Source organism: Podarcis muralis, chromosome 15, assembly GCF_964188315.1.
Source record: "Podarcis muralis chromosome 15, rPodMur119.hap1.1, whole genome shotgun sequence".
In the NCBI taxonomy this organism is placed as follows: Eukaryota; Metazoa; Chordata; class Lepidosauria; order Squamata; family Lacertidae; genus Podarcis; species Podarcis muralis.
The window spans coordinates 31,493,167-31,739,116 of NC_135669.1; the positions used below are offsets into that span (position 1 = coordinate 31,493,167).

Genomic DNA, 245,950 nt, shown 5'->3' on the forward strand with positions numbered 1-245,950 from the left:
GACCAGAAACAGCATCTGCTGGAATAGCAGGGTGGAGGAAGGGGATAAGGCTGGCACCAGAAATTTAATTTAATTTGTGCCCTTGTGGATTGTGCTTGAATTTCTTTTCTGAAAATCTTGACGTTAAGTCCCATCGTGGTTGGTCGACAGCCATGTTTGATTTGGCTGCAGCTGGAATTTGGCAGATAAGACAGGCTGCCAGATGTTTGCGTGTGTGAGTTTCAGGCTTTAAAAAAAACAGCAACAGCCCATAAAAGACTAAGTTCAATCGAAATTTCTCCCTCTTTTCAAAAAATGGTTGCAAAGGATGTTTAGCTAAACCTCAAAGCTTGTTCCTTTCCTCCTTCCTGTTTCAAACACAGTTGCGTTTTCAAACATACAACATGCCCCAGGGACATGAAGAGAAAGCCTGAAGCCATTTTATTTCCTTTATTTCAAATGAACAATGGGGGGGGGCTGAATGCAGCCTCAGTTGGGGAGGGTGGGTTGATGCAATTTTCATTTAAAGGCAACCCTACCCAATTCATGCTTTCCAAAACAATATGTGAACTGTATTCTCCCCTATGAATCTGAGATCTTCAGAGGAGGCCCTTCTCTCAGTCCTACCACCCTCACAAGCATGCTTGGTAGGGCCTTCTTGGTGACTGCTCCCAGGTTTTGGAAATACCTTCCTGGAGAAGCCAGACTAGCTCCTTCCTTGTCCTCCCAACAGCAAGCAAAGAGTCTTGCAATAGTCCTTTGGGAACTGACTGCTTTTTAAGGGAAAGGATTTGAATAGTGCTGTCCTGTTTTTATTATCATCTGTATTTTAATAGATTTGTTTTTTATATTGTTTTAATTCTCTTAAAGTTTAATTATTTTAACTATCATCTTTGATATGTTTTTGGCTTTCTGCATTTTGTCTGTGTTCTTTTCATTTGTGTAAGTCACCTTGAATCCCAGTCTAGGGAGAAGGGAGGATAGAAATGAATGTTACATCATCATCATCATCATTATTAATATTATACATAAACCAAAACACAGCCATGCCTTGAAATTTACGCCTCTCTGAATTTTGCAGTGCGGTTCTCCAGCCCAGTAATAAGTACAGAAATGCATACATCAGGGTAGTAAGTGCATTTTTTAAAAGTGCATAGATTTGTGAAAGTAACCCGCAAGAAAAATGCATTCTATTAGGCAAGGCTTTGCTTTGCGAAATGGTCTATATTAGGAGAAAATTGCAGTACACTCTTGATGAATTTTCATGGTGGGGGAGGGAGGAGAATCACAGCAGACATGGGAACGTGGAGAACTTGAACTTCAAATTAGATGGCTGAGAAACCGAAATGGGCCGATTTGGCCAACACCAAGCCTTTCAAACTGGCTATTCCCATTCCTGAAGATTTGGAACAAGAAAGAAGGTAATGAACCAAGCCCCTGAAACATTCATGTGCTGTGTTCACCAGGCAGAGACACAGAACACAGAATCACAGAGCTGGAAGGGGCCACAAGAGTAATCTAGTCCAACCCCCTGCAATGCAGGAATCCTTTTGCCCAACAGAATGAAGAGCCTCATGCTGTACTAACCGAGCTATCCATTTTCATCCTGCCTTTCAACACTTGAGATATATAGTTTTAGGAGCCACCTAAACCAAAACCAACAAAAGGGACGCGGGTGGTTAAACCACAGAGCCTAGGACTTGCTGATCAGAAGGTCGGTGGTTCGAATCCCCGCGATGGGGTGCGCTCCTGTTGTTCAGTCCCAGCTCCTGCCAACCTAGCAGTTCGAAAGCACGTCAAAAGTGCAAGTAGTTAAATAGGTACCGCTCTGGCAGGAAGGTAAACGGCGTTTCCGTGCGCTGCTCTGGTTTGCCAGAAGCGGCTTAGTCATGCTGGCCACATGACCCGGAAGCTGTACGCCGGCTCCCTCAGCCAGTAAAGCGAGATGAGCGCCACAACCCCAGAGTCGGCCACGACTGGACCTAATGGTCAGGGGTCCCTTTACCTTTACCTTAAACCAAAACCAAGATTGTAAGTTGTTCTAAACAGTTTTTCATGTCATATTTTCCATTGGTGGGTGGGATCAGAGGCTAAAAGTGAGCAGAGCAATTGACATAAGATTCATTTTCATACTGTAGACTGGTTTCTGCGCACACCCTATCTATCTTTCACCCAGGCAAGGAAGAGGCATGATCAGAGTTTAGGGTCACATTCCAAGCAAGTAAAATCCCTCAAGGAGGGTTAGGCCAATGAGGGGCGTGGCCTGGGGAGAGGGGGTGTGGCTAGGGAAGAGGGTCCCAAGCACTGGGTGGAGAGACCTGGGATGGGCACCTCTCACCTGTAGACCTGAGATTCTCCACCCCTGGGCCAGATCAATGAATGGCCTAATTTGGCTGAAAGCAGGGCTTCGTATCAGACCAAAAACAGGTGAGTGTGTTTTATGCACTCTGTCTGAAGCACCTCGTCTCAATGGGCTTGATAAATGGACCCCCTCGGCTTCTTGAACAGGGGAGGGGGGAGGGGGAACCCACTGCTTGGGTCACGGTCCCGAAGTTTATGAAAATCATCGATCACTTCTCAGCTCTCCGGGACCGATATGCATAAGAAGTGCCACGCGACCCAAAGCGGCAGCCATATTTCACAACCCCTTAGCAATGAATTTTTTAATAGAAAACATCAATCCAAAAAAAAAAAAGGAGGGTGGGGGAGAGATAGCCGGCAGAAAGAATCCTCGTTTAATCATCTGCTGCTGTGTGAGAAAGGTGGGGGGGGGGGGAGAGAACTAATTTTAGACAAAAGCTGGAGTCCTTTGAAGACTCACCTACGCTTTGTAATTTTGCAGGCGACTCTCAAAACTCTCAGCATGGGGGGGGGGCAAAATCTCCCTCTTTGACGTCAAATTCCGGCCCTGCAATAATTACAAGAGAAAATTACAAGGACGCAGAGAATCCACTGCAAGAAGGCTGGCTGGGATGCCGTCAGATTTATTGCGATGATGCCTTGAAAGTTTTACGAAAATATTTGCAGAGGGAAAGAGGGATTTGGTAGCCTCCGCCCATCGGCTCCTGAATAATTCATCGCCAGGCTGGTAGATCCCAGAGTGCCCGATTTGGTGAATCGAGGGTCCTTGGAATTAAATTTTCATGGGTCGACACTTGGATGGCTGCATTTCCATCCTCTCAGCCGCAAGCAGGCCGCCTCAACCGGGGAGAAATGTGAATCTCCTGGAGGCGGGAGGCGGGGCTCAGGCCTCCCCAGGTTCCCTCGCAGGTTTATCTTGCGGTTTGCAGACTCCTGCGACACAATTGCAAAGACTCCTGCAACACAATTCCTCACTGCACTGGAGCAGAACTATCGGGAGGCACCAGGCTTCATGCTTCTTGTAAGGGTCTCTCTCTCTCCCGGTGGTACAACCTCCAGAATTTGCAATCTCCGCAGGTACCTGCAGAGCAAATCAATGGATCTATACAGCTAAGTCTGAGGCCGGTTCTAGACAGGATGGAGTACAGACACCTATCGCCCCAAAATGTGTCTTAGCAGGGATGGGCTGATGAGCCACTCTCCAGTTCAGGTCAATTTCACATGTGCTCCTTCTTAAAATCATAGAATTGTGGGGTTGGAAGGGACCCAAAGGGTCATCCAGTTCACCCCTCCAATATGTGGGATATATCCAGCTTCATATAGCCAACATGCTTAACTCAATGCGGGAAGGGTTAAGACCATAGAGTAAGCTGTCCAGCCAGAATTAGCTAGGTCATACCCATCATCATGGGAGGGAGGGTTGCCAAACTCTTTGTCCTTTTTTCTTCCACCATGTGAACTCTACCAGTAAGGAGATCTAAACCAGTCCTCCAAGCTTAGACTGCATGGCTTAAGCAAGCCATCTTTGTGTTTCCATACAAATAATTTAGAAACATTTGCCATTTTGTAACCTAAGTTAAGTGGCCTGCCTTTTCTTGTTGCTGTATGGAAAACACATGAACTTGACCTTTGAAGAGTTTGTAAGTAAACCATTTTTAACTTACCAAACTTGTGTTAAGGGGAAGTGGGGAATTTTGGGAGGAACTTAGTAGGGGGTATTTTAAAGGTCCAGCAGCGTTTTATTTACACGCTATAGTTTGCTGCATGTTTTGCGATTTTAAAATTCTACTGGGGCTCTCTCACCAAAGAATACTTGCCCAAACCTGGGCCTAGTCATCCAGGAAATTACCCTTTTATTATACTGTACTACCGGTAAATATTTTTATTTTAATCAAACCGACACAATGCAGGAGTCTAGTGTAGGTAAGTTTGTCAGCGATATTCATGCTAGGTTGCAAAAGAGATGAAAGAGGTACAGTGGTGCCCCGCAAGACGAATGCCTCGCAAGACGGAAAACCCGCTAGACGAAAGGGTTTTCCGTTTTGGAGGTGCTTCGCAAAACGAATTTCCTATGGGCTTGCTTCGCAAGACGAAAATGTCTTGCGAGTTCCTGCAGGGTTTTTTTCCTCCCCCCCCCTTTTTCCCAAGCCGCTAAGCCGCTTATCAGCTGATCCGCTAAGCCGCTAAGCCGCTAAGCCGCTTAACAGCTGATCGCTAAGCCGCTTATCAGCTGATCCGCTAAGCTGCTTAACAGCTGATACGCTAAGCCGCTAAGCCGCTTATCAGCTGATACGCTAAGCCGCTAAGCCGCTTATCAGCTGATCCGCTAAGCCCGCTAAGCCGCTAATAGCGCTAATCCGCTAAGCCGCTAATGGGCTTGCTTCGCAAGACGAAAAAACCGCAAGACGAAGAGACTCGCGGAACGGATTCTTTTTGTCTTGCGAGGCACCACTGTAAAATAAAACCTACATACAGCAAGTCTTTTGTGTTGTGTAGGCTCCTATGATGTAGGGCCCCGCCTGCTAGCCTGCTCCCTAACATATCACTGGTTTGCTTATTTCTATATATAGGGTGCCTACATTCTGCATTGACTGGTTGCATGGCAACATGTGCAAATGGCTTTAGTACTGATTAGGTCCATAAATTACCATATATATAGCATATATTCAACACAAAAAACAGTGACCATTTGTTGTTGATAAAGCACAGCTGGACATATAAAGGGCCCCATTACCTTCAGTAGCTTAGGGCCTCATCAAACCTAAATCTGGCCCTGGGACCGTGTGTGCCACCTAGCGCTCCTTGGAGAAAAAAAGCAGCGTTTTGTGTCGTGAAGCATTTTGGAAACCTATGATGAACCTATCAAGACTGGTATTTTATTTTTTTTAAGTCCTCATTCACACAGCACATAGTTAAACTATGGAACTCACTGCCACCAGATGCAGTGATGGCCTCTAGCTTGGGTGGCTTTAAAAGAGGATCAGATAAATTCAAGGAGGAGAGGGTTCTCCATATGTACTACCCACCATGGCTGTGCTCTGCCTCCACAGCCAGAAGCAGTAATATCATGAATGCCTGTTGCTGTAAACCGCAGAAGTGGGAGAGTGCTCTTGTGTTCAAAGCCTTTTGCCTGGAGAAGGCAAGATGGAGGAGAAGAGGAGGAAGAGGAGTTTGGATTTGATATCCCACTTTATCACTACCCAAAGGAGCCTCAAAGCAGCTAACAATCTCCTTTTCCCTTCCTCCCCCACAACAAACACTCTGTGAGGTGAGTGGGGCTGAGAGACTTCAGAGAAGTGTGACTACCCCAAGGTCACCCAGCAGCTGCATGTGGAGGAGCGGGGACAAGGACCCAGTTCACCAGATCACGAGTCTACCGCTCTTAACCACTACACCATGCTGGCTCTCATAGCCATCAAGGGCTGTCGTACAGGGTGGCTCTCTGGCGCTCCAGAGGAAACATCAGGACCAGAAGTTTGAAATCAGAGCAAAGCGGTTTTCAGCTGAACATTTAGGAGAAATTTCTGGATGGCAGGAACTATTCCAACAGTGGCGCAGGATGCCCTGGGAGATAGTGAGCATCTTAAATAAGTGTTCTCATCTAATTACTTATAAATGGAATTACTGTAAAATTAATTAGATATAGACCTGCTTTTTAAAAAAAAAGTTTAGTGATTCGTGATCTACATGCACTTCAGAACCACACACATAAAAGGTAAATCAAAATGAATGCACAAAAGTGATTTGTGCAGTTGTGGCAAAATCTTGAATTGGTATCTAAGGAGAGTCTGGACAGTTGTCTTTTGGGGATTCTGCAGATCCTACACTGAACAAGGGGTTGATATAGATGACCTACAGGTTTCCATCTAACTAAATGTTTGAGGATCACAATTCTGATTTTTCTTTCCCCCACCTCCTACTTTGGAATTTGTGCCCTTTTTCAGCATATAGAAACACATCTGATGGGTGATTTGCTCTGGAGTAAAAAGGAGCTGACTCTTGGGGCAGGCAAATGAAGGGCAGCACATTTGTTAATAGTTGGGAATAAAGTGATGTGGAAGGGAACACAATAGCTACATACCTCCAATTCTCCTTACTCTTTTATCCCCCGTTTTTGGAAATATTAATTTATTGATCAGTTGCTTCCAATGTTTTGTTTCCGTCTCTCTGTGTGCATTAATCAAATTTTGATTGCTTTCCCCGACCATCTGTTGCAAGGTGGGTGGTCAGGGGGGTTTAAATTTCAACACCCTTTGAAGGTTAAATGAACTTGCAATAATTCTACCAACAGTCGTGGCAGGACAAAGTGTTGTGGAGGCTTTAGAAGTGTGACTTATGTAAAGACTTTCTTCTTTAAAAAAAAATAACAGAAGGAGGCTGTGCGCGCCTCTACCTGTATTTATAAATTAATGCTAATGTTTTATCAAAGCACTCCTGATCTTAACATAATAACAGCCTGGCTGCAGGATCAGGCCAAAGGCTCATCTAGCAAGAAGGATATGGACAAGGTGGAACGTGTGCAGGGAAGAGTAACCAAGATTATCAAGGGTCTGGAAACAGCATTCAAAACTAACCGGATGCCAGTCACATTTTGCAACAGGCAGTTGGCCTTTTGCAAAGAAGTGAAGGTGTCTGGTCGCCAGGTTTGGCGACTAACATCTCCAACTGGCTGGCTGGTGATGCTACCATGCCACACCAGCTGGCTTGCGGGGCAGCACAGCACCAAAAGACATGTCTCTTTTGGTGCTCTGCTGCCCCGTGAATCAGCTGGTCTGTGGGGCAGTGCAGCACCAAAAAGGTGTTATTTGGTGCCGCCCCATTGCGCAGATCAATTGATCTGTGGGGCACCTAGGCATTCTGTTGTGTCAGCTAAAGGTTTCATAGGTCGTTTGGTTCCTAGCTTTTATATCTCAGTTCCCAACACTGTCTGGAAACCAAGACTTATGAGGAACGTTTGAGAGAGCTGGGTATGTTTAGCCTGGAGAAAATGAGAGGTGATATGAGAGCCATCTTCAAGTATCTGAAGGACTATCACAAGGAAGATACAGCAAGCTTATTATTATTATTTTTGCTGCTCCAGGGGCTAGAACCCGAACCAATGAATTCAAATTGTCAGAAAGGAAATTCCATCTAAACTTTCAGAAGAGCTTTATGGGGGTCATATCTGTTTGGCAGTGGAACAGACTCCCTGGGAACAGACTCCCTGCCCTGGAGGATTTTAAACAGAAATTGGGTGGCCGTGTGTCAGGGATTATTTAACTGTGATTCTTGCACTGCAGCAAGCTAGATAGCCCTTGGGTCACTTCCATCTTGACAGTTCTAGGATTCTATGGTTCTAGTCCAACATCCTGTTCTCACAGTGGCCAACCAGACTCCCCAAAGGGAACCCCATAAGCAGGACCTGAGCACAAGAGCACTGTCCCCATAAAGCAGCATAAAGCCATTATGAATAAGTAGCCATTGTCCAACAGCATATGGGGGGGGGGCAGCTCGCAGGAGGCTGCCTCACTGCCACTCTGCATGAGTCTCTGTTCTGAGTTTGGGGGGGAAATGGATCCAGCTAAGATCAGTGACTCAGGCAGGAAGATCGGGTGTGCTGGTCCGGGGGGGGGGGGTTACCATGTGGCGTGGTCTGAGTCCGGTTCTGGGTCGAGGGTCTGGAGGCTGTCCATCACGGGCAAAGCAGGGTCCAAGGCAAGGAGCCGGGCATGGTCAGGAACTCTGGGAGAGCAGGTCAGGGTGCTGGCAGGAACAGGTTTCCAACGACGTTGCTCCCGCAACCTGGGACTGGGCTGACTGGCCTTTATCTCCTCTGAGGCCTAGGGCGGTCCCGGCCCACAGGTGACTCGCCTCTCCTGGCCTGGAGGTGAGCACTCCTCCTGTGAGAACTTAGTTCCCTCCGCCTCTCTGCCCTGAGCCTCTGCAGCTCCAGAGAGGCTGGAGGGTTACTGGACCCAGAGGCAACCTCACCTTCCCCTGACAGGGCTGAGAGAGGCGCACCTGCAGGCAATGGGTCCTCGATCACCTCTGGAGCTAGAGCGGATTCAGCTGGTGTCTGCTCCTGAGGATCTGGCACAGGTGAGGGTCCTTCAGGTTCAAGGCCCTGCCCCAGCTCAGCCAGCCCTGGAGGCAGGGACCCCTGTGCAGGCTGGGATTCCCCAGGTTCAGCCTCTGAATCCGATTCCCAGGCCATCACATAGGGGCAGAGTCCTCTGCGGACGTGCAAATTTTCTCTTGACTGTATTCAAAAAGTGGAGTTTTTTGAGCGCAGTGGTGAACTTCAGTGCTCTTTCTCACCTAGAGGTTGAGGGACTGCTGTTTCAGCTCTTGGAAACGTGGGATGCAGCAATCAAAATTAATTCACGCCGCACTTCCCGAACTCTCCAGCGTGGTGGGTAGGGGGAAGTTGATAAGACACTTGGGTAGGGGAGAGAAATAACATCCCGGTCAACAGATGGAGTTTAATGAAGTTGCCGAAAAAGAGATAGCAAGTTCTGCCTAGGTGTGTGAAATGTGAAGGTGATCAAAGGCAGCACATCCAAAAGCAGGATTAAAGATGTTTAATACAGCTTATTTCCCCAATACGCTGGAGCGAGATGAAAGACCTGCCACAGGGCCCTGCTGGAGGCTCGGAAATTGCTCTGCAAAAAATCGGCTGTAGTTGATAATTAAAATAGGATCCTATGGGGGTGTTTTGGGGGAACTTCATCACAGCTCAGCACAAGGAAAGAAATGCATTTTCATTTTTTTTTTAAAAAAGAAGCTAAATAGACTTTTACTTGGATTCCCCCCCCCCTCCACCACTAAGCTCAAAGAGGTGGAGAAGCTTTTTGAATCTTAGGGCCACAGTTCTTCCTGGGCAACCTTCCAGGGCCACCTGCTGGTGGTGGGTGGGGCCAGAGGCAAACATGGGCAGAGCAAGACCTGTGGAATTTGTCCATGGGCTTGTTCCGAGACACAGTCACACACCTCCATCCACCCAGGCAAGCAAAGAGGCAGAGTTGGCATCTCAGGGACACCTTCCTGCATTGCAGGGGGTTGGACTAGATCAGTGTTTTTGGACTACCTTTCCCATCATCCCTGCGAGCTAGGGATGATGGGAGTTGTAGTCTAAAAAAGCAGCTGGAGACTCAAGTTTGGGAAACACTGGACTAGATGGTCCTTGGGAATATTTCTGACTTTGCAATTCTATGATTCTGTGATTGTTGTTGTTTAGTCATTTAGTCGTGTCCAACTCTTTGTGACCCCATGGACCAGAGCATGCCAGGCACTCCTGTCTTCCACTGCCTCCCGCAGTTTGGTCAAACTCATGCTGGTAGCTTCCAGAACACTGTCCAGCCATCTCGTCCTCTGTCGCCCCCTTCTCCTTGTGCCCTCCATCTTTCCCAGCATCAGGGTCTTTTCCAGGGAGTCTTCACTTCTCATGAGGTGGCCAAAGTATTGGAGCCTCAGGTTCAGGATCTGTCCTTCCCGTGAGCACTCAGGGCTGATTTCCTTCAGAATGGATAGGTTTGATCTTCTTGCAGTCCATGGGACTCTCAAGAGTCTCTTCCAACACCATAATTCAAAAGCATCAATTCTTTGGCGATCAGCCTTCTTTATGGTCCAGCTCTTGCTTCCATACATCACTATTGGGGAAACCATAGCTTTAACTATACGGACCTTATTCTGTGATTACAGCCAAGCAAAAACACCCCGGAAACATGCAAAGTTAGGGTTGTGTAGCTTTGCAAAAGAGGGCATGACCTGGGGACAGAACTATGGGACAAGCAGAGTGCTATGGAGGGCCACATTTGTCCTGAGGTTCCCCACGTTCTTAAGAAAATTCACCAGCTTGATTTCTGAAGAGTCAGACAACAGGTTAACATTACCTACACAGGTGTGCATACAGTAAAATGGCAGGGGTACTTTACAAACAAAAAAATGGGTCCAAATCAGATCCAACTCAGAAACCTAACATGTGTAAAAGGGTCTTTTAACCCCCACTATGGTCCCAATTTTGAACTGTGCCCCCTCCTTGACCTGCAATTTGCATAAGAAAATAAGTATAGCATTGAAGTTGATGGGAGGTTCTTCTCCTCCCCGCTGCCCCCATTGCTTTTGTGAAGGGCTGGCAATCTCTGTCAGAAAAAACCTTGGAACTGTGCTGGCTAGCATGGATGGGAACTATAGAATCACAGAACTGCAGAGCTGGAAGGGACCCCAAGGGCCTCCTGCGATGCAAGAAGCACAGCTAAATTATAGTTCAAAACATCTGGCAGGAGCCAGGACAGAGAGGGCGGTTATAAACCAGATATGTTTCCCTATTAAATTCAAACCCAAGAAGACATAATAACATGAGAAGAGCACTGCTGGGTCAGGCTGGTGCCCCATGCAGTGTAGGGTACTGTTCTCACAATAGACAACCTGATGCCCCAGTGGCAAACCCACAAGCAGGACCTGAGCCCATAAGAGCACTCTGCCCTCCAATGGTTTTGAGCATTCATTGGATGTCCGCAAGTTCTAGCGTTACGAGAGGAGAAGAACGTTGCTCTATCCATTTCTCCATGCCATGCAGCATGCTATAGAGTCCTGATGTGTCCCCTCTTCCTTGCCTTTTCTCTAAAGGCCAATTTTAGCTTCAGAATATGTGGCTTCTAAGGCATATCCCATATTCCAAGGATCTTTTTCAGCCCCCTCTGCCTGCCCGATTCCTGGTCCTGAAAATGCCAGCATCAGCATGGAGAATTACTTCCCATGAGGAATATGGAGGTTAAGAAGAGGCCGCAAGGCTCTAGGAAAACAGTATTTATCTGCTCTCTTATCAGATGCCCTCTGCAAATAAAATAAATAAAAAGGGTGGGGGACTACGGCACAGCTGTGGGGTTAAATCAGATATCCAGGAATAAATGCACGCGTCAGAGGAGCTGAAGTGTTCTATTCATCATCGTCGGGAAAGAGAGACATAGTTATGGATGGATGCAATTTGTCAAGAGTAAGAGGGAGAACAGCAGGCCTTGAGAAAAAGCAACAGGTCTTCCTCAGTTTCCTGTTTCCATCCCTGTCCAAAGCTCTGAGGCATCTCAAGGAAGGAGGAGGACGGGCCCAGTCCCAGGCTGCTTCACTTCTCCCTGTGTGGCGATCACACAGGGTCCCCGGACGTTTGATGGTCTCTTGATCCCTCTGCCACCACTGTGCTCGCTTCCCCGCTGCCACCAACCCGTTACTCTCGGGTACACACTGAGTCCAGACAGTTGTTAAAATTAAATCAAATAAACAAGTTTATTTTGTAAGCATTAACAAGTATGGTTTCTCAGTTAATTTTCTTGTCAGTTTCTTATCCTTAGTTTCTTTACCGGCTTTGTTGTTCAGTCGTTTAGTCATGTCCGACTCTTTGTGACCCCATGGACCAGAGCACGCCAGTCACTCCTGTTTTCCAATGCCTCCCGCAGTTTGGTCAAACTCATGCTGGTAGCTTCGAGAACACTATCCAACCATCTCGTCCTCTGTCATCCCCTTCTCCTTGTGCCCTCCATCTTTCCCAACATCAGGGTCTTTTCCAGGGAGTCTTCTCTTCTCATGAAGTGGCCAAAGTATTGGAGCCTCAGCTTCAGGATCTGTCCTTCCAGTGAGCACTCAGGGCTGATTTCCTTAAGAATGGAGAGGTTTGATCTTCTTGCAGTCCATGGGACTCTCAAGAGTCTCCTCCAGCACCATAATTCAAAAGCATCAATTCTTCAGCGATCAGCCTTCTTGATGGTCCAGCTCTCACTTCCATACATCACTACTGGGAAAACCATATCTTTTACTATACGGACCTTTGTTGGCAAGGTGATGTCTCTACTTTTTAAGATGCTGCCTAGGTTTGTTATCGCTTTTCTCCCAAGAAGCAGGCGTCTTTTAATTTTGTGGCTGCTGTCACCATCTACAGTGATCATGGAGCCCAAGAAAGTAAAATCTCTCACTGCCTCCATTTCTTCCCCTTCTATTTACCAGGAGGTGATGGGACCAGTGGCCATGATCTTCGTTTTTTTGATGTTGAGCTTCAGACCATATTTTGCACTCTCCTCTTTCACCCTCAATAAAAGGTTCTTTAATTCCTTCTCACTTTACCGGCCTATACCTTCCTAATACCTTCTGACTGATTATCTCAACAGTTTCTCTCACTCTCTCACATCAGACTAGCCCAACCCACAGACTTATCCTCCCTCTCTCTTCTCTAACTCCAGACTGACTACTTAACAACTCTAACTCTAACTCCTCCCCTTGGGTTCCTATAGGTTAGTCATTTTACAATTAGTTAACCCTTTCCTGATGAACCCGGTATGATGTCACACACCTAGGAGGGCAAACGCCACACCTTGTAAGACCAGACAGATCAGACCGCTGGGATAGCTCAGTTGGTAGATCATGAGACTTTTAATCTCAGGGTCGTGGGTTTGAGCCCCACCTTGGGTGAAAAATTCCTGCATTGCAGGGGGCTGGACTAGATGATCTGTGTGGTCCCTTTCAACTCTACAATTCTGTGATTCTATGATCTGGCAGCACAGGAGCAACAGCCCCCCTCTGATGCAAGATCATCTTCTTCAACTCAGGTGTTCACAAGTCTACACAGTCATGACATCCAGATTTGCAATGATGCATCAGACAATGTATTTTGCAAGCAATGTATTTTCATTTGTACATAAAAGAAGCCACCACTAAACAGCACAAAATATATCCAGTTCCCAACCCCCGTCAACACCGTTACATTATTTTATGTAAGCTGGATCTGATCTCACCGTTTCCCCATCCGCTGCTTTATTGTTTCCGCTGGTGGTGTGTTCTTAAAATGAATTAACTGTTAATAATATATATAGTTTCATCAGTCCGCAAGCTGCCCCAGAAGCTTTGTTCTAATCCTCTTTTAAAGCCATCTAGAATGGTAGACTAGTAGCTATTTAGACCTAACCTCCACAGACTTTTAAAAAGAATTTTTCATTCCATGCAGCTCATATGATATCAAACACCCACACGGTATTTTGTTAGTGTGGTTGCTTTGGCAGGGGGCACATTTTCCCACTTACAATGGGATCCAGATTTTGGACTGGCGCTTTTGAAGAAATATGTTTCAAAAATTAAATTTCCTCCCCACAACTTGCCCTTTCGAACTTCTGGGGCAATCAAGCAACAGCTTTCTGCTCAAAGGAACTGCCAGCAAAGGAAGATGCCAGGCAAGGCTGCTAATGGGAGAATCCCAAGGGCTAGAAAGAGGGGTCTGTGGCCGCATCCGGCCCCCTGGTCTGTGGTTCCCCATCCCTGCTCTAAACACTAGGCAAGACTGTCTCTCCACCTCATCAACCCCCTGCATCAACACAGCCTCGCCTTCTCCCATTCCGAAATGTTTGTTTCCCGCCCTAAATATAATTCCCCTTTTCATAATGGCCACTTAACGATGTTCCATTTGCCAGGCACGCAACTTGGGATATTAATCCTATTAGCCGGCACGCATCAGGCTGCAAAATATTTTTTTTTTAAAAAAAGCCTTCTCCAAACACACACAAACAACCTGCTGTTTTCTTCAGCCAGCTCCCCCCAAAAAGATGAGGTGGTGGAGATCGGAGAAGACCCACGAGAGAGGGGGGGGGGGAAGGTGCCGCAAATGCACGGGGGGAAAACTCTTCAGAGGTTTGCAGCACTTTTTGCAAATTAATTGCACGGAACGGGGGTCCCCCGTGGCTCCCGCGTGGAATTCCATTATCACCTAATAGGGTGTCACGGGCGGCTCTGCAATAAGAAGCAATTTGTCAGATGAAGCATTAACTATCATGTTTGCAAAACTACATCTTTTCCGCTCACCAGGGCATCAAAACCAATATCCTAATCCCTCCGCCCCCCCCCCTTTTTTTTTTTTTTTTTTTTTTTTTTTTTTTTTTTTGCTACAGTATTTATCTTGGGTCAGCCAAGGCCTCTGTCTCCTAACTCCTGAATGGAAGGGGGTGGGATGATGAATACTGGGAAATGAAATTGCATTTGTTTCCTCTTTGTTCTCCTCCCCCCTCCCTGCCCCCACCCCCAATTCTCCTGTTCAGCTATTGCTAGGAGAAAAGTTTATACAGTAAATCTATCCAGAGTCCTCCGCGCCCCGCATTGTTTTGCTTTCTGGGGGAAGCCTGCCCCCTGCAGGTAAGAAGGGGAATCTCTCAGATCAGCGCAGGCTGTGTAACTTGTTGATACAGTTTGGAAGAACCAACAAGGATTTAGTTCCATCTGCGTTTTTAAGCGAGGCGAGCTAATTCACACGTCCCAATCCACTGATCGGAATGTAAATTATCCTTCACGCGTCTCTGGATTTAGCACTGCAGTACTTTGCTTGGAGAGAGAGAGAGAAAATTATCACCAACGTCATTGTTTATTTGCATGCTGACTTTCCATAGGTTAAAACCATGTACAAGGCAGCTTACAGCATGAAAATCACTGGGTTTTTGTTAAGAAAAAAAGGTGTAGGTACTCACCATGAAATTGTTGCAGTAAGTGCGACAGTTGTAACATGGAAATAAGGTTACTGGTACTGCGTACTATTGAGTACCCCCAGGGGGGAAAACAACACCTCATGTTAACCTAATTACAAAAATGTAGTAAAAGTAGTCATCATCAATAAATAAAAGCATATCAAAAGGTGCACAGCAAATTAAACAATCCCTACGTAAATCATAATGAGATCTAAAAAAATAAAAATACAAAAAAGTATCAAAAAAAGCAAAATTAACATCTCCAAAATTAAATCTTGACCCCAACACAAAACCCCAAACAATACCCCACTCCAAAGAATACCCAAATGTGTTAAATTCATTGTCTTCAGATTTTGTGTGTGTGTCTGTAAAAGAGAGAGCATATTCTAAACATATATTTTGTAGTGACATGCAAATTTTCATACACAATTTCTAAGTGCTCAGATTAATGAGGAAATGGGGCAGAGGAAGCTTACGAATGAACTTCTGCAAAACTGACCGACCAGACTTATCAATCAATCAATCAATCCTTAATATTGATCTACATGCAACGTTACATCTACACTGAGTAGACGCACTGACATTTAACAACATGGCTTACTGACTTAGGTATGCTAATTTCAATGGGCCTGCTCCATGCAGCGCTTCTGAATACCAGTTGCTGGAAACCACAAGAGGAGAGAGGGCTCTTGTGCTCGAGTCCTGCTTGGGGGTTTCTCAATGGGGCATGTGGTTGTTCACTGTGAGAACAGGACGCTGAATCCAGGAGGCTCTTCTTACTCTCTTCTGTTAACATCAGGCTGCACCTACAAGGTGCCGGTTGCAAAACACCAATCGAAAGGGGCTTTGCCGATGAAGCCCAGATCATATGTGACCAAATGGAGAGAAGCATCTTCTCTGAGAGTGTTTGATTACCTGAGCCTCCCTCTCTCCCTGACCACTATCAACAAACCAGCACAGGCAATGCTAAGTGGTATGTAAGATAATTGGATGATTGCTGTGCAAACATTTGCTGATTAACCTAAGGACTGCACACACAGCTCCAAGGAACGTCAGGCTGCTGAAACAGGATCCTCTGCTTCAGGAGGATGTGAAATCGCTTGCAAGGAGGCAGCTGGGAGACTCAGACCCACAGCCGCCTGTCTCAGGACAGGGGTGGGGCAGTAGATTCAATAAATATGCAGCAAGAAAAACAGCCCAGAGCCCAGGTAGTGGTTAAAATGTTGGACTAGGACCTGGGAGACCAGGGTTCATATTCCCACTCAGCCACGAAGCCCACTGGGCGAACTTGGGGGCCATTAACTGCTTCTCGGCCTACATAACCTACACTGCAGGGTTGTTTTGAGGGTATTGTGGGGAGGAGGAGAACTAGGTGTGCCACCTTGAACTGCTTGGAGAAAGCGTTGGGATATAAATGCAATCAATGAATGAATGTTTTGACATTCCAAACTATAGTTTGGATTCAACATTCTCCTCTCCTTCTAGGAAGGTGTTTTGCATGGGTCTCTCCCTCCACAACAACCCTGTGAGGTAGGTTAGGCTAAGAGGTAGCGACTGGCCCAAAGTCACCCAGTGAACTTCATGGCCAGGTGGGGATTTAAACTCTGGTCTCTCCCAAGTCCTAGACTGGCACCTTTATTGATGACACCAGACTGGTCCTCCTGCAGCACTTCCTGATGGTGCAGCCATCAAGTGATATGTGTGTGTGTGTGTGTGTGTCTGTGTGTCTGTGTGTCTGTGTGTCTGTGTGTCTGTGTGTCTGTGTGTCTGTTTACTATTCACGGCAGAGGTGGCAGCTTCATGCATCAGATGTGGAAATGCAGAGTTACTTAAACCCGCTATTAAGAGGTTCAGGAGAGTATTATAGAAAGGATGATAAGATACTCCGTCCCTTTGGACCCGAGACTTTTAATATTAGGATTTACAAGGGATGTGTTTTTATTAGGAAGATAGGGAATTGCTGCAGAATTGGATCAGTGCAGCAAGCAATTTGAGCTGCAGAAAACTGGAGGCTTGCCAAGGTGCTTCCAGCCGGAGAACACTGAAGACTATCTGTAAGATTATGATAATGGTATGATCCTAGCACACTAAACTCTGTCAAATGATTACTCTTAGAAACCGTTTTGTGGGCACCTGCTCTTTTTCTTTCCTTCTTCTCTCTCTCTCCATCCCCCCCCCCCAAATAAAAAATTGTAATGGGCATATGTAACGGATACCAGGAAAATGCCAGTTACACTCCTGGGAGAGTTTTTAATCCATTCAATTGTGCAGATCAAATATAATTTCCCCCTATATTTTACATCTGGAGTCTTTGGATTGCTATTATACACGTGAGGATCCTTGGGCTGAGTCATCCTCAGTGAGTCCGCCGCCCCCCCCTCCAATGCAGAAGTAGGAGAGTGTGAAAACTCTTAATTCTTTCCACCTCCTCTTGACTTTCTTGAGTGTTCCCATGTAATAGGAACAGGGAACCTGTGGCTTTGGGTTCATCCATAAATTCTCCTGAACATCCTGGGCTATCGATGGCCACTAACCAGGATAGCTCTGCTCTGCCTCCACAGTCAGAGGCAGCAATGCTTTTGAATACCAGTTGCTGGAAACTGCAGGGGGGGAGAATGTGCTTGCGCTCGGATCCTGCTTGCTAGTTTCCCATCATGGGCATCTGGTTGGCCACTTGGGAACAGGATGTTGGCCTAGATTAGCCAGTGGTCTGGTCTAGCAGGGTTCTTCTTATGCCCCAGAATCATTGAATTGTAGAGTTGGATGTGATCCAGAGGGTCGTCTAGTTCAACCCCCTGCAATGCAGGAAACTCAACTGAAGCATCCATGGCCATCCAAATTCTGCTTTAAAACCTCCAGTGAAGTACAGTCCACCACCTTCTGAGAGAGTCTATTCCACTGTCCAACAGCTCATACAGCCAGAAAGTTCTTCCTAATGTTTAGTTGGAATCTCTTTCTTGTAACCTTACATTTGTCCCTGTTGAAATTGAGATTGACCCAGTTTGCCAATCTCTTCAAGTCCTGATTCTGTCTTCTGTGGCAGAGGCTTTCAAGCTTTTCGAGTCCATGGCTCCCTTGAACAACTACAGTGGTACCTCGGGTTACATATGCTTCAGGTTACATACGCTTCAGGTTACAGACTCCACTAACCCAGAAATAGTACCTCGGGTTAAGAACTTTGCTTCAGGATGAGAACAGATATCGTGCTCCGGCGGTGCAGCAGCAGCGGGAGGCCCCATTAGCTAAAGTGGTGCTTCAGGTTAAGAACAGTTTCAGGTTAAGACCTCCGGAATGAATTAAGTCCTTAACCCAAGATACCACTGTACATTCTTTCTGTGGCTCCCCTGTGAGGAAACATGCTCCAAGCCTCATAAGCCCCCTGCCTGCAGAGCCGGCAGCCCCTCACCCTTCCTCGTGAAGTGTTTCCCTCAGGCTCCTCTCCCTTCTCCTTGGGAGTCCTCCAAGCAGCTGCTGCCACTGCCCCTAGTCTCTGAGCCATCCCCTCCCCACCCCAAAGTGATGTGCCTCCTCACACCGCCCCTCAGGGGCCCGGGAAGAGGATGCCCCCAACCTTGGCAGCCCACTGGAGACTGGTGAACATGAGGCCAGCATCTTATTCACATTGGGAGGCAGTAGTGGCAGCAGCAACAGCAGCAGCAGATGCTGCTGGACCTGCATGGCAGAAAGGCTCCCCTTCGGTGTTGGGCATTCAGCTCCCAGGCAGGCCTTGCACACAGCAGGCACAATAAAGGCCAGCACAGCACCTGCCTGTCCAGCCTCCCACTTGTCTGTCCATTCCCAGCAGCAAGGGCTGGCGGACTGGCTGGCTGGGCTCCCTCGCCCACTGGCTTGCTAACTCTGGGCAAACAGCATCCCCTGGCCAACCCAAGAGGTGCCATCTGCCTGTGGAGCTGGTAGCCAGGGCTGCTGCAACAAAAAGCTGTGCAAGGCTTTGAGAGGCAGAGATGCGAGAGGGAATCCGAGGAGGGAGGGAAGGAAAGAGGGACAGAGGCCTGTGTTGCCCATGGCACGCCTGACCATCATTCAAGGCACCCCAGGGTGCCATAGGACACTGGTTGAAAACCATTGCTCTAAAGGAATAATAAATGAATGCCAAAGCCAAGATTAATTAAAACTGCATATTATGAAATGTCAGTAATTTTCAATCCCTTTCCAAATGATCCCTACTACAGATTTCACCTTTCCCATGGCTAGGCCAGCGTCTTCATGGAGCTGTCCACTATGAATCCAAGGTCTCATTCCTGTTCAGTCACTGTCAGTTCAGACCCCAAAGAAAACTTTTTTGCGATGTGACAGCAGCAGCCTCTGGTGGCTAAAATACCAAATGGAAGATTTTGATAATATCTCTGCTTCTGCCAACTTTTCTAGCCCTAGTTCACAGTGGCTCATGCAATCCGAATTTATTAATACTTAAGGACGTACAGTAGGTCCTCTGCCTCTTTGGGGTACCACTAAATGGTGTAAGAGGTTTGGGTACCCCCAAAGCAGCAACCTAACATCTCCTAAACCCTCTCACTCCTTAGAATGTGTTGCAAATACGTGGTGTGATGTTAATACACTTCTAATGTCCCCACCTCAGTGAAGTGAAGCCGGATTAGGGTCTGGGAAAGTCTACGTGCAATGGAAGTGTATGGAACATTTTGCAATACCGCAAGTTTTTCAGGTGGTGGAGAGAGCAGGCATGGTGATAAGAACTTAGGAAAATGCTGTTACACAGAGCCCGTCCGGCCATGGGCCTATCTAGCTCAGTACTGTCTTATACTGGCAGCTACCTGGAGATGCTGAAGGATTCAGTTGGTTCAGTTGCCCAGCCCTGGCAACAGGTACCCATGGGGTCAAGATAGCAATTAAAATGCCATGGGTAGCTCCAACTAGGCAGCTTAGAGGGTGGTTTCAGCACCACGGAGAGCTCCAAGTGGCCAAAGGCAGATGGTGAACTGCAGCCTTTTGAGTCTCTTTCTCCACAGTGCAGCTTCCACCAGGTTCCACCCCCTAGGACTGAGGGTCTTACAATTCCCCCACCCCACCCCCTGGCAGGAAGATGGCAGCATCTTTTCCTTTCTGTGGCCTCCTGCTAGACATGCTCCTTGTGCCATTGCTCAGGTGGGGTTGTTTGAGAGGCACTCAAATCCTCTGGTGAGTCAGGCTCCCATGTTCGTGCTCAGCAGGCTCTGGATCACTGCCCTGAATTTCCAAGGACCCTGAAGTGCCACCTTTGGGTTCTGTGGACTCTAAACCACAGTACTCAGAAGACTGGCCCTACCCTCTGGGCCTGAGTATGGTCAGCTCCTCCTGAAGGCCAGGAGTCATGCCAGGCAACATCATCGCTCTTAAAAACATTGTTGTTTTTTTTACTCTAGTTTCTCTCCACTCTGGAGCCACAGAGAGGCCTGGAAGAATGAGACAGTTTACAAGCAGCAACAAAAGCAAAGTAACAGGGAAGGGAAGGAGAAAATCCCATTAAGATTTAATGCTTTTGTGGCTTGGCGGCTCCCTCCAGCAGGAATCCTCCATTTCCATAAACCCATTATCTCCACCGCCGCCTCAATTAATTGGCAAGCTTCCATTGTACGTTTAGCATATCCCAGCACAAACCCGGGGTGTTTTACACAAATGCTTCTGAAAGCTTTCAAATAACTCAGGTTTGCTTAACGGGAAATGTTAACAATGAACAATCGCACCACCACGGAAGATATATATACAAGGATAGAAAGCGTGTTATTGTTAGCCAATTATACGCTTGTTTGTCTCCCTCTCTTGGGGTAGGAGAGGGCTGTAGGATCCTACTGCTGTCAACCCCTGCATCACCACACAAACTTCAGATCCTGGACATGCAAAAGAAAGCACTTCATCACATAGCAGAATGTCATGGACTGGTTGGGTGCAGAGGAATGGTGGGAGGAGCAAGCTGTGGGCCCATCAGAGCCTGGGGAGTGGTGGTAGAGGCAGAGCGTAGCCATCATGGCTAGTAGCCATCAATAGCCCTCTGTGGTGTAGTGGTTATGAGTAGTCTCGTAATCTGGTGAACCGGGTTCGCGTCTCCGCTCCTCCACATGCAGCTGCTGGGTGACCTTGGGCCAGTCTCACTTCTCTGAAGTCTCTCAGCCCCACTCACCTCACAGAGTGTTTGTTGTGGGGAAGGAAGGGAAAGGAGAATGTTAGCCGCTTTGAGACTCCTTCGGGTAGTGATAAAGCGGGATGTCAAATCCAAACTCCTCCTCTCCTCCTCCTCCTCCATGAATTTGTCTAATCCTTTTTTAAAGCCAACCAAGTTGGTGGTCATCAGTGCCTCCTGTGGGAGGGAGTTCCATAGTTTAATTGTGCCCTCTTTATAGGAGTGTTTGGACACGGAGGTCTCCGGACAACTGTGGCACAGAGTGCGGGAGCAATAAATTGCCCAAGAAGTCACTTAGGACTAAGGAGATCCATGATCTAGTAAATTCAAAGCAGGGAAGCAAATGTTCCCCCCTTCCTCATTTTACATTTTAATTGCTCATTTGATGCAAAATGTGAGACAGATCCATCATCTCTCTGTGACGTTCCCGGGGTAATTTGTGCCTCTCATTTCTCCCCCTCTCTCTCTTGAAAAAAAGATAGCAGGAGTTTAAAGAAAGTGACCATATTTCATCGCTCGTTGCTGCATTCCCCAAATTTAAAATCAATTAACTCTCGAGCAGCTCCCTAATCCAACAATCAATTTGCAAACTCTTGCATTAAGGCTATCAAAGCGATCTGCAGAATGGCTTCTAGAACCTGTGGGTGCCCCCCTCCATTATTTCCGCCCCCTTCTTGGATGGGAAATTTAATACCCATAATAATGGATACCCTTGGGAATGATGGACAAGAAACTTAATAATTCATGATTTTACAGAGCCCCAAGGCCATCCAACACATTTGCTGCTGCTGCTGCTTTTCTTGCAGAGTGACTCCTGGAATATCATTATTTTGGAACCAGCAGTCTGCATGGCATGTCACAGAATCGTAGAGTTGGAAGAGACCACCAGGGGTCATCTAGTCCAACTCCCTGCAATGCAGGAATCACAGCAAAAGAAGCCCTGACAGATGGCCATCCAAGCTCTCCGATGAAGGAGAGTCCATGACCTTCTGAGGTTGTCTGTTCCGCTGCCAAACTGTCAGCAAGTTTTGAATGGCATTCAAATCGTTGGCAGACTATAATTTCTGCCTCGAAATCTCATAACTCCCGGAAATTTTGGTCCTTAATAAAGGGAAGAAACACGAAATATCCCTTAACGGTGATCCCGGCCCCAACATGGGAGCAGTTCCTGAGAAAATATTTCTCAGTGGCAGAAGCTCCGGCCACTCATTGGAGACCTTCTAATCCCCTTCCCGTCTGGCCCAATACCGACCCTGCTGAAATCCTAGAATTGATAGCTGAGCTGAAAACTGGTAAGGCCCCTGGGCCAGATTTGGTCCCAGTTGAGGCCATAAAGCTTCATTCTGCATGGTGGGCAGGGATCTTAGCTAAAACGTTTGACGCAATAAATGCCACGGGCTTAATACCAGGAACGTGGAAGGAGGCCATTATAATTCCTATCTACAAAAAAGGCCCTCCCGGTGACCCAGGGAATTATCGGAATATCAGTCTGCTATCGTCCATTGGGAAAATATATGCCCGTTTCTTGCTGACAAGGTTGATGAAGTGGTCAGTTGAGGCTGACCTGATTGGACATGAGCAAGCTGGATTTAGATCAAACCGATCCACAACAGACCAGGCAATTATTCTTTATCACTTAGCCCGGAAATACTTGACACCTCGACGGGGCCAACTTTGCGCAGCTTTCATAGATTTGAAAGCTGCGTTTGATAGTATTCCGAGGAAATTGCTATGGGATAAACTTGCCTGTTGGGGAATAGATAGAAGGCTCCTGTGGCTTATCTCCCAACTTCATGCCGGGTCCGTGGCCAGGGTGAGATTATCCCCTGCTGGAGACCTGACTAACCCAGTGCCAGTAAATAAGGGTGTACGCCAGGATTGTATTTTAGCGCCGCTTCTTTTTAACTTATTTATCAGTGATATGAGGAACCCATTAGCCGTCGCACAAAAATTTATCCACACCCCTCGCATAGCTGATTACCGTTGTCCTTTACTTCTCTACGCAGATGATGCGGTACTACTCTCTTACTCTAGAGTGGGTTTAAGAAGGGCATTAAAGATTTTTGCGACATATTGCCATTCTAATCATCTGTCTATCAACCACACCAAGTCTAAAGTACTGATATTTTCAAGGAGTCGAAAACTTTATTCTTGGAAGCTGGAGGGCACGAAAATCGAACAAGTACATAAATTTAAATACTTAGGAATTTATTTTCAATATAATTTAGGGTGGAAAGCGCACATTGAATATCTTCAAAACAAGACAAAAGCCCTATCACACTCCCTCCTCCGTTTTTTCTACTCTGAAGGGGCCTTATTCATCCCTGCGGCCTTGAAAGTGTATAGCATCAAAGTGATGGCCACAATGGCCTATGCTGCTCCTTTATGGGCTGCCTTTGCAAACCTCTCACCTTTAGAGACACTTCAAAGCCAATTCTTACGCCGACTTTTAAAATTACCAACATGCTTAAGTAATGCGGCCATTCGCTTAGAAATGAAGATCCCCTCAGTGGAGTTAGTCATATGGAGGAGAGTTTTGATCTATTGGATATCCCTATGGCATAAACTCCCGAACCACTATCTAATTCAATGCATGTGGCGGGATGACTTCACAAATTTGTGGTCAGGAAAAATCCATGCCAAATTGCTGTCCTTTGAGATCTCGCCCACTGAATTGCTCAAACTGGATCTAAATGTGGCAAAAAGGTGTATAAATCAAAGGCTGGATGATGCGGAGCTATACCAAAATTTCGTAGCTGGTGGTGGAGCCTGCTCGCCGTTAAATTTCGGCATAACCCCTATCTACCGCGCTCCGTCCTACTTAACATTGCTTATGGCTGCGTCTCACCGTTATGCCTTCATTAGAGCTAGGTTCAATGTTTTTCCAACAAACGTGCTGAGACATAGATTCACTAAGGGCCAAGTCCCTTCAATGTGTGCTTGTGAAATGAAAACATCTGAATCTCTACATCATGTTATGTTTATCTGCCCTTTGTACAGTTCAGCCCGTGCTAGTATTCTAAACCCCATAATCCAGCCTATGGCTGACAAACCAGTAGACCTACAGCTTGCCTGGGTACTTCAAGATGTGGATCCTTATATTACCCTACAGGTTGCTAAATTCCTAACAGCCGTCCTCTCGCACAAGAGACGGAACGGAATGTTAGCTGATTATTGATAGTCACAAGAATTTTCTATAATGACATCAGATATTGTTTTTAGTGTAGTGCCAAAAATTTTTAATCTTAATCTTAAACTTTTTTATGAATGGCTAATATCCGTCCTTGTGAGTTGTGAACTGTGTTACACTACTTGTGGTTTGTATGAGTCCGCTGTTTTATTTGATTTGTTTTGTTGTGTTGTGCTTCATGATGGGCGTAATAGCCGAATAAACATTTGTTGTTGTCTCCCTAGTATTTAGATGGAATCTCCTTTCTTGCCATTTGAATCCATTTGCTTGTGGCTGCTTCAAGGTGTGGCTCTTCTTCATGCAGAGAGAGGGCAAAGATCAGGATCTGACCCCATAGGTATCTGTCACTGCTGGAAGGTGCGCATGCACACACACACACACACACACACTACCCACCCTACTGAGTCAGTGTTGCCTTTTCGCTTTCATTTCCTTTTTGTGTTAAATCATTTTTATTAATTTTCCAATAAAAAACATCCAATTAACATATCAAATCATAATCCAATTAAAATAAAAAACTAAAATAAAAAAGACCAAATTATTAGTTTTTTGGGGACTTCCCATAGTCTGGACCTTGAAGCATATCTCCAAATCTTAGTCCTTCCTCTCCTCGTTGTTTCCATATTTTCCACATCTCAATTTTAACGTTTTAAAGTTCTCCGTCTCTGGCTCTGCGATTCTCAATCATGTCAGACATCATATATCCTCAGCGGCGTAGCATGGGTTGTCAGCACCCGGGGCAAGGCAAGTAATTTGCGCCCCCTAACCCATGGATTTGCCCTAACCCCAGATGTTGCGCCCGGTGCGGCCAGCCCCCCCTGCACCCCCCCACGCTACGCCAGTGTATATCCTTTCATCGCCTTTTCGCTTTCATTTCAACCCTCTCCGGAAGAGGCAATCTTTTCATTTATTTATTTATGAAATTTATACAACGCTTACATGTTAACAAAACTCTTAGCGGTTTACAACACAGGCTGAAGCATCTTAAACCAACAGCAAACACACACACACACACACACACACACACACAAATCAGAGGTGCCTCTCATAAGATATTGACATCTGTTGTTCCAAGGGTCTATATAAGTTTATGGATTTCAAGAAATACTTTTATTTGTTTTATTGCATACAGTTTACACAGTGCTTGATTGGAATGGGCATGCACCTGCCATTTTCTGTTATGTAACCTACACCATGGCAGCCATTTTCAGAGCGGAGGCCATAACACTTTCTCAGGCTCCCAAATGTGCCCACCAGCCCCCAAAAAGTTTGATGATCCCTGATTTGAACACTGATTTTTGGCATTTAAAAAAAAACATACACACACACACCAAAAAAACAACAACATTGGATGGTTTAACTACACACCTGTGAGCACCATAATGTCGTGCTGAGTTCTCTTCTATGGTACCACCCCCCACCCCCCACATGATAATAAAGTCAAGTACCATCCACATTGAAAGTCCAGTGCCTGCATCGTAGTACCAAAATTGTTTCCTGCAATGTAGCCAGCAAATAACAAATTACAACACTATTTGTGCAGATTGACACTGGATGACTTTCTGGGAGAAAGAAAATGAGACTCTATTAGCTTCAAATTTCAGGGAAGAAACAAAATTAGAAGAAAGCTTTTGGGTGACGTTTCCATAGAAATCAGGAAAAAAGGATAGAAACCTTTAGATGTGGCATCAGAGAGCACACCTCAGAGCGTCAATCTCGAACATAAAATTGCCTGCGTTTAAGATCTCCTCTCCAGGTAACTTTGCAGGCACGTTTGGAAGCTGACAAAATGATGGGAGCTCTCGTCACATCTTTGCTAAAACCAGGCCAGCTTCAGAAGGAGAGATGCAATCTAGATAAGTGCGATAAATATCTGAAATGATTTCCACTGTTAAGCTACATAATAGCCAATTTCAAATTTTACGTTTGGTTTTTATTATTATTATTATTTCTTTTGTGCTTCTCATAAGGGGCATCTGGTTGGTCACTGGGAGAATAGGATGCTGGACAAGATGGACCATCAGCCTCTGCTTATGTGCTCATGAAACTTCTACCTGTTGCCTCACCTTGCCTCATGGGTGGGCCAACCCTGGATTTATGCATGTTGTGGATTTCAATGGGGTTTGCTCCTACACATTCTTAGCAGCTGGATCCATATCATGCTTATTCAGAAGTCAGCACCACTGAGTTCAGTGGTACTTCTTTATTATTATCCATTTTGTTTATTAAATTTTGTATGCCACTTTTCCCTCTAAGGTGGTAAACATGCTTCTTCTCTTCGCCATTTTATCCTCACAACAACCCTGTGAAGCAGGTTAGGCTGAGATATGTGACGGGCCACTACAATCAGCCAGTGAGCCTCATGGCCTAGTGGGGACTTGAATCCTTGTCTCCTCCCAGGTCCTAGTCCAACAGTCTAACCATTACACCACACTGTCTCTCACATGCTCCCAAGTAAGGGTGGAGGCTTGCCACCCTCATTGCTAGCCTTGCAGCTGGATCTGGGCAGGAGAGCACATTTAGCACTGAGGACTGCTATTGATTTCACTGGGACCTAATTCTAAAGAAATGTGCACCCTTACTGCCTTGGTTGCCTTGGCAGAAGGGTAATTTGTAAATACAACGAACAGGTAAGTAAAATATTTCTGCAACTAGATCCATGCATACTAGGAGCAAGTGCCACTTAACAGAGTTCACTTGCCTACACAAAACACCTTTAAAGCACCTGCCGCACACACACAAAAATCCTGGGAGCTGTAGATCTGAGTGGTGAACTACAGTTCCCAATGTTCTTTTCATATGCTTTAAAGCTATGGCGTTCCTACATAGACAAACGCCTGTTTTGTTTGGTTACTTTGAGCTTGGATCCACATTAAGGCTTCATAAACGCAGAACAAAGCTTACAGAAGCATCAATTTTATATATATATATGTGTGTGTGTGTGTGTACATATATATACACACACACACATATATATATATAATATTTCTATTAAAATATTATACACACAGACATACAATGTCCAGTAGCACCTTACAGACCAACTACGGTAAGTTTGTTCTTGGTATGCACACTGAAATCGGGAGGTGAAGAGTTAATAGGAGGAAAAGGAGGCGTGGCTTGCTCGGGTCAGGAGCGGAGACACGGCCTTGCCTGCTTCCAAAGAACCTTTAGGAAAGCAGCAGCGAACAGTGACGTCACGCCGCGGGGGGCGACGCGACGTTCTGTGCGCATGCGCCCGCAGCGCGAGCGAGAGGGGGCGTCGGAGATGCCCGGATTTAAAAGGGGTCTTCGCCGAGGCTGAAGGGGCCCCCTGAAGGAAGGTGGGTGTCCGCGAAGGAGGGGAGCTGGTTGAAAATGGGCGAGGGGACGCGCCGGTGGGTCCTGCTCCCCGCTCTTTCAAGGAGCCTAGACCTGAGGTGATGGTGATGGGCGCCCATAGGGGGGCGTGGCTTACGCTCCCCCCTCCCAACCGTCACTCTGTGGGGAAAATAAATGGCGCATGCGCGGTAGCAACCAAGCGTCCCCCAGCCCACGAGGTGCCTGAGGCCACGGTGATGGGCAGGGAGGAGGAAAAACGGGACTCGGGGTCGGCGAGGGTGAGGAGCTGTTGTCAAGGGGTCTCTTTCTCTCTCTCTGCCTGGAACCTCCTTTCCCCCCTTCTCTTCCGACCTAAGATAGACTTGAGGTGGTGGGGAGGCTCTCCCAATATTCATTGGGCAGGGTTGGTGGGATTAGGTTGTGAGTGCACTAAACAGAGAAGCGTGTCTGCTCCACGTGGGTTAACCCTGAAATTGCTAGGCATGCGTGTCGTTTGTAATATATTTCTCCTACTGACTGTAGCCATTGCACGTGTTTTGTTTTTTGCAACAGGACTAACTTAAATAAAAAGATGAAAAGCTGCCAACCCACCCAGTTTCATTAAGCTCCAATAGCGCTGAAGTGTTGTTTGACAACGGCCAGTTTAAAGTGCAAGTGTTTGTTCAAATGCCCTTTGTAAAGAGGAAACACTTCCCAGTCTTGAAGGAAGTCAGACCCATGGAAGCTCTCTTCTGCTTGCCTTCTTTCTTACAATCAGCCCAGGCCTGCCTGCCAGTTTCCTCTTCCTCCTTAGTTGCCCCTTGCAGAACACAGCTGTGGGGAGGAGGATGGGAACCAAAGTGGAATTAGTGGCTCTGCCTGTCTTTGGCTCTGACTCACCTACCCTTTCATCTGCCCTACCAGCTGCCACGAAGTCACTTGACCAAATCAGTTTCTGTGTGACTGGGAAAGAGTTTTGTAACAATACTGTCACACCAGTAAAAAAATGTTTTCCCTCACAGCTTCCAAAAATAATCACAGTTTTAAAATGCTGTTTTCTAATTTCAGCCTCTCATATGTGTAAATCTCTCAGAAGTGGAGAGGGTTGGATTTCTTGAAGTATTACAGTATAGAAATATATGAAATTTGATAAAAGTAGAAATTAAGGCCTGTATTTTCTGCTGATGTTTCATTTTTTTAAAAACTGCAATTTTTTTGGTCTTACGAGGCTCAGTGTTGTTTTGAACATTATCTTTTATTTTAAATTAAATGTGTATTTGATGATCCATTGTTTAGGAGCTGTATCAAGAGGGTTTCCCTTTAAAAGGTGGCTTTATAAGTATTTTAAATAAATGGATCCCAAGTAAAACTCTCAATCCATTGAGGAAGAATGATGTCTCCAAGGGTAGTGGTGACTCCCCCTTTCAGCAGAGTCTGCAAGAGCCCTCTTGTCTCTTAAAAAGGCAAGTAAATTGATTGTGGCCTCAGTTTTTCTTACCTAGACCCCTTTTGTACAGAGTTATATGTGTCTTTCCCCACTACCTCCCTTTTTTCTCTTAGCTCAGCACTGTGAGAGAAAAGGAGACCAGGGTGGAATCTACACACATATAAAAACGCTGTGAAACTACTTTTTTTAAAAAAAAAAAGTTTTGAAAAATACATTGAATTTTGCATAGCTCACTTTCGCCATCTAGTGTCACATTTGTATATTGTACTTTACAACACATTTAAAATGTTTTATTTGCAGCTATGTAGCTGAGTCCCAGGAAACTACATGCCTTTTATGCTCAGGGTACATATCCTAAAGGCAGCCAGAATCCTCAGCAGAAGTGAAAAAACCTTGCTGTCAGCAGAGACAACTCAAACCCGTGCTGGCCACAGTTTCCAAAAAATCGTTGCCTTCCGCAGGTGCTCCTGGTTGTGGAGCAGCAGCACCCCATCTCCGGCTGGCTGGTGGTACCAGCCGTGCATTACCCGTGTCTTTCTCTTCCCATCACCACTACCCGTTTGGCCCTCAAAGCCCCTGTGCACAGTCTCCGAGATGGCAGAGCAGCGCTACTGCGTGGACTACGCCAAGCGAGGCACAGCAGGCTGCAAGAAGTGCAAGGAAAAGATCCTCAAGGGGATGGTGCGCATCGGGAAGGTGGTGCCCAACCCATTCACAGAGTCCGGTGGGGACATGAAGGAGTGGTACCACGTCAAGTGCATTTTCGAGAAGCTGGAGAGGGCCCGGGCGACGACAAAGAAGATTGAGGACATCACGGACTTGGAGGGCTGGGAGGAGCTGCAGGACAGTGAGAAGGAGCTGATAAACCAGCACATCTCGGGTAAGCGGTGGTGGTAAGAGCAGTTATATAGGGTGGCCCAGTATTCAGAGCCTTGGCTACTTAAAGTTAGCCACATTCATTCATTCATATTATTAGTACTAGCTTTGCAAATTATTTGTTTATTTTATTTATTTATTTATTTATTTTGATGATAATGTTTATTAGTTTTCAATTACAATTCAATAATGGCCACATTATAGCAATAAGGGACCCCTGACCATTACGTCCGGTCGCGGACAACTCTGGAGTTGCGGTGCTCATCTTGCTTTATTGGCCGAAGGAGCTTCCGGGTCATGTGGCCAGCAGGACCAAGCCACTTCTGGCAAACCAGAGCAGCACACGGAAATGCCGTTTACCTTCCCGCCGTAGCGGTACCTATTTATCCACTTGCACTTGATGTGCTTTCGAACTGCTAGGTGGGCAGGAGCAGGGACTGAGCAACGGGAGCTCACCCCACCATGGGGATTCAAACCGCCAACCTTCTGATCGGAAAGCCCTAGGCTCAGTGGTTTAACCCACAGCGCCACCTGCGTCCCTTATTATAGCAATACCAATTTATAATACAGTTCTTAATACCAGTCGTTCAAGTACCAAATTACATAATTAAAATAAGCTGGCCCCCCACGTGCTAGAATTGATGGTTTGATTATTTGCTTTATTTCTGCGTTCCAAAATTTTATTAGTTTCCATTACATTCCAGGCATCATAATAATCCCTTATACAACAACTGCTATATTCATAACTTCTGTTTGTGTTGACACATTAAATGATTTATAAAACTACAAGTGAGGAACTCAGACTATATCCTTGTTCTTCCTTTGTGTGGCAATCATTCTGTCCCTGATGTTTCTTCCTGTCCTTGTATTTATTTTATGTTTTTATGGCATTTATATCCCACCTTTCCATGGAACTCAAAGTGGCGCACAGGGTTCTCCTCCTCCTCTCTTCTAATCCCCACAATAACCTGCCAGTCATCTTCCATTACTTTGCCAATAGGATTCTGCCCATAGTTAACCGATTTGTCACAGGTTGCCTGTGTTAACATTTGGCTTTTGAGGTGAGGGCCAGATACATGTCAAATCACTTTTGCTAGTAGCTTCTCAATTTTTTTTAAAAGGGGGAGGGCAGGTTTCTCTGAACATGTATTACTCAAGACCTGTAGAGGTGTAGAATAAATTCTGTGGCTCCTGAGGCCTTTAACCCCTCATGTCTTCACAGATCTTACTTCCAAAGCTGCAAACACGCCGAAGAAAAAGGCCACCGTCCAGGCGAAGATTTCTGCCAGTGGTCAAATCACCTCCCCCAAGAAAATGCCGGCAGCTTCTTCTGATCCATCACCAAAGAAATTTTCAGGGTTTACAGGTGTGTAAGAGATGGACGGGCCTCTTTCTTTTGGTTGTAATTCATTGGTGGCATTTCCGGCTCAGAGTCTTAGCTTTGGTTCTGTGGGGATATCTGCAGGTGCTCTTGTTGTTGTTTAGTCATTTAGTTGTGTCCGACTCTTCATGTCCCCATGGACCAGAGCACGCCAGGCACTTCTGTCCTCCACTGCCTCCCGCAGTTTGGTCAGACTCATGTTTGTAGCTTCGAGAACACTGTCCAACCATCTCGTCCTCTGTCGTCCCCTTCTCCTTGTGCCCTCCATCTTTCCTAACAAGGGTCTTTTCCGGGGAGTCTTCTCTTCTCATGAGGTGGCCAAAGTATTGGAGCCTCAGCTTCAGGATCTGTCCTTCCAGTGAGCACTCAGGGCTGATTTCCTTCAGAATGGAGAGGTTTGTTCTTCTTGCAGTCCATGGGTCTCTCAAGAATCTCCTCCAACACCATAATTCAAAAGCATCAATTCTTCGGCGATCAGCCTTCTTTATGGTCCAGCTCTCACTTCCATACATCACTACAGGGAAAACCATGGCTTTAACTATACGGACCTTTGTTGGCAAGGTGATGTCTCTGCTTTTTAAGATGCTGTCTAGGTTTGTCATCGCCTTTCTCCGAAGGAGCAGGCGTCTTTTAATTTCGTGACTGCTGTCACCATCTGCAGTGATCGCAGGTGCTCTTGGATGTGGCCAATCCATGTCCAATGAGCTGGGTTTTAACATTTAGGCCATCTGCTGATAGTCTTCATTAACTGATGATTTGGCAAGAGTCTTTAAGGATGCAGGAAGAGCCCTGCTGGATTAAGCCAAAGGGTCCATCTGTTTCTGTATCTTGCACCTCACAGTGCAAAAGGCTACCTTGCAGTTGCTTCTCAGCACCTTGTATTCAGAGGTAGACTGCCTCTGAACATGAAGGTTCCATTTAGCTATTGTAGCCAATATGTTGGTAGACTCATCCTCCTCCTCCATCATCTCTATGAATTTGTCTAACTCTGCCTTGTAAGTAAGCCCACAAAAGTATACCAGTCTGCTGGAGAGGGTGGGGCTTACAGGTCTCTCCTCCGTTGGTCTGCTACATTTCTTACCTGGGTGCAGAGGAAGGGCCTTTTTTCTCTGGCAGCCCACCTGTTCTGCACTAGCAATGGAGGAAGGATGGAACACGCCGTCCCTTCCTCCAGCCAGCTTGCTTGCCTACAAAGAATTCCTTGTCGCCTATGGCAAGTGGGTGAGTGGTTAGGACTGGTCTAATCCCTTTTCTAAATCTAGCTAAGCCAGCTGGCATCACCACATCTCATCACAAGGAAATTCCATATGTTAAGTGTGCTGAGTGAATAAGTCATTTTCTAACATCTGTTCTGAATCTGCTGCCCATCAGCTTCACTCCTAAGGTATGAAAGAGGTAGAAAAATGTACCTCTGTTCACATTCTCTACAGACAGGGATGGGGAAACCTCTGCCCTGCCAACTTGTTTTGACCGGCTGGGCTTCCCCATTTGAACTATGAAGCTGTTTTGGCTGAGCCTTGCCCACCTTGCAACTCACATTATCTCTGACCATTGTGGCTGGAGCTGATGGGTGTTGTCATCCAACAAGATCTGGAGGGCTGCAGGCTAGCCACCTCTGTGATACACACTCCTGGAAGCGATCCCTATTGAGCATGACTTCCTTCCGATCAGCCAGGCCTAGGATCAGGCAGGCTGATTTGACATTCCAAACCATTTGCCGATGGTGATCTGCAGCAGACGTCCTGGTAAAACACAGGTAGCCAACGTGGTGCCCTCCAGATGTTGCTGGACTACATCCCTGAATTGATGGGCAAGCTGGCTGGGGCTGAGGGGAGCTGGAGCCTTCAGCATCTTCAGTTTTAATCCAGAAACAACAAATCTGAGAAACGCTGCCTTTGATCTACTCAGGTGCTGTTACCTGCACCTGGTCCTAGGATGGGCCAGAAGTGCAAATAAGTGTTTTGGGTTGGGTGGGAAATCGCAGGTCATGTCAGTCAGCGGTATCTTCCCCTGAAGTTCACCTTTTTCTGCACAGCTAAGCCGGGCAGCTCTGATGAAGTGGCTTCTGCATCTCCCCGCAAGCCCAGCTTGTCCACGGAGAAGAGTGACCCAAAGCACAAGGACTGTTTGCTGCGGGAATTCAGGAAGCTTTGCGCTATGGTAGCCGACAAACCTAGCTACAACGTCAAGACCCAGATCATCCAGGACTTCCTGCAGAAGGGAACCAGCGGAGGTACAATTCCTTCTCCCTTTCTCTTTTTTTAAAAAATTGGGAGTGTTTGTGTTGATGTAGAGGGCAGGCTCAAATATATGAGCAGTTATTTATTATTATTATTATTATTATTATTATTATTATTATTATTATTATTTAAAATTCATCTGAAGATCACAGGGTGGTTCACAACAGAAAAATACAAAAAGAAAAAACACAAAATACCTAGTTTTAAAAAATCCCAGTAAAAAAACCCCCATATTACTATTTATTAAATATGAGTGATTTGCCAAATGGGACAGGTGGAACACAGTTCGTTTCCTCATCCTGATGACGTAATGTACTGTATATGCATGCTATATGTCAGTGGTCCTCAAGCGCTTTCAGGCCACTGCTCCCTTTGTTCCCTAAGCTCATTCCCAGTGCCTCCAACCCTACAAAAAGCATTTTTCTGAATAGCAATTTGCACAACCCACTAAGGAGGATCTTAGCACAATAACATTCAAAAGAGTAACAATTAGTTACTATTTTGCACTCAATGTGACAGATGATAAAAATAGAAATAAAGACATTGAAGTCAGATGTAAAATCAGCAATAGACAAAGATTAAAATACTCATCTGTGATAAGCTTGGATTGCTGTGATTAGGGATGTGGGTTTTCCAGAGACCTCTTCATTATGGGCAAATGCGGTCCACAGAGGCCAGGCTGTCCATTCTCACCTCTTTCCTTGTACCCAGATGGCTTCCGTGGGGATCTCTACCTGACAGTCAAGCTGCTGTTGCCGGGGGTGATAAAGAGTGTTTACAACCTGAATGACAAGCAGATCGTAAAGCTCTTCAGCAGGATATTTGGCTGCAGCCAGGAGGACATGGTCCGAGACCTTGAACAAGTGAGGAATGAGTTTGCTGTGTAATGGTCTTGAATCTTGGGCCTCCAGGCCTGTCCGTCAAGCCCTCAGGACACTCCCCAAGACACACACACCCCATTAGCCATCCTTGAGTGTTTTGGCCTGGGTGGGATGGGTCATTGAACTCTGATCATGGCTCTTGCTTGCCTGGATGGAGAACAGGGAGAGGTGTTGGTATAGAAGCAGGATTCAAGATGCAGAACTGGCCCCAAACTAACAAAATAAATTTCGATATAGACAAATGTAAGGTTCTGCACTTAGGCAGGAATAATCAGATGCACACATTTAGGATGGGGGACACCTGGCTTGGCAGCAGTGCATGGGGAAGGGATCCAGTGGTTTAGTAGATCACAAACTTAATATGAGTCAACAGAACAATGCAGCAGCAAAAAAAAAAATATGAATGCTAATCCAGGCTGCATCAACGGAAGTCTAATGTCCAGATTGAGGGAAGCAATAGGACTATTCTATTCTGCCTTGGTCAGACCCCACGTGGAGTCCTGTGTCCAGATCTGGGCACTACATTATAAGAAGGATATTGACAAGCTGGAAAGCGTGCAAAGGAGGGAGACTAAGATGATCAAAGGTTTGGAAACCAAGCCTTTTGAGGAAATGTTGAGGGAGCTGGGATGTTCAGCCTGAAGGACACAAGTGCTGTTACATGGAAGACGGAGCAAGCTTGTTTTCTGCTGCTCCAGAGAGGACAACCTGAATCACTGTATTCAGATGACAAGAAAGGAGATTCCAACTAAATATCAGGAATAGCTTTCTGACAGTAAGAGCTGTTCTAAAATGGAATAGTCTACCTTGGGAAGTGGGGGATTCCCCTTCACTGGAGGTTTTTCAACAGAAGTTGGATGATCTGCCAGGGATTCTCTAGCTGTTTTCTGCACTACAGAGGAATGGATTAGATAACTAGATTATTTTCAGGGTCCCTTCAAAACCTGCATTTCTGTTATTTTGTGAAAAGACTCCCCTCCCTATTCTATTATGTGATTTAGTGTATGATTCTATTTTAAACAGGGTGATGTGTCTGAGACAGTGCGGATCTTCTTTGAGCAGAGCAAATCCTGTCCCCCGGCTGCCAAGAGTCTCTTGACAATCCAAGAGGTTGATGACTTCCTGACACAGCTCTCTAAGCTTTCCAAAGAGGATGAGCAGCAAAGCTTGCTGCAGGATGTTGCAAACAGGTACAGTTAGAGGTTTGAGATTCCTGGCTAGGGAGATCAAGCTAGAGGGGAGGAACTTCCCTATGTCTCCAGTGTGTTATTGGGGCTCCCATAATTCCTTACCATCAGTTTAGCTGACAGCTGGGATTGATGGGAGTTGTAGTCTGACAACATCTGGAGGGCACCAGATTAGAGGAAGGCCACAACAGGTTATGTTCAGAGGAGAGATTCTGAAGCGGCAGCATGAGTTGCCAGCTTGCTTTTGCAGAAGCAGGGATCTGTTTACATGTCTGAATGGAAGACTGTTTTTGGTGCTTTTGTAATCCTGCTTGTGCAGTGATAGCAACCAAAACAATCAAGGGGATGGAGCAAATCCCCTATGGGAAAAGATTGCAGCATTTGGGACTTTTTACTTTAGAGAAAAGGTAAGAGAAGGAAGTTTGTGAAACTATGCATGGCATGGAGAAAGTGGACAGAGGAAAGTTTTTACCCCTGTTGCATAACATTAGAATTTGTGGTCATCCAATGAAGCTGAATATTGGGAGATTCAGGACAGATAAAAGAAAGTCCCTCTTCACTCAGCACATAGTTAAACTATGGAATTCTCCCCCACAGGAGGCAGTGATGGCCACTGACCTGGATGGCTTTAAAAGAGAAGTAGAGAAATTCATGGAGGAGAGAGAGCTATTGATGGCTACTAGCTGTGATGGCTATGCTCTGCCTGGAAACCACAGGAAGGGGAAAGTGATGCTGTGCTTGGCTCCTGCTTGCATGCTTCTCTTTGGGGCATCTGGCTGACTACTGTGAGAGCAGGTTGCTGGACTAGATGGGCCACTGGACTGATCCAACAAGGAAAAAAATCACGGGGGAAAAATAATCTGCATAGAAGTGGGAGGGGGGCTCAGCGTTCTCCCTGCTGCCCCTTCCTTTACAGGCTGGCTTGGTAGGCTTGCTGTTGCGTCTATTTTGATCTTCAGCACTGCAAGCTGCATGTGTCTTATGATTAAGTTTTTTAAATAAACAAATGCACAGTTTGCAGCTGATAAAATCTCCAATGATTAATTGTTATGCATCATTATCTTGTTTTATGATTTTTTTATTGTTGTTTTTTTATTTTCAGGTGCACGGCCAATGACCTGAAGTGCATCATCCGGTTGATAAAGCATGACTTGAAAATGAATGCTGGAGCCAAACATGTGTAAGCTCTCTCTGTGTGTATGTCGTTTCCAGAAATAATGCAGAAGTCTAAAAATGGAATGTGATGGAGACATAGAAGAAGACTGCTTGGGCTCATTTTGAAATGGAGCTAGAGAACCTGCTGCTCCCCCAACTCTCAACAGCCCCAGTGACCAAGCTTTTAGTGTGGCATAGCAGTTAGACTGCTGGACTAGGACCTGGGAGACCAGGATTCAAATCTCACTCAGCCATGAAGTTCACTGTCTCCCAACCTAACCTACCTCACAGGGCTGATGTGAGGATTAAAGGAGTAGGTTTGGGGAACCATGTATACCACCCTGAGCCCCTTGGAGAAAAAAGTGGGATATAACTGCATTAAATATAAATACATATAGCGTCATCAGCCCAGTATTGTGCAGTGCTCTGCCACTGGGGATTCAGCAAGCGCCTTCTGCGCCAGCTTTTGGAATGTCTGCTGAAAATGTTTCTATTCTGCAAGGCCTATGCAGCCAATTAAGAATACATCCTTCCGCAGTGGTTAATGGTATAATAATTATGGTTTTGTTGCAGTAAACCACTTTGAATTTCTTTTATGATTCAGTGGTGCACAATTTTTAAATAAATACAGTCGTACCTTGGAAGTTGACTGAAATCCATTCCAGAAGTCCATTCGACTTCCAAAACATTTGGAAACCAAAGCGCGGCTTCTTATTAGCTGCAGGAAGCTCCTGCAGCCAATTGGAAGCCGCGAAAGCCCCATCGGACATTCAGGTTCCAAAGAATGTTTGCAAATCAGAACACTCACTTCTAGGTTTGCGGCGTTCAGGAGCGAAAACACCCATGTACCAAGGTGTTTGGAATCCAACTGTATGTAGAAATTTATTACTATTACTGTTAATTATAGTTATTGATCACTTCTTTGCCAAGGTAACTCAAAGCAACTTACAATATATAAACAAATACATATGTTGACTCTGGCAACAATATACAGTCGTACCTTGGTTCTTGAACGCCTTGTGACTCAAACATTTTTGGAAGCTCAACATCCGATGTGGCTTCCGCAGCTTTCGATTGAGCCCAGGAAGCTCCTGCAGCCAATCAGAAGCCGTGCCTTGGTTTCCAAATGTTTTGGAAGTCGAACGGATTCCGTTTGAGAACCAAGTTACAACTGTATCTAAAAGGCAATCCTATTTTTGAAAAAGCAGGATTAAAACATACCACTCACTCAAGAAGGCCAGAGATAATGAAGAGAGAAAGGCCTGATTGAAAAAGGGATTTTTTTTGCCTGGCACCTAAAGCTATGCAACGATGACGCCAGGCAGGCCTCCCTGGTGAGAGAATTCCACAAACAGGGAGGTGATAAATATTGCACTTTAAATATCCAGGCCTCAGTTTTCCCTCAGAAATTCTGTGGTCTTATTCCTCACACAGCCCTCTTCAGCTCCTTTCTCCCCTCTTCTCTCTCAGTTGACGAGAATACAAGAAAAGCCTGCTGGTTCAGGCTAGCGGTCCACCCTCAAGTACATCCCAAGCAAAAAGAGCCATCTCCCATCCTGTAACTTCCAGCAACTCATATTTAGAAGCATTGCTGCCTCCAAAAGTGAAGGCAGAGCAGAACCATTGTGGCTGGTAGCCATCGATAGCCCCTATCCTCTATGAATTCATCTCATTTTATAGGAAAATAATATACGAGACTCCCTGCCTCCTCCTTTCCTTTCAGGTTGGATGCCTTGGACCCAAATGCTTACGAGGCTTTCAAAGCCTCGCGCAACCTCCACGACGTGGTCGAAAGGGTGCTGAGGAACCAGCAGGAGTCCCAGAAGGTGCCAGGCCTAAAGAGGACTCTCAGCGTCCAGGCCACGCTGATGACCCCCGTTCAACCCATGCTGGTAAAAAGAAACAAACCCTGTGACCTGGTGGTCTCCTCATCCAGCCCTTGGAGCTCCCTTTAGAGGCCCTCCTGTCCCCATCTCTGTCAACTGTTGGGCTTTTAATGAAGGCTAAAGCAAGGAAGAATCTAGTGGCACTTTTTGTGGGATGAGCTTGCGTGGACCACAGTCCATTCTGCAACGTAAGAGCCTGGCTACTGCCAAAGGGCGGTCCATCCAGCCTCACATTCTGTTCTCTCAGTGCCCAACTGGATGCCAGAAGATGGGGAAGAGTAGGACAGATGTATAAATCATTCCAGAGCTGCTTCCAAGGAGGAAGAGGTCTTGTGATCTGCTGGCAGGTCTTCTAAAGTGCTGAGAATCCCTTTTTCAGAGGGAGAGCAGCCATCCCCAACCTGATGCTTTCTAGATGTCTCCAACTACAGTTCACATAAGTCACTAGGGCTGGTCGATATATCAATATATTGTCCAGAACTGGTTTGAAGTCCATATTGTGAGATCAATTTCATAATTTTTGACCTGGCAATAGATTGTGAATTATTGGAGGGGGGGGGGGTGTTGCGCATGCTTTGCAAAGATCACAATGTGGGGGAAAACGTGAAGCCAGCCAATGCCTCTACATAGCTTCATCCTTATTTCAGACATTGTGATATATTGGTATATCACAATGTTGGAAACCAGATATCACGCATTGCTGTCAGCCACACTGGCTGGACTGATAGGAGCTTGTAGAATGAGACCTCCAGAGGACACCAGGTTGTTGCAGAAGGTCCCAGGATCATACCTAAACATCTCAGGGAGAGGATTGGAGAAGATCTTGGCCTGAGCAGCTGGAGGATTGCTGTTGGATTTTGGGACTTTACTGTTTTACATGGAGTGTTGGTCTGCATAGTAGAAGACAACTTGTGCCTAGCTTGTACAAGGAGAAGGGACATAGATCAGGGCTAGAGAATCAGCCTTGCAGGCGGAAGGTCTCCAGTTCAACCCCCAGAATCTCCCAGTAGGGTTGGGAGAGACTCCTACCTGAAATCCTGGAGAGCTGCTGCCAGTCAGTGTAGACAGTACAGAGAAAGGTGGACCCATGTTCTGGCACAATACAAAGCAGCTTCCTGTGTTGTAGATCCAGTGGCGTAGCGTGGGGGGTGCAGGGGGGGCCGGCCGCACCGGGCACAACATCTGGGGTTAGGGCAAATCCACAGGTTAGGGGGCGCAAATCCACGGGTTAGGGGGCGCAAATTACTTGCCTTGCCCCGGGTGCTGACAACCCACGCTACGCCACTGTGTAGATCTGCATGCAATTAAAAGTCATAAGATGGGATTTTCCTTCTCCTTCTTTCTCCCACAAGGCTGAGGCCTGTAAGTCCATTGAATACGCCATGAAGAAGTGCCCCAACGGGATGTACTCGGAGATCAAGTACGACGGGGAGCGCGTCCAGGTGCACAAGAAAGGCGACCACTTCAGCTACTTCAGTCGCAGCTTGAAACCTGTCCTTCCACACAAGGTCAGTGGAACCTTCTGATATTTCATTATGATTGCATTTATATCCCACCTTTTTCTACAAGGAGCTCAAGGTGGTTTACATGGTCCCTTCCCCCATTTCCTCCTCACAACAACCCTGTGAGGTAGGTTAGGCTGAGAACCAATGTCTGGCCCAAAATCACTCAGTGAGTTTCATGGCCAATGGGGGGGGGGGGAATTGTACCTTGATCTCCCAGGTCCTAGTCTGACACTAACCATTGTGCCACACTGTCTTTACACCACTCGTGTGTTTGGAGTTTATAAGCAGAAGAAGGTTAACTTAGTGTAATGAATCCTTGCTTGGAGGATACCTTTCATTGGAAGGTATTCAGACTGAGAGTATAGGAAAGAGTTCTGCAGTGCTGGCTAACATTTTGGAGAAGGCAAGAAGCCAGGCTTGCCCCTTTGTTCTCAGGAGATGCATCCGAGATGACCTCTCACCTCGAGGTCCAGAGAGGGAGGAGCCGAGGAGCAGGAAATGGTAAACAGGTCGCAACCTAAGACGTATCATTCTAAACTTTAAAGGATAGAGATAGGTCGGCACAGAGTTTAAAGGTGCGGGAATAGTTTGGGAATCTGAAGGTCCCTTACTCTGTCTGTTTAAACCCCTTTCTGCAATGTGAGTTGTGCCCAAACTTCCAACACTCTTTGGGTCACTTCCTGTGGAAATGAATGGCTAGCTTCTTACCGACATCACATGCCTGGCATGTTCCGCTAGTATTGGGGAAATAAGTGTCTCTGCCTTCTCCAGCAGAGCTCTGCTGCCTAAAGTGATCACCTGACTCTCCCTAAAAGGAGGAATGACCCTGGCAAGAAACTCTGATCTCATGATGTGCTTATGTTTAAACCAGGTGGCCCATTTCAAGGACTTCATCCCCAAGGCTTTCCCAGGGGGACACAGCATGATCCTGGATGCAGAAGTCCTTCTAATAGACAACAAGACAGCCAAGCCCCTTCCCTTTGGGACACTTGGAGTGCACAAGGTGCGTGATTTTAATCTCTCCCTGCCCAGAAATGGACGAAATGACCCAACTCATTGCAAAGCAGGTTGATTTTATTAAAACACAGCAAGTAACAGCAGATGGAAGTTGTAGTTGAAAACATCTAGGGGGCACCAGTTTGGGGGATGCTAAGCTTAGGTTGTGGGGCAGACAGTGGCAAGACACGCTGTTGGGTTATAGCATTGGGTATCATATGTAGAAAGACCAGAATTTTCCTTCTCACCGCTCTCATGCAACTCATGGGATCGACCACTGAAACTGACAGCTTAGAGATTCAGGAAAGATGGGGAGAACTTCAGAAAGGCAGAATTTAGGGACATCTCGCCTGCAGAGAGGCCAAGATTTACTTCAACTGTGGTTTATTAAACCTTGGTTTAATGTTACGTGCAAATCCTGCCCAGTGTTTTAACTGTGGTTTGTTTACTGCCAGAAAACTACAATCTGAAGCTATGTTTTTTACTGGCATCTTATTTTAACATGCAAACCCAGCCTGCTTCCTTAACTGTGGGTTTTCTGACCACCTCACCCCCAGACACTCATCAAGCACTTTACCAGCAAAGTTTGAAGCATTGAGCCATGGTTGGTTTGATCATCTGTGGAACAGCTCACTGTCTTTGGTCTGACAGAGATCAGTTTCCTAGACGAAACTGATTCCTGCATTGCACAGAGTTGGGCTAGATGACCCTTTGGGTGCCTTCCAACTCTTTGATTCTGTGAAGTTCTGAGAGGGGGGCAGGGAGCAGCCATGGGAGGATCTGAAGCCCTGTCTGTGAGCTGCACAAAGAGGACTCCAACTCCCATCAGCCCCAGCCAGTATGACTAATGGTCAGGCATAAGGGGACCTTCAGTCCAGCAAGATCTGGAGGGCACCAGGTTCCCCAGCCCTGGCACAGGGAGAGAGGCTGTGGCCAGTTGCAGTGGAGAAAGGCAGGCTGAGGAGAAGAGGCAGCAAGGAGACCCAGGGAAGACTGTGGGCCTTGCCAAATGGAAGAGCTTCAGCCTAGCTCTACAGGATTTTTTTCTCCAACCCCAAATACAATCTGTGTTCTAACACATCACTGTGTCTCTGCAGAAAGCAGCTTTCCAGGACGCCAATGTCTGCCTCTTTGTGTTTGACTGTATCTACTTCAACGACGTCAGTCTGATGGACAGGTGGGTCTCATTCTCTCAGTATAACTCAAGACCATTGTTGTTGTTGTTGTTGTTTAGTCGTGTCCGACTCTTCGTGACCCCATGGACCAGAGCACGCCAGGCACCTCTGTCCTCCACTACCTCCCGCAGTTTGGTCAAACTCATGCTGGTAACCTCGAAAACACTATCCAACCATCTTGTCCTCTGTTACCCCCTTCTCCTTGTGCCCTCCATCAGTGTTTTCTCCAGGGAGTCTTCCCTTCTCATGAGGTGGCCAAAGTACTGGAGCCTCAGCTTCACGATCTGTCCTTCCAGTGAGCACTCAGAGCTGATTTCCTTAAGAATGGATGCGTTTGATCTTCTTGCAGTCCATGGGACTCTCAAGAGTCTTCTCCAGCACCATAATTCAAAAGCATCAATTCTTCGGCGATCAGCCTTCTTTATGGTCCAGCTCTCACTTCCATACATCACTACTGGGAAAACCATGGCTCAAGACCATATGTGTTCCTTTTTATCCCCTTTGATCTGGCCTTGCTACAGGTGCCATATAATACTCATTATGCACTTGTAAGAAATTGGATCTTTTAGTGTGGCGGCAACCACACTTTGGAACTCCCTGCCTATTGACATCTAGGAGGCACCTTTACTGTCCTCTTTTTCACACCTGTGAAAAACACTTTTGATTAGGCAAGCCTACCCAGATATGTAGAATGTTGATCTGTGTTCTAATCTGGTTTTTAGCATATCTTTGATTTTCATTATTCTTTGAATGTTTTAAATAGCTGCTTTTTTACTGTTTTTATTGGCTATTTCACTGTTTTATTCTTTTAATGTCTACATTTCATGAAATAAATAAAAATTAAATAAAGTTGGGCCCATTTCGTCCTGAAACCTGTTTTTCTCATCATCCCTCTCCATCTCTGCCCTGTTTTCTCCAGGCCACTCCGTGAGCGCCGCAAGTTTCTCTACGATAACATGGTAGAAATCCCCAACCGAATCCTCTTCTCGGAGATGAAGCATGTCACGGTGGGTGCCATTCCAGACTGCGGGCTGGAAACGCTTGGAAATGTCCCCGCGGGGAATATTGAAGACTCTCGAGTCACCACCAACAAAAATGAGCTCAGTATTCTGAGGGGCCTCCCAGCATTAGTCTAACATGTCCACAGCATTCTGTAATCCAGACAGTTCTTTTCTGTTTTGTCCAGATTTGACTGAAGTAGAAAATCAGCATGGGGAAAGAGTGACTTCCTTACATTCCATTTTTGATAGAAAGAGTTTTACAGTTCTGCATTTTGTTCCTTCTGATTATTACTATCATTATTATTATTATTATTATTATTACTCCTGCAAGAAACTAACACAGCCAGTCACTCCTCCTCTGGTAATCCTTTTTAACTTGGCTATTTCTCTTTCAGAAAGCTTCGGACCTTGCTGATATGATCAACCGGGTCATCCGTGAGGGGCTGGAGGGTTTGGTGCTGAAAGACGTGAAGGCATGTAGCCTTGTGTTTTTGATGCACACACCAGACAATTTATTTTACTTGGTTCATCAGCTTGGTTTATTTTTAAAAAATTAATAAGTGGTTTACATAAAATGGTACAAAATATTCATTAAAATTGGCGATAAAACCCGTAAACATAATAAAATGATCTCAGATAAAACCAACCTTTTAAAAAAAACAAAGAAACCAACATAAAATTACCTGTCAAGATAGGCTTGGCTAAGCAAAAAGGTTTTAATAGGCATCAAAATGCACAACGTAAGTGCCTGCCTAATATCAAGTGGCAGGAAGTTCCGGAGACTAGGGGCATCACACTAAACTATCAGTTTCTCTCAAGTGTGCAACAGACATTGTGCTGCACTTGTAAAAGTGACAGCTCCACAGATTGAAGCAGTCAAACGGGGCACATTTTGATTACTTTTTAGACCGAAAAGTGAGGTGCAAATGTTGGTTAAACAGAAGATCTCCATCTAGAAATCGTCTCTCTCTTCCCCCTGCCTCTTCCAACTTCACATCTATCTGCTGGCATTGTCCTGGAGCTTCAATGCCTATTTTTGCAAGCATAAGGACTAGGAGGTTGCTTTTTGTTTTTAAACATGCCCTGGATGTGATACGCTTTAGAGAGCTCTGGCCAACCGCCCCTTCTTTCTTGCTTTCGCCTGTGCAGAGCCTCTATGAGCCAGGAAAACGCCACTGGCTCAAGGTGAAGAAGGACTACCTGAACGAGGGGGCAATGGCTGACACGGCAGACCTGGTGGTCTTGGGTGCCTTCTACGGCCAAGGGAGCAAAGGTGGGTGTCTTAGAAACCAGCCTCAGAGGAACACTTGAGAGGCCTGGGAAATTTCCTCCCTCCACCCCCCATCACTGCAACCAGCCTAGTTGGTGGCGGTCCATGGGACATAAAGTCTGCGTTTCCAGTTGAGCTTCTCTAAAGCAGGGATCCCGTTTCCCTCCCTCTTTCTGCCACAGGGGGGATGATGTCCATCTTCCTCATGGGCTGCTACGATCCCGACAGCCAGAAGTGGTGCACGGTGACCAAATGCGCCGGCGGCCATGATGACGCCACGCTGGCCCGGCTGCAAAAGGAGCTGGACATGGTGAAGATCAGCAAGGTTTGCAGCCCGGAGATGTCACAGCCCTCGAGTGTTGGTTGCGGGGATTCTCAAAGAGCTGCTGCCAAGTCGGCATACATAAGAGCAGGTCCGGTGGCCCCTCTAGGCCAGCATCCTGTTCTCACAGTGGCCAGCCAGGTGTCTCAGCAGGAAACCCACAAGCCAGGACCTGAGCACAAGAGTGCTCTCCCCTTCCTGCAGTTTTACAGCAACTGGCATTCAGAAGCATCGCTGCCTCTGACCATGGAGGCAGAGCATAGCCGTCATGACTAGTAGTAGCCATCAGAAGCCGTCTCCTCCACAAATTTGTCCAATCGTCTGTTAAAGACATCCATCTGGTGGCCCAGGAGCAAGTTCCATAGTTTAACTATGCACTGCATGAATAAGTCCTTTCTTTTATCCCTTCTGAATTTTCCAACATTCAGCTTCATTGGATGCCCACAAGTTCTAGTGTTTCTCCATGCCCTGCATAATGTTTTTAACTTCTCTCATGTCACATCTTGCTTGTCTTTTCTCTAAGCTCAGAAGTCCCAGATGCTGCAGTTTTTCCTCAGAGGGGTGTCACTCCATCCCCTTGATCATTTTGACAATGCTGAGCTAGATGGAATAATGGCCTGACTCAGCCTATGGCTGCTTCCAGTGGTCCTTTCAGCGCTGTTGCACTCCAGTCTTGTTTTGTGGGCTTCCCAGAATAGTTATCTGTGATTGGCTACTGTGAGAAGAGCATGCTGGGGCATGCTGGACCTCCATGGGCAGCCAGGCTCTTCTTCAAAGATCTTCCAAGGTGTGCAGCTGGTAGGCTCAAGGAATGGGATTATTTTGAAGGTGACTTCCTATGTCTTTTTCTCTCCTTCCTAGGATCCCAGTAAGATTCCAAGCTGGCTGAAAATAAATAAGAATTATTACCCAGATTTCATTGTTCCAGATCCAAAGGTAAAACAGCCTGAGAGGGAGGGAGGGGCAGGAGCTGCAGGGGGAGAGGAATAGGATTGCCCCTGTGCAAAAGTAACAATGGGCTCTGATTTTCAATGTGGACCCTTTTTTAGAGGTTGTGGGCAGGGGGCTCAGTAAATGAATTGTTAGTGTTTGGTGTGGCTAGATAGGTGAAGCTAAGCAGATATGAACCCAGTTAGATCCTTGGTTGAGAAACCACTGTTCCATATGAAAGCTTTGTGTTGTTTTTTTTGGGGGGGGGGGTAGTTCAGTTTTTAAAATTCCACATACAGTCTTACCTTGGTTCTCGAACAGAATGCGTTCTGGGAGTCCATTCGACTCCCAGAACCATTCGAAAACCACGGTGCAGCTTCCGATTGGCTGCAGGAGCGTCCTGCAGCCAATCAGAAGGCATGCCGGATGTTCAGCTTCCAAAAATCATCGAAAAACTGGAACACTCACTTCCGGGTTTCGATCATTTGGGAGCCGATTTGTTCAGTAGCCAAGGCGTCTGAGATCCAAGGTACGACTGTAAACAAAAATTGCACATTCCTAAACCTTTGGATCTGCCCCATGGCTAGTGGGTAGGGTAGGGGAGAGCAAGAGAATCCCCTGTACTTCTGGTGCCTATGTGCCAAGCGGGCCTTGCCAATAGATAACCTCAAGCAGACCCGGCTCAAAAAGAGGTCTGCCTTGCTTGGATTTAACTTGCACAATTTGAACCATCCTGTCTTCAGCCAAGTATGGTTGAAATCACACGAGTTAAATGCACACAGGATGCAATCAGCTTGTATTTGTGTGTCAAAAGTCCCTTTTAATCATATCTGTTCATTTGGCACCCTACCTCTTCACTGGATCAAAGACCCAAAGTGGGTTTTCCTATGAACTCAGAGCACACACCATGTTGCCTCAACTGCTTCTCTCAGATCTCTTGACCATGTTGAAAAAAGAATCTCGTTCAAGTATACTGGGAGCAGATGAATGTTTCTCAGACTTCTTGAAAACAAGGAAGAGGAGCATAATCCAGGCTGTGTATATGTGTGTGATTAATACACTACAATTCTGCACCCAGTACTCCCAAGACCTCTGGCCATGAGGGCTAGTAGTTTCCTTTAGAATTTTCAGAACACAAGCTGAGATTCTTGGGGTGCTGAATTCTGTTCCTGTCTTATGCAGAACTTGCACAGAATTCTGGCTGTTCTCCAGAAGAGTTCTCCCTCACAAACTGCTGTCCTTTAATGGTGAACTTACGCAGAACTGCATTGGGCAGCAGAGAGAGGGTTGGCCAAGGAAGGTTGGGTCAGCTCATTCTGCGATCGTTGCCTTCTGCCTTAGGAAGCGCCAGTCTGGGAGATCACGGGGGCTGAGTTCTCCAAAGCAGAGGCCCACACCGCCGATGGGATCTCCATCCGCTTTCCACGCTGCACACGGATCCGAGACGACAAAGACTGGGCCACGGCCACCTCCCTACCACAACTCCGGGTGAGTCACCCACTACTTCTGCTCATCTGCCCTTCCTTCAGAACCAGGAGTGGAACTTCACTTGATTCTTAGGGGAAGCAGCTGTAGCTTAGTGGTGGATCATCTGTTCTGCATGCAGAAGATCCCAGGTTCAGTCCCCAATGACGTCACCAGGTTAGATTGGGAAGGTTTCTCCTGCCTGGAATCTAGGAAAGCCGCTGCCAGTCAGTGTGGACACTGCTGAGCTAGGTGAACCTGTGGTCTGACTCAGTAGGAGGCAGCTTCCTCTGAATCGTAGAATTGTAGAGTTGGAAGGTTACCTCAAGGGTAATCTAGTCTAACCCCCAACCCTGTAGTCAGAACCAAGAGGACTAGAATCATGCTTAGGTATGGCTGGCAAATCCTGAAGGGTATATCTGAAATCCTGGAGAACCACTTTCTGTCAGTCTAGGCAGTTCTGAGTGAGATGGACCAAGGGTCTGGGGCTCAGCTTTATTTGTACATGTGTGTTTGTAAATAGATTGATAGATCTTTTTAAATTATTATCTATTTCGTTTCAAGGGGAAGTGCTGCAGCTCATTGGTGGGGTGTCTCTTCTGCATGCAGGAGATCCGAGGTTCAGTCCCCAACGGTATCCCCAGGTTGGGTTGGCAAGGCTTTTCCTGCCTGTAACCCGGGGGAGCTGCTGCCAGTCAGTGTAGACAATACTGAGCTAGATGGACCGGAGGCAACTTCCTTTGTTCCTTGGCTGAGGGTTTCTTTCCTGTTTTCTAATGGCAAATCCCTGTACTCTGTCGGGGGGCAGGAGCTATACCAGTTGTCCAAGGAGAAGTCTGACTTCACTGTGGTCGCCATGGAGGAGGAGAACTCCACAGCTGGCAGCAGCGGAGAGACAGAAGGGCAGTCGAGGTCTTCCACTCCCCGCAAGGCTCCGAAGCAGCCCTCCAGCAAGTCCCCGGCAAAAGCTAAGAAGCCCGAAGGTGTGAAGGCTGGGATATTTGTTGCTGGGGGGTGGGGAGGGCTGTTGAAAGTTCCTTTGGGCATCAAACCCTGCCCCAAATACAGACACACTCAGCTGGGTTCCTGCTTTGTCTTTTGATAACACATGGCGAGAGGTGCAGCTGTAGAAGCAGGGCCTTTATGGTCATGGCCCCAGGGCAGCCCAAAGCCACAGTTCTTCACTCTCTTTTTAAGGGACTGCAAGGTGCATCTTTTTTCTTATGGGGATTGGGGTCAGAGATGGAGGGAAGCTTCTGGCCCTCCAGATGTTGCTGGACTATAACTCCCAAGGACTGTAAGTCCCAGCATCCTCCTTGGCCACTGGAAGGCGCTGATGGGAGTTGGACGTCTAGCAAACCACAGGTTCCTCCATCCCTGCAGTGGGCATTGTGCACTGATCAATCTGTCAGTTCATCAGTGATGCTGTTCCATTTTTGTAAGTCATGCCTTAGGTTTCTCCATGTCTCTAATTATAATAGTTACTTATTTTTTGTTCTGGAAGCTGCTCTGAGCTTTGGACAAGCAGCATAAAATTGTTTCTGGATAACATCTCTCATGGAGGGACAACACCCAAAGCTTGTTCAGTGCCAATCCCTGCCACATGCTTTCCAAAACCCTCTCAGGGGCACCCTAAAGCCCATCCAAACCCTAGTGCAGGGGTCTGCAACCCTCGGCTCCAGAGCCGCATGTGGCTCTTTTACACCTTTGCCGCGGCTCCGGGGCGGATACTAGCGAGGGGAGGAGGCGCATTGTGCGCCCCGACACTCCCCACTGTGGCGGGCGCTGTACTGGCTGTGACGTCGCATGGGGGCGGTGCGTGCATTAGTCACGCACCGTCCCGACGTCACCTTCCTGCCCGCTGTCAGATCGTGGCTCCAGAGATATATTTGTTTTAAAAGTCGCAATGGTTTTGCGGCTCCCAGTTGTTGTTTTCTTCGGAAACTGGTCCAAGTGGCTCTTTTTGTCTTAAAGGTTGCAGACCCCTGCCCTAGTATAAAGACAGGCTGTTGCAATCAAGTTGCCTGTCAGTTGCCAGGAATAGGGTGATGATCGGCCACTGTGAGAAGGGAAGAGACTGTATTTCAGTTGGTGGAGCACTCGCTTGGCACCCAGAAGGTCCCAGATTCAGTCACCAAGTGGGAGAGACTCCTGCATGAAATGCTGGAGAGAGCTTCTGCCAGTCAGTGTAGACAGCACTGAGCTAAATAGACCAATAATATCACTCTGTATAACAGCTTCCTATGTTTATTTGAAAACAGGATGCTGGACTAGATGGGCCTCTTCTGAAGGCGGGCGGGGGGCGAAAGTCTTTACTCCCCCCCCGCCTGCCTTCAAAAGCCGTCCGGGATAGCGGAGAAATGAAGGCTGGCGGCGGGAGGAAGTCTCTCCGCCCGCCGCCAGCCTTCGGAGGAGGTCCGAGGACAGTGGGGAAGACGCGCTGCGCTTCCCCGCTGTCCCGGAGATTTCCCTATGGGCTTTCGTCTTGCGAAGGAAGCCCATAGGGAAATTCGTTTTGCGAAGCACCTCCAAAACGGAAAACCCTTTCGTCTAGCGGGTTTTCCGTCTTGCGAGGCGTTCGTCTTGCGGGGCACCACTGTACATTTTTTTGTGAGAGATTGTTTTTAAAGTAGCATTGCATGACCTCTTGAGTGGGAAGGACACACCGCCACAAGATGGCCACCTTTGACCCTTCTACACTGCCCTCTCCCTTCTCCTGGCAAGGCACCCTAACTCACTGATGTAGAATGTTTTATTGTCTTTTTTCTTTTTAGCCAGCAAACCTGTAGAAAAGTCCCCGCTGAAGAAGGCCACGGAGAAGCGAGGAGAGAAGAGGAAAGCCTCTGAGCTGGAAGGAGAGAAGGGGAAGGTAAGAGGACCTGACCTCCTCATCCCTCTCCTGGGAAATGGATATCAGTGGCTACTAGCCAGGATGGCTATAATCTGCCTGCACTGTTGGAGACAGCTTGCCTCTGAATACCAGCTCCTGGGGGGAGTGTACTCACCCCCTGCTTGCAGACTTCCCAGAGGTAGGTGACTAACAGCTGTGAAAAGGCGTTCCTTTGGCCTAATCCAGCTGTGCTCTTCTTACTTTCTTGTAACTGAAGGAAGCGTTCTGAATAACAATCTGCATCCTTTGGAAAGAGAAAATGTTTCATAGAATTGTAGGAAGAGACCCCAAGGGTCATTTAGTCCAACCCCTTGCAATGCATTTTATTTTAATTCCAAAGGAAGCCTTCCAGTGATGGAAATGCTTTGTCGGGGGCTTTTCAGGCATTGCCAGTGAGTGCCTGCAAAGCCCCTTTTGTCCAAGCACTCCCCCACCTTCGGTGACGTCAGATGGGTGTGGCTTGGTTGAAGCAACCTTGTGGGCCAAATGGAGAAGTTCTGTGGGCCCGACTAGGCCTGTGGGCCGCAAGTTCCTAACCCACCATATAGCAAGCTGAGTCCCTGCTCACTCACCATCCTGTTGTGTGTCTTCCCATTTCTCCATCCGCAGATGCTGCTGGATATCTTCACTGGGGTGAAGCTGTACCTGCCTCCTTCCGTGGAAGGCTTCAGCAAAATTAGGCGGTATTTTGTCGCCTACGATGGAGACCTGGTCCGCGAATTCGACACCTCCTCAGCGACACACGTTATGGGGGACGTGGAAGAGAATCCATCTGCCAAGCACGTCTCCCCGGACTGGATCTGGGAGTGCATACGGAAAAGGAGGCTGGTAGCCCCTTGCTAAGCTGGTCTTTGGCCCATGCCAAGGCCGCAACAGCCACAGGGACAGGTGAGGGGAGCAAAGTGGTTTTTAAGGATGCCTTGGCTACATTTTTAAAGAAAAGGTTTAACACCTTTTGGGATGAAATTTTCAGCTCTGATAAACTGACATTATGGAAATCAAATTAAATATCACCTCATGGGTCTGTTCTTATTTCTAAGAATAAAGGGGTATAGTTGTCGTCCTGTCCCATCCCCCGCAAAATGAAAAGGTGGTATTTAAGTCTCCTACTATAGGGTCAAGACCCACAAGTGCAGCAGAGCTGTTACTGCCATGCAAACTCCTCAGCCAAGTCTGAAGGTTTCTGCCTTTTACTCCCCTTTCGTAGAAGAGAATCTTCTCCTACCTCCTCCCCATGTCCCAGTGGGAACATGTTGCCTGGCTTGGGAAGAGGCTGTCATTCCAATTTCCATGGCTTCACACTTGACCATTGGCCTGACCACTGGAGTTCATGTGTTGTGAAGTGACCAGACTGCTGATGGGAGCTTTAACAGATGACACCTGTGTTAAAACAACTGCACTGGCCACCCATCTGTTACTGAGCCAGGTTCAAGGTCCCTGTATTAATTTACAAAGACCTGAACAACTTAGGTCCTGAGTATCTCAGGAACTACCTGAACCCTTATATCCCAGTTCAGTCACAGAGATCATCTGCAGGAGTGTTGTTGGTCATTCCCCAAGTAGGTGAGGCTCATTTGACAACAGCGAGGAACTGAGCCTTTAGTGTCATCAGTCCAGTCCTGTGGAACACACTGCCACCAGATTCAGCAGGCCCTTTCTGTGCCAACTATTAAACGTCTGCTGAGAGCTTTTCTGTTCCACCAAGCCTATGAAGGCAATTAAGAATACAGCCTTCCTCAATGGTTAATTGATGTCTGTTTTTAACTTTGTTGCTGTAAACTCCTTTGACATGTTTCTAATGACACAGCAGCATACAAATATTAAGAGAGGTGGCAAGGGAATGCAGTCAGGGAGGATTGACTCCAGGCTGGGCTTTTTTTCAGGGGCAACTCACAGGATCTCAGTTCTGGCACCTCTCTGCCGGGTGCTATTGTCATTCTAAGAGAATAAGGGAGGTGTTTGTGGTGAGTTCTAGTACCTCTTTTTCTAGAAAAATAGCACTGACTCCAGGTGCCACCAGTTCTAGAGAGCAAGCCTGACAATGCACACTTTACTTGGGTAACAGAATGGATTTCCACTGGTTGAATAAAAGGTAAAGGTACCCCTGCCCGTACGGGCCAGTCGTGTCCGACTCTAGGGTTGTGCGCCCATCTCACTTAAGAGGCCGGGGGCCAGCGCTGTCCGCAGACACTTCCGGGTCACGTGGCCAGCGTGACAAGCTGCATCTGGCGAGCCAGCACAGCACACGGAACGCCGTTTACCTTCCCGCTGGTAAGCGGTCCCTATTTATCCACTTGCACCCGGGGGTGCTTTCGAACTGCTAGGTTGGCAGGCGCTGGGACCGAACGACGGGAGCGCACCCCGCCGCGGGGATTCGAACCGCCGACCTTTCGATCGGCAAGCACTAGGCGCTGAGGCCTTTACCCACAGCGCCACCCGCGTCCCTAGTTGACTGGTTGAATACCAGCCTCAAATGATGCACATTTTCTAAGAGCATCAGAACACATTGCTACCGAAAACCTACTTGGAGCAGGGAGGCAAAGGAATGTATCTGCTGTTGAAAAGATGACAGAAGTCACTTTTTTAGAAGGCATTTCCATTTTATTATAAAATTATAAGGCAGGATTCAGTTCCACCATCTGTAAGAAACTGTGTGTGGTTCAACAGGCCTCAATTAATAGACTTAACTTTCACGCTGGTCAAACAAAGCATACATTTGCTGTATTAAAAAAAACAAAAAACTTTTCAGACGAAATTTATTTTCCACAGCTTTAGGGCAGCAGCTTCCTGCCAAGTCACAAACCAGCATCACTTTCACCAGATCACAGCCCAGGAAGCATAGCCAGCTTTCCAGCAAAGGAAGGAGGGGCGATCAGTTAAGACCAACTTGTGCACTTTGTTACCAAGACAAACATAAGCAAGTTGAATGGGTGGGGAAATTCCCATCTCCAACCACACACTCTTCCTGTATCTAGCTCTGCTTTCCAGAGTTAACTGCTAGACACAAATAGTTCCCTGTTAAATCTAATAATGCACTTAATTTACCCATGTGTGTAGACCAATACATTTTCCTCATTTAATGAGCTGCCTCTTTCCTGCCTCCCCATCTATCCCAATTTTTTTCCTTACTGATAGTTCTCCCTTACAAATGATCGAAATTCATCCCCTTGATCTTTTTTAAATCGTTCCTCAAAACTGCAACCACATAAGAACTTCTCCAAAGTTTGAGGGTGGGAGCAGGAAGAACTGTGCATACAAAGTATCATTCTCGGATACTGGCTTTCCTGCAACATTAACCCCATATAAACTCCATCCCCACAGCTTGTCCGCCCATCCATACCTTGGAGAGTGAAGTTAGGATCAGAAAAATTGGCAAAGGCTTTTCCTACAAAGGGAAAAGAAATTTGGAAGATCAAAAGGGAGAATGGCTCACATAGGGTTTCCACCACTAGCTGTGAAAATTGGAAATAACGGAATGCTCAGGCTTTTCTGCACATCTGTAGTCTGTTGGTGTGCTGTTTTGGTACAGCTCCATTGCTGAGGCAAGTAAACAAGCAAGATTAGCTCTTCTCCCCCTAGGCACAGGTGTGTGAGTTATAAAAATCTTCCAGTCCTTGAGTAAATAAAGCAGCAGCCAATTAAAGTTGTTCTTTGGTTTAATCGCTCCCAGGCAGAACTTTTCCCCCCCTTCACTGTCCGTACTGGCTAAGCTGGCAGCAAAATTTATAGAGGCATATGCAGACAGCACATCTGTCCAGCAGCAGGTGCTACCCAGGAGCAAGGGGTGAGGGTCCCATCACTTTGCAGGCCCACAATTCAGGTACAAACGGTCCAGTTCAGAAGCCAGATCTTTGGAAAGAATGGGGCATCATAGTGCATATCAAACATGGTGCATGCACATGTTTTTTTCTGGAAAGACTGTCTGGTGCCTCAGAAAGCTATGCTGCCATGAAGATTAAAGCATTCAGGGAGGGGAGAGAGAGTGAGCCTTGCTGCCACAAGGAAGGATGTAGCCTGCCTTTTTCCACAATGGACATGTCTACCTGCAGGCAAGCAAAGACCAGCAGCAATACGCTGTCTACAGCCCCACTCAACCACTCTGCATACACATTTTACGCCCAACACTTTTCCCGCAAGCCCCTTTCTGTAACGGTGCAAGACTCAAGAAGTTTAAGGCAAGTTTATATTATTCAACCCCCACCCCGCAACCCTTCATCTCTGCGAGGCACTTAAAATACCTGGAGTTTGGTCCAGAAAGGCCACTGGGTCCACTTGAGAGTTAAGACACTGCTGAGGGAAAGAACAAGCAGAAGAAAAAGTACCATTGTTGTTTAAGGCTTTCGAACCACAGGGGAGAGAAAGGCAGAGAATGTGTGTAAACAGAGCTGCTGCTCCCTGGATATTTCCAAGCCCATGTCTGAGAGTTACTGATGAGAGGCTCCACCGTTAACAGTAAGAAGATGGGCTCTCCTTAAGACGGGGATATTGTTCTGTCTCCTCCAGGCAACTGCTTGTATTAAAAAAAAAGTCCATGTTCAGGGGAATTGACAAACCAGAGGCTGCCGTCTGGGCGATGTATGAAGCGGCACTCGAGAGCTGATTTCAGGGTAAAAGGGCAGGGGCCCTTACCTGCAGGAATCTCCCCTGCCATTGGCAAAGTCCTCTCTTCCAATCGAGCCAGCACTCCAGCAGATGACTAATGGGCTTGCCTTCTCAAAACAGGCAACTGAGATGCCATGGTTTGGCATCCATAAGGCAAAACAAGCATTTAAAAAAATAAAAAGCCAACTAGGACGCAATCTTCAGCCTCCTGAAGTAAGCTGATGAGAAATTTGTCCATTCCAGTTTCATAGCGGAGAGTCGCCAGAGACCCAACAAAATAATCTCAAAACTGCCTACTCACACTAATATCATGATTTATCAGCGCACGAGGGCCTTGGGGGAGTTCAGAGACACATCAGAACGAGGTGACTGGTTTTACCGCTCCCCAAAATGAAACTGCTCTGGCCAAGGTCCATTCCAAAGGGTATGGCCCTCCTTTCCTGCACAGAACAGAAGACATAACTAATTCTACAAGTAAACCCAGGGCTCTGCAAAGACCACTGTGCTTGCTCACAGGAAGGGGGTGGTAAACAAAAAATTATGAAACGCAAGGAAGTAGCCCCAAAGAAACTCCTGTGCCAAGACACTGGACTGAAATGTCTCCTTCACAGTTGCAAATCCGCTCCCAGTCCCACCTTACATGAACGGGAGGGACATTCCTCACCATGGCCACCAGGAAGCCACGCATTTGCTTGGATTATGCATCCAAGGCAGCATTTAGCCTGACCTGCAAGGCTAGCGAACAAACCGAAGAGGTCCTTGTGTTTTGTTTCACCAAAAAAAATGTAAAAACGCTTTGAAAGGAGGAACAAGTCACAGAAATGAAAATGCCGATGTCCCTGTCAATGGCCTCTTTAGAGAAAAGAGGAGAGAACTGAGAGCAGCGAGTTATCTCTTCCTCTTTAGACCACCTTGTTTTATTCACTCCAGAGGGGAAGAGCCTCAACGTCTGGGGGAAAGCCACGCCTTTTGTTGATGCCCTGTTGCAAGCAAACAGAGAGAGGGAGGAACGGCGCATCACTTTCGAGATCTGTTGAGGATTTCCAGCTCTCCAGGCACTGCGGTATAATGTACAGTATTGTACGTGTGTGGGGAGGGGGGAGCCCAGCCTATCACAGCTCTTGAGTCTTTTTGCAGTTCCTCCATCCCTTGCCTCGCCCATCACCTGTAAGGGGGCGCCTTAGGAATGGAGGGGAGGAGGGGCTGGATAGCTGGGACCCATCAGCTCTCCGTCACAGTGGGGTGAGTCTTCTAAGACGATATTCCGCCCTGCTTCGGACAAAGCCCTTAAGACCTGAAGACATGGACAGCTCTGATCACGTACTGCCGGCAGATGGGGCACTCGTTCATGCGCTTCCCACACTTGGTGCAGGTGACCATGTGGCCGCACTCCAGGAGGACGCAATCAATGACGGAGTCCATGCAGATCTTGCAGAGGTTGTCCTCCGAGCCAGGGAGAGTGGCGTTGCCAGATGGAGCTGGAACGGAAAAGGGGGGGGCTTGATTATAAGAAAAAGAAAGCCTCAAAGCAGTTTACAAACATCAATAAAAAGTTATTTAAATCGTTCAGAAAAATAATTAATATCAATAATAAGCTAAACACAGATTAAGATTCTCGTCGAACATTCTACATGTCTGGATATATAGTTGTTTTAAACTGCTTTTCATATGCTGTACAGAACATGGGTGGCGCTGTGGGATAAACCACAGAGCCTAGGACTTGCTGATCAGAAGATCGGCGGTTCGAATCCCCGTGACAAGGTGAGCTCCCATTGCTCAGTCCCTTCTCCTGCCAACCTAGCAGTTTGAAAGCACGTCAAAGTGCAAGTAGATAAATACGTACCGCTCCGGCGGGAAGGTAAACGGCGTTTCCATGCACTGGTCTGGTTTGCCAGAAGCAGCTTACTCATGCTGGCCACATGACCCGGAAGCTGTACGCCGGCTCCCTTGGCCAATAAAGCGAGATGAGCGCTGCAACCCCAGAGTCGGCCATAACTGGACCTAATGGTCAGGGGTCCCTTTACCTTTAATATGCTGTACCGTTGTACCTTGGATTCCAAACACCCTGGAACTCGGACGTTTTGGCTCCCCAACGCCGCAAACCCGGAAGTGAGTATTCCTGTTTGCAAACGTTCTTTTGGAACCTGAACGTTTGACAGGGCTTCTGCTACAGGAGCTTCCTGCAGCCAATCAGAAGCTGCAATTTGGTTTTCCAACATTTTGGAAGTCGAACGGACTTCCGGAACAGATGCCATTCGACTTCCAAGGTATGGCTGTACTGGTGTTTTAACATTAATGTTGGTTTTTCTTTGTTGTAACCCGCTCTGGGAGCTTAGGGTGAAGGGTTGGTAAATAATAATAATAATAATAATAATAATAATAATAATAATAATAAATAGGCTTGCCTAAATAAGAATGTTTTTAGCAAGCATCAAAAAAGAAGTACAGTGATGCCCCGCAAGACGAACGCCTCGCAAGACGGAAAACCCGCTAGACGAAAGGGTTTTCCGTTTTGGAGGCGCTTCGCAAAACGAATTTCCCTATGGGCTTCCTTCGCAAGACGAAAGCCCATAGGGAAATCTCCGGGACAGCGGGGAAGCGCAGCGCGTCTTCCCCACTGTCCTCGGACCTCCTCTGAAGGCTGGCGGTGGGGCGGAGAGACCTCCTCCCGCCGCCAGCCTTCGGAAGGCTGCTCCGAAGCTAAAGAAGCTAAAGCAGCCCCCCCGCGACCCTCTCCCGGCTGGAGAGGTGACGCGCGCCTATGGCAGGAGCCTCCATAGGCGCGCGTCACCTCTCCAGCTGCGAGAGCACGCGCGGGGCTAAAGCAGCCCCCCACGACCCTCTCCCAGGTGACGCGCGCCTATGGCGGGAGCCTCCATAGCCGAGCATCACCTCTCCAGCCACGAGAGCGCACGCGGGGCTAAAGCAGCCCCCCGCGACCCTCTCCCAGGTGGCGCGCGCCTATGGCAGGAGCCTCCATAGCCGAGCGTCACCTCTCCAGCCGGGAGAGCGTGCGCGGGGCTAAAGCAGCCCCCCGCGACCCTCTCCCAGGTGACGCGCGCCTATGGCAGGAGCCTCCATAGCCGAGCGTCACCTCTCCAGCCGGGAGAGAGCGTGCGGGGCTAATGAAGCCATAGCCCCGCGACCCTCTCCCAGCTGGAGAAGTGAGGCGTGACTATGGCAGCAGCCTCTGAAGGATGCTCCGAAGCCTGGCGGCGGGAGGAGGTCTCTCTGCCCCTCCGCCAGGCTTCGGAAGGCTGCTCCGAAGCCTGGCGGCGGGGCGGAGAGACCTTCTCCCTGCGCCAGCCTTCGGATGGCTGTCCTGAAGACTTGGGGTGGGAGAAGGGTTTTCCTTCCCACCGCCAACATTCAGAATGCACCTGTAACGGTTTGGATCAGTCGAGTGGGCACATATGAGGTAAGGTGATCTTGCAGGTAAACTGGTCCCAAGTTGTTAAGGCCTTTATATACTAATAGTAACACCTTGAACTTAGCCAGACAGCAAATCGGCAACTAGTGAAGATTTCTGAGCAGAGGCGTTCTCTGCTGATGGGCAATCATGGTACAGCTTCCAAATCTGGAACAAGGAAAGCCCCACATAGAGCACTCTGTGGGGAAGGGGCCCATATCTGAGCGAGAGCCGCTTTCCAAAACTTCCCATCATCAACTCTGGGCTTTGCCATTTTAAGATTCTTACCCTATCATCAAGGTGTATACACATTCATATATGATTACCTGCTGTCCATAAATAAGAGAGACAAAGCCCCACCCCCCCCACCCCCACACAAAATAAATGCCTGTCCTTCCCATTGAGCAACCATTTTGAAAGGAAAAACAAGGGCTGCTTACCAGCTTGATCATCCGTATCAGAAACTGAAAACAGAAAAAAGAGAAGTTTGATGAAATCCTATTGCAACAGTGCTCAATATAAATGAACAAGATGTGTCATTCCCTTGCTACTGCCTCCTGGGAAGAAGGGAGTAGGGACTGGAAAAATTACTTAGGAGAAAAAGAAACAAAGCTCTGGGAATGGGAGATCCTATGGTGGGCCAGAGGCTTCTACACTTTTTATGCCAGTTTCATGAGACCCTGTGGCTGCATCAGGCCAATGGCTCATCTAGTCCAGAATCCTGTTCTCACCATGGCCAACCAGATGCTTGTTAGGGGACCCAAGTGTAAGAGCCCCCTCCTTTCCTTTGGTTTCCAGCAACTGGTATTCAGAAACATTGCTGCCTCCAGCTGTGGAGGCAGAGCAGAACCCTCATGGCCGGTGGCCATCGATAGCTTTCTCTTTCACGAATTTGTCTAATCTTTGAAAACCATCCAACGTGGCTCTTCCTAAGGGTGTGAGTTCCATAGATTAACCATGTGCTGCATGAAGAGGGGCTTTCCTTTATCCTAAATCTCCCCACATTCAACTTCATGGGATGTGAAGTGCGGGGAGAGGGAGGAAAAACCTTTATCCACTTTCTCCATGCTGCGCAGCATTTCACAAACTTGTGGGATGCCGCCTCCTACTCAACTTTTCTCTAAACTAAAAAACCCCTCTCATTCCCACAGATATACAAAGATATGTGCAGATGAAATATACCATATTTTTCGCACCATAGGGTGCACCGGACCATAGGGCGCACCCAGTTTTTTGGGGGGGAAATAAAGGGGGGGAAATTATTTTTCCCCCCCAGGTGCGGGGCTGGGGCGGGGGAAGCTCGAGCTTCCCCCGACCCCAGCCCCCAAACAGGCAGCTCTCTGCAAGCCGTGGGAGCCCAGCGCTGGCTCCCGCTGCTTGTGGAGAGGTCTGCGAAGCCTGGACGCGCTGATCTCAGCGCGTGCAGGCTTCGGCATGCCGGCAACTCTCCGCAAGCAGCGGGAGCGCTCCCGCTGCTTGCGGGGAGGTCCGTGAAGCTTGGACGCGCTCATCTCAGCGCGCGCAGGCTTCGGCATGCCGGCAACTCTCCGCAAGGAGCGGGAGCGCTCCCGCTGCTTGCGGAGAGGTCCGCGAAGCCTGGACGCGCTGATCTCAGCGCACGCAGGCTTCAGCATGCAGGCAACTCTCCCGCTGCTTGCGGAGAGGTGTGCGAAGCCTGGAGAGCGTGAGGGGTTGGTGCGCACCGACCCCTCTCACTCTCCAGGCTTCAGCAAAAGCCTGCATTCACACCATAGGACGCACACACATTTCCCCTTCATTTTTTGAGGGGAAAAAGTGCGTCCTATGGTGCGAAAAATACGGTATATACCATGGGTATGCAAACTAAGGCCGGGGGGCCGGATCCAGCCCAATCTCCTTCTAAATCCGGCCTGCAGACAGTCCGAGAATCAGCGTGTTTTTACATGAGTAGAATGTGTGCTTTTATTTTAAATGCATCTCTGGGTTATTTGTGGGGCATTTCCCCCAAAAAACTATATATATATATAGTCGGGGCCCCCACAAGGTCTGAGGGACAGCGGACGGCCCCGATGAAAAAGTTTGCGGACCCTTGATATATACCGTACTTTTCCGTGTATAAGACTAGGATTTTTTTACTAAAAATAATGTTAAAAGGGGGGGTAGTCTTATACACGGAGGCAATCTCCCCCATCTTCTTATTTTTGAGTCCCCAAAAATAGGGGGCCTCTTATACATGGGGGCGTGTTATACACTGAAAAATACGGTCGGGGTGTGTGTGTGTATTTTCTGCCCCCCCCCCCCGAATCCTTACCCAGCTGCTGAAGGTCCTTCTCTTTGTACAGGCGGGTCACTCTCTCCATCAGCTCCCATTTCTCACAACAGCCCTTGTAGTTGACAAAGTTCCGAGCGAGGATCTCCTTCAGCTGCCTTACGGAGAGGGCATCAATGTCTCTCACACTTGTCAGGTCAGAGAGAGATGCCCTCCGCCCCGGAACTAGGTTATCCTCAGAGTCGGTGGACTGAAATACAAAGTGGTTTGCGGGTAAGGCTGCGAGGCTTCAGCCTGGCTCTGCTGCAGCAAAAAAAGGGGGGGTCCTCTCTATCTGCTAGCCAGCCAAAATCAGCTGTCTCTCCAACACATGAAGTTTAGGCATGAAGGCACAGACTTTACAAGATGGGTCTTCAGGTGCAGTCACTGCTCTGCTATGTGGAAATCACACACCTAAATGTTTCACCAAGCACATGAGGGTGTAATGATATCTGGGCACCCGGTGCTAGAAACCAGATTTATTTGCCTGCAATGCCTTTCTAACCTGGACCCATGAACTGGGGGCAATATTTATCAGGGTGCATCTGGGTGAAGTTAGTGGCATGAATGTGTTTAGCTTTAATAAAAACACACGGGTGGTAGAAACCGACAGACTTCTCAAACCGACTGCCTTCCAGATATTTTGGAGTGTAAGTCCCATCAGCCCCAGCTAGCATGGTCAATGCTCAGGGATGGTGGGAGGCACAGGGCACCAGGCTGGGGTAGGCTGGGCTATGGCAAGAAGAGATGGAAAGCAGAGGGCAGGGAGAGAGAGGGACTACAACAGCAAGCTTCAGTCATCTCTCCTCCTTGATACTAAGGAAGGACTGATCAGTATACTTCCTCTAAGTTTAACTCCATCCCATCCCATCTCTTCATTAATTTGTTATTATTTAAAGGGGGGGGACCCATATTCAAATTCAATGCATTTCTAAATAATACTTTTATCCTAATGCATTTGCATGCTTTGCAGTACGTTTTTCTGAGCCAAGAACTGGAATTACAAAATTTGGAGAAGTGCAAAACTAAAAGGACTATCATATTTCTGATCTGTCTATTTGCCTGGGAGTTGCAAACTAGGTCAGTTTGTTTAAAAATGTGGACTGAACAAATTCCTATCCTGACATCTTACACACAACACAAAATCCCCTAATATTCTATCATGTGATTGGCTGTGGCTCACTTTTCGAACCAATACTGGCGAAGACGTAGGGCATAAATAATATACCACACAGACAGAGATATACACATCTCTCATACAAACAGATCTACTGTGTGTTTTGGAAAGTCGTTTGCCTGTTTGCTGGGCATTCAGACACCTTTTATGCTATCAGCATCCAATTTTGCATGATGGTTCCTGAGACTGAGGAGCAGGTTTTCGTCTATGTTTGGATACAACTGGATGCTTTTTTGAACCTAGAGAGCAGACTGAACCTTTCAGAACCGCACAGATTTTAGCCACCAATTTCAAAACCGCACTGGTATTTTTGCCTTCCTTGAATGTGTGTGTGTACACGCACTCCCTGGCATTTCGGAACCAGAGGAACGCGAAACAGGTTTCAAGCTCCATACAATCAGCTGGTGGGTAGCAGAGGATGGAGACCAGTCCACCAGCGAGGGGACATCACACTGTGAAATTCAAGCTGTGGGGCTGCAGAGAGCCAGTGTGGTGTAGTGGTTAAGAGCGGTAGTCACGTAATCTGGGGAACCGGGTTCACGTCTCCGCTCCTCCACATGCAGCTGCTGGGTGACCTTGGGCCAGTCACACTTCTTTGAAGTCTCTCAGCCCCACTCACCTCACAGAGTGTTTGTTGTGGGGGAGGAAGGGAAAGGAGAATGTTAGCCGCTTTGAGACTCCTGAAGGGGAGTGAAAGGCGGGATATCAAATCCAAACTCTTCTTCTTCTTCTTCTTCTGCAGAAGAGGTAAGTGGACGAAGATTCCATAGGGCCACACGTAAATGATTTTACGGGTAAAAGTGGGGCTTGAACCTACCTTGAAATCCAACCGCTGCACCACCAAGGATCCCCATAATCTTTTTCGGTATCCAGAGCACTCATTGCAACCCCTGGCCCACCCCCACACGGCCTCCTTGTTCTGGCTGCATCATCAGCCCTCGCCTACCTGTGTCTCCTCCTCGGTCAGTGCTTCCACTGCATTCTCAACTTCCGCCATGTCGCCCTGGCTCGGTAAGACATGCCCATTTGCCTAGGAGGAAAACAGATGCTGCTGAAAGACTGAACTTCCTAGAAAACCCACCGTGGAGAGACAGAAGAGTCTAGAAAAGATGCTGGGCCATCTCTGGAGGACCCTGAACCCACCCAAAGCTGATTTACACCTTCTGAAGGCGGGAGGGGGGCGAAAGTCTTTGTCCCCCCTGCCTGCCTTCCCAGGGGCTTTTAAATCGCCCCGGACAGCGGAGAAGTCCTCCGCTGTCCCGGGGCGATTTTAAAATGCCGCCCGCCAGCATTTTAAGATCGCCCGGACAGCGGAGAAGTCCTCCGCTGTCCCAGGGTTTTTTAAAATGCTGGGGGTGGGAAGAAAAGCCCTTGTCCCCCCCCCCCCAGCCTTCAGAAGAGGTCTGGGGACAGTCTGTCCCCGGACCTGGTCTGAAGGCGGTTTCCCTAGGAACGCATTAATTGATTTTCAATGCATTCCTATGGGAAACCGTGCATCGCAAGACGAAAAAACCGCAAGACGAAGAGACTTGCGGAATGAATTAATTTCGTCTTGCGAGGCACCACTGTACTACTACCACTACCAATGCACTTGCTATTGTTTAAAGAGATGCTATGTTGTTTTTCCATAAGTTGTATATTATTATATGAAATGATAATGTGTTATATGATTCCCTCCCCTCTTTTCCCTATGTTATTGCATATGTGCATCTACTTTTCCTTTAACATCAGTAGCTTAGAGACTTTGGGTAATAGTAAGTTTAAATATATAAGCAATCAATTAATAAGAAACAGAAACTCTCCTTCGTCCTTTTGAACTCTAGAAGGATGCACAAGGAATCACAAGAGGAAGAAGCTAAATGCAGACCTGTTTGCAATCTGGCTCTCACAACTCTAGGACTTAATGGCCAAACTGACAACTCCTGTCCAAGTGAGTCAAACAGGCAAGAAAATCACTACTTTTCCATCAGCCTGGCATAATTTTATTCCATATGCAGCATCAATGGAACACGGTTATAGGCTTCTGAGAACACATGGCAGCTTGTGGAATGATACCATTGTATAAAAACCGAAATCACTGGATTTCAGTCACTGGGTAGCTCAGTCGGCCAGAGCATGGTGCTGACAACACCAAGGGTGTAGGTTTGACAGTGGCATATTCCTGCATTGCACTCTATGATTCTATGGCTTGAAATGCAATTAAATAGGCATGTGGTGCTTCTGTGCGGTGCTGATATGTAAGAACAAAAAAATCACCTGCGTATGAATCACTCTTTACAATATATATATATATTGCAAATAAAGAAAAACAAAAACAATGGGGTGGGGGGAACCAAGAGGAAACTCAGGAGATCCCGAACACACCCCAGCTGAAATTGCTCCTGGCTGGGAAACGACGTCTGCTGGGCCCCTTTACCTTAATGTTGACTAAGCCCCGTTAAGACCGCCTAGGCTTGAGTAGGGAAACCCTAGGGTGGTGTCCCCAAGGCCTGGGTCAGTCATGATTGAGCTGCAGAGAGGCACCAGGAGCCCATGCTGGGAAGGCCTGGCTCTGCCCTGCTGCCTTCCATTGTGACGCGGGGCTGACATCATGGAGAATGCAAGGCAGCCTGGCTCTTTGTGACACAGCGCTGCAGGGCCAAGGGCACTCCAATCTCTGGGTGCTGCCCAACCCCCCATGTCTTGTTGGGGGCTGGGTGGGCAAAAAGGGCTCTATGGTCTCCTCCGGCTAGCCTGTGGGCTAAAGGGTTGAGCCATGGCAGCACGCAGCAGAACGGTGAGAGGCTGCCAGGGAGATGCATGAGGTTGGTAAAGATCAGTGGTCACCCAGTGGTGCTCTTAAGAGCCCTCCCCTGCCTGCCCATGCTCACTGACCCCTCGGTGATGAGGGTGGTTTCCTTTTCCTCCCTTGAAAAAGACAGAGCTGTAAGAGGAAGCGGGGAAGAGTGCCACTCTTTCCCACTTCCTCTTGCAGCTCTATGGGTTTTCCAAGGCTCAGGTTAATTCTACTGGAGTTCATTTTTACCTGGAACACTTCAAAAAGTAAAGGTGGGTGGGTGAACACCTTATCTCTTTATTAATGCATGTGGGAGGGAGAAGAGGCAGAAGGGAAGGCACCCACAGCACTCAACTCAAAACTAGGGAGGGGGCTTTTTTGGTGGTGGCACCCCAGTCACACAATGCTCTCATCAGAGAGGCTCACTTAGCACCTATATCAGGATTTTCTCAGGACCTATATCTTGGAAAGGGCCACAGTGCAGTGCAAGAGCATCTGCTTTGCATGCAGGAGGTGCTGGGTTCAAATTCAGGCATCTGCAGGTAGAGCATGGACTGTCTGAAGCCCCAAAGAGCTGCTTCCAGTCATTTGTAGCCACTTCTAAGCTAGACGGAACAGAAAGGCAGATTCCTATGTTCCTATATTCTTTCAGGCCTTTTCTGGAGTTTTTGCATTATTTTTATAGCGCTGACGGTGCTTTGTAATGCTTTCAGGCTGGTTTTACACCAAGCTCAGAGGCGGATTTAGGGAACCGCAAATGATTCCGCCACACTGGGCACCAAGCCTTGGGGTCACTGCAGGGTGTCACAACTATGACGTAGTTGTGAATTGAGCAGAACAGAAGGCAAGAGGCACCAAATCCTGGCCTCACACAGGGCACCGCTGAAATTGGAAAGACCAAAATCCAGCCCTGCCCACCTTAGCACTGGGGCACACATAAGACATGGTAGGCTGGGCAATATAGAAATGCCAAGACTGATAAATAAAGTCTATGTATGAAGCTATGAACCCTTGAAAAGCAAGCCAAGAACCTTACGAAGCCGCCCAAGAGTGAGGGCAAATGACCACACAGGTGTTTCAACAGGAGATTAACACTCAGCCAGGCAGTACCTGTGGCTGCTCCTCAGTCTGCAAGGCAGGGTCTGTCGCAGTCCACTCAGGAGGGCAGTCCGGTGAGGTAGGTGCAGGGGCCTCTTGCTCCTGGACAGGGGAGACGATTGTCACCGGAGGAACCCGGGCAGTCCTGTCTCCCTGGGGACCCACAGCGGGCTGCTGGCCGATGATCAGACAGACCAGCTCGTCCTTCTCGCGGCACATTTCGGTGGAGATCTCCCGCAGCTCCAGGTAGTCCCGCAGGTCTTTCACCTTCATTTTGATCAGCTCCTCCCGCTGGAAGGCTGTGGCCCGGAACCGCTCGCAGAGGTGGCAGAGGCAGGGGCCGCTCTCCGGCTGGTGCGAGCAGGCCAGGCAGAAGGTCTTTTTGCAGTCCAGGCAGGTGTGCTGTCCGGAAAAGGGAAGAGAGGAATGTCAGGTGGAGGCAGCCAGGGAGGAAGACAAAGGCCAATGCTTCCCAAAGTGGTCAGTGGTGCCCCCTTGGGGAGAGGTGGAGTTAAATGATTTATCGGATGGGTATCACTGGACCAGGTTCATCATTTCTGTTGAATTAATTAAACTAAACAGTTGTAATTGCATTTTTAATAAATGTGCAATTAACTGGCACTGTTTTGAATGTTATTGTGCTCTTATCTTCCTTAGAGAATCGTGGAAACAACTAATCAGAATAATGTTTTTAATAGGGTAAGGGGGCACTGGAGATGTGTTTGTTGAACTGGGGTGGGACAGTGGCTCAAAAATGTTTGGGAGCCTCTGAGACAAGACAGACCCCTGTATTTTGAGCTGGGTCTCAAAAAAAGAAACAAGAGCTTCTGGGCACTGTAGGATCCGGGATAAGTCACCGATAAATCAAGCTGAGCCAACCGTTCATATGATTGTTTTGTACTGGTTTGGTTTTCAAGGCATTGCATGTCTTTGTTGTACCTGTGTATATTTTACGATAGTTTTATACACATAAGGAAACTGATGGCTTGTTAACCAAGAAAATTAGAAGTTGCTGATGGATTTAAATAAAAATGAGTTGGTAGCCCAGCTAAGCTAGGGAAAAGAATGGTGTTTTGCTATCCCAGATTCGAGACCGCTTAGGATTTGGAATTCAAGGAAAGAATCTTCACTCATACTGTAGCATAAAAATCTCAACATAAGCCATTGTTGCAACGGTACTTAATGCCTGCTTCTGCTTAGGATCAATACAACGGTTAGAGAAAACCCTTTGCCAATGATCAATACCAAAATGATCAAGGAGTTGGAGCAACTCTCCTATGAGGAATGACTGCAACGTTTGGGACTTTTTAGTTTAGAGAAAAAGAGTGTGTGACATGATAGTCAAGTTTATAAAATTGTGCATGGCACGGAGAAAGTGGGTAGAGAAAAGTTTTCCTCCCTCTCTCATAACACTAGAACTGTTGGACATCCCACAAGGCCGAATACTAGAAGATTCAGGACTCGTAACAGAAATTCCTTCTTCACACAACGCATAGTTAAACTATGGAACTCCCTCCCACAGGAGGCAGGGATGGCCACCAACTTGAGTGGTTTTAAAAGAGGATTAGACACATTCATGGAGAGGGCTATCAGTAACTACTAGCCACGATGGCTATTGCTCAGCCTCCATGGCTGGAAGCAGCAGTTGCTGGAAAGCCAAGGAGGGGAGAGGGCTGCTCTTGTGCTGGGGGGTCCTGCTTGAGGGTTTCCCACAGGCTTCTGGTTGGCCCCTGCAAGAGCAGCATGCTAGACTATATGGGCCACTGGCCTGATCCAGGAGTCTGTACTTAAATGCTCACCTTACACATATGTGATGGTATGTCTGATTCAGTATAAGACACTGCCCAAAATTTTTAGCTGTTTTTTTTTAATCACATTTTTACAGTGGAGAGGGTGTGGAGAGAAATTACAGATGCCCCTTGTGTCATGCAAGTAATTCAGTATAAACTGCTGAGATGCTCAGTGAGCATCCTGCTCTCCATTATCATATGATGCTCCCTCCATTTACTGACAGCAGCAAAATGAATGCTTACATGCATGATGCAGAATGCTGCTCCCTTGCCTTGAGTCTGAATGGAGTCTTGTTCTCTGGTGACCTTTGGCTGTAAACAAACCAACCTGGCGGACTTAAAAAGTGTTCAGTAGAAGCAAAACTGGAATGGTGAGGATCTTGGGACACTCAGCCACCACAGCAGTTCCAGAGAGCTTCCAAGCAGGCTCTCATTCCTTAGGAGAAAGCCCGCAGTCCCTTGTGGTGTGCTGGGGTAGCATTTGTGGTGGCTGGCATTTTGGCCTTGGGTTCAAATCCCAGCCCAGCAGTGAAATTCACTCGATCGACCTCCTCAAGACTTCCCACATCCCAGAAGTCCTGTCTGTCCCAAGTCACCTCCGCATCTAGTACCCCAACCCAGGAAGAGTTTACATGTAGGGGAGGAGCCGTAGCTCATGAGGGGACCAGGGCAGTCACTGCCTCTCAGCCTGGTCTACCTCACAGGGTTGTTGTGGGGATGAAATGAGGAGGGTGGAACTATGTATATTTTCCTACGACATCACAGACTCAGCCGGATCTACCTCGCAGGGTTATTCATAAAGTAAAAGCTGGGGCGGGAGTGGGGGCAACTGGATATTCTGCTCTTCTCTGCTAGGATTAAGCAGAGGATTAAAATTATACTAAATGCCATTAAAAAGAAGAAATAGTAAGATATAAGAAAAGAGGTCCTATATTGGAAGGTGTGGCCAGTGTGTTTATAAAAGTTCAAGCAATTAACTTTCAGGGAAATAAGTCCAGAGTCAAAAGTCGGGCAACATTATTCATTATTCACAAAAGCATGGCAAGATCTTTGGGGAGCAAGGGGGGCATTGCTATGATGGCAGTTAGGCAAACCAAGGGTTAAACCTGGTGAGCTGTTGGAAACTAACTCAGGATGGTTGGGAAGCTTTCTGTGTAAAGGAGTTGTGTGTGTGTACACAAGCACACAAGTGCACACACATTCCATACAAAGGCTCCACATCCGCCTCCCTTTCCCTTGCCATTTTTCCATCCAAGAACGTGCAGGAGGTCAGATGCTTTCTGAGACTCTGAAAGGCTGGCCTCCTGCCACCCGAACGGAAGACTTCCCAGGAGAAGAAAACCCCTCCTCATTTAAATGGACTTCTCCGAGTGAGAAAATGCCTTTCCTCCTCCGTACCCGCCCCCAGGGTGACTCAAGCGTGCCAGAACTTAAGCCTGCAATACAAGGAAAAACCAGACTGTGCAGGGAAACATACGCTTCCACCGCAGGCATTTCTGTGCGACACAAATGTGCACGTTTGGAACAAAATGTGCAGGTTTGGGGACAGGAGAGAATAAGGGGGCTCTTGAACCTGCTGTTTTAAAACAGCCTCCCCTAACCTGGTGTTCACTCCAGATGCTTTGGACTCCCACCAGCACAGGAATGGCAGGCTTTGATTTTTTTCCAACTCTGGCTTATGCAAATGGCTACAGCCAGCCCTGGGCTGACCCTGAATCAGCCCCACAGTGACTTCAAAGGAAATTATGCCTATGAGAGTCACCTGTTGGGATCCTTCTAGAACCCCAGTTTTCTAGACTGGCCAGCTGGTGACTTTCATTGAAGTCCGCTGGCAGGCCCCTGCTGCTGCTCTCCAGTATTCAGAGGTACAGTGCCTTTAAATGTGGAGGCTCCACTTTCCTAGCGGGGCTAAACCTCTTTCCTGAATTTGTCTAATCCCTCCTGCACCCAACCTTTTAAAAAGCCGTCTCAGCAGGCAGGGGCCACCACCTCAGCTTGTCACAGTAAGCTGTTGCTGTTGTTGTTATTTGAATTTATATATAGCCCTATACCTGCAGGGGTCAGGGCAGTTCACAGGATAAAAATCAGAATATAAAACCATAAAGTACATATAAAAATAAAAACAACAATCTAATAACCCAAGATTCACAAGTTAAGCTCTGTTGGAAGCTCTCTCTCTCAAGTGTCCATTCAACTTCTCATCAATATTATTATTAATAACAAAAATAATTACTTTCCCATCACCCTAAGGTCCCATGGGTTATAACCATGTAAAATGTGCAATACAAAATATTTTTTCTTACAATTACAAAAAATGCAATCAATCACAACAAAGTATATATACAGGCAACTCCCCATATGCAAGGGGGTTGTGTTCCAGCTCATTGCGCACCTGTCCACTCTGCCCTCTAAGCGCAGCATTGTGAGCTGACGTGGTCGTTTGTCCTCATCACAAATACTACTTATATACCGCTTAATATGCAAAACCCCGACACAATTCCCATGAAACACAGTAAGAGAACTAGAGCAGGTTCCCACCATGGGCTCCCAATGTGGAGCAGGACACCCCACTCACCTTAAGGGTGGCGTTGCTGAAACGGGCCCCACAGCCTTTGCAGCCCTGCTCAGGGCCGGTGGGCGAAGGGAAGGAGCTGTAGCCGGCGTTGGCGTAGGCTTGCGCGCGGGTCCCCTGCTGCGGGCGGTGCTGGATGTCCTCGGGCTGCCCGTTCAGGCAAAACCAGTTGCAGCATGTCGCCCACATGATAAATGGTTAGAACTGGAGGGGGGGTGGGAAATGAAAGCCAAGATCAGTCAACTGAGTTAAGAAAGCCGGTTTCTTCAAACAAAAAAAGCCTGGGGAGTAGGAAGGAGGGCAGCACAATGCACATTTCTGAGAGCAGCCAATCGTTTTTTTGCTTTGCAGGGAGATAAGAATGCCCTTGCTCTCACAAAAGCAGGAGAGGTGAGCCCGTTTCTGGATGGGACCAGTTCAGAGTGCAAGGCGGAGGAAGGCTTACGAGACAGAATGTTACTTCACTGCACAGACAGATGGAAACACACGTGCCAGAGCATGCCGGGAAAACCCCTTGCCTCCAACATGCTAATTTTCTACATGCGAGGAATCTTGACTTGTTGTTTTTTTGTCAGGATTTATCCAAAGAGAAACAGCAGCATCTCCCAGCTGACATCTGTTCCACAACAGCAGAACACTTTTTAAAGTGTTCCTTCTATGGCAGCATGCACTTTCCTTTGAAAGAAAGCACTTATTCACAGGGCACATGATTAAATGGTGGAACTCTGTCTCACCAACACGGATGGCTTGAGGACAAATTCATGTAGGAGTGGGCTATCAATGGCTACTAGCCATAATGGTTATGCTCGGCCTCCACAGTCAAGGGGCGGTAATGCTTCTGAATACCAGTTGCTGGGCAGTGCTCTTGCGCTTGGGTTCTGCTTGTGGGTTTCCCCCGGGAATCTAGTTGGCTACTGTATGAACAAGATGCTGGCCTAGACAGACCATCGGCCATTGGCCTGATTCTTCTTATCTTCTTAAGTACAGTGGTACCTCTGGTTACAAACTTAATTCATTCCGGAGGTCCATTCTTAACCTGAAACCGTTCTTAACCTGAGGTACCACTTTAGCTAATGGGGCCTCCTGCTGCCGCCGCACGACTTCTGTTCTCATCCAGAGGTAAAGTTCTTAACCCAAGGTACTACTTCCGGGTTAGCGGAGTCTGTAACCTGAAGTGTTTGTAACCCAAGGTGTTTGTAACCCAAGGTACCACTGTACTCCAATGTCATAGCTGAATGTACTAAAGAGCTTTAGATGTGGATGTTAGCTGCAGTTGGATTTAAATAACCCTTGAAAAATCTACATTTACCTTTGCAGTTTAAGAATGCATGGGACTTTGGCTGTTGCATAAAAAGTCACATTGAAACTGCATGTTCCAAGGGGATATAATAATAATAATAATGGTGATGATGATGATGATATGCCACTCTATATAAAACCAGAAAATACATAATCAAAATAAAAACAACAACAACCAAATAGCCACCGCCCCCCCCCAACACATTTTAAAAGGGCATAGGATATCAATCAAATCAACCAAACGCCTGGTTAAAGAGGAATGTTATTGCCTGGCACTTAAAGATGTATAATGAAGGTGCCAGGCGAATCTCCCTGGGGAGAACATTCCACAGACAGGGAGCCACTGCAGAAAAGGAATGGAGGATGCTATTATGTCATCTGGTAGGATTTTATTTCCTATGGTTCAGACTTAGATGCTCCACATTCACCAGCCACACAGCTCAGGAAATATGGATGCCTCAATTCGTATTAGTGTGTCCCCATTTACTGCTCTTATGATTTATTCCTTGCTTGCTTGCTTGCTTGCTTGCTTGCTTGCTTTGTATATGGTATGATGTAATTCCCTGACACTGCACTTTTGGATTGCTAGTAAAGCTAACAAAATCAGAAGAAGAAAAAGTGCTCCAACGGGTCGTTCGGGGAACGATTTGGCGAAGTCCCTCTTTCATTTGGGCTCAGGAAAAGCAAGGGAACTCCCGCCAGTCACAGAGAAGCCTGCCCGCCCCCCTCAGACACTGCCATTCCTTCAGCAACAATTCCAATAGGAAGCCTCAAGTGCTTGGGAAACTGCCCAAAACCGTTTGCTAATGAGGGATAAGCTGGCAAGACACGATGACAGGTCTGGCAGGCGCCACTGCCAAAAAAAAGTGACGGTTACTTCCGAACTGATGGCTGAACCAAAGTTAACAGAGCTCAGTAAATCCCACTAGGAGGACTCAAAGAAGTGGGAAGCTTCAGCAGCTAGACTACACACACAATTGGTGGGCAGATGTTCAGAACTGCAAAACTCGTCAGTGTCAGGGGTGCTCACAATCGACACTAGGATGTTCCAGGGTGTGGAGCAAGCTTGTTTTCTGCTGCTCCAGAGGGTAGGAACCAAGCTCATAGCTTCAAATGACAAGGAAGAAGATTCTGACTAAACATAGAAGAACTTAGAGTTGTTTGACGGTGGAACCGACTCCCTTGGAAGGTGGTGGGCTCTCCTTCACTGGAGGTTTTTGAACAGAGGTTGGGTGGCCATCTGTCAGGGATTATTTAACTGCAACTCCTGCATTGCAGGGAGTTAGACTGGATGGCCCCTGGGGTCCCTTCCAACTCTACAATTCTATTATTCTAAGCTGCTATAAAGGCCTTTGCCAACCTATGCACCTTCCAGATGTTTTGGGGGTACATCTCCAGTCACCCCCAGCCATCACAGCCATGATCCCAGTAGACTCAGCATCATTGAGTGATGCTGACTGGGGACAATGGGAACTGTATCCCCAAAATATCTGGAGGGCACCTAGGCTGTGCAGAAGCTGGTGTAAACAAGGCATTTAATGACAATACATATAATTAAAGGGCTGTCCCAAAATTCTTAAATTGCCACCGGAGAGATGAAAAAGAAAAAAGACACCCAGAATGAGGGAGAGAATTTCTCTGGGGAATAATCTGTTGCTTTTTCGGCAGGAAAAGGGATGTATTTTAAGATTTAGTCTGATTACACTGTGCTGTATTTGCATTGCTTATGAGCTGCCTTGGGGTGTCTTCTGTGCCTCAAAGGTGGCATATAAACATTAACATTAACCACTTTAGAAGACAGCAGAAATTAAAACCTAGCAGTGTGTGTGTGTGTGTGTGTGTGTGTGTGTGTGTGTGTGTGTTGTCTCACTCGCTGGATCATCACCTTGTCGGGGTGAGTGGGCTTGCACAATCCTATGACCCTTGTGACCATGAGCCTTGTGACCGAAGCCATCGGGAGTCTCGTACTCCCAGCAGATGATCCAAGGCGGTAAGGTCAAAGGGGAGGAGCTAACCATGAATGATCCAAGAAGTCCTCAACGGCAGAACAGGAAGAAGATAACAAGTGGCATGTTACAACGGCTGTGAAGGCGGGTGAAGGCTGCAGCAGATAAGAATCTACCAGTCATTGTGATACTCATGCCATCAAAATAAGAGCTGCAAAGATTCTGCGTTGGTCAGTGTGCACTGATCTACACACATAAAACAAATTCACACACAGGCCTCTTCCAAAATCTCTTCCCAAACCCAAAAGTTCCATGGTGATCGGCCAATAGTAACAGGGGCAGGAACGTGAAATATGGAAGCCCCTAGTCATGAACCCCTGGAAAGGGGGAGGGGCTAGAAAAGGTGCCCTAAAAAATACTCTGCCTCCCTTTCCCCCCAATTCAGGCATATGCAAACTCGGCCCTCCAGACGTTTTGGGACTACAACTCCCATCACCCCTAGCTAACAGGACCAGTGGTCAGGGATGATGGGAATTGTAGTCTCAAAACAGCTGAAGAGCAGAGTTTGCCTATGCCTGCCCTAACTGAATTACTGCTCCCAGTGGAGTCACTATCCAGCAGTCATAAAATACAATTGAACTTTGGAACATGGGACATATGGACTTTGTTGGATAACACAGATAATGAGGATCCCAAACGCAGAACTGCCATCATTGCAAGAGAGCTGTAACGTTTTAACATTGATACTGCAGCGCTTCAAGAAACTCAAAGAGCAGGAGAGGAACAACTGAAGGAAGAAAAAGGAGGCTACATGTTCTACTGGAAAAGGTTTTTTTTTTTAACAAGAACATTGAATACATGGGCGTAGGCTTCGCTATAAAAAACGATCTTGCGAAGCTCTTGTTAGAAGTCCCTACCAACATTAATGAGCAACTTTCAACCCTTCACATAAAACTCACCAAAAACCAACAGGCTACTATTCTAAGCGCTTATGCATCAACACTGGATGCCCACGTAGAAGTGATTGACACTTTCCAATGTTACACCATTTAGTTGGATTTGTGGTGCTGCAGAGGGGTTGTTTAGTGCTTGTTGGTGCAGCATAATGCCATGGACTTTGAAGATGCTCAGCTCAGGACAAAAGGGAGAAACGAAGAGGAAGACATGTTTCGTAAACCCTCACCATGATCAACTTCCGCCCGGAAACCTATGTCCCCACTGTGGAAGGATGTGTGGATCCAGAATTGGCCTCCACAGTCACTTACAGACTCACTGCTTAGACCATGTTCATGGAAGACAATCTTACTCTGCTACGAGTGATCGCCAAAGAAGTAGTGTGTGTGTGTTTTGTACCTTGTACCAAGTTTGTTTTCTGCCAGCAGTCAGCCACACTCTCCTAACCAAATATTCATTTCCTGAAACTTGGAAAAATCCTGGCAGGGTTATTTAGAGAAACTCTTCTTTCAAAGTTAGGTTTTTTTGCTTTTTTTAAAGGGATAATGTTCCACAGTGGTCCAGTTCTCAAAGCATTGAGTCAGTAGTGAAAGTTACAGAAAGGAAATAGTTTTTTCTTTTCTTTTTTTGTCGGGGAAGACCAAATATACAAAGGTCAGATGACTCACCCAGCACAGCACAGGAAGCTAAGAATTTGGGCGAAAAACGGTAACAAGACCCAGAGTCCAAGGCTTAAGGAGTTCAGAAATAAACCTATCCACAGCCTTCTCCAATCTAGCACAACTCCCATCAGATGGACATACAATGCTGAGAACCCAGGCCAAGCTGGCTGGGGTTGATGGGAGTTGTAGTCTGAAACACCTGGAGAGCACCTGGTTGGGAAAGGTTGGTCTAGACTACGCTGCTGAGGTCTCCCTCCCCAGTTCTCTGAGAACAGCCTTTTGCTCCCCTGCTCAGCCCGCATGACCTACTACCCTTTGAATGCATAAAGCAATTTTTCTGGGCAGCTTTTGCACCATTGGAAGTGCTGTTGAGGCAAGGTCAGGAAGAAAAAGTGCAGATAAACGAATAGAACCCATGTTGCTGCTAGCGCGATAGGAATTTTGAGGTCTTAGATATATGTTAAATGTTCATAAGTGTACCAATCAAGCACATACACAGATCAGCACAGGAAGACCAACCTGGAACCATTTTGATTCCTAAACTGAGTAAATGTTTTCTCTACAAGGTCAAAGTGGGAAACCTCCCCATTGTCTCTTTCATCACAATTCCTGTCTTAAGGGCACATTTAAGATATGAATAGGGTGTGAGCCCGCGACCTGGCCCAGGAACTAAGTATTTATCACTACAAAAGAATGGCCAGGCTCCCCAGGCAATCCAATCAAGTAACCTGCCAATCAAGTAACAATAACAGGAGAAAAACAACATTCAAATTTTTGTTTTAAGACCGCCTTTTCTGTGATGTAGGTATGATGTATCTGGGGGGTGGTCTTAGGTTACACCCCTTCTGTGATGTATGTATGATGTTTCTGGGGGTGGTCTTGATCAAATTACAAGTTACAAATTAACAAGGGTGGCAATTTCAAAAGTCTTTATAAAGCCTTGCATGACATTTTTCTGGGTTCCTCCTCCTCTCCTGCATGTGAGGGGAGCACCCTGTTGCAACAGATCAATAAAGATCAAGCTTACTAGCTGCTTTGCTTCTCGATATTCTCTGGTTGGCCTCTGTTATCTTCTCCTACCAATAGGGAACATATGTAAGGACTCTATATGGGCTCTTGGATACCCCATAAGGGAAAAGGGCAATTTTTTATTTACAACACTAGTTAGCATTCACCAGCAGAATTATATCACCAGCAAAGAGATAAACATTGTTTGGAATTGCTGCTTCCTCATCTACTGCGTCTGCCTGGACCCAAGACCGCTATGCTTTCCTCACACTGTTCATTAGCATTTCCTGTATCCACGTGGAGTTTGATCACAAGTAGGTTTTCCGCGCTGGAATTAGGGTGACTCAGCATCGCAGGGACAGTGTGAGTTACAAATTAACAAGGAAAAGGTATGTCTTAACCAGGTCAAAGGAAGCCCAACAAATTGCTGTAAGACACCTCCTTAATTCTCACACACCCCACGGGAAAGCCCCTTTCAACACATCCTCCAAATAAAACGAAACTTCTTCTTTCTTTCTTTTTTAGAATATGAATCACTCTGCCGCTTAAAAATATTCCCATCCGGCACAGTCCTTTTGCAGGCTGGCCGCTACAAGTACTTTTTCTATACAGTGGTACCACGGGTTACATACGCTTCAGGTTACAGACTCCACCAACCCAGAAATAGTACCTCGGGTTAAGAACTTTGCTTCAGGATGAGAAATTCAGAAATCATGCTCCAGCAGCGTGGCAGTAGCGGGAGACCCCATTAGCTAAAGTGGTGCTTCAGGTTAAGAACAGTTTCAGGTTAAGAATGGACTTCCGGAACGAATTAAGTACTTAATCCGAGGTACCGCTGTACACAAAAGCAGACTCACACCTGGGATGCCTTGGGAATTCTGTGTTCAGTTCTGGTCACCTCACCTCAAAAAGGTTATTGTAGAGTTGGGAAAGGTTCGTTAAAGAGCAAGGATCAGGCAAGCGCACGGTGCAGAGGGCTATCAAAGGCTACTAGCCACAATGGCTATGCTCTGCCTCCACGGTTGGAGGCAGCAATGCTTCTGTTGCTGGAAGCCACAGGAGGGGAGACAGCTCTTTGTGTTCAAATCCTTATTTGCTTGGCCACTGTGAGAGCAAGAAGCCGGGCTAGATGGGCCACTGGCCTGATCCAGCAAGCTCTCCTTAAACATTCTAAGAAGCCCAAAGCTCAGTGCAGCTCTGAAATCAGCGCTTGAACACAAGTGGTTTTGCAAGTTCACTGTCTTAATTCAAAATAGCGTCCAGTTGTATCCAAACACAGAGGAAAACCTGCTCCTTAATGTCAGGCGCCACTGACAATGTCAGGGTTATGATATCTTAAGCAGTGCCCAAAGGCACAGCGAACCAACAACCCTGTGAGGTAGGACAGCACTAGCCACATATTTTGTGCCGTGGAAATCCTGCATCCCTTTCCCTATGTGACACCTACACAGGTGGTGGGAAGGCAGAGATGGGAAGAGGGGAGGAATAGGATGTCTGTTGCTACTGTGATAGGAATTTTGAGGTCTTAGATATATGGTAATGTTCATAAGCGTACCAACCAAGCAAGTACATAGATCCGCACAGGAAGACCAACCTGGAACCATTTTGATTCCTAAACTGAGCAAATGTTTTCTCTGCAAGGTCAAAGTGGGAAACCTCCCCATTGTCTCTTTCCACACAAATCCTGTCTTAAGGGCACATTTAAGATATGAATAGGGTGTGAGCCTGTGACCTGGCCCAGAAACTAAGTATTTATCATTACAAAAGACTGGCCAGGCTCCCCAGGCAATCCAATCAAGTAACCTGCCAGACAGGAGATAAACAATGACAGGAGAAAAACAACATTCAAATTTCTGTTTTAGACCACCTTTTTTGTGATGTAGGTATGATGTATCTGGAGGGTGGTCTTAGGTTACACCACTTCTGTGATGTATGTATGATGTTTCTGGGGGTGGTCTTGATCTACAGGGTGGCAATTTCAAAAGTCTTTATAAGGCCTTGAGCGCCATTTTTCTGGGTTCCTCCTCTCTCCTGCGGGTGAGGAGAGCACCCTGTTGCAACAGATCGATAAAGATCAGGCTTACCAGCTGCTTTGCTTCTCAATATTCTCTGGTTGGCCTCTGTTATTTTCTCCTACCAATAAGGAACCTACGTAAGGACTCTATATGAGCTCTTGGATACCCCATAAGGGAAAAGGGCAATTTTTGTTTACAACACTACTGAGCAACCCCACAGGGTCAGTGCTGGAGTGTGGTGGCACCGATCTGGGCCTTGCTGTCATCTTAAGTTTAGCACCTGAGAATGCTCTGTAAATAGGGTATCAAGCAAAAGCCTAGATGGCAGTGGGTGAGTGAGCTGGTTGAGATAAAGCTTAAGGCTGTCCAGAATTTTTTTGCAACTAATTGCTGGTTGGGGATTAGTTGTCTTATCTGTGTGGTTGGTGGGAATGCTGGAGAGCGAGGTTTGTATGCGGAAGACTGTTGAGGATGCATTCGTGAGAGGTTTCCCACAGGCATCTGGCTGGCCACTGTGAGAACAGGGTACTGGACTGGGTGGGCCGTTGGCCTGATCCAGGAAGCTCTTAAGTTCTTCTGCAAGAGCAGCAAGCCAGAGGAGGAGATTGCAAGTTAAATGGAGCACAACTCAGCACAGATCAACTCTGTAGAACACCATGCTTACTGTTCCCATAAACGCAGATCTGCTTATTATCCGCATACATAAATGCCTGCATCTGCTCCTTGTATGCTTTCCTCCACCAAAGCAGACTCTTTATGAGAATTCTTTGCCAACCAGAACATATTGTCCTGAGACAAAGGTCCCGGTTTACGCAAGTGGGCATGAAACAACCCAGGAGAACAGAAGGACGGCCGGCCATAAAAGGGAGCACTCGGGGTGGGGGAGAATATTATGCTTCACTGCTTATTTTATACAAATGGTTGAGACTCAGGTCTGCTAATTCCCACACACCAACCTCTTTCCAATGAAAAGAGGTGTTCATATATAACAGAGATGATGATAGATAGATAGATAGATAGATAGATAGATAGATAGATAGATAGATAGATATAGATAGATATAGATATAGATATAGATATAGATATAGATATAGATATAGATATAGATATAGATATAGATATAGATAGAATACTTCCTGTAAGAAAATCTAAGTGAAGAGCAAGCATACATAAAAATTAAGGAAAACTATGAAACAAGTTTCCAAAGCATAATAAAAAAATTATAAACTAAGATTACAAAGCACAATGATCCTTTGAATGATCCTTTGTTGTAGATTTTATGAGCTGCAACCTGTGCACTTGTTTATTTAAAAAATAATTTTAAAGAACATGCAGCTTGCAATGCTAAAGGCCAAGCTAGATGAAGAAGCAGAAGTAGCCTGTCAAAACTAGGGAGCCCCCCCAACTGCCTATGAAGGCAGGGGCAGCAGGGAGGAGAAAGCTGAACCCTCGTTTCCCCGTTCCATGCAGATTTCTCCCCAATGATATTTTTATTTTCCCCTGGTTGGCAGCCACTAACAGCAGTATAGTAGGAGTAGCACATAAGAGCCTAAAAAGAGCCTCCTGGATCAGGCCAATGACCCATCTAGTCCAGCAACCTGTTCTCACAGAGACCAACCAGATGGCCCAATGGGAAACCCACAAGCAGGATCCAAGCAAAAGAGCCCTCTCCCCTCCTGTGGCTTCCAACAATGGGGAATCAGAAGCACTGCTGCCTCCAACTATGGAAGCTGAGCCCTTTGGAATTTCAGACTCCAAAGCAAGGGTCAGCAAACTTTTTCAGCAGGGGGCCGGTCCACTGTCCCTCACACCTTGTGGGGGGCCAGACTATATTTTGAAGAAAAAAATGAACGAATTCCTATGCCCCACAAATAACCCAGAGATGCATTTTAAATAAAAGGGCACATTCTAATGTAAAAACACACAGATTCCTGGACCATACACGGGCTGGATTTAGAAGGTGACTGGGCCGGATCCGGGCCCCGGGCCTTAGTTTGCCTACCCATGCTCCAAAGCATCCTCAACCATTGCCCATGCTGGCTGGAGCTGAGGGAAGTTGGAGTCCAACAACATTAAGAAGGCACTAGGTTGAGCAAAGCTGAGATCGGCCTTTGGTCTGATCCAGCTAGGATTAATTAGATAATTTGCAGGACACATGCCTATCAGCAGCTATTAAGCACAAGGACCAAGGAAAGGAGCCTTCAAATTCAGAGGCAGTCAATCTCACTATTGGACTCTGAGGATATACAGATGAGGGTTACCTTCATGCTGTAATAGCAGGCTATTAGTGTGTGGTGGGCAATCACAAAAAGCACGTTGCTGAACGAGGGGTCCATCTGCCTGATACACTAAGGCTCTTCCAATGTATAATACACATTATATTTATTGGATTTGCCCAGGGCAGTAAAAAAACCCACCAACAACAACTTTAAAACAAATTAGAAACAAACAGGCTCTCCTCACAACTGACAGCATTCATCTTTCAGCCACCAGATGCCAAAAGGAAACATTTTTCATCATGTGCTCCGTTCTGGGTACACCCGTAAAAAACCTCACTTGCACACCTCAGACTTGCTAAACTGCAAAACAGTCCCACTGGCACACCCATGTTTATTCAGCGTGAAAAGTGGTGATGGGATCCAAGCATTTTGCAAACAACCCTAGGCCACCCTCACTTCCCACAAAACCTCAGCACTGGTCAGTTTTGAAAGCCACGACAATTCAAAACATCATACTGGCAAACTGTCTGCAGACAGTTTGTGCCTTTTGCCTTAAGATAAATAGTCCCGTTGGCTTGAGCGGTCATAGAAGGCTCCTTTCAGAATCTCCCACAACTGGGAACAGCTGGAACACAGGCAAGGAACCCTCCAGGCACGCATGCACAGCCACCCACCCACTGCTTTCTTTATCTACCAAAACAAGCTCTCATGAAAAGCCTCTCTGCAGCCAAGCATCATTTTGGTCATCACACCCACCCTACAAATTAAGAAGACTCAACTTTATCAACTGCTCCTGGGGTTTCAGGCACTCCTCATTCTCAAAGCTAGAAACCTGCTGAGGTGCATCTTATGCAATACAGTGACAGCCGAAGGACTTTGCATAGAAATAGGGGCATAGCTCAGGGACAGAGCGTCCCTGGCTTTGCAGGCAAAAGGACCCAAATTCAATCCCTGGAAACTCCAGAGAAGCCAGACATGTGGGGGACCTTTTCTTCCGTCCATCTCCCACCTTCCCTGAAGTAGGAGGGTGGGACTCTATCAGAGAGGGTAAAAGCCAGCAGTGTGAAGGTAGGAGGCAGCATCCCTCTGAATATCAGTTGTTATGAATTGCATGTGCTGTCGCACACTGCTCTTCCTTGCAGGCTTCCCAGAGACATCGCTGGCCATCGTGAGAAAAGCTTGCTGGACGAGGGCCAAAGTCCAAGGAATAGATCAGTGGTTCCAAAAATGGGCAGTACTCATGGGCATAGCCAGGATTTTTGTTACGGAGGCAGGGCTTGGTTGAGGGGGGCAGGACTTTTGTTGGGGTTCAAGACCAGCGTGATTGGTCAGTTGATTAAGTATTTATATTGTTTTATTTGACCTAGGGGAAGCAGCTGCCTCCCCTTGGCTACGCCCATGGCAGTACCATCTCCTGGGGGGGGTGCTAAGGAGCAAGGGGGCGCCAGAGGTGTAAATGGCTATAAGGTCTTGAATAGCTGATATCATTGGATCAAGTTCATCAATTTTGTTAAATTAAAAAAAAATACAAATAGATACAAAACAAATAATAAGCGTCTATCCATATTTCAATTCTTATTCTTTTCTAATTGACTTCCTTCGTCCTCAACACAGGTCTAATTTCATATTTGGTAAACTGTTTCTCTCTCATTTCCTTTTTCCTACTTTTCTCTATATTTTATATGTTTACACCATATTTTGTTTTGCTGCAAGAATTACTCAAAGCAAGTCCAGGTATTGATTTTAGGACACTGCTTTTTTAGATAATCTCTATATTTTCCCCATTCTTTTTGGAATGTTTGTTTAGATTGTCCCCTAATTGTATCCGTCATTTTGGCCAATTCAAGGTAATCAAATAATTTATCTTGCCACTCTTTTTTGTTGGTACTATCTCTTTTTTCCAATTTTTTGCAATTAAGATTCTCGCTTCCGATGTTGCATACAGGAATACTCTCTTATTTTGACTTGCCATGTCGGAGTCTAATATGCCCAGCAGAAATATGCTGTGCGACCCAGGATTTTTAACACAGATGCAACTGGGTTTGCCTGGCATCAGAAGCAGTTAACACTACCCACAACCCTCTCCCACTCTAGGAATTCAAGTGCTCAGCAGGTTGCCCAAGACACAGAAATGAAGAAGAAAAGGGCTCAAGGTGATATGCATGATACAAGACCCATCCTGGGAACAGGGCTGGGGGGGGGGATGAGGACAAGTACCGGCAACGGTTGATAAGGGCAACTCTGTATAGGGAATGCTGATGAGTGATTGCTTCTAGGGGGCTGTGGCTCAGTGACAAGGACCCCAGTTCGGATCCAGCACACTCATGCTTTGCACACAGAAACAGACTAGGGTTCAATCTCTGGTTGCACTTGTTGAAAAATAATTATGTCAGGTAGCAAGACTGGATTCTCAGTGTGAAGTAGCTGTTAAAGCATGGGTAGGCAAACTAAGGCCCAGGGGCCAGATCTGGCCCAATCACCTTCTAAATCCGGCCCACGGACGGTCGTGGAATCAGCGTGTTTTTACATGAGTGGAATGTGCCCTTTTATTTAAAATGCATCTCTGGGTTATTTGTGGGGCATAGGAATTTGTTCATTTTTTCTCTCCAAAATATAGTCCAGCCCCACACAAGGTGTGATGGACAGTGGACTGGCCCCCTGCTGAAAAAGTTTGCTGACCCCTGTATTAGAGTGTCAGACTAGGACCTGGGAGATCAGGGTTTGAATCCTCACTTGAAGCTCACTAGGTGCCCCTTGGGCCAGTAGCTGCCTCTCAGCCTAACCTACCTCATATGTTGTTGTGGGGTGTAAGCCCTGGTATATTCAGTTAAATGGTGGTAAGGATTGAAAGACATCTCTTTCTCTTTCTTGGGAAAGGACTATAGCTCAGTGGTAGAGTGTCTGCCTTGCATGCACAAGGTCCCAGGTTCAATCCCCACCAGCATCTCCTTCCTGTCCGAAACTGAGGAGCCACTGCTGGTCAGTGTAGAGGCTACACTGCACTGTACACAATATACTGACCTAGATGGAGCAATGGTCTGACTTCCGATAAGGAAGCTTCCTGTGTTCCTTTGTTCTCTCTCTCTGCCCACAGGCCTTGGAGAGCCATCTTGGGCTATCTTGTAGAAATGAACGCACTAATGACTTCCAACCTGGAGGGCTTTAGAAGGGGATTAAGCTAATTAATGAGAGATAAGGCCAGCAACAGCTACTGAATCAGGGCTTATTTGGAATAAAGCAGCTTGATGTGTTCAAAGCAACATGATACTCATCTTAAGTATGAGATAATCTTAAAATATTGTTGCATGCCACCCCAATCTCCAAGCCATGTGAGATTCCAGGAGGTCCTGGTGCTTAGCCATGGTTTGCGTTTCTTTCAGAAATTAGGCACAGCAGGGATTGTGGTGTCTTTACGATATATGGTTTTATTTACACATATATACAACCTCAGTCCAGATGGAGCAATTGTAGAGCACTGACATCCTATTAGGGTCTTAAGGGCAGCACTGGATTCAACAGACAGCAAAAAGCCATCCTCTGTGTCTCTTAGTTCCAGCCTGTCATGCCCAGCTCACAGAGAGTTCTGCCCCTCCCTCTCCTTCTTACTGCTAAGGACCTCCCCCCAGCCTACTAAAGGTAAAGGTACCCCTGCCCGTACGGGCCAGTCTTGACAGACTCTAGGGTTGTGCGCTCATCTCACTCTAGAGGCCGGGAGCCAGCGCTGTCCGCAGACACTTCCGGGTCACGTGGCCAGCGTGACGAAGCTGCTCTGGCGAACCAGCACCAGAGCAGCACACGGAAACGCCGTTTACCTTCCCGCTATAAAGCGGTACCTATTTATCTACTTGCACTTAAGGGTGCTTTCGAACTGCTAGGTGGGCAGGAGCTGGGACCGAAAGACGGGAGCTCACCCCGCCATGGGGATTCGAACCGCCGACCATACGATCAGCAAGTCCTAAGCAGGCGCTGAGGTTGCCTGACAGTCTTGCCCTCTGATGGTTTCCTGGATGGGCCATCAGCGGCTTTTGTCCCCTGCTAATGGCCCATCAGCCAGCTCTGCAGAGCTGACTTGCATAACTAAATCTAGGGGGTTTCAGTGCTTGGTAAAGTTTAATCAGATCTGACTCTTACTAAATCCAGGAATTATGGGGGAGGATCTGGCATCCAGCAATTTAGGGGGATCTGCCCCCCCCCAACCCATAACAATATCTAAATGATGATACAAGCTTGTGCATGTAAAAAAAAATTTGGAAAAGATACAACTGGATGGGATGGCAGGTGCAGAGACAAGCATCAAGACCTGCTCTTTGATTCCAGTGCAATTCAGATGGGGCTAGCAAGGTTCAGATCAGCAAAGGATGTCACACTTGAAAGTGACCGTATCATCAGATTCAACTCCAGGAAAATGACCTCTTGCTGTTTCATAAGCAGGGCACATCACAGATTCTTTCCAGACAAGCCAAAGCTAAGATTCCAACGCTTCTGTGTACTGAAACAACAGATGCCAAGATTTGGTGCTAAAAATGAGAGCCAGTGTGGTGTTAGGGTGTTGGACTATGATCTGGGAAGCCAGAGTTCGAATCATCACGCAGCCACAAAGCTCACTAGGTGACCTTGTCAAGTCATCCTCTCTCAGCTTCACAGGGTTTTTGCGAGGAAGAAATGGTGGGGCAGGGGGACCATGTATACCACCTTGAGCTCCTTGGAAGAAAATGTTGTATAAAAATGTAATAACTAAATAATTGTGGGGACAGGTGGGTTATAAAATGTGGTAAACATGGTGGACTCTACACTGTGGACTCTACACCTCCACATTAATGCTTCTGAATTCCAGTTGCTGGAAACCACAGGAGGGGAGAGGGCTCTTGTGCTCAAATCCTGCCTGCCTATTTCCCACAGAATCTGGTTGGCCACAATGAGAACAGGATGCATTGACCTGATCCAGCACCTCATTTTATGATAATCTGAGATGCAATCCTACACCCATTAGAAGAGTAAAGTCCACTCCAAGAAAACACACTTAGGAATGTTAATCCTCTCAAGCCCCCCACCCTGCTTCAGTTTCAACTCATTTCAGTCCGATTCCCCACCCATTTTTAAAAAACTTTTAAACAAGTCAGAGCTTATAATAATTAAGGCGCTCCTATGAGCCCTAAGTAAATTGACCATATACACAAAGCTCCACTCCACCCCCAGGACATTACCACAAGGGAATGACACTTTAAAGCAAGGATCTGTCCAGTTTATAGCTCAGGTGAGTGAGGTCAGGCAGGCAGATGGAAGCGGCAGAACGGGTGGGATGAAATTAGAAGGGGGGGACCCTAATTGTGGAGGTTTTCTAAATTTCTTCCACTTCCCATAAATTCCTTGTTCACTCTTCCATTTGCTTGTTGAGACCATATGCTTTGAGCAAGCACCCCATTTCAAAACGGGCACAGGAGAAGCTTCTGCTACATCTACTTTAGTATAACCCACACTGACTGGCAGCAGCTCTCCAGGGTTTCCCAACCCTACCTGAAGAGAGTCAGTGGTGGTGTGATGGTTAGAGTGTTGGGCTAGGACTTGGGAAACCAGGGTTCAAAGCCACCACTTGGTCATGAAGCTCACTGGGCAACTTTGGGGGCCAGTCACTGCCTCTCAGCCTAACCTACCTCGCAGGGTTGTTGAGGAGATTAAATGAGGAGGCAAGGAGAACTAGGTATGCCACCTCAAGCTCCTTGGGAGGAAAGGTGGGGTATAAAATCAATAAAGAGGTGCCAGGAATCAAACACTGCTCCTTCTGCATGCACAGCAGGTGCTCTGTCCCTGAACTACCAGTCTGTCCCAAAATAAATTGCCTGGGTAAATAAAATTGTATGTGTGTGGTACACATGCAGTACCAAAAAGGTTGGCATCACATAGATCTGATTCAATGCAAGCTGTAAGCAACTGTTACCACATCTATGTTCTTTAAAATGTCTTGTCATGTGCCTGGTTATACACACAGCCAACAGTAGCAGAAGTACCTGGTTATCCACCCCCCAAAAAAATTATTTAGAACATTGGTACTCCGCTTTTTAGCCAAAAAGGCTCCCAGAGCGGCTTATATACAATCAAAACAAGACAGTCCCTACCCACAGGCTTACAATCTAAAAATAAACATGACACACAAGGGGAAAAGGTGAGGGAGGGAAGAGGAAAATAAAAATCACAACTCAGGCACCAATTTCTAAACAAGGAGGTGCCAAATGGAGCTGGGCCTCCAGCAAAGCTCTGAGATGGAGAGAATGAACGGCAGCCTTCCATAATAAGGAAGCTATTTAAGTTTTAGAGAAGACCCATCAACAACAAGCAGCAACAAGAAAAGAGGAAGTGTACAGCCTGCTCCCTGCTGCCGCAAGCCCCTTTACCTTTCAGAAACCCATTAAATTGTATGGGATTGCCATGTTCCAGCCCCAGAGGTAGCAAACACGTACGCAGCGCAGCAATTACAGACACAACAAGGCTTCTGAGCCTGTTTCTCCAGAGCAATTAAGTCATTATTCACTGTCAGAGCTACATCGGCCCACATAGCCATTATGTTCCCATTGTTATCAAGAGGAGGGTCCAAGCCATGTTGATTCCTGTGCTTCCTGCTCTTCCTTTTGCCCCACCAAAGCTATGTAGGAAGCTGTCTTATTCAGAGTCAGGCTGTTTTTGTCTACACTGACTGGCAGCAGCTCTCCAGGGTTTCAGGCAAGGGAGAATCTCAGCCCTACTTGCAGATGCCACTAGGGACTGAACCTGGGACCGTCTACATGTACAGTAGATGCTCTTCCCTTTAGGATCCCCTGCTTTACCCATGAAAATGAACAAGCAAGACTGAACCAGAGGCTGAATGCTGACCTTAGCTGGAGCCTGGCAACATGCCACCGTCTTCTGGGCAGTTGAAGATAACTTCAAGTAAACAAACACCGTATTTTTCAATCCAAAGCCCAGCAAGAGAGACTGCTGAAACCCAAACGCCATTTCCTCTTGTTCCTTATTTATGTACAGCAGGAACAGGAGAAAGGACAACGGCGCAGTGTGTGCATTAAGCGGTCCCGAGGGCAAAGCCCACGCCAAAACACCACCAGCAGCATGCACTTCTACATGTAAACATGTTCAGTTTTACAGCGAATTACAGATGTGTGTTCGGTTCCCGGTAAAAAGCTGCTGCACACCAGCTTAACGGTGGAGAACTTGCCTCAATGCTGCTTCAACAGATGGGCGAGTACACCATAAGGAATAAAGTGCGCAGCAACTTATATAGCAGGGCAGTGAGCAAATTCAACCATGAGGTTTTGATAGTGGCAGGAGAGATAAAGCCATTTCACACCTGACTCACAGGTTAGCAAGCAGTTTTTAAAATTTCTTTTTTTCAAGAGTCAGCCCCATTGTCCAAAGTCCCTCCAAACATTTCCTCTTCACAGCCTGAGACAGCGGGCAACTGAACAGAGTGAGGAAGGTCTATGCCTTGATTTATACCGTGATGAACAGAAGCAAGACTTTAATACAATTTATATACTGCTTGATTGTGAAAAAAAGAAAAAAGCTCAAAGCAGTATACAAAAAAGAGAGTAAAACAATAAAATTATCAGGAAAACACAACTACTTAAAACTTTAAAAATAAATAAAATCAATGCTATAACAGATTTTTAAAATTTTCAATATTCTACATATCTAGGCAGGCTTGTTTTAAGGAGGTGCCAAATAGTGAAGATGCCTGCCTGGTGTCAAGAGGCAAGGAGTTCCATATGGGATCTCAAAGAAGTTCCCACTGATCATCAAAGAACAGTGTTAATTCCCTTCCACAGAACTTACCAAACTCACATGGATAGCCTTAATTTCCAACATACTCACGCCTTCCATATGTTTTGAGACTACAACTCTTATCAGCCGCAGACAGCAGCCTACATTTCCAGTCTACATTGCCACACACTGAGTTCCAGCTCTCACAGCAAACAATATTTACCACTCTGTGCTGACTCATAGGGCACACACTTCTCTGAGCTGCCACTGCGCATTACTACTAAAAACTGAAAGTAGAGCACGCATTTTCGTTCTCAATCTGCTCCCAAAACGGAAAGTGCAATTTCCTCTGAAGAAGTGTGCAACGAAAGGTGTTGGCACCAACTCAAGATGCATTCACACCCGGACTTTATTTCAACTGTCTTGTCTCCTGTACTTAGGCATTGCCCATAAAACAGGACATTTTGCCACAAGCGTCTGAGGACAAGATGGAGGGCCGTCAACCAAATGCCGGCAAAGGGGAAGTCTCCTCCAGGGCACCCAAGGGGAGCAACTTGGCATGGGGAAGGTGTACAATAGGCCTGTGGCACACCCAGCTTTGATTTCCAACAAAGAAGAATGGAATGGCAGGAGGAATGGCAGCAGCCCTTCTCCAGTATCCGCCACCTGAGGCAATTGCCTCAGTCAGTCTAATGATAGTGCCGGCCCTGAGAGTTAATGGGATAGGTAATGAGGACAGTACAGAAGAACATTATGGCGGCAGGAAAGGACATTTACACTGATGCTCTTTGTAGGATCATGTGATTTCATCTTGCATTAATAGCCAGGGTAAGGATTTCCCATAACATACCAAATCCTATCCATGGCCTGTTTTTAAGAAGAGTTGGCCAACACTACAGCAAAGCACTGGACAAACCCACAAGAGGAATTGGGGTGTGATTACATTCGTGGTCATCTGTACTTCTACAATCAGTTTTCCCTGCTCTGCCACCCGGACAAAACACTCTCAAAACCATCCACAATCCAGCCCCAGTGTTAAGTGACCCCCAACAAATATTCCCAACCAAACCCATTCAAATTCTTAAACAAGAGACTGGATGGCTGTCAAGGATTCCTTAGCTGTGATTCCTGTATTATAGGGATTGAACTAGATGACCCTTGGGGTCCCTTTCAACTCTACAATTCTATGATTATACCAAGGTGAATAGCTCAGTTGGTAGAGCATGATCCTCTTTATCAAGGGCCAAACCCCACATCAGGCAGAAGATTCCTGCATTGCAGGGCGTTGGTCTAGATGACCCTCACAGTCCCTTCCAACTTTACAATTCTATGAGTCTATGGCTCTCCTTCACTACAGGATTTTAAAAAGAGTTTGGATAGTCATCCGTCAGGGATTCTTAAACTGTGATTCCTGCATTGCAGGGAGTTGCACTAGATCAGAGTTCAAGGAAGTATTCCAGACAGGAAAAAACACTGGAGGAGGGTGCAAGGCAGGGCCAGTGAGGAGTGGGGGCTGGGAAGAGGGGGCAGAGCTTTGGGAGAGTTCCAAGGACCAGACAGCAAGGCCCAGAGAGTCCTGTGCGTGAGACTCTCCATTCCATGCCTCTCCTATAGTTGCAACTCTGCCCCAAAGATTCTCCACGGCCACCTGCCAACCTAAAAAAAATCACCTCTCTAAAGAAGCAACAGCCACCTCCCTTCAACTTGCTGCTGCTCCAATTAACCTCCCTGCCCTACTAACAACCTCCTCATTGCCACACCCAAAATCCCAGCCCTACAAATTCTGCTCTCTTCCCCAACTGCCCCCAAACCATGGTATCTCCAAAGTGGAAATATGATTATTACCCCAACTTTTATATCATTTATATCTCACCTGTCCTCCAGGCAGCACATGGCTCTTCCTGCTCCCCATTTTATGAACCCAGTTCCTAGGAAGGGATATAACTCAGTAGCACAGTATCTGCTCTGCATGCAGAAGGACCCCATGTTCAATGCCCAGTGGCATCTCCATGTAACACTGAGATTCCCCTCTGCCTGAAAACCTGGAGAGCTGCTGCCAGTCAGTGTCAACAATACTGAGCTAGATAGACAAAAGGGTCTGACTTGGTATAAGGTCACTGAAGATCAGAGGAAGATGCTGTCTACACTGACTGGCAGGCAGGATTCTTTCCCCAGCCCTTCCTGAAAATGCCACCGGAGGCTGAACCTGGGACCTTCTGCATGCAAAGGTGTTCTACCTCTGAGATACAGCCCTTCCCCTACACTGAACAGGATGCTGGACTAGACTGTACTCCTCTATCAGTTAAGTGCTTCCTACTGTCATCCCATGCACAGGCACCCAGCCTTGTGAACTCTGATGCCCCCCCCCTCCAACACAAACCTTCCCAGCAAAATGCAGTGGTACCTCGGGTTACAGACGCTTCAGGTTACAGACTCCACTAACCCAGAAATAGTACCTCGGGTTAAGAACTTTGCTTCAGGATGAGAACAGAAATTGTGATCCGGTGGCGCAGCGGCAGAGGGAGGCCCCATTAGCTAAAGTGGTGCTTCAGGTTAAGTACAGTTTCAGGTTAAGAACGGACCTCCGGAACGAATTAAGTACTTAACCCGAGGTACCACTGTACTCAACTGCCTCCCCACCACCCAAAATCAAGACCTCCAATTAAGAAACCGCCTCCCCTCTGCTTTCCCCGCTCCATGAACACCCAGACCCTCTTTCAAAACAAGAGCCAGTGCTCAACAACAAACTCACAGTCAGCCCTCTCATGCTCTACCTCCTGAGCTATCTACTTTGCAACCCCATCGATTCCACACTTCCTCTCACCACCAGACAAACTGGATCTCTCTTTAAAAAGAAGTATGGTGTAATGGTTAGAGTGCTGGACTAGAACTACCCGGAGGCCAGGCTTCAAATCCTCCCACTTGGCCATGAGGCTCACTGGGTCAGCATCTCTTAGCCTAAGCTACCTCACAGGGTTGTTGTGATGATAAAATGCGGAGGGGGAGAACTATGCCCAGCACCTTCAAGTGCCTTGGAAGAAAATATGGTATATAAATGTATTGATAATGATGATAATAGTAGTATTATTAGTAGTAATAATAAGCCTCTCTCACCTCAGGAGTCTCTGCCCCCCAACCAACTTACCTTGCTCTCATTAAGAAGCAGGAGCCTCACCCCCTATATTATTACCCTATAAAGTCCACATTTCATCACCACCACCAGTACTGGGTGTCATTAAGGAAAAGGCTCTCCCCATTAAGCTTCTGCCACTAACAGACCCCCCACAAAAGAAGCCACACCCCCTTATTTCTTCCCACACTCCAGCCCCATAGCCGCCCCCCCCATACAATCTCTCTCTCATAGCCCAGCAGGCACCGCCTCCTCCCCCCGCCACGCTTTCCGTTGCCCCCCCCCCTCCTACCTTCGGGCCAAGGGAGGAGCCCCTGCTTACCTCCGCGGCGCTTCCTCCTTCGCCGAAGGCCGGGCTGCGACTGACTGAGCCAGATGGAGAAGTGGGCGGGCCGCCGGCACGGCTCCGCCCCCTCCGGCCGCCGCCTGGCCTCCCTGGGCAGCGCCGCTCGCTCCCATGGCAACGGGTGGGGAGAGAGGGAGGCGGGGCAGCGTTGGGGTAGAGCGGAAAGCCCCGTCGGGCTTCCGCCTCCGCGCGCCCCCTCTCTCTATGATTACGATGAGAGAAGGCGGCCAAGCAGTGAGCCATAGAGACGAGGGCTGTCTGGGGGCTAGAGGGACCGACAAGCGGACGCCTGCGTGCCGCTCGGCGCTCCCTAGCGGAGCGGAGGCCGAAAGTCGCCACAAAACAAAGACAAACCACGTTTTCGAATCTCGCTTTGGCGGTGGGACGGGATATAAAAAGTCCTTTTCAGATTATTATTTTTAATGGTTGCTAACAATTTTTTATTTTAAATTTTAAATAAATGCTAACTATCACTTGTCCACCTCTCTTATTTTCCTCTGTAAGTATGCACTAAAAATTAACCAAAGGGTGTTAGTTTTTGAGATCATTCCCCCACCCCACACAAACACTTTTAATGTCATGTATTACATTCTATGTTAAATAAATATCATGTTTTATTTTAAGAATATGTGTCTATGTTTTGCGCTTTGACATGAATGTTTTAATTTTATTATTCCTTATTGCTAATTTTACTAATTGCAAACTGTAGTGATATAATTTTTCTATGTGAGTTTATGCACATCCTACTATGTGGCTTAAGTTTTGTTACCCTGTTCTGTGCTGCTGCAGCCTTGTGCAACAAAAGTGATTCCAGCTTTAAAAAGCTGTTTGAACATTGTTTTTATACAAACTTAATGCACTATACATGAACATACATTACTATCTAAAGAGGAGGTCATAGGAACCTAACCACACTGATCAATAACAGGATTTCAGAATAGTGTGATGAGTATTGCGGGCGTCTGGAAGATGCTCCTGGTCCCCTACAAAACCTGCAAACCTGTATCTGTGAGGATAGACTGTAGAAGAATGAATCTGATGAACCAGTCAGACTAGTTCATTTCTTATGGTGATTGCCTCAGATGACCATTTAAGTACTGCTATTAACATGGCCAAAGGGTGAACTCTGTTGCCACAGTGAGAAATGGGCGGGCCTTTTCTCACCTGACATGGTTGGAAGCCACTTCATCCTAAGATGGTGAACAATAATGGGGTGAGCAGCGGGGGCGGGACATGGATGGTGGTGCTGGAAGCCAGAGAGACACATGTTCTGCCTTGAGTTCAGTGGCTCAGAAATACATGTGACCCTGAGAACTAATTAATATGTGAAGAAAATAGGGTCACAGAATTGTAGATTTGAAAGGGACTCCAAGGGTCATCTTGTCAAACTCCCTGCAATGCAGTAATCTCAAAATGCAGTTCCCCATCCAATTTGATACCATAGCAGACTCTGCTTAGCTTTCAAATGTGCTACCAGTTTTATCGCTGCACCATCAAGGCTGTGACTTGGGGCTTCCCTGGAAACCTAATGGGGGGGGGAAGATATGTTGGGGTATTAATGCTGTGAGCCCCTCCATCCTATGCTCAGGTTATATATTATGTGTAAATAAAACCGTGTATTCTAAAGACACGACAGTCTCCACTGACCTTACATTCTAAGGAAACCAAACTCTGGTCTCTCACCACTCGGAGACTGGGGCCCATGCAACAGTATCACAGCAAAACAAAGAATAAGAACACAGAGGCTCATTTCCTGGAAGTAACAACATTGGCCATCCTATTTCTTTTTTCTTTTTATTCCTCTCAAATCAGAAATTTATCCACATTAAGTTACAGCCAAGTGGAACCATGGCATGGCAACGTAGCCACCTATTGCTATTCCACAAGTAATCAGGAGAATGTCGGTACATAGAAAAGCAAAGAAGGACATCTCCTGAAGCTGCTCTCTCCACCTATGGGGTCCTCATCCTGCAAGGGAGCCAGCTGTGCTGAAGAGGCAGGGCCCCCTCCGTTAGCATCTTCCATCAGGGTCCCTCTCCAGCTGACATCATGCTGCACCTTCCGTCAGATCCCAGTTCCCCAGATCCAGATCTACCCGAATCCCAACAGGCTGCAAAAGACAAAGGACAGAATATAAGGATCGGGTCTCTTATTTTATGCAGAGCTGAGGAATGTGCTAATGAAGGACTGCAAGGTTCCTGGAGCGGAAGCTGCTTCCTCTTAATCCCATCAGGTCTGCTGAAAAGGCAGCTCTATCAGGCTGTGCCTCCTGCCCCTGAACCACTTCCATTCCAGCTATTCTTTTAGAACAGGCACCCAAATTTCCTTTTTTCCTAATCCTCCCTCCTCCTTTCAGAGTGTCTTTCGGACCATCAGCCTGCAGGCAGGAATTGCCTTATTTTCAGTTGTTTGTATGTAAGCCACTCTGGGAGGTTCTTTTTGGCTGAAAATCCCGGTACAGATGCTCTAAAACGCCCTTTAAAAGCCCAGACCACTCTCAAGAACAGTGCTAGGTCATCTATAATTGCAATTGTTAGATCATCTGAAATTGCCTACCCCATGATTCCACATTACCTTAATCTAGGGATACAGGGGCATGCATGTCCTCCCCAAGTTCTCACCTGCCGAGGACATTTTGTCAAGGACGCAATTCGGGAGGTGCCAGTTCCCCCGCAAGATTCCTTGCTGTCCTCCAACAGCACCCGGGTGCTGGGCACGAAACTCCATGAGCGACCCAGTGCTGGTTTGAGATGGCCATTGCCACTGTCTCTGGTCACGTGATTTGTCAGCTGAAAACAGAGTGGCAGGTTTTAGTCCTCTTTCATTTCCCTTTCAGAGTAATTAGCTGCACAAACCCTTTTTGGGTCTGCTGTACAAGCCCCCCCCCCCCCCCCCATTCTAGAATGATGGAAAATTCCCACTCAACCACAAACCTGAATTATTTGGGGGCATAACGGGGACCTGCCAAAGCTAGATGGCTTTCAGGCAAAATTTCTACAATCTCTGCTTCAGGTTCCCAACTGTGTCCCCAACTCCATACTTCTGTTAGAAGCTGGTGAATGCCCAATGTCAACTAAAGCGTGGTGGGCTGCCCTAAAACATTGGCTCAGGATTTCAGTGTTTGATCTAGGGAAGGGTTTGTACCAATACCTGACCAATGAGGAATTTGTCGGCAAATGGCAGAAAACCATGGCTAAAAAAGCCACCTCTATTGGTCTGTCACCCCCCCCCCCCCAACTGTATTACCTGGGTTATGAAGGCACCCTAAAGACGTTAAAGCAAAGATTATGGGATAATGCACACAGTGACTTGCGATCTCGATCACACGCAATCTGTAGTCTGCTGGCAGTAGGAGTACAATATGGGCATGTCTTTAAGTTAACATCTTACATTAAAAACCTGACAGTACCAAATTATCGAAGGCTTTTCACCAAAGCCAGACTAAACGTCTTTCCTTCTGCAGTGTTGGATGGCAGGTTGAGAGGAGTTCCCTACCAGGACAGACTTTGCTCGTGTGCTCAAAACATCGATTCCATAAAACATATTTTGTTGCACTGTGCAAAATATGAGCAAGCCAGGGCTGAACTAATATTACCCTTGCTGGTACCTTTCCTGGGAAAATCAGAGGCTCACTATGTCAGGTTCCTATTGGAAGACTGGACAAATGCTAGAACATTAGCAGTGGCCAAGTTATTATCGGTGGTTGCAAGAACCAATGATCCTTATATTTTGAACGAAATGCTTGTTTAACCTGGAGGTAGGCTGTATGAATTATGTATTGCTTTGTAACGATTTGTTGGGTCTTTGGACCGTAATAAAGGTTGATGATGATTTGGGGGCAGGGCTTCCTGCTTGTGTCAGAATTTGAAACCCAGCCTTCCAGGTCCTAGTCTGACACTCTAACTATACGACCCTGGCTAGGGAGCACTGGGGATGAGTTTATGGGGAACCAAGGAGGCGGTGGCCCAGAAAGGTTAGTGAACCACTGATGTACACCCCCTTCTTCTCCTATGCAATCAGCAGGGGCAAAGTTTTTAAAAAGGGGGTGTCTAGTGGATGCTCTCAACCACTTACCACGACAGCCATTCCAAGCTCTCTGGCGAGTGTTTTCACCTCCCACGCCAAATGCATCATGAGGGCCATGCCTGGAGGAAAGACAGAGACGTGGTCCTCCCAAGTTTGCCATTAACTGCTGTTTCTCCGTGGGAGCAAGTGGTTTTCAGCCAATCAGGAGAAATGTGCTCATCAGCTTTTGGAGCTTCTCCCCACCCCCAATGCACCCCCACCACACACAGCAGTGGCAGGAATATTTCAGGCCACAATCACACCATACGTTTAAAGCGCTACCATACTGTAAAACAGTCACGGCTTTCCCCAAAGAATTCTGGGAACTGAGTTTGTCAAAGGTGCTGAGAGTTTTTAGGAGACCCCTTATTCCCCTCATAGGGGTACAGCTCCCAGAGTTCCCTGGGAAGAGGGATTGATTGTGAAACCTCTCAAGAATAGCTGGAGTGCCACAGGTTCCCCATCTCTGGTATATAAGACAAACCCAACAGCAAGATTTGGGGGGGCTGTCCTCTGCGGAACCCCTTAACAGGCGAGTGCCTGCTGAGAGACAGGGGTGGGCTTGTTGCTTACCGTCAGGCTGCCGACTTCCCAAAAGAGGGTAAACGACAGCGGAGATGGAATCAATCACCAGAACTTTCACTGGCCCAGATGCACTAACGACCTGAGGGAGAATGCGCAGAGAATAATAATAATAATAATAATAATAATAATAATAATAATAATAATAATAATTTTTTATTTGTATCCTGCCCTCCGCAGCTGAGGCACCGACGATGAAGCAGGGCAAATTAACAGTAGGCCACAGTTGTAGAATCAGAGAATTGCAAGGCCCGAAGGAAAATCAATGTCATTTAGTCCAACCACAAACACACACACACACACACACACACACACGCAATCCAGGAAATCCAGCTAATGAATCCCTGACAGACAGACATCCCACTTTGGTTTAAAAACCTCCAATGAAGAGACTCCACCACCCTCCAATCTGTTCCACTGCTGAACAGCTCTTCCTGCCAGAAAACTCTTCCTGAAGTTTAGTTGGAATCTCCTTTCCTAGCATCTGAATCCATTGGTTCAGGTCCTCCCCTCTGGAGCAGCAGAAAACAAGCTTGCTCCATCTTCCATGAAACAGCCCTTCAGATATTTGAAGATGGCTAACATATCACCACTCAGTCTTCTCTTGTCCAGGCTAAATATGCCCAACTCTCTCAACTGTTCCTCACAAGGCTTGGTTTCCAGACCCTTCATCATCTTGGTTGCCTTCCTCTGCACACATCCCACAAGGGATTACCTTGGCTCCCCACCAAGGAAATCCAGGACTTCTGCCCCCCAGAAAATCTCAGAGCTCAGAAAACTGCAGGGAAATCATTTGTTTTCTGGCACAAAAATTAATTTTGCATTCAGCAAGTTAGCCACTGCAATAGTCCTGGATAGCAGAACCCAAAGGACAGGAGAAAAGAGGTGGTAACAAGATTTGGGGGTGGTGCACAGCTTAAATTAAGATTGACGACTCCGCTCTGCAATGTGTGCTCTCTGTGCCAGGGCTTCCTCCACCCCCCAAAGATGCAAGTTGAGAACAGGGAAGGGTATAGCTGACCATGTTCAGAAAGCCACTCACTCACACACGCAAGTTGAGAACAGGGAAGGGTATAGCTGACCATGTGCAGAAAGCCACTCATTCACACACGCAAGTTGAGAACAGGGAAGGGTATAGCTGACCATGTGCAGAAAGCCACTCATTCACACACGCAAGTTGAGAACAGGGAAGGGTATAGCTGACCATGTGCAGAAAGCCACTCATTCACACATGCAAGTTGAGAACAGGGAAGGGTATAGCTGACCATGTGCAGAAAGCCACTCATTCACACACACTCCAACACGCTGGGGATTTCCAGGGTAATATGTTGCAACAGCTTGAGTTCTAGAGATGGAAAGCAATGAAGCGTCTTGCAAGCATGGGAGCACTGGAGAAATCTCACCTGGTGGGCTGCACTGCTGCGGAACTCTTGCAACGCGTCCAGCATTTTATAGGCGTTAAAGACACGGATTACCTGGACCCTCTGCAAAGCCTCTGCCTATGGGTGCAGGGAGGAAAAGCTGTTAAGGCAGACACAGCCAAGAATGGGTCTCATTCTCTGCCTTATTTGTAACATATTTATAAATACCACTAGATTGGGAGGGGAACCACAAACTCAAAGCGGTTTACAAAAAACATACAGGGCTATACCCAACATTAGTCCTGCTCAGAGTTGTTGGCAGCCGTCTGTCTTGCGAGACCATGGAGGAGTGTGTCTTGGGGGGTGAAGTCAAACCATTGGATGGTTGCAGTGACTGCTGTGGTTGCAGAGACCAACAGGGAGAGACATGTTTTGTTGCAGCTGGGGCAGAGGAGGGAGTCCAGCTGGGCTGCTGCAGACGCACCACGGCCTTTCTTCTCTCTGTGCTCCCCCAGTGGTCATTCCTCCTCTGGATGCATGACCCGACTGTATGTCTCCAGGCATTGTGGTGGTTTGCAAGGGATTCCCACACAGCGGGGGCTGATGTTGCCAGCCTTCATGCCACATTTGCAGACATCTTTGTAACGCAGAGATGGTCTGCCAACAGGCCTGGTGCCTGAAGCCAGTTTCCCATAGATCGTGTCCTTGGGGATCATGCCCTCTTCCAAGCCAACACAGACGTCGCTGAGACAGGAGTGCCAATGTGCTGCAGATGTGGGCTTGGGAGAGCACACATCTTGGTTTTGAGAGTAGCTCCACTGAAATGAATGAATATGGCTGAGATCTATTCATTTCAATGGCTTGGCTCTATGCAAACCTTAGATGGATGCCAACCCCTAGTTTTGTTTCTATCTAATTTTTATTATGTTAAGAGGAATTGAAAAAACAAAATATAACTAAATGCAATAATATAAAGAGGCCACAAGAGCCCCTTTGTCCTCTTTGGCTCACGCTGACCTGCTCCTGCTCATCCTCGGTCCTCAGTTGAAGGAGCTGCAGCAAACGGGTGGCTGTGAAGCCCCCTGTGGAGTCTATGTACAGAAGGTTCTGCTTGAGGTTGTGGGACACATTTGCAGCTATGTTGAGACACACCTAGAAATATGGAGAGAGAGAGTGCACAGAAGCTGAGTTGGGCTAGAGGACCTTTTGAGATGCCTCCCCATGTGATGATTCTACAAAGCACAATCACCACAAATGTCATTTCCAAAACTGGAAAAGCTCCAGGTGTGAGCTGAACTCCATCTCCCATCAGCCCCAGCCAACATCATTCATCATCATGGAAATCCCTGCCTATTGATATTACACTTTCTAAACACATTTTTGTTTAGGCAAGCTTAGCCTATTGCTATTTCAACTTTTCAAAGGTCTTCCATTATTGCTGACCATTCTTCTCTTTGATCATTTTATTCTTTTAAACTGCTTTGAGAGCTCTTTTCAACCAGAACAGCCACAGTGACTCCGGTGACCTCAGTTGCTGGATTCCCCCCACTCACCTGAGTTTTGCCGGCTCCAGGAGCCCCCACAAGCTCAGTCACCTCCCCAGTGTACAAGCCAGAGTCCAGGAGCTTGTCCAAGCTTGAACAGCAATGGGAAAGAAAAAAGAAAAAAGAATCAGAAGAGGGAAATAGAATCGTAGAAGCATAGAGTTGGAAGGCAGAACAAGGATCACCCAGTCCAGGCCTCTGCAACACAAGCACCACAGCGAAAGAATCCCTGAGAGATGGCCACCCAGTTTCTGTTTAACGAAAGAGAGCCTGCCACCTTCTCAGTTAGTCTGTTCCACTGTCAAACAGCTCTTGCCCTCAGAAAGGTCTTCCCAATGTTTAGTCAGAATCTCCTTAATAGTGACACCTTGAACTTGGCCCCATTGCAAATCGACCCTCACATGGGCCAGGAATCTCAGACCCATGGGCCATGAACATCCCACCAGGCCTCACTATCTCGCCCTCAGGAAGAGAAATGAAGGCCTTGGCATGCCTCTCTCACAGACAAGACAGAAGAGGGAGTCCCAGAGAGGTGGTCCAGAAAACAAGAGCGGATCACCATCTCCCAAGGTCCGCAGGAAGTTAGGCCTGGGCCCCCATGGCACAGGTAAAGGTAAAGGACCCCTGGACAGTTAAGTCCAGTCAAAGGTGATTGTGGGATTGTGGAGCTCATCTCGCTTTTCAGGCCAAGGGAGCTGGTGTTTGTCCACAGACAGCTTTCCGGGTCATGTGGCCAGCATGACTAAACCGTTTCTGGTGAAACGGAATACCGTTGATGGAAGCCAGAGCAGACCGAAATGCTTCCTGCTGCAATGGTACCTATTTATCTACTTGCACTGGCGTGCTTTCAAACTGCTAGGTTGGCAGAAGCTGGGACAGAGCAATGGGAGCTCACCCCGTTGCAGGGATTCGAACTGCCCAAGAGGCTCAGTGGTTTAGACCACAGCGTCCCCATGCCACAGAGGCTCACATGAAGCCTCAAATCCTGGTGCGTGTTTGGAAAAAGGAAAACTACCATAAGGCACAATTCTCAGCATATGTAGAGTTGCCCCACTCTATCCCTTGACATCTCTGTGGTGAAAGCCCTGTCTATTTTACTATTGGACATTAGAGGGAAAGATCCAGTAAAGGAGTTGATGGGGTCTGCTCTTGCCTTTTGCTCCCGGTAGACAAGATGGCGGTGGTGTTTTTGAGCTCCTCGTAGAGGTCTGCCCCATTGACAGGGAATGAGGCAAACTGGGCCAGCAAGATACGCCTTACTGCAGCTAAGGCCTGAGGAGAAAGCAGAATAAGTCAAGGCCAAGTCTGGGAACTAACCCTCCAATATCATCATTTATTTATATTTATTTATATTTATTTATTCTATTTACTGTATTTATACCCCATGGCAAACCATGCCTGACAGTGGAGGTACAGCATAACCATTGCGGCAAGTAGTCATGGGTAGCCTTAATTTGTCTGACCCTCTTTTAGCTGCCATCCCTGTCTCATGTGGGAGGGAGCTCTGTAGTGTAACTATGCACTTCACGGAGAAGGACTTTATCTGCCCTGAACCTTCCAACATTCAGCTACATTGGGTGTCCAAGAGTTTCAGTGTTATGAGAGAGGGAGAAAAAAACTTTTCTCTATTTACTTTCCCCTACATAAGCCACCTGAAAAGCAGCACAGAAAAAAGGTGTGGTGGTGATAATAAATGGTAATAATGATGATATGAATAAGAATATCTCTAGCCTTGGCAGAGAGATCTCCGTTCAACTCTTGCTTTGTTGGGAAGCAAGAGAAGAATTGCTACCTGTTTTGTGTGGACTGAGCAATGAAACATGGTCAAAACCATCTCAAAAGACCTGGTGAAGGGTTATAGATAAGTGATATAGCACCTGCCTTTCATGCAGAAAGTTGCAGGTTCAATCCCAATAGAATCACCAGGTGGGGTTAGGAGAGACTTCCTGCCTGAAATCCTGGGAGAGCCATTGCTGCCAGTCAGTGTAGACAGTACTGAGCTAAATGGACCCAAGGGTAGGAATCACTTCAAGGCAGCTTCCAATGTTCTTATTCAACTGAGCCCTTGACTTGGAAACATGAAGACTAGACTCTTAACTTAGTGACAGAACATCTGCTTTGCATGCAGAAGGTCCCAGACTCGGACCCCAGCATCTCCAGGTAGGGCTGGGGATGTCCCCTGAAATCTTGGAAAGCTGCTGCCAGTCGATGCCGGCAGTATAGAGTGAGGTGGAGCAATGGCCTGATTCAGAATAAGGCAGCTTCTTATATACTCACCTTGTACGACAATGAACACTTCTGGGCAATTTCCTCCAGATCGGATGAAACAAGATCCTCCACTGCAAAATGTTTGGGGTGGGGGGCAGGACACAGAAATAGTCAGCAGCTGGAAACCAGACCTTAAGAGTCCCAAACAAGAAATGTAGTGAAAACATTTGCACTGTATAGTTAAAGTGCTACAACACCACTTTAAACAGCCATGGCTTCCCTCAAAGGATTCTGGGAACTGTAGTTTCTTACAGGTACTGAGACTTCATCACAGTGGTTTAACAATCTCTCTTCACAGGGAGCTCTGAGAATTTGGCGCTCTTTGAGGGGAACAGGGCGTCTTTTAACAACTCTCAGAGCCCTCAGCAAACGACAGCTCCCATGATTCATTGAGGGAAGCCATGTTTGCTTAAAGTGGTATAATAGCACTTATGGTGCTATTTGTGATTTGAATAAGAGGAGCCAGTAGCGTTCCAGGGGCTGCCATGCCCCACCCCAAAACAGTGTGTGTTGTACTTAGGCCACATTCACCCCATACTTTTAAAGCACTGTGATACCACTTTTAACAGTCATGGCTTTTCCCTAGAGGATCCTGGGAGCTGTAGTTCGTGAAGGGTGCTAAAAGGGTTGTCATGAAACCAGTATTCCCAAATTTCCCAAAGAACCCCGTGAAGAGGGATGGATTGTGAAACCACTCTGGGAATTGTATACCATTACTTTCGAAAAGCAAACCACGGGAGATGGCTATTGCCACCATAACATGCTCATGGGCTTCCTAGAGGATCCAGCTGGGTACTGACGTTTTTGGTCCAATTTATCAGGATTCCTCTTATGTCCTTCTCCTTTTCCAACCCCCGCCCTTCACCCACTGCACTGTAATTTTTTTAAAAAAAAATATGTATTGGAAGCTTTTTCAGGCAGGGAGCTATCAGATTTAGTCATTGTGCTTTCTCCAAAAGCCACACTCTTTGCTAAACGAATCAGGAACAGGGAACCTGTGGCCCTCCTGATGTCATTGGACACCCAACTCCTATCACAGGTTCCTGGCCATACTGGCTGATGGCAGTTGGAGTCCAACAACATCTCTGCAAAGACAAGACACAAATCATGGTAATAACTGCCCAGAAGCTTCAAAGGCCTCCTCCATCCCCACCCCCAAGATATGGAACAGAGGCCCTTCTCATTCCCACGCACCCACCCCGAAACCAGCTAAAGGAAGTCTAGTCTTGACCTGTTTTGATGCCGCTGGTCTTCAGATGCTGGAGCATCTCAGGCGTGAGCCCAGGACACAGCCCCACACGGAGGATCATGGCTGGTGTGAAATCCTAGGTGGGGGGACAGCAAGAGGCCTGAGTATCTGGAGAGAAAGCTCAGTCAGTAGAACACGAGACTCTTAATCTCGGAGTCATGGGTTCAAATCCCGCATTGGGCAAAAAGATTCCTGCACTGCAGGGGGTTGGACTAGATGATCCTCGTGGTTCCTTCCACCTCTATGTTTCTATGATTCTTCTATGAACCAGGCAGAGGGCCTTCTTGGTAGTGGCGCCTGTCTTGTGGAATGCTCTCCCATCAGATGTCAAGGAAAAACAGCTACCTGACTTTTAGAAGACATCTGAAAGCAGCCCTGTTTAGTGAAGCTTTTAATGTTTGATCTTTTATCCTGTTTTTAATGTTCTGTTGGGAGCCACCCAGAGTGGCTGGGGAAACCCAGCCAGATGGGCAGGGTATAAATTATTATTATTAGTAGTAGTAGTAGTAGTAGTAATAGTAGTATTATGGAGCTACAAGCAAGGACAAATGCTCAGCAACCTACTACGAGAAGCTGCTTTATATAGAATGAGACCACTGCTTTTTTCCTGCAGATGTTGACTTGTGCCTTATGCTGATGTTGTGTTTGTGTGCGTGTGTTATTTATTGCCCACCTTTCATCCTAAAGTTCCAGAGTGGGTTGTAGCATTAAAAACAATTTAAAACAACTTGCAGCATTAACACCTTGGCAGCATTACTGTATCTCTACTACTTTAGCACATAGGCTTAATGCATGCTTTTGGGAAGGTTGCAGGTCCAATCACCAACACAAAGCTGTGTGAGAACCGATACCTGAATTCCCTGGGAGCTGCTGCCAGTCAGCTTAGATAATGCTGAGCTAGATAAACCAATGGCCTGACATGGTATAAGGTAGCTTTCCATGCTCCTATTTTAAATCAGCCCTTGACTTGGAACATGAGAACTGGTCTCTTAACTCAGTGGCAAGGCATTTGACTTGGGAAGGTCCCAGGTTCAAGTCCCCAGCACCCCAGGTAGGGCTGGGAGAGACCCCTGCCTGAAAATTGTTGAAAGTTGCTGGCATGCAGCTGGCAGGATGACGTGCAAAGCTGCAACTGCCTGTAAAACCGGAGCCCCAGAAAAAGACCTTCCCTTCCTGCATCTCCAAAAACTTCGGCTCTCACTTACCCCATGCATGCAAACTGAGCGCCTTCTTTGCAGCTCTATTTCCTGCTTTACTCCTAGAGCGGCCAGTTCTTTCTCCTCCAGGACCACCAAGTATTGCGCTTTAGCCCCACCTGCCGGCTTGTCGTGGAAGTGACAGCACAATGCATTCTTGCCTATTTATAGTAAGTAGTATGCAGATGACACAACCTTGATGGCAGAAAGTGAGGAGGAATTAAAGAACCTTTTAATGAGGGTGAATGAGGAGAGCGCAAAATATGGTCTGAAGCTCAACATCAAAAAACACATGAAGATCATGGCCCCTGGGCCCATCACCTCCTGGCAAATAGAAGGGGAAGAAATGGAGGCAGTGAGAGATTTTACTTTCTTGGGCTCCATGATCACTGCAGATGGTGACAGCAGTCATGAAATTAAAAGATGCCTGCTTCTTGGGAGAAAAGCAATGACAAACCTAGACAGCATCCTAAAAAGCAGAGACAAAAAAAACAAAAAACAAAAACTAAAAAGCAGAGACATCACCTTGCCAAAAAAGGTCCGTATAGTTAAAGCTATGGTTTACACAGTAGTGATGTATGGAAGTGAGAGCTGGACCATAAAGAAGGCTGATCACCGAAGGATTGATGCTTTTGAATTGTGGTGCTGGAGGAGACTCTTGAGAGTCCCATGGACTGCAAGAAGATCATACCTCTCCATTCTTAAGGAAATCAGTCCTGAGTGCTCACTGGAAGGACAGATCGTGAAGCTGAGGCTCCAATACTTTGGCCACCTCATGAGAAGAGAAGACTCCCTGGAAAAGACCCTGATGTTGGGAAAGATGGAGGGCACAAGGAGAAGGGGACGACAGAGGACGAGATGGTTGGACAGTGTTCTCAAAGCTACCAGCATGAGTTTGACCAAACTGCGGGAAGCAGTGGAAGACAGGAGTGCCTGGCGTGCTCTGGTCCATGGGGTCATGAAGAGTCAGACACGACTAAACGACTAAACAACAACAAGGTGCTACTGGAAGGATTTTTTAAATTTTGTTTTGCCTATTTATATTAGACACTTAATAAGCTGCCGGGGAATGAGCCCAACGGAACTGCTGGACTGTCCTTGGCTGGGTGTTTTCAAACAGAGGTTGGGTGGCCGTATGTCAGGGATTATTTAGTGGCGATTCCTGCACTGGGGATCCCTTTCAACTCTAGGATTTTATGAATTCAATGGGACTTACTATATAGGATTTCTTTCTTGAGTTTTCTTTTTTTTTTTTCCCCTTTCTTTGTTGCGTATAAAAGGTCCTCTCAGTCAGGCAATGGCATCAAGCATTTCAAAGATTTCTGAATAAAATAAAATAAAATAGGACATCCAGCCCAGCCTCAGCCCCATAACAATAGGTTTATACCTGGGGAAGGACCAGTAGAAGCAGAATATTTTGTTCATGTGATACTGGGTAGATGAGCAGAGGAAAAGGAGAACAAGACTCCGATGGCTGAACACAGGAGAGAATTTTGGCCTGTGCATGTTCTCCCATCACATCATGACAAGCTACGCCTACCAAAGTCCACCCACCCACCTATTAAAGGTAAAACAAAGCCTTCTCCTTTGGTTTCAGTAGCCTTAAAGCAGGAGCATCCGAGGTGGTGCCTTTGAGATGTTGTTGGACTCCAACTCCAACTCCCATCAGCCAGCATGGTCAGGGGTGTTAGAGGGCACCATTGCTGGCTACACCTGCCTTCAGTCTATAGTCAAGAAGCCAGCTCCACTTCTAAGAGAAGCAGTAAAACATAATTGAGACATGACTTTAGAGTCGCCTCCAGCTGTTTTGAACTATACAACTCCCATCAGCCTCAGCCATAATGGGAGTAGTAGAACAAAACAGCTAGAGGGCACCTGGTTGGGGAAGACTGCTGCAGGGTTTCAGACATCCAACAGTTTCAGTTTCCAGCATTAACTCTGAAATCATTGTAGCTCCTCCATCCTTTAGCCACCAATCAATTCTGTCATTCTGCAGGAATTTATTTGGTTCTCCAAATTTAATTTGTTGCTTTTTTAAAAAAACAAAACACTAAACATATTAAACAATCAATATTTGATCATAATGTTTTAAAACACAATTATATGGCTGCATGTACAGAATCCATAAAGAATGTCCTGTTTACAATTAATCAGCCCAGTCAATTCTTTTGCTTTTTGGCCAGTGTATCTGGAGTTTTCACCAAGCTATTTCCATTGTTTGGAATTTCTCCAAACTCTTGGAGAAGGAACGTGATTTCTGAATGTAATCTCTGCTGGCGGTGGGGTGGGGGCAGTTCTCGAAGGTACTGGAGGCATCCCGCAAGTTGCAGCTGCTCCTGAAACTCTTCTAGGACTCTGGAGTAAAAGCCATTTGTCCCAGAGTTTCAAATGTCTGACACTTCCTTAAATAGAATGGGAAGGAGCAGAGTACATTTCAGGGGGTGGGGTGGGGGGAATCCACTGGGGCTATTTGCATTTCTTTTTCGCTATTTAAAAGGCCCACCTTCAGTCTTGCCCAAGATCGGTGCACATTTTGGACACACATTTCAGCAAATTGTTCAGACCCGTCCATTGTGCTCAGTTTAAAGCCAATCATTATTTCAGGAAGTTAGACCTTCACCCCTGAGGTCTTTCGCACTGTGCTACAGTCCTGGATCTGTGACCATTTCATTGAGCTATATATATATACCTATCTATCTGAAGCCCAGGCAGGCAAATCAGTATACGTACAAAAAAAGAGAGAAGTGCTTGCAGTTCATTGATCGAAGGGAAAACAGCCAATATTGGTGAATAATCTCAGAGTTTGGAAACTGCAGAAGGTATGGAAATCTGGGTAGTAAGCGGGTAGGAACTGAAATCAAATAGCAGATTGATGCTGGTGGTTGTGTTGAAAATCAACCGTGGGTTTTGTTTTTGTTGGGGATGGAATGTGAGATTGTGTCAGGCGATAGTGACATATCCCAGAGGCATATTGTGGCTGGCCAAATATAGCTGCTAACGGGAGAGTCTGCTGTGGGAAAGGCGATGGAAGAATTTCGGAGCCACCTGAAAAAGGAGCAAGCAAATTTTCTTGGCAACAGCTTTCAGAGACTTAAAGCCCACACATACACATAATACACACAAACACACGTACACGTATATATTGATTGATTGATTGATTGATTGATTGATTACCTACCAGCTACCAGACTTTTAGAAGACATCTGAAGGCAGTCCTGTTTAGGGAAGCTTTTAATGTTTGATGTATCATAGTATTTTAATATTCTTTTGGACGCCGCCCAGAGTGGCTGGGGAAACCCAGCCAGATGGGCGGGGTATAAATAATAAATTATTATTATATTATTATTATTGGCTTTTGAGACTGCAGATGTAAAAAGTCAAGCAAAATAATGATCAAGCAAAATAATCAAGAAAAAGAAAATTTTAAAAACCATACCTGTAATCATCATAACTGTGACTGAATGAAGTACATCAGCCACATGGGATGCCTCAGCTTTGGGGGGAAAGGCAAAGAAGATGGGGCTCAACAGAAGTACAGTATATAAAATTATGCAGTGGGAGAGAAAGTGGAGGATGAGCCAAATGGTCAAAGGGATGGAATGACTCTCCTGTGAAGAAAGGCTGCAGTATCTGAGATGTTTTAGTTTAGAAAAAAGCTGAGAAAGAAGTGACATGATAGATTACAAAATTATGAAATTATGAAAGTGGATATAGAAATGTTTTTCTCCCTTTCCCACCTTTGCATAGATAGATGATCAGGAGCAGTAGTGTGTGTGTGTGTGTGTGTGTGTGTGTGTGTGTGTGTGTGTGTGTGTGTTGGAATTAGCCTATTGCACAAAGGTTAAATTCCCACCTGTTGCTCCTCCCATTTTTGCCTCTGGCTCCGCCCACCCAGGAGTTTGCCCAGAAAGGAATGCACCCTCCTGTTGATGGAGAGGGCCAGGCAGAGAGGTCTCGAGGGCCTATCCCTGTCCTAGACAGATCGTGTTGGTTTCTTTTCCTAGATGGATAACGCTTCGCAGCTGAAGGAGGAGGGAAATAAGTATTTCCAAGGCAATGATTATGAGAATGCTATCAAAAGCTACACCAAAGCCCTCAAGGTCGCCAAAGATAAATCGCTTCAGGCGGTGTTGTTCCGAAACCGGGCAGCTTGTTTCCTGAAAAAGGTAAAGCGAATGAGATTAAATGCTGGGTAGCTTAACGGTTAGAGCATGAGACTCTTAATCTCAAGGTTGTGGGTTCAAGCCCCACATTGGGCAAAAGATTCCTGCATTGCAGGGGATTGGAGTTGATGACCGTGTGGTCCCATCCAACTCTACAGTTCTAGGATTATTGATGATGAAATTCCCCATAAAATGGGAATCAATTAGGATAGGCATTCAAATCTAATACAAGACAATAGAGATATTGTTATGCATCAGTGCATTAGTCCAACTATTGTTGAACTTCAGATGTCAATGGGAAGTCGTTTTATGAAGTCGTGAGTGAGTTGTGTAGATACTGATTATTGAAGAAGTTGACTTGCTTTTGCAGTAGTCAACCTTGAAAAGGTGTTGCGGCAGAGGGTGGGGAAGAGAATTCGGCTGGTATCAAAGCCAGCCATCTCAGTCACTGATTCCAGCCATTTTTCTTCCCAAATTCTTAGGAGAACTATGCCCAGGCAGCGTCAGACGCATCCAGAGGTAAGTCAAACAATGGCTCTGTCATTTCAGATTAAGCTCCACAAACCCAAACCTTTTTTAAAAAGTACACAGATGGGACAGTCCCTGTTCGCATACTTGCAATCTGAATGACATGGCATAAAAGGAAAAAGGGATGAGAAAGAGAAAAAACAAGCGAACTTCAGCAGCCCAAAGGAGCTGGTCTTTCAGCAGAGCCACATGGAGTGGCTACCAAATGCTTCAGCCAGATGGAATAGCTGCTGCAAGGTGACACCTGTCATTTGCTAATTCCCCACTAGCTATCGACATCAATGCTTCTGATATTAAGGCCTTATACCGACGTAGCCAAGCTCTGGAGAAACTGGGCAAGCTGGATCAGGCCTTCAAAGATATCCAGAGGTGTGCCACTATTGAGCCCCGGAATAAAAACTTCCAAGAGACCCTCCGGCGTCTAGGAGCCTCTATCCAGGAGAAGGTAAGCACAGAGTAAGGTTGGCACACTGGTCAATTGACTGGTCAGAGACTGTCACCCAACTGCCTGTTTTTTGACCATGGTCAGCTAATGTTAAATGTTCCAAGAATGCCACTATATGGATGGCAGCTAACTTTTTTAAGAAGAAGAAAAAGTCACAATGATAGCATTTATTGTTTCCTGGGCCCCTGGCTCTAGAATGTGGAGTGTCATTTGCAATCTTGTGCAGATACAGGAAGAGAACAGCATTATTATTTTTCCACCTTGAGTTTCTGATGCTGCTCGTCAGTGAAAACTGTGACCGCATTCACACCATACATATAAAGCACCATAATAGCACTTTGCACAGTCACGGCTTCCTCCCAAAGAATTCTGGGAGCTGTAGTTTGTTAAGGGGTGCTAGAGAGTTGTTATTCCTCTCCCAGAGCTACAACTCCCAGAGTGCTTTAACAGTCAATCCCGCTTCATGGGTAACTCTGGGAACTGTAGCTCTGGGAGGGGAACAGGCAGTCTGTTAACAGCTCTCAGCACCCTTAATGAACTACATTTCCCAGGTTGCTTTGGGGGAAGCCATGTCTGTTTAAAGTAGAATGATGCCACATTAACTCCAGTTACAGATGGGTAGCCATGTTGGTCTGCCATAGTCAAAACAAAAAAAATTCCTTCCAGTAGCACCTTAAAGACCAACTAAGTTAGTTCTTGGTATGAGCTTTCGTGTGCATGCACACTTCTTCAGATACACTGAAACAGAAGTTGCCAGATCCTTCTATATAGTGAGAAGGTGGGGAGGGGTATTACTCAGAGGGGGGTGGGAATGGGTGATTGGCAGATAGCTGTGATGAGTCTGTTGACAACCCTTAACGACTGCAGTAGGTCTTACAGGAAAAAAGCAAGGGGTGAGAAGGTGAAAAATGGCTTTGTCATGTATAGTGAGATAAGAATCCAATGTCTCTGTTCAGGCCAGGTGTCTCGATGGTTTTAAGTTTGGTAATGATTTGCAATTCAGCAGCTTCTCTTTCCAGTCTATTTCTGAAATTCCTTTGTAGTAAAACAGCTACTTTGAGATCTTGTATAGAATGTCCTGGGAGATTGAAGTGTTCTCCTACTGGTTTCTCTGTCTTGTGATTCTTGATGTCAGATTTATGTCCGTTTATTCTTTGGCGTAAGGTTTGGCCTGTTTGTCCAATATAGAGAGCTGAAGGACACTGTTGGCATTTGATGGCATACACAATGTTAGACGATGAGCAATTAAATAGTCCCGAGATGGTATGTGTGATGTTGTTGGGGCCAGTAATGGTGTTGTCCGGGTGTATGTGGCAGCAAAGTTGGCATCTGGGTTTATTGCAGGCTCTGGTGCCAGTGTCCGTGTTAAGTCTGGTTGTAGTATTATTGTGGGTTAGGAGTTGTTTAAGATTGGGTGGCTGTCTGTAGGCAATGAAAGGTCTTCCTCCCAGAGCTTGAGAAAGAGAACTGTCATTGTCCAGGAGAGGTTGTAGATCTCTGATGATGCGTTGTACTGTTTTAACTTGGGAGCTGTATGTGATGACTAGAGGAGTTCTGTTATTTTCTTTTTTGGGTCTGTCTTGCAGCAAGTTCTCTCTGGGTATCAGTCTGGCTCTGTTGATCTGTTGTCTAACTTCATCTGCTGGGTATTTTAGTTCTAAAAAGGTTTGCTGTAGATCTCTTAGGTGAGAGTCTCTGTCTGTAGAATTGGAACAGATACGGCTGTAACGTAGTGCCTGGCTATAAACAATGGACTGTTTGGTATGTTTGGGATGGTGGCTAGAGGCATGTAGATATGTTTGTCGGTCAGTTGGTTTACGGTATAAGGTGTCCAGTTGAGAGTGGTAAATGTTTTGTTTTTCCTTTTGGACCTCTTGCCAAGCTTGGTGGTTCCTGATAGAGTTGTCCAATACAAGGAGTTCCTCCTTTATTAGCTTCTGTTTAGAGTAGAGAACGCTGATCAGATGTTTGAGCAGCTTCTTAGAGAAAGTGTTGCATAGTTTTCTTGCATATTCAGTGGGATACGTGGATTGTAGAGGGTTCTTAATTCTAAGACCCTTGGGTATAATGTCCAGGTTCTTGCATTTAGTAAGAAAGAAGATATCAGTCTGTACCTGTGCAAGTTTCTTGGTGAGGTTGATGGACTTCCATTTCATGCGGCTCAATGTGGTGCCTTCCATAGTTCCAGTTACAGATGGGTAGCCGTGTTGGTCTGCCATAGTCAAAACAAAAAAAATTCCTTCCAGTAGCACCTTAAAGACCAACTAAGTTAGTTCTTGGTATGAGCTTTCGTGTGCATGCACACTTCTTCAGATACACTGAAACAGAAGTTGCCAGATCCTTCTATATAGTGAGAAGGTGGGGAGGGGTATTACTCAGAGGGGGGTGGGAATGGGTGATTGGCAGATAGCTGTGATGAGCAATGGGCACCCGCATGGCCCCACAGTATGCCAACATCTTCATGGCAGATTTAGAACAACGTTTCCTAAACTCCTACCCACTCAAACCTCTCTTGTACCTGCGATACATTGATGACATTTTTATCATCTGGACACATGGTCAACAGACCCTGAACACCTTCCACCAGAAATTCAATGATTTTCACCCCACAATCAACCTAACAATGAATCAATCTATGCAAGAAATACATTTTTTGGACACTACTATAAAAATACAGGATGGGCGCATAGACACCACCTTATACCGTAAACCAACTGACCGACAAACATATCTACATGCCTCTAGCCACCATCCCAAACATACCAAACAGTCCATTGTTTATAGCCAGGCACTACGTTACAGCCGTATCTGTTCCACTTCTACAGACAGAGACTCTCACCTAAGAGATCTACAGCAAACCTTTTTAGAACTAAAATACCCAGCAGATGAAGTTAGACAACAGATCAACAGAGCCAGACTGATACCCAGAGAGAACTTGCTGCAAGACAGACCCAAAAAAGAAAATAACAGAACTCCTCTAGTCATCACATACAGCTCCCAAGTTAAAACAGTACAACGCATCATCAGAGATCTACAACCTCTCCTGGACAATGACAGTTCTCTTTCTCAAGCTCTGGGAGGAAGACCTTTCATTGCCTACAGACAGCCACCCAATCTTAAACAACTCCTAACCCACAATAATACTACAACCAGACTTAACACGGACACTGGCACCAGAGCCTGCAATAAACCCAGATGCCAACTTTGCTGCCACATACACCCGGACAACACCATTACTGGCCCCAACAACATCACACATACCATCTCGGGACTATTTAATTGCTCATCGTCTAACATTGTGTATGCCATCAAATGCCAACAGTGTCCTTCAGCTCTCTATATTGGACAAACAGGCCAAACCTTACGCCAAAGAATAAACGGACATAAATCTGACATCAAGAATCACAAGACAGAGAAACCAGTAGGAGAACACTTCAATCTCCCAGGACATTCTATACAAGATCTCAAAGTAGCTGTTTTACTACAAAGGAATTTCAGAAATAGACTGGAAAGAGAAGCTGCTGAATTGCAAATCATTACCAAACTTAAAACCATCGAGACACCTGGCCTGAACAGAGACATTGGATTCTTATCTCACTATACATGACAAAGCCATTTTTCACCTTCTCACCCCTTGCTTTTTTCCTGTAAGACCTACTGCAGTCGTTAAGGGTTGTCAACAGACTCATCACAGCTATCTGCCAATCACCCATTCCCACCCCCCTCTGAGTAATACCCCTCCCCACCTTCTCACTATATAGAAGGATCTGGCAACTTCTGTTTCAGTGTATCTGAAGAAGTGTGCATGCACACGAAAGCTCATACCAAGAACTAACTTAGTTGGTCTTTAAGGTGCTACTGGAAGGAATTTTTTTTGTTTTGGCCACATTAACTATATAGTTCAGATGGGGCTTCAGTTCAGTTCTGCTGAATCAAGTTGCTCACTTAGAGCTCTCCATGGTCCTGAATTCCTGATCTGCCATAATTTGTGGGTGCTGAAGTGTCCTCTTTCACAGCTACAATTTCCAGAGTTCCCTGTAAAGAGGGATAGATTGTTAACTTCCCTGGGAACTATAGGACTGGGAGGGGGACTAGGGAGGTTTCCTAGCAACTCACAGCACCCTTAACATACTACAGTTCCCAGGATACGTTGGGGGAGAAGCCATGACTCCCCCAAGTGGTATCATAGCGCTTTCAATGAATGGCGTGAATGTGGCTAGTGGGGGTGGGGGTATGGCTAGGGAGGGTGGGGAGTCCCAAGGGCCAGAGAAAGAAGGCCAGAGGGCCACATTTCACCCTTGGGCCTGAGGTTGCTCACTACTTGTTCTAGTCTAACTCGTATCTTGTTTCCCAACTGACCTGGTCTAGCTGCGTGTCCAGTTCTCTACTGATGCCAGGGTCCAGCAAATGTTTGAGATCCTGCTAGATGAGAAGAGTGAGAAAGAGAAGCGAGAGAAGGTGAGGATTGATTGATTGATTGATTGATTGATTGATTGATTAACAACCCAAAAGTGTGGCAGCAGGGTATTGCACCGTACCATATAAAAAGCAAACGAACAGTAGACAACCAGATAAAGAAATGGTGACACGCCAATATAAAAAGCAAGACATCCGTATTTCCCGAGCGGGCATGAATGATGAATGTTGAGCATCTATGTCTAAAGCAAAGGAAACACCAGTGTTCCGGATCCTTCACCACCCTGGAAATATGCAGCATATGTGTGACTTCCCCGCCCCCTTGCAATAGCCAAAGTCCATAAATTCCTTTATAATAAGTAAGATTTCTGTCCTGGCTTCCAATTATTGAAGAACAAGAACTCAGAAGAGGATTCTTCCCAAAGGCTTTCATGCTTAAATCAGTGTGATACATATGCAGAAACACTGGTCAAAGCTATTATTTATTTCATAAAATTTATACACTGCTTCATTGCACACACAAAAAAGCCCTCAAAGCAGATTTTTTAAAAGATAAAAAATAAAATTATCAATAGGAAGAATTAGCAACAATAATTTAAGATCTTCAAAAAGTTAAATTAACGATAAACTAAAAGCAGATTAAAACCCACATCAATCTTCTAAATATCTGGGTAGGCTTGCCTAAACAAATATATATATATATTGGAGTTTGTATAGCCATTCAATTATGTCAATTGCCATTTCTTTTTAAAAAACCAGGCTGCAAACAATCTCATTGTCCTTGGCCGGGAGGAAGCGGGTGCAGAAAGGATATTCCAGAACAATGGCCTGAACCTGCTACTGAGGCTGATAGACACAAAAAATCCAGAGCTAGTCCTTGCAGCGATAAGGACCCTTTCAGGGATGTGCACAGACCATAAGGCAAGGGTAAGTGTTCTCTGAGGTTGCCTGGTTCACACATCACCCTCTGCTCTACACCCTCCCCCCTGGTCCCAGGCCCACTGTTGACCAAATCCTAACTTTACTTTATGTTCTTTGTATCATACCGTTCTCTCAGCACAGGCATAAATTAAGACAGATACAACTAAATACATATATGTGTATGTATAGTTTAAAGCAATTAAATAAGTAACCATATTAAAATGGCAGAGAGGACACTTAAAAACATTTAAAAGGACAAATACTAACAGCTGAAAGAAAAGTACAACACTCAGAAGACACTACCAGAACAGTCAGTGAGTGGCCAATGCGCTGTTGGAAAGGGGGGGGGGAAATCATAGAGGGGTCCAGGCAAGCCTCCCATGGAAGAGAGCTCCACAATCTGGGAGCAGCCACAGGAAAGGCCTTCTCCTTCCCCACCCACCCAAGGGACATGGGTGGCGCTGTGGTCTAAACCACTGAGCCTCTTGGGCTTGCAGATCAGAAGGTTGATGGTTCGAATTCCCACAATGGGGTGAGCTCCCGTTGTTCTGTCCTAGCCCCTGCCAACCCAGCAGTTTGAAAGCACGCCAGTGCAAGTAGACAAATAGGTACCACTGTGGCGGGAAGGTAAGCGGGGTTTCCCTGCACTCTGGTTTCCGTCATGGTGTTCCGTTGCACCAGAAGCGGTTTAGTCATGCTGGCCACATGATCTGGAAAGCTGTCTATGGACAAACGCCGGCTCCCTCAGCCTGAAAGCAAGATGAGCGCTGCAACCCCATAGTCGCCTTTGACTGGACTTAACCGTCCAGGGGTCCTTTACCTTTACCTTTCCCCACCTTCCCACTGGATGGACCAACGGCCTGTCTTGATGCAAAGCATCTTCCTGAGCCCCCGTGTTCCTGTGAATTTGTCCAGTCCTCTTTTTAAGCCACCCAAGTTAGTGGCTGCCACTGCCTCCTGTGGGAATGAGTTTCATAGTTTTAGCTCTGCATCAGCATGAGAAAACACGGGCAGGTAAATCAGACAAAATCAATCTCTCGTTCTCTGGACAGGCAACAGCCATCCTTCACATGCTGGGAATTGACAATATCTGCCTGTGGATGTCCACCAACCATGAAGAGATCTCGCTGGCTGTCTCCAACCTCCTGCAGGCCATCATTGACTCGCTAACTGGGGAAGGCAAGAAGGAAGAGCATGGAAAAGAGGATGCCTTGGTGCTGGGTAATTATTGGCAACTTTGCTAAAAGGTGCATTGATAAGTGCTGATCTGAGTGTTAAAGATTTTGGTGGGAAACCATGCTCTGAGTTCGAGTTCTTCATCCATCTGGAGGGCATCAGGAAGGCTGATATGAAGGAAAGTTAGTCCCTGTGCATATTATTTATTTACAAAAATATTTATGCCATTAAAATAATCAAAGAGGTTTACAGCCTTGAGGTTACCAACAAATGGACTACAGTGGCCAGGCTGTCCCTGTTCAGAAATGGATGGATATTAACAGCTACACCAATCATTTTCCAGAAATAACCGTGTTTTGCCCAACTTTCTTTTTTTCGCACAGACACAAAGAAGGACCTGAAGGCAGTCACAATGCGCCTCCTGGACATGCTCCCCAATAAAAAGGTGTCTGGACAAGGCCGAGACCGTGCTCTCAATTTGCTCAATAAGAACATACCGAGGAAGGACCTGAGAATCCATGACAACAGCAGAACCCTGTTTGTCATTGACAACGGTAAGCCCAGCGCCAATATCCTCTTTTCCTGCTGGTCCAGATCTGACAACAGGTAGAGAGAGGCAGTGTGGCACAATAGTTAGAGTGTTGGACTATGACCTGGAAGAACAGGGTTTGAATCCCCACTCAGTCAGGAAGCTCCCTGGGGAACCTAGGGCTGGTCACTCACTGTCTCTCACTCACTATCCCACAGAGTTGTTGTGGGAATTAAATAGGAAGAAGGAGAACCACAGACACCACCTTGAGCTCCTTGGAAGAAAGGAGGCTTCGGCCCAATATACCTGAAGGGGTGTCTTCACCCCCATCGTTCAGCCCAGACACTGAGGTCCAGTGCCGAGGGACTTCTGGCAGTTCCCTCACTGCGAGGTTACAGGGAACCAGGCAGAGGGCCTTCTCGGTAGTGGCACCCACACTGTAGAATGCCCTCCAGCCAGATGTCAAGGAAATAAACAACCCTCTGACTTTTAGAAAACATCGGAAGGCAGCCCTGTTTAGGAAAGTTTTTAGTGTTTGATGTTTTATTGTGTTTTTAATAATCTGTTGGGAGCCGCCCAGAGTGGCTGGGGAAACCCAGCCAGATGGAAAGGGTATAAATAATAAGTTGTTGTTGTTGTTTAGAACTAGAAGCCACAGAGCTATATCTGATTCCCATAAGGGGACTCTCTTAGATGCCAACTCCAGAGGAAGATATAAAGCTCCTTATAGAGAGCCAGACCATTGCTCCCTCTAGCCCTGTGTTGTCTACACAGGCTGGCAGAAGCTCCTCAGGGGTTCAGGCAGGGGAATTCTCAGCTCTGCTTGGAGATGTTATTGGGGATTGAACCTAGGGCCTTCTGTATGCAGAGCACGTACTCAATCGCTGAGCCCTGTCCAAGGTTGCATCTCTGCATTTGAGTCTAAACTGGCCCTGTGTTCTCTCCCTCCCCCCTGCTCTGCTCCCAGGTCTCAAGAAGATCCTGAAAGTTGCTGGCCAGATCCCTGACATGCCAAACTGCCTCCCTTTGACTGAGAACACCCAGCTGACAGCTTCGGTGCTCCTGAACAAGCTGTATGACGATTTGCGGTGTGACCCAGAGAGGGATAACTTCAGGCTGCTCTGCGAAGAGTATATCCAGTGAGTAAGGGAGCTGTGTGTCCTGCTTTACAGTGAAAGTCCTCTCTACCTGAAGGCATTTGAAGAGCTGCCCATTTCAAGCCTGGTTTAAAGATAACTTCAAGAAGGGAGGGCAGTTCAACTGGGGAGGCTTGAAGTTGACCATCCACAGTGAGTACCTACACAGGTCCACCTGGTCACAGGAAGAATATAAGAACATAAGAAGGGCCTGCTGGATCAGGCCAATGGCCCATCTAGTCCAGCATCTTGTTCTCAGAGTGGCCAACGAAAGGGAAACCCACAAGCAGGACCTGAGCACAAGAGCACTCTTCACTCCTATAGTCTCCAGCGACTGGTATTCAGAAACATTGCTGCCTTCAACTGTGGAGGCAGAGCATAGCCATTGTGGCTAATAGCCATTGATAGCTCTCTCCTCCACAAGTTTGCCCAATCCCCTTTTAAAGCCATCCAGGTTGGTGGCCATTCCTGTCTCCTGTGGCAGGGAGTTCCATAGTTCAACTATGCACTGTGTAGAGAAGTCATTCGTTTTACCTGTCCCCAAAAATCCCAACATTCAGCTTCATTGGATGACCGTGAGGTCTACCATTAAGAGAGGAAGAATAACTTCTCCATGCCACATGTCATTTGATAGTCTCCCTCCACCAGGGTGAGATGCAGGGCTTTTTTTCAGCCAGAGCTCAATGGAGCTCAGCTCCAGCCCCTCTCAGGCAGTTGGGTGCCCTTTCCATTCTAAGAGAACAAGGGGGGTGTCCGTGGTGAGCTCTGGCACCTCTTTTTCTAGAAAAAATAGTACCGGTGGAATGGATTGTATTTCTAATTAAATCATGGGTGGATATCCTGAGTTTCCCCAAACCCCAATGGGCCATTTTGATGGGTAGATAGGGACACCTTTTTTTTCCCTTCTTTTTTTTTTCTTCATTTGATATCCCGCTTTATCACTACCCGAAGGAGTCTCAAAGCGGCTAACATTCTCCTTTCCCTTCCTCCCCCACAACAAACACTTTGTGAGGTGAGTGAGGCTGAGAGACTTCAGAGAAGTGTGACTAGCCCAAGGTCACCCAGCAGCTGCATGTGGAGGAGCGGGGAATCAAACCTGGTTCCCCAGATTGCGAGACTACCACTCTTAACCACTACACCACACTGGCTCTCAATCCCTTCCACAATGCCTCTCACCATGCCTTCCACTTCCTTCCTTCCTCTGCTTTTCCATGTTTCTAGGAGCAAAATTGACCCCCAGGACATGGACAAGACTCTGCACGCCATCCAGACGGTGTCTGGGGTCCTGCAGGGGCCTTTTGATTTGGGGAACAAACTGCTGGGCATGAAAGGGGTCATGGAGATGATGGTAGCTCTCTGCGGCTCCGAGCGAGAGATCGATCAGCTGGTGGCCGTGGAAGCCCTGATCCACGCTTCGACCAAGTTGAGCCGGGCCACCTTCATCATCACCAACGGGATCAGCCTGCTGAAGGAAATCTACAAGAAGACCCAGAATGAGAAGATCAAGATCAGAGCTCTGGTGGTCAGTTCTCCTGGCTCAGGGGTGGATGGGGAACCGTGGGGAACCCTGTTCCCCATAGTCACTGGGGCACCCTTGCCTCCCCTGCAAAGATGGAATGCCACCAGTGAGATGGCTGATTATCCTCAATGCAGGAAGGCTTTTCCTATGGCAAGGTTTAATGTTCTCCCTTCTAATGTGTGAGATAACAGATACAACAAAACCCCAATGAACGGCAGCTGCTGCCCTTGTAGCAATGCTGTGGTGAAGTCCATCATGCATGTCCTTCCCTGATGCAGTTTCAATCAAGGGACTAGGAAAGACTTACGGTAATACACCCCATTATGCAGCCCCTCCCTGGCCGCTCTTATGATCACTTTGCTATAGGTTCCCAAAAACAAGTCACAGAGCAAATGGCAACATTTTTTAATATGGCCTTCGTAGAATTGTAGAGCTGGAAGGGACTATGAGAGTCATCTGGTCCAACTTCCTGCAATGTAGAAATCCTTTTGCCCAACATAGGGCTCAAACCCACGATCCTAAGATTAAGATTCTCGTGCTCTACCAACTGAACTATCCTAGTACCACTTGTGATTTAGACCACATGATTTCTGTCTGTTTATGTTGCAAACCACCCTGTGATCTTTGGATGAAGGGTGGGACAACAACAACAACAACAAAAACAACAACAACATCCTATTTAGGATTATAATTCTGTGTTTTAGTTGTATTAAGGTGTGCTAATGTTGTTGTCGATCGTTATAAAATAGTTACAGAATGTTGACTAAAAATGAAGAAAAGGAGAGTTTGGATTTGATATCCCGCTTTATCACTACCCGAAGGAGTCTCAAAGCGGCTAACATTCTCCTTTCCCTTCCTCCCCCACAACAAACACTCTGTGAGGTGAGTGGGGCTGAGAGACTTCAGAGAAGTGTGACCGGCCCAAAGTCACCCAGCAGCTACATTTGGAGGAGCAGGGAAGCGAACCCAGTTCCCCAGATCACGAGTCTATTGCTCTTAACCACTACACCACACTGGCTGGGCGAGGTACCTATTCGGGGGAAGGTGTGTAGGATCTGTACCAACCAGTGGCGTAGCGTGGGGGGTGCAGGGGGGGCCAGCCGCACCGGGCGCAACATCTGGGGTTAGGGCAAATCCATAGGTTAGGGGGCGCAAATCCACGGGTTAGGGGACGCAAATCCACGGGTTAGGGGGTGCAAATTACTTGCCTTGCCCCGGGTGCTGACAACCCACGCTACGCCACTGGTACCAACCCTCCAACCTTGCAGCCAGGAAGCCTATGAAACCTAAAGCCAAATGATTTGAGCTGTAGGCGGAGGCCTACATTTTGAAGTACATGCCACAGCAGAGTTTCATTTTTAGAAGGGGGGTGGGTGTGGCTATGCCAGTGCAATACTGAGCCCACCAATACCTCCTTGATTCTCTTCCCAGGGCCTTTGCAAGCTGGGATCCGCCGGGGGCACAGACTACGGCCTGCGACAGTTTGCCGAAGGGTCAACAGAAAAGCTGGCCAGACAGTGCCGGAAGTGAGTGGCAGAAAACCGACCTCGGGGACGAGGGGTGGAGGAGTTGGGAGAACAGATTCGACAACAGATGCTGCCTCTCTCGGTCTCTCAAGTTTGCATGCCAGCCTAATTGCTAGCTCCTCCCAGTCACTTTCTGGAAGCGTATTCTTCAAACATCCCAGCAAGACTCTTAGGTCCATGTGGTGTTTAATATCCTAGCATTTCTGCAACAAAATCACATCTTCCATTCTCTGGTAACTTCCAGATTGGATTGCTGCAGTGCGTTCCACATAGGGCTGCCCTTGAAGATTATTCGGAAACTTCACTTGGTCCAAAATACAGCTGCCAGGTTACTGGCTGGACTTCCATTTAAATCTGATATAAACCCTGTTTTGAAACAGCTGCAGTGGTATTGGTGTTTAAAGCCCTAAATGACTCAGGACCCAAATGCCTGAAAGACCACACCCTTTCCTACAGACCCTCTCAGGTGCTGAGATCAGCAAATTAGGCCCTCTTGGTAGTTCCTCCACCCTCAGAGACCTGTGGGGGCTGGCCTGGGAGAGAGCCTTCTCTGTGGTGGCCCCTAAGCTATGGAGCTCCCTCCTCACAGAGATGCATCTGGCACCTTCATTGAACAGCTTCTGGAGTATGCTGAAGGTGCACCTCTTTACCCTGGCCTTTGGCACTGAGGTGTATGGTTTTAGGTAAAGGTAAAGGTACCCCTGCCCATACGGGCCAGTCTTGACAGACTCTAGGGTTGTGCGCTCACCTCACTCTAGAGGCCGGGGGCCAGCGCCGTCCGCAGACACTTCCGGGTCACGTGGCCAGTGTGACATCGCTGCTCTGGCGAACCTGCACCAGAGCAGCACACGGAACGCTGTTTACCTTCCTGCTATAAAGCGGTCCCTATTTATCTACTTGCACTTAAGAATGCTTTCGAACTGCTAGGTGGGCAGGAGCTGGGACCGAAAGATGGGAGCTCACCCCGTCGCGGGGATTCGAACTGCCGACCATACGATCGGCAAGTCCTAGGCACTGTGGCTTTACCCACAGCGCCACCCGCATCCCTGTGTATCGTTTTAGGACCCACCTTATTTTAATGATTGCAGATTGTTTTAAATTGTTTTTAATATTGTATTTTAATGCTGTAACCCACCCTAGGATGAGGGAGAGAGAGAGAGAGAGAATGACAATAATACAGTGGAACCTCAGGTTACATACGCTTCAGGTTACATACGCTTCAGGTTACAGACTCCGCTAACCCAGAAATAGTGCTTCAGGTTAAGAACTTTGCTTCAGGATGAGAACAGAAATCATGCTACGGCGGCATGGCGGCAGCAGGAGGCCCCATTAACTAAAGTGGTGCTTCAGGTTAAGAACAGTTTCAGGTTAAGAACGGACCTCCGGAACGAATTAAGTACTTAACCTGAAGTACCACTGTAATACTGTTTTGCAATTAATCTGGATATTTCAAGAGTCCAAGGACATCAGCTTAAAATCTGTTCTCCTCCAATATCTTCTCCAACATTTGCCTTACTGAGCCTCATCTTCCTTGCCTCGTTCCTTCAGATGGCTGTGCAACCCCGCCATTGACACCCGCACAAGGAAGTGGGCTATAGAAGGCCTTGCTTACTTGACCCTGGATGCCGACGTGAAGGATGACTTCGTGGAGGATGAGCCAGCCATGCAAGCCATGTTTGAGTTAGCCAAGGTAGGCTGTATCACACATGCACTTGCATGAATGCCACATACATGCAGATTGTTGCGGCCCTAATTGCCCACTGCTGTAGTTTTTCACCATTATTTTCACACAAAAATGTCCCAGGTGGCTCAACTGAACAAATATAAATCATAAGCATAATGGAAATAGAAGTAATCACAATATTTTGATATGCAGAACCGGCACTGTTAATAGGTGCCACATAAACCCTTTCCACATTTGTAAAAACTCAATCTTTTAGTTATGCAACCCTTGGACTGGACAAAGGTCTCCCTTGCTTTCAAAGTCTCTCTCACTTTAAATACCTGATTTTATCTTTTTAAAAAAATAACTACTTTGATTTTGCCTTTTACAGACAAGCGACAAAACCATTTTGTACTCGGTGGCCACCGTCTTGGTGAACTGCACCAACAGCTATGATGTCAAGGAAATTATCCCGGAACTCGTGCAATTGGCCAAGTTTTCCAAGCAGCATGTTCCTGAAGAACACCCAAAGGTAGCCGGCCGGTCATCCTTGCAAACACCAAATGCTGTTAATAACTAGCAGGAAAGAACTCTGCCCTAACAATGGGAGAGAAGTTTTATTCAGTTTGCACTGGAAAAGCAAACCTACCTATTTCGCACTTAACAAAACAGTACCAGAACTGAAGCAAAGCCGTGCTCCAAAATTCACACCACCTTTTCCCATTGCAGTTCTCCAGTAAAGTATTATGTACGAAAAGGCAGTTAACATATAATTTAAAACAGTTGAAAGCACAAAAACAAATACATTAAAAACCTATTAGTGAAAATAACATGCAAAATGAATGTATGTAATTTCATCCTTTTTTATCCCATTATAAACATCTGGCTAATGTGTTCTCTGTGCTTCCTACCTGGGTTCTTTAGTGCTGTTCATTCGCCATAATAATAAATATTGAACCTGGTTTGGAAAAGCATTATATTAGGGGGAAAGCTTTCCAAAAATGTGTGCATTATGGAAAAGTGCAGACAAATGTGTATATCCAGGAGAAACTCGCATTAAAATCCTGATTAATTTTAATGAGGGCTTGTTAAAAAAAATATATCGCAACCTGATGTAGAAATATAAGGAACTGAAGAGCGGGAAAACGGGAAACTGAAATATATTTATTTATTACATTTATATACCACTCAGGGAAGTGTACGTGGTTTTCCTCTCACTATTTTATCCTCAAAACCACCCTGTGAGGTAGGTTGGACTGAGAGAAGACTCGCCTTTAAGGTCACACCCAGTGTGAGTGAGGATTTGAACCCTGGTTCTGCCAAGGCCCTAGTCCAACACGCTAACCATGATACCACACCAGAAACTGACAGATCTACCCACCCCTACTCCTCCACAGAGTGGCAGGGACCAAGATTAGAGTTGGGCTTCACCACGACTCCTTACTCTTGTGCAGGACAAGAAGGATTTTGTCTCAAAGCGGGTCAAACGGTTGGTCGCTGCCGGAGTCACCTCCTCCCTGGTCTGCATGGTGAAAGCGGACAGCGCTATTTTGACCGATCAGACCAAGGAGCTCTTAGCCAGGTAAGCTGCCTCGCTGCCACCTTTTCAGAATTCTCAGGCGATAGCAGGGTGCAACAGGAAAGTCAGTTTAGGAAACCTGAAATGGCAGTTCAGGATACAAGGGTGAACAGTGTACCCTCACAGACTCTAGATTCCAGAGAAACGTCCAACAAAGTCTTGTGTCTGTTTCTGCCCTGAAAGATGTTCACACGCTGAATCGGTACTTCAGGGTGAAAGCTGAACATGTTCCTGTTAATAGCGAGGGTTTTTTGGGGGAGGGAGTGCCATTCATTATGTGGCCAAAATGGCACCACCCAGGAATCCCCAGGAATGTTTCAGACAAACAATCAGCCCCTGCCAGCACAGAGACAGACCATTGCTTTTGTGACATACTGTAATCAACAACAACAGGGGACACTTATCCCAAGCGTATGTTTCTCTTCCAACAGAGTTTTTCTTGCTTTGTGTGAAGATGCCAAGGACCGTGGTACCATCGTTGCTCAAGGGGGTGGAAAGGTAATTCTTTCAGCTTCCTATTTCAGATGCTCCTGTTTAGGAGTACTTTGTGCAATTAATCTGGGTGTGTGTGTTATTGTTGTTGTTGTTGTTTTGTTGTTGTTTTTGCATAATGTGCAAATAAGAATTTAGGGTAGAACGCTCAGCCAACAAGGACATTCAACTGTGAGCCTACCTGGCGTCATCACCTAATTTTTTGTTCTTAGGCCTTGATCCCATTGGCTTTGGAAGGCACAGAAGTTGGCAAAATCAAAGCGTCACACGCCCTGGCCAAGATCGCAGCCATCTCCAATCCAGACATTGCGTTCCCTGGGGAGAGGGTGAGTCAATCCATGGCATATTTGGAACATGGTTATGTTTGTGTGAACAGAGCAGAGTCCAGCAACTGGAGAGCACCAGGAGCACATTTATTACTTTAAAACAAGGAGGGGGCAACTATTATCAGCCCAAAAGCAACATTCCCTTTCTGGACAACCTTCTAGGGTCTGAATGCCAGTGGTGGTTGGGGGCTGGAGGCAAAAGTGAGCAGAGCAAGGACTGCACATTTTCCCTTTGTACAGGAGGCCTTTTGTTCAGAAAGACATCTGCTCTGTTGTTGGGTGTGGCAGGGTCTGAATGGCCACAGGGCTCCAAGGTGCCCCAGGGTGACATCCATTTGCCTGCCTCTCCCACAGGTGTATGAAGTCGTGCGTCCTCTGGTCAGTTTGCTGAACACCGAGCGGGATGGGCTACAGAACTACGAGGCTCTTCTGGGTCTCACCAACTTTTCAGGGAGGAGCGACAAGCTCAGGTGATTTACAGCAGCCATTTTGTTCCCCTGGGAGATTCATGGCCTCCTGCTATTGGTAGACGGCCTGATGTGGCCAAGATAGGGATCTATGTTTCTCATGTAAAAAAGGACTTATTCCCACAGTGCATTGTTAAACTATGAAACTCACTCCCGCGGGAGGCATGCCCATCAAATGCCCCAGAAAAAACAGGACATCCCATTTTTTCTCATGAGACGACAGCAGCCAAAATGCTCGTCAGAATCTCACACTGCACTTTTGGGGGGCATGGTGCCCCAAACACGCTTTTTTAGCGCTGTGCCCCCCCCCCCCCCGGCATGCTTTTTAGGGGGCTGCAATCTCGCGCAGGTCACATGACTCGTGTGGGAGTGTGGCTCTGCAAGATGGTGCCCTGGTTTGGGGCCTCTTCATATTGGAAGGTATGAGGAGTCATGTGGGCAGAAGCGATGTTGCAGGTCAGCTGGAATCAAATGTCACAAAGAAGCCAATGGGATTCCACCTGGTGCTTCACAAGCTGCAGACCACAACCAGGACTGAGAGTGGCCTGCCTGTTAGGTGGAGACCAGGGATGCTAACTTGAATAAGATATTGTGGGGGCCCATAACTGATCACATGATGCATTGCACACACACCACTTGAATGGGAATGCCCATCAACTTTGTGGGGGCCCAGTCCCCTCAAATAGTTTATTGTGGGGGCCGAAGCCCCCATGGCCTCTCGGAGTTGGCTCCTAAATTGGAGACCAAATTTCACTCAGACTCCCTGCCCCAAGGTTTCCTGCAGGATTCCACCCTGAGAGGTGCAGAATTTTACTACATCTTGCAATTCACATGCTAGTGTCTGCTCTGCAATTTCACGCGCACATGTTGCTTCTTTCAGACAAAAGATAATCAAAGAGAAAGCCCTGCCTGACATTGAGAACTACATGTTTGAAAACCACGATCAGCTTCGGCAGGCGGCCACAGAATGCATGTGCAACCTCGTGGTGAATAAAGAGGTAAAATAGCCCTTGTTCCTCAATGGAGGGCAACCTATAGCCTGATTTGACCTGCCATGGGTTCCAATTTGGCCCACAAGGCTATAGGTCCCCCAACACTGTCCCTTTTTGTTGTGGTTAAAAGATAAAGGCAAAGGGACCCCTCACCATTAGGTCCAGTCGTGACCGACTCTGGGGTTGCGGCGCTCATCTCGCTTTATTGGCCGAGGGAGCCGGCATACAGCTTCCGGGTCATGTGGCCAGCATGACTGAGTTGCTTCTGGCAAATCAGAGCAGCGCACAGAAACGCCGTTTACCTTCCCGCCGGAGTGGTACCTATTTATCTACTTGCACTTTGACGTGCTTTCGAACTGCTAGGTTGGCAGGAGCTGGGACCGAGCAACGGGAGCTCACCCCATTGCGGGGATTCGAACCGTCAACCTTCTAATCGGCAAGTCCTAGGCTCTGTGGTTTAACCCACAGCGCCACCCGCGTCCCTCTTGTTGTGGTTAGGGAATGAATTAATCCAGATCTCTGGATTTCCCCCACCTCTGTCCCCTGCACCAGGTTCAAGAGAGATTCATAGCAGATGGGAATGACCGACTCAAACTGCTCGTGTTGCTGTGTGGTGAGGATGACGACAAAGTCCAGAACGCTGCAGCAGGAGCCCTAGCGATGCTCACAGCTGCCCACAAGAAACTCTGCCATAAGCTGACCGAAGTGGTAAGGGTCTCATTGCTCTGGAGCATTAAGCGTGTGTTTAAAGTTGCATATGTATGAGGAAAGTTTGCAGTGCTGGGTACCTTGTAATATAGAGCAGAGGCGAGTAAGAGGTAACATGATATAAGTTTATAAAACAATTCATGGCATGGAGAAATTGGATAGAGAATTTTCCCCCCTCTCTTATAACACTAGAACTCATGTGCAACCAATGAAGCTGATTGTGGACAGATAAAAGAAAGTAGTTTGTCATGCACTGGAGAAACTATGGAACTCCCTCCTGCAGTAGACAGTGATGGCCACCAACTTGGATGGCTTTAAAAGAGGACTGGACAAATTCATGGAGGAGAGGGCTATCGATGGCTCAGCTCTGTCGCAACAGTCAGAGGCACCAATGCTTCAGAATGCCAGTTGCTGGAAACTGCAAGAGAACAGGATGCTCGACTAGATGGGCCACTGGCCTGATCCAGCAGGCTCTTGGTTTTATGATGGCTAAAATAGAACCTTGAGGTTTTTTAGAGCTCCTGTGCCTTTAATTTGAAGCTCTTGGTAGCTTCTATCTCTAATTCTGTCCCCTTTAGTGTCTATAAATTGTCGATAGTTGATGTTCACCACTGCTGGGGTTCTGAGGAGCTTTCTTCAGCAGTTTTCTCATTTTCTTTTCTTCCATTTCTATTCTGTGATTTTTTAAAAATAATAATAATATGAAGAAATTAGTAACGAAAGCCCTCTCGTCGTGCAGGAAATGCCTGAGTTAATTCAGAAATAATTCACCACTAATTTAGCCCCGAAAAGGAAGCAATTAGAGAAAAAAGCTTGGTGAGGGCAGTACCCAAGATACTTGGGAGGAAGTCATGCTTGTTAAAGTGGTATAAGAGTGTTTTACTTGTATGGTGTGGACTAGCACCTTGAACAGTTCTGTGTAGTTACACATTTCAAAGATGTGCAAGTAACCTAGCAAATCTTATTCCTGCAGACAACCCAGTGGCTGGAGATTCTGCAGAGGCTCTGCCTCCACGACAAGCTCAACGTACAACACCGTGGGCTTGTGGTTGTTTACAACTTAATCCATGCAGACCAAGAGCTGGCTAAGAAACTAGTGGAAAGTGAGATGCTGGAAATCCTGACCATTGTTGGGAAGCAGGCTGATGACCCCCAGAGGCAGCATGTCCTAAAGGTGGCGCGGGAATGCCTCGTGAAGTTCATGGACTATGGAATGATCAAACCTATGTCTCCGTCATAAGGGCACAGGAATTCTAAGATCTAAAAAGAATGAGGACTAGAGGAGTGGCAAGGAAGTGATCTGACACGTAAAGAACTTATATTGGAAAACTGAAGCATTATTTCCAAAGCTTTGACACAATGCAAATGTTTTTGCTCACAGAAATAGCCCTCAGATTTGTTTCTTCAGATTTGTTCTTCTTCACAATTTGTTTCTGGCTAGCAAACCTCCTTTCCAAAGCAACTTCCTGTTAAAGTTTTGGAGCGTCAGAAAACAACCTGCAATGTGTGAAATAACAAAAAAAAACCCACCCTTTTCTTTTAGAGGCTCCTGATGTAGTTTTTATAATTATATTATGCCCACTGTCTTTTGAACGATTTCACTTGTTGGAAACTTTTAACATAGACTCTAGTGAAATTCATACAATGGTTCTTGTTATAATGTGGTGATTCACTAATAAAATAGTTGGTACAGAAAAATTGCACATCGTGCAGCTTCCTTAAAATGACAAATAGCATAATAGTGAATGGTTTGGGTAATATTGTGACATGCCACCCCAATCTCCAAATTGTTAAGAGGTTCCAGGCCCTTACTCATGGTTTTGTGTCCTTGGAATACCGTATTGGCCCAAATATAAGCCACACCCGCAAATAAGCCACACCTCTAAAATTCAAGGCTTATTTGCAGGGGTGGCCCGCCTCCTGGCACTACCGCTCTGAATGGGGAACAGGGGCAGCTGGCGCCAGCTTGGAAGGTAGTGCCAGGAGTGCCAGGAAGCGATAGTGCTGGGAGGCGAGCGTGCAGTGTTTGGTTCCGAATATAAGCTGCACTTTAACTTTTCAGTCGGAATTGGGGGTGGGTGGGGAGTGTGACTTATATACCGCTCTGAATGGGGAACAGGGGCAGCTGGCGCCAGCTTGGAAGGTAGTGCCAGGAGTGCCAGGAAGCGATAGTGCTGGGAGGCGAGCGTGCAGTGTTTGGTTCCGAATATAAGCTGCACTTTAACTTTTCAGTCGGAATTGGGGGTGGGTGGGGAGTGTGACTTATATTCGGGCCAATACGGTAATAAGGTGGAGGAGCTCATAGCATCAACACCGTAAAAGATTTTGCTTCCCCATTAGGTTTCCATGGGAGCCCCCAAGCCTACATTCTAATTCTTGAAATAGCCAGACTGACTTCCTGATGAGGTGATAGCCTGGGTGATGGGCCATTAAGAAAACAAAGGAAGGGGTGGGGCAGAAATGGGCAGACCCCTCAACTTGTGGTAGTTAGAAAGGCAAAGGCAGAGTTGAGAGCTGAGTGCTGTAGTGATGTGGACTGGAAGCAAAGCAGCCAGTTGGAGAGGAAGAGAAAACAATGCTTGATTTCTGTTTGAATCAAAGGGTGTGGCTATGAGAGAAACAAGACCCTTTGGGGGTTTTAATGCTGCAAAGTCCTCCGTCATAGGCTCAGATTATACAGGGTGAGTCCTTTAAAAGAGGCCCTGTGGATGCAGAGTACACATGTTCCATGGGGCCTCTTTTAAAAGACTCACCCTGTATATGTGTGTGTAAATGAACCATCTATCATAGAGATACCATAGTCTCTGCTGTACCTCATTTTGAAGGAAACACGAACCCTGGGTACCCCTGGAATCTCTCATCACTCAAGAGATTAGGGTGGCATGCAACAGTATGGTTGTTATGAACCACTGGGGGGTGGTAAACAGCAGTACAGGCAGCGACCATTTTAAGGTAAAGGTAAAGGTACCCCTGCCCGTACGGGCCAGTCTTGCCAGACTCTAGGGTTGTGCGCTCATCTCACTCTATAGGCCGGGAGCCAGCACTGTCCGCAGACACTTCCGGGTCATGTGGCCAGCGTGACAAGCTGCATCTGGTGAGCCAGCGCAGCACACGGAACACCGTTTACCTTCCCGCTGGTAAGCGGTCCCTATTTATCTACCTGCACCTGGGGGTCCTTTCGAACTGCTAGGTTGGCAGGCGCTGGGACCGAACGACGGGAGCGCACCCCACCGCGGGGATTTGAACTGCCGACCATGCGATCAGCAAGTCCTAGGCACTGAGGTTTTACCCACAGCACCACCAGCGTCCCTAGAAGCGACCATTTTAGACACGTCCAATTGATTGCCCGTGGTGATGTCACCCCCCCTCAGGGATGACACCCGGAGCGTACCGCCCCCACCACACACACCTTTCTCTGCCAGTGAGCACTGGTTAGCCAAGTGTAGGAATGGAAGGAGCCCTGCATTTCAGTTCACACTCAGTTTCTCCAATCTGAAATTCAGTTTTCCACGTTTCTGTGGCCATCTGCAATTACACACACACACACACACACACACACACACACATCCCCACAGGAAAACACTAGCATGTTGATGTGAGTTTCTCCTAAGAAACACATTTTTTTAATGCAGTTTTGACTAAAACACACATTTTTGCAGGCAAATAACTCACTTTTGTTATTTTCACTGATATATTAATGTTGATGCACACTTTCCCTTAGTATCTTCATTTTTGTAAGCATTATTTGGTTGGAGAAGTACACTGCAAAATTCAGAGAAATGCAAATTCCAAAGGATGGCTGTGTTTTGTATTGGCTAGATTTGCGTTTAAATGTGAACTGAATCCCATTTCACACTCAGCCCAGTGCAGAGACTTTCTTTGGTCTCTTTGGAACCCACTGCCAGTCTACTCTGGTGGACTCCTCCAAACTCAGGTATTCTGAGAGGGAACAATTTCTGTGATATTATGATGTAATGAGTTGGATGGCCAATCAGATCTGCCGTTGCAGAAAGATAAATGACACCAGGGCAGCTATTGTTTCAGAGGATGCAGGTTAGAGAAGTACAGTACTTTCAGAGAGCAAAAGGGCTCTTAGACAAAAAGGTAAATACTATTTTTTATGCCACAAAAATAGTTCACATGAGTCTGTTGGAGAGTTGTGATTTTCTTGGTCCATTGATGCTTCTCATCCGGGTTAATTGTCAAGGCTTTTTCTCAAAGAATTTTAGGAGTTCTGGTCGGGTGAAGTTGCTGATCATACTGTCCATGATCTGTAGACAGAGAACTACAGTTCCTAAGTGTAATTGAAACAGAGGTTATCCCGGGGCAGGGGAGATACTCCTCCTTCAAACCCTCCCATAAGATTGAAAACCTAACTACAACCTGCATAGATCTATGGTTTAATATGGTTTAATACTGCTGTACAAAATCCTGTAGATCATCAGAAATGAGCAGGTAGGCCAACAGGTAAATGAAGGCATAGTTTTGTGGTTTAAAGCAATTAAAACAATTGTTTGTTTTAAAGAAAGTTGGAGTTATTTGACAATGGGACAGAGGAAGTTTAGACTTCTTCTTGGCTGGTCTTTAAAGCAGAACCTGCATCACTATCTGCCAGAGATTCTGTAACTGACTCCTGCATTACATACAGATTCTATACTGAACAGGAGGTCAGAGTAGATAACTTGCAAGGTCCCTTCCAACCAAAAGATGAACTTCTTCCTAACCCACCACAATTTCTGCACAAAGTGATGTGTGCCTTTAACTCTTGACCATATGCAGATTGTAGGGTTAGTTCAGTTGAATGCCCCATCTTTCCTGTACAGAAGCTTATCACCAAAGCATTTTATTTATAACCTTGTCACTTATTTACTTCCTTTGTTATTGTTGTAGGTTTGGGGGCTTGGTTGGTTTAGCTGCTATTATCTTATTATTTATTTCATGAAATTTATACACCGCTTGATTGTTTAAAACAAAAACCTCAAGGAGAAGATAACTGAAGAAAAATTTGCAACCCTACTTTAAAACATACAAATGTTAAAATACTAAAACAGATTAAAAGTACCTTTGGTATTTATCATTGCGTCCCTTCCAAGTCTGTTGTTTTATACTTGTCTAAATTTTTGGTCACACTTGTTTCCTTTTTGCACATCTAAAGAATTGGTCAAGTACAGATGTGTTGCCATAGAAACAGCTAGCTAGTGATACCTCCAGAAGTGAGAATAGGCCCCTCACTTCACCTGGCTGGCAGTTTTCCTAGAAGTAGGGGGTAGCTTTTTTCTTAGTCTGGTCTGGAACTGTGAAGCTTGACTTGCTCTCTTCTGTTGGAGCCAAAGCTATAACTTTGAGGGCCTTCCTAGAAACCTTAATGGGGTAGCAAAGTCTGTCATGGTGCTAATGACAAGAGCACCTCCATCTTATGCTCTTGTTGTAAAAAAGGTAAAGGAACCCCTGCCCATACGGGCCAGTCTTGACAGACTCTAGGGTTGTGCGCCCATCTCACACTCTTGTTGTATATATGCGTAAATGAATAAAATCATATATCCTAAGGACATCACAACCAAACCATGGGAAAGTGCAGGCATCCTTGGAGTCTCTCACCACTCAGAACCTGGGGTGTACATAACAGGATAATAGTAGGTCTCTAAAGATGCTGGTTTATCTCCAGTATTTTTCTTCTTCAGCCTCTAGCCACACAGAATGGCTTCTACAGGCACAGCTAAGAAGGCAGAGGGAGAACAGCCATCAAAGTAAGTGTAAAAAGTGTTACGATCCAGTTGGATTAACTGAAACGATCAGTAGGCTTTAGAATACCAGGGTTGGATCAAAGCTATAATTAAGAGGTCATGGCGCTCATCCTGTTGTTTCCTTAGACGTTACTTGTTTTTGTGCCATAGCTATGATCTCATGCCCATCTACTCTGCATTGATAGAGAAACCGCCTTTCGTGTCCCCAACCCCCACCTTCAGAAGATGAAAGAGGATGTCCTGTATCATTTAGCTCTTGGCACTGGGACCCACAATTTACCTGCCTTGTTTGGAGACGTGAAGGTAAGAAAACAAACGTTGTGTCAGAACACTGAATCATTAAACTCTGTCTCTGATGATTGAGAATTGGATTTGGGAGAGGTACTTAAGGGACATCTGATGACCTAAGGATGGAATTACATTGTTTGGCTGGAGAGCTACATTGCAAATTCTGGATTAGTGTGAATTTTAATAGCGAGCTATGTTTCACTTCTGTTGTTTCAGAAGGTGTGAATTTGGTAGATTCACCTTTCAGTGTGAACTGAATTGATTTCTCCCGTCTAATATCTAACACCAGTAACATTTTACAGAATAGCTAGATCTAGCTACATTTAGCAGACTGAGTAATATTATAAAAAAATCTTCCTTTTTCTTTCTTTGAAACGCCATTGGGTCTAGTTTGTATGCACTGGTGGAAGCCCTTTGCGGATGAAAGCTTTCATCACGTCTATCGCTAAGGAGCTGGCCATCGGGAGCCTGGCCTGTGACTTGCCCAACATCTGTGCCGCAACGGATCGGTACGCCATGTACAAAGCTGGCCCTGTGCTAGCACTTAGCGTAAGTACACAAGCCGTTATCTTACTTATTTACTGTATTGAGTTTATCTCTCATCTTTCCTCCAAGGATCTCAGGGTGGTGTACACACAGTTGGCTTCCCCTCCCAGTCACATCCTCACAACAACCCCATGAGGTAGGCTACCTGAGAGTTGCTGACTGGCCCTGAGGTTCTGCTACTCTTTAGCTTTCATTTCCATTCTGCCATTGACATTGCTATACTTCATGAATGGCAGATCTGCTTCGAAAAACGTTTTCGAAGGGAAGGATGGAAATAAATAAATAAATATTAAAGAGTTCAGCCAGGTCTGTTTATTACATTTACCATATTTTTCTGTGTATAAGACTAGGTTTCCCCCCTAAAAAACAGTGTCAAAAATTTGGGGGCATCTTATACACGTATTCATCCCCCCCCCCATTTTCTTAAATCGGAGTCCCCCAAAATAGAGGGCGTCTTATACATGGGGACGTCTTATAGACGGGAAAATACGGTCTCCAAGGAGCTCAAGGTGGTGTCCGTAGGTCTCCTCTTCCTCATTTCATTCTCACAACCACCATGTGAGGGAGGTCAGGTTGAGAGTAAGGGACTGACCCAAGATCACTGTGAGCTTTGTAGCTGGGTGGGGATTCGAACTCTGGCCCAGGTTCTAATCCCACACTCTGACCGTGACATCATGCTAGCTTTCTTGGGAGCACAGATACTTTAAAAGCAATTATATCTCTGTTCCTGATATGGGGGGGGGGGGGCTAAGCTATTTGGTATATTTATCTTCAATGGGAAACTCCTCTGATGATGATAGAAGGGGGTGTTTGTTTGTTGTTCCTTTTCAGCATGGGATAGGGATGTCTTCCATCGCAACTATGTTGCATGAGCTCATCAAACTTCTGCATCATGCTAAATGCTCCGACGTCATCATTATTCGCATTGGCACATCTGGCGGAATAGGTATTTCCTATTATAGTCTTTCCCCCCTCCCCCTTCTAAATAAGTGTTTTTGTGGTTGATGGCTGTGGTGCTTAGATTGAACCAGGCTCCCTAAAATCACTATGGGAAACAGATCTACACTGTGAAATTGATATTACAGACTGGTGAAAACTTTTTTGGGGGGGGTTCCTTTTAAGTCGGTGCCAGCTAAAATGAAAAGAAGTCGTTTCACAGGTGGCAATATGCACCCGTGGACTTGGGAGGCTTTAAAAAAGAGAATTAGAGAAATACATGGATGAAAAGACATTTCCAGAAATTGAAGGCTCAGTCTTGTTTTCAGATCAGATGCTTCTCATAATTAAAAAAAAAAAGACCCAGTATAAATACAAATAATGTCTAGTTATACTACTAATAAAAGATCAACAACATGAACACTTTTACAAAATCCCAAAGTGTAATGACTCCTATCAGACACCAATGTCAGATCACTGGTAAAAAGGTTGTTTCATACATCATACATGAATCTAAATTCCATGGTCTTTTGCATCATGTGGATAGCCATCAAATGGAAAACATCGTGTGTGTGTGTGTGTGTGTGTGTGTGTGTGTGTGTGTGTATACACATACAGGTTTGGAGCCAGGATCTGTGGTGATCACCAAACAGGCTGTCAATGCCTCTTTCAAGCCTCAGTTAGAACAGATGGTCCTCGGGAAGTCTGTACTTCGCAACACAGACCTCGATGAGAAGTTGGCTGAGGAACTGCTGGAATGTGGCAAGGAACTGCATCAGTTCAACACGGTCATTGGGAACACAATGTGCACCTTAGATTTCTATGAAGGTAAGACTGCTGCACTGTAGCCCCATTGGTCTGAATATTGTGTCTCAGGCAGGAATGGGGGAGAAATGTGATTCAATTTGAAGTTGCTCAGCCCTATGACCCTGTTCTGTCTCATTCACGTATTGCTAGCATTGCTTAAAAGGTAAAATAAAACATACAGACATGGGCTTAGCCAGGATTTTTGTTAAGGAGGCAGGCCTTTTGTTGGGGGGGGGCAGAACCTCGATTAGCTATGTATTTTTATTGATCTTTATTGATTGGGGGGGTAGCTGCCCCCCCCCCCGCCCCCACTACGCTCATGCACACAGAGGTCCCATTAGTAAAGAAGAAAAGGTTCTTAGTTACTTCCTATTCCAAGGATGACTTTGGATTCTACATTACATGAGTGGAGCATCCTTGTGCAACAGAGACAGACCCTCCAACATTCCTCAGGTGAAAATAGGGACATTCTGTTTTACATCCGTGTGCTTCCCCCCTCTGAGGCTGGAGCAGGAACACAGACACAGTGACCGAACGAAGTAAGCTGGAGCCCAGCGACTGTAATGTTGCCTGCTGTGTCCTGTTGGGGAAGAGGCAAAGGACCACCTTTATATCCACTCAGCTGGCCACCATTTGCTTTTATGACATCACAGAGCATCCTCAGCCAATGGCAACAGCTGGGGTGGCATCATCATGACCTCTTCAGGCCTCACAATTGTGGGTGCAGCTCAGCAGAGATTGATCTGTTCCCAGGGCTTTTTTCAGGGGGAACTCACTGGAACTCAGCTCCGGCACCTCTCACGGGGGCGCCATTGCCATTGCCATTCTAAGAGAACGAGGGAGGTGTTCATGGTGAGTTCCAGCACCTCTTTTTCTAGAAAAAATAGCACTGTATGTTCCCTTGGTTATTGTTAAAACTATTTATAGGTGAGAAGAAGAGCTGAGAGGAGGAGGAGCTAGAGGAGAAGCAGTGGCTCCAGCTAAGCCCGGTCTGAGGCGAGGCTCCGTGGCTCTTCCACTCTTTCAGTCCCTGCCTGCCTTTATCTCTCGCTTGCTTTCGCCACCTTTTCTTGCTCTCAAGATGTGGGCGCTGGTGGCCAAAGTCAGCAAGAAGGAGCTCAACTCCAACCACGATGGGGCTGATGAGATCTCAGACAAAGAGCAGCAGGAAGCAATTGCACATGCTTGTTTACAAAGCTATGGTACTACCAACCTTGCTGTATTCTTGTGAAAAATGGACCACTTATAAACGCCATCTCCAACTCCTCAAATGATTCCATCAATGGTGTTTCCTAAAAATTTTACACATCACCTGGGAAGACAGGCAAACTAATGCCAGTGTACTGGAAGAAGCAAAGATCACCAGTGTCAACATCAACTTCATTGGACTGGTCATGTTGTGCGGATGCCTGATTATTGTCTTCCAAAGCAACTACAGTGGTACCTCAGTTTACAAACTTAATCCGTTCTGAAAGTCCATTCTTAAACCGAAACTGGTCTTAAACCAGGGCACACTTTCCCTTATGAGGCCTCCCACCACCGGTGTCCTTCCACCATTTGGATTCCATTCTTAGACCAAAGTAAAGTTCACAAACCGGGACACTACTTCCAGTTTTGCGGATTTCGTAAACCGAATCATTCGTAAACAGGACTGTTCTTAAACCGAGGTACCACTGTATTCTATTCCGAACTTAAAAATGGAAAGTGTAATGCTGGTGGTCAACAAAAGAGGTTCAAAGACTCTCTCAAAGCAAATCTAAAAAATTTTAGTATAAACACCAATAACTGGGAAACACTGGCCTGTAAGCACTCCAATTGGAGAACAGCCTTTACCAAAGGTGTCATGGACTTTGAAGACACTCAAACTCAGGATGAAAGGGAGAAGTGCGCTAAGAAGAAGGCACACTTGGCAAACACTCACCATGATCTACTCCCACCCGAAAACCTATGTCCCAACTGTGGAATGACATGTGGATCCAGAATTGGCCTCCACAGTCACAGACTCACTTTTAAGACCATGTTTATGGAAGACAATCTTACTCAGCTACAAGTGATCACCAAAGAAGAAGTAGAAAGATTGATGATGTACAGAATAAAATAGACAGACTGAATGAACAAGCCAGTGAGGAAATTTTGAAAGTAGAACAGAAGTACAACAAACTCTGCCAACTATTCTTGCCAAGCTCTTTCAAACTCTGAGCACAGGTGTTGATGTTGGCAAGGCCACACTCCTATCAGCAATTCTGCTGCAGTATCCTGCACTAACTGCAGCTTCCGTATCAAGCATGAAGAAAGCCCCACACAGAGTACATTGCAGTATCCAGTCTTGATGTTTGATGTGGGATTGTCTTTTCTTTTAAAATTGATCTGTAAGCTGCTCTGGGAGCCTTTGGTGTAAAACACCAGTGGGGCAAAAAATATTTAAATAAAGAAATTGACATTCCTAAAAGCTTAGGTGGGAATAAGGGAGAAGAGAGAGCACAAGGAAGCGGTGCAGCTTAGGGGTTTAGTGGGAAACCACAATAGGCATATTCCCCTGACAAAGGCTAGATATCCCACAAGGTCCCTTCCAACAGAATGATTCTGTGATTCTAAGTCTGGAAATTGGAAGTGAAGATGAATGCCTTAACCAGGGTGGTCAGAAATCCACTGAAATCTACTGAATACTGAAACAGTCATGTTTTCCCCCATAGAACATAGGATTGTAGTTTGTTAAGGGTGCTAAGAATTGATAGGAAGCCACTATCCCCTTCCCAGAGCTACAGTTCGCAGAGTTCACTCCTTTAAGATGCAAAAGGCTAAGCAATTAAGGTCATAACCTTGACAAAGGAACTGGCCTGACTGGTTAAGCGAGCTTCCTAGTTCCCTATACAGTACATAGGATTAAAGATTAGGAAACGAACCACAGGTGTCATCTAGACTGACCCCCCCAAACCCATAACACTATCAAAATATGAGGTTGAGGTATTCTTAAATGTGATTTTTCTCTGTGTGCAAGGTGTGTCAATAATATATGATGTGATATTTTTAGGTCAAGCTCGCCTTGATGGTGCTATCTGTTCCTACACGGAAGAAGACAAAATGAAATATTTGAAGGCAGCTCATGAGGCTGGAGTGAGAAATATCGAGATGGAATCTGCTATTGTTGCAGCAATGTGCAATCTTAGTGGTATCAAAGGTAACTCATGCAGCCAGTCTTGATGCGTCTGTTGTAGAAATGGTCAAACTTTGACCTATGAATTTCAGCCTCTCAGGTAGCTGCTAGCTAATACTCAATTCCTATTAAGGTGATACTTTGATCTGGCAAACCAAAATTTCTCAAAATAGTGTGCATCCTTTTGAGTTCTCCATAGTTCTTCATCAGGGTTGATGGTGGACAAAATTTGTTGATGGTGATACCAAGAGTGTATCAGATATATCTGGCAAGTTTTAAAGGAGAATGTGGGGGGAGACATTCAGATGAGGCTCTTTACATGCAGGTATCAGATTGCATCAAATCATTCTGGGAAGAGGACGGTGGCCTACTTTACACATAGTGCTAAACTGTGGTTTGTTTAAGCCAGGGACGGTTAGCCACTTTTGTCCAGCAGGCCAGAACAAAAAGTAGTCACCCTTTCTTGGGCCACGTTTGATAGGTGGGCAGCTCTGATGTCATATGATGTCAGGTGGTTCTGAGCCCTCCAGAAAGCAGTGGACCTTGCATTAGGTGCCAAATTTAAAGTGTTGAATGTAAGCCCTCTTGGAAGGGAACAGCCCCCTTCCTAAATTTGCATTGAAGTCTTTTCTATCATGCCACCTCTTACTCGCTTTTTCTCTAAACTAAAAAGTCTCAAACACTGCAGCCTTTCCTCATAGGGGATTTGCTCCACCCGTTGATCATTTTGGTTGCCCTTTTCTGAACCTTTTCCAATTGTACAATATCCTTTTTGAAGTCAAGTGACCAGAACTGGTATTAATACTACTAATTATATTACTACTACTACTACTACTACTACTACTACTAATAATAATAATAATAATAATAATAATAATAATCTTGACTAGCATGAAAACAGAATTTGGCCTTATGCATATCTTCAAGACTTGAATGCTTTTAAATGTGTAGTGGGTAGAAGTGGGCTTATTGATTTATTCTTGTTCTTGCTTTTATTATGTATCTTGTGTTTTTTTAGCTTGTATTTTTATGCTGTGAACTGCTGTGAGATATATGAAGGGCAAATTTTAATAACAATAATAATAATAATAGGGGAAAGGGGGGAAGTGTTAAATGACTATCACAGCAGCACTAGGCAAGGAAGAGAAGTTGACGTCTGGCTTCTTCATTCTCTTGTGTCCCTTGAAGCCACATTTTGGGTCCTCTTCTGTTTTCTTTCACCGACCTCTAGGTGCTGTGGTCTGTGTCACACTCCTGAATCGACTTCAAGGGGACCAGATCACCAGCTCTCATGAAGTCCTGGCTGAATACGAAGAGAGACCCCAGAAGTTGGTGGGGCAGTTTATTAAGAAGCATCTTGGGGGAAAGTGACATGTCTTCTTCTTTAAACTTCTCATTTTCATTAAAATCCCGTGTTCCTTCACAAACTCATTTATGCCATTTTTTCCACACCCAACTGCACTACAGTTCATGCTTCATATTATTCACTTACTGGTACTTATCTGTAAGTTGCCTTGAGTCCCAGCAGGGAAAAAGACATATAATAATATTAATAATAAAAGTAGCTCTCTCTGATGAAGGTTTCTCCCCCGCCTTTTTAAGATTTTTTTAAGTTTGCACTTATTGGGCTCTGCCACCCTTCATTCAAAGTTCCAGGGTGCTTCACAACAATTGGTAATAAATACTGGAGCATAGGTTTTGTCAGGTGCCCTAAAATGTCAAGTCCTGGTGCCAGTCCTGAAGAGGGCCTATAACCTTTATTGCAAGAGCCTCTTTGCTGCACATTAGCTCAGAAGAAGGTCCAGCTGTGTTCCACACCTCAAAATTACACCTTTGAAATTTTGGAGGGTCTGTTTCAGTTGGCATTTGGTTGGGGCACCTTGCAGTGCCAATGGCTTTATTGCAGAGGCAGGAATTTTGCTTCCTCTCATATTCAGGATTTTTGTACTTGCAACATTTTTTTAAAGCTTTTAAAAAAGTCTCTTAAAGGAAAAGATTATCATTTCTTGTGGAGAAGTTAGTTTGCTCATCTTCAGGTAAATTACCTGTATTTTTCGCCCTATAGGACGCACCTTTTTCCCCTCCAAAAATGAAGGGGAAATGTCTGTGCGTCCTATGGGGTGAATGCAGGCTTTCGCTGAAGCCGTGGGAGAGCTGCCTGTTCTGGGGGCTGGGGTCGGGGGAAGCTCGGGCTTCCCCCACCCCAGCCCCGCGCTTGGAGGGGAAATAAAAAAGTTTTTCTTTATTTCCCCCCAAAAAAACTAGGTGCGCCCTATGGGCCGGTGCGCCCTATGGGCCGAAAAATACGGTACTTATAGCAAGCTGCCTTAGACAGTGTCAGAATATCAATCCATCCATTGTCTACACTGACTGGCAGCAGCTCACCAGCATTTCAGATTGGTGACATTCGCAGCCCTATCAGGAGATGTTGCTCAGGATTAGTTGTTGTTATTATTATTATTTATAATCTGCATGCAAAGCAGATTGTCTAATCACTGGCAGAGGAAGGGGGGGTATGGCCCGCTCTGGGTGTCATCACTGGGGGGAGTGACATCGCCGCCCCCCCTGATGCTCGCCGCAGGTGGCAGTGCCCCCGTGCTCGCCACGCTGCCCCAGTGGGTGGCTTGCCCCACCCTGGTGCACAGTAGTATGTGCGCCGTTCTGGGTGCCGGAACAGCATTCTGCGTGTGATCCTTTCTTAATGGGCACCCCAGACTTGGGATTTTTCTACTGCATTTAAAAGGAACAATACAGAACACAAATGTGCCTGTCTTAGAGTGTTAATCATTGAGCGATTGGCAAAGCCCTTATAGGTATATTCTGCCTATGTGACCCCTCTCATTGCAGTTGTGCCACAGCTGTATTTCCAGTGCCAGAAACTTGGAGAAAGCAAAAGAGTAGGGACTGGATTCCTCAGAAACCCACCCACACCCCTATGCCCGTGGTCTTTGCCCCCAGTTCTGCAGTCTCTGATGAGGAGAAGCCCTCACCTCATCTTTTCTAGGCTCAGGCGACTGAGAAATTTTATGAGCATCAAGAGGAGCAATGAAGTGGCCCTGCTCCAGTACCAGGAGCAGCCTGTGACACCAAGTGAGTAAGTATCCTACCACCACCATTTTTTGGAAGGGAAGGGCAGGAATAGGCTAGGGTGGCAGGGATTTGTTGGGGAGGGGAAGCTAGTAAAAAAATCAAAAGACCCAGACTGCTGTTTCCAACCCAAGGCTCATCTGGTCCAGCATCTGGAAACCTACCCCAGTGGCCAGCCAGTTTTGTGGGGTCTGATGAAGATGCTATTGACTGAGAAAGGAGAAAAGGCATTTCTGGAGGAAGCAGGTGGCAGAGGCAGCTGATAGGATAGGGCTGGGCAACAGTTGTCAGTTAGGGCCACATTCTCTTATGAGCCACATTCTGGGAGCTGCAGGCCAAGATTGTCCCCTAAGGCCTGGGCTGTGCCACCCCTGTAGTAGGACTTTGGTAAAAGTAGAAGCAGGGAAATCAAAGAGAAGTCTCTTGGAATATTCTTGGAAGCTGCTAAGGGATGAACTAACTTGTCCCCATGTCCTTCTCTTGTTGCAGTTGTGCCACAGCTCTTCAAGGCTTTTCCAGAGCCTGAGATTAGTACTGGGGAAAACAAAAGAGTAGGGACTGGATCCCTCAGACCCTCTGGCCGCTAACTGTGGTCTTTGCCCCCAATTCTGCCATCTCTGAAAAGGAGAAGCCCTCACCTCACTATGAACTAAAGAGCCTGACTTTTGCCATTTCAGCCATTGGACCTTGAAAAGCTGTTCTTGGTGCAGTTAAGCAGGACTTGTATGGAGGCCACACAGAGGGGCTTCCCAAAGCATTGAGCTCCCCAAACATCTGGCTGCTGAAGAAATTTTAGTGAGTGCAAAATTGTGTAATTTACCTGTTATTGTATTAGGTTTAACATATTTTATGTTACAAGACTCGTTCTAACCAATCATATAAGCGTTGATAGGCGAATGTTCTAATGGCAAGTAAGTGCATGCACTTTCAACTGTCAACTTTCAACGGTCAGTTCATGCTCGGTTTATTATTATGTTGTCCAGTCAGTTTGGTTCTTGTATTCCTATGAGTGAGCTGTTGTCACTGACAAATGTTGAATAAACTTAGTTGAGGAACTTATACTATCTTGGGCTTCTGACTTTTTCTGAACATTTAACATTGGCGACGAGGATGGGATCGATGAGCTCCCACCGGCTGCCAGAGGCCCAAGACCGCACCGCAGCACTACTGCCTGCCGCCTTGCAGTAAGCGCAACCTCAGCGCCACACTGGACTCAGCAAATAGTCCTGGAAATGAGACCGTGCCTGCCGCGTCTTCACAACCACCCACAATTGCACAAGCGACTGCTCCAGGTCTGAGGATGGCTATCAGTCATAGTCGACCGCCACTGGACTTCAATATGAGCCATCCTGCAGAATGGCTGCAGTGGCTCCGCCAAATAAGGAGCTATGTCCAACTACAAGGCTTCACTAGGGAAGCAGACAAGGTGGATGTGCTACTGACGGTGCTGGGAAGATCCGCCATCACTCTGCTGGAAGGTCTGATGGCACCCAGGGACACAGAGGCATGCACTTTCGATAAGCTGACACATTCTGTGACAAGACACCTCACGCCTCAGCCAACTAAGAACTTGCCTTGTAACATAAAATGTGTTAAACCCAATACATAACATTACCCTTACAGTGGGAGGGCCGGGGATGGGATTTGGGGGACGTGTTGTGGGTCTGCCTGAGAGGAGGACCGTGCAGGCATAGGGCATGGAGTTTTCCTTTCCTGCAGAAAGCAAAGCATGGAGTTTCGGGTTGGAGCCGTCCTCCAGATGCCCACAGAGGGACCTGAGTTTTATCCCTTGCCCGCTTTCAGGACATTCGCACCATCATCCATTCAACTTTTCAGGCAATCATGGAAGAAGAGAATGAGGAAGACAAGGAGGTATGTCATTACTCTTGACTTCTCTTTACAAGGCTCTTTCTTCTTCACACACTTCAAGACCCATGACTCAAAATCTCTTCTCTTTTCCCTCCTCGCACCCCCGCACCCCCTTCCTCCGCCAGAGATTAGACAATCTGCTTTGCATGCAGATTATAAATAACAACAACAACAACTAATCCTGGGCAACATCACCCCAAATTAACCATCAAATCACATAGCATGTCCATGGCTACAGCCTGCACCAAAAAAATCACGCCCCCACTGTTGCCTGGGGCCGCAATGGTGCAAAAACGTGGTTACAAAGGAGGATGAGATACAAACTCCCCAGACTGGATAAACAAGAACCATTAGACATTTATCCAGCAGTACATTGATGGTGCTCTGTCCATTGACTTTAGATATAAGCCTACACATTCAGTGCTGTGGAACCAACTGCCATCATTAATAGTCATCAACAGTTGTAAGGTTGTAGCAACCTCTGCTTCAGAGAATCTGAAGAAGTGTGTATATACACGAAAGCTCATACCTAGAAAGCTTATACTTAATTGGTCCTTAAGGTGCTACTGGAATTATTTTAAAAAGATTTTTTTTGAAAGATTCTTTTAAAGACTGTCTTAAGACGAAAAGACTTGATTCTCTTAAGGGAGTTCTTTTTTGGATCATCTTTTAATAATATTTTTTTAAAAAAAATCTTCCATCTTGTTATTTATTATGACATTCAGTGCTTGTCATCTAAAGTCTTGGCTTATACAGGCCCCGCTCCATCCATCAAGTCTCTAATTCTACATAAGCCATTTTCCCTTCACCTCTGATATTGTTGCATATTTATCTCCAATCCTGGAAGCAGGATGATCAAGAAAAAGGTAGTAAAGGGGTGCAACAGACACCCTCACTGAAGGCCGATGCTGAGTAACATGACTGATTTTATAGGTGTGTTAATAGATAATAGACAAATTGTGTCTCTATCGCCACAGCAGGCGCTGTAACCTTCCAACAGTTTGACTTCACCTCCAAAGACGCACTTCTCCTTTGTCTCCCAAAATAGACAGATGCTACCCACTAATAGATTAAATTCTCCATTTCTCGCCCCAGAGAGGCCTAGAAAATGCTTTGTGGAAGTGCTTATGTTTAATCTGCAGCAAGGTATTAAGTTTCCGTGAAGGCTGCCCAGACTACTCATTCCATATGCAGAGGTTCGAAGTCTGAGGAAACACTTCTGGAACAAAACTAAATGTTTAACTGCACTTTTGGGAGATTTAAAACCATGGTTCCCAAATTGGGTGGTACTGCCCCCTGGGAGGCAGTAGGATTCCCCATCTAAGAGCCAAGGTGGTGGCAGGGGGGTGCTGGAGGTGTGAATGGCTATGAGACTTTTAAAAGTTGGCATCACTGAATCAAGTTCATCCATGTTGTTGAATTAAGCTACATAGTTTTAACTGGATTTTAAATAAATGTCCCATTAATTGTTCCTGTTTTGAATTTTTAAAAATTGCTTTATTGATTATAAAAAAAGAAAAAAACAGTCAACAAAGGAAAAAATCAAAGGATGATACAAATTACAAAAAATTAAATTAACTTCTTACAATACAACTTCTGTTATGACTTCCAGTCACCCCATCAAGAGTCTTAGGTTTCTTTTGAGTAGCACTTTTCATTCTCACTCCAATCTTCTCCCACATTTTTGTTTTAATAAGGTTTTCTATTTTCATATGGGAGTCATTCTATTTTTTAAATTTTTATTAGATATTTCAACACAATAATTTTAACAAAAATACATCATCCACCCATTCCTTCACCATTACATTATCAGTTTTTATCCATCCATTATCCGTCCTTAATCTTGTATTTTATTCAGATGTTTTATCCTATGCTTGTTTCTTTGTCCTTATCTGCTCCAACATTTATCAGTTTAAAAAAATCCTAACTGCTCTTTTATTTATATGTTTTGTTTTTTGTTTTGTTTTGTTTTGTTTTTTATCCTGGTCTGTGACCGTAATAAAGTTCATTCATTCATTCATTCATACATCATCCACATTGTTCCCCCCTCCATTTCCCCCCTCCCCCCCTAAACAGAAAAGCCAACCCCCCCCACCCTGGAATTCCCTCAGCTCCTTTCTCTGGTTTCTCAACACATCTTCCTGTCTGCATATTGTAAAATTGTAAAGATCCTCAAATTATCTATCAATGTATTACAATAAAGAGTTTGTGAATGTTTATTCAAAACCTGCCAAAGAGTTCAATTCATTTTGTTCCAGCCACACACTCCTTACAGAGGATTTTAAACAGCACTATATTCCAAAGCTCTGCTCAGGTAGATTTTCCCCACCCAGAACAGCCATCAGTGTTCCTAAACAGGAACTTCCACTCAGTCCCTTCTAGAATTTTACTTTCCCTCAGGGAATCAAAACTGAGTTGCCCTGCCAGATAGTCCAAGCCCCAACTGCCCACACTGGCAGTAAATCCCTGTCCCCTGACAGTCAACTCCTGATCTGGCAGTTAAACTGCCAGTTTCAAATTTAAACTGCCCTCTCTCTCTCCCCAGATTGGCTGATAGCCCAAGCAACTCTCACTGGCTGTCAGGTCACCAGGAGGCAGGCCCAGGGCTTGTCCGTCACAACATCCTGTTGGGAAGAGCTCTCCTTCCCTTTTCTCTTTTTTTCTCTAAAGCTTTTTGTTTATAGTAAAAACTCAGAGAGAAACATGAACCACTAGGGGAGATACATGAAGGAGAGGATACACACACTCTGGGGAGATGGGGCTGCACTTTCCCAGGGCTTGGTTTCCTTGTAATGAAGGTCAATGGAGACTGTGGTGCCTTTATGGCAGGGGTCTGCAACCTTTAAGACAAAAAGAGCCACTTGGACCCGTTTCCGAAGGGGGGGGAAACTGGGAGCCGCAAAACCATTGCGACATTTAAAACAAATATATCTCCGGAGCCGCGATCTGACAGCGGGAAGGTGACGTCGGGACGGTGTGTGACTAACACATGCACTGCCCCCATGCGACGTCACAGCCAGTACAGCGCCCGCCACAGTGGGGAGTGTCGGGGTGCACAATGCCCCTCCTCCCCTCGCTAGTATCCGCCCCGGAGCTGCGGCAAAGGTGTAAAAGAGCCACATGCGGCTCCGGAGCTGCGGGTTGCAGACCCCTGCTTTAGGGTATGCGGTTTTATTTCCACATATGTACAGATAGGCTGGAGGGGCTCAAGGCATTAACAGATCTTGTTTCCCCAATAGGGTTCCAGGGATGCTCCAAGTCACAGCTTTGGGTTCAGCAAAGTGAGACACGCCAACAACACCTCAATCCCTTCCATATGTACCACTGTGATAGGAATTTTGAGGTCTTAGATATATGGTAATGTTCATAAGTTACCAACCAAGCACATACATAGATCAGCACAGGAAGACCGAACTGGAACCATTTTGATTCCTAAACTGACCAAATGTTTTCCCTGCAAGGGTGGGGTGGGGGTCAGGGAGCCTTCCCATTGTCTCAGGAATTCAGTGGCGTAGCGTGGGTTGTCAGCACCCGGGGCAAGGCAAGTAATTTGCGCCCCTGCCAGGTAGGGGCAGAGAGCTGCGAGTGCGAGCGCGCGCCCCCCAGATGTTGTGCCCGGTGTGGCCGGCCCCCCTGCACCCCCCACCCTACGCCACTGCAGGAATTGAGTAATCAGCATTTTAATGGATGACAGACTATCAGGAAAGACAATCAGATAACCTGGCAAACAGGAAAAACAACATTCAAAGTTCTGTTTTAGACTGCCTTTTTTGTGATGTAGGTGTGATGTAACTGAGGGGTGGTCCTGGGTTACACCCCTTCTGTGATGTATGTACGATGTTTCTGGGGGTGGTCTTGATCTACAGTGTGGCAATCTCAAAAGTCTTTATAAGGCCTTGCGCACCATTTTTCTGGGTTCCTCCTCTCTCCTGAGGGTGAGGGGAGCACCCTGTTGCAACAGATCAATAAAGTTCAGGCTTACTAGCTGCTTTGCTTCTCAGTATTCTCTGGTTGGCCTCTGTTATCTTCTCCTGCCAATAGGGAACCTATGTAAGGACTCTATATGGGCTCTTGGATACCCCATAAGGGGAAAGGGCAATTTTTGATTACAACACCACGTTAGGAAGAGTTTGGGCATCACATGACAGGACAGAGTCTCAAACAAAGATGGTGACCAGGGCTTCTGGTTAAGATGGCGACAGGCCAAGCAGCCAGCTCCAGAGCTCCACAGATTTTAATTGATTTTTAACGTGTTTTAAACCAAGTATTTTATTTACTATCAACTGTTTTTTTTAACCTGGAAGTTGGAGAGCAGAAGAATTAGGAGCTGTGAGATAAGCAGTAACAAACTTGGAGTTTATCTGTTCTGTCAGCATCCCGTTTATCAAGTGGAAGCATGGAAGGTGGCTGAATTCGACACTGTAACTATTGAGTTCTTAACATGCTGGCTTGGTCATGTCCACAGAATGGAAGATGGCAGGATCTCCAAGGGCGTGCTCTATGGGGAACTGGCTTCAGGCACTGAGCCTGGTGGCAGACCAGCTCCTTGTTACAAAGATGTCAGCACGTGCAACATGAAGGTTGGCAACATCAACCTCAACATGTGGGAATCCCTTGCAGATGACCCCAGTACCTGAAGACAGGCAGTAAAGTTGTGTATCTGTAGCAGTGACCACTGGTGAGAAGAAACGCTGTGGTGCATCTGCAGCAGCACAACTGGACGCCTTCGTCTGCCCCAGCTGCAACAAAACATGTCTCTCCCATACTGGTCCCTACAGCTACACCCTGGGCTGTAGTTCCAGGTGTCAGCAACAATAGCAACCTAGCTCACTCTTCTAGTTTCAGATGAGAGCGCTTAACAGCCTAGCTAAGACCATTATCTTACAAAGAAACTTGCCTCATCGGGTCAGCAGCCTCTTCTACTAACTCTCCTGGATACAGGTTCACAGGCCTGGAAGGGACCCCCAGATATCATCCAGACTGACCCCCTTCAAATCTATAACAATATAAAATGTTACAGAAATGATGGGGGGTGCCACATCTTTAAAGTAGTTACAATGTTACAAATATTATGCCTGAATGTATCCTTTCAACTTGACAGCTCAGGGAAGATACCTAGCTTTATAAATTCATATAAAATCAGTAGTTTGACTGATTCTCTTCATTCCAACGCCATTTTGGTCTTAGAGAAAAGGACTCCTTCACCTTTCTCTCCTGCCATAATCCCTCAAGCCGCCACCCAGGGAAGTGCCCAGGGGTGACAATTGCTGAGCACCACAGTTCAAGAAGGACACTGACAAACTGGAACGTGTCCAGAGGAGGGCAACCAAAACGGTCAAAGGCCTGGAAACGATGCCTTATGAGGAACGGCTAAGGGAGCTGGGCATGTTTAGCCTGGAGAAGAGGAGGTTAAGGGGTGATATGATAGCCATGTTCAAATATGTAAAAAGATGTCACATAGAGGAGGGAGAAAGGTTGTTTTCTGCTGCTCCAGAGAAGCGGACACGGAGCAATGGATCCAAACTACAAGAAAGAAGATTCCACCTAAACATTAGGAAGAACTTCCTGACAGTAAGAGCTGTTTGATAGTGGAATTTGCTGCCAAGGAGTGTGGCGGAGTCTCCGTCTTTGGAGGTCTTTAAGCAGAGGCTTGACAACCATATGTCAGGAGTGCTCTGATGGTGTTTCCTGCTTGGCAGGGGGTTGGACTCGATGGCCCTTGTGGTCTCTTCCAACTCTATGATTCTATGAATTAGTTTCCAAAAGCCCATCACCATACTTGCCCCCAGGGTATGGATGTGCAAAGGGAGCTCTATTGTCCTTTGATGGTGGGCACCTACATGAGTTTGATCAAACTGTGGGAAGCAGTGGAAGACAGGAGTGCCTAGTATGCTCTGGTCCATGGGGTCACGAAGAGTCAGACACGTTTAAAGGACTAAACAACAACAACAACAACTTGAGAGGTGCCTGGACATGTTTGCCTATGCTAATCTTGTTAAACCATGTCTACCCTTCCCCTTTTATGACATGTCAGTGATGTAAGGATGATGTATCAGTGATGCTGTACAAACTGTATTCTGGGACATGCTGGTATTAATGGAGAAATCTGAAGGCTCTCTTAGACCAAAAACAAGGACACCAGTCAGGAATCCCAGAGCAAAACAGCAGCCAGTAGGCTTGGTCTTTATTGAAGACTGTCGCGACAGGACTCCCACCTGCCACCAGGTGAAACAAGATGGAAGCCCCGTAAAAAAGAGAACCCAAACTTTTATTAGCTGCTAATCCCCATGTTGGGACATGGGTGGTGCTGTGGGTTAAACCACAGAGCCTAGGACTTGCCGATCAGAAGGTTGGTGATTCGAATCCCCGCAATGGGGTGAGCTCCCATTGCTCGGTCCCTGCTCCTAGAAGTTCGAAAGCATGTCGAAGAGCAAGTAGATAAATAGGTACTGCTCCGGCGGGAAGGTAAACGGTGTTTCCATGCGCTGTTCTGGTTCACCAGAAGCGGCTTAGTCATGCTGGCCACATGACCCGGAAGCTGTATGCTGGCTCCCTCAGCCAATAAAGTGAAATAAGCACCACAACCCCAGAGTCGGACATGACTGGACCTAATGGTCAGGGGTCCCTTTACCTTTACCTAATCCCCATGTTACACCCCCCAAACTACATCACTAATACATCATGGTTACATCATGAAAGGGGAGGTCTGGTGGCAGTAATATGAGCATCCCGGACCCTGCCCCATGCCTCCCCTTGCCCTCCACCAAACACCCATCAAGTGAAACAAAAGTGATATTTACATTTCCCTGTTTCCCAGTTAAGTTAATCACACCCTTTTGTCTTCATCTGGGTTTGTTATTTTTGGAATGGCTACCTGTCTGGCACTCAGGTATCAGGATGCCAGGGATTATCACTCAGGCTGAGGGGCTGCTGAGTAGCTGAGCTCACATGTCTGTATGAATTTCTGAAGTTTTCCCAGTGAGCTAGTACATAGATACATTTATCAGTGAATTGTTACATTTGGTATTGTGCAGCAGAGGCCCTTTAAATAGATAGGAAGAAACTGTGATGAAGTGTTTTGCGGGGACAAATCACAAAAGTCACAAAAGTGATTGTACTGATTTCGGTATTGGGGTGCATTTGCATGATATTGTTGTAAGAGAGTCAGGGTCAGAGAGGGGAATAAAGGAAAATGACCCTACCAATAGCAAAAGTATAGAATTCTGCCTTAAAAACCCTACAAGAAATAAAGTGTGCCTTGGACTGGAGAATGCTTCATTTGAGAATTTTTTTTGCAGTTTCATGTATCATTTTGCTCATTTTGCTGTGTCTTTTTCATTCACTTTAAGAATGTGTGCCTTTTCTATTGACTTAAAAAAATGTATCTGAATGTATCGTTACTGAAATGTAATTTTCCATGAATGTATCTTTACTGAAATGTATTTTTCCTCAATATGCTGTACTATGCTATACTTTTCTGAATGTATCCAAATCTATTTTTAAAGAATGTTCCCTGAATGTAACAATCACTTGTTTCAAATGTATTTGACTCAAATGTATTCTAAAGCTGCTAAAAACACTCCCCACACCACACTGCCATCTAGTGGGTCTGCAAAGAATACCATGAATACACACAAATACCAGCTCAAAAATAAAGTAGTTTTATTTTCCAATAAGTATGCAAACATGAGACTATCACATCCGAATTGATAGCAATGCAGAACAGGATCTCACATTTACATTGAAGCTATTTCCCGAACATCCAGCCTCACGATCCGCGTACTGATTATCAGCAGCTAGGAGGTATTTCCTGTAGATAAAGGAAAAAAGCCATTGACCAGATCCAAGATAAATGAGAAGAAGCTCAACACATATTATTCCAGCCCTCCAGCAAAACTGACACCTCCCAAGATCTTACAACATCCTACTTAAAGGTAAAGGGACCCCTGACCATTAGGTCCCGTCGTGACCGACTCTGGGGTTGTGGTGCTCATCTCGCTTTATTGGCCGAGGGAGCTGGCGTACAGCTTCTGGGTCATGTGGCCAGCATGACTAAGCCACTTCTGGGAAACCAGAGAAGCACGCGGAAACGCCATTTACCTTCCCACCGGAGTGGTACCTATTTATCTACTTGCACTTTGATGTGCTTTCGAACTGCGAGGTTGGCAGGAGCAGGGACTGAGCAATGGGAGCTCACCCCGTCATGGGGATTCAAACCACCAACCTTCTAATCAGCAAGTCCTAGGCTCTGTGGTTTAACCCACATTGCCACACGTGTCCCTCAACATCCTACTTAAGGTAAAGTAAAGGGACCCCTGACCATTAGGTCCAGTCGTGGCTGACTCTGGGGTTGCGGTGCTCATCTTGCTTTATTGGCCGAGGGAGCCGGCGTTTGTCCGCAGACAGCTTCCGGGTCATGTGGCCAGCATGACTAAACCGCTTCTGGCAAACCAGAGCAGCACATGGAAACGCCGTTTACCTTCCTGCTGGAGCGGTACCTATTTACCTACTTGCACTCTGATGTGCTTTCAAACTGCGAGGTTGGCAGGAGCTGGGACTGAGCAACGGGAGCTCACCCCATCACGGGGATTCAAACCACCGACCTTCTGATCGCCAAGTCCTAGGCTCTGTGGCTTATCCCACAGTGCCACCCGTGTCCCAACATCCTACTTACGGTACCTTATCCCCTCTTCACCTTTGCTGTTATTGATCTGTACGGAAACCAAAAGGTGTAAGAGTCAAGGCAGCTTTTTTGTTCGGTTGTTCTCACTCCGTTCTTGTTACGTGAGGGAGGACCCTGTTGCAACAGTTTTTATTTTTCCTGTTCTTTCAGTAAAGATCAGACTTTGCTTTTCACCAATCCTGGTGTGGTCTCTGTCATTTCCCGACTGGTACGGAGCCTCTACAACGGCGCACCTTCCGAGGTCCCAGTCCTCCTTACAAGGCAAGGACCCCCTTGGGGAAGCAATTATTTATTTATTTCATTTTCTGCTAGAGGGGCACCCCCCAAACCTATACATAAATTCCTACAACAGTGGGAAGTTTTAAAAGTCAATATCGCCCCATGCTTGGGGTTCTTACTGCTGTTTGAACCTGTTGCTCAACAAATAAAGGATCTAAGTCTACTGATTGCTGTTTTGCTCCAAATTACTTGGCTGAAACTTCCTTCTTTTACTGATTGCATGGACCCACGGGGGCTTGGACCCGGACAAACTGGGCTGTTGAGTAGTCTCTCACCCCAGAATTTTTCCCTATCAAAAACAACAAGTGAATGGGTGGTAGGTTAAAAAAAAAAAACAGGTAGAAGAGTAAAAGACATGAAGAGCCCAGGACCAGAGGGAGAGTCCAAGAGGTCCAGCATTATTAAGATTTTACAAGTATTTCCAAAAAATACCATAAATCAACCGGCAGAATGGCTCTCAGGTGTTGCTTATTTATTTGTATAATAAATGTCCACCAGGTGGCGGCAAAGTCCATCAGTGAGGCATCACCTCTAAGTACCTTAAGAGGATGTGTGAGTTTTCGGACGCTGCTTTTTTATTCTTTGGTACCATTTATTTAATGTGAGGACTGTGACGTTTTTCCATCCCTGAGTAGTGACCAGTCTAGCAGCAGCCAGGAGAAAACCAATAGGGGTTTACAAAGGGAAGGGGATCAATGTAACTCCCTGTGAAAATGGAGAGGAGGCAGAGTTTAGGGTCTAAATCCAAAGGATGACCCAAGATGATCCTAATTTCTGTCAAAAACTGCCAGCAGAAAGCATTAATGTGGGTGAAAGAGCACCATAGGGTGGCAGGAGGTGCCAACAGCCCTACAGGCCGTTTGTTTTTGTGCCAGGTGCGTAGAATTTATTGAATGGATTTATATCCCACCTTTCTCCCAAGTTGTGATTTGAGGTGGCTTCTAAAATTTAAAAACAACATTATAAAATGCAAAGTAATTAAAAACAAAACTGGTTAAAAACAGTAGTTAAAATACACCAGAAAATGTTTAGAACCGGCAATTAAAAATCCATTTTGCCCTGTGGCCAGCATAGCCTGCACTTAGTTTCCAAAGGCCTGTCTGAACAGGAAGATCTTAGCCTGCCGGGGGGAAGAAAAGAGAGAGGGAGCCAGTCTGACCTCTCTCAGGCAGGAATTCCACAATATGGGATTTTAAAACCATCCAGAATTTGAAAATATAGTGGTGGAGGCTGTGAGGGCACTTTAGGAGTGTTCCATCTCATGAAAAAGCTTTAAGGTGCCTTGCCTGGAATGATTCACGCCACAGGCTTAGGAACGACTGAATGCGCCCCTTCACCTGGGTCCAGACGGTGTGTCACTCACTGCTTGGCTAGTCTACTGCCACACCTCATTCTTTAAATAGCCTCCTACGGCAGCAGTCTTAATCTCTCGAGGTTTTTGTACTTAAATATGATAAAGATCCAGGAATGTGTTTTCATTCTTTCTTGCTGTTGGGTGGGGGTTGAAAAACAAGCAAACAGAGAAAACGTAAGGAACTTGGTTAGTCTGCAAAAAAAGGTAAAGGTAAAGGGCTCCTGACAATTAAATCCAGTCAGAAATGACTCTGGGGTTGCGGTGCTCATCTAGCTTTAAAGGCCAAGGGAGCCAGCATTTGTCTGCAGATCGTAAATTAATGGGTTGCAGTTTTGCTCAGAGTAAACCCATTGAAGTTAAAGGAGATGATTAAGCCGAGTCTATTAATTTCAAGAGGGTTTACTCTGCTCAGAACTTAGCTGAAGACAACCATTTTAAAAATCAGTCAGTTTATGTTTGTCGTGTCCATTCATTTCCACGGATCTTACTCTGAGTATCAGTAACACCATATTCAGCCCACTGGATGGTTGTGAAAAGTATAGTTCAATAAGGCGCATAAAGAACTTTGAACACCTGGAAATGCTAAATATTGTTAAATAAATTTTTAACTTCCCAATGACTAAAAAAACAAAAAAACAAAAAACCCCACATAACCATTCCAACCTTTGATTTTAGACCCCTAATACCTTATATTGTAGCCTTATGAGGCTTTGCCCTCGGGTGGGAAAAATATTGCGCCCGGGAAAGGGAAGTGGGAGTCAACAGACACTCAAGGAAGAGTTTCAGAGAAAAAGTTTTATTTCTACCATTCATGAACTGGTAGAAGGAGCAAGTGTGATAAGTCACAAAAAGCACGCACGAGTTCATAGTGATGTGCACAAACATATATACCCCTTTCTAGTTCCCTCCTCCTTTCTCCTCCCTCAGGAGTCCTGCCCATGTTGAGGTTCCTCTGAGCATGAACAGAAAGCTGTCTTGGGACTATTGTGGACTCTTGGCACCCTTCCCAGGAAAGGGGAATGAGAACGGTTCAACATGTCCAAAGGTGTTGCAACTGAATGAGATAAGATTCAGTTTCTCAGGCCTGCTATGAACAGAGCCTATTCATTAGCCTTTAAAAGTAACATTTTGCCTATGCACAGCATCTTGTGATAGAGCAGAGGAGAGCAGAGAAAAGCTGTTTTGGATTTTTAGAAGACAAAAGGAGTTTTGGACAGTTTTGAGGCCTGGGGTGATTATTGAAGCCTGGGGTGATTTCAGACAGGATTTGGGTATCCTGTCCCTTCAAAACTGTATGTGCTTATATGAGCCTCTTTTTAGATTAGATAAATTTATTGTCATTGTCCGTATATACACAGTATACACAACAACGAAAATCAAACACCCACCCAAAGACCGGGTTCACATACACATTTGCACGTATCTCCAACACTCTCATCCTATTCAGACATAATCTATAAAAACATAACATAATCCAGAATATAACATAACCTATTAAAGGCATAACATAACCTAAAACCTATCTCATTCCTTCCTTCCTACTCCCTGCTTGCTATTTCTTGCAACTGGCCCTGAGATCATTATTTAGTGCAATCAGAGCTCTTGGATAGAAACTATTCAGAAGGCGTGTGGTTCGTGTTTTCATTGTCCTATATCTTCTGCCCGAAGGCAACAGTTCAAAGTAGTGAACTCTTTTCCCGGCTCAACACCCCCAGCTCCTTCTTGCTGCTGCTACTGCTGCACCATCATCATCACACAATTGACTGATGTTAAGCTTGTGGTCTGCTATGACGCCTAGGTCCTTTTCACTGCTGTCAAGCCATACAGTTAGTTCCCTACCGTTACCTATGTGGAATGTGGCCAACTGCCGTCCAAACACATGTTCTTAAGTGGAACAACAGTTGGCTCTCCTTACTTCCTAGAAACATCTCGCAACAACACAGATGCATCGGGAGCAGGACTTAGTGTTGTTTCCAAAGGAATTCCTGCTCCGAGATTCTGCCAGGACGGTTTTGACATCAACAGGGGCTGTTGGCAGTCATGTAACCAGAGCAAACAAACAACAATCTGGATGGTTTCACACCTGCAAAACCGCAGTGGCGTGGATTGCTGTTCCAGAAGACTTTCTCTTTTGTGGTGTAAGAATAATAATTATTATTTTAAACACCTTAAAAAAAACTTAAAGTAAAAAAGTGCATACTCAAATTACCCATCCACTGACATTTATCATCATCATTATTATTTACACTATTTTTTATTTCAATTCAAATAAGATACTGAAGACGTCAAAAGAAACAAAAAGGATCAAAATATTTCAATGGCTACTAGCCACAATGGTTCTTCTCTGCCTCCACAGCTGGAGGAAGCAATGCTTCAGAATACCAGTTGCTGGAAACTATATAAATGTGATTGAAATTGCCTTTGGAACTCCCTGCCCTTACATATCCGAAAGGTGCTGTCTCTATGGGCTCCCCCCGGAGGTTTAAGCAGAGACTGGATGGCCATCTGTCATGGATGCTGCATTGCAGGGCGTTGGACTAGACGACCCTTCAAACTGTACAATCCTATGATTCCATTGTCTTTTGACTCCTACAGAAGACTTTCCTTTTTCAACAAGCCTTTTAAAGGGACTTTTGTGACATTTCACTCTGCGTCTGTATGGGGTTGTGTGTGAGAGAGAGAAATGGTTTTGTTGTGTTATGTGAAATTTATACGTGCGCACACAGTACACCGTACACATGTAATGGCTTAATATTTATTAATATGTTAATATTGTTAATACCGTTAATCATTAATATATATTAGAGCGAGAAAGAGAAAATATATGTTAATATCGTTTTGATCGTTGTCCTTTTTTTATCGCTGGCACACTTCGAGGTGTTCCATTAGAATCACAAGGCACGGGCGTTGGCTACCCCTGTTGGATTTCTGCCTGCCGCGCAAAAAGACGCCGAGTGGGGAAGGGGAGTGGCCCCTTCAAGCGGTCCAGCCTAAGGAAAAGGGGAAAGCCTCGCCGAGGCTGCGTTTCTGTGTGTCTGCGCGAGGGCAGGAGCTGCTCAGCCCGCCAGCTGCCTGCCTGCCTGCCTTCCTGCCGTCTCCTCTGGGCGTGCTCAGCCGGCGCCGCCGGATGGGAGGGAGAGAAGGAGGCTGAGCGGAGCTCCGGAGAGCAGCTCTCATCCGGCTGGGCGATGGCCGCAGCCCCGATCCTGGGTCTCCTGCTTCTGTCTCGGCTCTACTCCCGAGGAGACACCGCGGGGCTCGGCCGGGCGGGGGCTGAGAGCCAGCAGGAGGCGGAGGTGAGGCTCCCAAGAGCAGGGAAGGGAGGGGTTAATGCCCAGCTTTCTTCCCAAGAAAGAGGTGCTCATGAACTCTTCTGGCTAACTGGATGCAAATAAGTTTCTGTTTTTAAAACCCGGGCTTACTCATTTGTGTGTGTGTGTGTGTGTGTGTGTGTGTGTGTGTGTGTGAGAGAGAGAGAGAGAGAGAGAGAGAGAGAGAGAGAGAGAGAGAGAGAGAAACACCAGCATGTGGAGAAATATTACCTTCCTGGGCACCTTCAGACTGGTGGGGTTTTTTATTTATTTTAATGTGGGTGTTTCCTGCAATAATTATGGCACAACAGCAGGGCATCATTGGTAGGTTTATTCTGATTTAGCTTGTGCCGAGATGCGTCCCCAACGCTGTCATGCTATTGCTGTCTGGAAGGTAGGGCTGGAAGAGACCCCCAGCCTAAAATCCCAGAGAGCCTCTGCCAGTCAATGTAGGCAGTACTGAGCTAGATGAATTAATGATCTGACTCGGTCTCTTATGTTCCTAGAATTCAAAGGGATGTGTGTCTGTTCTTAATTACCTGCCCTTCTCCCTAATGTTCCAGGGCAACAAATTAAAACACATTTAAAAGAACCTGTTTAAAGCAATTTACAATTACAGAAATAAGCAGGGCTCTAAATATATACCCCTTAAGTATCAAAAGACAGGGTAAAAAAACGTGTATTCAGCATTCTCCAGAAGCTGGAGCATCTCTCCTGTGGGAGTGAGTTCCATAGTTTCTCAACTGTGTGAAGAAGTCCTTCCTTTTATCTGTTCCGAAACTTCCAAATTCATTGGATGCCCATGAGTTATGGTGTTATGAGAGGGAGGAAGTTTTTTTCTCTGTCCACTTTCTCCGTGCCCATATATCATTTTATAAACTTCTTTTGTGCCATCTCTTACTCATCTATTCTCTGGACTAAGAAGTCCCAAACCATACAACCTTCCACCCTCCTTCATCTACAACATCCTTTTTGAGGTGAGGCGACCAGTGTCCAAATGCAGTCTCACCATAGATTTGTATAACGGTATTATGATACATAGGACGCGGGTGGCGCTGTGGGTAAAACCTCAGCGCCTAGGACTTGCTGATTGCATGGTCGGCGGTTCGAATCCCCGCGGCGGGGTGCGCTCCCGCTGCTCGGTCCCAGCGCCTGCCAACCTAGCACTTCGAAAGCACCCCTGGGTGCAAGTAGATAAATAGGGACCGCTTACCAGCGGGAAGGTAAACGGTGTTTCCGTGTGTGGCTCTGGCTCGCCAGATGCAGCTTGTCATGCTGGCCACATGACCCGGAAGTGTCTGCGGACAGCGCTGGCTCCCGGCCTCTAGAGTGAGATGAGCGCACAACCCTAGAGTCTGTCAAGACTGGCCCGTACGGGCAGGGGTACCTTTACCTTTACCTTTATTATGATACATTGGTACCTCGGGTTAAGAACTTAATTCATTCTGGAGGTCCGTTCTTAACCTGAAACTGTTCTTAACCTGAGGTACCATTTTAGCTAATGGGGCCTCCCGCTGCCGCCGTGCGATTTCTGTTCTCATCCTGAAGCAAAGTTCTTAACCCGAGGAACTATTTCTGGGTTAGCAGAGTCTGTAACCTGAAGTGTCTGTAACCTGAAGCCTCTGTAACCCGAGGTACCACTGTATTGGCAGTTTTATTTTGACCCTCGTGGCCCCTTCCAGCTCTACAGTCCTATATGATTTTCATTTCATTTCCTAATGATCCCTTGCATGGAGTTTGCCCTTTTCGTAGCAACCGCACACTGCGTTGACATCTGCATTGAGCTGTCCACTACAACCCCAAAGTATCGTCCCTGGTCCATCACCTCCAGTTCACACCCTGTGAGTCTATATGTGAAATTAAGATTGCTTACTCCCAGACAATTTAGCATCATCAGCAAACGTGGCCACTTCACTGCTCACTCCTAACTCTACAGTAGATCCCTTATAAACAAGCTGAAAAGCACACGATACATATGCGCTCAATACATCTCTTTCTTCACATGCCTTCCTGGCCTGTGGCTTTCTGAGCACAGCCTCTGGCCCACACCATCTGGAGCGCTTTCTTTTGTCTGTATTCAACCCACCCTCCATTATGCTAAACAAGGATCTGAGAGGCAGAGGGCTATGGAAAGGTCTCCTGTTTGTTTCCTGCCTTATGGAATATTCTATAGAAAAGGGCATTTCCTCCTTTGCAGGCTTGGAGGGAGAACAGGGTGAGGGAAGAGAGGCTGCTTGGAGTCTTAAGAGAGGCTGTTTGCTATGGCCTCAGGATCGAGGGCAGAGCCTTGAAAGCTGTCATCTATCTGATCTATCAATTTTAATCTGTCTATCTCTAAGCTGGATGCCTTCATCTAACCAGTTAAGGTTGCGCTGCTGTTATCTGGAGAGCTTGTAACCAGAATTAGGCTCTGCCTGGGGGAAGAGGAGGAGGTGAACAAATGTCTTCTAATTCAGGACTGGTGTGCGAAAAGGAAAAGGAAAACCTACATCATAGTGTCGCTGTGAGAACAAAATGGGGGCAGAGGGACAGTGCATACCACTTTGTATTTATTTTATGCTTCCTTTTCTTAGCGTACTGAATGCATCCCCCCCCGTGTCCCCCAAATTTCATGATCGCTGAAGTACATCCCACCTGACCCCTGACTTGAAGTTGGGGGCACAGCTTCACTGTCACACCTGAAACAAGCTGCATGTTTTTAGCATGCAAAGGTAGAAATCTCATGTTCCTTTTCAAGCACTTTAATGACAAACATCACTGCGGTCCACCAGTTATGCCTTTCTTCATCATCCTCATCATCGTCATCATCATGTCACCTCCAGCTATTTTGGGAGAAGACTTTTCCTGACCTGCTTAGCTTAGGACAGGGGTCTGCAACCTTTAAGACAAAAAGAGCCACTTGGACCCGTTTCCGAAGGAAAAAAAACCTGGGAGCCGCAAAACTAACGCACGCACCGCCCCCATGCGACGTGACAGCCAGTACAGCGCCCGCCACAGTGGGGAGTGTCGGGGCACACAATGCGCCTCCTCCCCTCGCTAGTATCCGCCCCGGAGCCGCGGCAAAGGTGTAAAAGAGCCACATGCGGCTCCAGAGCCTCAGGTTGCAGACCCCTGGCTTAGGAGCTCATACACAGTGTCCTGCTGTGATTAGACAGGCTGCTTCCAGATTTTGCCATTTTGGAGTGGAATTCAGTTGCGCTGCATGGCATTTATATCCCATATTTTCTCCAACGAGCTCAAGGTGGCGTACATGTTTCTCCTCTCTTCATATTTGACCCCCACAACTGTGGTAATTGTACTTTACAGAGTTGTGCAGAAGTTGCCCTGGGTAGTTTGACCCTTTTTTAATAGTTCTCTTTTCTCCTAGAAAAACCAGGCAACTCTTGCTTTTCAAAGTTTAAAAACAACATATGACTTGTACCTGCTGTACTTGCTCTGGTCGGATCGAATACTTGTGTTACTGAAACATATTTTACACGAATTTGTATTTGAGACTGACTGGTATTTACAGACTGACTCAGAGGACAGGTAGTAGCGTACACAACACACTTGCTGCTTTCACTGTTAAAACTCTCACAGGGTTGATAACTGAACTAACTGGGGGTGAAATTCCTCAGTATATATGACAAGATTCTATGCTATAGCATTAACCCTTTGCATAACATTTTGGATGCACCATTCCCACAACAACAACCCTGTGAAATAATTTGGACTGAGAGGCAGGGACTGGCTCAAGGTCACCCAGTGAGCTTCCATGTGACTGTGTGGGAATTTGAACCCTGAACTCTCCCAGGTCCTAGTGTGACACTCTAACCACTACACCACACTGCCTCTCATTCACATGCTGGCAAATTCAATTTCTCCAATTAAATTCAGACATTTTTTTTTTTATCACACATTCATGATGATTTGTGCTCATGGTGCTTTTGGGGCAGCCACACACGATTCTGCTTTCAGTACTGTTTGTTCCTGCAAAGGTTTCAGGGTTGTCACCCTGTTTCATTTCCAGTCAGTGAAAACACAGTAACTTCCTGCTGAAATCCCGTAACTCTTTCATATTACAAATGTTCTGGTTAATTTTTGTCCCACTTTCGTTGCACTATAACCCTTCTGGACAGCAACAATGTGGTAGCTTTGGGGAAGCATTGAAGAAGCTGAAGCAGAATATATCCAGAATACAGTGGTACCTCGGGTTATAAACGCTTCGGGTTACAAACGCTCCAGGTTACAGACTCTGCTAACCCAGAAATAGTACCTCGGGTTAAGAACTTTACTTCAGGATGAGAACAGAAATCGTGCAGCAGCGGCGCGGTGACAGCGGGAGGCTCCATTAGCTAAAGTGGTACCTCAGGTTAAGAACGGTTTCAGGTTAAGAACGGACCTCCGGAATGAATTAAGGTACCACTGTACCAGAGGTACCACTGTATATGCAGAAAATACCCTCTCTTACTATGCTGGAACTCATGGGCAGCCAATGAAGCTGAAAGTTGGAAGAGTCAGGACAGATAAAAGTGCTTCTTCACGTTAAACTATGGAACTCACTCCTGCGGCAGCCAGTGATGTCCACCCACTTGGATGGCTTTAACGGAGAATTAGGCAAATTCATGGAGGAGAAGACTATGTTCTGCCTCCACAACTGGAGGCAGCAATACTCCTGAATACCAGTTGCTGGCAACCACAAAAGGTGGTGGGCTTCCCATAGGGACCTGGTGGCCACTGTGAGAACAGGATGCTAGACTTGATCCAGGAGGATCGCCTTACATGCAAAAACTTGCCATTTGCGAGGGGCCCAAGGTTGATTTGGCGCTTTTGCAAACAAAAAGAGGAAAATAGCACCACATAGAGTCTAACAAAGAGGAGAGTACTTCGGTTTCATCAATGTCCCTAGCATTGCTGAAACGGGGGAAAGGCATGTCAGCCTCACCTTTGTCTCTTTGGTGGGTTTAAGTCAGCCTCCTCTAGCCAGCACCTTCCAGAGGTTTTAGACTACAATTCCCACCAGCCCTAGCTGGGGTTGATGGGATTTGTAGTCCATAACAGCTAGAGGGTTGGTCCCCTGGCTGGGAAAGCTCGTTTACGTATTTCTGCGTGGTCCAGCATTAGTGAAATTGACACACACCCTCCAACATGCCTGGGAGGAAAAAAGGGATATAAGTCTTTTGGGGCTGCACTCCCAGGCGAATAATTTGACTTGCATGAGAGCACGGCGCCCAAAAGCCTGCATCTTTCAGGGCCACGATCTCGCAAGAGCCAAGCAGGACATTCCAGGAGCCCATCAGAAGCTGAGATGGCTTCTTTAATTTCCAGGATGTCCCGCTTAAAATGGGCTGGTTGAGGGGTATGTATGTTGGCAAAGTTTCTCCCCAATGTTGACTGTTTCACAAAAGGTGAAAATTGGAGGGTGGGGCAGTGGGAAGACCTGACATCTTGGAGATATTCTCTGCTGTGGAAAGGGAGGAAAAATCTTACCATACACTCCTATACAGGAAGAGAGAGAGAGGACTGAGCCACACAATATGATTAAAGCTTCCAGTTCCTTCACCAGGGGATTTAAAGATACAGATACTTAGGATTTTGTTATGCCATCTCCACTTTACCTGATGAAGGGCCTGATAGGGCTGAAATGTGTAGGATTATAAACTTTTGGATATTAAACCGTTTCTCTCTCTATAAATCTCTTTTTAGAAGATAGCCTTGAAGATTTCTAATGCAGAAAAACTGGAAATCTAAGTCTAATGTTAAACAACAGTATGAAATTTTGTTACTTTTTATTAGATTTTTTGTGATCGTATTTTTTGTAATTGTAAGCTTTTAAAATTGTTTTTAGTATTGTGTCTTAGATTGTAACCCATCCTGGCACTTTAGGAGGAAGGGCAGGTAATAAATTAAAAGAACAACAATAATTCCCGCCCTCTCATTTTGCCTGAATTTCCCTTTTGCTGCAAGGACAGAGGAACAGCAGCAAAAAAATGAAAATAAAACAAAGACCCTCCTGTCTCCTCTCCATCCCCCTCGCCCCAGGTCTGCTGTCCCAGGTATGTGGCATCTCACATCTAGCAGGCCTTGGGGCGAAGGGTCTCTGGCTCTCCAGAGAAATGGAAAAATTTATGGCCTCTGCTTTTTTGTTTCATGGGGTGGTGTTTATGTCCGGAATCTGGGCTGATAAGGGGAAGGGAGAACAGAGCCGGTACACAAACTCACTCTGGAATGAAGAGGCTAGGCTCAGCCGGACTGAATGGACTGTAAACAAAAGCTCGGGTTTTTTTGCAGTTCGGAAGGGGAGACGCTTCTTGGCAGGAATAAAAGGTGCACAAAGAGAAATTGAAGTGACATCAAGATCCACCACCATGCCTCCGAAAAGTGCTTGAAAGCTTTAGCTGTTCCAGAATGCTGCGTCCAGGCTGCTGACTGGATCCACTTACAGGAAGCATGTTACTCCCCTGTGAAAACCAGCTTGTTGCTGGTTTAATTTTTCTGAATGTTTTAATTTGTTTTTCCCCCTAGAAATGTCCTTGTTTTCTTCTATTTGTAAATCACTTTGAGGTTTCTTACAATCAAGCAGTGTATGAATTTATTATAATTTATATTATATTATAATATAATATAATATAATATAATATAATATAATATAATAATGGTATCTCGGTTTTCGAACGTGCCTTGGAAGTTGAACATACCACGTGGCTTCCGTATTGAGTTTTCTGTATTGACCTTTCCGGTTTGAGGCTTCCATTTTGAGTTTTTGGTTTTTGAACATTTTGGAACTCAAACAGTCTTCCGGAATGGATTACGTTCGAAAACCAAGGTACCACTGATTAATATATAATAATAATAATATAATATAATATAATATAATATAATATAATATAATATAATATAATATAATATAATATAATATAATATAATATAATAACATTTACTGCATAATCTCTGGGCAGTAGGATCCTCTGTGCATAAGATCAACATTTTCTGACAATCTTGATCTAATTTTTAATCCTCCTCTCCTTTTGATTTTAGAAGTTCCTTAGAAAATATGGCTACTTTGGGTCCGTGCACCGAGGGCTGGATCCAGCTGAATTCTCAGAGGCCATTAGGTAAGTGTGGCGGCTGTCCTGTGGCTGCCACCATTGTCAATCTAGCCTTGTCCCAAGTTTGTCAATGTGGGATGGAGCATGCAAAGACAGACCCTTCCTCCTCCTTCCATTTTATTTATATGTCCAGGGCTAGCCAACGAGGTGCCCACCAGAAGTTGTGGACTACAAGGCCCATTGTCCCTGGCCATTGACCATGCTGACTGGGGCTGATGGGAGTCGAGCAACGTTAGGAGGCCTACAGGTTCCTGCACTGCGGCACCCAATGATGTTGCAAGGTCTGAGGGCATGAGGGCACCACCTCGCCCACGAGTTCTAGTGTTATGAAAGAGAGGAGCTTTTCTCCATGAGCATTCTGGAGTTTTGCACTTGTCTAGCTATTGGGATGCATTAGCATTCATGTGTCATCAGTGGGGGGAGCATTGCTGAACAACCCATAAAGCAGAATAAAGCCACCGCTAGGGCACTATTATTGCGTTAAGGCCTTGTTGCAGAACACACCCACAATAAAACGCCTGTCTGGAGGGGTCCATAAATTAACACGTGCACATTTTATTAAAGCGTCGTCTCCCTGCTTGCTCTCTCTTAAGACGTGGAGTGAGTGGGTTGCCTCGGGAGGACAGCGCCAGGCAGATTCTGGAGGCCTGCATGTTAATATTACTTCAACTGCTTTAAGACATTCTGCTTTAAGACAGCTGCGTTGGAATCACAGTTCCCCCAACTCTCAAGCCTTGCCCGTAAAATCCATCCTGTTCTGCTCAGCCTTGCTGTTCTCTCTCTCGCTCAGAGCACAGAGTGAGGCCTCTGCTCTGTCGTTTTCCCTTGTATGGGCCTAGCCTCCTGTGGAGGACAAGATCTGCACAAACGTTGCAATTCGGGCCCGGCTGGAAGATTCCAGAAATGCCATTGCTGCATTCTGGACTCCAGCCATCTTCAAACACTCCTTCTGAGAATTTATTATTATTATTATTTAAATTTTCTCCCTCCGCCCTTATCCCACTGTCGCCGCCAAAGCCCACTATTGAAAGTACTTCCCTGATCAAAAAACAAATGCCATAAAGTTACATTGCGTGTTTCAATCATATGACGGCACTGCTTTATGGCAGGGTGAAGGGGGCAGTGAGGTGTAGTGGTTAGAGCGCTGGACTAGGGTCTTGGGGGGGGGGGGGCAGACCATGGTTCCAGTCCTGGTTCAGCCATGAAGCTCAGCTGGGTGACCAGGGGGCCAATCCCTGCCTCTCAGCTTAACCTACCTCACAGGGTTGTTGTGGGGAAGGGGAGAAACATGTGCACACCACCTTGAGTTGCTTAGAAGAAAAGGTGTGATATAAATGTAATAAATAAACAAATTTTGCACCCGGGCTGCCAAGCAGCCAAGAACCGGGGACCTTTTGCATTCAGAGGGTCGCCTCTGTTACTACAACTCTTCCCCAAAAAATTAGGCAAGATTCTAGTCCTCATGGATGTGAATAAAGGGCTAGTTTAAATGGGAACATGGGAAGCTGTCTTATCCAGAGTCAGACCACAGGTCCATCCAGCTCAGGATTGTCCACACTGACTGGCCAGCTGCCCTCCAGGAATTCAGACACGAGTCCCTCCCAGTCCTCCCTGGAGATGGCATTGGGGATTGAACCCGGCGCCGTCTGCATGCAAAGGAGATGCTCTACTGCTGAGCTAGGGCCCATCCTTCAAGGTACAGCCCTCGGTTCCTCAGGGGAACTTGTGGCCTCTTGCATCCCAGGTGAGAATCAGACATAGGCCACACACAACCCATACATTTAAAGCACATGACTTCTTCCCCCAAAGAATCTTGGGAACTGCAGTTTGTGATGACTGCTGGGATTGTAGTTTGGTGAGGAGAAAGCTACTGTGCCCAGGACTCTCCTGGGGAAGCCATGTGCTTTAAGTATATGATGCGGATCTCAGCCTAGAGACCTAGACCAACGAGCATCATCCGCCAACCAAGTCCTCCTCTCTTGCAGGGAATTCCAGTGGGTGTACCACCTGCCCCTCAGCGGTGCCCTCGACGCCTCCACCATCCGCCACATGAGCCTCCCCCGATGCGGCGTGAATGACCTAGACAGCCGATCCGCATGGAAGGACCGGGTGGATTCGATGCTTTTGGGAAGGGCAGTCAGGAGGAGGCGCCGGAAACGGTTCTCTCATCAGAGTAAGTCTTTCTGGGGCTTTCCTCTGAGCACTTTCTCCCTCTCAGTGCCCCTCTTTTCTCGCTCCCGTGCCACAGCCTCTGGTGTGGTGCAGCTTGCCTTCTCTTTTGCTCCCCTAAAGGTAAAGGTAAAGGTACCCCTGCCCGTACGGGCCAGTCTTGCCAGACTCTAGGGTTGTGCGCTCATCTCACTCTATAGGCCGGGAGCCAGCGCTGTCCGCAGACACTTCCGGGTCACGTGGCCAGTGTGACAAGCTGCATCTGGCGAGCCAGCGCAGCACACAGAACGCCGTTTACCTTCCCGCTGGTAAGCGGTCCCTATTTATCTACTTGCACCCGGGGGTGCTTTCGAACTGCTAGGTTGGCAGGCGCTGGGACCGAACGACGGGAGCGCACCCCGCCGCGGGGATTCGAACCGCCGACCATGCGATCGGCAAGTCCTAGGCACTGAGGTTTTACCCACAGCGCCACCCGCGTCCCTCATTTGCTCCCCTATCCCACCCCAACTTCTTGCAAATCCAGGATTGTGATGCAGCACCACAAATCCTCCAGTGATGGGGCTGCGTGACGACAGCCTTACATTCATATGTACATAGGAAGATAGTGAAAATGTCCTGCTGGTGGCCAATGTCACCAGACTTCACTGTCCCTCCTATGGGACCAGGAGTATTCAGTGGCTGAGTGTGCTCGACTGTGTTAGGCTGCAGGGTCAGAGCTATTGCAGTCCTTTGGGGAAGGGCTGTGGCTGAGTGACAGCATCTGCTTTGCATGCAGAAGGTTCAGTCCCGGACAGCATCTCCAAGCAGGGCTGGGATTATTTTGTGCGTGAGAAACCTGGCGAGCTGCTGCCAGTCAGTGCAGACAATGCTGAGCTGGATGGACCAATGGTCTGATTCACTCTAACGCAGTGGTTCCCAACCTTTTTTTGGCCATGCCCCACCTAAGCATCTTTAAAATCCTGATGCCCCCCTCCCCGTGACATATAATTCTTATTATTCAAAAAGTAAACTCCTATGCACACGATAAAAGGTAAAGGTCCCCTGGCAGTTAACTTCAGTCACGAATGACTCTGGGGTTGTGGCGCTCATCTCGCTTTACTGGCCGAGGGAGCCAGCGTTTGTCTGCAGACAGTTTTTCTGGGTCATGTGGCGAGCATGACTAAGCCGCTTCAGGAGAAACCAGAGCAGCGCATGCAAACGCCGTTTACCTTCCCGCCGGAGCGGTACCTATTTATCTACTTGCACTTTAATGTGCTTTCGAACTGCTAGGTTGGCAGGAGCAGGGACCAAGCAATGGGAGCTCACCCCGACACAGGGATTTGAACCACCGACCTTCCAATTGGCAAGCCCTAGGCTCAGTGGTTTAGAAAGCCTAAAAAGCCATTAACTGGTCTAAAGCTTCCAAATTGCTCCCCTTAAAAATCAAATTGCCCCACATTGGGAACCACAGCTCTAAGGCAACTTGCTGTGGTCTCTACAGATTCTCAGTTAGAGTAGCTGCTTACCCACTGCCAAAAATTAAGAACTGCATCACTCCCAGAAAGAAGTCAACCAAGTTTGTATCACATATTGCTAGATTTTTAAACAGTACTTACAGATGCAGAATTAGAAGTGATGACTATCATTTAAATAAAAATACATCTCATAGCAGTGGAAGATTTGTTGTTGTTTAGTCGTTTTGTCATGTCCGACTCTTCGTGACCCCATGGACCAGAGTACGCCAGGCACTTCTGTCTTCCACTGCCTCCCGCAGTTTGGTCAGACTCATGTTTGTAGCTTCGAAGACACTATCCAACCATCTCGTCCTCTGTCATCCCCTTCTCCTTGTGCCCTCCATCTTTCCCAACATCAGGGTCTTTTCCAGGGAGTCTTCTCTTCTCATGAAGTGGCCAAAGTATTGGAGCCTCAGCTTCACGATCTGTCCTTCCAGTGAGCACTCAGGGCTGATTTCCTTCAGAATGGTTTGATCTTCTTGCAGTCCATGGGACTCTCAAGAGTCTCCCCCAGCACCATAATTCAAAAGCATCAATTCTTTGGTGATCAGCCTTCTTTATGGTCCAGCTCTCACTTCCATACATCACTACTGGGAAAACCATAGCTTTTACTATACGGACCTTTGTTGGCAAGGTGATGTCTCTGCTTTTTAAGAAGCTGTCTAGGTTGGTCATTGCTTTCCTCCCAAGAAGCAGGCGTCTCTTAATTTCGTGGCTGCTGTCACCATCTGCAGTGATCATGGAGCCCAAGAAAGTAAAATCTCTCACTGCCTCCATTTCTTCCCCTTCTATTTGCCAGGAGGTGATGGGACCAGTGGCCATGATCTTCGTTTTTTTGATGTTGAGCTTCAGACCATATTTTGCGCTCTCCTCTTTCACCCCCAATAATAGGTTCTTTAATTCCTCCTCACTTTCTGCCATCAAGGTTGTGTCATCTGCATATCTGAGGTTGTTGATATTTCTTCCAGCAATCTTAATTCCGGCTAGGGATTCATCCAGCTCAGCCTTTCGCATGATGAATTCTGCATATAAGTTAAATAACCAGGGAGACAATATACAGCCTTGTCGTACTCCTTTCCCAATTTTGAACCAATCAGTTGTTCCATATCCAGTTCTAACTGTAGCTTCTTGTCCTACATAGAGATTTCTCAGGAGACAGATGAGGTGATCAGGCACTCCCATTTCTTTAAGAACTTGCCATAGTTTGCTGTGGTCGACACAGTCAAAGGCTTTTGCATAGTCAATGAAGCAGAAGTAGATGTCTTTCTGGAACTCTCTAGCTTTCTCCATAATCCAGCGCGTTTGCAATTTGGTCTCTGGTTCCTCTGCCTCTTCTAAATCCAGCTTGCACTTCTGGGAGTTCTCGGTCCACATACTGCTTGAGCCTTCCTTGTAGAATTTTAAGCATAACCTTGCTAGCGTGTGAAATGAGTGCAATTGTGCAGTAGTTGGAGCATTCTTTAGCACTGCCCTTCTTTGGGATTGGGATGTAGACTGATCTTCTCCAATCCTCTGGCCACTGCTGAGTTTTCCAAACTTGCTGGCATATTGAGTGTAGCACCTTAACAGCATCATCTTTTAAAATTTTAAATAGTTCAGCTGGAATACCATCACTTCCACTGGCCTTGTTATTTGCAGTGCTTTCTAAGGCCCATTTGACTTCACTCTCCAGGATGTCTGGCTCAAGGTCAGCAACACCTGGGGTGTACGAGACATCCATATCTTTCTGGTATAATTCCTCTGTGTATTCTTGCCACCTCTTCTTGATGTCTTCTGCTTCTGTTAGGTCCTTACCACTTTTGTCCTTTATTATGGCAATCTTTGAACGAAATGTTCCTTTCATATCTCCAATTTTCTTGAACAGATCTCTGGTTCTTCCCATTCTGTTGTTTTCCTCTATTTCTTTGCATTGCTCGTTTAAGAAGGCCTTCTTATCTCTCCTTGCTATTTTTTGGAAATCTGCATTCAATTTCCTGTATCTTTCTCTATCTCCCTCGCATTTTGCTTGCCTTCTCTCCCCCGCTATTTGTAAGGCCTCATTGGACAGCCACTTTGCTTTCTTGCATTTCCTTTTCATTGGGATGGTTTTCGTTGCTGCCTTCTGTATAATGTTGCGAGCCTCCATCCATAGTTCTTCAGGCACTCTGTCCAGCAAATCTAAATCCTTAAACCTGTTCATCACTTCCACTGTGTATTCATAAGGGATTTGATTTAGATTGTATCTTACCGGCCCAGTGGTTTTTCCTACTTTCTTCAGTTTAAGCTTGAATTTTGCTATAAGAAGCTGATGATCTGAGCCAGTGGAAGATAGTGACCAGGAAAGCTGTGTGTCTGCACAATTTGCTGCCCAGGCACCGTTGATGGGTGACTTCAAGGCCCTGGATACTCTCCCTTGGTCACTCCTGGAGCTTCCTGCCCCCCAGTGGAGCAGTTTAAGGAAGCCTCACCGCCCCTCCTGCTCGTGTGAGGCACAGTGGTGTGGGGGCTTGCTCAGCTGGAGGGCTGGGCAATGTCTCTCGCCTGCTTATTTCTCCCCTAAGGTGGGAAGGAAGAAGTAGCCAAGATACATTCCAGACATTGTGGTATATCAGTATATCGCGATATTTAGCTGCTGATATATCATGGTGTTGAAAAGCAGATATCACCCAGCCCTGTTGTCAAGCAGGACACCTTGCCATGCTAATCCTTGCTAAGCTTGGCAGGTGGGAAAGAATGGCCAGGGGAGACCATCTTATAGACCAGGCAGATTCATCAGTCTTCTGGGCATTCTGGTTCTTCTGAACCATTTAGGATGTCATAGTTCACAGCCAGCACTTTGCACCATGAAAGCTGCAGGCAGGATCTTGTTTTTAGGAGCAGTTAAAGTAAGCTCTGAACAATATTCTTGTGCATTGGGAAAATCCAGGTGCTGGGACTGGACTTTCCCTGTTGACCAGATCCCCTGCCTGGAGATCTTTCCTAGACAGCCGAATGAGCAGCTGTGCTTTAGGCCAGCCGTGGGAAATGTAAAATGGGGAGATTAGGCAATTGCTCTAGGAGGCCTCAAACTGCGCCTGACAAGGCAGCATCTGTTCCTGACGGTGGGGGAAGAAAAAGCCAGGACTCTGCGGCCCAGTTTGCCTCTGTGTTGTTTTCACATGTCTGTCCTTTCTGACATGAAGCAGACCACTCTGTTGGCACGACTCCCACATTCTCACCCTTCGGCAATTAAGCCTAACTATATGTCAGTGGGATAGCACTGTGTAATGTAGCAACAACTTGGGTGACTGACAGCTTGGCACTTAATGCAAAAGAATGTAAGAAGACCCCTGCAGTTGGATCAGACCAAAAGTCCGGCACTCTGGTCTCCCAGTGGTCAACCACGTGCCCCAATGGGCAGGGCGAGTCTGATGGGTGTCTGTTTTGATTCAGGAGTAAACAGCAGGTTTTCCGGGGGCCTAGAAATCACAGGACAAACAGAAGAGTTTTGCACCAGAAGGACCCTCTGGACCAGACCCATCTTAGCTCCATCTTAACTACTTCTCCACTGCCCTCCAACTCGCTCCTGCAAAGAAACACACCTGGGATTGGATTGGGATTTAGAAATATGTGTATCTTCCCTCTGGGAACATGACTACAGCTTGAATCCATTCCAGGGATCCTCGAGGGCAGCGCTCAGATGTTTGAGTCATGTTTCAAGAACGGAATTTAATCACTGCAATTGCTTTGGGGGGAGTTAAAACAGGTTTGCACCACGCCCAGGGTTAGGTGTGACTTTTCAGCCCTGCTGCGGGTTGCAATGGGAGATGGGAGATTGGGGGGGGCACACAGAAAGTCAGGAGGCCACAACAATTGTTTGCTAGCCTGCATTAGTCATTTGAGGCTAGGGGCGGGGAGGACATGTTTATGATTACCATTTTATAAGTCTTCCAGCCCAGTCACCTAGAGACATTTTTTAATCGCCGCAGGAGAGTGCCTGATTACATGACTTGACAAGAATCAGGCTTTTGACAGGCACTGTGTCCGAGGGAATATTTTGAAAACCTTGATATTAAGTTTATCAGCATGGAGTTTTTATTCCTTCCCAGAAAGTAAAGTTCTATGATTCTCAGTAAGAAGAGAGAGTTATTTGTTTACTGGTTCTGTTAAAAAGACAAGCAATCTTTGCATATTATTATATGCATGTGCACTGTAACCAGCACATAAACAGATAAATGATAATGATAATATTATTTAATTCCCTCCCAGCCCCAATCGGAGGTCTTCTAGGTTCCCTTGACATCTGCCTCAATAGTTCTTGTGAGCTCATTGTTTATCCTGTGTCCTAGCAGGAAGCCAGCCCTCCCCCCAACAGAGAGGAAACATTTTTTAAGAGGTTTTCAAGCTAAAAGAAAATTTTCTTGTCTCTTTGTATGGAGTTAGGAGGGGAGAGAAGTCTTGTTCAGTTCACGTTTAAAAGGGAACCTACCTGATTTTGCCATTTCCAAAACAACACGCAAACCGAAACACAGCCGTGCACACTCCTCCGATTTTTGCAGTGCAGTTCTGCAGCTGAGTAATGGGTAGGGGGAAATGCAGATCTTAGGGTACAAGGTGCATAAAAATGCAGATATTAGTGAAAACAATGCTCAAAAATTCATTAGATCAGGCAAAATTGCCTTGCAGAAATGTGTGTGTTAGGATACATTGAATACAAACTTGTGTATATTAGGAGGAATTGGCACTAAAATGCTGGTGGATTTTCATGAGGACTTCAAATGAGCCTTAGGAAGAACTTTGTGACTGTAAGAGCTGTTTGACAGTGGAGTGGATTCCCTTGGAAGGCACTGAACTCTCCTTCGTAGGAGATTTTAAAGCAGAGCTTGGATGGCCATGTGTCAGGTACAGTGGTACCTCGGGTTAAGTACTTAATTCGTTCCGGAGGTCCGTTCTTAACCTGAAACTGTTCTTAACCTGATGCACCACTTTAGCTAATGGGGCCTCCTGCCTCCACCGCGCTGCCGGAGCACAACTTCTGTTCTCATCCTGAAGCAAAGTTCTTAACCCGAGGTACTATTTCTGGGTTAGCAGAGTCTGTAACCTAAAGTGTATGTAACCTGAAGTGTATGTAACCCGAGGTACCACTGTATTCTTGAGCAGTGATTCCTGCATTGCAGGAGGATTGATGAGATGACCCTTTGGGTACCTTCCGACTCCTCCAATCTATGACTCTGTCTCTTCCTTTTCATAGGTGGCAAATGGTACAAGCGACACCTGACTTACCGAGTGGTGAACTGGCCCCGGTACTTACCTGAGCATCAGGTGCGCCAGGCAGTGAAAGCAGCCTTTGAGCTCTGGAGCAATGTCTCCTCTTTGGTTTTCTGGGAGGCTGCGGGGGATCCTGCCGACATCCGCCTGACCTTCTTCCACGGGGACCACAACGATGGTGTGGACAACGCCTTTGATGGACCAGGTACTCCTGTCCTCCCTTTGTAAGCCCTTGGAAAAGGGATGGCAAAGCCCTGGCTTGCCAGGTGTTGCCAGGCTCCTAACGTCCATAATCCTTTGTTGCTGGCCAGGCTGGCTGATGCTGGTGGGAGTTGGGAGTCCCACAACACCCAGAGAGCTGCAAGTCTCCCACCCATGTCTTGTGGAAGGGCAATGGCCCAATAGTGGAATAGTCCCAGGTTCAATCCCTGATAGCATCTCCAGGTACAGTCGTACCTTGGAAGTCGAAGAGCTTAGTTTCCAAACATTTTGGCTCCCAAACATTGCAAACCCGGAAGTGACTGTTTCAGTTTGCGAACTATTTTTGGAAGCTGAATGTCCAACGGGGCTTCTGCGGCTTCCGATTGGCTGCAGGAGCTTCCTGCAGCCAATCAGAAGCCGTGTTCTGGTTTTTGAACGTTTTGGAAGGTGAACGGACTTTCAGAATGGATTCCGTTTGACTTCCAAGGCACGACTGTACTTCCAAGTGTTTTGCCATTCCTCAGCAGGAAGGTTTGGTTTGGGGCTTTGGTGAAATGGGTATTTTACAGTGTCTACGACAGTTAACCAGATTTCCAAATATGCCTCTGGACCCCCCCAAAAAAGGTTAGGGACTCCTGATCATTTCTTTTACAGTTGTGCTAATTGAGTGTTCGAAAACAACAGCGCACAAACAAGACAACAAAGAAATGAACTGTGCATAAATAAAAGAAACAGAAAGCTCAATTCACTTTTACAGGGATCATAATAAAATAGATTCCTATAAGGGATGTTTTGAATGTAAGATTCACAGGTTGATAAAGTAGCCTCGCCACAGAGAGGCATGTGAAGTGCAGTGTGCTGGTTTTATTTACAAAGCATATTGACGGAGATCATACAACATCAACATGGTCTTGTTGTGAAATCTCTGTTGGAACCCTCTGTGGTGGACTCCCCTTCACTGGAAGTTTTTGAGCAGAGGTTGTACGGCCATACATCGGGGATTCTTCAGCTGTGATTCCTGTATTGCAGGGGGTTGGACTAGATCAGTGTTTCCCAACCTTGTGCCTCCAGCTGTTTTTGGACTACAATTCCCATCATCCCTTGCCACTGGTCTTGCTAGTCAGGGATGATGGGAGTTGTAGTTCAAAACAGCTGGAGGCACAAGGTTGGGAAACACTGGACTAGATGACCCTTGGGACCCCGTCTGATCCTAAAATTATTTGATCCCATTAAATGCTCAGGCAAGGCAATGCCCCATACCCTCCCAAGCCCCCCATGCCTAGAGGGACCCAATGCAAACTTCCAGTGTTTAGCAGTTTTGAGTCTGACTGCAGCTTCTTGTGAGGAATGGCAGGATTTGAGTCGATTTCATTGGACAGGAGAACTACCACAGGGTCCGGGGTTCGAGATTGCTTCACTTTTTAAACATTATTTTTGGCATGATTAGCTTAATCCGTGCCTTGCATTGTCCTTGTGGAAAATGAAGGGTGGTTTACGAGTATTTTTGATAAACAGAAGGAATCCTTTGGTCTCCACGAAGACGAGTCCCAGAAAAGAGGACTCCTTGTCTTTTAATGTGTGGATGAGACTGCTGCACTTGGGAGGTCTAATGGCGTCTCCTCTCTCACCCCCAGGGGGTGCCCTGGCACATGCCTTCTTCCCCCGCCGGGGCGAGGCTCACTTCGACAACGACGAGAGGTGGTCGCTGGACAGCGGGAAGGGGCGCAACCTCTTTGTGGTGGTGGCGCATGAGATCGGCCACACTCTGGGCCTGGAGCACTCCCCTGTGCGCAGTGCCCTCATGTCCCCTTACTACAAGAAGCTGGGCAAGGATTTTGTCCTGAACTGGGATGACATCCTGTCCGTCCAGAACTTATACGGTAAATGTGGCTCGCTTGTGATTTATTGTTATTTTATTGTCTTTGAATCTCACCTCTTCATCCAAGGAACTCAAGGTGGCGTACATAATTCTCTCCCTTCATTTAATCCCCACGACAAGCATGAGAGGTAGACCAGGTCACAGCCAGTGAACTTTATGGTCAAGTGGGAAATTTTAACCCTAGTCTCACACACTAACCACTACACCCCACTGGCTCTCACCACTACCACATCCTGTGCCTGTTTTCTTAAGGAGGAGGAGCACAGATCCATGGTTTCTTAAGCGGGATGATGCTGAACTGCTGTAAACTAGGGATTGTTTGACAGTCGCACCAATTGCCCTGGACGGTGGTGGGTTCTCAATCCAAAACTGTATGGCTATACATATATCATTTTCCACACCTTTGTTAGGGGTTTTTAAGCAGAGGCTGGATGATCACCTAGCAGGGAAATTGCGGCAAATAGATTTAGGTGGTTGGAAAGGATGAGCTTTGAGGTCCTTTCCAACCGTTTGAATCATATGAATGGGGATGGAAACGAGGGATGCTTGAATCTGGCAGTTTTTGTCTCTCTCTGGCCACCTTCGTCCCATACATTTAAAGCACCATGAAACCACTTCATCAATAGGGGCTGCATCAATAGGAGTATAGCATCTAGATCAAGGGAAGTAATAGTGCCACTGTATTCTGCTCTGGTCAGACCTCACCTGGAGTACTGTGTCCAGTTCTGGGCACCACAGTTCAAGAAGGACACTGACAAACTGGAACGTGTCCAGAGGAGGGCAACCAAAATGGTCAAAGGCCTGCAAACGATGCCTTATGAGGAACGGCTAAGGGAGCTGGGCATGTTTAGCCTGGAGAAGAGGAGGTTAAGGGGTGATATGATAGCCATGTTCAAATATATAAAAGGATGTCATATAGAGGAGGGAGAAAGGTTGTTTTCTGCTGCTCCAGAGAAGCGGACACGGAGCAATGGATCCAAACTACAAGAAAGAAGATTCCACCTAAACATTAGGAAGAACTTCCTGACAGTAAGAGCTGTTCGATAGTGGAATTTGCTGCCAAGGAGTGTAGTGGAGTCTCCTTCTTTGGAGGTCTTTAAGCAGAGGCTTGACAACCATATGTCAGGAGTGCTCTGATGGTGTTTCCTGCTTGGCAGGGGGTTGGACTCGATGGCCCTTGTGGTCTATTCCAACTCTATGATTCTATGATTCAAACAGTCATGGTTTCTCCTAAAGAATTCTGGGAGTTGTAGTTTCTTCAGGGTGTTGGGAGTTGTTAGGGGACTCCATTATTCCCCTCCCAGAGCTACAATTCCCAGAGTACCCTGTGAAAAATTAAACCACTCTGGGAGTTGTAGCTGGGCGAGGGGAAAGGGGGTAGCCAAATAACTCTCAGCACCCTTAGCAAACTTCTCATGATTCTTTGGGGAAACCCATGTGATACTATGGTGCTGTAAACGTACGGTGGGGGGGGGTGTCCTCAGTTTCTAATTTTTCCATTCATATGTTCATTTCCACATCATTTTGCAGATTTTCTTTTAAAGTCCTAATGAAAAAGCCCCAGCATTTTAGTGCAAAATTTCTGCTAACGCTCACATTCTTGTATGCAATTTTGCCTAATACAGTGGTACCTCGGGATGTGAATGGGATCTGTTCCGGAGCCCCATTTGCATCCTGAACAGAACACAAGACACGATGGTGCATCTGCGCAGGTTGCATTTTGCCGCTTCCGCGCATGCGCGTGATGTCATTTTGAGCGTCTGCGCATGCGCAAGCAGTGAAACCCGGAAGTAACGGCTCCGTTACTTCTGGGTTGCCATGAAGCGCAACCCAAAAGCGCTCAACCTGAAGCACATTCAACCTGAGGTATGACTGTATAGTGCATTTTTATGTTGCTTTCACCAATATATACATTTTTGTATACATTACTAAGAATCATAGAATCAATGAATTTGAAGGGACCCCAAGGGTCATCTATCTCAAACCCCTGCAATGCAGGAATCACAGCAGCTTAGCTGAGAAACTGCATTGCAGAATTCAGAAGAGTGTGGATTATGAAGGATGACTGTGTTTTTTATGCAACTTTGCCTGATATATACACAAAGTGTGCCCTTCGCCCTCTGCTTTGACCCTGACTCACCCTGAGCCTTAAGTCCAGGACAGGTTGTACAGCTAAATACCACATATTTGCATGGACCCAGATTTTTAAATTTTATTTCTAGCCTGGCGGTACACCTCTTCTGAACATGGAAGTTTGAAATAGGCAGTGTCCATGAGCCCTTTCCAAGAATAGACACTCAAGCCCAGTGACTGTTTTGATGGGACCTTGTGATTTCTTTTTGGCAGGCAAGCCTCCCCGGGGGTCTGTGGTCCAGCTCCCAGGAAAATTATTTGCTCACTTCCAGGACTGGAGCCAGGATCTTGAAGGCACTGAGCACCAGGGCGGTGACCACAGTTCTCATTACTGCTGGTCATTCTTTGATGCCATAACCATGGGTAAGAAGAGATAGTGTGTCAGCTAGAGAATGGGTGCAGGGTGGTGGCCAAAGGCCAAACTTGGACAGTAAAATTCCTGTGGAGACTGTCCTACTGCATTAGGCACAACCTTTCAGAGTTGTTTTGATTGGATTAAATACTTTGATTTTTCATTTCTTTTCACCTATGGTAGAATGACCTTTCTGGAGTTTGTGTCTCATCATCATCATCATCATAATTTATTATTTATATCCTGCCCATCTGGCTGGATTTCCCCAGCCACTCTGGGTGTCTTATTTTGTACCCCACCCTGCTGTCTAAGAAAGATGGTTTTTAAATGCTTAGATAAGAAAGCGTAAATGAATAAAGCTCCTTAACAGGTTCTTCAGCAGACCGTGATCCTAACCCTACTTACTGGGGAGTCAGCCCCATATGTTCAATAGGGCATATTTCTGGGTAAACATGGTTAGGACTGTGCTGTAAAAAACTTTGCACAGACTGCTTTCTGGGGCAGTTTCCTAAGGGAAGCCAAATTCCAATGGATCTCGGGCTACACAAATTATCCCTAAACAAAGTTGCGTGTATGTTGTGTCAGGAGAAGGGCACTTTCATTTTTGTTTCCCTGCATCAGTTTTTCTGTGGAAAACTGCATGGAAAGTGTGTGGGTTTTTTATCGCAGTATTTTCCATTGGTTGGGATGAAAACATTCCCCAAACAGAGGACTCTGTTGGGAATTTCTGGGGGATAATTTATGCCCTGTTCTGTTTTTAGAATGAGAACACTATAACCACTTCAGTCTTCTTCCCAGGATCCATTTGTGTGGAGTTTCTTCCACACATTTCATAATCTTTTTCTACCTAGAAAACAACAAACCCAACCTATAATGGATAACAGGCATGTTTGCTACCATGCAGGTGGCAATATATCCAGGAAGGATTATGTTTACTTCTGGGTAAAATCTGCAATTGAAAGTGCACTTGGGGTAGATTCTACTCTCACGACATGATCCACTGGGGCAGATTCTGGGGGTGGGGGTATTTTCAGAATTCCAGACAGCTCCCTGCCCCCCCCCCCATTAGCCCAAGTAAATTCCTCAATCCCCTATCAGAGTCCTGTAGTTCTGGTCACCTCATCTCAAAAAGGATATTTAATGGTTCAGAAAAGGGCAACTGAACTGATCACGACTCCCATGTGAAGAAAGGTTACAGCATTTGGAACTTTTTAGTTTAGAGAAAATGTGAGTAAGAGAACAATAGAAGTTCATACAATTGTGAGAAGGTGGACAGAGAAAAGTTTTCCTCCCTCTGTCCAAGTACGAAAAGTTGTGGACACCCCACAAAGCTGAATGCTGGAAGATTCAGGACAGATAAAAGGAAGTCCTTCTTCATAATTAAACTATGGAACTCGCTCCCTCGGAGGGGCAGTGATGGTTTTAAAAAGACGATTGAACAAAGTCATAGAGGATAAATCTATGGGCAGCTATTAGCCAAGATGCCTGTGCCCTTGACTCCACAGCCGGAGGCAGCAGTGCTTCTGAATACCAGTTGCTGGAAACCACAGGAGGGGAGAGGGCTCTTGGGCTCAGGTCTTGCTTGTCGGCTTCCCACAACCATCTGGTTGGCGACTGTAAGAAGATGATGCTGGACTAGATGGGCCAATGGCCTGATAATAATAATAATAATAATAATAATAATTTATTATTTATACCCCGCCCATCTGGCTGGGCCTCCCCAGCCACTCTGGGCGGCTTCCATAAAAACCAAAAATACAATAAAATATCACATGTTAAAAACTTCCCTGAACAGGGCTGCCTTAAGATGTCTCTTGAATGTCAGGTAGTTATTTATCACTTTGACATCTGCTGGAAGGGCGTTCCACAGGGTGGGCGCCACTACCGAGAAGGCCCTCTGCCTGGTTCCCTGTAGCTTTGCTTCTCGCAATGAGGGAACCGCCAGAAGGCCCTCGGCGCTGGACCTCAGCTGGCTCTTCTTATGTTGATATATTCCTGCAGGAACCCTAAGTACCTGGGTTTCTGATCTCTCGCTCAAAGACACAGAACCCTCTCACGCACCTTCTCTTTATTTTTGAACAGACCTGGAAGACAATCTCTATATATTCAAAGGCGGCCATTACTGGATTGTATCCAAAGGAGGTAACACTACTGGTCCAGGCTTGCTCCGAGCCATGTGGCCAGGGCTCCCGTCCACCATTGATGCTGCGGCCTTCTCTGAGGAAGATGGGAAGTTCTATTTCTTCAAAGGTAGCTTGACTGGAGTTGTCTGGGAGGTGGGGAGTCCACAGTACAGATCTTAACATCATCCTGGCACTTCCCAATGACCTTAGTAAAGCTCCTCTCTTTGTAAGCCTCCATCTTCCTATCTGTGATTTGGACGTAAAAGCAGTGCCCTGCCTTTCGAGAACATGCTAATGATTATTGAAATACCAGAGAAGTTACCAGACGGCAAGAGGCACTCAGATGGGAGGAGGGGCAAAGTAGGGTTGGTGAAGCTGTGGCCTCTGGAGAATCCTGAGGGCCAGAAAGAAAGGCCTAGAGTTACACATTTGGCCTCTGAGCCCAAGGTCCGCCATCCCTGCTGTAGTGGTTAGCCAGTATTTAGCACACCCACTTTTTTTATTGGGAAGATTGAGGCTGAGAGGAGAATCTAGAGCGGTGGTTCCCAATTAGCTTAGTACTGTGTACTTTTTCAAAAGCCAAGCCATGGACCCCCTAATTTTGATATCTCTGTGGTAGTTTTTGTTATGTGAATGGTACCACAGACCCGCCGGGTGAGTTATGTAGACCCCCCCTGGGAACCCCCCACAGACCACAGGTTGGGAACCACAGATCTAGAGAGCCCACAGCTGAGATTCAAACCAAGGACTTCTGTTTCCAAGCTCAAGTCATCTTACCCCACTGGGCTATATGAATTTAAGTTGTTGTTCAGTCTTGGCACCTGCTCCAAGACTCTAGTCATACACCTGCTTACTCAAAATCAAATTCCCTTTGAATGCCTGAGAATTGGCTTCCCATTAAATCAAATGTGTTTTAGATTTGCGTTGTTAAGATCATAAGGTAAGCCCTGCCGCCATCTCCTGGCTGTTAGCTGAGGTGCAGTCTGGAATTCTAGTATCCGGGACTTAATGAACTTTTATGGGGAGGCTTAGATAGCCCAGAGGCGTAGGAAGGTCAGGAGGTACCCAGTACGAAAAATTCTTGTCACCCCCACATTAATCCCGCCCCCCTGCAAAAATGGTTTTACGTTATTTTATATTTTATTGCAAAGGAATGTGGATTCTGGGCCTCTGATAACAAGTAGGTGACTATGGGCAGATACTTAAATCTACAGGATGGATTGTGTTTTGGCTTGTGTTATTTTATTTATATTTATTGTTTATTTATTTAATAAAATTTATTTTTAAAAACCTGCAAAGTGAACTTTTTATTGAAAATGCCTGCTCCACTGAATTGAAATTTCAGCCTTCACAACATAGGAAAACGGCCAGTTAAACAGCTATTTTCGTGAAGGAGGGTCAAGATATTAACTGATATGCATGAAATTTCATATATAGCTATATAATCCCTAGTGTAGTAAGATAAGACCTTTGGAGCAGGCATTTTTGAAAACAGTTTTTTATGAACCACCCTAGTAGGACAGTAATTGTTCCTTGATAATTTGTCACCCCTCTCCATGATGGCACCTGGGGCAGACCACCCCCCTGGCCCCCTTTTCCCACACCCCTGAGATAGCTATGTGTATTATGTCATTTGTGAAGCATACAATTAACATCTCTCTCTCTCTCTCTCTCTCTCTCTCTCTCTCTCTCTCTCACACACACACACACACACACATACACACACACACACTACCTGCATTCCATACTTCTACATTCCTGCTAAACCAAAATCTTTTTTAAAAAAACCCTCAGTTTGGCAACCTTGGCAAAAAAAGAAAAAAAAGGAAAAGGAAATAAGTCCTCTGAGCATGTGCAGTTTCACATTTTATGTCTACAGGAATAAAAGCAGGCTTTGCTTTATGCTGCCCTGATGGCGTAAGCACACTTAGAAATGTCCCTTTCTGTTGCGGAAAGAACTGTCCTGTTTTTTTAAGTCAAAAGAATAAAAGCAGCACCTGTAACCTTGTACATACCTGGCCAGCCATTGCTAACTAGGAAATACTTTTATTGAAATCGGAAAGAAAGTGGGGTGTAGTAAACAGTGTCAGTGCTTGCTGGGCTTGATGTTGACACTGGATCAGTTTCCTGTTCTCCCCGTCACCTGACACAGCACATGGAACGAACAAGTTCAGCTGAACAAAGTTATCCAGAATAGCCCAAAGATCTCTGACCTTCCCTGAATTCAGTTCCCAGAATTGCCAGGTGAACTGATCGTGAATTAAGTTCATTTGGGGGCAGAACTTTGAATGATTTTTAGTTCATCTTCAAGTTCACTTCTCTCTCTCATCTCTAGGTCAGTGGCTCCTAAAGTATGTGGCACTGCCCCTGGGCAGCGGTGGGATTCCCCAGAGGGGGCTAAGGGGCAACTGGATTTTGTATACAGTGGTGCCCCGCAAGACGAATGCCTCGCAAGACGGAAAACCCGCTAGACGAAAGGGTTTTCCGTTTCTGAGTTGCGTCGCAAGACAATTTTCCCTATGGGCTTGCTTCGCAAGACGAAACGTCTTGCTAGTCTTGCGATTTTTCCCCCGCTTTCCCCCCCTTTTTCTAAGCCGCTAAGCCGCTAATAGCCTTTTAGCAGCTTAGCCGCTAATCCTTTAATAGCCACTAAGCTGCTAAACCGCTAATAGCGCTAATCCGCTTAGCCGCTAATAGGGTTGCTTCGCAAGACGAAAAAACCGCTAGACGAAGAGAATCGCGGAACGGATTCTTTTCGTCTTGTGAGGCACCACTGTAAATGTGCAATTAATGGTTACTCTTTTGACATTTGTTGTGTTATGGTCTTCCTTGGTGGGTCATGCAAACCGCTATTTGGAATAATGCTTTTTATACTGTAGGGTGGGGCACCCGGGGGGGGGGTGAGTTTATGGAACCGAGGGGGCAGTGTCCCCAAAAAGTTTGGGAACTACTGCTCTAGACTCTTTGGACTCTTTTAAACTTAAAGATTGTAAGTCTTGGGGAACATAAACTAAACCTTCCACATTGTGTGTGTTTAGACATTTTCTTAGTCTCCAAAAGTATGTCTTTATACTTCAGCACAGCAGCACTGGAGGGATAGCTCAGGTGGTAGAGCATGAGGCTCTTAATCTCAGGGTTGTGGGTTTGAGCCCCACATTGGGCAAAAGATTCCTGCATTGCAGGGGGCTGGACTAGATGACCCCTCCTTCCAACTCCACAGTTCTCTGATTCTAGCTTCTTGGACTCCAGCTACCATTGGCCGTGCTGGCTGTTGGGGGTGATGGGACCTGGAATCCAGCACTGCATTTGGAGGGCCACAGCTAGAACCCAGTCCTGCCTAATTAAAAGAAGCATAGAATTATAGAGGTGGAAGTGAGCCCAAGGGAATTGCAGGAATCGCAGCTAAAGAATCCCTGACAGATGGCCATCTAAGCTGTGTCGGAGAACCTCTCCCATGAAGGATAGCCCACCGCATTCCAAGGGAGCTCGTTCCACTGTTGAACTTTTCTTACCGCCAGGAAGTCCTGCCTTGCCTCACCCTGCTCTCTGTCTCCCCCTGCAGGTGGCCGATGCTGGCGCTACAAAGGCTCTTCCCTGGACGCCGGCTTCCCCCAGAAGTGCAGCAACACGGGGGACCTCCCCCGACACCCCGACACAGCGCTCTATTTCCAGCCCCTCCACCATCTGGTTCTTTTCAAAGGTCCCAAATACTACATGGTGAGCGGAGAGTCCCTCCAAGTGGAGCCGTACTACCCCAGGAGCCTGAAAGACTGGGGAGGGGTGCCTGCCATGGCGAACGGCGCTCTCACGCGTCCTGACGGCTTTGTTTACTTCTTCCGAAATGAGCAGTTCTGGAAATTCAACCCAGATACGCTGAGGGTGGTGGAAAGTGGGAAATGGGCCTCCCAGCTAGGGTGGCTGGGTTGCCAGGATGCGGCCCTCAACCAGGCGGTGGTCTGAGCTTCTGCAGAAATTTCAACGGCTTTCATAACAAACTTCCCAAAGTCCAGAACTCGGTTCAGCGTTTGAGGGTCAGATGCTTGACGGTGTTGGAAGTTGACCTTTCATTTTGTCACAAGTGGACTTTTGTTTCTTTTTTAAAGGAGTAAGTGAAGCCTAAGAGAATACCTCTTGATGCAAAAGAAGAAGAGTTTGGATTTGATATCCCGCTTTATCACTACCCTAGGGAGTCTCAAAGCGGCTAACAATCTCTTTTCCCTTCCTCCCCCACAACAAACACTCTGTGAGGTGAGTGGGGCTGAGAGACTTCAGAGAAGTGTGACTAGCCCAAGGTCACCCAGCAGCTGCATGTGGAAGAGCGGAGACGCGAACCCGGTTCACCAGATTATGAGTCCACCGCTCTTAACCACTACACCACACTGGCTCTCACAATATCAGAATATCAGGTGCCTGACAAATCATGACACGGAGTGGGCGGGCAATACAGCTTCTTGCGCCACGTTGATTGGAAGAGGACGGGTTGGCATTCTAGCCAATTGAGAAGCATTATAGAGGAGGGGTGGTGGGCACTTCCGTTGCCTCTGGTCACTGGCTAAACCGTATGGCAGAGCTTTCCAAACTGTGTGCCTTGACACATTAGTGTGTCGGCTTCAGTGTGTAGGTGTGTAGCGTGAACACTCCCCATGCTCCTCCCGGAGCTGGGAAGGGGTTAGTTTAACCTCTGGTTTGCTAGTAAAACTGAATTACTGCATCACGAAATGATGCACGTCTAAAAAGTGTGTCGCCAGCATGAAAAGTCTGGAAAGCTCTGCCGTACGGAGGCCAAGCTTCCTTTAACAGCTGCCCACACCCCATTCAACTTCAAGCCATCTGTTCTTCTGTCTTCCATCTTTGTCCCAAAGCTGGTTACTGTGGAGTGGACAAAAACAGGGGGAACGTCTCTTAAGAACCTGTCAAGTCTCTGCCAAGGCTTTGGGAAAGCTATTCCTCCCCCAGTTGCAGCAACAGCAGAGAAAACAAGGTAGAGTTCTTTTTAATGAGTTTTATTCAATCCAAATAGCGAGAGACAAATGAAGGCAATGAGCCTTAGCAATGGCGTTGCTCCAAACTGGGCTCCTCCTCCCTCCTTCCTAGCAACAGCACCTTCCCTTACGGTGGTCAAATGTCTCTGGTTCCGTTGTTCTTGCTCTCTCAACGAACGTCGCGTTCTGGCAGAAGGGGGATAAGAAATGCTCTCCAGTGACAACATGTCATTTGGCTGCTCCTCTGCAGTCCCCCCTCCTTCTTCCAGTACTACCCAACTTCTCTGTTCGTCCATCTCTGAGCTGTGACCTCCCTCAAACTCCTCAAAGCCCTGCTGTAATTCAGTGCTGCCTTCCCCCTCTCCTGCGTCAGGAGAATTGGTGGGGGGGGGGGGGTGTGATCTCCACTCCTCCTCCTACTCCATCTCATCCTCTTGAGTCCAATTGCTGACAGAACCTAAGAAGAGCATCCTGCATCAGTCCAGCATCCTGTTATCACATTGGCCAACCAGATGGACCAATGGGAAGCCCACAAGCAGGACCCAATCACAAGAGCACTTTTTAAGGTGAGGCATCCACCTCACAGTCCTCTCCAGAGGTCATTTCTCCTCCGCAGCTGAGCCTTTGAGGAGTTAGTGAGGCCTGACCATCAATGTAAAGCTTCTCTTGCAGAATCTTGAGCTACTGTGCATCGGCTACTACATCTTCAGGGCGGAACAGGAGCTGTTCATCTGTTACCTCTCCTTGCCTGTTGGCAGTGCCTCTCTTGTGGGTGATCACATCTCCTTGACCTCCCACCTATAGCAGAACCTTGGCATTATTGCAGTTGGCATTGCTGTAATGTGATTCCATGTGCAAAGGAAGTCACATTCCCGCTGCAGTCTTGCAACAAATGGGTGAGGAAAGGGCCCAGCAGAAGCGTCACAGCTGAACGCAGCATTGAATCTGAAGCTTCAGCATGAACGCTCAGCCTTCGTTGCCTAGTACCACATGGCCACAAAACTGTTTTCTACCCAGTACCTCATGGGCTTTCTAGCACTTCGCTGCCTTTGGCAGTTCCATCACAGCAACACTTCTCCAGGTGCCTCAGTTTTCAACGTGTGTGCTGAGATTGGCAGAGGGGGCCCTTTTGGTGATTCCTGCACCCTCAGAGGCTCTAGGGGGGAAGAGGGCCTTCTCTGTGGTGGCCCCTAAGCTGTGGTGCACTTTATGCCTTCATTATACAGCTTTCCAGGGATGCTGAAGACATAGCTCTTTACTCTGGCTTTTGACACTTGAGATGTCTATTTTTACGACTCATTTTATGGTTGTAAGTTTTTAAAATTGTTTTTAATACTGTGTTTTATTGCTGTAACCTGTCTGGGGACATCAGGGTGAAGGATAGGAAATATATATACAAATAATACCTTCATCCTGAAACCAAAGCTGGACAGTGGTCTTGGTCTGTGGCTGAAAAGTACACATAGAGGCCTGTGACACTTATAAAAAGGGAATGAGAAACATCTGCGGCCTTCCAGATGTTTTGGAGTCTCAACTCCCACTGACTCCAGCCAGCAGCACCAATGGTCAGGGGTGACATACAGCAACTTATGTAGGGCCACAGTTTCCCCTCATCCCTGCCACAAGCCCTACTTATGAGTAAGTAGAGCATGCAAGCAGGGAGAATGGGGATGAGCACAGCAGCTTGGCCCCCACTCCCAGCTCCCATCAGCCCCCTGGGAGTTGGAGGGCAGCCATCTGCCCCAGAGAGCCTGCCATATCCATGTAGGGCAGAAATTAGCCCTCCAACTCCCAGAGGGCTGCAATGATAAGCACGGTGTAGTGGTGAATTAAGAATGGCATAGTCAAAACAAAAAAAATTCCTTCCAGTAGCACCTTAAAGACCAACTAAGTTAGTTCTTGGTATGAGCTTTCGTGTGCATGCACACTTCTTCAGATACACTGTGTGCATGCACACGAAAGCTCATACCAAGAACTAACTTAGTTGGTCTTTAAGGTGCTACTGGAAGGAATTTTTTTTGTTTTGACTATGGCAGACCAACACGGCTACCTATCTGTAATAAGAATGGCATAGTCCATGATAGTCACAGTCACACCCCCTTCTATGATACAACCCTCTAAGATTATGCAATAATTCTATAATTCTGCAAAAATAGCAACAATCAATGCAGATCTCGGCATATTGCCTTTTAGCTAGGTCTACTATTTTCTGTGCATGGACCCGGGCAAATGATTTGGGGTGCTCCAATATTGTCTTTCAGAGTGACATTTCCTTGAAGTTCCATTGTACGTAACATAATTTGCACCCGATTCTCTTGAAACTGAAACATCCCTTGTGTTTTCAGGATTCCTAAATGCTTAGCTTTGGAGCAAACAGAACAACTCCTCAGTGTTTCCCCCTCACACCTTGTCCAGAGTGACACCAGGAACCGGTCCTCTGTGACTGACACGCCTCCTTCCACCCTGATTGGCTCCCATCAGCACAAAGGGTGAGAAAGTTTATTCTCAGTGGCCAAGAAGGTTCCCTTCCTTGCTGATTGGGTGCCTCTGTGATGCTGGAGAAATGCTAAAGGGTCTTCAGCCCCCTGCCAACCCAGATTGCTGCACCTCTGGTGATAGTGGAGAGGACAAGCATGCCCAATCCTTCCTCTCCCCATTCTTGTGTTTTATTTACCCATGAACCTAATGCAGGTGTGGGGAGCATCTGTGATCTTCTAGATGTTCCCAAACAGCAGCTCCCACTATCCTTGCTTGCAGGGGCTGATGCGAGATGCAGTTCAGCAACATCTAGAGAGCCCATGGTTCCCCACACACGATCTGAGGCCTTGCTGTTGCTGCATTCATGGTGGTGGCTGCAGCAAGCACCTTCACCCCTCATCTTAAAAAGGGTAAAGGGATCCTGACCATTAGGTCCAGTCGTGACCGACTCTGGGGTTGCGCACTCATCTCGCTCTATAGGCCGAGGGAGCCGCCGTTTGTCCGCAGACAGCTTCCGGGTCATGTGGCCAGCATGACTAAGCTGCTTCTGGCGAACCAGAGCAGCACACGGAAACGCCGTTTACCTTCCCGCCGGAGTAGTACCTATTTATCTACTTGCACTTTGACGTGCTTTCGAACTGCTAGTTCACCCTGTCGTGGGGATTCGAACCGCCAACCTTCTGATCAGCAAGTCCTAGGCTCTGTGGTTTAACCCACAGCACCACCCACGTCCCACCCCTCATCTTAGGATGATAATATTTCATGCTCCTGAAGTGGTGGGCTCCAGGAGTTCCCTAACCACCACCACAACCAACCATGCAGTGTTCCTGCTGTGCTTTCTGTTTCTCAGCTGAGGCCTGACTTGCAAGGAGCTCTCCTCGCCATTGCCGGTTCTGCCTCTGCCAAAGGAATGGAAAGGGCTGTTTGCCATCCTTTGTCCTCCATCGTGTTGCAACATGCCAGTTTGTTGACCCTCCTTGACCCTCTATTGACAAGCTGGTCGCTCTGCAGCAACCTGCTTCCTCGGACCGGAAATTTCTCTGCCAGCCAAGCGCATACCAAGCAGTTTTGCAAGGGGCTCAGAAACCGGTTTCTCCCTGGCCACAACATTTGATTTATGCAGCCGCAGGACTGCTGTGTGGGCCACTACACCTTACACCTATAGAGCAGGGCTGAGGAACGTCAGGCCTGGGGGCTGAATGTGGCCTTCCAGGGACTTCTAGCTAGCCTTCAGGGTGCTTCCCAGGCTGCAACCCTCACCCACCATGCTTTGCACCCTCACTGGGCCAGAATTTGCCCCCATCTGTGATTGCATGCCTTGCTTGGCTAGATGGGAGATGGAGAGCGGTGTGTATGTCGGACCACATCACCACGCCCACCACTGGCATTCAGCCCCCAGGAATTTCCCCAGGAAGTAATGTAGCCCCACGGCCTGAAAAAGATTCCTCAGCTCTGCTATCGAGAAAAGTCTGGCTTCAGGAAGAGGGGGTCATGTTTGGGAAATCTCTAGATTCAAGTGGGGAGTTAGTAGACTGCCCAGTTGATGGCGCATCTCATAGGACAATGGGGCTCCTGTGACTGGTGTCTACAATTCTGAAGTTGGAAGGGATCCCAACGGTCATCTAGTCCAACCCCCTGCAATGCAGGACTCTCAATTAGATTGCATATGACTTGTCTTGATTATTATCTTCTGGATCCTGTGTATCCTCCAAAGCTTTGCTTTTACTCTCTCATTCATTTAACAACAATCCCCTAGAAGCCAAAACAAGCCACTAAGAAGCAGTGATGTTGAAGGATTTAATCCAAAGCATCCAAGGTCTCTCCCCCCCCACCTTTTAAAAACACAGCTGTGTTAAAACAACCACCATATGAGGTAGACCACACACACACATACACACATGCACACACAGAGAGAGAACATTTAGTCAGCAGCCAGCGTGAGCTTGCACAGACTTCAATCCTGCTGGACTCACCTCTAGGACCAGCAGACAAGTTGGCCAGCATCGCTTGCGGGCTACCAAGAAATTAATCCATTACCCCTCTCACTGCCTCTTTATTTCCTCTTCTGACTCCTCCGGAGCGACAGCCAGGTCTATAGAGTCTGGAAAAAAGAGGACATGCTGTATGACAACCAGCTTGTGATTCAAGTGAACTTGTGTTCTACTTTCATAGGATTGGAGAATTGTAGAGTTGGAAGGGACCCGTAGCATTCTACGGAAGGAAAAGCAGCAAGGAACTTCTTCCTTGACCCAGACCTATTTCAGGTTGCAGGGAGTGGAATGAGGGTGATGATGTCCCTGCTCCTTCTAACTCTCACCTCCTGTGACCAGACATTTGCCATCACTTCTGGGGGCCCCAGCTGCTGCTATGACGGCAACCGCTGGGCAGCTGAGCTACCTGCTGCAGTGGCCCCATCTGCATTCTAGTCCCCAGCAGACTTCCATCCTGGGAGAAGTCTGGAAAGCTGCAGAAAAAGTCTAAAAAGTGGACAGAGTATGTCCCTGCTCCATAGAGAGCTCCCCCGCTAGGGGCCCTGCTAAAGGAAGGTGGGGCATACAATTGGCCAGAAATATCCTGTTGAAAAAAGGCTCTTGCCCTTCTGCTGCTGCTGCTTTGTAGCAGTCATAGAAATTGGTAAAATGTGAACGTTTTCTAGCTCGGACACTACAGGTAGTGCTCCTTTGGTTTGGTCATCTGGGATAGCCTTGGGACCCACCTGGGTGTACCAACCCACAGATTGAAGTCCTATGTTTAAGCAGCAGGAACTGAGTTGGTAACATCTCTGAACACAGTGGTGAACACAGTATTATGAGTCCATTTCATTTCTCACCATTTTCTGATTTTTCCAATCTTGGATTCAGTTGTTTCTGCAGCAATTTGCAAATTTTTCTTTAAAAAATACCTCAAAAAACCTACAGCATTTCAGTGTACATTTCTTCTAAAGCTTCTTGTGTGACATTACATTTTTGCAAGTAATTTTTGCATTTTGTATGTTATTTTCACCAATATATTCATTATTATGCACACGTTTCCCTATTACTTGCATTCTCCTTCATTTTGGAGGATCATTGCAAAATTTGGATACATGTGGATTTTGAAGGATGGCCGCATTTCACTTCTCGTACAAATTTGAGAGTCTGCTTTAAATGTGAACTGAATTGAATTTCTCCCCTGGTTGTGAGAATGTTGTGGGCTGTTATATTTCTACCCATTGCACAGCCATTAAAGACACTGGGCCTCTATCAGGAAAACAGGGTAGCAGCTCTGGCCTGGGACCATCCCTAATTCACCCGTTGGGAAAGATAGCATTTAGACTCTGCAGCATACTAGTCCTCATTGCGTCTTGCCTGTACTCAGTGCTGGGCTCAAAGCCTCCGGCAGGTTTTCTGTGCTGTGGCCCAGCAGTCCATGTTCAATGAAAGCCCGGCTGTAATGTAATGTCTCGCACTTTTTGCAGAACAGAATCTCGCACTCTGGGCACATCTTGCCGGAGGATCTGTTCCTCTCCAGCTGACTGCAGACGGGTTCCTGCAGGGGCTTGTTTCTAAGAGGCAAAGGAAGGCTTGCAATTAAAATAACTCGAAAGACTCCTTAAAAAGAAAGGCTGGAGCACGCTGGGGCTTTAAAAGGCTGTGCAAATCTGTCATAAAAACTTAAGAGGAGTCCTGCAGCTGGACTTTGTAGTCTCTCAGCCCCACTCAACTCACAGAGTGTTTGTTGTAGGGGAGGAAGGGAAAGGAGAATGTTAGCCGCTTTGAGACTCCTGAAGGGGAGTGAAAGGCGGGATATCAAATCCAAACTCTTCTTCTTCTTCTAACCCCACCCCATTCTGCCCCCGGGCCTCCAGTTTGTGAAACATTCCATTTCAACTTTACACACATACAGACTCGGTTTTCCTGTCTCTAAAATGGGGAGAATGCAATGCAACTCTTTCACCACTACGGAGAGGAGATGTTTGCTTTTGAGGAAGGCCTCTGAGCTGCTACCTGTCTGCCAGCCAGGTAAGACCAGAGAGAAGGGGGAAAGAAAACCAGCTCCACAGCCAATTTTCCTGTTTTGGCAGCTGCTCCGTGCTGGGAGACTGAGGGGAATCCACAAGAGCACTAGAGCTGGATCCTTCTGCATCGAGGTCTGGCACATCATCTTCTGCTTCTGGTTCCTGGTGGCATCTCTCCTCTGATTTGCTCTCTTCCTCTTCTGGTCTGGTTTGGGACATCAGATTTTAAACCTGGATTAAGAGAGAGGGAGAGAGAGAGCACAGAGATAACAGTGAGGGCTGGAGACTTCAGTTATGTTATGCCCATTTCAGATCCCATCTCGCAACTCGACACCAAGCAAGCCTATCTGCAAAATATGAGGACAACCCTGATCTACCTCTCAAGGTCGTCGAAAGGATTTAGAACGAGATGGTTAGGGTTGCCATATTTCAAACAGTGAGAATTTGAAGTTTTTGAGCTGTTTTTAAGGGAACTCTCCAAAAATGACATCGTTGACACAAGTTGCCATATGTCCGGATTTTCCTGGACGTTTCATCAATTTCCACCCAGACACTGCTTCCAACTACAGTATTCTGGATATGTGTGGGAAATTCCGGACATATGGCGAGATGGTGCATAGGATAAGTGCTTTGAGCACTTAGGAAGTGCAATCTGGATAAATGTGGCCCTCTGGCCTCTTCACCCAGCCCTTGAGACTTGCCTTAGGCCACTCCCACTCTTCCAGGCCACACCCCTCACCGGCACTGCTCTGTGTCCTTGAAAGATTGAAGATAATGGGCCCAGCTAGCTTGGGTCCCTTCCTTTAAATAGGTCTAGTCTCTTGAAGAAATCTTAGTTGGATGCAACCTCCTTTGCTGGTCTGGAGGGAGGTGTGTCCTTATAGAAACCACTGACACGTGCAGTGCTGATGTCACATTTCCCCCCCACTTTTGCCTTTGGAAGGTTTCCCACAAGCGAAAGGGATGCGGGTAGAACGGTGGTCTAAACCACTGAGTCTCTTGGGCTTGCCAATCAGAAGGTCAACGGTTTGAATCTCCATGACAGGGTGAGCTCCTGTTGCTCTCTCCCAACTCCTGCCAACCTAGCATTTCGAAAGCATGCCAATGCAAGTAGATAAATAGGTACTGCTGCGGTGGGAAGGTAAACGACATTTCCGTGTGCTCTGGCACTCGTCACGGTGTCCCGTTGCACCAGAAGCGGTTTAGTCATGCTGGCCACATGACCCGGAAAGCTGTCTGTGGACAAACACTGGCTCCTTTGGCCTGAAAGCAAGATGAGCACTGCAACCCCATAGTCGCCTTTGACTGGACTTAACCGTCCAGGGGTCCTTTACCTTTTACCTTTTCCACATACAGACACTCACACGCCCCTCACACAGTTCAAGGATGCAGTCAGGTAAAAGCAGGCAGTGAAACATCCTGTGTGGCCAGGAGAGAATTTAAGGGGTGCGGGGTGCAGATCAAGAGCCCAGCAAGGCTGAATTCAGCCTGAGGTTTTCCACTCCTGCCTTCAAAGTTAGGATTCTCTTGCGAATGTCTCCAGTCATAGCTGGGGAGAAAGATGTGTCCCAGCCCTCAGACATTTTTGTCTAACACCTACCAGTGAAAAAGATGAGGGAAGTGGTGAGTTTTACTGAATGATCCGCTGAACCTGTGGACTGTTCTCTCCCAGATGCCACCCCTTCGAGAGGGCTGTTTCATGGCAAGGTGACCTCAGTCCACTGTGACATCACATAGCTTCTCCGGGCAAGTTCTAGAGAGGCTGTGCTGTCCGGCAGATACAAGGCTAAGGTTCTTCACTTCCCTGGGGAGTGAGGAAGGCGTGAGAAGCAGTCAATGTTTGCTTACTTGTCCAATGTCCAGAACAGAAATCAATCCAGCAAACAGAATCAATATATGTTGTTATGAGGTTTTTTGCATGGAGGGCTAGGATGAATGCTTGGGCCCTCTTCTAATTCTTGGGATAGCCAGGATAGTTTCCTGGAGAGGCGATATCCGAGATACAGTAATGGGCCATTAAGGGAACAAAGGAAATGGCTCTGTGCCAGAGAAAAATGGGTGGGGCCCCTCCTTCAACTGGCTTTTAGTTAGAAATACAAAAGGGCAGAGTGGAGAGTTGAGTTATGTGAGCTAGAAGTGGAAAAGCAACAGGCTGGGAAGTCAGAGAGGGTGATGTTTGGTTTCTGCTTGAATCCAAGACTGTGGCTATGGAAGAAGCAAGACCCTTTTGGGGTGTTGATGCTGTCATCCCCTCCATCGTAGCCTCAGGTTGTATATACCGTATGTGTAAATAAACCATATGCCATAAAGACACCACAGTCTCTGCTGTCCCTCATTCCAAAGGAAACACAAACCCTGGAACCCCTGGAATCTCTCACCACTCTGAGATTGGGGTGGCTTGCAACAATATGCTTATTGGTTTTTGAAAACACAACTGTAAAAAGTCAATAGGCTGTACAGAGCAATAAAAGGGGGGGGGACAGTAACTGTGTCTGAGTGAAATGCAGAGCATGTTTATGACATCTTCAGTATTAAGAAATAAATACAGAGCAATGGGTCAGAGTTTTCAGCATAGTGAAATCGTATTGTGGGCCATTAAAATGCAATGGATATTCGCTAGTGGTGTAGCTTTCAGTCTGCAAACATTTTTCTCCATTTGTGCACCCCCTTTGCATTCAAAATTGAGATAATGACATTTGCAGTCATGTAATTTCACCATTTCTGAAGACGAATTGCAGCAGAAAAGATTCAGTGTGGCATGTAGCAACTGGAAAACACTCTCCCTACATCCCTACTCTCAGGTAATAGCTGCTGTGTTTCTGAAGGGAAGCGTGTGTCACTCAGACCTCCTCTGTCCCAGAAGCCCCTTGCCTGAGTTTCAGACACACACACACACACACACACACGGTTATCCAGTGGCCTTGAATTGCACTTTGCACAAGCCCAGTGGCACACTTTATTACAATAGGCAGTTCCAGGTCTCTCAGTTGGAAGCAGGATCATGGGCCCAAGATACTTTGTTGCTTGGGGCAAAACACAAAATGGTGCCCCCAGTCACAGAAGACAGTGTGGTAGGTTGGCATCACTTCATCTCTGGCAGGTTGCATCGCTGCTTCTTACTGGGAAGTAGAGGGGATGGGACCATGCAGCAGCAGAGTGCAGTGGAGGCTGGTTCCATAGGGCAACTGGAGCACTGCCTCACCGACCTTAGTTTGCCCTCAGCCAGCCCCCCCCCCCCCGCTGCCATCTTACTGACAACCAGCCCAAGTGATGGCCCTGTCTGTCAGCTTCCTTCTCCTAAGTCTCAGTGTTGCCCCTTGTAGAAATCAGCAGGGAGGAGATGGGAGACAAAAGTACAGTGGTACCTCAGTTTATGAACAGTCCTGCTTACGAACTATTCAGTTTACAAACTCCATAAAACCAGAAGTAGTGTCCCGGTCTGTGAACTTTACCTCGGTCTACGAACAGAAGCCAAACGGTGGAAGGGCACCGGCAGCGGGAGGCCTCATTAGGGAAAGCACGCCTCGGTTTAAGAACAGATTTGGTTTAAGAACGGACTTCAAGAACGGATTAAGTTCGTAAACCGAGGTACCACTGTACAATTTGCAGGCTCCTCCTGTCTTTGGCTCTGGCGCCACCTACTGTTGGGCTCCCTGCCTTCTGTCCTACCGGTCCCAAATGCACACCAGCCACCAGTTGGAGCAGTGCACAGCCAGAGCCCATCTGATTCTGGAGGCAGAGCAATAGCCATTATGGCTAGTAGCCATCGATAGTCCTCTTCCTAAATTTGTCCAATCTTCTTTTAGTCTAGGTTGCTGGCCATCACTGCTTCCTGTGGAAGCGAGTTCCACAGTTCAACTATGCACTGAGTGGAAAAGTCCTTTATTTTCTCTGTCCTGAATCTCCCAGCATTCAGCTTCCTGAGTCCATGTCCATGAATTCTAGTGTTATGAGAGGGAGAAAACCTTTTTGCTGTCGGCTTTCGCCACACTGTGCACAATTTTATAAACTTCTATTCTATTCTGTCACTTCTGACTCTTACACATGGGTGTAGCCAAGGGGGGCAGGGAGGGGCAGCTGCCCCCTCAATCAATACAAAAAATGCATAGCAAACTGAGGTTCTGCCCCCCCCCCCAACAAAAACCCTGGCTGCATCCAAGCTCAACTAACCTGTCCTTTCTCCATGGTTTCCAGTGGGTGGACATCTGTCTTGCCACCCCCCACCCGCCCCCCGTCAAGCTTTGTGCTCACAGTATCTCATTTGCTTGGGTGGATCAGTGTTGCGAAAAGGAGCGAGGGTTGTTTGCTCCAGCCGAGGCAAAGCGACATCCGATCTAGCAGGGCGAACGGGGAGTGTTTTGTGAGAGTTGTCTGTCACCAAGGAGAAGAGAACAGGACTTGGAAGGAGGAAGCACAACAGACCAGGGACCCGGCACTGCAAAAGAGATTCTCCCTCTTTTTACGGATCTTGCGCCAGAAGTTCTGCAAATCCCCAAAGGACACGTGTGTGTGAATATGTTCGAGGTGTTCGAGGGCGTAAGATAGGAGGATATCAGATATTCGTGGTGTAAGGGTAATCCAATAGTTGCCTCGTGGAGCAGTGGTGGACCAACGAGGGACGCTCCGCTCTTGCCAGAAACGAGTTTTGAAGCAAGGACAAGCTGATGATGGGCCACCATTAATGGTGAGGACCATGAGGTCATGAGATGGGAGATCTTAGGAAGTCATTTCACCAACATTTCAACAAGACGATCCAGCCATGCTGCTGTAGGGGATCAAATGTATCCCTGGTTTCTGTGAGAACTGATGGAGCATGGAGCCAAAGTCTGCCTTGAAAATATAACTTTGAGGTGGATTTGTTTTGATGTCACAGGTGGTTGGGAGTGGCTCAAGGGATGGGTTGATGAACGGCAATGAGAGAGCTGGAGTTTTTAAGGTTGCTGAGCAGATTTTGTACTGAGTCGTCCCCCACCAGCGCTTGAAGATGTCCGGAATCCAGGAGGCTCGTATGAGGAGCATCCGCCCATACAAGACCGGGGAACAATACCTCTATGCCATGAAAGAGGACTTGGCCGAGTGGCTGAAGGAACTCTATGATGTGGACATTAACGTGGAGTTCTTCTTGGAAGCCCTGGAGACAGGGGTCTTGCTCTGTCACCATGCCAACAGCATCACCCAAGTGGCTTGGGACTTTGAGCAGAGGTACCCGGGTCTGAGCCACAAGCTCCAGCTGCCCACCTGTGAAGTGACTTGCAACGACTTTGCTCAGCCAGGGACCTTCCAAGCCAGGGACAACGTGTCCAACTTCATCCAGTGGTGCCGGAAGGAGATGGGCATTAAAGGTACGCAGCTCAAAACTGGGTGAGGAAGGGTTGCCAAATCTTGGTCCTCCAATTCTGCCCTCTGGAGTGGCAAAGAACAAGATTGGGAGGGCTCCATCATGCAGAAGATGGACCAGATTTGTTCTCCGTTAGGACAAAAAGTAGCAGCATATAGTTAAACCCACAGGAGGCTGGGATGGCCACCAACCTAGATGGCTTTGAAAGAAGGTTGGACAAATTCATGGAGGAGGAGAGGGCTATTGATGGCCGTTGTGCTCTGCCTCCGTAGCTGGAGACAGCAATATTTGTGAATACCAGTTGCTGGAAACCACAGGAGGGGAGAGGGCTCTTGTGCTCAGATCCTGCTTGCAGGTTTCCCACCGGCATCTGGTTGGCCACTATGTGAACAGGATGCTGGGCTAGATGGGCCAATGGCCTGATCTAGGAAGCTATTTTATGCTCCTGTGGGTGGTCAGCATCAAGCATGTTGTTGGCTATGTCCAACTCCCCACAGGGGGAGAGTCTGTTGGTGGGGAAAGGCATAATCCCCCAAGATGAGAGATGGGATCAGGATGTTTGCCTCACCTTGGATGAGAGATGGGAGTGAAAACTCTTGATTTTGGAGGACTTCTCCAACGCAATCGCTTTTTGATTGATGGGGAACAGTGAAAACAAAACAGAGGAGAAAAGTTTGACACAGCGCTAGCTGATAACCCTGACTTGGTTTCTCTGCGGCGTTTCCCCACCAATCGCCCCTCAATCCACACCGCCTAGCTGTCCCCTACTTTCACCCCACCTGCTTTGTTCCAGAAGTCCTGATGTTCGAGACGGAAGACCTGGTCTTGCGCAAGAACGAGAAGAACTTTGTCCTCTGTCTCCTGGAGGTGGCCCGCCGAGCCGCCCGCTTTGGCATGAGTGCCCCCACCCTCATCCAGATGGAGGAGGAGATCGAGGAGGAGATCCGCGAGGACCTGAACCTGCCGCCGGAAGAGACCCCCCTCCCAAAGGCCCAGAGGAAGCCGGCCAATTTCAAGAACCTCGACCAGATGGTATTTGAGCAGGGAGATTCACGCCCCAGGGCAAACACAGGGTCCCTGAGCTGCACAGGTCAAGGGCTCTCCTTCATTGGAGGTTTTTAAGCAGAGGCTGGGTGGCCATCTGCCAGGGATTCTGCAGCTGTGATTCTTGCATTGCAGGGGGTTGGACTAGATGACCCTTAGGGATCCCCTCCAGCTCTACACATCTATGATTCTATGACACATTTGTGCCTGGCAAAAGCAGCAAAGGAAGGGAGCAGGGCAGGGCTGGTGAGGGGTGTGGCTTGGGGGCAACTCTGGAGGTCCACATCAAGAATCCTAGAGGGCCACCTGTCATCATCGTCATTCCCCCGACTATTTGTTTTATTTCATAAAATTTTACACTGCTTGATTGTTTAAAAAAAGAACATCAAAGCATAAAACAACAAGATTATCAACAAGAAAAAATTACAATAATTTAAGACTTTCAAAAAGTAAAAATAACAATTGACTGCAAAGAATTGGAAACTCACACCAACCTGCTAAATATCTGGACAGGCTTGTCTAAACAAAAATGTTTTTAACAGGCGCTGGAACAGATGTCAATAGGCAGGGAGTTCCAATGTGCTATTTATTTATACATCTGTGTCTCACATTCACTCCAAGAAGCACATCAATACTGTTCTCCCCAGTTTCATACTCACAACGACCCTGTGAGGTTGGCCAGGCTGAGGGGCGATTGGTGATAAATCTCACGGTCACCCAGTGAGCATCAGGGCCGAGTGGGGAAGGCAAACCCTGATCTCACAGCTCCTAGTCTGAAACTCTAACCACTATTCCACACTTCCTCTCACTCATATTCAGGTTGTTGTTGCTGAACTCATTACTATTCTTATCCTCCTGCTTTCTGCAAAGGTCCAGTGTCTCGTCAGCCGTTGCACCTGCCCGGTCCAGTTCTCCATGATCAAAGTCTCAGAAGGGAAATACCGCGTGGGCAATTCAAACTTGCTGATCTTCGTCAGGGTGAGTTGGCCTGTGGTGGGCGGGGCCAGAGGCAAAAGTGGGTGGAGCAATGGATGCGAATTTTACTTTTGTATAGTAAGCTGGTTTCTGAGCATGCTCACAAACTTGGGCTGAAGGAAGCTGTCCATTTCTGTCCTCTCAGTTCCAAATTTTTCCATCCTGAAATTCTGCTCTCCACTTTGGGGCCACGTTCTTAAATCCTCTTGAAAAATTAATCAGCATTTTGCTGCGAATTTTTCCTAATGCACAATTTTCTGTCAGGACTTTTGACTACTATAATGGCTAATGGCAGCTGGAATTGGGATGATGGCAGCTGGAATGTCGCCATGTTGGGTTGGTGGGTGGAGGGGGACACAGGTCCCCCAATCGTAGGGATGGAAGGATCCGTCAATTTCAGTTTTCTCACTTTCCTATTTTCCCCAACATCTCTGCCGTTTAAAAATTCTAATGACAATTCTTCAGCATCTTAAGGCAAATCTCTCCTAATGCACAAATTTTTGTATGCAGTTTGGACTAATATACGCATTTTTGCACCTCAGATTTCCCTAATATAATGTGTTTTTGTAGGTTACTTTCACTAACATGTTCGTTCTCATGCACACTCCCTGCTAATATATGGATTTTTGCAAAGACTGATTGGCGGGCAAACTGGATAACTGCATTGCAAAATTCAGATGAGTGCATTTGAAGGATGGTTGTGTCTCTGGTTCTCATATTGTTTTAGAATGTTCAGATTCAATAAGTTCACATGTGAACAGGAACAGATTTCTCCCACATCCTTCACACACACACACACACACATTCAGAGTCACGATCACGCTCCCTCCTACATCCAGGAAAGCAGGAAGTATGATCAGAGGTCAAAGATACATCTCAGCCAGGCGAAAACACACAAGGAGGGCAAGAAGCAAGGGGTGTGGCCTTGGAAGAGTCGAAAGGGCCAGATAGAGAAGCCTTAGGGCCACATTCTGGCCCCCTGGCCCAAGGTTCCTCACCTCTGGTCTTCAACAACTGACAGCAGATTTCCAGAATGTCGAAGGCGGGTCTCTCCCAGCCCTACCAGGTATAAGGATCCAGCTCATGCCAGAAGCAGATAGCCTATAGAGAAGAGAGAGTTACCTGTAGGTAGGACATAGGAATATCATGTGGTTCCCACAGTGGGCAGTGCTGCCCCCAAAGGCAGGGGGTGGAATTACCCACAGGAGGAAGAGGCAAGCAGACGGTGGAGGCATAAAAGACTATGAAGCTGGTTTATGGGATCAAGTCCATTGTTGAATCAATGAAACCAAATAGTTTCAGTTGAATTTTGCATAAATGTGCAATTAATCGTTACTGTTTAGAGTTTTATTATGTTTTTATCTTACCCAATGGGTTGTGCAAACTGCTGTTCTGAGTAAGGGAAATGATCAGTGGGGATGAATTTATGGAGCCAAGGGGACAGGGCCCCCCCAAAGTTTGGGAACCACTGGTCTAACTTTCTGTGTGTGTGTGTGTGTGTGTGTGTGTGTGCCTGTGGCACATAAACAGACTTGTGAAACAATTAGTGTTATCTATCAATCTCTTGGGACGCTGGTGGTGCTGTGGTCTAAACCACTGAGCCTAGGGCTTGCCAATCAGAAGGTCAGTGGTTCAAATCCCCGCGACGGGGTGAGCTCCCGTTGCTCAGTCGCAGCTCCTGCCAACCTAGCAGTTCAAAAGCACGTCAAAGTGCAAGTAGATAAATAGGTACCACTCCGGCGGGAAGGTAAATGGCGTTTCCGTGTGCTGCTCTGGTTCGCCAGAGTCATGCTGGCCACATGACCCAGAAAAACTGCAGACAAACGTCGGCCAGTAAAGCGAGATGAGCTCCACAACCCCAGAGTCATTCACGACTGGACTTAACGGTCAGGGCGGGGTCCTTTACCTTTATCAATCTCTTAGTCACCTAGCACAGGACTGTCTCCAGGTTTTAAAACATTTCAGATCCCCAGGTGTAGAGGAAAAACCATAGCCAAATAGCGATAAGGTGTCTGCGTCATTGCTAGGCAGGCATCACTTGGGAGAGCATTCCGCAGGACCGCACGTGTTGTTGTGGCTCACAGTCAGGAAAGGGCATGTGGTGCTCACCTGTGCTCCTTTTTGCTCCAGATCCTGCGGAATCACGTGATGGTCCGAGTGGGCGGCGGCTGGGACACCCTAGAGCACTACCTGGACAAGCATGACCCCTGCCGGTGCACCTCGCTCTGTAAGTCCCCTGTGCTCTTGTCGGACGTAAAGTAAGACCATATTTGCGCCCATCGCTTTAAATCCGAAGTGTTTCATTCCTGTGTTTTTGTTTATTTAGCCCAGCAGGTCTCAAAACTGACTGGGCTTTGACCCAGGCAACATTCAAACCATATCTTTAAAGTGCTATGATGCTGCTTTAAACACTTGTGGCTTCCCCCAGGGAATTCTGGGGGCTGTAGTTTGTTAAGGGGGATGAGAGTTGTTAGGAGAGACCCCTACAGAGCTACAAAGTTCTTCCTGACAGTAAGAGCTGTTCGACAGTGGAATTTGCTGCCAAGGAGTGTGGTGGAGTCTCCTTCTTTGGAGGTCTTTAAGCAGAGGCTTGACAACCATATGTCAGGAGTGCTCTGATGGTGTTTCCTGCTTGGCAGGGGGTTGGACTCGATGGCCCTTGTGGTCTATTCCAACTCTATGATTCTATGATTCTATGATTCTACAATTCCCGGTGTTCCCTTTGAAGAGGGATCAATATTTGTTGGGAGCCTCCCAAAGTGGCTGGGGCAACCCAGTCAGATGGATGGCATATAAATAAGATATATTATGACAGTGGTACCTCGGGTTAAGTACTTAATTCGTTCCGGAGGTCCGTTCTTAACCTGAAACTGTTCTTAACCTGAAGCACCACTTTAGCTAATGGGGCCTCCTGCTGCCGCCATGCCGCCGGAGTACGATTTCTGTTCTCATCCTGAAGCAAAGTTCTTAACCCGAGGTACTATTTCTGGGTTAGCGGAGTCTGTAACCTGAAGAGTATGTAACCTGAAGAGTATGTAACCTGAAGCGTATGTAACCTGAAGCGTATGTAACCTGAGGTACCACTGTATTATTGTTATTATTATTATTATTATTATTATTATTATTATTATTATTATACTCCTTCTGCTGAGTTGGGCCCTTCACGTCTGTCCTAAAGTCCTGACCTGATGGTACCACTCTACCTGCTAATAACAGGGATGGGGAACAATTTTCTAGCCTAAGGTCTGCATTCTCTCATAAGTATCCTTCCAGGAGGCACATGGTAGGGGTGGGCGGGGCCAGAGGCAAAAGTGGGTGGAGTCGCATATATAAATTTTACCTTTGTACAGCAGGCTAGTTTATACACACATACATACCTCTCTGTCCTCGATCCAGGCAACCCAGAGGCATTACCCAGGCAAAACCAGGATGTGAAGCAGGACCAGTAGAGGATGCAGCTGGGGGAGGTTGTAGCCTAGGGAGAGTCTTGGGGGCTGGCAGGGCTGCATTCATCTCCTGGGCCTGAGGTTCCTGCCCTCTGTGCTACGAAAGAGAGCAGGGCACCTGCAGCTGGTATAAAAGCCATTGCCATGATTTTTGTAATGACACTGATGTCCACTAGAGGGCAGGCCAGTGCTGCAGATAACAAACACAGTCCTTAGAACTGAACTTAACCCAAGCAAATCAATGGAAACTCCCAAAATTTGGGAAAGAAAATGTACTTCATGGAATCATAAAATCATAGAATTGTAGCATTGGAAGGGACCCTGAGGGTTATCTAGTCCAACTCCCTGTAATGCAGCAATCTCAACTAAAGCATCCATGACAGAGGGCCATCCAACCTGTTTTAAAAGAAGAAGAAGAAGAAGAAGAGTTTGGATTTGATAACCCGCCTTTCACTCCCTTTAAGGAGTCTCAAAGCGGCTAACATTCTCCTTTCCCTTCCTCCCCCACAACAAACACTCTGTGAGGTGAGTGGGGCTGAGAGACTTCAGAGAAGTGTGACTGGCCCAAGGTCACCCAGCAGCTGCATGTGGAGGAGCGGGGAAGCGAACCCGGTTCCCCAGATTACGAGTCTACCGCTCTTAACCACTACACCACGCTGGCTCCAAACTTATTATTTATTTATTTCTATAAGATGCATATACTGCCCTTCACCATAAGATCTCAGGGTGGTTCACACTTCTAATGAAGGAGAGTCCACAACCTTCCAAGGGAGTCCATTCCACTTTCAAACAGCTCCTGCTATCAGAAGGTTCTTGCTAATTAATGTTTAGTCGGAATCTCCTTTCATGTTATGTGAGCAATGAGTTATTGGGGTGGCAACAAGCTGGTCAGATGAGCAGGAAATGTCCGTGGGATCCAGGATGCAACATATTGCAGAGCATTTTTGGAATATTAACCATTCTAGACTTCAGGGCTTGTTGTTGCATCCCTGGTATAATTTCCCTTGCAGAATTAATGCAGAAGTAGACCTATCCTTTAGTCCTTCTAGGAACCTCGGGCCTGGGGGATGAATGTGCCCAGGAGAGGCCAAGCCAGATCTGTGAGCTACTCAGCTATTCCACATCTCTGACAAAATAAGATTCTGGACCTTGAAAGCATATATTGTGATAACTGTGTTAGAAGCTGAGGTTCTGCAGGATTCTCTCTCATTGATTTCCCCAACCCTTTCTGCAGCTCACAAACAAGCCTTGAGGGCAGGCAGCCCTCAGAAGATGCAAGCCACGCCGGTCCAACACGAAATCACAGCCCGCTTAACGCCCAGGAAAGACAACCCCAAGTCCCAGCCTGCTTTGATTGTCACCCGATCCCAAAGCCCGCTGCCCCCAGTGGAGTGGAGGACCTATACTCCTAACAGCCCTGGGTGGAAGACTCTGCAGCGGTCACCTCCAAGCAACGGTGGCAGCGGCGGCAGCAGTAGGAAAACCACAGCTCTGCTTATCTCCCCGGAGGTCTCAGAACATCGGAGAGTCCCTTCGGTCAGGTGATGACAGATAATGTGTGGGGAGATAGGAAGAATTTGTTTTCTGCCAACAGCTCAAAGTTTTCACTTCTGACCAACCTAGATTTATGGCCCAGAGTAACTGGAACAATGTTATGGTAAAGAATATGAGCTACAAGCTATATATATCTATATATATCTCCATTGGTCCTACGTTGTTCCTACAAGGAATTTGCAGTTGGAGACAACAATGCTTCTGAATTCCAGTTGCTGCCTTCAGATGTCTTCTAAAAGTCAGATAGTTGTTTATTTCCTTGACGTCTGATGGGAGGGCGTTCCACAGGGAGGGTGCCACTACCAAGAAGGCCCTCTGCCTGGTTCCCCGTAACCTCACTTCTCGCAGGGAAGGAATCACCAGAAGGCCCTCAGAGCTGGACCTCAGTGTCCGGGCTGAAAGATGGGGGTGGAGATGCTCTTTCTGGTATACTAGGCTAAGGCCATTTAAAGGTCAGCACCAACACTTTGAATTGTGCTCAGAAATGTACTGGGAGTCAATGCAGATCTTTCAGGACCGGTGTTATATGGTCTCAGTGGCCACTCCCAGTCACCAGTCTAGCTGCCACACTCTGGATTAGTTGTGGTTTCCGGGCCACCTTCAAAGGTAGCCCCACATAGAGTGCATTGCGGTAATCCAAACGGGAGATAACTAGCGCATGCACCACTATGTGTTGTGCTTATGTTATTGTGTTCTCCTCTTTCAGGGCGAGGTCAGTGACTCCAACCCGGAGGCTGCCGGGCACCGAAGAGAGACTCGCATCTAAGCCAACTCTCTCTATTCGGAGCAGAAGAGAGGCATGCCCTGTCCTGTCCCAGCTGAACGGAAGCACAGAGAACAACTTGCCCGTTCGGAAATCTGTCTCAGAGGCACATCGCGGAAGGTCTCCTGCCAGAATCCCAACGCCAACACCTCACAAAGAGAAACCAGAGAGGCCAGCGTCATCCAGAGCTGCTACACTGAGGGCTCCAGTGACCCGGCCTCCAGGAAGGTCCCAGCCTGAAATGAACGGCCCACAGACCCTCTCTTGCAGTCCAACCAAGCACTTCCAGGCCCCAATGGAAAGCCCTGCAAGGCCGCAAGGTGGAGTCACCATACACAGCTGGAGTAAGGACTCAATAGCGTGGCGATCACCCTCCCCAGTAAAACACGCAGGTGTGACTCAGAAAGAAGACAGCAGTGTCAAGACCTCCGGAAGAGTTGCCCCAACATCATACAGGCCGCCAGCAATTGGTAGCAGCTACCAAGAGGCGTTCTGTTTCAGAAATGGGGGTAACACCCTGGACAAAAACCAAGCCAACCTGCCCAGGAAAGAGCTTTTCAAGGGCAAGGCCCCTCTTCTGAGAGAACAGGGCAAGGCTGTCAGCCTGGAAGCATCAGCCAGCAGGTTCTCCAACAGCTCAGGGGGTGGAATCGGTCAGAAATTGAAGGATGGTGGGAGCTTAGCTGGGCAAGAAGGTGTTCCAGGAAGACCTTGTAAAGATGGCCGGATGAGTCAAGGGAATACCAAGGAACTGGGCAGGGGAACAGAACGTGTTTACACACCACTGCCTATCGATCCAGTGGAAGAACAAGCTCTGTACAGGAGCCTAGAGGATGAGATTTTGGCCAACATCAAGGAGCTGGAGGAAGTCTCTGAAGGCAACCCCGTTTCTCAAGGGAGTCGGCTAGGAGGGTTTGGAGTGGACTGTTGCCAAGGAAGAGACGCCATGGCCTTGACCTGTAATGGGCCGAGGGTCTCCACACCCACCTGGTCCTCTTTGCCTATCACCCCGAGGACCTCAGTCTCTGAGGGAAGTGTGCCTCGGAGCGGGGTCTATGTGCCTGAGAGGGAGATGAGGTGGCACCCCGCGGGACTATATTACGACAGTGTTGTTCAAGAGCTCTCCAAGACACTGCACCGGGAGCACGCAGGGACTGAGGGAAGTCCCCCCCAGTCAAGTCCATCTCTGGTGAATGGAAACCAGGCCAGAAAAACATTCCTAGACAGAGAAAGTCCTGTTCCCGAGAAGAACTGTGTGGCCCCTGAAGCAGAAGGTGGAGAACCATACCACACAGCTTGTGTGGAAGTAGACGGAAACACCAGAGCCTCTCAAGCGATGCCAGGCAGACCTCCTGATTCTCCAGAGCACTCTCCAGCTCCTGAGGACACAAAACTACCTCAGAGTAAGCCGAGGCGGTCTCTGAAGAAACCGGAGAGGGTGCCCTCCATTTACAAGCTGAAGCTGCGCCCCAAAATCCGGCCACGCAGAGACAACAGGCCCGAAAAGAGGCCTTCAAGGATCCCTACTCCAATTGCGTACAGGCATGCCCAAAGAGGATCCAGCGTCAAGGCCCAGGCGAAGAAGGCCCACAGCGTCAAATCCCAAATCTGGAGTGACCAGGCTGCCGTGAGGCAAAATGGCTCGGGGGACACTACTGGGTCCAAAGACCAGGCTGCACTTTCTGACTACAGCCCTTCCTCCACACAAGACGGGGGTCCTGGGAGGAAAACAAGTGTGACAGAGGGGGAAACGGAGGCGTCAGGTGTGGAGGAGTCCTGGGTGTGACATTTCCTTAAAGATGCGATTGCAGTCTCAGAATTGCAATTGCGGTCTTTTCTTGTGCCTAACCCCCATCGCCAAGCTTTGTTTCTGGTGGTCTCAGTTTCAGGCCAGAAAAGTGAATTAATGAGAATTGTACCATATGCATTTATGGTTGTGTGCTAACTATGCAGTATGTTGAACCAGGGGTGGGGTGGGGACCCCTCTCTCCTACTCCCTCAGCTGCCTAAACAGTTAGCAGACTTCAAGTGCAGGTCTGAGCTTGTAACCCTGAAAGCTAGAAGCTTGCAGCTGTACCTCTGTGGGTGTGTTGATCCCACAGGGAAACAAAAGGTTGCCAATGGGGAGTTGTATGTTCTACATACCATTATCTTTGTTCTTCGACTTTCTGGAAATAAACTTGGATGAATAGAGGTGCTGTTGGGGGGCATTTAGTTGAGTATCTTCTGCGTCTCTGCAGTTCACAAAACAAAGGTGGAAGATGGCTCATTTGCTAAGGTCTGGTTTCCTGGTTGTGCTATAGATAGCGACAGATTCTGTCATGCACCTGCCCCCAACATCTATCAGGCTTGTTCTTGGTTGTCACACAAGCCCAAAGATGAGGAACCTGTGGTTCTCTGGCTGTTTTTGGACTCCCAGTCACCATAGACAATGAGTGATGGGGATGATGGCAGCTGGAGTCCAGCGACACCAGGAGGACCACCAGTTATCCACCATGAAGAATCGAATCCTGCTCCAGGGTTTAAAACAGCAGGAGCTGATTTTGGATGCATTGTTTGCGTCCATGAGAACTAGAGGCTTCTGACTCTTTCAATAAAGGAAGTTCAGACTCTCCAAATTCCGTGTAGGTTGGGGGACTAAGAACGTGCAGAATCAGCTCAGAACAGAGAGAACACACAGGCCTCCTGGTATGTTTAATAGGATTGCATTTGATTAAATATTAATGCAATAAAGTCTGATTTGATGAATATATTTTTTTTAAAGAAGGGGCCATCGCACTTGTCAGTTACCCAAATCCCCTTGCACTTATTCGCCAGGAGAACATCAGGAGGTGGGAGCATGTTTAATTCTTAATGAGCAATTAGCTGGAGCACTCCCTGTCTGCTTTATCTCCATGCGTAAAAGCGTTAGAAACTTAACGATATATATAAAATTTTAATTCAGAGAGGGACCTGGAATATCTCCAGGGGGGCATTGCTAGGTCCATGGAACACTTGGGGCCCTAATTTACATAAAATGTGTATGCACAAATATAGGGCAGCTTTCAGAAGATGAGCAGCCCCGTATTCAATTAGTATTATTATTATTTTTAAAAAAAGTTTAAAAGAAGGAGAAAGAGCAGGAGACCCCATGCATAGTTTAAAGGCACTTGCTCTGCAACCCATCCCGTAACAACGCCTTTGCAGCCCTGACCTTGGCTAGAACCCTGACTCTCCCTGCCTTGCAGGGGTTAGACTAGAAGACTCTTGGAAGTATTGGAAGACACAAGATCTACCCACCCTGGAAGAATGGCAGATGAAGGTGATGGACTATATGGAATTGGCAGAAATGACCGGCAGAATCCGAGACCAGGGAAAAGAGTTGGTGGAAGAAGATTGGAAGAAATTTAAAGACTATCTACAGAAATATTGTAAAATTAATGAATGTTAGAATGATGTTGGATAAAAAGTTAAGTGGTGTTTAGCTATAATGCTATAAGGAATATGAAAAAATGGATTATTAATAGGTAAAAATTTAATGTTACAATATTTTAAGATTAAAGACTAGGATAAACAAAGAGGGAAAGGATTTGCTGAACTAACAAGTTGAATTGGAATACAAAAAGGGAGGTGCGAGGAGGTCCGGGAAACAAGCAAATGAAAGATAAGTGATGGAAAGATGGAATTGTTTTTTAACTATTTTTATTTTGTATTTTTTCTTTTTCTTTTTTCATTTTGTAATATGCTGAAAACTTCAATAAATATCTTTATAAAAAAAAATAGACTAGAAGACTCTTAGGATTCCTTCTAACTCTACAATTCAATAGAATCACAGAGTTAGAATTGACCACAAGGGTCATCTGCTCTAACCCCTTGCAGTGCAGGAATCTTTTGCCCAACATGGGACTTGAACCCACAGCTCTGAGTTTAAGAATCTACTGCTCTACTGATGAATCTACCCCAGACCTGTGATTCTACTTGCCTCCGACCTTCTGGGACCCCCAGCGAATAGCTGCAAGTTGCAAAGGTTTGCTTCCATCATTGCATCTGCTTCTTCCTTCAACGCTATGTTCTACAACTCCCATGCGCTTGATCTCGCAGGAAGAAACTCCTGTGAAATTTGGTGCACGCTTCCATACATGTATGTGTTTAATGGCCATTGGCCTTTAAAGAATCTATGGCCTGTAAAAGCTGGGGGGGGCACTGTTATGATTATTTTATTATTACACTTTTTATTATTATGCTCCATAAAATGTGTTCTTAATGCTGTGGGATCTTTTGATAAAGGGCAGTATATAAACTGAATAAATAATAAATAATAATAATACATTTCTCCAGAGGTGGCTGGTAGGGCAGAAGGCAGAACACCCAACAGTAGGTGGTGCTAGAGGAAACTCATTCCAACACTAAATGGTAAAAGTAAAGGTACCCCTGACCATTAGGTCCAGTCGTGGCCGACTCTGGGGTTGCGGCGCTCATCTCACTTTATTGGCCGAGGGAGCCGGCGTACAGCTTCCGGGTCATGTGGCCAGCATGACTAAGCCGCTTCTGGAGAACCAGAGCAGTGCACGGAAACGCTGTTTACCTTCCTGCCGGAGCAGTACCTATTTATCTACTTGCACTTTGACGTGCTTTCAAACTGCTAGGTGGCAGGAGCAGGGACCGAGCAACGGGAGCTCACCCCGTTGCGGGGATTCGAACCGCCAACCTTCTGATCAGCAAGTCCTAGGCTCTGTGGTTTAACCCACAGCGCCACCCGCATCCCTACATTCCAACAGTTGTTGTTGTTTAGTCGTTTAGTCGTGTCCGACTCTTCATGACCCCATGGACCAGAGCACGCCAGGCAACAGTAGGTGGTGCCAAAGAGACTGAGCAGGGGGAAGCTGATGGGGTGGGGCCACCCCTGGACTGGATGAATGTAAGAAAGAAGGCAGGCAAGGATAGGCTGAAGTTGGCAACGCCCTCCCTCGCTTTGCCTTAGGGACCAGCCTCCATCTGGAATCTAGAGATGCTGGTCATCTCTTTGGCAGAAGTGTGGAGGGCAGTCAGTGGTGCCTCCAGGGTAAGACTCTTGGCCACAGGTCCAGAGTCTCCTTCAGCAGAAGGAGCAGGAGGGGCCTCAAGAGAACCCTGGCTGGTTCACCCCATTTAGAAATAAGTAGAGTTCTCCAGGGTAGACAAGGCGGTGCCCTCCGTAGGTTGCTGGCTTTCAAACTCTCATCATCCCTGGCCGTTGGCCATGCAATGGGTCTATACCCACAGGCTAGCCAGCCATCTTTTAGGACAGAGTTAGAATCATGGAATCCCTCCCAACCCTATAATTCTAAGAGTCATCTAGCCCAACCCGCTGCAACTAAAGGAGTTGGGTTTTGAGCATGGGATTTGAAAACAGGAGAGGAAAAAAAATGGCTCTTGGGTGGCCTCCCCACAACCTAATGCCCTCCATACATTTTGGAGTACAGCCCCCACCAGTGGCAGCAGAGGCCGGTGGGAGTTGGCATCTAGAGAGCACCAGGTTGGGGAAGTCTCATGGGCACAGCTGGGGGTTGGGGGGCAGATCCCACCCCCCAAATCAAGTAAAGACCTGGCTAAGGTTGACAATGACAGGGGAGCCTCTCAATGGGCTGGGCTTACTGAGTGCGCACAGGAAAAATAAACTACATTGGAAAAGAGGAATTTGAGAAGGAAGTGCTGAAAATGTTTTCAGCAAATCCAAGAAAACTTGTCTCAGTTTAGATTTTTTAAAAAATAAGATGAAAAAAGGCACGTTCTTCGTAATTTTGCAAAATATACTTGATAACCACATGAAAGGTACTCCCTGATGTTTTTATTTAACTTCCTAATTTCCAAAGGACTGAAGATTTTGACAGATTTTTCTGAGCACTTGGGGTTAAAATACAATAATTTAAAACAACTGTTGTTGAGACATTTCATTCCGAATCTGCTAGGCAGAGTCAGGCAGAGGGTGATGGCATATGTCCCTAGCCTGACATAAATCCTGGCTATGCCCATGGGAAGTCTGTTTTTGGGACAAGGAACAGCAAAGGGAGAAGGAATACCTTTTTTTTGGTTTTGGTTTTCGGATGCAGGATCTAGAGATTTTCGCTCTGCCTTCGGTTCCAACTGCCTGCTCTGATTGCCTCGTACAATCTGATTGCCTTGGTACAATCTCTGCCGAAATGCGACTTGATCTTGAAACGGGTAACTTTGAAAGCCGTGGTTCTGATTCTCCTCCGTGAGTCATCACCACTCATTCTCCTGCTGCAAAGCCTGCTCTCTCCTCCTCCAGGAATGATAGTGTAAACCGCTCTCAACAGGGTGGACTTTTTAAGCTACAATTTACTGATTGTTCCCAAGTGCAAAGGGATGGAGCCGCTCTGGGTGATGATGGAAGGAGAAGGAGAAGCGGCTGAGTCAGGCGCAGATGTGAGATTTTAATAGCAGACGTCATCTCAAACTCTCAAGAACAACACAAGACTCAACAGAAGAGCTCTGTTGGGTCAGACCAAAGCACGGATGGGTTGTTTCCCCCCCCCTGAAAATCTGGATGCCAAGTTTATCTGTGTGGATTTGTCATATTTCCCTCTTGTTCCTTGAACTTGGCGAAGAACGAGTTTCAGCTTAAAACACGAACAGTTCTGGCATATTGTATGTGTTATAGCCATTTTTATACATATAGTATTCATATTATATGCATATACACTCCCGGTTTCTAAAGCAGCCAGAACATAAGAGCTGCATAGAAGGATGCATATAACTGGATAAAATACTTATGTGTTAGTTCGTATAAAATTATCCCGTAGGAATATAGTAAGGTAAAGGTAAAGGTACCCCTGCCCGTACGGGCCAGTCTTGCCAGACTCTAGGGTTGTGTGCTCATCTCACTCTAGAGGCCGGGAGCCAGCGCTGTCCGCAGACACTTCCGGGTCACGTGGCCAGCGTGACAAGCTGCATCTGGCGAGCCAGAGCCGCACACGGAAATGCCGTTTACCTTCCCACTGGTAAGCGGTCCCTATTTATCTACTTGCACCCAGAGGTGCTTTCGAACTGCTAGGTTGGCAGGCGCTGGGACCGAGCAATGGGAGCGCACCCCGCCGCGGGGATTCGAACCGCCGACCTTTCGATCAGCAAGTCCTAGCCGCTGAGGCTTTAACCCACAGCGCCACCTGCGTCCCTTAGGAATATAGTACTGAGTTGTGTATGGTTTTTTGTTTGTTTTGGAAATATTTTTGCATTTAATTTTGCATGTGATTAGCTGGGCTTTTTTAAAAAAAGAAAACAGAAGATAAGAAGAGTCTCCTGGACCAGGCCAATGAAGTTCAGCATCCTTTTCTCACAGTGGCCAACCAGATGCCTGTGGGACGTTCCAAGGCACGACCCCAACACAAGAGCCCTCTCCCCTTCCGTAGCTCCCAGCAATTGGTAATCTGAAACTTTTACTGCTTTTGACCATGTTGGCAGGACATAGCCATCCTAGTTAGGATCCATTGCTAGCCTTCGCCTCCTCCATGAATTCGTCCGACCTTCTTTCAAAGCCATCCAAGTTGGTGGCCCTCAGATATCTCCTGCGGAGGAGAAAGAGCCTTTGTTTAGCTATGGAGAAGGACTTCCTTTTATCTGTCCTGAAACCTCCAACAAAAGTCATAGGTCATTAGGCCCAGTCCTAAGCAGGTGCTTGCAAGGAGTGGTCCGATGCAGTCACAGAGGTGGCCCAATGGGGAATCTAGTTGGAAACTGTGAGAAGGGCTAGAAGGGATCTTCAGAGTTGCTGTTCGTCAATTCACAACCGGATGGGCCTCCCCTACTTTAGGACTTCATTTGAATAATTTTTAAAACCCTTTTGTATTTTGTAAGGTTTTGTTTTTTTTTAAATCCAAACATACACATAAGTTTCTCCATATATTTTAGCTTTAAACATAGGATTGCATGAAATGGCACACCCTGGCTTTCAATTCTTAACAGGCCTACTTCAATCGATGCCCCTTTTTTGGAAGTTTATAATAACACGGTACCCCTCAAACAAAAAGAGGTGCTGGGGGAACGATCCAACCACTCTGTAAAAGTGTGTGTGTTTTCTGTATATCCAGTGTTTTGCATGAGTCACTATAACAGTGACCCAGGTGAGTGAAACAGGACGTGGCCATTTTCTTAACATGACAGAGGATATTTTGAATTCCCCCATTCCACCTTGGAAGAGGGCTTTCCATGAAAAACAAAATGGCGGCCTTTCTCCCCATACCCTTGCACATGAAATAGCCAGAGCTTGAGCAAAACAAATGATTTTGAGGTGGATGAAGCAGCTGACAGATTATCCTTGTCAACAATCCCTGAGATTAGAGATTGCAGTTTGCTGTGGTGATATCAAGACCCCTCAGAGACGTTCCTTGCTGCTCAGAGACACTGAGCTGGGCTCTCCAAAATGGCAGGGAGACGGACGCAGTGGCTAGTCTACAGAACAAAGAGGAAACATACCTGATTTTTCCTTTTAATTTGATCTCCATCTCATAACAAGGGCTGTTTTACAAGTTTTACGGTCACCTGAAAGATCTCCCAGCAAGGAACCCAGAAGGGTGAGGAAGCATCGAGGCCCCAATCCGATACTCGCTTACCTGCAAATAAGCCTCAATGAACTCCATGGGACTTAATTTTCAGAAAACTGTATAGGAATGGCACTATAAATCTTTTAAAAATAAATAAATTAAACCCTGTTTCCAAATCATCAGGTTCTTTGGAAACCAGACAAAAGCCAGGACATACCTTTCCCCAAAATAAATTGTTTGCTCTTGCCCCCATATGTTCCCTGGAAAATGGTCACTGCAGCACAGAGATTCATGTGGACGTTTCCTCTGTTAGGACAAGGACAATTTGTAGAATCTACCTGTTTGCAGAAAGCTCTAAAGGAAAACCCTCCAGCTGCCTCCCTGATGTCCCTGTCTGAAAACACATTCGTCTCATGTCCAGATCAAGAGAAATAATAGTTCCACTCCTGGAATACTGTGTCCAGTTCTGGGCACCACAGTTGTAAAAGGATATTGGAAAGCTGGAAGGTGGACAGAGGAGGGCACCCAAGATGATGAAGGATCTGGAAACCAAACTTTATGAGGGATGTTTAGCGCAGGGAAGAGAAGACTGAGAGGTGACTTGATAGCCATCTTCAACTTCTGAAGGGCCGCCCCATGGAAGACAGAGCAAGCTTGTTTTCTGCTCCTCCAGAGGGGAGTACCCAAATGAGTGGAATCACATGACAAGGAAGGAGATTCCAGTTAAACATGAGGAAAAACATTTCTGATGGTAAGAGCTGTTCAAGTGTGGAATGGGCTTCATTAGAAGCTGGTGGGTTCTCCTTCCTTGGAGGTTTTTAAACAGAGGTTGGATGGCCATCTGTCAATGATTCTTTAGCTGTGATTCCTGCATTGCAGGGGGTTGGACTAGATGACCCCTGGGTCCATGTTTCGTGATTCTGTGACTTGGATCCTAGGGTTCTTTGGGGGAAGCCTTGACATTAAGGTGGAATGATTCTGCTTTAAATGTATAGTGCAGATGGGCCTTCAAAACACATGGCATTAACAGCAGCGATTAATTCCTGTGTAGTATTTAAGGAATTTGGATACTACTACAGTGGTACCTCGCAAGACGAATGCCTCGCAAGACGAAAAACTCGCAAGACGAAAGGGTTTTTGGTTTTTTGAGTTGCTTCGCAAGACGAATTTCCCTATGGGCTTGCTTCGCAAGACGAAAACGTCTTGCAAGTTTGTTTCCTTTTTCTTAAAACCGTTAATACCCAGGGTGCATTAGAGGTGCAGTTGCGACTTGACTTCGAGGAGCAACTCATAGCACGCGGTGTGGTAGCCTGCTGGAGAATGTTGGGGACACTTCTTAAAATTACTGCAGACTTAATACAGTGGTGCTTCGCAAGACGAAAAATTCGCAAGACGAAAAAACTCACAGAACAAATTAATTTCGTCCTGCGATGCACCACTGTACTACTACTACTACTACTACTACTACTACTAATAATAATAATAATAATAATAATGGAGCTATCTGAATTCCCAGCCCTTCCATCTCTCTAAACCCAAGAAGGAGGTCAAGAGGAGGGCTGGTAGGCAGGAATTTAATTGAAAATTTATTTGTTTAGTAAGAATTCTCCACCACCCCCATTAGTCTCAGCAGAAATTTAGCTAGTACAGTAATTTTAAAAGAGAGAGCCAAGACTGTGCCCTGGTGAAGTTAGATGAAGAAAATGTTTAAAAGGCTGATGACTTCCTCCCAATGGATTCATTCCCCTAGATTAGAAAAAAATAAATCTCATTTAATAACTGCTTCTGTACTGAAAGGCAGACATCAAAAATGTCCCCTATAATTTGCGTGTGTGGTGGTAACAGAAACTGAGGATTTGCTATATGCTGACCTGCCCTTTGTCTCTAGGTATAATGGATTAAAAGAAAGGAATTGGGAAATATAAAATGCATTTGGAAAGTTGGTCAAAACTCCAAAAGAGAGCTTTCTTTCTCACTAGTTACGTTGTTGGACGGTATCCAACCTTTTTGGGGCCCAGCAGTGTCTTTGGAGACCAGCAGAAGTGTCATGGGCACCACAAAATACCCATTTCACAGAGAGAGAAAACTAATCACACACCCCCTCAAAAAAACACCAGGGAAAGCATCTACAGGATCACAAAACAAATAAAATACAAATTAGAAAGCAGTCAACACCCCCCCATAGGCAACCCTCTCACAAATAAATAACTGGGAGGGGCAGGGGGCTTTGGGGGGGTGTCTGAGGGCACCATATTGGGGACCTCAGGGTTATGGCAAATGCCTCAAATCGTACCCTGTCTGGACTTTGCTTGGCCAAAATCCCATGCTAAATCTCACATTTTAAAATCCACTTTCATTCACCAAACTCTTAAGATTATTGCATATGGATTCTCATAGTTAATGCCCAAAACACATACACTGATGGGTCCTTTGGCTTTTCAAGGAATAAAAAAAAATCATTTTTGAAAAAAGCTGAGAAAATAAAAGGGCTGCTTGGACAGGATGGCTTAAAAGATTTGTTGCAAAAACGATTGCAGCCCTTTAACTCAGGGAGGTGAGGAAACATTTTTGACCTGGTGGGCCAGATCTTTATTTCCCAGCTTCCAGGCAGGCCATATGGACAGCAGGTGATTGACAGGTGGGCTGCCCCACTCACCTGTCAAAGTTAGTCCTCGGCGGGGGGACACACACAAGAACTGAGGCGTGCCAGCCAGTTCTGGCACAGCCAAACCCAGCAGGATTGAATTCTAATGAGGGTTCAATCCTGCATTCTGTGGGTTTTCCCCAAAGCAGAACTGTGCCCTATGCATCCGTTGAGAATCTTTTTGGCTTGGGGTAGAGGGCAAGGCAATCATGTTTAACCTGTTAAATGTCTTTGTTTTAATTCAAAACTCTCCCCAGCTTAGCTTTCGCCCACCAAGGAATAGATGTCAGGAAGAAGGCTTTTAACTGATCCACCAAACAAATTCATCAAGGAAGCATTGCATACAAGCTGTGGCCCCAATGTTGCTGGACCCTGGCTCACAGCATCTCCAGTAAACGATCAGAGATGATGGGAATCGGAGTCTAGACACACCTGGAGGGCCACACCTGCCCCATCCCTAAAATACAGCTCATCAGCACGACAGCCACTCTCAGCCTTGCAGAGAAAAAGTGTAATATCGCACAATCGTTGATAAATCGCACAACCAGAGAATTATAGTCAACTTGGGGTATGCTCTGGTCTGAAGCCCGCACCACACAAACAATGCCAACTTTTGCAACGCTGACACAGATTTACTTGGGAGTGTGCCCCGCTGACCTCGGTGGGACTTACACCCCTTAGTAAAAATGCACAGACCTGCTCTCTGAACTGAACAATGCTGCGTGAATTTATGTCTATTGCATAATTTTGTTTTAAACATGTGGAGGGGCTTATAACTCCTGAGCATTACAACTCCCACCCTCTTGAGGCCCCTCAAACCAGTGCCTAAGTTTTGCAGTGCCCCCCCAAGCTGAGTAACTGATACTCAAACCCGGGGGGGGGGCATAGCTATCTATCACCCAAAAATATGATACCCGATGACTCAGATGACTGAAGGATTCCACTTTAATTAAAAAAAACAAACCCCAAACCTTGCACATAGAAAGTTAACATGTCAGGGAGAACACTGAGATGGAAGGCACACCAAAGGTAATCCATTCTCACCCTTGGCCAATGCAGGAGATCCACTACGAAAGCATACAGAAGGCTGGCCTTCTCCCTGGCACCCTAGTTTTCTATGCATAAGGGGCTCTTAAGCTTAGCATCCCATTGCACCAACTGAGAACCAGATGTGCTTAGAGAGAGCTCCTCATTGACAGTCCTTCAACTCTGGAGTTTTCTCCTCTCCCATGAAGACCCAACAACTCCTGAGCCACTGAAAGAGTCAGGGATGGGGTACCGTTCTCCAGATGTTGCTGGTCTCCAACTCCCTTGCCCCTGAAAAAAACACAACACCTGACGGTCTGAGAAGATTGGAGCTGTAGACCAGCAACACCTGGAGAGGTGTAATTGGCGAAGGTTGCTTTTGCAAGATAAGGAGGGAGGTGGAGAGGCAGATCTGAAGATGACATAATTTAAAAGTGAAGCTCTTGTCATTAATATAGTATCATTACTCACTCTGAGCCCTTGGGAGAGGGTGAGCTATATGGTAAATAAAAGGAATCCATAACTAGGTGGGTTGGAAAGTGTATGAAAAGATAGGTCATTTAACAAAAAAAGGTGTTGTCCCTTCAACAGCAAAAATATTCTTGTGGCGAGACTGTAGCTCTGCACCTGTGTTGCACGCAGAAAGTCCCTGGCTTCTCCAGAAAGGGCTGGCAGAGAACCCTGTCTAAAATCCTGGAGAGCCGCTGCCAGTCAGTGTAGACCAGTGTTTCCAAAACTTGGGTCTCCAGCGATTTTGGGACTACAATTCCCATCATCCCTGACCACTGCTCTTACTAGCTAGGGATAATGGGAGTTGTAGTCCAAAAACAGCTGGAGACCCACGTTTGAGGAACACTGGTATAGGCAGTACTGAGCAAGGTGGACCAAAGGGTCCAAGTCAGCTAGAAGGCAGCTTCTGATGTTCAAGCTGGCATTTAAACTATGGGCTCATCTACACTTTCCATGGGAAACCCACAGTTTAGCGCAGAATCAGAACAAATGGCAATGGGGTTTTATGCAGATTCCCGTTGGTTCCGAGCTACTGTATTTTTCACTCTATAAGACGCACCAGACCACAAGACGCACCTAGTTTTTGGAGGAGGAAAACAATAAAAAAATATATTCTGAATCTCAGAAGCCAGAACAGCAAGAGGGATCACTGCGCAGTGAAAGCAGCAATCCCTCTCGCTGTTCTGGCTTCTGTGATAGCTGCGCAGCCTGCATTCGCTCCATAAGACGCACACACATTTCCCCTTACTTTTTAGCAGGGAAAAAGTGAGTCTTATAGAGCAAAAAATATGGTAACCCTAAAGAGCAGGTTTTCTGGGGGAAAGTGACTGGTCGAAGGCAAAAATGCTCAGACCCATGCCTGGAAAACAAGCAGAAAACCACTCAGACAAGTGGGGCAAGCCCTATATGTCTAGTGCTGATCCCTAGCAGGACCAGGATGCATGCGCTGTTATCATAGCCACTCCATTCCTGGTGGTTTTTAGATGTATCCCAAAGATGAATTGCGTGGACCTGAAAATAGAATGTGTGGATGCCTCTGGACATGTTTGTTTACTGTACCCCAGGAACTGGCTGTGGTTTCCTGTTGAGCTTAGAGGTCAGTGGCAAACCAAGTCATGGTTGAAACAGCCCACACAGTAAAGGATTCTCTTGCAAATCTCTGTGCTGATGTGACCTGAGATGCCCCCACCTTCCTTGCCTCTGCTTCGCCCCTGTTACTTAGACCCAACCATTTCCATCCAAGGTCACCTTGACTCCCCATTATCCTGTCCCTTGCAGGTACCTCCCTCCCGTGGGGAGATTTTGATCAGGCAGGATTTCCTTCCTTTGCACCGAGAGAACATGCCCTGCTGCCAACACCCTCCCGCTTTCCGTAGAAACATCCACTCAGGAAATCCGGGACCCGAGGAGTCGCACGTGGCAACCGGGAGCCCCCTTAAAGGCTTGGTCTCGGATGACACCCAGCAGCTTCTGTCCCATCTGCTGGGAACTCTCATATTCCGGGTTCGTGATCCGAAGCGAGGGAAAGGCCTCTTGCATTTGAAGGAACCGGGTCTCCTCTGCAAATCCGCTGCTCCAGGGGATGCAGCAACGGCAAAAAAACCCCCAGCCAAAGCTAGATCACACCCCCAGCGGGTTGCGGGTGGAGAGGCTTTGTTGTAAAACAGAGTCGCTCGAGACCTCCTGCTCCCACCACCCGCTCCGGGTGTAAAGAAGGGCTCCTGTACACATGGCACGAGGGTGAGTGGTGTTGGCAACATCTCTGGAGATGGAGGGCAGCGACGGAAGGGGGTGCCCGTCCTCAAAGGTCTCACATGATGGCGCACCGGTTCCTCCGCAGGGCGCCCTGGAAGCGGATGGTGGTGTGGACATGCTTGCACCGGGCACATCCCACGCTCTTGAGGAGTTCGCTGAAGAGTAGGAGGATGTGCCAGTTGTACTTGGCCGAGCACTCGATGTAGCCACACTTCCAGGTCTTCTTCACCAGGTTGGAGACGTTCCAGCGGGGGATGACCCGCCCTTTCTGGAGGTCCCTCTTGTTCCCCACGATAATGATGGGTGTGTCTGAGGTGCCAATGACCCTGCAGAGAGATGGAAAGAGAAGCCTAAATGGTTGGAGCAGGGAATGAGAGACGCTAGGCCCAGAGGCTGCTACACCTAGGGCTGCCATATGTCTGGAATTTCCCGGACGTGGCTGGGAAGTGTAGATTTTGTGCCAAAATAGAAAAGAAAAACAGCTCAACAACTTTGGCCGTTTGTATTAAGTACAGTCGTACCTTGGAAGGCGAATGGAATCCGTTCCGGAAGTCCGTTCAACTTCCCAAAACTTCCCAAAACTCCTGCAGCCAACCAGAAGCCACAGAAGCCCCATGGCACATTCGGCTTCCAAAAGAACATTCAAAAAACTGGAACACTCACTTCCAGGTTTCGATCGTTCAGGAGCCAATTTATTCAGGAGCCAAGGCGTTTGAGATCCAAGGTACGACTATATAGTGATTTAATTTACTGAAGTTGGGAATGCTTAAATGCATTGCCGTGTGTTTAATTCTCGAATGTTCCCCTGTAACTCTTGTGTGATTTGGTAACACTGGTCACATGATAGGTACCTTATTACATCCTCCATTCTGTTTTGTGTGTGAGTGACTTGACAGCAATGGCTGCATCTCCATGAACACCAAAGAAGAGACAGTGTTAGAGAACTCTGTCTCTAAACACAATAGAGGAGAGGAGTGCTAATATTTCTGTGTGGATGCATGTGGTGGAAAGAAGTACAGAAGTTGATGTTCTCTCAAAGAAGCTGTAAGGAGAAGTTCTGCTGGAAGGAGAAAAGGGAACCCTCTCAGAAGGAACTGCATGGCCCAGCTGGGCCACGTACAGACGGCTGAGTGCAAGTACTGGAAAGAGAGAAAGACACAGTTTGTTCAAATGTTTAGCGAAGAAACTGCAATCTTCAACTAAGAAAAAAAAAACCTGTGCTTGGATGAACATGTGAATGTCAAAACTTTGCATATATTCTTCTTTGGCTATATGTTCTGCAGGTAAAAGCTTTTTAAATATTTTAACAAGTATTTGTTTTAATTTCAAGAAAAGAGTCAGTACTGCACATCATTTGGCTTCCTAGCTGCAATTTAGCTACCCTGCCAACAAGTTGCTGAGAATTGCAGTTGGGTATAGTGCTGTTGTGTTCAGGTTCTGCTTGTGGGTTTCCCATATGGGGCACCTGAGAACAGGATGCTGTGCCAGATGGGCCATTGGCCTGATCCAGCATGTTCTTCTTCCCTTCTTACATCTTAGGTTACAGCAGGTCCCTTGCAATAGTGAGCCAGCAAAGAAAACCTGGTTCTTTGGAGAACTTGAGAACATTATTTTCTTGTTGGCTCCAACTGCCCTTCTCCTTCTATTCTCTTAAGAAAGTTAAGCTCGTATAGCTGCACATATGACCGTGTTTGCCATTCTCAGGATTTGAGAAACTCCAAGTGCCTAGATCACTTGGGTTCCATGCCATGGGAAATCTAAGACCAGAGTTTGTAAAGCCAGGAATTTGCCCTGTTCTCGGGGAGAAACGTGGGGCAGGAAATCACTCTGTATAAAGTAGAAGGGATTGGCCGGAGGGAAGACGGATGCTGGTCTAGGATCCCAGGATTTTGCAACTCATTGGATATCCCCCGTTTCTCCTCCCCTTGAGTATGGGATATTCCAAATGTGGCTGCAACCATAGGATTTGCAGAATGGCATTTACAATATTGGCAGTTTTATTTTCAGTGATTCCCTAGCACTGAAATGTGCCTTTCTTACAGCTGCCACACACTGGGTCAACCCGTCATTTCAAGACTCCCTGAATTAACATCTGGCTTCACCGCCACCACCCCATTTTCCCAGTCAGATCCCAGGTGAGGTTGAGCAGAGGCATATTTTTACCTTGTTTCCAGGATCTGCTGCCTAATGGTCTTGACATACTCAAAGCTGTCAAAACAACAGATGTCATAGACCAAGATGTAGGCATGAACGCTCCGGAGGCCTCTGCAGCACACGTCCGCCCACTCCTGCAAGACAGAGAGGGAGAGAGGGACGGATCAGGGAATGCACAACACACACAGAGAGCCATGGGGGTGACCGCAACACCACCAGCAGTCCCCCCCCCCACAAGGTTAATCCAAGGAGGAAGGGTTCACTCGCAGTCTTCAGCTCAATTGTGGAAGCAATGCCCAGCTCAGGGACAGCCCAGCTCTCCAATTTCTCTTTAAGTACAGTGGTACCTTGGTTCTCAAACTTAATCTGTTCTGGAATCTGTTCCAAAACTAAGGCGCGCTTTCCAATAGAAAGCAATGCAAAATGGATTAATCCGTTCCAACCCCTCAAACAGCAATTTAACATGAATTTCACTATCTAAGGAGACCATTGATCCATAAAACGAAAGCAAGAAACAATGTACAGTGGTTTACGAACAGTCCTGTTTACAAACTACAGTCATACCTCTTGTTACATTTGCTTTAGGTTGCATGTTTTCAGGTTGCGTCCCACGGCGACCTGGAAGTACTGGAAAGGGTTACTTCCAGGTTTCACCGCTCGTGCATGCGCAGAAGTGGCGAATCGCGACCCGCGCATGCGCAGACATGGGTTGCGTTTTGCTCATGTTGCGAATGGGGCTCCGGAACGGGGCTAAAGGCAGAAACGAGGTGGGGCAAGGAATGCAAATTTTACCTTTAAGTCTAGCTTCTAGACACACACCCTTCTCTGACTGACTGACTGACTGACTGACTGACTGATTCTATTTCTATGCTGCTTTTTATTCCAGTACAGTCATACCTCAGGTTAAATATGCTTCGGGTTGAACATTTTCGGGGTGCGCTCTGCGACGACCAGGAAGTAACGGAACGTGTTACTTCCGGGCTTTGCCGCCCCCGATCATGCGCAGATGCTCAAAATGACGTCACATGCATGCGCAGAAGCAGTGAATCGCGACCCACGCAGACACGGGTTGCGTTCGCTTCAGGATGTGAACGGGGCTCCGGAATGGATCCTGTTTGCATCCAGAGGTACCACTGTAAATCCCTGCCCTCCATTCAAGCAAGGAAAATGCATTATTAGAGTTCAAGGGCATATTTTAGCCAGGCAAAGACACTCAGGGTCCGAAGCAAGGCTTGTGAGGGCTGTGGTCTAAGGAGAGGGTTGTGGCCTGGAGAGAGTTCTGAGGGCCGGATAGAGAGGCTTGGAAGGCCGCCATTTGCCCCCCATGTCAGAAGTCCCATATATTTAGATGAAATGTGTTTTTATTTATCATTACATTTCCTCCCCACCTTTCCTGCAGGGAGTTCCAGGTGGTGCACAAGTTTCCCACTTCCCCATTTTTAACCTCACAACAACCCTGTGAGGTAGGTTAAGCTGAGAGACAGGGGCCAGCCCACAGTCACCCAGCAGGCTTCTTGGCTGAGAGGAGGATTTGAACCCTGGTCTGTCTCCCAGACGGTCGTAGCTGGACACGCTAACCACTAAGCCGGTCTTCTAAGCTGTGGTAGGGTCAGTAGGTTCAAAATCTGTGACTGTGGCTCCACTGTAGTCCAAGGGTGTTTTAACACTTATCTCCTTTTTAAATTCCTTTTTCTCACTAAACTCCAAGGGAGGGTCAGCATGCTGTTTTCCGGTGAATTCTGGTTTTTTAATGGTGGTGATGATATTGGTTTGCACCCAGGCAATCCAAATCTTGCAAGAAGGAAGGATGGATGAGATTTCCAATTCAGTATTCATTTAAAGCCAAATCTATCCAATTTGTAATTCCTGACGCAACAGGGGAACCAAAACACAGCAATCGTTTGAAATTCATATGCACCCGAAATTTGCGATGTTTTTCTCCAACCAAACTAGGTTTCCAAAAATGCATTATGGGGGGAAATAACACATGTCATATTTGGGGAAATGCTTACAAACATGTATACGTCTGTCCAACCTGCATTAATCAGAGAACTTTGCGCTAAAATGCCAATCATTGCAGATTGCTGCAAAACGTAGAAAACTGAATTTTAGGTTGCAAAAAACAACAACACCCAAGAAACGGAGAGACCAGAAACCTGGAATCCTGAGCCATGTTTAAATAGTGCTAATCGAAAAGAAAGGTGGAGAGGAGAAGGGGGGGAGACCCCTCTCTCATTTTGCATAATCCATTCTGCTCATGGCAGGAGCTCCGCAGGGTGGGCTTATCGTTCCGCAGCAGAAACCCCTCTCCTGCCTTGCACACAGAAAGAGCTGTGTTCAAACCCTGGCGGCATGATCCACTGAAAAGAAATAGATCAAGCTCCTAAGAAAAACTTTTCTGGGACTGGAGATCCTGGGGAGCTGCTGCCAATAAGAGTAAAAAATACTAGGTTGGGTGGGCCAATGGGTTAGCCTGGTTAAAGGAAGCTTCCTATTTATAATAATAATAATAATAATAATAATAATAATAATAATAATAATAATAATGGGATATCTGTTTTCACTCTCTGGATTCTGAAATTTTGGCTGGTATTGTACACAGGCTTTCAAACCAGTTTATTGTTTGAGTACGTTTCAAAGCACAATTCAAAGTGTTGGTGTTGATCTTTAAAGCCCTAAAAGGCCTCGGGCCTATATACTGACGGAGCGTCTCCACCCCCATCGTTCTGCCCGGACACTGAGGTCCAGCGCTGAGGGCCTTCTGGTGGTTCCCTTGCTGCGAGAAGCAAAGCTACAGGAACCAGGCAGAGGGCCTTCTTGGTAGTGGCGACCGCCCTGTGGAACGCCCTCCCATCAGATGTCAAAGAGTAAAAAAACTACCAGACTTTTAGGGAAGCTTTTAATGTTTAATAGGTTATTGTATTTGAATATTCTGTTGGAAGCCGCCCAGAGTGGTTGGGTAAACCCAGCCAGATGGGTGGGGTATAAATAAATTATTATTATTATTATTATTATTATTATTATTATTAGACCATTTACGGAGGAGAAGGCTATAAAAAGGAGGAGAAAGCTGTCGATGGCTACTAGCAGCACATAGTGTAGTTAAACCGGGGAACTCCCTCCCACATGAGGCTAGGATGGTCATCAACCTAGATGGCTTTGGGGAAAGGTTGGGCAAATTCATGGAGGAGGAGAGGGCTGCTACTGCTTGGCCACGATGGCTCTGCTCTGCCTCCACAGCTGGAGGCAGCAATACTTGTGAATACCAGTTGCCAGGAACCACAGGAGGGGAGAGGGCTCTTGTGCTCTGCTCTTGCTCGCAGGCTTCCCAGAAAACAGACATCTATTTGGCCACTGTGAGAAGAGGATGCTGGACCTAATTGCAGGGGGTTGGACTAGATGGCCATCAGGATCCCTTCAAATGCACAATTCTATGTTTCAAGACATAGACAGCATCTTGAGAAGTACAGACGTCACCTTGCCATCAAAGGTCCGTATAGTTAAAGCCATAGTTTTCCCAGTAGTGATGTATGGAAGTGAGAGCTGGACCATAAAGAAGGCTGATCGCCGAAGAATTGATGCTTTTGAATTATGGTGCTGGAGAAGACTCTTGAGAGTCCCATGGACTGCAAGAAGATCAAACACATCCATTCTTAAGGAAATCAGCCCTGAGTGCTCACTGGAAGGACAGATTGTGAAGCTGAGGCTCCAGTACTTTGGCCACCTCATGAGAAGAGAAGACTCCCTGGAGAAGACACTGATGCTGGGAAAGATGGAGGGCACAAGGAGAAGGGGGCGACAGAGGAGGAGATGATTGGATAGTGTTTTCGAGGCCACCAGCATGAGTTTGACCAAACTGCGGGAGGTAGTGGAGGACAGAGGTGCCTGGGGTGCTCTGGTCCTTGGGGTCACGAAGAGTCGGACACGACTAAACGACTAAACAACAACAATGTTTCAAGGATTCCATGACCAGATGGGCCACTGGCCTGATGAAGCCGGGCTCTTCTTTGGTTCTTCTTCTCAAAGCCTGATTCCCAGTGCTACTTTGATCTACAGCCGTAACTTGGTTCTCGAACGGCTTAGTCGTCGAACAAATTGGCTCCCAAACGCCGCAAACCCAAAAGTCAGTGTTCTGGTTTGTGAACGTCCGACGCGGCTTCTGATTGAGCGCAGGAAGCTCCTGCAGCCAATCGGAAGCCACGCCTTGGTTTTCGGGAGTCGAACAGACTCCCAAAATGGATGAAGTTCGATAACCAAAGTATGACTGTACAGTGATACCTCAGGTTAAGTACTTAATTCGTTCCAGAGGTCCGTTCTTAACCTGAAACTGTTCTTAACCTGAGGTACCACTTTAGCTAGTGGGGCCTCCCTCTGTCGCTGCACTGCCACCGCACAATTTCTGTTCTCACCCTGAAGCGAAGTTCTTAACCCGAGGTACTATTTCTGGGTTAGCGGAGTGGGTAACCTGAAGCGTATGTAACCTGAAGTGTCTGTAACAGGAGGTACCACTGTATAAGTCCAGGGGAGGGAGTACTGTCCAGCTAGAGGGCCACATTCCTTTGTGTGTGAATTCCTGGGGGCCACACGTCAGTGGTGGGCAGGGCCAGAGATGAAAGTGGGTGGAGCGCCACTTGTCTGATAATAAATGCTGGAAATGTAAAGAGACTGAAGGTACATTCTTTCACCTTTGGTGGACATGCCCAAGGATTAAGGCTTTCTGGGAAATGATATATAATGAAATGAAAAAGGTATTTAAATATACCTTCTTGAAGAAACCAGAGGCTTTTCTCCTGGGCATCATGGGCCAATTGGTGCCAAAGAAGGATAGAACATTCTTTATGTATGCTACAACAGCAGCAAGAATACTCATCGCGAAGTATTGGAAGACACAAGATCTACCCACCTTGGAAGAATGGCAGATGAAGGTGATAGACTATATGGGACTGGCAGAAATGACTGGCAGAATCCGTGACCAGGGAAGAGAGACGGCGGAAGAAGATTGGAAGAAATTTAAAGACTATCTCAGGAAACATTGCAAAATTAATGAATGTTAGAACGATGTTGATTTTAGAAATTAAGTGGTTGTTAGCTGTAATGATTAAGTAAAAAGAAAAGAAAGGCCAAAAAATTAAGTTAAATTAAGGGAGAGGATCTGCTGAACTAATGAATTAGAAATTGGAATACAGAAAGGGGAGGTATGAGGAGGTCGGGGAAGTAAGTTATAAGAAAATAAGGGATTGAAATTATACTTGTTTTTGTTTGTGTTTTGTTTGTATTACTGTTTTTTCTTTTATATAACTTTTGAAACTTTAATAAATATCTTAAAAAAAAAAAAAGAAAGTGGGTGGAGCGATGGATGCAACTCCCCCCCTTCCCCCTTTCTCAATGTGGAAGAAAACAAGATTCCTTCCCCTCCTCTCTGACAGGCTGCCTCCTTATGGGTCCTGCCCAACAATGTCACCATCTCCTGCAAAGCTTCTCCTCCCCCCCCCCTTACAAGCCTCCATCTGCTCCTGCATCACACCCACCCACCCCATTTGCATTCCAAGGCATGGGCCCAATCCAGTTTGTCCCCGCCATATGCCTCTGTTGATCATTTATCCTGTGCTATTTCCGATTGCCTCATTCGCTGACCTTTCCTTCTTCCCGCACGAAAATCTTCCTCGTCACCTGCTCCTCCGCAACCGCCCCCCTCCCCCAGGAAGACGCACCCTTTCCAGGGCAGGAGAGGAGAACGAGAGACGTCACCCTGCATCCCGGAAGCTGGCTGAGGGGGTCATTGGCATAGTGTGGGTTGCGGCCCCGGGTGCAAATTTCTCAGGGAGGAGCAACTAGGTGCCCCCTTGACAGGCTCCCTCATCGAGGCCAGAGCCATGGGGAGGCAAGCCATAACCAAGCCAGGCAGGAGCAGCGCCTCCTTCTCCTTGTGGCCATTGAAAGGAGGCCTAAACATGGCCGCCCCTGAGAGGGAAGAATGGGGAGGGGGAGGGTGGCGCCAGCACCCACCGAGGAAGAAGGGAGGAAGAGAAAGGTGGGAAAGCACTGCTGGAGCCATTTGCATTGCCCAGAGTGCCTTGAGGCAAGGACAGGAGGGCGAGTCGACACAGTTTCTTTATACAGGCTCCCAGGGTGGGGTTAGTTTGCAAGGAGAGACAACCCTTCATTAGATGCTGGCCAGCAAAGGGACTGACCGCTGCTCGGTTCACCAGGGCAGCACAACACTTGCCCCGCCCCGGGCACCAGCCACCCATGCTACGCCACTGCCTGGGGTGAGGGACACTGCCTCTACAGTGGCAGGTTCCTTGCAGACACCTGGAGATTTGGGCTGAACCGTTCAATGCCATCTTACGGTTTCTGTTGCAAACTGCAAATTAGAGCTTAACATGTACAGTGGTACCTCGGTTTACGAACAGCCCTGTTAACAAACTATTCGGTTTACTCTACAAAACCAGAAGTAAGTGTTCTGGTTAGCAAACTTTAACTCGGTCTACGAAGGGAAGCCGAACAGTGGAAGGGCACCAACCAGCGGTGGGAGGTCTTATTAGGGAAAACACACCTCAGATTAAAAACGGATTTGGTTTAAGAACGGGCTTCTGAAATGGATTAAGTTTGTAAACCGAGGTACCACTGTACAGTTGTACCTCAGTTTTCGAATGTAATCTGTTCCGGAAGACCATCTGAGTTCTGAAACGTTCGAAAACTGAAAACTCAGTACGGAAGCATGAATACAGAAAACTCAATACAGAAGCCACGTAGCATGTTGGACTTCCAAGGCAAGTTTGAATACCGAAGCATTAACTTCTGGGTTTATGGCATTCAAAAACTGAATTGTTCACCAATGGAGACGTTCGAAAATCGAGGTACCACTGTATATTGCTGCAAAACAGCCTTGGCCAAGCTGGTGCCCTGCAGATGTGGTTGGACTGCAAGTCCCATCAGCCCCAGACAGCACTTGCAGGGCCAGAGGCAAAAGTGGGTTTATTTCCCCTTTAGCGCACACCCTTCTCTATCATCCATGCATCCAGGCAAGCAAGCAAGCAAGAGGCTTCGTCAGAGTTCAAGGACCCATCCCAGCCTGACAAAAGCATGTGGGGTGTGAAGAGGAGGCAGGAAGGGGCGTGGCCTGAGAGAGAGTTCCGAGGGCCACATTTGGCCCCCGGCATGAGGCTTTCAAATAATAATAAGATAATGAGAAGAAAATCATCATCATCAGACTTTCTAGATAGTGGCCCATTTGGTGCCTCCTCCCACAAGGCTTGAAGACAATTGTCCTCTCCCACAGTTTACCCATGGGTGGTAGACTGCCTCTGAACATGGAGGTTTCATTCCTAGCCATCAAGATCAACAAAAACCTAAGAGCTCTCCAACAGATCTACCTGGTCCAGTTTCCAGCTCCACGCAGGTATCACTGAGAAGCCCACTGTCAATGCACAAAGGCAAACTAAGACTTCCTGTTTTAAATAAATAGGTAGGCAATGAGTCTTCCAAACCCCTGCTAGGAAATTGGAGGCTGTGGGTGTCAAGCCTTAGAAAGGCTACCCAGAGATTTCTTAGATTCTTCTCTCTCTCCATTGTGACTCTATAAACGAGGGACCATCATTTTAAGAAAGGGAAGGTAAAGGCGAGGCTTTTGAAGTTATGTTCTCAGGCTGAAGCTGTAGAAAAAGAATTATGGTAATCCTGCTCTGAAAATGGGCATGAATAAAAGGGCAGTGTACCAGATCTTTGGCAACTGACAATATAAAGGTAAAGGTAAAGGGACCCCTGACCATTAGGTCCAGTCATGACCGACTCTGGGGTTGTGGCGCTCATCTCGCTTTATTGGCCGAGGGAGCCAGCATACAGCTTCCGGGTCATGTGGCCAGCATAACTAAGCCACTTCTGGCAAACCAGAGCAGAGCACGGAAACACCGTTTACCTTCCCACTGGAGCGATACCTATTTATCTACTTGCACTTTGACGTGCTTTTGAACTGCTAGGTTGGCAGGAGCAGGGACCGAACAACGGGAGCTCACCCCGTCGCGGGGATTCGAACCGCTGACCTTCTGATTGGCAAGTCCTAGGCTCTGTGGTTTAACCCACAGCGCCGCCCGCGTCATTACCTTATTATATGGGGGACCAACAACCAAAGGTTGAGTCGGGTGGGTGTGTTCCTGATCAGGGTTTGTACCAGTCAGCCATGCCATGTCTATTTATCTATTAATTCTATATTTAGAGCATTTGTGGCCCTTTTTTCAGCCCCAAAGGCTGCCAGAGATGCTTACAGGAAATCAAAACAAGGCACTCCCTACCCGCAAGAGTGGGGCATGGAGGGTTCCTGGGGCCACGCTGCATCGCCTGCAAGTGAAGGGGGGAGCCCAGCCGGCTGACATGACCCTTGGCAGGTGCATCCCCCTAATACTGGCCTCCTAATACTGGCCAGGTGTGAGGAGGGCTGGGGCCACAGCAGCAAGGCTGGCTGGGCTCAAGAACCCAGGGACCCCCAGCAGCAGGCAGGGCGGGACGGGGATCCCCGCATAGGGACGCCTGGTTTGTGCCCCTTCAAAATCCTGCACCAGGGGCAACGGCCCTCCTGCCCCCTCCCCATGCTGCGCCCCTGCACTGCACCACCTGCCTCACACGTCTTTTACCTGCTCTGCGTGCCCACAAAGCGCCGGCAGCAACACCGACTTCTGGTGAGATTTTGTGAGATCTTGCTGAAGTCTTGTGAGACCTCATGTGCTCCGTGAGATCTCACAAGGTTTCGGTGAGATCTTGCTAGAAACCAATGCTGGTGGCAGAGTTGGCGGGGCAGGTGGCGGAGGCGAGGCGAGTGTTGAATCTTGGCTTCTGCCAGTTCAGGTGAGCATCTTACCTTGCCTCATCAGTGGACCAGGCCTGGTACTATTATTAATAATGGGATTTCTATGAGTACTTTCCCCTAATATAGAGTGGTTTAACAATGAATCCCTCTTCTCAAGGAACTCTGGGAAATAGTAGCTTTGTAAAGGGGGATCGGGGCCTCCTGACAACTCTCAGCACCCTTAAGAAACTACAGCTCCCATGATTCTTTGGGGGAAGCCATGACTGTTTAAACTGGCATCCTAGTTCTCTAAATGTACGCTGTGCATGTGGCCAGGAACGGACACACTGCGGGCAAGTGGAGATTCGTATCACTCCTTGCATGTAGAAAGCTAGCATGTCTGGGAGAAGGATTCAGAATTAGCCTTGTGCCTGGCATAGCTGTTTCTCTGTGTACACGAAAACACATTTGGACATTGAAACTCCAGACAGATTCATGCCATACATTTAAAGCACTGCGACGCCTCTTTAAATAAAAATGGCTTCCCTCAAAGAATGGTTCAAAGTTGTTGAGGCTTGTTTGGAAGCCTGTTCCTCTTCGTGGGGCTCTACGTGGGGCTACCTTTGAAGGTGACCCAGAAACTACAACTAATCCAGAATGCGGCAGCTAGACTGGTGACTGGGAGCGGCTGCCGAGACCATATAACATCGGTCTTGAAAGACCTACATTGGCTCCCAGTACGTTTCCGAGCACAATTCAAAGTGCTGGTGCTGACCTTTAAAGCCCTAAAAGGCCTCAGTCCAGTATATCTGAAGGAGCGTCTCCACCCCCATCGTTCTACCTGGACGCTGAGGTCCAGCACCGAGAGCCTTCTGGCGGTTCCCTCACTGCGAGAAGCCAAGTTACAGGGAACTAGGCAGAGGGCCTTCTTGGTAGTGGCGCCCTCCCTGTGGAACGCCCTGCCACCAGATGTCAAAGAGAACAACAACTACCAGACTTTTAGAAGACATCTGAAGGCAGCCCTGTTTAGGGAAGCTTTTAATGTTTGATATTTTACAGTATTTTAATATATATTTTTGGAAGCCACCTGGAGTGGCTGGGGAAGCCCAGCCAGATGGGCGGGGTATAAATAAATTATTATTATTATTATTATTATTATTATTATTATTATTATTATTATTATTCCAGAGCTACAATTTCCAGAGTCCCCTGTGAAGAGAGATGTGAAGAGGAAACTATGGATCTGGTCTGGCTCCCACAGGAGATGGTGATGGCAGACAATGGGCCGTCCTCTGCTGCCCCCTCCAGGCAGAGCCGTCCTCTGCAGGCCTGAGCAGGCGAGGGAGACCTACCTGTAAGGTGTTTACTGGGAACGCCGTGATTGGGGGAAAGTCCATGATCTGCAGGTCGTGGACGTGGCCGTTCATGACCACAGCGGGCAGGTAGACGCGTCGGGTCTTGGTGGGGACACAGACCTCGCTGAACTCGTTGTAGAGGAACTGGCGGACAATGGCGCTCTTCCCGACCCCTTGAGCTCCCAGCACTGCCACCTTGAACGTTGTCACCATGCCTCCCGGCCGCGGTGGCCCTCCTGCGCGACGTGGCGATCGGCTCCTCAGCGCAGTCCGCTGCCTTTGCGCTGCCAGGAAGGCCCCCGGGCTGCATATTCCGGCAGCTGCGATGTCAGCCACAGTCAGCAACCATGTCCTCTCCGGCTTGGCCCGTCACTGGAAGACCAGGAGAAACCACATCAGGCGGAGGAACAGGAGACAAGGGCACGCAGGGCCAGGCCTGGAGTCTGCCAGGTCCAGCGCTAGCTCTCTCTCTCCCTCACTGTGTGCCTTTAGATATAGGACAATGGGAGGTATACTGCCCCTACACATGGAGGTTCTATATCCCACCTTTCCCCCCAAGGAGCTCAAGATGGCGTACAGGGTTCTTCTCCCCATCCTTATTTAATTTCCTTTTAGAAGTGTATGGGATGTTTTTATCTTTCCTCTTGGTTTAATGTATCTGTGTGAGGTTTACTGTCCATTCAGTTGGTTGTAAGCCCCTTTAGGCTGCCCTGGGCAGGATAAAGTGACTGACAGACAGTGCTTTTTTCCCCCCCTAAAAAAAATATTTAGGGGTACTCTCATTTTCCTACTCATATTGAAATACTGCCCCTCGGTGAGGCCAAACTTAGATTCACAAAATTTTAGAGGTATGCATATCCCTGCGTCCCCCCAGAAAAAAACACTGCTGAGATATATATACCCACATAATACTGCTCACATGCTGAGATCTAGGAACACAGAAAGGTGCCTTATTAGGCTTGCCATATTTCAAAAAGTAAATACAAGGACACCCCGAAATCTGTTGAACCCCCCAAAACGTGATTTTTCTATTTACTTGCTGAAGATTCAGGACAAACCACCGCCTTCCAGAAATCCCCCTCCCTCCGGATGTCACTTCCGACTTTGAAATCCTGGTAACGTCCAGGAAATCCTGGACCTATGGCTGACTTATACTGAATCAGACTGTTGCCCATTTTAGCTCAGTATTTTCTGCAGTAACTGACAGAGGATCTCCAAGGTCCCAGACAGGGGTTGCTTTCATCCCTACCTGGATAAGCTGGGAATTGAACCTGGGATCTTCCACATGCAAAGCAGATCCTCTAACCACTACACTACAACTCTCCCCCTCCCCCGGGACGCTTCTTGAATGGTCTCTGTTTAATCAGTTGGGTTGGCACACACAAAATGCAGGGCCTTATCAGTGATGGCCCCCTAAACAACCTTCCAATGGACTTTGCCCCTTCCGCTCCAACATTGAGGCCAGTCTTAGGCTGGTACCAGCACTTTTTGCTGCCACGCTGACCAAAATAGCAGTGGGATCTCACTTCAACATCTTCCACTAGATGGAAAGGCGCAGGCCAGCCATAATCTCGCTCCGTCTAGTCACCACCCCTCAAAATCTGCTGCCTGAGGCAACTGTTTTGCTTTGCCTCATGGGAGGGCCGGCCCTGTTAGAAGACCTTCCTCTATGCAGCCGCAGCAAATGCAGGGCTGGCTAAGCTTTCTGGGTCCCAACAGGGGCTCCATGGCAACCTCTTGGGGGCGGGGACTGGATACACGTAGAGGGCATCCCTGAAAAGCAGGCGTGGCAGCCAACCCACAGCCTCACCCGCATCACAGACAAACACCCATCTCACAGGAGCCACAAATAGCTCCCATCTCCCAGAGCAGCTTCTGCTTCTGTTCTGCTGGGGCTGTTTTCCCTCTCGTACTCCATCTTCCCCTCCCTTGCGTGTAACTTTCTGAGGGTGTTCTGCTCTTAAAAGCAGCTGAAAATACCTTGAACAAATAAAACGCATTTCAACCAGAACAGAAAAACAGACACTCTATTATGTCCTTTTAAATGTGTTTGTGGGACGGGTTACAGGGACGGGTTGGTCTGCCGTAGTCTGAAACAAAATAAAAAAATTCCTTCCAGTAGCACCTTAGAGACCAACTAAGTTTGTTATTGGTATGAACTTTCGTGTGCATGCACACTTCTTCAGATACACTGAAACAGAAGTCGCCAGACCTTTATATATATAGTGAGAGGGTGGGGAGGGGTATTACTCAGAAGGGTGGTAGGAGATGGGTGATTGGCTGATAGGTGTGGTAAACCTGTTGATGACTTCTAACGACTGCAATTGGTCTTACAGGAAAAAGCAAGGGGTGAGATGGCTAAAAACAGCTTTATCGTGTATAATGAGATAAGAATCCAATGTCTCTATTCAGACCAGGTCTCTCCATGGTTTTAAGTTTGCTAATAAGTTGCAATTCAGCAACTTCTCTTTCCAGTCTATTTCTGAAATTCTTTTGTAATAAGACAGCTACTTTGAGATCTTGTATAGAATGTCCTGGGAGATTGAAGTGTTCTCCTACTGGTTTCTCTGTCTTGTGATTCCTGATATCAGATTTATGTCCGTTTATTCTTTGGCGTAAGGTTTGGCCTGTTTGTCCAATATAGGGAGCTGAAGGGCACTGTTGGCATTTGATGGCATGCACAATGTTAGAAAATGAGCAATTAAATAGTCCTGAGATGGTAAGTTTGATGTTGTTGGGGCCAGTAATGGTGTTGTCCGGGTGTATGTGGCAGCAAAGTTGGCATCTGGGTTTATTGCAGGCTCTGGTACCAGTGTTCATGTTAAGTCTGGTTGTTGTATTATTGTGGGTGAGGAGTTGCAGTCGGGTGTGGGACGGGTGTGTCTGTGTGTGTTATTGGTCTGCTTTTGGTTGTGTTCTTGTATTTTGGGTTCTCTTTTTGTAGTTTTATGTTGTGAACCGCCCTGTGACCTTCGGAAGAAGGGTGGTATACAAATTTAGTAATTAAAAAAAATAAAGAGTGGAGGGTCTTCAAGAGCCTGGTACCCCATGGGGAGTGCCGAGACAAGAACCAGCCTGACACCTTCTCAATAACTGAAAGACCTTTCCTTTCCTTACAGACCCTTTCCGATGCTGAGATTGGCAAAGGCAGGGCCTTTTGGGTAGCTCCTCTGCCCTCAGAGGCTTGGGAGAGAGGGCCTTCTCTGGGGTGGCCCCTAAGCTGTAGAACTCCCTCTCCACAGAGGTGCATCTGTACAGCTTCCTGAGGATTTTGGCCTTGGCCTTTTGCAGTTGAGGTGTATATTTTGAGGACCCACCTTATTTCTGTGATTATAAGTTATGCAAAACCCTTTTTAATATAGTGTTTTAATTGCTGTAACGTGCCCTAGGACTTTGGATGAAAGGTGGGCAGTGAACAAGAAACAAACAACACCGCAACTGGTCTTATGAAAGCAATAGGCACATGTCGGCCAGGCAAGAACGCTCAAGATGAGATGCAGTGCCGGGGAGGAAGTACCGAGGGCCAAGCAGAAAGACCTGGAGGGCCGCATTTGGCCTCTGGGTGTGTGGTTCCCCACACCTCCCCTAAATTGTATGGGGCTGCATTATCTGGAGGATGTCCAACCTACCCATGCTTTACGAATGGATTTGTATTTGAGGCCCTGTCCGCGTGCAAAGTGACCCAATCGGACAGAGACTGCCTGGGGGTGGCCCCGCATTGGTGGGATGTGGGGAGGTTTTTAGGTGGGCTGCTGACACAGCAGTGCTGTTTTATTCTGCTTATCATCTGTGCTAGGTAGACTGTGGTTTTTTAACACGCTGACTAATTCCAATGCTTTTGGCATGATTTAAAAGGCTGAAGACCTTTATTTATTTGTTAAATTTCTATAATTAAAGAGGTTTTTGTCGGGCTACTGTCCACTAATGTTTGATGCTTTGTGAGGAGATTCTGAACTACAACTCGGCGACAAATGGAGTGCCGAATTCTCCTCAGAAGTGGGATACAAATATATGAAAGCAGGAGTGGGGGCACCTGTGCCCCTGCAGATGTGGAAGGACTACAGCTCCCATCATCCCTGACCATGGGCCATGCTGCTTGGGGCTGATGGAAGTTGTAGTCTTACAGGTGCGAGGACTACAGATTCTCTACCCCCATCTCAAATGAATAAAAGTTTCGTAATCAAACTTTGGAAGAAGCCAAGAAGTGGACACTCCTTCCTTTGGGGCAGCGACCCAATTTCATTGACACCTACCAGGCAGGCAGAAGTAAAATTGGTAACACCTCTGCATCTCTAGGGCATACTTCACCTGTGGAATACCTGCACAGGAGCACCGGCGGAGGAAAAGGTGGCAACCCTGCTCCATCCCTCTTGACTCTGCCACACCTTGCAATGCCTGATATTTATTTCAAAAAATACAAGCCCGGCTGAAGTTAATTAAACTCCTGGTGTTATCACTGCTGCCTCTGTGCTTAATGTAATCTGCTTGTACAGATCTTTCTGATGCAATCAAGTCAGCGACGTGTTAATTTAGGAGGCCGCTGGAATGAACTGCTCTCGCCTGCTCTGTATAAATCCATAAAACTCTACAGTTCCAAGAATCTCCCTTTCCACAGTGGAGTCTAAGGGCTGGGATTCTGAATGGGTAGCCGCTCACTTTCAGTTCCCTTTAACTACTCCCGTCATGCAGTTCAAATATTTCCCACACCCCTCTCTGCCCTTGTCTGTAGCTCAGAAGTGGGGAACATCTGTGGCACAGCGGATGCCTTTGGACTCCAACTCCCATCAGCCCCAGCCACTATGGCCAGTGGTCAGGGATGATGGGAATTGGAGTCTGGAATCTGGAAGGCCACAGGGTCCCCGACCTTGCTATAGGTCAGAGATGGGGAATTGCAGGCCAAATGCGGTCCCTCAGACCACTCTATCTGGCCCTTGGGACACCTCCTTGCAGGCCAAACCCCTCCTCAGCCACACCCCTTACTGACCCTGCCAACACCCCCCCCCCTTAGTGTCCTTGAACTCCAATAATGCCTCTTATCTGTCTGGATAGAGGGCAGGAGTTGTGGTGAGTATGTGCTGAAACAAACTGGCTGCAGAAAGGTAAAATTTATTATGTATTTGTGTTTTTATATTGTGAGTTTATGTTGTAAGCACCATGAGACCTGCAGGTATAGGGCGGTATAATAATAATAATAATAATAATAATAATAATAATAATAATAATAATTATTTCACCTTTGATGCTCCAACTGTTTGTGTCTCTAGCTACACCCATCACTGGCATTTGGACTCAAGAAGGTGGGCCTTGGGCCTGGTCCAGTTGCCAGGTCCCTCCTACCTTCTTATGAGAGCATTCCCTCCAACATGTTGCAGAGGAAAATCATAACATTCCTTTCAGGGCCACACTCCCCAAAATGGGTGATTTTGAGGGCCACACTTTCATGGGAGCCAGGTGACTGGCGAGAGAGCATGGCCTCCCCAAATGGGCGCCTATTGGAGCCACGCTATCGCGGGAGCCAAAATGAAACATCCCAGGATCCAGTCAGAAGCCGGGGTGGGATTCTGGGATGAGTAGAACAGTTGAAGAGTAAGTGAGAGAGAGAAAATCAGTGGCAGGCTGTGTCCTAGATGGGCCAATGGACCAACGCAATATAAGGCAGCCTCTGTGATGCCCTCTAGATGTTCTGAACTATGACTCCCATTGGGAGCCGATGGGAGTTGTAGTCCAAAACATTTTGGAGGTCAACAGGGAAGCAAAGGCTGGTTTAGACTCCAAGCTGCTCAGGGCACTAACTTGTCCCTCTGGACTTTTGAAATGCTGCTGATTACAAGTGTGCGACAGATCGATCAATCAATCAATCAATTGACAGACATATCTGATGAGAGATGAGCACTGCACCCCATAGTCAAGTTTGACTGGACTTAACTGTCCAAGGCTCCTTTACCTAAATATACATATATGTGCACATGTTTACATTTTCTTCTAGTCTGCAAACATAAATGGAATTTCCTTCTGCCAAAGAATCCAGGTCACACTGGACTGCCCCCCTCCCCGTCCTCTGTTTGAAGGGGTCCTGTGTTTGAAGGGTCACTTGCTCTGAGTTCAGTTTAAAGAGAAAGAACCTTAAGGAGGGAGAAGCGCCAAGGGTGGGGGTTGGTGGTGCAGAGGCTTTCGTTTTCCCACACACAGTGAGCACCTATACCGCAAAGTGAGGAGGCACCCGCAGGCCACCTGCCCACAGCCTTCCCCACTAGGGTGAGACGGCTTGTGTTCCTATTCAAATCACAGCCCTGCTTTCTAATTTTGCATCTATGCATATAAATCAGCACATGCAAATCTTATGTAAACCTGTGTCCTCCTTTCCCCCTCTTTTCCAAGGGATGAAAACGACCTCTTTTTTTTTCTTTTGACAAAAGCTAGATTGCCAAGCTAACTCCGGCTTTGCGATGGGGCTTTTTGGACAACCCAGCAGCAGATCTCCCGAAATACCTTCGGTGCTCCTCGCACCCCCTCCAACTTTTAAAGTCTGCATTGACTCTCCGCTGCCAAGGCTGGTATCTGGCATCCTAGCAGAAGGCTTATGCCCAGGGGGAATTCAAAGATTCCAAGGGCACCTGGGATTCTGCAAGACTCCCCAAACTCCCACCGCAACAGGAGAATAAGCAGTACCTCAAGGGAAGAGGGAAGGCCCACCTGGCAGATCCAGGGGTGAGGGGTATTTTTGGAAGTTTGTGAGAAGATGGCGAGCATCTGGAAAGAAGAGAGACCTCGGCCCAAGCTAAGAACAGCCCCACTGGATCAGACAGAAGGTCCAGATTTCCAAGCATCCTGTTGCTCACAATGACCAATCAGAGGTTTGCTGGGAGCCCGTAAAACAGGGTGCAAGGGCAACAGGCCTTCTTTGTTGTCTGTCACCCGGCAGCTGGGAACCAGAGGCAGATTGCAGCCTGTCTCTGGATGCTGGCAATCAAAGCAAACAGGTGTGGTTGGTAGGCCTATCCTCCCCTATGAATTTGCCTTGGTCCCTTTCCAAGCAACTTTTGTTGTTGTCACGCTTGCTGCCACCATCACTACTACACTGTTTCGACATTTGTATAAACCACGGGGGGGGGGGGGGCGTGTAACAAGAGCCAGCGACCCACCTGGTGCAGTATCCTGTTCTCACAGTGGCCAATCAGATGCCTCTGCTGGGAAACCCCGCAAGCAGGATTTGAGCAGGAGAGAACTCTCCCCTCCTGCAGCTTCTAGCCACTGATACAGTGGTACCTCGGGTTAAGAACTTAATTCGTTCCGGAGGTCCTTTCTTAACCTGAAACTGTTCTTAACCTGAGGTACCACTTTAGCTAATGGGGCCTCCCGCTGCCGCCACATGATTTCTGTTCTCATCCTGAGGTAAAGTTCTTAACCTGAGGTACTACTTCTGTGTTAGTGGAGTCTGTAACCTGAAGCGTCTGTAACCTGAAGTGTCTGTAACCTGAGGTACCACTGTACTCAGAAGCGTTACTGCCTCCCAAAGTGGTGCAGAAACGGTTAATGAAAATAAACAGAATGCATCTATACAAGCTGAAGGCCCTCACCACAGCTCCTGATAACAAATTCCACAGAGCAATTGTGTGCTGCTGAATAAGTTATTTCATCCTGAGTCTGCAGCCAGCCAAGTTGCAGCAGGATGGAGGGACGGAGGAAAAGTCTGTTCTCCCTCCTCAATCTCTCTCACACCATGCACACTTTTAGAAACCTCTGTGGTGTGCTCCTTAATCCTTCTTTCCCTCTTAAACTCAGAAGCTTGACTGCCTTTTGCTCATAACACGAGGAGATAAGAGCCTGCCTGCAGGATCAGGCCAGTGGCCCCTCTAGGCCAGCATCCTGTTCTCACACTCACAATCAAGACGCCTCTGGAAAATCGGCTAGCCAGGCCTGAGCACAAGAGCAGCCCTCTCCCCTCCTGCAGTTTCCAGAGACTGGCATGCCTAATATCTCCAGTGTTTAGGGTCTCTAAAGGACTTGATCCCACCCTGGGTTTATGAACTGCATTCTGGACTCTGGAGTGAGCTGCTTTGGAGTTAGTCAGTCTCTCCACATCGAGAACCTGCACCCAAAAGTCAGCTCCAGTGTGTATGTGTGTGTAGAACAGCCCCAAAGTTTGGGAGGCCCACACCTGCATGCCAGCGAACAGCCTGTCCGCTAGGTGTGCATATGCAGGGATGACAAGACAAGCACACGCCCGTCCTGGCAGCCCATCCATGCGCAGCCTCCGGAGCACATGGATCCTCACAAACGGAGGCTGCCACATTTTGTCAGCTGATCTGTGGCAGCAGTGTGTGAAGGCAGCATGCGCGGCCTGGTAAACAGATACACAGAGACACACACAGAGAGACTGAAAGTGCATGATGTCCAGAGCATTGTGAGGAGGAGGAATTATGCTTTTAAATGTACATCTCTGGTTTGCCCAGAAAACATTTCTTTGCTGTTTTTGGCTTGCCTAAATAAAAATGTTTTTTGCAGGCACCAAACGGAGTGCAGGAAAAGCCCCTGTCTGATGTCAACAGGCAGGCAGTTCCAAAATGTGGGTGCTGCCACACTAACAGGTCGATTTCTTATAAGTGCAGAGCATGTCATAATCATAGAATTGGAAGGGACCACCGGGTCATCTAGTCCAACCCTCTGCAATGCAGGAATCTTTTCCCCAACGCTGGACTCGAACTCACGACCCTGAGATTAAGAATCGCATGCTCTACCGACTGAGCTATCCCAGACTAGAGAGAGGGTGCTGCTGCTCTTGAGCCCTGGTTGAGGGCTTCCCAAAGGAGGCATCTTGTTGGCCACTGTGAGAACAGGGTGCTAGGCTCCATGGGCCCACATGGGGTTGATCTAGCAGCCAGGCTCTTGGGGTGCCCTTACGTTGAGAGACTTGTCTCAAACCCCGGAGTGCTTGAGAGTGCAGGAATTTAAAGAGCTAATGGAGCAGCACTCTGACTCAGTATAAGGGTTCAGAACAGCACTTACATAGGAGACTGTCTCGTATCTGCACATTGGACCACGCAGCTCAATACTGTCTACACTGACTGGCAGCTGCTCCCCAGGATTTCAGACAGGAGTCCCACCTAGCCCTACCTAGAGATGTCTGGGATGCCTGCAAACCAGGTGCTATGGCCATACCTGTCACATAGGTGCCAAGGGCCCAAAGTTGTTCTTTTTTGGGGGGCGGGGGGCAAACTGAATGCACCTGACAATCTCAGACAGACCCTCACCCCAAAGAGCAAACTCATCTACATGTGTTATGGTGACAGCAAATTATACCCCCCCACACACACAACATCTCGGCCCCAACATGTGGGCGGTAAATGCCCACCCACATGCCCCTCCATGCACAGTGTGCCGAGCATATTGTCCACACGCAAGCTACCATGTGGCCCATCACACCATGCGCAGGGAGGGGGGTAGTGTGTGTTTGTCGGGGGTGCCACTCTGGCAACCCAGGAAGGGAATTCAAGATGTGCCATGCGCCCGCTCAAGAGGTCAGGGGAGACTCAGCAGGCCTTGTGTGATAACCCGCTTGCGGTTTAAGGGCTGGGCTGGCGAGCATCACAGCGGAATTGAGGGATGGGGCTTCATGTGGCAGGAGTGAAGGCCTCTCTTGTCTTCTCTATGCTTGCAGGGAAACTGAGCAGCCTGAAATCCACACAAGACCCACCCCTTGACTTCCACACGGACCTCTTCTGTGATGGCCAGAGTAATTGTACCACCACGCTACAGCTGGGGGCACAAGACCCCCTTTGAAGAAAGTGATGGTTTTGGAGAAAGCAGGGAGGTGCAGCATCTGTGGAAACAGGTATGAGTTTCCTTGGCTGAACAGGTAGCCACAGTCACGGGACTCCCCGGTTTGGCTTCTGGGGAGGGCCCCCAAAACTAGGTCCTTGGCCCTAAATCCCCCTCTCCCACCGATCCTGATGAGAGAGTAATAACAATCCCTACCCATCAACTCCTTCCAGGTGTACGGTTTTAACTTTGAGCATCAGCTAGAATCCTCCCACCCGTCACTGCTGCGCTGAGTCCAGAGGACAGGTGCATCTGGTGAATCTCACCTGTGCAGCGCCCTTTGCTCCACCTCCCCATAGAGGGGCGCCCCTCGGGAAGGGGGAGCCCTCCCCCTCCCCCTCGCCGCCTTCCTCCCACCCACCCCAACCCCAAAGCCCACCCTTTACCTTGCAGAGATGACGAGGAGGCCAAGGACACTCGCCCCCCCAGGCAGTGTCTCCAGTGATGGGTCCCAAATCCTTGAAAAAACGGGGGGTGCCTGCTGGTTGCAGAGAAGGAAAGATATTCCATTCAGTATCCTCACGCAGATCTTGGAAGGTTTTGGAGTTGTTGGGGGAGGGGGCAGCTCTGATCGGTGTATAATATATATATATATTGCAGAGAACTGGGGGGCTGCAGCGCTTACTTGGAGGCAAAAAATAATAATCTGGTAAAACGAAACCTGCGATGGTAAAGGGAAGGAGGCTGGTTCTACAGTTGAAACAATTTCTCTCTCCTCTGATCTGGGCTTTTTAAAAAATTTCCTCCCCCCCTCCAACAAAAATGAGAAATAGATTCTTCTCCTCCCCACCCCCCCTTCCTGTATTTTCTTGCAATGCAGGGAAGTCAGCTTGGATGGAGAGAACAGCCTCTGTGTGCGTGTATGTGTGAGGATAGAGAGAAGGGGGGGGGGGTTGGAAATCTCCTGCTACTGATTGCAGGAGATCCACAGGGTCACAAAGCCTGACATGTTCTGGAGAGAGAGAGAGAGAGAGAGAGAGAGAGAGAGAGAGAGAGAGAGAGAGAGGCACACAGAGAGAGAAAACAGCTAAAGGCTTCACAGTTCCACCCCTGTGAGTTTCTCTTTAGCAGCAGGCGTGGATTGGGGCCATAAAGCTCAGAAGGACGTCAGACCAGCTGTGGGTGCTATAGGGTGCCTACAGGGTCGCTGGATGATGCTGTCAGAAGAGAGCTTTCCATGCATTCTCAGCCAGTACAGAGGGAGTGTTTCAGCCACAGGGTATTTAGGAAGGTGAGCATAAGAAGATCCTGCTGGATCAGGCCAAGAATCCCGTTCTCACGGTGGCCAACCAGGTGCCCTCTCCCCATCTATGGTTTCCAGCACCTGGTATTCAGACGCATTGCTGCCTCCGATCGTGGAGGCAGGGCATAGCTATTGTGGCTAGTAGCCAAGGACCGCCTTCTCCTCCACAAATTTGTTTCATCCGCTTTCAAAGCCACCCATCCATATTGGCAGCCATTGCTGCCTCCTGCGGGAGGGAGTTCCACAAATTAACAATGTGCTGCGTGAAGAAGTCCTTTCCTTGATCAGTCCTCAATCTTCAAACATTCAGCTTCCGGGGATGTCCACAAGCTCTAGCATTGTTAGAGGGGAAGGAAAAACTTCCGTATCTGCTTTCGCCAAACCATGCAAAAATTTATATTCCATGCATAATTTCATACATGACCCACCCTTCCTGCTTCCAGGAATTGTGTTACATTTTCTCTCTTTGTTGTTGCTGGTGGTTTTTTTTTATAATTTCTGCCCTGCCTTTCATCCATCATGGGGCCTCTGAGCATGTCACCCATCCAGGAATTGCCCAAGCCCAGACCTGCTTCCCTCCAGCATTCAATCCATACCTTGGTTATGCCACTGATTCGGGGTGGGGGGTGGGGAGAGAAGCCAATCTATTTAAATGGGCATGTCAGGAGAACAGGTGTGGTATAGTGGGGACCGAGAAGACCCGGGTTCAAATCAATTGCCCAGTTAATGAAATTTGCTGCATTGCTTTTAAGCCTGTCACTTACCAAGCCTGATCTGTTTTGGGAAGGACCTTTGCTGAGTGGTAGAGCACTTGATGTGCATGCAACAAGGTCCCAGGTTCAAGTCCTGGCGTCTCCAAGCAAGGCTGGGAAATATCACCTTGCCTATAACCCTGGAGAGCTGCCCCCCGTCAATGCAGCCAATATTGCGCTAGATGGGCCAAGAGACTGATTCAGTAGAAGGCCTGTGAACCTGTTTCTATCTGCCCTCTCTTCAGAACCACAGAACTGGAATCCTAGAGTTGGTAGAGCGTCTGCTTTGCATGCAGAAGGTCTCAGGTTCAACCCCAGACATCTTCAAGCTAGGGCTGACTCGGGGCATAAGGGAGCTTCCTATGTCCCTGTTTAAATCAGCCCTTCCATGAGGACTGGAACCTTACTTGATTCTTAGGAGAACGGTCTGTATACAACGATGACTACTATATTATACCACTTACATGCAAAAATGTATTCTAAGTGGTTTGGAACTACAAAATCAATACATAATTAAAATACACAATAAATAAATCCATTCGGGCATAAAGACATCCTTAATTAAAATATACAGTAAAACAAACAATTAAAAAGCGTAACATCTGAAGCACCCCCCACTTAAAGGGATAAAATAAAAAGTTAAGTTTTGTCTTCAGAAGCTGGTGGAATGCCAACACTGATGGGGGCTCCTTGATTTCAGCAGGGAGCATACCCCACAACCTTGGTGCTACTATTTACCTGCATTCACTCATTAAAAGCTGCTGCTGCTGCAGGTAAATCAGAGGAACGTGGAATTCCACATTATTTCCAGAAAAGGTTTGTGGATTTGCTTCAAAGAAGCCCCCACTCCTTCCTGGTTCAAGTTCAGAATATCTTGAATGCTGAAAGGAGGAAAAAAGCTGGTGCCGTTGTTTCTTTTTTTCTGAGTTGCTTAGCAAATTTTTAAAATGAAGTTTGGCCTCTGAGCCTATTTGGATATCACAGCGACGGACTCCTCCTCCTTCCTCAGACCTGGAAGATATTCTTCTTAATTTCATACATGAGAAGCTGATTACTATTACTCAAAGGTGGGATGCATTCTGCACATGAGCAGATACTATTACTTCACATATTCAGGACTGAGCCATGCATTGCAAACTATGCTCTGATGTGGTCTGGCTCATGTGAAACTGTCGTGTCTTTCAGGTAGACTACTTGGTTCTTTAAGGTAAGAGAAAAGATAGTGTTTTGGATGATAAAAATTAAAATTGGGGTGGGGTGGGGGGAGAAAACCTGATTGCAGTCAGAAATAAGTGTTCTTGGTATTTTAAAGTGTGGCTTTGGTTTTTTTTGGCGTTTGTGCATATTTTTCGGCAATGGTGCAATTAATATATTAATTCAAATTCATTGTATTAATTCAAAAACTTACATTGTGTGGTATGCCTTAATTTCTAAATAAGAGGCAGTGTGGGTGGAGAGAAGAGGCCTAGAAAGACTTTGTTTGCTCTCAGCACCTTGGACCTATCTGTGACGCTGAAACTACCCATGGTCCTGAAATTCCTGACCTGACTTGCCCTGGGGAATCTGGCACCAGACCTGAATGAGACATCAGCAGAGGTTTCACACAGGAAAAAACCAAACCAGCCCATTCTGAACAAAATTTAAACGAAAGGAATCAAAACTGTGCACATACCAACAAAGCAAAGGTAGAGAATCTTCTATTTTTCTACTTTTAGTGTTTTAGTGATTTTATCTGCCCTCAAACACCCCACCCCACCCCCCAAAAAAACCCCGTTTATAACCTGAAGCACTCTGGAATACATTCCACTTGGATCAGCTTCGATCAATTTGGAACCATTCAGCTATTTTGAACCATCACCATAATCTTAATCACTGTGGCTTTCGGTTCTGATACAGTTTGCCGCTACATTTTATTCTTTGCATTTTGTGGCTTTAGTGTGAATTGTATTTATTGTAAATATATACCACCGGTCAGATTTCCAGGCAGAGTACCACAATAAAATAGATCCCAACACAAATACATCCCAATACAAAACAGAAACGAGCAATGTAATTTTTATAAATGTGCATCTTTGTTCTGTTGTATTCTACCTCAGGAGGATTTTCTGAAGGGCAGAATACACACACGCCTGACTTCAAACTTCAGCAATATGGACTAGAAACTTGATTTTTAAAAGGGGTGGGGAGAGATTCTCATGGGGTTGAATTCTCCTCTGAATTCTGCATGCTCCTGTCAACACACACTGAGAAAACACGCGAGGAGGAAAACTCTTCTTCACAGCAGCTGGGCACCTCAGTGGACTCTGGACGCCTGCAGAACGATCAGGATTCAACAGCAGCAGTAGCAACAAGGCAGAGGCTGAGATCACAAGACGATCTGAGGCGAGGAAGAAAGTGCAGCCAAATCCCTGAGCGGAAGCCTTTAAGGGAGTGAAGACACTTGCTTGTATTCACAAGCAGGAACAAAGCAGAGGGAGACAGGCAGCCACAGGGATTCTTTTGCAACAATACCTGGGAGCCTGGCTTTTATATATCTATAATAATAAAAAGCCCTTCCCTTCCCTGTAGTGGGAGCTTGCATCTCACCAGGGCAGGGCATGAAGAGCGAAGGGTGTCAAAGAGGTTCGGGGGCTCAAGGTGCAGAACTGGCCCCCTTTTACTCTGGGCTAACCATTTCCAAAGCACGCAGGGTGCCAAACAAAACAGCTTTGGTTCCACAGAACCCACCCACTATGAGGGGCCTCCCTGCTGCATCTCTGCAGGATCAACCGGTCTACTCTTGTGCTTCCTGCCAATCAGCTTCCATGGGAGGGGGGAGTCATTGCAGTGTGTGGCTGCATAATTCATTCGCTGCCTAACAAGAAACAAAGCGGGATTTCTAGACTTCAGAGGAGGCTCACTGTTGCTTCCCTGTGCCAGTCTCTGATCTGAGCGCAACCGCCTTCCAAATCATGCCCAACACGCAGCTAACTGCCAGCTCACTGAGGGCAGGAAGCTCTTCCCCTGACACCCTCCTAAAAAAAACCCAGAATTCCTGAAGGGGGGGGATGCAGGGAGCAGAGATCTCAGAACCACCAAAAGCCAGGGGGATTGGGACCCACCCTCCATTTCCCCCCCTGGTGTAGTGGTTAAGAGCAGTAGACTTGTAATCTGGTGAACCGGGTTCGCTTCCCCGCTCCTCCACATGCAGCTGCTGGGTGACCTTGGGCTAGTCACACTTCTCTGAAGTCTCTCAGCCCCACTCACCTCACAGAGTGTTTGTTGTGGGGGAGGAGGGGAAAGGAGACTGTTAGCCGCTTTGAGACTCCTTAGGGTAGTGATAAAGCGGGATATCAAGTCCAAACTCTTCTTCTTCTTCTTGACCTTCACATCTCTACTCCCTACATGGGGTAAACCATTTCTGATTCCGCTTAAACTTTTGAGAACTGTCTTGCTGTTTTACATCTCCCCCCTCCCTGTCCTGCAATCACTGGAACTCTGCAAAATGGGTGTGAGGATAGATCTGGATGTTCACATTACAAAGATGAGAACTGCATTGCAAATATCCACACCATGTTCCATTAGAATATCTTGAACATCAGGCATCACCTTGCAGCACATTTTACAGCTCGCCTGGCCCCTTGCAAATAGGCATGCATGAAGGGACAGGCAGGCTTTTAACTTGCAACACAGAATGTTACCCATAACATGCATACCAGTTGCCCTTCTAGCCTTCTAACGTTCAAGGAAAATTCCAGCTTCAACGTTAACATGATGTTTTGATTCTGCTTTCGCCTTCAGAATGCAGGTACAGAGCCTGTGCTGGCAATTCTTCACGCTTGAAACATGAAATGTCACACTGCGGAAACGCCTGTCTTTAAATCAGGCCACTGCCATTAGACATGGGCTAATTACGCAGGGTTCCGGCCGCATTTGCACCTCAGTCCCCTGCTCTGGCAAGTCTAGGGCCTTGTCCCACCCTCCTCATGAACAAAAGCACCACCACCAGGCAACCAGATCTGTGTAAATGACATTTATTGATGATACAAGGCAAAGCTTCATTCCACCCCCCCCACCCCCCGCAAATGCCTCAGAATGCAGCAATTTTGAGCAAAAACAAAAAGTACCCTCCACCCCACACTTCACAGCATGCAGACAAAAACACAGCAGGAGGCCCAGCA

At 46.9% G+C, this 245,950-nt stretch overlaps 9 protein-coding genes across 23 annotated transcripts; 5 read left to right on the forward strand and 4 right to left on the reverse strand.

Annotated features, from left to right (window-relative positions):
• The first annotated feature begins 27,302 nt into the window (after positions 1-27,302).
• Positions 27,303-51,055, forward strand: LIG3 (DNA ligase 3). Of its 5 annotated transcripts, XM_028707308.2 has the most exons (21): positions 27,344-27,459; positions 28,733-28,899; positions 29,184-29,763; positions 30,982-31,125; positions 33,176-33,373; positions 34,092-34,243; positions 35,285-35,451; positions 36,551-36,628; positions 38,327-38,495; positions 39,842-39,997; positions 40,866-40,997; positions 42,088-42,167; positions 43,085-43,172; positions 43,562-43,639; positions 44,316-44,439; positions 44,619-44,761; positions 45,620-45,694; positions 47,030-47,176; positions 47,961-48,135; positions 49,927-50,021; positions 50,652-51,055. In XM_028707308.2, exons 3-21 carry the CDS (start codon positions 29,211-29,213, stop codon positions 50,883-50,885), a joined length of 2,988 nt encoding a protein of 995 aa, XP_028563141.2. In that variant the 5' UTR covers positions 27,344-27,459; positions 28,733-28,899; positions 29,184-29,210; the 3' UTR covers positions 50,886-51,055. The 5 variants fall into 5 exon arrangements, with proteins under 5 accessions (XP_028563139.2, XP_028563141.2, XP_028563143.2 ...); XM_028707306.2 differs by lacking the exon at positions 28,733-28,899 and having other exon boundaries at positions 27,303-27,459; XM_028707310.2 differs by lacking the exon at positions 28,733-28,899 and having other exon boundaries at positions 27,346-27,513.
• Positions 51,056-52,621: 1,566 nt separating this feature from the next.
• RFFL (ring finger and FYVE like domain containing E3 ubiquitin protein ligase) lies at positions 52,622-91,171 on the reverse strand. Of its 3 annotated transcripts, none has more exons than XM_028707311.2 (7): positions 91,058-91,171; positions 69,757-69,957; positions 65,404-65,793; positions 62,464-62,547; positions 60,344-60,551; positions 58,494-58,517; positions 52,622-56,122 (listed from the first exon to the last, which is right to left on the reverse strand). In XM_028707311.2, exons 2-7 carry the CDS (start codon positions 69,940-69,942, stop codon positions 55,932-55,934), a joined length of 1,083 nt encoding a protein of 360 aa, XP_028563144.2. In that variant the 5' UTR covers positions 69,943-69,957; positions 91,058-91,171; the 3' UTR covers positions 52,622-55,931. The 3 variants fall into 3 exon arrangements, with proteins under 3 accessions (XP_028563144.2, XP_028563145.2, XP_077775759.1); XM_028707312.2 differs by having other exon boundaries at positions 91,028-91,111; XM_077919633.1 differs by lacking the exon at positions 91,058-91,171 and adding an exon at positions 89,479-89,501.
• Positions 91,172-92,861: 1,690 nt separating this feature from the next.
• RAD51D (RAD51 paralog D) lies at positions 92,862-103,472 on the reverse strand. 3 transcript variants are annotated; one of them, XM_028708492.2, is made up of 11 exons: positions 103,356-103,472; positions 102,133-102,226; positions 100,911-100,972; positions 99,787-99,905; positions 98,643-98,724; positions 98,107-98,241; positions 97,132-97,227; positions 95,720-95,810; positions 95,156-95,226; positions 93,703-93,870; positions 92,862-93,191 (listed from the first exon to the last, which is right to left on the reverse strand). In XM_028708492.2, the coding sequence occupies exons 1-11, from the start codon at positions 103,362-103,364 to the stop codon at positions 93,129-93,131; spliced, it is 990 nt and encodes a 329-aa protein (XP_028564325.2). In that variant the 5' UTR covers positions 103,365-103,472; the 3' UTR covers positions 92,862-93,128. The 3 variants fall into 3 exon arrangements, with proteins under 3 accessions (XP_028564325.2, XP_028564326.1, XP_028564327.2); XM_028708493.2 differs by having other exon boundaries at positions 102,133-102,258; positions 103,356-103,445; XM_028708494.2 differs by lacking the exon at positions 98,107-98,241.
• Positions 103,473-106,019: 2,547 nt separating this feature from the next.
• Positions 106,020-127,633, forward strand: UNC45B (unc-45 myosin chaperone B). Of its 3 annotated transcripts, none has more exons than XM_077919348.1 (20): positions 106,020-106,165; positions 107,351-107,512; positions 107,992-108,028; positions 108,307-108,482; positions 112,851-112,940; positions 113,658-113,825; positions 114,872-115,040; positions 115,379-115,549; positions 116,492-116,663; positions 117,882-118,182; positions 119,611-119,705; positions 121,254-121,395; positions 121,760-121,900; positions 122,823-122,950; positions 123,379-123,445; positions 123,652-123,765; positions 124,120-124,235; positions 125,113-125,230; positions 125,777-125,932; positions 126,906-127,633. In XM_077919348.1, exons 2-20 carry the CDS (start codon positions 107,351-107,353, stop codon positions 127,170-127,172), a joined length of 2,790 nt encoding a protein of 929 aa, XP_077775474.1. In that variant the 5' UTR covers positions 106,020-106,165; the 3' UTR covers positions 127,173-127,633. The 3 variants fall into 3 exon arrangements, with proteins under 3 accessions (XP_077775474.1, XP_077775475.1, XP_077775476.1); XM_077919349.1 differs by having other exon boundaries at positions 106,031-106,190; XM_077919350.1 differs by having other exon boundaries at positions 106,039-106,132.
• Positions 127,634-132,384: 4,751 nt separating this feature from the next.
• Positions 132,385-139,558, forward strand: LOC144325713 (uridine phosphorylase 1-like). The gene is made up of 5 exons (XM_077919823.1): positions 132,385-132,513; positions 133,342-133,456; positions 134,065-134,274; positions 137,285-137,431; positions 138,639-139,558. The coding sequence occupies exons 1-5, from the start codon at positions 132,385-132,387 to the stop codon at positions 138,776-138,778; spliced, it is 741 nt and encodes a 246-aa protein (XP_077775949.1). The 3' UTR covers positions 138,779-139,558.
• A 16,145-nt stretch (positions 139,559-155,703) lies between these two features.
• Positions 155,704-185,060, forward strand: MMP28 (matrix metallopeptidase 28). 5 transcript variants are annotated; one of them, XM_077919261.1, is made up of 9 exons: positions 162,101-162,296; positions 163,008-163,084; positions 163,212-163,359; positions 165,064-165,251; positions 171,950-172,171; positions 173,802-174,047; positions 176,393-176,542; positions 178,614-178,781; positions 182,217-185,060. In XM_077919261.1, the coding sequence occupies exons 4-9, from the start codon at positions 165,128-165,130 to the stop codon at positions 182,612-182,614; spliced, it is 1,308 nt and encodes a 435-aa protein (XP_077775387.1). In that variant the 5' UTR covers positions 162,101-162,296; positions 163,008-163,084; positions 163,212-163,359; positions 165,064-165,127; the 3' UTR covers positions 182,615-185,060. The 5 variants fall into 5 exon arrangements, with proteins under 5 accessions (XP_028564210.2, XP_028564207.2, XP_028564208.2 ...); XM_028708374.2 differs by lacking the exons at positions 162,101-162,296; positions 163,212-163,359 and adding an exon at positions 155,706-155,975; XM_028708375.2 differs by lacking the exons at positions 162,101-162,296; positions 163,212-163,359 and adding an exon at positions 161,920-162,025.
• Positions 185,061-188,156: 3,096 nt separating this feature from the next.
• On the reverse strand, positions 188,157-190,330 carry C15H17orf50 (chromosome 15 C17orf50 homolog). The gene is made up of 4 exons (XM_077919824.1): positions 190,101-190,330; positions 189,994-190,016; positions 189,462-189,701; positions 188,157-188,215 (listed from the first exon to the last, which is right to left on the reverse strand). Exons 1-4 carry the CDS (start codon positions 190,328-190,330, stop codon positions 188,157-188,159), a joined length of 552 nt encoding a protein of 183 aa, XP_077775950.1.
• A 4,030-nt stretch (positions 190,331-194,360) lies between these two features.
• On the forward strand, positions 194,361-206,945 carry GAS2L2 (growth arrest specific 2 like 2). Its single transcript, XM_028708855.2, has 6 exons — positions 194,361-195,453; positions 196,243-196,481; positions 197,364-197,471; positions 199,599-199,695; positions 202,149-202,455; positions 203,175-206,945. The coding sequence occupies exons 1-6, from the start codon at positions 195,096-195,098 to the stop codon at positions 205,015-205,017; spliced, it is 2,952 nt and encodes a 983-aa protein (XP_028564688.2). The 5' UTR covers positions 194,361-195,095; the 3' UTR covers positions 205,018-206,945.
• A 4,737-nt stretch (positions 206,946-211,682) lies between these two features.
• RASL10B (RAS like family 10 member B) lies at positions 211,683-240,670 on the reverse strand. Its single transcript, XM_028708672.2, has 4 exons — positions 240,182-240,670; positions 229,974-230,348; positions 219,849-219,973; positions 211,683-218,011 (listed from the first exon to the last, which is right to left on the reverse strand). Exons 2-4 carry the CDS (start codon positions 230,187-230,189, stop codon positions 217,741-217,743), a joined length of 612 nt encoding a protein of 203 aa, XP_028564505.1. The 5' UTR covers positions 230,190-230,348; positions 240,182-240,670; the 3' UTR covers positions 211,683-217,740.
• Positions 240,671-245,950: the final 5,280 nt, after the last annotated feature.

Coding starts and splice junctions, on each gene's coding strand:
- LIG3 (XM_028707306.2), top strand. CDS start 29,211: ATGCCTTTTATGCTCAGGGTACATATCCTAAAGGCAGCCAGAATCCTC. Junction 29,764..30,981: donor GATAAACCAGCACATCTCGG/GTAAGCGGTGGT, acceptor ATGTCTTCACAG/ATCTTACTTCCAAAGCTGCA. Junction 40,998..42,087: donor GGACACTTGGAGTGCACAAG/GTGCGTGATTTT, acceptor GTGTCTCTGCAG/AAAGCAGCTTTCCAGGACGC.
- RFFL (XM_028707311.2), bottom strand. CDS start 69,942: ATGTGGGCGACATGCTGCAACTGGTTTTGCCTGAACGGGCAGCCCGAG. Junction 65,794..69,756: donor TCAGCAACGCCACCCTTAAG/GTGAGTGGGGTG, acceptor TTTTCCGGACAG/CACACCTGCCTGGACTGCAA. Junction 62,548..65,403: donor AGACTGAGGAGCAGCCACAG/GTACTGCCTGGC, acceptor TTTTCCTCCTAG/GCAAATGGGCATGTCTTACC.
- RAD51D (XM_028708492.2), bottom strand. Junction 98,725..99,786: donor TTGTCTACCGGGAGCAAAAG/GCAAGAGCAGAC, acceptor TTGCTGTTCAAG/CTTGGACAAGCTCCTGGACT. Junction 93,192..93,702: donor TGACAAAATGTCCTCGGCAG/GTGAGAACTTGG, acceptor TGTCTTTTGCAG/CCTGTTGGGATTCGGGTAGA.
- UNC45B (XM_077919348.1), top strand. CDS start 107,351: ATGGATAACGCTTCGCAGCTGAAGGAGGAGGGAAATAAGTATTTCCAA. Junction 121,396..121,759: donor CCATGTTTGAGTTAGCCAAG/GTAGGCTGTATC, acceptor TGCCTTTTACAG/ACAAGCGACAAAACCATTTT. Junction 125,933..126,905: donor GCCATAAGCTGACCGAAGTG/GTAAGGGTCTCA, acceptor TTATTCCTGCAG/ACAACCCAGTGGCTGGAGAT.
- LOC144325713 (XM_077919823.1), top strand. CDS start 132,385: ATGAAAGCTTTCATCACGTCTATCGCTAAGGAGCTGGCCATCGGGAGC. Junction 133,457..134,064: donor TGGCACATCTGGCGGAATAG/GTATTTCCTATT, acceptor ATACACATACAG/GTTTGGAGCCAGGATCTGTG. Junction 134,275..137,284: donor CACCTTAGATTTCTATGAAG/GTAAGACTGCTG, acceptor TGATATTTTTAG/GTCAAGCTCGCCTTGATGGT.
- MMP28 (XM_028708374.2), top strand. CDS start 155,868: ATGGCCGCAGCCCCGATCCTGGGTCTCCTGCTTCTGTCTCGGCTCTAC. Junction 163,085..165,063: donor GAATTCTCAGAGGCCATTAG/GTAAGTGTGGCG, acceptor CCTCTCTTGCAG/GGAATTCCAGTGGGTGTACC. Junction 176,543..178,613: donor CTTTGATGCCATAACCATGG/GTAAGAAGAGAT, acceptor ATTTTTGAACAG/ACCTGGAAGACAATCTCTAT.
- C15H17orf50 (XM_077919824.1), bottom strand. CDS start 190,330: ATGTCCCAAACCAGACCAGAAGAGGAAGAGAGCAAATCAGAGGAGAGA. Junction 189,702..189,993: donor CAGGAAAACCGAGTCTGTAT/GTGTGTAAAGTT, acceptor CTTTTTAAGGAG/TCTTTCGAGTTATTTTAATT. Junction 188,216..189,461: donor GAGCCCAGCACTGAGTACAG/GCAAGACGCAAT, acceptor TCTTTTTTCCAG/ACTCTATAGACCTGGCTGTC.
- GAS2L2 (XM_028708855.2), top strand. CDS start 195,096: ATGTCCGGAATCCAGGAGGCTCGTATGAGGAGCATCCGCCCATACAAG. Junction 196,482..197,363: donor TCAAGAACCTCGACCAGATG/GTATTTGAGCAG, acceptor CTTTCTGCAAAG/GTCCAGTGTCTCGTCAGCCG. Junction 199,696..202,148: donor CTGCCGGTGCACCTCGCTCT/GTAAGTCCCCTG, acceptor CCCTTTCTGCAG/CTCACAAACAAGCCTTGAGG.
- RASL10B (XM_028708672.2), bottom strand. CDS start 230,189: ATGGTGACAACGTTCAAGGTGGCAGTGCTGGGAGCTCAAGGGGTCGGG. Junction 219,974..229,973: donor TCCCAGTAAACACCTTACAG/GTAGGTCTCCCT, acceptor TCTGTCTTGCAG/GAGTGGGCGGACGTGTGCTG. Junction 218,012..219,848: donor CAGCAGATCCTGGAAACAAG/GTAAAAATATGC, acceptor ATCTCTCTGCAG/GGTCATTGGCACCTCAGACA.